The 288,358-nt window shown below is 38.8% G+C and overlaps 1 protein-coding gene across 1 annotated transcript; it reads left to right on the top strand.

Moving 5' to 3' along the window:
- The first annotated feature begins 71,927 nt into the window (after positions 1–71,927).
- MEI4 (meiotic double-stranded break formation protein 4) lies at positions 71,928–272,613 on the top strand. Its single transcript, XM_060030449.1, has 4 exons — positions 71,928–72,159; positions 112,102–112,637; positions 197,784–197,915; positions 272,344–272,613. The coding sequence occupies exons 1-4, from the start codon at positions 71,928–71,930 to the stop codon at positions 272,611–272,613; spliced, it is 1,170 nt and encodes a 389-aa protein (XP_059886432.1).
- The last annotated feature ends 15,745 nt before the right edge of the window (positions 272,614–288,358 follow it).

The following is a 288,358-nucleotide window of genomic DNA, read 5'->3' as shown; positions in this document are numbered from 1 at the left end:
AAAAAAAAAAAAAAACAACCTTGGCTGAAACTCTGAAATATGAAGAATGCCATTATTTCTCCAGACATTAGTTTGGTATCAGCTGCATCTGAGAACTCAAACTATATTCATAAATAATATAGTTTAAGTTTTTAGATACCAAGATGAGGGGCAGAGATGCCAAGCATGAAATTTCTCTACAAGCTACTAAATCGATAGTTGTTCCCTCCTGCAGGGAGCAAATTCAAGATGATGAAAGTTACCAGAAGTTCAGGAGAAACTTTTCTCATTTTACACACTTACTTTGTTTTTGCTTTTAAACATGATATATTATATCTATCTGATCAGAACTATTAAAGTCCCATTCTGTCTAGCGGCAGATTAAACAAGAGACATTCTCATTTTTAGGAAATTAGAATTTTAGAGTTCCAGAGATCCACAGAAATGATACAATCCAAGTGTCTCATGGGAAAATGAGGCCCCAGAAGTTCAGTGGCTTGCCCAGGTCATACAGCTGGTAGAATCAGACTAAATACTTCGATCATACACAAACAAACAATTTATTATGTCAGCAAATTTCTTCTTTTAAAATAATCACCATCAACTAAGAGTATTTACACAAAGTAATAACTTAGCTTCTCCCTCATTAAATATGCATATATAAAATAAAAGTTTTCAACTTTTAAATGATCTTATACTCAAATCTGACATGTATCTGAGTTACCACTAAAATTTCTGGACTCAGAACTTTGTTGATTATAAAAATAATTAACCTCTATAAAAAGCCTGCCATAAATGTTATATGTATACCACATATCGTACAAATATTTGATTTTGTTTCCAAAGTACAATGCAAATGCTGTTACAATTTAATTATAAAATATTTCTTGTTGCTCTCCACACATATTCCATAATGAAACAGGATGTTGATAGTATATTAAGAAAAATGCATTGTTATTTTCCTTTTATGGCTTGTCTAGACTTTCAAGGTAGTGTAGTCGAAAATCTCCCTGGTCTGGGAGGCTGAGCTTCTGGACTTGATAGAACTGTCCATTCTCTTCTCATTGTAATATTCTCTACCAAATTAGAGTACTTGGTATGCATGTGAGAGAGCTACATAGACACATATAGACTAGTAGAGCAGTGGGATTCAGGTTCAGAAAAAATTTTTTTTTAAGTTTTTAAATAGAACATGAAAGTTTAAGACAGGCTGGCATGTGGCTGCAAGTAGCCTAAAGCAAAGCTGTTTATAAAATCCGTTTAGTCAGCCTGCAGGAGAGAGATACATGGCCCTAATCACTCAAGTACACAACCAATGGAATGTGTTTACTTCCTACATGATTCTGTTTTACTCTTCCAGCAGATGCCTGTTATTCTTCTGGATTACATGTACAAAAGTGTAATATAGGATCTGCCCAATAAAATCAGGCTAGCTTCTCATCACATTATAGGAGACACAGAGATGAAGGTTGCTTTATAATTATACTAAACTGAACAAAAAAACTATGGAACTACTCTCTGGACCACAAAACTGGAAGCCATCATCCATGTAATCTGGAAAGTGTGAGTTTGCAGGAATTTAGCTAACAGCCATTTCCACTCCCGAAGTCCTGGCAATCATTGTTAAAAGTGAGATCCACATTTAATTCAACACTGACTGTACGGAATGGAAGTTAGTTCCTCTGGGAACTTCACTCCCATGCTCCTCGTTTCTGAGCTGATTAAGTCTGCTTTTGAAACAGAGTTCCATTGCCAAGTTTATGATTAACCTCTCCATACAAAATTGTATTCCCTTTTTTGTTCCAAACCCGTTCCCCTCAAAACTGAGGAATAACAAAGAAAAGGGGGGATTGAACCTTTGAAACCGTATACCAGTCCCTGTGTCCCTGTCCTTTGAAGTAAAAGGCTTTTGCGTTAGTCTCCCAGGCCTCCCCTGAGGGTCAAAAGCTGGTTCAAGAGTTAATGATTAGGAAACATGAAGATGTAGAAACAAAGAATAGCTGTTGGATCAGGACACTGGTAACAATCTAGACTATAAGCCAGTCACATAGCCAGGTCACCAAATTCCCTGAAAGATGTAGGTAAAGGTCTGACACATATTCCTAAGTTGTTTTATAGGAAGCAACCTCCACCAGATGAAAACTGCTGACCACAAGCAGGTAGACCCCAGACCGGTTGAAACCAGAAGACTGCTGACCCTCGAAAATTCACCTTGATGCCAACCAATCCCAGAACTGTCACGAGCTGCTCGCGCACCCCTCACTCTGCCTTTAAAGCCCACTGCCTGTGCCGAGATATTAAGATGGTTTTTAAGGACACTAGTCCACCCTCTTCTCGGTTAGCTGGCTTTCTAGAATAAAGTCACTTTCCTTGCCCCAACACCTTGTCTCTTGACTTATTGACATGTTTTGCCAAACTGGGTTTCAGAACTATTTTCTCTGACAACTCCCCCCCATTGTGCTAGGAGGTTGAGGTTTTCTCTCTCATCATTTTTTTTTTTTTTCTACTCTCCAACCCTTTTTCCATCATCTGCTCTTTTTAAGCCCCAAGAGTGAGATGAGCACGGCCAACTGGTGGTTTTCACCTGCCCACCCTCCCTGTGTCTACAGAGGACACTTGGATCTTCCTTTGAGAACTGCCCCTTCCCCACACTCAGTCCATATCATTTAGGTTGGCCTGACCCTATGCCCCATTCTTTCCATTCCCCCTTTTCCAGTCCCCACTCCAGGAATGGACATGTGACCAAGTTGAACAATCATCATATTCCATCTTGCTGGAAACAATCTATGTGTCAGAGATACATATTTGACTTGACTCTGCTGAAATCATTGAGGAAAGAGGTCTCTCACTTTGTTGGCAGGGCAAGGGCATAGTTATGAGAATATCAGCATGGAGCTGCTCGTGGATATGTCACTATAAGAAAAAGCTTTTCTGAGAGTAGAGCCACATGCAAGAAATCAAAATTAAGAGTTTGGGATTAACATATACACACTACTATATATAAAAAAGATAACCAGTAAGGATCTACTGTGTAACATACTCAGTATTTTGTAATAACCTATAAGGGAAAAGAATCTGAAAAAGAATAAATATATATATGTATGTATAATGGAATCAATTTGCTGTACACCTGAAACTAACACAATATTGTGAATTAATTATACTTGAATTTTTAAAAATGACAATAAATATGAAAGATAGAAAAAAAATTAAAAGAGAGGAGAGGAGTTCTGGATGAGCACCTGGAACTCTGGATTTTTTTAGTTGTGTCAGCAAGTAGATTTTGGTTTTGCTTTAACTTGTTTGAGTTGGGTCTCTGTTATTTGCCAAAGAATGAATCCTGAGAAATACACTTTCCTTCTCTGGACTCCTCCTTCAGCGCAATTTAGTTTTCCTACTAATAGCAAATTCAGAACCATGTCACAGCTGATCCTCCAACAGGAATGAACTCGTCAAGTGCTTCTAGCTAGAAATATCTCTTAATCTAAACAGTCTTTTGAAGTCTATAGTGTTTTGTGCCGATGTATTCTTGAAAAGAATATGTCTAATTTCTGCCCTAGACAATTGTGCTTAATAAAGAACACAAAGAGAAATTTGAATATATTCAGTATGTAAATATATAGTCATTTCATGTTTGCTTGGAAGAAAATAACCAAAATCACTCATGCAAAAGAAATTTAAATTCTAATTAATTTGTTTTCTAGCTCTGAAAATGAAAAATTTAACTTTCTTATGATTTATTTACACGAGAAATTTTATAGAAGATATATTTAAGAGTAATGTTATACATAGCACATCTAGAAAAAAAATAAGCCTTTTTTTTGGGTGAGAGATGTGAGAGATGTTGTTTATCTTTTCTAGACACCAGCTTTTTTACTATCTGTAATGATGTCTGTAAGATTCAGGATTCTCTACCAGTTTAAAAGAGGTGGGGTTTTTATGTTTTATTTTTGTTTTTGTTTTTCTCTGTAATGCCAACAGGATTTTCAAGATCTCATTAAATACTAGAAGCAATTAGTGAATTTCTTGGTAAAGATGTATTTTATGTGATAACATGTGTATAACATATAGAATATTTTTGATACAATACTTTTATAAATATGGTCCAGCTCATTTATGATATGAGAGTATCATATTTTCTCATTTCTGTTATTTCAGTAGTCTTCAGTTTGGTTTGGAACATTATTCTTACTTCACTTAAAGTTACTTAATCTCTTTCCTTATTATAGAGCAATAACTCAGATCTTTTTTTGTTTTTTTTCTTCCTTTCCTAACTGTAGTTTTTACTTTAGGGTGTACTCAAAACCTTTGATTCTTCATTGACTGGTGTTTCTGGCTCCAAATAACTTCTGGCCTTTTTATTTATCTTACAGCTATACTTACTGTAAATCATTGCAAGCATTTAACTACTTCATTCTGTCTTTTAGGGGAGTCAAGACTGTGAATTTTCATGGTGAAAAATATCTTATAAGTATATTTCATTTTATATTTACTTATGGTACTGTTACAACATCATATTGACTTTTATCACTTGTTTTGGTAGGTTATATTGTCTACTGTTAAATTTTAGGAAGGAAATACGGAAGTATTAACATATATTTGTTACAAAATGCAGCATAGCATTTGCTAGATATAAGGACACCTGACCAAGGGAATAGGTTGCTGTATTAGTCAGGGTTCCTCAGAGAAACAGAGTCAATAATATGTGTATATACAGAGAGAAAAACATTTACTTAAGGAACTACCTCATGCAATTATGGAGACTGGCAAGTCCAAAATCTGTAGGGTAGACCAGCAGGCTGGAAACCAGCGAAGAGCCCATAATTCAGTTCAAGTATGAAAGTTGTCTACTGCAGAATTTCCCCTTGCTCAGAAGAGGTCTATCTTTTGTTCAAGTCAGGCTTTCAACTGATTGGATAAGGCCCACCCACATCATGGAGGGCAATCTGTTTTACTCGAAGTCCACCAGTTTAAATGTAGATCTCATCAAAAAAAACCCTCACAGTAACATACAGAATAATTTTTACTATGCTTTTCTGCTATAGCACTCATTATTCTTTACTTTAATACTGTTTGTTAACTATTTCCTTCACAGACTGTAAACTCCATGGGAAGTGGGGATTATGTCTGCCTTTTTCTTTACTCTCAGCACTTCACATAGTACCTGGCACATAGTGGGCACTCTACGTGCCACTGTGAATTACCATATTTCATTGAGCAAAGTACCTTTCATATTGGTATTTCTTGAAGAATTTTATATAACAAGGTAATGACTTCTAATTAGCTGACCACGATCTTAAAATACCAGGATTTTAACATGCATCTCAATTTAAAGATACTAAAATATTTTCTAATATGCATCTTAGAATTGATAAAATCGGAAGATGGCGGAAGAGTAAGACCAGAGAACACCTTCCTCCCCACAGATACACCAGAAATACATCTACACGTGGAACAACTCCTACAGAACACCTACTGAATGCTGGCAGAAGACCTCAGACCTCCCAAAAGGCAAGAAACCCCCCACGTACCTGGGTAGGGCAAAAGAAAAAAGAATAAACAGAAACAAAAGGATATGGACGAGACCTGCACCAGTGGGAGGCAGCTGTGAAGGAGGAAAGGTTACCACACACTAGGAAGCCCCTTCGCAGGCGGAGACTGTGGGTGGCGGAGAAGGGAAACTTCGGCGCCGCGGAGGAGAGCACAGCAACAGGGGTGCGGAGGGCAAAGCGGGGAGATTCCCGCACAGAGCATCAGGGCCGACCGGCACTCACCAGCCCGAGAAGTTTGTCTGCTCACCCGCCGGGGCGGGCGGGGCTGGGAGCTGAGGCTCCGGCTTCGGTCGGAGCGCAGGGAGAGGGCGGAGGTTAGCGGCTTGAACACAGCCTGCAGGGGGCTAGTGCGCCACAGCTGGCAGGGAGGGAGTCCGGGAAAAAGTCTGTACCTGCCGAAGAGGCAAGAGACTTTTTCTTCCCTCTTTGTTTCCTGGTGCGCGAGGAGAGGAAATTAAGAGCGCTGCTTAAAGGGGCTCCAGAGTTGGGCGTAAGCCGCGGCTAAAAGCGCGGAACCCAGAGACGGGCATGAGACACTAGACGCTAAGGCTGCTGCTGCAGCCACAAAGAAGCCTATGTGCGAGCACAGGCCACTATCCACACCCCCCCTCCCAGGAGCCTGTGCAGCCCGCCACTGCCAGGGTCCCGGAATCCAGGGACAACTTACCTGGGAGAACTCACGGTGCGCCTCAGGCTGGTGCAACGTCACGCCGGCCTCTGCCACCGCAGGCCTGCCCCTCACGCCGTGCCCCTCCCTCCCTCCCGGGCCCGAGTGAGCCAGAGCCACCGAATCAGCCGCTCCTTTAACCCCGTCCTGTCTGAGCGAAGAACAGACACCCTCTGCGACCTACACGCAGAGGCGGGACCAAATCCAAAGCTGAGCCCCTGGGAGCTGTGCGAACAAAGAAGAGAAAGGGAAATCTCTCCCAGTAGCTGCAGGAGCAGCGAATTAAAGCTCTACAATCAACTTGATGTACCCTGCATCTGTGGAATACCTGAATACACAACGAATCATCCCAAATTGAGGAGGTGGACTTTGAGAGCAAGATTTATGATTTTTTCCTCTTTTTGTGGGTATGTATGTGTATACTTCTGTGTGAGATTATGTCTGTATAGCTTTGCTTCCACCATTTGTCCTAGGGTTCTAACCGTCCGTTTTTTTTTCCTTAATAATTATTTTTTTATTTTAATAACTTTATTATATTTTATCTTACTTTATTTTTCTTTTCTTTTCTTTCTTCCTTCCCTCCTACCTCCCTCCCTCCTTTCTTTCTTTCTTTCTATCTCTTTCTTTCTACTTCAACTAATTCTTTCTTACTACTTTTGCTCCCTTTTATTCTGAGCCATGCAGATGAAAGGCTCTTGGTGCTGCAGTCAGGAGTCAGTGCTGTGCCTCTGAGGTGGGAGAGCAAACTCTTGTGGACACTGGTCCACAAGAGACCTCCTAGCTTCACATCATATCAAATGGTGAAAATCTCCCAGAGATCTCCACCTCAACACCAGCAGCCAGCTTCACTCAATGACCAGCAAGCTACAGTGCTGAACATCCTATGCCAAACAACTAGCAAGGCAGGAACACAAACCCACCCATTAGAAGAGAGGCTGCCTAAACTCATAGTAAGTCCACAGATACCCCCAAACACACCACGAGACGTGGACCTGCCCACCAGAATGACAAGATCCAGCCTCATCCACCAGAGCACAGGCACTAGTCCCCTCCACCAGGAAGCCTACACAACCCACTGAACCAACCTTAGCCACTGGGGACAGATACCAAAAACAATGGGAACTACGAACCTGCAGCCTGTGAAAAGAAGACCCCAAACACAGTAAGGTAAGCAAAATGGGAAGACAGAAAAACACACAGCAGATGAAGGAGCAAGATAAAAACAAACCAGACCTAACAAATGAAGAGGAAATAGGCAGTCTATCTGAAAAAGAATTCGGAATAATGATTGTAAACATGATCCAAAATCTGGGAAATAGAATGGACAAAATGCAAGAAATTTTAACAAGGACCTAGACAAACTAAAGATGAAACAATCAACAATGAACAACACAATAAATGAAATTAAAAATACTCTAGATGGGATCAGTAGCAGAATAACTGAGGCAAAAGAATGGATAAGTGACCTGGAAGATAAAATAGTGGAAATAACTACTGCAGAGCAGAATAAAGAAAAAAGAATGAGAAGAACTGAGGACAGTCTCAGAGACCTCTGGGACAACATTAAATGCACCAACATTCGAATTATAGGGGTTCCACAAGAAGAAGAGAAAAAGCAATGGACTGAGAAAATATTTGAAGAGATTATAGTTGAAAACTTCCCTAATATGGGAAAGGAAATAGTTAATCAAGTCCAGGAAGCACAGAGAGTCCCACACAGGATAAATCCAAGGAGAAACATGCCAAGACACATATTAATCAAACTGTCAAAAATTAAATACAAAGAAAACATATTAAAAGCAGCAAGAGAAAAACAACAATTAACACACAAGGGAATCCCTATAAGGTTAACAGCTGATCTTTCAGCAGAAACTCTGCAAGCCAGAAAGGACTAGCAGGACATATTTAAAGTGATGAAGGAGAAAAACCTGCAACCAAGATTACTCTACTCAGCAAGGATCTCATTCAGATTTGAGGGAGAAATTAAAACCTTTACAGACAAGCAAAAGCTGAGAGAGTTCAGCACCACCAAACCAGCTTTATCCCAAATGCTAAAGGAACTTCTCTAGGCAAGTAACACAAGAGAAGGAAAAGACCTACAATAACGAACCCAAAACAATTAAGAAAATGGGAATAGGAACATACATAACAATAATTACCTTAAATGTAAATGGACTAAATGCTGCCACCAGAAGACACAGATTGGCTGAATGGATACGAAAACAAGACCCATATATTTGCTGTCTACAAGAGACCCACTTCAGACCTAGAGACACATACAGACCGAAAGTAAGGGGATGGAAAAAGATATTTCATGCAAATGGAATAAAGAAAGCTGGAGTAGCAATTCTCATATCAGACAAAATAGACTTTAAAATAAAGACTATTAGAAGAGACAAAGAAGGACACTATATAATGATCAAGGGATCGATCCAAGAAGAAGATGTAACAATTGTAAATATTTATGCACCCAACATAGGAGTACCTCAATACATAAGGCAAATACTAACAGCCATAAAAGGAGAAATCGACAGTAACACATTCATACTAGGGGACATTAACACCCCACTTTCACCCATGGACAGATCATCCAAAATGAAAATAAATAAGGAAACACAAGCTTTAAATAATACATTCAACAAGATGGACTTAATTGATATTTATAGGACATTCCATCCAAAAACAACAGAATACACATTTTTCTCTAGTGCTCATGGAACATTCTCCAGGATAGATCATATCTTGGGTCACAAGCCAAGCCTTGGTAAATTTAAGAAAACTGAAATTGTTTCAAGTATCTTTTCTGACCACAATGCTGAGACTAGATATCAATTACAGGAAAAGATCTGTAAAAAATACATACACGTGGAGGCTAAACAATACACTACTTAATAACGAAGCGATCACTGAAGAAATCAAAGAGGAAATTAAAAAATACCTAGAAACAAATGACAATGGAGACACGACAACCCAAAACCTATGGGATGCAGCAAAAGCAGTTCTAAGAGGGAAGTTTATAGCAATACAAGCCCACCTTAAGAAACAGGAAACATCTCGAATAAACAACCTAACCTTGCACCTCAAGCAATTAGAGAAAGAAGAACAAAAAAACCCCAAAGCTAGCAGAAGGAAAGAAATCATAAAAATCAGATCAGAAATAAATGAAAAAGAAATGAAGGAAACAATAGCAAAGATCAATAAAACTAAAAGCTGGTTCTTTTAGTTTTAAAAAAAATAGATAAACCACTAGCCAGACTCATCAAGAAAAAAAGGGAGAAGACTCAAATCAATAGAATTAGAAATGAAAAAGGAGAGGTAACAACTGACACTGCAGAAATAAAAAAGAATATGAGAGATTACTACAAGCAACTCTATGCCAATAAAATGGACAATCTGGAAGAAATGGACAAATTCTTAGAAATGCACAACCTGCCAAGACTGAATCAGGAAGAAATAGAAAATATGAACAGACCAATCACAAGCAGTAAAATTGAAACTGTGATTAAAAATCTTCCAACAAACAAAAGCCCAGGACCAGATGGCTTCACAGGCGAATTCTATCAAACATTTAGAGAAGAGCTAACACCTATCCTTCTCAAACTCTTCCAAAATATAGCAGAGGGAGGAACACTTCCAAACTCATTCTACGAGGCCACCATCACCTTGATACCAAAACCAGACAAGGATGTCACAAAGAAAGAAAACTACAGGCCAATATCACTGATGAACATAGATGCAAAAATCCTCAACAAAATACTAGCAAACAGAATCCAACAGCACATTAAAAGGATCATACACCATGATCAAGTGGGGTTTATTCCAGGAATACAAGGATTCTTCAATATATGCAAAACAATCAATGTGATACACCATATTAACAAATTGAAGGAGAAAAACCATATGGTCATCTCAATAGATGCAGAGAAAGCTTTCGACAAAATTCAACACCCATTTATGATAAAAACCCTGCAGAAAGTAGCCATACAGGGAACTTTCCTCAACATAATAAAGGCCATATATGACAAGCCCACAGCCAATATCGTCCTCAATGGTGGAAAACTGAAAGCATTTCCACTAAGATCAGGAAAAAGACAAGGTTGCCCACTGTCACCACTCTTATTCAACATAGTTTTGGATGTTTTAGCCACAGCAATCAGAGGAGAAAAGGAAATAAAAGGAATCCAAATCGGAAAAGAAGAAGTAAAGCTGTCACTGTTTGCAGATGACATGATCCTATACATAGAGAATCCTAAAGATGCTACCAGAAAAGTACTAGAGCTAATCAATGAATTTGGTAAAGTAGCAGGATACAAAATTAATGCACAGAAATCTCTGGCATTCCTATACACTAATGATGAAAAATCTTTAAGTCGAATGAAGAAAACACTCCCATTTACCATTACAACAAAAAGAATAAAATATCTAAGAATAAACCTGCCTAAGGAGACAAAAGACCTGTATGCAGAAAATTATAAGACACTGATGAAAGAAATTAAAGGTGATACAAATAGATGGAGAGATATACCATGTTCTTGGATTGGAAGAATCAACATTGTGAAAATGACTATACTACCCAAAGCAATCTACAGATTCAATGCAATCCCTATGAAACTACCACTGGTATTTTTCACAGAACTAGAACAAAAAATTTCACCGTTTGTATGGAAACACAATAGACCCCGAATAGCCAAAGTAATCTTGAGAACGAAAAACGGAGCTGGAGGAATCAGGCTCCCTGACTTCAGACTATACTACAAAGCTACAGTAATCAAGAGAGTATGGTACTGGCACAAAAACAGAAAGACAGATCAATGGAACAGGATACAAAGCCCAGAGATAAACCCACGCACATATGGTCACCTTATCTTTGATAAAGGAGGCAGGCATGTACAGTGGCGAAAGGAGAGCCTCTTCAATAAGTGGTGCTGGGAAAACTGGACAGGTACATGTAAAAGTATGAGACTAGATCACTCCCTAACACCATACACAAAAATAAGCTCAAAATGGATTAAAGACCTAAATGTAAGGCCAGAAACTATCAAACTCTTAGAGGAAAACATAGGCAGAACACTCTATGACATAAATCACAGCAAGGTCCTTTTTGACCCACCTCCCAGAGAAATGGAAATAAAAACAAAAATAAACAAATGGGACATAATGAAGCTTAAAAGCTTTTGCACAGCAAAGGAAACCATAAACAAGACCAAAAGACAACCCTCAGAATGGGAGAAAATATTTGCAAATGAAGCAACTGACAAAGGATTTATCTCCAAAATTTATAAGCAACTCATGCAGCTAAATAACAGAAAAACAAACAACCCAATCCAAAAATGGGCAGAAGACCTAAATAGACATTTCTCCAAAGAAGATATACAGACTGCCAACAAAAACATGAAAGAATGCTTAACTTCATTAATCATTAGAGAAATGCAAATCAAAACTACAATGAGATATCATCTCACACCAGTCAGAATGGCCATCATCAAAAAATCTAGAAACAATAAATGCTGGAGAGGGTGGAGAAAAGGAAACCCTGTTGCACTGTTGGTGGGAATGTAAATTGATACAGCCCCTGTGGAGAACAGTATGGAGGTTCCTTAAAAAAGTACAAATAGATCTACCATATGACCCAGCAATCCCACTACTGGGCATATACCCTGAGAAAACCGTAATTCAAAAAGAGTCATGTACCAAAATGTTCATTGTCGCTCTATTTACAATAGCCCGGAGATGGAAACAACCTAAGTGTCCATCTTCAGATGAATGGATAAAGAAGAATTGGCACATATATACAATGGAATATTACTCGGCCGTAAAAAGAAACGAAATTGAACTATTTGTAATGAGTTCGATAGACCTAGAGTCTGTCATACAGAGTGAAGTTAAGTCAGAAAGAGAAAGACAAATACCGTATGCTAACACATATATATGGAATTTAAGAAAAAAAAAATGTCATGAGGAACCTAGGGGTAAGACAGGAATAAAGACACAGACCTACTAGAGAATGGACTTGAGGATATGGGGAGGGGGAAGGGTAAGCTGTGACAAAGCGAGAGCGAGGCATGGACATATATACACTACCAAACGTAAGGTAGATAGCTAGTGGGAAGCAGACACATAACACAGGGAGATCAGCTCGGTGCTTTGTGACCACCAAGCGGTGGGGTGGGATGGCGGGGTGGGAGGTAGGGAGATGTAAGAGGGAAGAGATATGGGAACATATGTATATGTATAACTGATTCACTTTGTTATAAAGCAGAAACTAACACACCATTGTAAAGCAATTATACTCCAATAAAGATGTAAAAAAAAAAGAATTTATAAAATCTGGTAGTTAATCAGTCAATCTCACAGAATCCAGCTATGAAATTCCTATGTGGGTATAAAGCACAAAAGTGTCGACTAATAATTATTTGAATATTTCAATATTTTTCCTTCTGACTTTTGAAATTAAAGACATACTACAAATATTAAATTCTACCCTCTTCATCTTCCCTTAGGAAGCAGAATACCTTATTGTGAATGGCTCTTCACACTGCTGACTCTCAGAAAGTCAGCCCAAAGACACCACTGCCACAAAAAAAGGAGGCAATAAAAGAAAGCATTAAGGGCTAATGAAGACAACATAAAACACCCACTAGTCCTAGGTTATTGAAATTCTCCTCACACCTTCTGACTATGAATACACAATCTTTTACCAGCATCCTATTGGGCAAACAATTCCCTTTAGCTTTTATATTTGTGGTAGCCTCATATTTGGGGGAAAAAAAGTGGCATATATTCAAAATAACATCTTGGCATGAAATACTGAGCAAAATATCAGGAGTCATAGCATCTCTTATTAATCTTTTTAAGTTCAGCTTGAACCATATGTATAAAAAACGACTTTGAGATGTAAAAACTATTATCTTTTTCTCATGGCAATACTCCGTAACAAATTCTAATCTCTTCCAGCTTTTCCACCCTCTCCCTGCAAAAGGATTTATAGGGTGGACGTAGATGGTAGGAGGTCATTACTCAGAAAGGCAAAAATACATTAAAGTTTTAAATTATAGCCCCTGTTATACACACACACACACATATACCTATATACATGTATATAGGTATGTGTGTGTGTGTGTGTGTGTGTGTGTGTGTGTGTGTGTGTGGTGAAGGGCAACCAATCCAGTGACACTGGGAATTCTGCCTGTACATCACCAAGCTAGTGGAATAACCTGGCCTCAAGTAGTGTCTATTTCCTCTTGCATCTTTGTGTACTGGCTTCATCCCCACCTCGTCATGACAGCAGCTCCTTTAATTATAGTATCAGGCAAAGTCACGTGTAGGTCTTTCCAACTTTTTAATGAGTAGAAGAACGTCACATAACTCTTTTCAGAAAGTGACACTGACTTAGGTCCTCGGCCTTACATGGTGAGATTTTTCTACTAAAATTTAGGTATAACATATATAATAAAGTACACATATGTAGACACCCTGTAACTAACATACAGATTAAGATGTACCTCATTTCCAGCCCTAGGAATTTCCCTAGTGCCCCTTCCCAGTCAATATCCCCCACAAAGGTAAACATTGTTCTGATTTTTATGACCACAGACTAGTTTTATATGAAGTTATACTTCACATAAATGGAAGTATAATCCTACAGTTTGTACTCTTTGGCTCCTTTAACTCAGTATTATGTCTGAAATCTATTCATGCTGTTGTGTTGTAGCTGTGTTGTATTCCACTGTATGAATGTACCACAATTTATTTATCCATTGGAGTGTTGATAGACATTTTGGTTGTTTCCAGTTTTGGACTGGGAACTTTTTTGTATGGTAAAATATACACAGCATAAAATGTACCATTTTAACTTTGTATGTGTTAAATTTGTATGTGTACTGTTCAGTGACATTAAGGATATTCACATTGCAGTGCAATTATCACCACCATCCATCACCAGAACTTTTTTATCTTTCCAAACTAAAACCCTGTACCCCTTAGACAATAACGCCCTATTCCCTCCTTCCCCTTGCCCCAGACATCCACCATTCTACTTTCTGCCTCAGTGAATTTGACTATTCTAGGTAACTCATACAAGTGGAATCATATATTTGTCCTTTTGTAACTGTCTTATTTCAAGACTTAGTATAAGCCCTCAAGGTACATCCATGTTGAAGCATATATTAGAATTTCCTTCCTTTTTAAGGTTAAATAATATTCCATTGTATGTATATACTACGTTTTGTTTATCCATTCATCTGTTGATGGGCACTTAGGTTGCTTCTTTCTTTTGACTATTGTGAATAATGCTGCTATGAACATGGATTTACGACCACCCAAGTCTCTGCTTTCAATTTTGGAGCCTATAAACCCAGAAAATGAATTGCTGCACCATATGGTAATTCTATGTTTTGCTTTTTTTCAGGAACTACCATACTGTTTTCCACAGTGGTGCACCACTTTACACTCTCGCCATTCCACATTTCAATTTTACATTCCACATTTCACATTCCCAATGCACAAGGGTTACAGTTCCTCCACATTCTTGCCAACATTTGTTATTTTCTGTTTTTATTTTTATAATAGCCATCCTAATAGGTGTGAGATGATATCTAATTATAGTTTTAATTTGAATTTTCCTAAAGACTAATGTTGATGAGCATCTTTTTATGTGCTTATTGGCCACTTGTGTAATGTCTTTGGAGAAATGTTTATTCAAGTGCTTTGCTCATTTTTGTTTTTTTTTTCAGCATGCTTTTTTGTTATTGTTGGAGCTGAAGACTTTTTAATCTCCTTTTTTTTCTGCAAGGCTAGAATTTTTCTTCAACTCTGCTTATTTCTGTACTGGTAAGAAAGCAGCCCACTTATCTCTGTATGATTCCTCTCATTTCTGATCTATGAAGGTATTAATTTTATTTTAAACACAGTAATGAATTTTTAGTTTTTTTTTTTACATGTTACCCATTATTGTTATATGTTTGGAACAAAAGAAGAGCCACAGATTATAAACTGAAAATAGCTGAATTAGAATTAATTTTTTTCCACATATAGTTTTTTGGCTTTTTTTGTTTTTTTTTGCGGTACGCAGGCCTCTCTCACTGTTGTGGCCTCTTCCGTTGTGGAGCACAGGCTCCGGACGCGCAGGCTCAGCGGCCATGGCTCACGGGCCCAGCCGCTCCGCGGCATGTGGGATCTTCATGGACCGGGGCACGAACCCGTGTCCCCTGCATCGGCAGGCGGACTCTCAACAACTGTGCCACCAGGGAAGCCCTCCACATATAGTTTTTGAGGGGTTTTAAAACCATATTTATTATGGTCACTTTAAAAAAAATTTGTAAAAATAAACATCCAATACATGAATGTCAATACTTTTAAGTGAGACTCATCCTATTGTCCCAGAGACATGAGGAAAGAACAGCACTTCTGGCAAAGATGTCCAGATGGGGAGGTGAGGAGTGGTTAGAGATAAAGCACACCTGCCTCACAAATATTCAATGTTCAACACAAATATTCAAAGTATCGTTGTATTTTACAGAACACCAAAAATCTTTAGGGCAGGGTTTCTGAAACTTGGCATTACTGATATTTTAGACCAGATAGTTCTTTGTTGTAAGAAACTGTCCTGTGCACTGTAGGATATTCAGCAGCATTCCTGGCTTTTACCCACTAGTTTCCAGAAGCACCCCCCTAAAAACACTGTCAAGTGTGCTCTGGGAGGCAAAATTTTCCCTGGTCAGAGCCACTCTTTTAGGTCTATGAGTGTTACTTTAAGATGTAAAGTATACTTAGAGTGATCCCTCATGATACCTCAGTAGTGAGGTTCCCATGGCCTCATCATATCACCCTGCAGTCCCAGTGATGTGCAGGGTGACAATATTCAAACCACACAGACCTTTGTTTCAGTGCTGGATGACCTGTAACTTTACACAACCATGTTGCCTTCCAGGTTTTTTTCCCTTTAATTAGTAAAAAGAGGGATAGTTATGCTGTGTAACCATGCTATATACACATGCTAACAGTAGGCTCAGATTAATGGAAAGATCTGATTAGAGAAAACACTGGGCTCATCAAATAGAATTTTCTCATCTGAAAGATACAGAAGGAAGCAGTGTGGTGAAGATACCTGGCAGGGATACATCATCCAAAGCAGAGGGAGGGGCTTCACCCTGGAGGTAGGATGATCACCACATGGTACTGGTGCAGCTGGTAGGAGGATGCATATATGGGGTGGATAACACAGTGAGGGAACGAAATAACATCAGAACCTCTAGAGGTTGAGTGTTCTGTGTTTTCTTTCTTTTTTTTTTTTGCGGTACGCAGGCCTCTCACTGTTGCGGCCTCTCCCGTTGCGGAGCACAGGCTCTGGACGCGCAGGCTCAGCGGCCATGGCTCACGGGCCCAGCCGCTCCGCGGCATGTGGGATCTTCCCGGACCGGGGCACGAAGCCGTGTCCCCTGCACCGGCAGGCGGACGCTCAACCACTGCGCCACCAGGGAAGCCCGTTCTGTGTTTTCTTACAGATGTGATCTTACATATATAAGACTGGGGTCATCCTACAAATAGCCTTGCCTGGAGACATGCTGAAAACCTTGTTACCTGAGCCAGATACCCCTCACCAATCCCAGAATTATTTTATGTGTGATATATAGTCAGTCTTGAATGAAATTCCCATCGTTTGTTACCAGCCTTCCTAGGCTAACAGAGTCTGGTCCAGGCAGATTCAAGAATTCCCAGGTATGGAACTAGAATGATGAACGTTTACCCAGAAGTCTCTGAGAGTTGGGCTACCAGGCCTATTCTGCCACTGAATCCCCGAAAGGTTTGCTTTGAGGATTAAGTAGAATTAAATGAAACAGTGCAAGGAAAGTTCTTGATTTACAGGTGCTTAGTGAAAAGTAGCATCATTATCATCATGACTGCCATAATTTTATTGTCCTTAAGGTAGCAGAGTGCAAAAACTTGATATTGAGGTCACTGGTGGAAATGGGAACCCACACTGACTACTTCTGGCCTAGTTGGTAGCAATGGCCTTATAAAAGATCAGAAATTAGGTCTCGTGGTTGCCTCTAGAAGAGAATGTTTAAAGGATGATTTCTACTTAACAGTCTTTGAACATGTATCCAGGAAAGAAATAATTGGAGCATAAAAATATCTGAATTGATTTAAGGAACAGAGCAAGATAAGACTGAAAGATACAGAAATATTCTTTAGGCCTCTGCAAAAGACTTTCAGACATCTGTCTCTGGTCAAGTTAGTGATTTTTAGCATGTTCCTCTGACCACTAAATTTTGTAAAGCGGATTTTTGAAAATCTTTTGGTTGGAACTAGTTTGAGAAACTGGGAGAAGAGGATTCAGGATTTCTTTATTCAGCATTTTAGTATGGAAACTCAAAGGATGAAATGCTATATAGTCACACTTCATTTTTAAACTATTACAGCTACAGTTCAAAGTACTGTGTGTTTACTTTGTATAAACCAGGCTAATTAACAGGATGTGACTTGTTCTGTAGTTAAGAGTACTGTATATTTACTTGTATAAACTGAGCTAATTAACAATAAGTTATTCATAAGTTTTTCTCTGGAAGTTGCTGATACATGTTAAGGAAAACAGTTGAAGTTAATCTTCATATATCACCTGTAAATTTTAAGATTATCACCTTTCTTCTCATTAAATGGTCACAAACTGAAAATAACAAATCATTGTAAAATTAGGGGAAAACTAGAAATTATGACATTTCTTAATCATGCTAATGATATATTCCAAGAATGTGGAAAAGAAGATTGAGATTGCCATGTGAGAATTATTACGAATCTGCCCATAACGGAATAAAGTAGAGATAGGCAAAGCCACTTGGTGTTACATAAGGGGTCCCAGGCCAAAGTAAAAAAAATGTGTCATTTGGAAGGAGGCTAGGAAAGCCGAAAATGAGGTGAGGTGAGGTGGCAAGCCCCCACCGGCTGCGCATAAGTCATTGCCGCACAAAGACAGTATCCTGGCCCAACCTTTCTGGTATCTCTGGTCTTATGACAAAAGTGTACCTGTTGTCAAGGCTATTATACTACGTCTTCAACTTCTTTAAAACACCTACATGGTATGTTAGCAGGTCACACCAATATATTTAAAAACATGCATGTTGATATTACCCTGAAATCATGATTACCAATCGCAATTTGACCCCAATACCGCCAGATACTCTTCCATGCTTCTCTAATTAGTTTACTCTTCCAATCTCTAAGGAAACTATCTCCCATCTAATTCACTCCCCACAAGCATCATGCCTCACCCCTTATCAATCACTTTCAGTGGATGACCTTCCCTCACACTCCCCAACAAGAACAGAAGACATCAGAAATTTTCTCACCTTCCTATCACTTCATCCACAAACTTATCTGAACCTGTAACTATCTCAGGAGAAGGAGTCTTCTATCTCAATCTTACAGGTGCAGGTATTTCAGCCAGGGGTCAAATCTGTCATATATTTTTGGATTCCACCCTAATCTGCATTCTTAGGATTTTTGTTCCGTCAAGTATCCTGCTTCCTTTAAATCATTCTCTGGTGGCTCTACTGGGCCTTTCCTATCAACATTCAAATATGTTTTCTTTCAAATTAAAAACAATAAAAACAAATAAACCACAAATATATCCTTACACCATACCTCCTAGCAAGCCATCACCCTATCTTTCAACTTCCCTTCATAGCCAAACTTCTTAGATGCCATCTGTCTCCACTTCCTTGTTCTCCATTTATGCCTCAACATATTTTATCCCAACATCTCCATTAAAAGCCCACCTTTTAAAGTAAACACTGACTTCCACATTGTTCCATTTAAAGAAAATTAAAAAAAATGTTTTCATTGTAAGGAATGTTGCACCATTTAAAACAGCTGATGAATCTCTTCTTAAGACACCTTTCCCTTCACTCCTGTGACTCTCCACTCTCTTACCTCTCTGGTCCCTGTGTTTAGGCTCCTTGGGGTTCCTTCTTCTCCACTGAGACTTAGACTTAGAAACTAGGACTTAGAAACAAACCAGGAGAAATGGGGTTAAAGTATGAACTAAGTTAGACCAATTCCTACCACCAGCAACTGAATGGAAGCCACTCCTGAGATGGAAAACATTAAAGGAGGAAACCTCTTAGGAATGAAAGGTAGAGCCCTTCAAGATGAATTTTGAACATGCTCGTTTTGAGTGCCTGCGAGACACCACACAGAGATGCTCGGTAGGCAGGTGGGAAAAGGAATTGTGGTTCAGAAACCAGACTGGAGATGGATAAGTTGAGAATTTTTTGCTAGTAGATAATATCTGAAAGCCTGAAATTAATAACATTATCTAGGGAATGAGTGCATAGTAGTGCATAGTTAGTCTGATATCCAGTCCTAAGCAATTCTAAATTAAAGGTTTTGTAAATGCTATTTAGAGCCTAGAAATGGGATAAGATCATCTAGGGAAAAATCTAAGGATTCTAAAGGTAAAGAAGCTAAGAATCAAGTTCTGGACTCAGCAAATTTTGAGAGCTGACCAGAAAAGGAGGCTCTAGCAAGGAGACTGAGTGAAAGCAGTCAACGAGGTATAAATACATCTGGGAGATGGTAGGTTCAAGGATGACAAGAGAAGAAAGTGTTTAATTTGTGTGAGGAAGGGAGGGAGGGAGGGAGGGAGGAAGGGAAGAAGGAAGGAAGGAAGGAAGGAAGGAAGGGAGGGAGGGAGGGAGGGAGGGAGGAAGGAAGGAGAGGGAAAGACAGAAGGACAGAAAAGAGAGGAGTACAGTTTTGATTTGTGTCTCCAGGAAAGATATGTTGAAGTCATAGTTCTTGGTACCCATCAATGTGACCTTACTGGGCAATAATAGGGTCTTTGCAGATGTAATCAAGTTTAGATGATGTGGATTATCATGGGTACATAGAAGGGAAAATTTTGGACACAGACAGACACAGAGGGAAGATAGACACATAAATAAAAAGAGGCAGAAATTGGAGTGATAAAGCTGTAAACCAGTGAACTTCAAGGGTTGCCCCAAGAATTGCTGGCAAGCACCAAAAACTGGGAAAAGGCAAGGTAGGATCTCCCCCAGAGCCTTAAGAAGGAGCATGGCGCTGCAGACTAGATATCAATATTCCAGCCTCCAGGACCGTGAAAAAATAAATTTCTGTTGTTTTAAGTCACTAAGCATGTGGTAATTTGTTGGGCAACAGCAAGAAACTAATATAGCAATGAAAGAATGTCAAGTTGACATTTACAGTGCATGAACGTTAATATAAAATTTATCTTTGCAGGGAGGAATAAAAGTTTTTACTCAATTACTTGTATGCAATCTTGTATCATTTTTTCTAGTAATTGATTTTCTTCCAAAAACTTCAAAATCTCTTATGTTTTATGTGAACTTTAAAATGAAATTCCTTCCTTCAGTCCTTGCAACGAAACGTACTGTAAACTAAACTATGTAAGTAACTCAGGTAGGAAAGCATGAACTCTATTCTCTCAATACTAAACACATTTTTTTCCTTTTGTACATCATTCATACCATGTTTCACAGACTTTACGAAGACCCATGTTTTTGAAAGTGCTCAAGGAGTATTAAAGTATGAAATGATCTTATCAAAAATAACAATAATTATGGCTTTCTTTGATATTGTCACTCATTTTCCGCATTCAGAAGGAACTAAAATTATGTGTAGTCACAGAAATGACTGGTTCTGAATACGAATGCTAGCAGAAAAAAACTGATTTACTTTTTAAAAGTTAATATCAAGAGCAATAGTCAGTTTTTAAAAGTAGTATGTTTCTGATTATAAAAGAAATGCATACCCATTCAATGCAATTTGGAAATCCAGATAAGGACAGAGAAGAAAGTGATGAACATTTACAATTTTTCCCACTCAGAAAAAACTACTATTTTCATTAGAGTGTTTCTAGTATTTTATTCTATGCACATAATTTTTACAATGGTTTAGGTCATGTTGTATATTTCCTTTGGAGCCCTGGTTTTCATTTCCAATAATGCAATCTAAGAATTTTTCCATATCACAAAAAGATTTTGAAATCATTTTTTTTTTTTTTTTTGCGATAAGTGGGCCTTTCACTGTTGTGGCCTCTCCCGTTGTGGAGCACAGGCTCCGGACGCGCAGGCTCATTGGCCATGGCTCACGGGCCCAGCCGCTCCGCGGCATGTGGGATCTTCCCCGACCGGGGCATGAACCCGTGTCCCCTGCATCGGCAGGCGGACTCTCAACCACTGCGCCACCAGGGAAGCCCCTGAAATCATTTTTAATGGTGCAATAATATTCTATGTCTTAGGGCTCTTGGATTTATTTAACCACTCTCAAGTGTAACACACTTAGGATTTTTTGCATTGTTCAACATGCTATGATGAGGGTACAAAAATACTTCAGTGCCCACGTATTTGATTATTTATTTAGATGTGGAATTACTGCATTTGTAATAATATGTTGAATGACAATTATATTAAAATTAAAATACATTTCAATTAAATATGATAAGGAAAAATATGAAACAATATAACTATTATTTTGAGAGGCAAAGCAAATATGTATGTCCTACTGTTTTCCAGAATTAATGTTAGCCATTAGCTCTGATTAAAGAAGAATTTCTGTACAAAGGGCTAAGATGTTCCCCTACCCCATCTCAGAATGGCAAGACAGAATATTCTGGAATTGACAGGCACTAACTGATGAAATATTGTCACCTTCCATTAATTTAGGAAATACCATTACACATGGAATTTTTCAGGAGCATGCCATTAAAATTACAATTGAAACTGGCTTTCCCTTCTCTTGCTACCAGAGTAGGCTGCTCTGGCAAGATGCCTAAATTATTTGTGCAGGAGGAAATATGGATAGAGGTATATAATTAAACTATGGACTTTCATATCCATTGAGGAGTGTTTTTAATTATAATCCCTGAGTGATCACTTTGCAAACAACATAAGTTGTTTAATTTGAAGATGTATGAATGACCTTGGACAAATCACTTGACACTTTGGTTTCCTATGTGTAAAACAAGTAAGATAATGATTTGTGGGAGGCAAACGGGAAAAATGTGAAAGCATAAACTTGTTTTTAAAGTTATCATTAATACCATCATACATAAGTAACTGATTATCATCATTTGAATGTTTAGGGTTGCCAGTTTTTGCAAATTTTATCTATTGTAATATTACATTCTAAATTGTGTCTTTTGATTTTCCCCCCAAATTCTTACATTAGAGGAAAGAAATTGCCAATAACATATCAGTTTTACTTTGAAGTTCATAAAGTTTTTATGTGAAAAAAAATCACTGAAGCAGTACTTCAGGGATATTACATTCTGGGTTGCTGTTAATAATGTGTGTGGCATATTGGAATATTCAACTAATATAGTATATTAAATCCATAATCGCTGCCAGAGGGGTTGTCTGAGTGTTTTTTTCCCCATCAATCTAATAAATTTAACCAAAAAGGGCTAAATTCATAGAACACCACAGATTGAACTTTCTAGTCCCCTGTAAAAATATTTTTGAACAATTTAGTAGTTTGCTTTCAATCTGAAATAATAGAATATTTATCTGCTCTTTGGAAATTTTAAGATGACAAGATTCAACATAAACTAGAATCCACAAATTAAGAAATATCTTCTGCAGAAAACTTTGATAACATGTGATTTGATTGATATAAACATAAAAAGAGTCTATTATACTGGCAAACAAACAATTATAATGTCTTTTTTTTCCAAAGAAAATTTTATCTGACAAGAAAGAAGTTATTGGTTTTTAGTGGCAATTGTTATAGTGATAGAAACTTTTAAATAGGTGTTGTGTTGTTATAAAAAGATCATTAGCAACAAGTTTAACAAATAGTGATCCCAGCTATTCTGATTTTGAATATTGTGACTTCAATTGTGACACAATTTTAAAACTCTTTCCCACAATCTTTGTCTTTCCTTTTTCTTTAATTTCCCTTGTTTAGTCATCTCTGCTATTCTTTCCATTATTTAATCTGGATGTTTATTTTGTGACAGTTGATCTTCTAAACTGAAATTTTTAAACAGAATCTTTGAAACTGAAGCTTACAATTTTCTATCATTTGATTTATTTTAGTCACAATTGTACAGGGCCCACATTAATTCTACACTTCTAGATTTGACTTCTCCTTTCAGCTGTCAGATGAACAAGGTTGTATTTCTGACTGTCCATAAAGAAAAAAAAAAAATTCTACTTAGTTTCTCTTCTCATCTTTCCCACCCATTATTGTTACTGACTTTAAGCGAGCATGTCAGGGGTAACCTCCGATCATTTTTCTTTCATCTCACTTGGCTAAATTTACTTTTCCCTTACGGAAACTTCTGAAATCTACTCCTTTCTCCATGAAGCAACTGCTGGGAAAACTTCACACATATTTTAATGTTACCATTTTGGTTCTTAAAAATTTCTCCTTCATGCCATATATGCTATCAAACTTCAGGGTGGTTAAAATATCTATGTAAAAATAATGTTTCCCATTAAAGTAATCATTAATTCATTGCCAGTCAGTCTTTCAGATTGCACAACTATTGCATTCTTTTTCATTCTTACCTTGTGATGGTGACCTCATAGAATGAGTTTGGGAGTGTTCTTTCCTCTGCAATTTTTTGGAAGAGTTTGAGAAGGATGAGTGTTAGCTCTTCTCTAAATGTTTGATAGAATTCACCTGTGAAGCCATCTGGTCCTGGACTTTTGTTTGCTGGAAGATTTTTAATCACAGTTTCAATTTCATTGCTTGTGATTGGTCTGTTTGTATTTTCTATTTCTTCCTGGTTCAGTCTTGGAAGGTTATCCCTTTCTAAGAATTTGTCCATTTCTTCCAGGTTGTCCATTTTACTGGCATAGAGTTGCCTGTAGTAGTCTCTTAGGATGCTTTGTATTTCTGCAGTATCTGTTTTAACTTCTCCTTTTTCATTTCTAATTTTATTGATTTGAGTCCTCTCCCTCTTTTTCTTGATGAGTCTGGCTAACGGTTTATCAATTTTTTTTATCTTCTCAAAGAACCAGCTTTTAGTTTTATTGATCTTTGCTGTTGTTTTGTTTCTATTTTATTTATTTCTGCTCTGATCTTTATGATTTCTTTCCTTCTACTAACTTTGGGTTTTGTTTGTTCTTCTTTCTCTAGCTCATTCAGGTGTAAGTTTAGATTGTTTATTTGAGATTTTTCTTGTTTCTTGAGGTAGGCTTGTATTGCTCTAAACTTCCCTCTTAGAACTGCTTTTGCTGCATCCCATAGGTTTTGGATCGTCGTGTTTTCATTGTCATTTGTTTCAGATATTTTTTAATTTGCTCTTGGATTTCTTCAGTGATCTCTTGGTTATTTAGTAATGTAATGTTTAGCCTCCATGTGTTTGTGATTTTTACATTTTTTTCCCCTGTAACTGATCTCTAATCTCGTAACGTTGTGGTTAGAAAAGATGCTTGATATGATTTCAGTTTTCTTAAATTTACTGAGGCTTGATTTGTGACCCAAGATGTGATCTATCCTGGAGAATGTTCCATGTGCACTTGAGAAGAAAGTGTAATCTGCTGTTTTTGGATGGAATGTCCTATAAATATCAATTAAATCTATCCGGTCTATTGTGTCATTTAAAGCTTGTGTTTCCTTATTAATTTTCTGTTTGGATGATCTGTCCATTGGTGTAAGTGAAGTGTTAAAGCTCCCCACTATTATTGTGTTACTGTCAATTTCCTCTTCTATAGTTGTTAGCAGTTGCCTTATGGATTGAGGTGCTCCTATGTTGGTGCATATATATTTACAATTGTTATATCTTCTTCTTGGATTGATCCGTTGATCATAATGTACTGTCCTTCCTTGTCTCTTGTAACATTCTTTATTTTAAAGTCTATTTTATCTGATATGAGTATTGCTACTGCAGCTTTCTTTTGATTTCGATTTGCATGGAATATCTTCTTCCATCCCCTCACTTTCAGTATGTATGTGTCCCTAGGTCTGCAGTGGGTCTCTTTTTTTTCTTTTTTTTTTTTTTGGCTGTATGCGGGCCTCTCACTGTTGTGGCCTCTCCCATTGTGGAGCACAGGCTCCGGATGCGCAGGCTCAGCGGCCATGGCTCACGGGCCCAGCCGCTCTGCGGCATGTGGGATCTTCCCAGACCAGGGCACGAACCCGTGTCCCCTGCATCGGCAGGCGGACTCTCAACCACTGCGCCACCAGGGAAGCCCTGCAGTGGGTCTCTTGTAGACAGCATGTATATGGGTCTTGTTTTTGTATCCATTTAGAGAGCCTGTGTCTTCTGGTTGGACCATTTAATCCATTCACATCACGGTAATTATTGATATGTATGTTCCTATTACCATTTTCTTAATTGTTTGGGATTTGTTTTTGTAAAAAACAAACCCCTTCCCTGTGGTCCCACTTAGAGAGGTTCCTTTAGCATTTGTTGTAGAGCTAGTTTGGTGGTGCTGAATTCTCTTAAGCTTTTGCTTGTCTGTAAAGCTTTTGATTTCTCCATCGAATATGAATAAGATCCTTGCTGGGTAGAGTAACCTTGGTTGTAGTTTTTTCCCTTTCATCACTTTAGATATGTCATGCCACTCCCTTCTGGCTTGTAGAGTTTCTGCTGAGAAATCAGCTGTTAACCTTATGGAAGTTCCCTTGTATGTTATTTGTCATTTTTCCCTATTGCTTTTAATAATTTTTTTGTCTTTAATTTTTGTCAATTTGATTACTATGCGTCTCAGCATGTGTCACCTTGGGTTTATCCTGTCTGGGACTCTCTGTGTTTCCTGGGCTTGGGTGGCTATTTCCTTTCCCATGTCGGGGAAGTTTTCGATTATAATCTCTTCAAATATTTTCTCAGGTCCTTTCTCCGTCTCTTCTCCTTCTGTGACCCCTATAATGTGAATGTTGTTGCACTTAATGTTGTCCCAGAGGTCTCTTAGGCTGTCTTCATTTCTTTTCATTCTTTTTCTTTATTCTGTTCTGCAGCAGTGAATTCCACCATTCTGTCTTCCATGTCACTTATCTGTTCTTCTGCCTTTTATTCTGCTATTGATTCCTTCTAATGTATCTTTCATTTCAGTTATTGTATTGCTCATCTCTGTTTGTTCTTTAATTTTTCTAGGTCTTTGTTAAACATTTCTTGCATCTTCTCAATCTTTGCCTCCATTCTTTTTCCAAGGTCCTGGATCATCTTCACTATCATTATTCTGAATTCTTTTTCTGGGTGGTTGCCTATCTCTACTTCATTTAGTTGTTTTTCTGGGGTTTTATCTTGTTCCTTCATCTGGTACATAGCCCTCTGCCTTTTTACTTCGTTTATCTTTCTGTGAATGTGGATTCTGTTCCATAGGCTGCAGGACTGTAGTTCTTCTTGCGTCTGCTGTCTGCCCTCTGGTGGATGAGGCTATCTAAGAGCTATCGTTAATTTTGAAATAGCAGTATTTTTACTGATGGAAAATAAGCTTAAGTGACAGACTGGTAACATAGATTAAAAAGTGTTTATAATTATGTGCTTAGATGGCTAAAAACCTCTTCAATATATTAATTACATGTCAAAATTCCAAAAAAATACACATTGGGTTGCAGTTTGCCGTTTTGCAGGTCATTCAGAGATTGTAAGTAAGGAATACTGATTGGTTTTGAAAGACATTTTCCACACACAAAATACGGGTGTTGTTTGGAAAAGCAATGAATTTCAATGCATGGACATGGGATATGAAAATACAGGGCAGAGATATACATCGTATTAGTGCTAGGAATAAAAGCAGCATTGACTAGAATATGATACTTTGGTCCTGGAACCTGACTGGTTCAACCTGATTTATGTAAAGCAATGTCTGGAAGGGTTTGTGGTATTGAGGGATCAACTCTTTGAAGGAATGAATCTTTTTTTTTTTTAAATTCACTATATCTAACATAGTGCCACATATTAAGCTTATAATTTGTTGAATCAGTGAATAAATAGGATTATAAAGTGAGGATCAAAAGAGCCAAATGACTTGTGAGGCAATAGAACTAGCAGGAAAAAAAAAAAGGGGAAAAAAAACGAAAAACAAAACACCTGCCTGATTTTCAGACTCCAGTTAAGACATCTATTAGAACAAAATACCCAAGCGTGTCTTTTGTAAAAGAGATAATAGACATAGGCACTGAAAGTTCTGAAAAATCAGATATATTTCTATTACAAGGAGATAGGAAAAACTTGCCAGTAGAAAAATCTTTTGATTTAATTCAAAACTATAATATTTTTCTTTTCACTTTCAAGTTTCTCCTCATATGCTACTGCTCAAAAGCAGTCAGATTCCCTAAAAGTGTGCAGCATTTTTATAACTGTATTCAAAGCCTTTGCTGCATTGAGGAAAAGTGACTCTCCCTTATTTTTTCTGGAGCTGAGACAGTGAATAGTATATTCTATTCTGAAAAGAAAAGAAATATTAAAAATTCACATAAAATCATTATTTAAAGCATTTATTATTGAAAATTTAGGAGCATTAAATTATCTCAGCAATTTTTTAAAAATTTCTACTAGAAAATGAATTCTGAGATTAAATCTTTCTGAATTATTTTTCCCTTGTATCTTGGATTTCTTTTCTGCATGTAATGAATCATTTTGTGTGAGCCTTTTCACTTTTACTGTAACAAGGCAGCCAAATAGCCAAAGAGAATTGATTCAAACAGAAATGCATTCTTCTGCTCATATTCCTATTTTGAAGACAGAATACTGTGTGAAGAAAGTGCATTTTCTATTAATACTTCTTTTGATAAGCCAGTATGAATATATGTTGGGAATGGAAACCTGTATTATATCAAAAAAGCAGCATATCTGCTGTTTGATTATTAAATTTGTTAGAATTTGTAATGTGCTTATGACAATGTCTGGCCACAAAGCATGTGCTCTGTATATATCTGAAAACTAAAAATACGGACACAGTAGCAGAGGCATGAATGGCGGGTAATATGAGGCCTGAATTTTAAGAAATAACCACAAACTTCTAAACCTGTAATATACTAATCACACAAGAAAATATTATTTTTCATTACTTTTTCCTTGATTCGGGAGGCAGTAAATAATAGTTTACTATATACTATCATTTATTTTTACTTCCATTTATAGAGGTATTTTTATTATTTTATTTTTTAATTTTTAGCAAAGCATTAGGTCTCTGAATTCTGTTCCAAGAGGAAAGGATGTCTTTGCACCTTTCCTCACTCCGTCATTAACAGAAACTCTGAGGACCAATGACTCTCAGGGCTGATTCTGCCTAAGAACCACATGGGGGGCTTCTTAAATTGTAGCTCCCCAGGCCCAGCCTGAGATTTCAATTCAGGAGGCCTGATACAGGCCCTGGGTTGTGCTTGTTGACAAACTCCATCAGGTACCCCTGATTCAGGGGGTTCACAATAGCACAGAACATTATTGCCATCCCCCTTTAAAGATGAGGCAATATGGCCAACAAACACATGAAAGAATGCTCAACATCATTAATCATTAGAGAAATGCAAATCAAAACTACAATGAGATATCATCTCACACTGGTCAGAATGGCCATCATCAAAAAATCTACAAACAATAAATGCTGGAGAGGGTATGGAGAAAAGGGAACACTCATACACTGTTGGTGGGAATGTAAATTCATACAGCCACTATGGAGAACAGTATGGAGGTTCCTTAAAAAACTAAAAATAGAACTACCATACGACCCAGCAATCTCACTACTGGGCATATACCCTGAGAAAACCATAATTCAAAAAGAGTCATGTACTAAAATGTTCATTGCAGCTCTATTTACAATAGCCAGGACATGGAAGCAACCTACGTGTCCATTGACAAATGAATGGATAAAGAAGATGTGGCACATATATTCAATGGAATATTACTCAGCCATAAAAAGAAACGAAATTGAGTCATTTCTAGTGAGGTGGATGGACCTAGAGTCTGTCATACAGAGTGAAGTAAGTCAGAAAGAGAAAAACAAATACTGTATGCTAACACATATATATGGAATCTAAAAAATAAAAAAAAAATTGGTCATGAAGAACCTAGGGGCAAAATGGGAATAAAGACGCAGACCTACTAGAGAATGGACTTGAGGACACGGGGAGGGGGAAGGGTAAGCTGGGACAAAGTGAGAGAGTGGTAGTGTATATATGTCCATACATACACTACCAAATGTAAAATAGATAGCTAGTGGGAAGCAGTCGCATAGCACAGGGAGATCAGCTCGGTGCTTTGTGACCAGCTAGAAGCGTGGGATAGGGAGGGTGGGAGGGAGGGAGACGCAGGAGGGAAGAGATATGGGGATATATGTATATGTATAAATGATTCACTTTGTTATAAAGCAGAAACTAACACACCATTGTAAAGCAATTATACTCCAATAAAAATGTGAAAAAAAAGAAAACAAAAACAAACAAACAAAAAAATTCAACTGACAGAGATCATACTGTACTTGACTTTTCTGTTCTTTGCTACATTTATTTGTTGAGACAAACGTCTGTTCTTAGCCTTTTTATATGGCTCTGTTAAAATATAACTGACACACAGTAAACTGCACATATTTAAAGAACACTATTTAAGTTCTGAAATATGCATATACCCATGGAACTGCCAACACAATCAAGAAAAGGAACATATCCATCACTTGCAAGTGTTTTTATGCCTCATTCATAAAGCCCCCTTTTTTCCCCCACATTCCACCCCTCCACATCCCCAGGTGACCACTGATATGTTTTCTATCGTTATAGATGTGTTTGCACTTTTCTAGAAATTTATATAAATGGATTCACACAGTGAGGACTCTTTCGTCTGGCTTCTTTCACTCAATGTAATTATTTTGAGAGTAATTCATATTTTTGTGGGTATCAATAGTTTATTACTTTGTTTTGCTGAGTAGTGTTTCACTGTATGTGTATACCACAGTATGTTTGTTCACTCGCCGGTTGATGGGTGCTCGAGGTTGTTACAATTCTATTAAAAATAAACATGCTATGATGATCCATGTAGAAAAGAATAATAATAAAGATGAGGCAATATGGAAACCTGGACTGGTTAAAACGCATGATTAAAAGTAGCAGTTAATTGTTGAAAAGTTAAAATAATACATGCTGAATGCAGCTGGCTTTCTTTGCAAACTTAGAAATTTCATTGGAATTTCAGTGCTCTCCACAGGACCAAGGTTATGGGTCCAGTTTTAAAATTTCCCCAAACAGGCCCTTACCCTTAAATCTTTGTTCTTGACTTTGCTCTTCAATCTACTCTGGTTACTCTGAACCTCATTTTGTGTATCTCAGTTCAATTTAGCAAATATTTACTAACCACCTACAATGTACAGGCCACCACCCTAAAGCATACACTTATTTTGTCTTCACTTTTTACATTTTAATGGAAACATTTTTCTTTGACTATTTATATTTTGTCTTAATTCACAAATGAGGGAATTATAGCTTATCAATTTTGATATTAAAAATGACTAGTTATATAATCATATTTCACCTTTAACAATCTCTGTATTTTAGATTGATTAAGTAAATTAATTAGCTACTTAGGTGATATATAACCTTAATGTGTTATGAATATTTAATACAGCAATTTTTCTGTTCGTAGTTGTAATATGCCTCTGGCGATAATTTCTGAAGTACAGAACATTTGTACCTAATTTCTCTTCTGTTGTTCTGTTCTAAATTTAGAAATAATATTTCAAATCCAAATTTCTAAAATAAGTTGGGCTTGTGGACATAACAAACAAAAATCACAATCAAATGTGTTACCCAGAAAAATTAAGTTGAATATCATAGATGGCCTGAAAATAGGGATGATATTACCTACCATCTCCGCTGGTTCACATACGTTCACCCTGACACATACTCACATGCCACTGATGGCTCTAATGAGGAAGCACCATAATCACTCTGTAGGCAATCTTGAGCATAGTAAAGACATTAACATGCCTTATTTATCTGTTTATAATAGTTAACATATTGGACATTTTCTGTGTGCCAGACTCTTTGCTATGTGCTTCAAGTGAATTATCTTTTAATTTTCACAATAAACCTATTATCATCTTCATTTTATAGATATGAAAACTGAGAGCTGGAAAAGTTAAGTTTTTAAGGTGACACAGCCAGTAAGTAGAAAAGCTGGCATTGGAGTTGAAGCTGTCTGACTCTAGAATTTGTACTTTTAACCACAGTGCTGAAAAGCTCCAGTACTTTTGAAACTCTTAACTCATTTAGGGGAATGAACACTTAATTGGATAGAAGATCTATGTGCCTGAAGCTTAAATTAAAGCCGGATTGAATTTCAAGAAGGATTTTCCATATTTCCCTTACTGTTCTCTTAAAGCATTTCTCTCCTATTATTCGTATCTTAAATATATTCGGACGAGAATTAACATAATGAACACAGAATAAAAGAGTTGTTAATACCATAACTTTCTCTTACCATCCTCTTCAACCTCCACTGTCATTTCCTCTTATTTTTTATTAAAAAACCTGAGGGACTTTACTACTTTATATTGGGAATCACTCCATTTTACTTCATCAGAATATTTTGAATGGAAATTAGGCATTTTTGAAAGACAGAACTCTTACTTGAAGCAGCACACTGACATATTAATATTCGCACAGATTTGATTTTAAAAGTAGCTTCCAGAATATTCTTACTCCTTCTTAATTCTAAAACACATGCATAAAGATTTCAATGAACATTTTTGTATGGTTTACCCCTCTCACCTCTAGAGATGCTGGAGTAAAGATGTAAAACAGGGATCACAGCCAAGGCTCGTTCGTACCCCACGTCACTCAGAACTGGAAGAGACCGTCATGGACGGCAGAGGCTTCTTTTCCTAATGCACAAAGACAGGGCGACTCTATGAAGTGCTAGCACAGAACAATTTATAAATGAAGTTTTAGCTCTTCCAAATACATTTTCACACTGTTGCTGCATCTGTCCCATCAAACCAAGAGACAAACAAAAGGAAAGGATTTGCTTGAGGATGGATTTAAGCTAGAGTAAGAAAAGGATGGAGACAATAAGCCTCTTATGAGTCTACCGTAAAGGCAAACACTCACCTCCAGCTGGGATTTTAAAATCTGTTTATCTGGATGAGGCATTAGATAGTATAGAAAGCAATCCTCAATAGCATAGCATTTCTAAAAGATAATCAAATAGTGAAATCATTGAGAACAAAGAGATTTAGTTATCTCAAGATGCAGTATCAGATCTCCAGTTTTAACTCTTAAAATGAATTATTATTTGTGAACCAAAGCTACTGATTTTCAGCCTGAGGAGTACAACTTGAAAGGACAGGTAAGAATTAGAATAAATAAAAATACTATAATTTCTGAAGAGCATACAAAAAGGCCAAAGGTCTTTTCACAATAAACAACTGGAGACAGCTTTTCCAGCAGGGAGTTAAGTAGTATATAGGTAAGAAAACGAATATTCAGTTGTTATTAATCTACCAGCACAACTCAGTTTATTTTGATAATGTACATCAGGGATATTAACTGGAAAGTGTTTTTGTTTGTTTTAAAGAGGTAGCAATTAAAAATTACCAGTAGATCTACTTTGATACACATCCTGGTACACCAGACCCCATTAGTCCTGGGATCTGAGACCGGGCACTTTTTTCCCAAAACACTGTGTATCCTCCCTTGTCATAACTTTACTCATCTTATCAGAATTCACCTTTGCCATTACGTCTTCTAAAAAGCCACTCCTAACTCCCTCCCCTAAGTAAGTCTGGTGTCTGTTCCCGTATTTCCCATAGCATCCAGTGTTGGCCATCATTAAAACACGTGCTGCCCTGTGATGTTTGTTAACTGTCTGTGTCCCTGAGACGCTGTGAGTTCCTTAATGGCAATTTCTACATTCTTTGCCCAGTGTTTTGCATGGCATCTATAGAAGTCTAGCCAGCATGGGCCACCAAGAAATGAATACAGGGTTTTCAGTCTCTCCAAGGCCCCCTGGCAAGTTATATATTCGAGGAGCAGCTAAGGCAGCCTGATTCTTGTAAGCGATATACCAAACACTTGAAGATTAGTAACAAATTGAACGTACTTAAATTCTATACACAATCCGTATTATACATTTAACCATTTTTCTTAATAAGGTCATATGTGACATTTTTTTAAACAGGGAGTACAGAAATACTTTTTCTTTTTTCTAGAAAAATGGTGGGAAATGTGGAGGTTATGCAGAAGGATAAATGACAATTTCAGAAATTGAAAAATAATAATATGGTCTGGGCACAATTACAATTTCAGGGCTGAGAGGAATTTCTGAGGTCATCTTGCCCAAATCCTTCCATTTACAGAGAGGTAGAGAGATTTTCCCAGGGTCACAGTGCAATAAATGGCAGAATACAGATGAAATCCCAGGTGCTCTGGCTCTAAATCCACTGTCTGTTTCAGGATATCACAGATCCCGTCAACAGTGGAAGTAGAAGCTGCATGTTTCTGGCTCCAATTTAGCAATAGGAATAACAGATGTTTATTGCTTTAAGTAGAAAATGTCTGTCGCCATTTGTGACACAAATTCCTTCTGCTGTAATAAGGCAATACCATTAGAATCAAATGAATAACCCTTTATACAAGATCATTTGCTGGCTAACTAGTAGAATAGAAAGGAATATGATTTTAGGGTACAGTTAGTCTCACAGTTTGTCAGGAGATACAACTGTGGTTCACTTGGCACTGAAGGTGCATCATCAGAAAGTCTGGCCTGAACTAAGTCTTTGAACATAGATAAAAGTCAACAAATCTCAGTGTGTGTGTGAGTTATGTGTGTGTGTGGTACAGGGAGGGGTGGGGGGAGCTAGAGGGGTATTTGCTTCATCTGGAAGGAATAAACCTGAGGCTGAAAGTGACTCCTCAGAGGGTAAAGGAGTGTCTGAAACGGGTTGGAGTCTTGGTTTTGCTACTTAAAATGCTTGGGTGACTTTGTGAATGTTCCTCACTTTCTGTGATTTGTTAATGGAGGGAAAAGAAAATAGGAATACTTATCTCCTAGAGTTGCGGTGAGGTTTACATGAGAAGAGGCATGCAAAGACCTCAGCAAAGAGTGAGGCATCAATAAACAATAGATATTGTGGTTACTTGTTATTGTGTGCACGTTTCAGATGTGCAGCTTAAACAGCCTTGGCTCAGGTCTGTACCCAAATAAACACTCAACAAACAGAAGTCGAAACAGAAAATAATGTGTAAAATTTGTCTTCAACACATCATAATTGTGTAGATTCTTTCTCTTCTCTTGGGCTGCATGTCATATAGAAAATTTGATACTGTTGGCTATGTAAACTTCTCTTTGAATAAAAACTGGAATTTGGGTAATCTTTACACAGTTCTTTAAAATTTTCATTTGGAGGACACTATTGATAAATGGAATATTGCCTGCCACAGTCATCAGCGATTGCAGCCCTCCAACATAAGCCAATGAGCCCTGAGGAAACTCAGGAAGGAAAGCATACCTGCCATCTAGCAGCCATCAGACTTGCAGCCACTTCCCATGGTGAGCCCTGAGGAAACTCAGGATGTGAAAACACAGGATACTGGCCCCAGATAGCTGAGGTGTCTATCAAAGGAATAATTTCAGTGAGCCCAGACTCTTGCATCTTCCCAAACAGAGAAAAGCGCTAAATTCCTTAACTTGACATATCAGGGTTTTTTTTTTAATTAACAATAATCCCCCCAAATGAAACATAACTCTCAACTTTTAGGTTGTGAATAATTTTTTAGTTGATACTATGAAGAAGGTTATTTTGGCCGGTTGGAATATCTTTTCAATTTCTATCGCACGTTTCTATAATAAACCTTATTTAAAAAGATGTGCTCAAAGGCAGTGATTTTGGGAGGCTCAGTGCATAGGAAAGTGTTTGGGAAAAGTTTATTGGAAAATTTGTGTTCTGTTAGGAGATCCAGATTTACTTATGAATTCTTGTTACTGAGGATAAAAGCAGTTGAGGGTTTTCTTATGGATAGCAGTTGCTATACTCCTTTGCTAATGGGCAGAGAAATACACCAATGTGAACTACAGTAATCTATTTACTATATCTGAGTTGCTAAAACAAATCAGTATGCAAGGGAGGTCAGAATTCAGGTAGTAATAATAGCTAATATTTATGTAAAACTTAGTGTGTGCTAAAGACTTGTGAATGAAAAATACAGCCTGCTATATCTGTAAGCAAAGGGTGTTGCAGCCATCAAGCCCGACGATGAGCCCTGAGGGAACTCAGGGTGGAGGCAGGATGCACCCCCATCTAGCAGTCAGCTGCTGCAGGCACCCCGATGGTGCACCCTGAGGAGACTCAGGGTGGGAAAGCACAGGATCCTGGCCCCAGATAGCTGAGATGCATGTAAAAGGAATGATTTCAGAGTCCAGACTCTTGCATTTTCCCATACATAGAAAAGCACTAAATTCCTTAACTTGAGATGTCTGTTTCTCCTTAATTAGCAGTAATCTTTTGATGTTCCGACTACCTGGGTCTTTGTTGCAAAAACTCCTATGTATCCTGGACCCCTTCACCCGCACTTGCCTCTTCAGAGCAGTCCCTCAGAGCTATCTGAGATGCTGTGTCCCGGGCTTAAGTCCTCAGTTTTGTCCACAGAATAATACATAACTCTCAGCTTTTAGGTTGTGCATTTTTTTCAGTCGACAGACTGAACTGTTATGTATAAATTATATCATTTAATATGAGTGCAACTGTCATCATCTCCATTTTATAGATTAGGGAATTGAAATCTTAGAAGTCAAGCAATTTATCCTGTGTCACTTGCTACTTAGAGGTAAAACTAGGAGCTGAAACCAGGCAGTCTTAGTTCAGAGCTATGCCCATAATCACTACACTCTATGCCTCCTATCAATGTTAAAAGAAAAAAAAAGACAAATTCATCTCAATTAAGGATAAAACAGATGTATTGTTAGATAAAACAATATGAGATGGGCTTTTCTCTATTCCTCAGTATTTTTAATACCTATCTTTCTGACTCAGGCAGTTTTCATTTCTTACTGTGGCATCTCCATGGTCAGATCCACACTCTTCCACCAGTAGATTTGCCACTGCTGTGCACTTTTTCTTCCCTGAATATGCCTTTTTTCAGATAATCTTAATGTTCCTTTCTTTAACATAGTATTTTATCCAGGCTGTTTGACACAGATGAATAACTTCTGTTGTTAAATAAGACCAAAATATTGTCACTTTAAAATGTTACCATTACTAAATTAATTTTGTTTGCATTTTTAATGGTTGACCTTACCAGAATTCATTCTGAGTGTTTCTTGATATTTCTGCCTAATTTCTATATTTCTTTTATATACAATTAATGCTTTGAAAGTACATTTTTTTCATAGCACCTATTTTGCCTTAACGTTCTTTGTTAGCATTTGTTAGTCTTTCAGAAAATCACAATGAATCTGCAGCAGCTGAGCAGTCTGCACTTCTGCAAGCTCTCTTTCATCTCCTCAGAATGCTTTCTATATATAGTGCCTCTAAAACCCCTTTTCCAAATTGTTAACATACCTAAGTGATTTCCAAGATGAGCCCAAGCTTCTTTTTTACTTGAATAGTTAATAGAGTACCTTTGTTTCCTAACAGACCTAAAATGCCTTCTGTCCTGTTTAGAACTCTGGTGGGTTAGTCTAATTTATTTTGTGCATCTTTTCATTAATTAAAGTGATAAAACTGTGAAACTTTTCATCTAAAAAAAGCACAAAAATTCACTAATGTGCTGCTCTGAGAAGATAAAATATGCTAACAATTGAGTTTACAATCATATAAATTAGGAAATAGTTTTCATATAAAAAATTATTCACTTTACAAATAGATTTTTGTTTTTTGGTATGTTTCTTTTAAAACCGAAGATTCTCTATAAATCCTAAATAAAAATCTCTTAAAAAATACTTTAAAAATTCTTCTCAAATATAAATAGTTAGGTAAGGTAGCATACTTTAATTTGGGGAATAATTATTTTTACAGTATGTCATTTCAGGTAGATTGAAAAGAGATATAATTCATAGATACAAAAGCTTCCTTTCCTCAGCCTTGTTCTCAATTTTTCCTCTTTTGTAGAATTCTAAACTTTTAGATTCAAAATTAAGTGCTTTTAAAAAACATACTTTTTGGGCTTCCCTGGTGGCGCAGTGGTTGAGAGTCCGCCTGCCAATGCAGGGGACAAGGGTTCGTGCCCTGGTCCGGGAAGATCCCACATGCCGCGGAGCGGCTGGGCCCGTGAGCCATGGCTGCTGAGCCTGCACATCCGGAGCCTGTGCTCTGCAACGGGAGAGGCCACAACAGTAGGAGGCCCGCGTACCGCAAAAAAAAAAAAATAATAATAATATAAAAAACATACTTTTTATTTTTTCATGCATTTGATGTAGTTTAATGGTGCTAAACACTTGGAAACTTTTATGGATTTTACTCTTCTTAAAGATAACAACCACATTGACAAAGGTGGGGGAAAAGTTGCAAGATGCCATCTGGACAATACTAATAATTATATACACCACAGAATAAATTACTATTTTGTGTTAAGAGTAACTGAACTATTAAAGATAATGCTATGTAGGATTCTGTGGAATAATACTAATTCTAATGATCATGAGATCATAATCTGCTGAAAATTATGTTATGCTGTTAGATCAACTTGAAGAAAATGTGGGCGATGGAACAGTGAGTGTTGATAAATATGGATATGAAATCAAAGCAGGTGTGAAGGTGATCAGGTAGAAGCCTAACCAAGAGACTTAGGTCCAAGAAGTCTGATGAACGGTTACAAGCATTGTAGAGCTTGCTGCCTCAGATACCACTGAGAATATTAAGATACTAGCGGATGGAACACTCTGTACAGGGACTGAAATTAAAGGGCAGCAGCTAAAGAGAGTGCATCTGACTTCCTGGATGTGCCAGAGTGAAGGGATTAAGTTCATGCACTTTGGAGTAAGATGGAGTGAGGTGGGAGTCTAGCTCCGCCATCTATTAACTGAATGTCCTTGGATGACTTAACCAAGCTAAATATTAGTTTCAGTTTCCTCCTTGTAAAATAAGACTGGAAAACAGTACTTGACCTCTAAAAATTTTGTGAGGATTAAGTAAATGAGACAATCCATGATTAACTGGCACCGTGTGTTAGGTGTTTGCTAGTCATTATCTTAGCTGTAAAATCTGGCTCCCTTACTACATGGTGAGATCATCGAGAACAGGACTTTCTCATTTATACTTAGGACCTAACATAATAAATGTTTCTTGAACTACTGAATTGAATCCAGAGCTAATAATTTTCTGCTGTGTAAATGGGTGTTGGCCTACGAATAATTGATGAAGTTTCTCTGTTTCTTGATAGAACAATTTACTACCATTTTCCCAATTTTATTTTTTAAAATAATGCAAATATTTTTTAAACAAATAACATTTTTAACTTTTAAAAATATAATTTACATTCTCCTTTGACATTTTATCAGATATTCTACTCTCTGCTCTCTGAGGTTAAAACAGCCATTTTAAAATTAGTGTTGTTCCTTGATTACATTTTTTGCACTTAATTTATCCATTTAACTTCTTTTAGATTTATATTAAACTGTCTAATAATAACTTAGTATTCTTCTCCAGCTAAGGTTTTACATTTTGCACAGAGGTAAACCATTTTTCCTTTGCGCTTTTATTTGGACCCTGAAAATTTGTGGGTACCATTAACAATCTCCTCTTCTATAAACAGACGGGCAATCAATGAAATTGCTGTCTTGAAACCTTACATGAGAGAAGCATGATTTTCTAAGACATTCTATTCTGCCTGTCTACTCAAGCCCCCTTCAAATATTTTGCATTTAAGTGCAATGAACTTAAATGAAGTGCAAAGAAGACCGAGAAGCCCGTAGGTGCATCTTTGCACATTTTCACCTTCCTTTGGTCTTTATAAACTCCTTTAGCAAAGTTGTTTGGGCCCTGGTACACACAGCCAGATGACAATATTTTTAGAAAAGTAGTTTCTAAAAGGCACAAATTAAATATTTTAAGATACTGGGAATCCACTTATTTCTTTATTCACCAAACATTTAATGATGACTTATTATACATTTCCACTAGGGATGACTAAGACAAAAACTAGTATGAAAACTTGTACAATTTTCAAGGAAGTTATTTTCCACTATTCATTTTCGTAAAATCCATAACCACTCCATCTTCAGAAGCTAAAAAAAACTATAAATGTTTCTCAGGTTAATAGATATTTTACCCACGGTTTGATGAGAAAGGATAAGACTTTAAAACTGACTCTGCAGTTTTCCAATAGGGTTTCAGTGCTTGCACGATATTTTGATAGTTTGTTTACCCATTTGTTTTAATTACCAGACTGTACAGTTGTAAAGGGCAATAATCATGCCTCAGTGCCTGGCACATAATAGTTCAATGCAATTTGCATAATGAATGAATGAGTGGAATTGAAATGCATTTCGCACATGCAGCAACACTGACAAGTTTGCAACACTTCCCCTATGTGACCCTAGATTATGTCTGCGATCAATGAACTATGATTGGATTTACATTTCTGCAAAAGAACAGCAAATACAGTATTCCAAGTTTGAAATCCCCCTTCCCGCACTAGAATCATTACAGTAAACCATTAATCTAGTATTCATTAATTTGTAGTTCAAGATAATTCTGTCTTGGCTTACCTGAAATTTACCTCTTCAGGATTAATGAAGAATGCTATAGTAAACAAATTACAATGGACTTAAAATCATTGATTCTCTTTAATGGGCAGATGGCTAGAGCAATGATGCTTAACATTTTAAAGAAATTTACAATAATGGATCGGATGCAAATGGATGTCTTAATAAAGAAGGTTCATCCATTTAGTAAAATAAGCCAAACAGATCTTCACGTAGACAACCTCTGTATTTTATTCTATAACTATACGCGGAGACTTCCACCCAATAGCAACCAAGTATGTAAAACTAAAGAAGCCTACGGAGAATCTGTCCTCAGAATAAGAATTTTTGAACGACGAAAGACAAGAAAAAAAAAAAAGACAATATAGATAAATAATACGATGTGAAAGGTGAAAAGCGAGCAAAATCACTCTATAATAATCACATTTTTGGGGGAAGAAATCCAAGTTAAATTTCACTTCTGAAAAAAGAAAAGTCGTTTTAGAATTTATGCTGTCTTTAGTCGTCGAAGTTCCCCCGCCCCCGGTGGAATCACTGTACCTCTTTCCAGAAGTCTCGCAGAGGACCTTTTCCTTCTTTTTCTGGCCTTCCTTTGAAGCTCCGAGTTCCCCTTCCGGCTATAAAGCCGAGGGGCCGCCCTCCTTGGGAAAGCGCCTGGCTTTTCCTCTTCCCTTGCCTTCGCAGCGCTGGCCCTCGGCCGGGCGGGCCTGCTCCCACCCCGCAGGAGGCGCGCTCTCTGCCTTGAGCCGGCCCCTGGGACTCGCAGCTCAGGTGCAGACGGGTGAGCGCGCCGCGGGGCCTTGTGGGACGCGTGGTCAGGCCTTCCCCGCCTCCTGCCGGAGGGCGGAAGCCGGCGCCGGGCGGCGTTCTCACTCCGGCCGGGGAGCCGCCGCCCGGGAACGGCGCAGAGCTCTCGCCCCCCGCGCCCCTCTCCACGCCTGCACCGGCTCCCCGCCGGGGGTGCCCTCCCTCCTCTGCGGGAGCCCAGAAGGTAGGTGGGGAGGCGCCCCTCACCCCTGGTGTGGGTTCCCACCCGAGTTCGCGCTGTTCACAGAGCCGCGGGGAGCTCCGCACATACCGTGGGCGTCTCTACCTAATCAAGTCGATCGCCTGTGCGCTGGAGCTTCTGGAGTTAGACTCAGGCCTGGGCCCCCAAGTTGGTGGGTTTCTGAGGTGTGTTCCAGCTTCCGGGCGGGTTCGCGCCTGGCCTGACCACCAAGATGGCTCCTTCCTGGGGAAGGAGAGGCTTGTGCTTGGAGACCATTGGTGGGTCGTTTAATGAGCCCCCATTGTACTGGAGGAACCGTGTAAAGTGCCGGAGGTGTTAAAGATGGGACACTCATGGCCTCTTCGCTCAAGGACCTCGCAGGCCTGGGCTGGAGATGGATGTAGAGCTAGGAGACATTAGGGGACAGGGTGGGATTGCGGTAGGAGGATCAGATAAAATGCTGTGGGACAGAGAGGCTTCCTGGAGACGATGGCACCTTAACGGAGGCCTAAGTACAAGGTATGTGGGAAATAGGGGCAGAAGTGGGGACTCTATTACAGATGAAACGGAGGGTAAGAGGAAGGGCAAGAAGCATGGAGAAAACAATATTTTAGTGTAACTACAATGTCGAAAGTGTCAGGAAATAAGGTGGGAAAGTGGTTTGTACCGAATTATGAAAGGCTCTTTATTATGGAAGTGCAGAAACGCATTTTGAACTTGCGTTCCATCAGGATCCGTAGATTATAAAGACACCGTTGTTTAATATTCACAAAACGCTCATAATGTAGAAAACCCCCAGGATAACAGACTGTGTTCATGAGCAGGATGTATTTTTCAAGAGCAATATTTGTGTCTAATTACACACATTGATCACTTTCTTGGGATTGTTTGCATTGCCTTTTTTCTACTTAAAATTGAGAGATTTACAGTGTATCATGTGGTTGCAATGAGACGCAGTCACTTGGCAGAGAATTGTGTGTTACCTACCATTCTACTTGTTTTTCTTTGTGAAGACTTACTGCTTTAGAAGGGTTTTAGATCAAGTGCAATAAAGAGCCTTTGTAATTTGGAACATGCATAATGCGGATGACTTTCAGAGCAGGGAAATAGACGACAGATGACAAAATTCAGAGATAAAATTTGGGAATGAAGGTCAGGAACACAAATTGATGACTCTGAGTAAGGGTTTTATTCTTTTTTTCTTGGGTGATGGTGGGAATACCAGTATTTGGAACCAGCTTTCCAAAACCGGTATTTTGGAGGCCTTGTTAAGATTTAGAAAACGTTACCTTAAATGTTTTGACGTATGTAAAGATGTTACAAGTCCACTGGATACTGTGGTGAAGATCAGACAGAATACTTCAGCTCTTTCATGGGGCCTGTGTATGTCATATGTACATTAAACTCTGCTGTCCAAAGGCACTTGAAGCTGAGGGTCAGAGTCACAACTTAATAGAACCAGTTAAATTACGTTGGAGCATTATTGAGGTGAACATATGACTTCACTGTGCAGAATGGTTTGAAGGGAGCTGAGAGGCCTGGCAGCAGCCTGATGCCGTCAAGAAGACGAGAGGTGTTAATGGTTTGAGGGAAAAAGTAGACACGTTTTTAGATATATCGGGTTATAGAATTGACAAGACTTGGTGTAGAAGGAGAATCAGGGGAATAGTGGCACTAAAGGCAGAGAGCAAAGCGTTTTAAGAACAGAGGCGTGGTCTTAGGGTCAGGTCTGCAGAGAAGTGGAATGAGAGTTTATAAATAGGCATCAGGTTTGGCCACTGTGATGATGTTATTTTCAGCCTTAGTAACAACAGCTGGGTGGGGTGGGGGTGATGGGATAGCTTTTTTCCTTATTTTTTACAGCTGGGAGCAATCTGAGCATGATTATATATTGAGAGAGAGAAGTCAGGACAGAAGAAGAGATTGAAAGAGCAGAGAAGAGATGGTGGAGGGTGAAGCTACCAGGAGCTGGTATGCAGTTCGCGCATATTCCTAGAGCCTAGCTCAGGGTCTGTAAGGACAGGAGACATTGGCCGTTAGTTTTGAGGAGCATGTCACAGGACGACCAGGTGTTCTTATATGCTAGCAGAGTGCCTAGGATCCAGCTTGCTTACCCATCCATTCATTCGTCAGGTCAGCCAGCTAATGTTTTTTTCAGTGCTCATCGTGTGTTCACGGTAGCGATTTCTGCTCTGCACAGGCAGGTCGTGAGCTCAGTGGAACTCACTTGCCCCTGAGGGCCACTGACATCAAACGACCAATGAAGTAAGGAATTACCCAGATGCAATTGCGATGCAAGAATACGGAATGTTAAGAGCATATGTATTAAAGGGAACTGATGTGGTCTAAGGGTATCAAGGAAGCCGTTTTCAAGGTAGAATGCTTAAGCTGGTACCTAGCAGAAACCCCCCTGGTTACCAGATCAGCCATGCCTTCCCCATGCTGCCTCCTGTAATCATCTTATTCCCGGTTCTTGGTTCACTGGTGGGCTCAGTCTCCCTTCTCTTGACACTTGAAATGTACGTTATCAGTGGGTTAGTGGGTGGGAAAACTTTCAGGAACCAAGGCTTGGCAAGGATCTTTCTCAAGCCAGCTATTTCTTCGTTATAGTGACTAAATGGCCATTTAATTTTATTCATGCTACATTGATTCCCATTGGGGGATGAAAAGGGTTTTGGGACTGAGCCTCTTAACGTCCTTTGGAGGGACCACAACAAGCACAGATCCTGTCACTTCTTCTTAGGAATTTTTGGTAACAGCCAATGAAAACTAGTTGGTTTTTTTTTTCTTACATCTACAATTTTAATGCTCTCTGGGTCAAGTGATTGGGGAATAAGCATCCACTCATGTTTCTCTCTGCAGGGAAGTGAAGATACTATTGCTGCTGTGATCTTGCCTTTATATAGCACTTGACAATCCATTTTATTGTTCAATTTAAAAGAGAGCCTAAAATCACCCCTGTCAAATTTTGTTTGGTGTGATTCAGGGAAAAGGATCTTTGTAAAACTGGGCCTTCCATGATGTGGAAGAACTCTGATCAATCAAAAGTCTAGATGTAATGTAAGAGAATGTGAGTATCTGAAGAAGGCTAGCTGTTAATAGAAGACATTAGCCACATGACACTTTTTTGTTATCTGCCTTTATAAGGAAAGAAGAAAAAATAAGAAACAAAACTTAAATAGAAATGCACCCCTGCAGGAAGCCAAACCCCCTCATGATGACTTGGTTTGTAACTAGGGCCCCCAGGGATGTTTTATGAATGACGGTATGTATCCTTTAATATGTTTGTCCTTAAAACATTAGGTTTTATTTAAAGCAAGCGTTGGCAAACTTTTTTTGTACAGGACCAGTTAGGAATATATCAGGCTTTGCAATCTACCTGTAGCAACTCTGAGATTGCAGCACTAAAGCAGCAATAGACAACACATAGGCCAATGGACATGGCTGTTTCAATAAGACATGGTTGACGGATGCAAGGCCACCCAGATTTGACCTGTGGGCCATAGTCTGCCAACGTCTGATCCACAGCACTTACGAGATTTCTTTACTGAGCAGAGGGTGTTGTAGATTGGAATGATTGATAGTCAGCTGAAAGCTCTAAGAAGGCAGTGATGGACTTTTCTTGTTGACTGTTGTGTCCCCAGGTGTAGCACAGCACCTGACAGATAGGAGGTCCTTAAACATATCTGTTGAATAAAGGACTGAGTAGCAAGGATATCAGATGGAAAACTGCCCGACTAAGGTAGGCTGGATGGTTCTATATTCAGATTTTCAGGTCCTACAACGTGTATTCTATGGCACTACCAATTTGGGGTAGAGCAAATATATTGCAGTTGAGTGCTTAGTTCAGAAAACAAATCCACGGGGGCGGGGGGGGGGGGTGCCTGAAGAATGTAAAAGAGCCAGCACTATGAAAGGATGATAAAGAACACAGGTCTATGACTCCCCACCGGTACAAATGCATGTTGTTCTCTTTGGAAGGGACCTGAGAGAGAAGGCAGTCCAGCCTCTTCCCCAGTCTGGGGCTTTCATGTCTGCTCTGTTTCCTGTGGCTTTGCTGGCATTTGTGCTGGATACCTTCTGTTTGGCCTTCCAGATCTCCTCCCCCCGTCCCCTCCACCCTGCACGTCCACACCAGTCCCTGATCCCTCTGGTCATGAGGGTGGTCCTAGGATGGAAAGTCACAGCTCCTGCCGGGTGGTCCTGTCCCCACTGTGCTGTCTCTCCCTGTTCTGGTAACTGCTCCCTCCTCCCTCTCTTCCCTTTAGGCCCTGGGGAAGTGAAGGATACCCCTGGCCCACTGCTGTTATTTCTGGCCCTTAGCACGTTGGGTTACCCCCTTAGGTTGCCCGCGCCTTTAGAAATTGTCTCTTTTATTAGCCTTTCATCGTATTACCCAAATTGAGGTACCGTTAGCTCTCTGCCTGGACCCTGATGGGTATAGCGTCCTTAACACTTTTTTCAGAGGCACCTATTGTATGTCACTGTCACTGAATGACTTTTAAGTCCCCCAAAGTCAGTGACTGTGGCTTCTATTTCTTATAATCACAAGATCTCAGGGTGAAAGTTGTCCCGGAAGGTGATGCATTTAACTTTTCTGTTCAGAGTTTGGGTGCGTTCTGCCTCATCCCTGTCATCTCTCTCTGTGCTTGAATACCTTCCACAACAGGGAACTCACTCCACCTGAAGCTCTCTCACACATCTTTAGACACATCTGACTAATAGAATATGTATACACAACTTCCAGCCCCTGCCCTTGTCCTGTTCCTTGGGGTTTCATGGAACAAGTCCAGTTTACATTTCACTCCTCTGTTCTTCAGACAGCAGGTTTCGAGTTCCTTTTCCAGCTCTGTCTGTTTAAAAGCAGGGTGCCTAGAACAGAATCTCTTTTCTCGTGTGTCGTCTGATCATGCTGAGTGAGCATGAACATGATAATTTTATCTGGAAGGCTTACTACCTCCAGTGATTATGAGAAGGTCTACGTTTCCTCATTCCTTGCTTGGAAATATAAGGGGAACAGATCCGACCCCCCTCTACATGCCCCATGTCTGCTGATTTAAGTGTCATATGAACTTTGATGTCTTTGATGAAGGCTTAATTTTGTCCCTGTTATTAGATTTATCTATACTTACAGGTTATCCATCAGGAGAGTAAAGTAGTTTATAAATTATAGATTTTAGAGGGCTATGTCTACTATTCCATTTTCTTTTGCTTTTCCTCAGATGTCAAATGTACCTTAATTATCCTTTAATTGCTTTGGAGGCAGTATTTAAAGTATTTTGCCTAACTTTTTATTTAGGTTTCAAATCTGAACAGCAGATATCAGCAGACTCATAGGTTTTTTTAGTATTTCGTTCCTTTTATTTTCTGGACATTTACTGTGTATATGCCCATTACTGTGCCTCTTACATTTTGGAAATATACCAAAATATATTGAAATGTAGTATCTTGACTTTAATAATAAAATTGACTTTAAGGAAATGTTCTGAAGTAGGTTTTAAGTGTATCATTCATTTAAGTCAATTTTTATAATGAAAGTCCAATTTATTTTTTAACTGGCCTCCAAAATACATGTCAGCTTCTTTAATTCTTCCTTCTGATTTATTCAGTGAGCTCATTCCCCATTTCGTTTTTGATTAGATGGCTTTCACCCTGGCAGAACTCTGGAAAATAAATCCTTTTGTATTTAATGTATGCCTTGGTTTAATTCGGATGAATAAAAGAATGAAAACAACCCATTAGAAAGTAATTTTGATTGTTGAAGAGAGAGATGTGACTTTCTTAATCTTTAATAATTTCTAAGAAATATATTTCAGAGGCTGCTTGCTGATGGCCCCTTCTCCCATGCCTTCCTTCTACTTTCATGAATAGCTTTTTCTTGAAAGATTAAAAAGCAAAACAAAACATACTTATGATTCTTTACAACCCCCCCAAAGGGGTTTGTAATTGCTGATGGTTTATGACCCATTTATTTTTTATCTCTTGCAACAATGGTAAGAGAAACCTACTTTCTTTCTCTTCTGAATGGTTTTATACTTTATCCAAAGTTGTTATGCATTAGCTGGTATTTTATTTATTTTCTTATTTATTGGCCTGCCCCAGAAAGAAAGCTCCTGAGGGAAGGGACATCCTTATTTCCAATGCCAGGCATAACCGATAAATGGTGTTATATGTTAGTTGGCAGAATATAAGTTTCTCATGCCAATCCGCCTTTTTATGACAGTGCACAAAACGCTTATGTAGTTCTCAAAAGGCCGCTGCTTTCTAAAAAAATTTTTTTTTAATAAATATGGCTCCTAAAGCATCTACTCTTATAAGATTGTCTTGTCTTTTAACTAAAAAAAATTTATCCACCATCCATCATTCATCTATTTATTTGACAATTACTAAGCACTATTTCATCGATATAATGCACAGATTTTTAAAATTGCATATATCACCAACAAACTCTTCATCAAAATCGGTTTCTCCAAACCAAAATTGTAGTGATTTAAAAAGTGCTGCATGCACACAGGCAAGTAACTACAGCGTCACCGTGGATAGCAAATGAAGCAGTGTTTCAGCTCAAAGACCCTGAAGGTACATTTCATACTAGGTTGCTGATGTAAAAATCTTTAGTGATAAATAATAGACAATTTCCCAGTTTCCCAGCATGTCAGTTTCCCAGCATGTGACGACTGCATAAGATCACTGAGAAAGGCACTGATTCAGACTACTTGGCAGGGAGCTGGCTTCTTTCATTATTAATGTGCTTCCCTCCTTTTCATCACTCATTGTTAAAAAGTGAAGGTTCAGTAAAGAATTAAGGAAACAGCTTCCGGGAATAGTTCCAGTGGTCTGAGTAAATATTTTATCAACGTTATTTTGTATGTTTTCTACTTGCCAGTAATTTTAGTATGAGTTTCTGATTGGAGTCCATCACATTGCTGGCCTAATATTGGAGTCATATTCAAGTATCCCCTCGCTTTGTCTCCCTCTTTCCAATCTGGCAGTAAGCCCTACCATGTCACAAACATCTTTCAGGGCATGTCGTATTCTGTGTGCACACTTCAGTGTCCTGGTGCCTCTCCTTCCATCCCTTCTTCCCTGCGGGGCGTCAACAGTCCCTGAGTCCTTCCTACCCAGCAATATTCTCTTCCGGAAACATCACTGGAACCATTGCACTCATCCGCTCAGAAGACCATGCCTGTTTCCAGCCATCCACGGCAGTAAGTTCAGACTCCCCTAACTCACCTTCGAGATCCCAACTTCCCTATTCTATATTATTTCCTTTGCTTCCCTAAAATACCTTATTCTTTAGGCAAAGAGATCCGTGCACTCTCCCACATATATGCCTGCCATTATCTGCTGGCAGGCTGTACTGTTCACCCCATCTGGGGCGCTCTTTTGCTTCCTCTTTGCCTTTCTGAGTCCTACTCATCCTTCGGATCTTCCACGCTGGCTCCAGAGGTCTCTTCTTCTCCTGTTCACATCAGCCCACACGTGTCTCTTTCCTTGAGCTCTTACTAGATTTACGCCGTGCAGAGGCACAGGCTTTGGAGACAGTAGGCCTGGGATTAACTCATGGCCACATACTAGTCTCAAGTGGACCAAGCATTGAATTGAGTGTTTCCTGTGTGCCCAACAGAGTTCATAGGGGTCATGTGCCTTAACTCATTTCATCTCCTTAGTAACTGTAAGTTGAATACTCTTTTGAGTCCCTTTTTACAGATGTGCAAACTGAGGCACAGAGAGGTTGAGTAACCTATCTGAGGTCACACAGCTAGTACAGGACAGAGCTAGGAAGCCTGGCTCCTGAACCTGCTCTCCTATTCCCTATGTTATCCTTGCCTCTCGAAGACATATTTGAAATTATTTCTGATGGGGTGTTTTAGAGTTGATTAATATGCAGTGTTGCTCTTTCCTGTCTCACTGGGCTGTCTTTGGGGATAAAAATCCCTTTCTAGCAGTGCTTATGGAGTTAGTGGGCCTGTCAGTGTGTGTGTGTGTGTGTGTGTGTGTGTGTGTGTGTGTGTATGTATGTGCTGCTGTGGTGATAAGCTAAGATGCATGTGAAGGTAGACACAAGAACACAGGGCAGTTCAGGGAGGCCCAGTCCTATCCAGAACTGCGTTGTAGAAGGAATGCGTGCCGAGAGAGAAATATTAAAAAGTCCAGTTCTACCATTTGTTAACCGGATATCCTTGAGAAACCTGCCCTCTGAACTTCAATTTCCTTCGCTCCAAAAAGTGATACTAGATTCTACATCACAGAATTATGTTTTTAAATTTTATTGAAGTATAGTTGATTTACGATGTCGTGTTAATTTCTGCTATACAGCAAAGCGATTCAGTTATACATATATTCTTTTCCATTATGGTTTATCAGAGGATATGGAATATAGTTCCCTGTGCTCTACAGTAGGACCTTGTTGTTTATGCAATCACAGAATTATTAACTGAGGTCATTACACGAGGTACTGGCTGTAAAGTGAATGTGTGGTGTCTGGTGTGCAGAGGTGTCCAAGAGGTGTTTATATTTCCCTTTGAGGCTTCATGCTCCAGCCTTCATGCTTCCTCATGCTTCATGCTCCAGGCTCAAGGCTTTCTCCCCTCTGCTGACATCTTTTCCTTTGTCCATATATCCAAGCAGCCCCTCAATTCCGTGTAGCTAGGTCTCCTAAACTTATCCTGTCTTAGCTCTCCTTTCTGTGAACTGTTCCATTTCTAACCCTTTCTGAGTTATTCACATACAGCGTGGCTTGATTTTCCCACCGAGCCCAGCGCTGGAAATAATAGATGAGGGCAGAGTCCACATGTCTGATGAGCTCCCTCTCTGTTCTAGTAGGGGAGCGGGACCCCCAGATGGCTATTGATCCTACCTTGTGGTAAGAGCAAGTTTCTGTGTTTCCAGGGTGCTGTGGAAATGCAGGTAAAGGAGCAGAGGGTAGCCCAGGGTGAGGAAGGAAGGAGGGGTGAATCCAGAGGACTTCAGACCAGGCAGCTGAACAAGGCAGTGAAGGGTGAGGGGAGAGTCTGCAGACAGCGGCTTGGGGAAGGGCGTTTCTGTCCCAGAGTGAACATCGGGGATCACGGAAGAGGCTCACAGTCCTGAGAATGGTGTGTTGCTCTGTGGCTAGATTGCCCACGGGCATTGGAGATAAGTCAGGTTTTTGGTTCTCAGCAGAATCAGTTGTGCAACTAGAGATCTAGCTTAAAAGCAACTTTGGAAAAAAGATTTCAATTGTTTTTCCATTATGTCCATCTGAGCCATCACTGAGACCTGACAGTTCAACAACTTAATACCATCTTGGGTGACATTAAGAGAAAGGTTCAAGGGTTGTAACTGATCACGTTCATCACGGAATTGGAGGTTTAGTGCTGGGTGTCACTGAAGAGGGATTTTGACAAATCAAAGACCAGGCAGGAGAGGCTGCCAGAATGGAAAGAGGCTAAATGTTATGACGTTATGAGAGAGGGTCCGGGGGATTTTATAAGGGGAGACAGTGATTGCTCACTTCAGATCCTTGAAGGGTGATTGGGGAAAGTGGACTTTATTTTGCTTCAAGGGTGGACCTGGGATTAATATAAGCAGACATTATAGAGTGTCTGCCAGGAATTTCTAAGAACTGATGGTTAGGTAACCACATTTTCCACATGGTATTGTCCGTGGAGACTGGGTTGGGTTCCTGACGCTGTCATTGGGTGACAGACTGCATCATCCCTTCTGACGCCAAGCTCTTAAGAGTCCAGGAAATAGATTCGACAGAGTTTTGGTGCTAAATGCATTTATTAATATAGGTTATCTGTGCCCAAATATGTTAATTTAATGTACATACAGAAAGCTGAAAGGTTTTAGAGTCAGATTGTATCTTCATTTCTTCCTGTGTGGCTTTGAGCAAGTTACTCCCTGAGCCTCTGTTTGCATACTGATAGAGCAGGAATGATAGCAGTTATGTCAGAGGGAGGATCAGTACGATGGTGGATGTACATCCATACATATACTGTTGTATCGTACAGATACTATCAGCTATCACTTTCTAAAAGCATTGAGTACCCTAGTGAAGAAATAAAACATTGCCTGAGTTTTTCCTAAAGTGGAGGCTTCCTTTTATCAATCAGGTCCATTCTTGAATGTTTTTTCAATGAATAGTAAATGTGAGTTTATCCGGAATGACAAAAGAGTGATGGCAAATTAATCTAAAATTATAACTCACTCTCTGCCATCTGGAAGCATCTCTAGATTCTAGCATATAGATGCAACACTCTATGGTTATTTCTTCTTCATTTTCTATTAATACAGACACATATGCATAAAATACTTGACCCTGATAAGAAATACCTGGAATCATTTTGCTCATTAAGAAGTAATTTAAAAGTAACTGTGGGCTTGCTAGTTTATAATTTCAAAATAGAAAGCATGTGTAAGAGTGTGTGTGTGTGTGCGTATCTGTGTGTACACACACACTGGTACACTCACGTATTTGCATATAAATGCATATTAAATACAGGTGCAGGTTGTTAGATATTCTTTCTTCTGCTAAAATGCCGAATTTTTAATAGTTGTTTCATTTGAGAAAATGTTGATGTTTTCTTTCATAAGTTTTAAACTGGCACCTCAGATGTTTAAAAGATGAATGTTTCTGCATATTTCCTGGTATTTAAAAGAGGTCTAATATGAAATGATTATGCTAAGAAGCTGACTGTTTAAATGTTTATTATAACTATTATGGTTAGTATCATCATGCTGTCATTTAATATGCTGTAACAATTCAGCTTTGGACATTGAACTCTTCTTGCCACTGAATATGAGTAAAAACAGAAATAGAAAAACAAATTTATACACATTATATACATATTTATTTATTTTTTATACACATGCTCTCGAATATACATGTCTGTATAAACTAAACTTTACTGACCTTTGATTGTGTGCCAGGCCCTGTGTTAAGTCCTTTACATGGAGTATCTCATTTAATTCTCACAACAACTGCTATGAAGTAGCTTCTGTTATTTGCTTCCTTTTTCAGATAAGCAAACCGAGGCTTATAGAGGTTAAGTGTACAAAGCTTATAAGTGGTGGAGACTGGATTTTAACCAAGCTGTCTGACTTCACAGCTAGAACTTCTCATTGCCACACTGTACTGCGCAGGTGCTTGTATAATCACAGACTCAGAATTGGAAAAGCCATCGGTCACTAGCCTTCACGTCAGTGCTAGAATCTGTCTTCATCTCAGGCAGGTGGCCGTTCAGCCTCTGCTTGAGTAACTCCTGTAATTCGAACTTCATAACTTCACAAGCCAACCCATTCCATTGTTGGACAGCTCCTACCACTAGATCTCTTATTCATCTAATTATTGGAAATTTGTCTTACTGTAATTTCCAGGTATTGGGCCTAGTTCGGCCTTCTGGGGAAGTGCTGAACACCTCTCTCTCCTCTTCTGTCTGGCAGCCCTTCAGTTGCTGTGCTTCTCCGAGGCTTCTTTCTTCAGTTCCACTTGCTGTTCCCTAGAGCCCTCACCACACAGTCGCCCTTTCTGACATCCTAGTTTAATCGGTCGTTTCTGACAAGTTGTAGTAACAGAATTGGACGCAGTGGAAAAGTTTCTGGCCTGAGCTGTAACCCCTGGGTTAAGGTGTCAGCACTGCTGCTTCCTGTGTGACCTCGGGCAGGTGGTGACATAGCTGAGCCTCAGACCCTGATGTAACACCGGCATGATAACGGCCCTAAAATACAGCGTTATTATGGGGGTCAGATAAGCTGGTGCTGGGGAGAGTGCTCTGTGTACCCCAGCCCCTGCCTCTCGTCGGCCGCCTCTTTCACGCTCTCTGCGTCAGCAAGACTTGCTCTCTCAGTAGTCATCTGCTAATTGAGGCCTTTCTTAACCACTGTATTTTAAATGGTAACTCATCCCTCACCTTCTCTCTCCATCTTACCTGCATTAGTTTTCTCAGCTGTGTTTATGACAATTCGATGTACATCTATTTTACAGGTATTTATTTTGTGACTCCCCCAACCAGAATGTAAAAAAATGTGAGCTCAAGAATGCATCTGTTTTCATCACTGCTATATATTCTCTGGACAGAGCAGGTCATAAAAAATACTTGGTGAATAAATGAATGAATTACCATCATGTTTATGTTTCTCATGTGGTCTTACCATCAAAAAGCCCAGTGAGGTGCTTCTCTGTTTTTTTTTTTAAACAGAAAAAAAGTACAGCTGGCAAAGTTATTAATTTCTCTTCTAATATTTCAGTTTCATAAATTAGTCAGTTGATTTCCTTGTGCTTCGAGGGTATTTTCTCACAGAACAGTTATCTGAGCTGGACTCCTGGAGGGAAATATTAAAATTCTCAACTTAAAACATGTTGCTGAAAATGAAGAAAATGTAGTTAATCACTGGCTTCGGTTTCTAATGACTCAAGGTCACAGTTTGATGGGTAAATGCATATACATTTTTATTTTAAAGTAACAACAGGTCATTCCGTTTTCTGTTTATGTGTTCACTGTAGCTGCTCACCATCCCAGTTTCTGACTGCCAGTGCATCTTACAGCTGCCGCTTGTTGGCTGTTTCTGTGTTGGTATGGTTTTTGGAGTTACTGGATGCAGGGGAATTAACAGGGCAAGGGAGGCAGAAATGCAAACGCACTTAGATCCTGCAAATGGGAGATTAAGTGGGACCGGAAGGGTGCTGAGGTCTTAGCTTGCCTTCCTGCATGAACAGAGTCTAGAAACATGTTTTCTGCCTAGATAGAGTTCTCGGGCCTGGGTTGGGAAAACTTCATTCATCTACGTGAAGGAGGTGGTGGGCTTCTGGTAACTGGGAGTGCAAGGAGTGCCCCATTTCCAGACTGATGGCTGTCTTTGGTGGTCTAGAGACTTGAACATTGAACTGGCTGGCTGCCTGGTTGTCCTGGACGCAACATCTGATTGTAGCAGGTGATCTGACTCCTGGCAGACTGAAGAGGGAAGAATTAACTCACAGCAAAAAAAAAAAAAAAAAAAAAAAAAAAATAGCCTTGGGGTACAGGGAAACCAAAATAAAAAGATCCACTTTCCTTCCCCCAGAGAGTTGACTCTAGAGCTGTGAATTATTGACACGCGCTTTTTTGTTGTTGAACGTTTGCATGTCTACCCAGATCAAATAATGCTGTCAGCAGTTCGTGTTGGGCCAAACTGTCCTGAATTTAAAGCTGCAGAATAATGTTTGGTCAGAGTGCCTGAAAAATCCCACAGCTGCTTATTTAAACTAATTTTTAATTTGCTCTATAGTGTATTTTAATCACTGAGGAGCTTTCAGCAGAATGAAAATCTATCATTGCTAAGTACCAGACGTTGCAAATATACTTGGCATGGGAGAATAATGACCAAATGAACAAGTTGTTTATTTACATTCTGTTTTAAATGGGAAGGGGGGTGTGTTATAGAAGAATCTGTATTGTACTAAATGCATGGAAATGTCTTTATGATTTTATAAAGGATATTGAAATTAAACAAAATTAATATATCATGGATACAAGGTCAGTATAAACTTTTATTATTAGCAGCAATCATGGTAGAAGCTTCTGTTAAGTAAATGAATACCCCTGTCGAGGGAAGTGAACATTTGGGCACAGAATTGAATAGTTGTTTTTCCAGTTACACCAGAACTGCATTTGGATTCATGCTTATTAATTGGGTGTCAAGGAAGACGTTGATCAAGTAATGGTTAAACTGATAAAATCGGGTAGGAGAGCACAACATTAGGAATTATGTGGTTCCAAGACTCATTTCTCATTAGTGATAAAAATAACTAACAACTCTTTGAGTCCTACCATGCCATGAGTGCCAGATACTACCATATGTGCTTTTCAACCATGATTTACTTTAGTCTTTAAACCAGTCTTATGAGAATGTTACTAATATATTTTTCATTTTATGGATGAAGCGAGATGTAGAAATTACTCTGTCATTCAGCTGGCAAAGGGCAAATGCAAATCCTCTGTTTTGACATCTGGCTCTTAGTCCCTCTGCTGTATAATTCATTTGAGAAAATGTGTACCTACTTATTTGGACCCTCTTGCGGGTGTTGGTGGAGGAGTGAAGAAAGGGAAGGAGACATAGCCCGTGATCCCCAAGGAACTTAATCCTACCAGAGAGAAAAGACAAGCAGACGGTTATTGATTAAGAGCCAGAATCAGTGGTTCAGGTGATGAGTGCTCCAGCAACTGCTGAGAAAAGAAAAAATGACTCTGGGCTGAATTGATTAGGGAAGGCTTCCTGGAAGAGGTGGACTTTGGCTTATCGCTTAAGTGCTGAATAAGCTTTTTGCCACAGCATATTGTACCCTTTAGTGTTCAGATTCTGATAAGAATTTTATGAACTGCACCCTAACAAATTATATCCTTCTTTATCTTTAAACGGGTTTTGGACACTTTTAAAAAATAGCTCAAATATGTGTATACTTCCGATGTAGTTTATTTCTGAAAATTGATATAACTTATTGCTGTGCCTTCTAAAAGTGGAAGCAGACAATATTAGCTTATTAATGGTGTCTTCTGTATAGATGTGGAAGAAACAGTTCAGAGAGGTGTTTAGGAAGAACTGAAAGGTAGTATTCTGCTGCAAGAGAGAACAATGCTTTACGAAGACAACTTTCCATGTTTTGTGATGACACCCACATCAGATGCTTCCTTCTTTTAGCAGTTGGGTTGGTCTTGACTATGTTAACTACATGAATTGTTTATTGAGATCTCACCTTTGAACCATTGTTTTTAACTCACATATAAGATCAGTCATTCCAACAGAAAATAATCTTTAAAATACATATATGCTATAACATTTTAAGACATACAAAAAAACATAAAGAATAATACAACAAATACCACTGTACTCAACTTCCAGCTTACAAAACTAGATCTTTGCAAGGCAGGAAAAAAAAACCTTCCTCTTTCTGATTTCACCTTCCCCTGCAGGAGTAATCATAGTTCTAAATTTGGAATGTATCACCCCATGCATTTCTTTGTATTTTTCCTACATATGGTTATATTTCTAAGCAATATATAGTACTCTTTATATTAAATAATTATATTAAGTTATATGCATTTATAATTCTTGTTTTTTCTTTTAACTATGAAATCATTCATTTTGATGTGTATAGCTTTAGTTCATTTGTTTTTATCACCTAATAGTATTTGATTGCATTAGTATATCACAATTTATTTAGCTATTTTTCTATTAGCAGATATTTAGTTTGTAATTTTTATTACAAGCAATGAAGTTATAAACAGTTTTGAACATGTCTCTTTGTGTATATATGTGCAAGACTTTCATATGTTTACAGACCATTTTCTTACCTTTTCTGTGACTTGCTTGTTCATCTCTTTTGCTCATTTTTTATAATGGATGATCTTTATTGATTTATAGACTTTTTTATATGTTATGAATGGTTACCCTTTATTGACTACATGTGTTGAAAATGTCTTTGCCTAGACTGGGCTACCTTTTTGCTTTTTTGTGGTGTCTTTTTATGAACAGACTTACTTTTGATGTAGCAAAATTTGTCATTTTCTCTTTTATCATTTATACCATATGTGTCTAATTAAAAAATTCTTTCATATTGAGGGAAGGAAATTTAATTTAAAAGTAATCCTTAAATGTAAAGATGAAAAGCATGGATTTTTTAAAAAGTCAAAAGTCAAAATTGGCTCAGTGCAGTTTGACATATCTTTTATCAATACCAGTTTACTCAAAACAGAGCCCACCATTGTACCATAACTACTGTATATATAAATTTTCTGTCCAAACTCAATAATTCATTTTATAAAATGAGAGCTTAGGGAGGGGAAACCATGGTAAAACCTCAGTATTTACAGAATTATCAGTCTGTTTATTAATAAAACGTTTTTCATTTATAGCAAAGTGTTTATTCACACATGTGCACATTCCTTCCTGTACAGAAAGCTCAGAGTAACCATAAGTAATTCAGATGGGCCATTGCTAGCTGTAATGAAGGAAGAAGAGGCTTTGGATATAATTTTGGTGGAGTGACCCTGAAGTGTTTCATTCGTATGGCTGTTCTCGTAGCCTTCTCAAGCTGTTCTACTTACTTGTCATCATCTTTTTTGATAAGTTTGATCTTAGTTGCGCAATGACTTAATGCTTGGTGTCCAGAACTCCTGAAATCTTGTCTTTTGTGAACCTGTTCACAAGTGTGAAGTCTTGTAAGGAGAGATGCTCATAAAAACCACTGGTGTATCTCTTGATGCGTCTGAATTTATCTGTCATGTCTCAGTTATTTGTCTTATCTCCTTTTTTTTATCAGTCATAAAGTATATAGCTACAGTTTACTATGAAATGGTTGTTACCATTAACAGTAAAAGTTAAACTACTACTGGATTTCAGAAGAGGATGAAAAACCCCAATGAAGCCCTCAGTAAGATTCCCAAATGATCTTGTCGGGCTTTGCTGTAAAGCAGTGATGTAGTTGGATGTTGGCTTCAGTATTCCAGGCATTCTCTTTCTTAGAGACCCATTGAGTATGCGTTTAAGAGCTTTTGGATCGGAGCCAGAGGTTATGATGACCTCATGGGTATCATCTTTTGTGCTCTGACTCTGATTAAGTCTCTTATCAGATTGAATTATGCTTTTCTCTCTCTCTCTGACCCCTTCCCCACAAGAAAACAGATGTTTTAATGAACTTTAAAAAAAACAGAGAATACATATAATTCATCTTTGGTCAAATTCTAATACAGTTTTGGCCTTGAGTGTTATACACACTCACAGTATGTTGGTCGAACTGAATTGCTGTCACCAAGTTGCCCTATACCACACAGAATGGTTATTAGAGCACTGACCACATGTTTAGTCTTTGTGAGTAAAAATATAAAATTAATGGCCTATAGGATGCCATATTGTTTGGACTGTGGTTAAGACCTTTGCATTTCTTTAAACCACTTACCCTAGAAAATTTTATAAGAAATATTACGAGGTTTATCTTGAGATAACAATTGATTCTGGGGATGTAATGTACAACATAGTGACTATGGTTAAAATTACTGTAGTGTATATTTGAAAGTTGCTAAGAGACACATAGGAAATACTCATTAAATGTTGGCTGTTATCAGTTCTTGGGGTGGGAGGAGTAAAGGTCTGCCCAAAGTAAGTTTTTAGGAAGTTGTGCTTTGTGAGATGCGACAGAATCTCACCTACCATTCTCAGTAGTTTAGTCAAATATGTATTGTTCCAATTCAAAGTGGAATTTGGACTTTGTCATGTAACAGAGTACTAGGTACAGCCTCAGTGTGGGTGGATATCAACAGCCAAAGCCCCCATAAGAGGCTTGGCACTTGGGGACTTCAGAGGTTGACAGCAGGACATACAGAAAAGAGCATGTGCTTTGATATCAGATGGGCTGTGAGATTAAGGATGGTTTCTTAAAAATATCTCTGAATTCCAGATTCCTAATCTGTTAAAAAAAGAAAAAAAATGTGGTAGAGAGGAGTGGAAGGTAGAAATATTTTCAGGGTTATTGTGAGATAAACTATGAAACTACCTAAAATATGAGTGCTTTTTATTGTTTGTTTTATTCTTGTTTTGGGGCTGAAAGTCATAACAGTTTTGGAATGGACCATTGCTTAGAGAAAGTATTTATAGACTTTTGAAAGTGGTATTATTCCAGGAAGGGAGTATGGTAGTGATGCTCTAAGTGTCGTCCTCAAACCAGCGACATCACTATTACCTGGGAACATGTAAGAAATACAGATGATCAGGCCAACTCCAGACCTGTTGAATCAGAAACTCTGGGTGTGGACCCGAGGGGTCTGTGTTTTACAAGGCTTCCAGGTGATTCCAAGGCAGCTTCAAGTGTAAGAATTACTGAAACAGGATAAAGGAGAAGGAAGCACCAATTCTGTTATTTTTTGGACTGCTTTGTGTTGGTGGCATTTCCGTGGGTTGCCTTTTCATCTGTTGCCTCTTCTTGACCTTCCTTTATCAGATGTTTTGCCCACAGTGATGGCCGCACACGGTCAAAGTGGAGCGCTGCAAGTGTTTATCATTGTTGTCTAACCTTTCTTCATATTCTTCTTTCGAAGGATTTGCCTTTGTTACTTACTGTTAAGTGGAAGAACATTGGAACCACTGGACTTTGCATGGTTTGCTTTTACACACGCACAAATAAGTAGCTAACATTTTGAGGGACTCCTTCTGCAGATTTTCAGAGCTTTCTCTCTGTGCAGTTCCCTCCTCTGTGGGACTCTGCCCTGACAGTTTTTGCATCTCTGGCTTCTGAATTCCGACCTCAGTCTGCTCATTTCTCTGAGATACTCAGGCTCTGTTTGGGTTCCAGCTCCTTGCATTGTGGCCTGGGAACTGCCTTCAAGCAAGAAGCTGGTGCGGTGTGGGGTTCACCTTGGTTTCCTTCTCTAGGAAGTTAGAGCCCTGCATGCTTTCTGTCCAGTTTTGTTTTGCTGTCTAGTTGTTTAAGGTGGAGTGTCAATCTGGTCCTTTTAAACTCCATCTTTGCTAGAAACCCCCTGTTTTATGGGGGTAAAATTTAAATACAAGGAAATGGAAAAGATTAAGTGTACCATTGGTGGCTCTGATAAATTAACACACCCGTGCATATCAGCCCCATGAGATATAGAATATTACTGTCACCCTGGAAAATCCCTTCATTATTCTTCCCAGTTAATCCCTTTCCCCGTCTCATAGAGAAAACATTATTGTTATTTTTCCACCATTGATAAGAGTGTTCTAGAACTTCATTTAAATGGAAACTTAGAATATGTATACTTCTATGTATGTTTTCATTATTCACACAGTATAATGTTTTAACATTCATTCGTGATATTGAGTGTATCTGTAGTTCATTACTTTTTATTGCTGAGTAGTATTTCATTGTATGGATATGCCAGAATTTGTTTTATTCCATCCTGTTACTGATGGCACCTGGGCCATTTCCAGTTTTTGGCTATTACAATTAAAGTTGCTATGAACATTCTTGTACAAGTCTTTTTGACATATATTTATATTACCTCTTGGGTAAATAAATGAGTGGATTTCCTGGGCTATAGGGAGATTATATGTTCAGTTTTCTTAGAAACTGTGAAACCTTTTCCAAAAATGGTTAAGCCATTTTACATTTCCACCAGCCATGTATGAGAGCCTCAATTACTTCATACACTTCTTAATTTTAGCTCTTATGGATGTGAAGTGGTGTCTCGCTGTGATTTTAATTTGTGTTTCTCTAATAACTTATAACTTTGAATACCTTTTCATGTGGTTGACTGTTGACTATTGACTATTTTTCTAGCTTCTTTTATGATATATGTTTATGTCTTTGGGCCATTTTTTAGTTGGGTTGCTTGTCTTTTTCCTTAAGGATTTTTAGCAGTTCTTTATAGAGTTGTATCCAGGTATTTTGTCAGGTAAATATATAGTGAATATTTCCTCCTAGTTTGTGGTTTTGCTTTTTCTTTTCTTAATGATGCCTTTTGATGAGTAGCAGACTTAATTTTGATGATGTCTAATTTATCAGTGTTTTTTCAATGATCAGTTTTTTTATGACTTTTATCAATAATCTTTCTCATTCCTTAATTCTGTTTTCTTCTCATTTTAGTTTTTATGTTTAGGCCTGTGATTTAATTAGATGTGATTTTTGTGTAAGATCTGAATAGCTGGCAGTGTTCCTTTTTTCCATATATTTAATTGTTCTAGCACTGTGTGTTGAAAAGACTTTACTTTCCCAATTGCTGTTGTCAAAAAAGAATTGACTCTAAAAATGTGGATCTAGTTCTAAACTCGCTATTTTGCTCCATCGATATATTTGTCTATCATTATTCTAATACCACATTGTCTTGATTGCTTTGTCTGTATATTGTGTTGCAGTTAAGCCGTTTGATTTGTCCGGCTTTGTTCTTTTTCAAGATTATTTTGGCTATTCTAGTTTTTTTTTTAAATTTCAGTATAAAATTTAGAATTAACTTATCAAGTTCTACAATGTAGTTGATTAGAATTTTGATTTAGGATTGTTTATATGGGTCAATTTGAGGAGAATTAAGATCTTAGTAATGTCAAGTCTTCTAGTCAATGAACATTGTACATCTCTTGATTTATTAACGTCTTCAATTTTACTGGACGTTTTATAGATTTCAAGGTAGAAGTCTTTCACATCTGCTGTTAAATTTATTCATCATCATCATCATTATTATTATTCTGACTTAACTGGATTTTTGCATATTGACCTTGTGTCCTGAGACCTAGCTAAATTCATTCATAAATTCTAATAATTGTTTGTTCTCAGCTTCCTGAGGGTTTTCTGTAGACATTCATGCTCTATATTAATAAGTAGAATTTTACCTCTTTATTTCCAATCTATATATCTTCTTACTTTTTTCTGTATTCTACTCCCTGTTATATCCAGTAAAGTATTTAATAGAGTTGAGAAGAGTGGGTATCCTTGTTGTATTTCCAGTCTTAGTGGTAAGGCATTCAATGTTTCATCATTAAGTATAATATTTCCTGTGCACTTTTGTAGAACTTTATCACAGTAAGTTCTGAACGTTCTATTCTTTTGTTTGTTTGTTTTTGTTTGTTTATGAAGAAGTTTTTTTCTATCACGAGTTTGCATTTTTTAAAAGTTACTTATGAAACTATTAAGATGATCATAAGTTGCTTTTAAAATAACTTATTTTGTTAATATGTTGAATTACAGTGATTGATTTTTGAATGTTAAAGTAATCTTACATTCTTGGAAAAACTCTCCTTGGTGATGATGATTACTCTTTTTATAAATTGCTGTTTGATTTGCTAGTATTGTGTAAAGGATTTTTGAATCTTTGTTCGTTACGTATATTGGTTTGTAGTGTTTATTTTTTCCCCCTGTAATATTTTTGTATTATTAGTATCAGGGTTATACCAGTATACATATCAAATTATAAAACAATGTGTGGTGTTTTCTCTTTCTTCTGTTTTTCACAGAAAGAGTTTGTGAGGTTTGTTCTACCCTACTTCCATTAGTTTTTTTTTTTTTTTTTTTTTGTGTGTGTGTGTGTTTTGGCCACACTACACGGTTTGTGGGATCTTAGTTACCTGACCTGGGATTGTGAACCCGTGTTCCCTGCAGTGGAAGTACAGAGTCCTAACCACTGGACCTCCAGGGAATTCCCATAGTTTTTGAAAGAGATAAACTTAGTACAATTTATTCTTTCATTGTTAACTAGAATCTAGTAGTGAAACCATATGGGAATGGAATTTTTGTATGAGTGTGGGTGAGGTTTTTAATAAACATTGAATTTCTTTAATAGGTATAGGGCTCCCCAGAGTTCTTTATCTTCTTTTATCAGTGTTGGTCAGTATATTTTTTTTCAAGAGTTGTATTTATTTCATCATAACTTCTCAAATTTATTAAAATAAATTGTTCATAATTTTGCTTTTTAAATGGTTGAAGGGATATATAGTGAAATCACTTCTGTTTCTCCTGATCATGATATGATTGGTGTTATTTCTCTTTTTTCTTGATAATTCCTTCTACATATTTATCAATTTTATTAATCTAAAAAAATAGCTTTTGCCTTTTAAAAATTGTTTATTTTCTATTTAACTGCATTCTGATTATATCTTTATGACATCCTTCCTTCTATTTCCTCTGGTTTTAATTTGCTATTCTTTTTCTAATTTTCTAAGGTGGAAATGTAGTTCATTGAATTTAAACTTTTCTTTTATAAAGATAAGTATTTATTTAAAATAAAATTTCCTTTACAGGCTCTTTTAGCTTCCTCCTTCAAATTTTGATATGCTGTGTTTTCATTATTATTCAGTTTGAAATATGCTTTCAAAGTACTCTAGTTACATTTACAAGTTTTTCTTTGTCCCCTGTTTTATTTAGAAATGTATTGTTTATTTTCCAAATAGTTGAGAGATTTTCTAGAAAATTTCTAATTGTTTTTCTTATGGTTAGAGAACATATTGTGTAAGATTTCTGTCTTGAAATTTAAGGAGAATTATTTTGTCTCAGCATATGATTTGTAATGTTGAACGTCCCATGTTAACTTGCAAAGAATATGCATACGTCTGCATTTATAAGTCGTAATGTTCTATAAATACCAGTGAGTTCTAGATGGTTGGTAGTATTTTTCAAATCTTATATAATCATCAGTTTATTCAAGGTCTAGTTATTCTACCAATTACTGAAAGAAATGTGTTAAAATCTTCGCATATGATTGTGGATTTGTCCTCTCTTCCTTAAGCACTTTCAATTTTTGCATCATATATTTGGAAGTTCTGTTATTGCTTTTATGTGCATACAGATTTAGGATTGTTAATCTTCATGATTAATTGACCTTTTTAAATTATTATGAGATGTTCCTCTACATCTCAGGTAATATTTTCTTGTCATGAAGTTTCTTTTGTCTGACATTAACATACCTGTTGCAGATTTCTTATGTTTACTGTTTGCATTTTCAGTTACTTTCAGCCCGTATTTGTTTGAAAATAGTTAATTGCTTTAACCTACGTATTTTCAGTTTAGGCCTTCGGACACAAATCAAATAACTTAGGTAGAGCATCCAGGTAGAAGTTTTACTTTGAGATAAATTGCCAAATATATGTGTAAATTAATGATCCTCCTTTATTTTCTTTATTTCAGAAAAATTAGTAAGGGAGTAAAACCCAAATCTTACAATTTTCTTATAGTAATTGAAAGGACAAATAGATTCAGAAACCATGATGAGTTAAAGATCTGAATTTCTTTTACAACCTGAGTTACTTTGGGAAATTCCTATGGCTTTAAAGAAATGACTTTACTTGACTTTACCCTGGAGTAACATTGAACTCCTGATCCAGCTAAGTCTAGTTTTTGTTGGAGTATACCATGTAGAAGATGAAGTAGATTGATACTATTTTCAATAAAAGGCCTCTTTCATGGCCATAGCATAGCGTAATAAAAGAGGTTCTAGAAATTCTTAATACAAGTGATGTTACTAAAAGAAAAAAAAAAAAAGATGCCTATGCAGCTGCTGTTCTGCCTATATTTTCCATGGGCACCAAGGTTCAGACCTGGCTATGGTGTCCTCATGAGGCCAGTTCTTAGCTATCATGACATTGTTTGGGTTGGTAATCTCAGGTTGGCCAGGTCTAAACTTTAAGGAGGAAGGCAAGTTCTGACGGTAGAAGAAATAGGGAGTTTGGAAAGTGTGGTATAGTTGCCTGGGAAAATTAGACAGCAGGTGTTAGGCCACAGGATTGCTGATGCCTTTGACCTTGAAAGGGCCCTGTTACATGGGTAGAGGTAGGTGTTGGTTACAATGATGGGAGGAAAGCCGGGAACCAATTCCTGCCCCATTCCCTCACCTGGTACCCAGAGACATGTGCCTTATTCTGTCTTTCTTGTTCTATTCCCTCTATTCTGTCTTGTAGAGGGTTGCATGCCAATCTTTTGGAGTGGCCTGCTGCTCCTCCTGGTATTCCTTAGTTGGTTGAGGGTTACAGTTGTACTCAGAGGGGAAGAGGGGAAGTAGTATGGATCCTGTGAATTGACAGATCCTTGGTAGAGAAGAGCATTATATTGATATAGATATTTGTCACTGTCTGATTTTGCAGGAACAGTAGGACTAGGTTGAGAGTCTGGGCAGAAGCAGGTAGAGATGCACACTGTGGAGGAAAGCATGAGGACCAGTCCTGAGTGATGGCTTCCCTACAGCAAGGGCTACATTGCCTCTGTTTTTGTTGTCTGCAGCAAGTTGAGGGGCTGAGTTTAAATGGACAAAAGGGCAAAGAACATCAAGTGCTAGAGGATGTCTAGCATCAAAGTGCTCAATATCTGTGAAACGGTCTCCCTTTTTTGTGGGCCATTCTAAGGCAAGTAAAAAAGTAGAACGCTAATCTATCAATATTTTAAATGCAAATCTAAGTAGAAAGTAAAAACTTTCTACTTAATAAAGACTTACTTGTGAAATGAGGCCCTGTGAGAGGCCATGAAGCATTGCCAGTTGCTCTGTGAAATTTGTGGTGGTCTCCTTGGTGAGACTTACTTGGTGAGATAGATGGGAATTAGGGCACTTCTTCAGAGTTAAGATGAGCCTTAAAGAAAATGTTTCTGTGCTGCTGCTTGTGCTTCCTTGAGTTCACATTTCAAGTGCACAAGTGAAGTCTAAGATGGCGTGGTGAAAACACATCTTATTTCCTAATGTGTCATTTACAAAAGGGGACTTCTTTGGATAGGGCCTTTTACCTTTTGCAGGGTACTCTGTGCTCACCATCTTCCCTCTTTAGTCTTCTGTTTTTCTTGATGCTCAGGCCCTGGCTCAGTGGTCTCAGCTGCTCCTCTGTCTCTCCTGGGATTGACTGATCCTCTCTCAGTTGCCTCTTCTGGTGGTTTCTTTGGTTTCTGGCTTCATTCTGCAGTCTTCCTCATTTTCTGACTAACAAAGATTCCAAATTTGTGCAGTTTGTGAATTTGAGTTATGTAGATTATCAGACTTTTTAATAGAACAATATGATTGTTTTTGTGATAAGCATTATGTCTTTATTAATGTGTGAAGTAGCTAGGAACTAGGAAATACCTATAATTCTTCCAATTTATTTTCTAAATACGTGTTAATAGTATGTATCAGATCCCCATTCCTTCTGTGGATTTGCATAGTGGAAGATGATTACTGATTGTGCTGAATATACATGAGTCTGCGTTTCTGAATCAGTGTACTTTTTGCTGACTTATGAAATGTGTGTGATGCACTTTTCCTGTGTGAAATTCTGCAGTATTTCTTGCCAGAATCCAGAGAAAATCTTTTCTATGACAAAAAAGAGGCATTGAGGAATCCAAAGGTGAGAGTTGGGGGGTTGCATGAAAAGAAAACCATGTTAAGAGACTCTGTAGATAATTTAAATGTATGTTTAATTAATTCTTTCAACAAAAGGAAGATTACAGGTAGTTAGGCTGTTAATGATGGGAATGAAACAGAAAGAAAAAAAGCAAGTATCCTTTTATCTTTCTCAGCCTCTTGTTATGCACAGACTCTTTGCTGAGAAGGCTTTAAAGACCCCCTTAATAATTAAAGTGAAGGGATTGGAAATCTTGAGGAACTCCTGATTCTTTTATGTAAAATTTCACATGATGTTAATCTGCAGAACAATTCACAGTACAGTATGTGCTGAAACTATAACAGTAATTAGAGAACTTGTCAGCTGGATCTGATCTAAAACGTGCATGTTAGGCCTTGTCCAAACTTTACTGAACCTATCGAAAAAGGCTTGTAATGTCTTACCGTTCTGGCATTGCCACAGCTCAGCTGTCCCCAGACTGGTATTTGATAAATGAGTATGGCGTTATGGTCTTGGGATGTCCTCCAGCATCCAGGCTTGCTTATCGTAGTCAGCTCAGTCATTTAGGGAATGTTCAGCCAATGTTCTTCAGTTTCTTGCTTTACTGGGAAAGCAAGTATTTATCATAGGGTTTACATGAGATAAAATCTGGTTTTCTTCCTTATAGCTTACCCTCTGACCTAAACCTGTGTATGAACTAGATTTTGTCTTGTATTTTCTTTACTCAGGAGTTATATTGTTGAAAGTTTAAGGGTATACTCTAGAAAGGCATAAGTTTAGAGGGAGTAGACTCATTGGAGGTAGTCAAGAAAGGATGCTTTGTAAAGTGAAGAGAGACAGATGTGACCTTCAGGTTAACTAATTAAATTCCCCTCCTAATCCATTCTCCCTGCAGTGCCATTCTCCCTAGTATGTAATTAACAAAGACTAGCTGAGCGCCGGGGATAAGAGCTGGCCAAGCAGCCCTCTGTGACTGCCTGACCCGCACCGATATAGTTACTCACTCATTCAGTCCTTCGAGTACGCAGTAGAATGCCTGCTATGAGCCAGTCAGCTATCACGGCACTGGGGATACAGTGGCTAGTAGCTTGCTGCTTAGTCACACTGGAAAGTTTTTCTGCCCCCACTACCTCCAAAATCCACTGTGTATTTTGAATTACAAGGAACACAAAACACATCTAACGAAAGGACATGCATCTCCTATGGACATGGAAAGATCTGAAGTCCACAGGGTAAGTGTTATCGAACCGAAGTTGGGTCCACTCACCCGATGTGCAGCAAAGCCAATCTACGGACCCCAGGTTGTGAAGGAAAGCACAGCATTTATTGCAGGGCACCAGGCAAGGGAATGGGAGACAAGCCTCAGATCCACTTTAGCTTGGTCTTTGAGTTAGGGATGTTTTAAAGGCAAAGAACAAAGGTGCAGGGATTAATCATTGTTTTGTGACATTGCTGTGATATTTCTTAGTCCTTAATCATAGTTTCAGGGGTCAGGATGACTCTGGTTTATTATTCTCTGGCCGGGTGGTCCATGGCTTAGGGGCCTGTTAGGAGAAACAACCTGAGTTTGTACGTTAATGATAATAACTGTTAGAGCAATTTTAGGACATTAACGCTGTTATTGGCAGCAGCAATCTTAGTCATCTGACTCTGGTTGATTAGTGTTCAGTTAGCACAGGACGGAGGTCAGAGGGAACAAGAAAGGGAATAAAGATTTGGATAGAGAGATTAGTAATAAACTCGGTAAGGGAACTGCGCTTTAGGGGGACTTGGTTTCATTAGTAGAACTTGGTGAAGGCTGATCAGGAAGGGAGACTAGAAAACCTAGGAGGCAGAATTCTCATTCCATTGGCTGTGTTTCCTCAGTTCTGAGAGCACTTGGACAGTTAAACATTTCTGAGCATGTTTAATGTGTGGTTATTTCATTTTTTTTTCTGATTTTATTGCATTTACTGTTTTTTTAACTTCTTAAAAATTTATTTATTTTTATACAGTTTTTAAACATTACACTCCATTTACAGTTACTACAAAATATTGGCTCTATTCCCTGTGTTGTACAATACATCCTTGAGCCGATCTTACACCCAATAGTTTGTACCTCCCACTCTCCTACCCTTATACTGCCCCTCCCCCCAACTGGTAACCAGTAGTTTGCTCTCTATATCTGTGAATCTGCTTCTTTTTTGTTATATTTACTAGTTTGTTGTATTTTTTTAGATTACATATGAGTGATGTCATGCAGTATTTGCCTTTCTCTGTCTGACTTAACTTCACTTAGCATAATACCCTCCAAGTCCATCCATGTTGCTGCAAATGGCAAAATTTCATTCTTTTTTATGGCTGAGTAGTATTCCATTGTAAAAATATGTACCACATCTTCCTTAACCATTCATCTGTTGATGGACACGTAGGTCGCTTTCCATATATCTTGGCTATTGTAAACAATGCTGCTATAAACGTTGGGGTGCATGTATCTTTTTGAATTATTGTTTTTGTTTTTAGATATATACCCAGGAGTGGAATTGCTGGGTCATAACGATAGTTCTATTTTTAGTTTTTCGAGAAACCTCCATACTGTTCCATAGTGGCTGCACCAATTTACAGTTCCACCAACAGTGTACAAGGATTCCCTTTTTTCCACATCCCTACCAACTTTTGTTGTGTTCTTTTTCATGATAGATGCTCTGACAGGTGTGAGGTGTTATCTCATTGTGGTTTTGCATTTAGTAGTTAACATTAGCATCTGTAGTTAACATCATGTGGGAAATATTTTCCCATACTTTTAAATGTTTTCAAAAACATTTTCAATTAAGTTGTATAATATGTGACAATTTAATTAATACATTTCGATTGTTAGATGTTGAAGCTGGTGACAGGTTTTATTTTGTTTTGTTTTGGTTTTGGTTTTTTGTTCGGTAGTTATAAGTAATCCTGTAAGACCATCTAGCTGCATAAAGTTTTGTTGTAGTTCTGGTCATTTCTTTAAGATAAAATCTTAGGACTTGTATTGCTGGGCCAAAGGGGGATAAATGTTTTGAAGGTGTTTGGTACATATTAGGAAAATATTTTCCTGAATGGTTATCTAATTTAAACTTCCATTCCTCTTATATATGAGTGATCTGGGGCTCTTCATAGAATTTTCGTCAATGATCTTGGAGATGAACTAACTTCAGAATTCAGGATTATAATTTAAAACAGTTTTGACAGTACAGAGAATTGGTTAGTTGATAACAAATTTAAGTTCAGTAGGGGAAAATGAGGGTAGCAGAAATAGGGTAGATAAAAATTGCTAAAATACTGTTTGCTGAGTAGCTGTTTCTGCACACATGCCTGAAGGAGAGTAGAGGACAGAGGGAAAATGACTAGATTTTTCAGTAGCCCAGTGGGGGACTTTGTTATGGTGAGGACTGTTCCCAAATGCAAGAAAAAGAAAGCCCATTTGATCAAATGCACTATTCTAAAAAGACTGTTAAAATTTTATATTTTACGCTATTAAGAATTCAAAGACACTAAATACCTTGTTGAAGAACATTAAATGTTCATTTTAATTATTTAGTATAATTGTTTGAGCATAAATTGAATTTACAAAAGTCTTTCTGAAAGTTACTACTGATTTTTTTTTCTCAGTTAAACAGAGGATATATCTAGGAAGCTCATCTTTTTCTCCATGAAATTTTAGGGGAAATAGAATTATCTTCACCTTGCAAATGGTACTTTGAGGATAGGAATGCTATCCTAAAATAAAGAAGGCATATATTTATAATACACACGTACAAAAAAAAACCCAAACAAACATGAGGAAGGAGTTTAAAAGCTTGCTCTGTTTGGGTGTAGGTTGTGGTTCTGTGTGTGTTTTGAGTGTGATTTATACCATAGAGTCTGTACCAGAGATGTCTATTAGCAGTCGTATTCTGCTTATTTATGATACATTTCTTTCTGATTAATGTTCAGAAAAATGACCCTGGGATATTTTTGATCCAGAAGGACTTTATAATTCGATCTTTTTTTCCATTCACGATACTCAGCATGGTTTTAAGACTATTAACAAATCACATATGATGACTTAAAAATCAGAACATTTAATTAATCAGCTTGCTTGAATCAATTAATTAAATATTTCCGCAAAATGACAGGGAGTTTGCTGTGTTTCATTATCAGAGAAGTTTGTCCTCTTATGCTAATAAACTGTTTTCTTTTTTTTTTACCCAAGATTCCCACCATTCATAATTGAATGTCAGATTCTTTTCTAACAGAAACACTTTAAATAGGTCACTTATTATCAATTACTATTACCGTTGTTATCTTCTCTCAGTACTGTTGTATATACGTGTTAACCTTCCTTAGGGAGAGACATCCGTCCCTGTGCGCTTTCTGCACAGTGTGCCTTTGTGGAGTGCTGAGAGGTGGGTTCTCCTGCTTCCCGTGCCGACACAACAGATGGAGGATGAGCCAGCCAAGTGAAAGGGGTGCTGTGACAGCTAAAATAAGTGGAGCTGTAACTCTTATTAGTTTGTCCATCTTAACGGTATCTAGTCCTTGGTGTATTCTCCAGCTGCGAAAGTTGGGAAAATGGCAGCTGTATTTTGCTTTTAGAAATCCATTTTTTATAAAATTTTTTCTGATTATAGTAGATATATATTCAATGCAGAAAGTCAGGAAAATTTAGAGAAATATGAGAAAAAATCAGTAATAATTCTCCAGTAGAGGGAAGTCCTACTTAATTTTTGTACATGATTGTGTTTTACATATGATTTCATGAACTCACTGTCTTCCCCCTCAGCCCATCATTAACACTTTCCCATGCTAATAAAGATATCTCTGAAAATTCAGTATTTAATGGATATGTAATTATCATTTGTATGGTATATGATTATTTACTGAACTGGTTGTTGGTCCCAGTTTTAAATATTATAATCCTGTAATGAACATATTGTACACGCATTCTTGTGTTCATCTCTGATTATAATAAAACAGCATTATGCTACCTATTAGATTGTATATTTCCAGTGAAAATTTATAGGATATCGGATAGGTACTCATTGTAGAGGGTGGGAATACATCTGGTAAGATTGGATATGCAGGCTTTCAAGCTGTTCTTTGAAAGGTGCACACAGGGCCTTGGCAGCTGTAAGACTGTCAGGGCGTCATAATTGCGGAAAATTCATGAGCAGAGAAGTGAATGGGAATGACCTTGGGCTGTGTACATCTATTTGTATGACTGATCCAACCATGGTGGAGAATAGCCTTGAGAAACTGAAGGAAATGAAGGTGGGAGTGTGGAATTTGAAATTATGTTAGTATGTAGATGTGGCAACTAAAAGTCCTGAATTTTCTGCACTATTGTACTCTTTAACCATTCATTAAAAATGTTTATGTAGCATGTTTTATGTGCAAAGCCCCTAAATTCAGTAAAGCATGGTGGAGGTCCACAGGGCCTTATACTTCATTTGTATTAAACCAATGAACGTAGTGTCATGTTGTCCTCATAATTGTCAGACTGTGGTACAGTGTTGGTTTGGAAAAGTATCCTCACGGTGGCAATTGGAAAGCTTTGGAGGTGTGGAGTCAGAGCAGAGTCATAGCGAAAATGATGCAAATATTTGAAAGACTGTTCTAAATATAGATTAGAGGGGCTTGGTGAGAAGTAGAAATAGTGGGTAAATGTTCACTAAGGAATTCAGGATTGGGGGGCACTGACTTCAAGACTTAGAGTGGATTAGAGGAGTAGAAGGGCTTACATTTAAACGAAGGATATAATTTAGTGATTCTGATTACACAGTGAACTCTTGGTAAGATATAAAAGCCTCAGTCCTACCCCAGATTTGCCAAGTCAGAATTTTGGAGGGATGAGACCAGGTATATATATTAAAAAGCTCCCTCAGAAGGGAGAGAGACGCAAGAGGGAAGAGATATGGGAACATATGTATATGTATAACTGATTCACTTTGTTATAAAGCAGAAACTAACACACCATTGTAAAGCAATTATACCCCAATAAAGATGTTAAAAAAAAAAGCTCCCTCAGAGATTTCAATGTGTGTCTCTGGTTAGAAACCACTAAATGAATTAATTTGTGTTTTTTTGAATTCCAAGAAATTGTCAGATTATCCTCACCTACTGTTTTGAATCTTAATACACTTAATGTGCATGTGTTTGCATTTCTCTTCTGCGTGTTTTTTTCAAACTGTCTTCAGTTCCTGAGAAATTTTTCTGCTACTTGGTTTCAAGTTGTAAACTTATTAGTGTTATTCTGCAAAATCAATTTTGAGCAAATGAAATGTACTGCAAAGAATTTCTGTAACTTTTTTTTCTTATTACATGATAGGGACAAAAGCCAGGATGGATGGTCAAGCATGGTATTTGAGAACTTCAAAGCTGGCTCTGGCCTTGGCAATTATCCACTCAAAACCAGCAGACAAAAGCAGCAGAGAATACACAGAGCATCTCGCAAGGATGGTGTCTGGTCAGGAATCAAAGTGGAGAGCAAAAGTCAAAGCCTTGGAAGCTGAAGTTCTGCAATTACGTCAAAAACAACTTCTGAGCAGGATTTGTTCAGGATCATTTGAGAGTGGTGAGTGGATGAATCCTGGGGATGTATCAGTCTGTTTTATTTCAGCTTCACAGTTATTTAGAAATTTGTTACCAAGACACCGTTGTTTAGTTTCCTAAAATTAGACTTCTTCTTCTTACCCTATAAAGATTTTTTACTTCTAATCATTCATGAAGAACTTATTGTCACTTTCTAATCGATGGGGCTGCATTACACATGGGGATGAAGTTGGAGAATAAATTGTCTGGCTGCAAAGGCAATAATAATACTGTAAGTTTACTGGAGAAATTAATTTAAAAATCTTACTCATCCATATTATTTTACTCTGTATTTTATGTTGCTTTTATATTACATAATTCATCCAGCAGCTCTGTATCAAGTACCAGCTCTGGACCAGGCATGCAGTGGGTGGTGAGGACCCAAAAACACATAGAGAGAGGTGCTGCCCTTACTGTGAAGTACCTACCATTCCAGCAGGGAAGAAAGACCTATATATAGATAATTAGCCCAGTTGTGATGAACATTATCATAGAGTCAGTGACAAAGTGAGAGCAGAGCAGGAAGCCATTCATTCTGCCTGGCTTCTGGAAAGGCTTCTCAGGTTTGGCCCTCGCGGGTCTGTCCATAATAGTGAGGCGGTCAGAGCCTGCAGCAAGAGGCAGGAGCGTGAGCTGGGCAGCAGGGAGAATATATGCCCCATTCACCATGGCCAGCGGGACATCCCAGAGCCCAGAACACCGTATGGTAGAGATCTGACAGGGAGAGGCAGAGAGGTGAGTCGGGACCAGGCTCAGAAGGGCTTTGGATGTCAGCCTGAGGAATGTTCCTTATCAGTGAGTTGGCCAAACAACGTGTGATCTCCATAGAACCCGTGAGAGAGCGTGAAAGGGGGACTGTAATAATGACACGAGGACAGCAGGGAAGACCAGGACCCTCTAGGACAAACCAGAGCACATGGGCACCTCCTTCGTCAGGAGCCGTTCACCTTTTTGACTCAGAGGACTGACCCTCACATTGTGATTATGAAACGTAATTCTGCTGATTATTTGAAAATGTAGATCAGATCGTGTTACTCCTTTGCCTAAAACCTTTCCCTGACTTCCCGTTGTGCCTCGCACTAGATCCCCCCTTGTGGCTGTGGCTCCTGACGCCACGGTGATTTCACTTCTGCTCCCCTGCACGCATATACCCTCCCGCTCTGCACACAGCTCCAGTGTCCCTGGGCTTCCTTCCAGCCTGTGCAGGCTCTTCTCGCCTCGGAGCTTTGCTGTGCTCGTCTCTCTGATGTGTGGCTGCCTCTTCCCTTCCCAGAGTTCTTATTCTAAGTGACCCCTGCTCAGTGATCACTACAGGTATAGCACTACTCACAGTTATTTTTTACCCAAACACCCCGCTATGGGTTATGTATCTGTTTGCTTACTTGGTTGCTGCTTGATCTCTTTGACTTGAGTCTGGGTTTGCTGAGGAGAGGGTCTTTGATTTGCTCACCACTCTCTACTCAAGACCCACCCCAAAGCCTGCCTCACAGAAGGTGCTGAATCCATATCTGTCAAACGAAGTGGAGCGTAGAGGATGCTTTGGCTGTGGCAGTGGTTGGAGGCAAGGAGGCAGCTTCTCAAAGGGTTTACCAAGCCCACAGGAAGAGTGATGCGTTGAACTAGATCTGTGATAGGGAGAACCAAAAAGCACAGTTTCAGAGTAGAAACTTCAGAAGTTTGTGAATGAGTTAGGAGGGGGTTTTAAGGGAGCTGGAGGCGTGTAGGATAATTGAGGTTTCTAGTTCTTGTTCATTACATTGATTGCAATGCTTTGACTCCAGATAGTGAACACAGAACAAAGCGTATAGGATAACAGGTTGAGTCCAGGTCTGTCTGAGAGTGTTCTGAACATATCCCTGAGTATATAGGCATTACCTAGAAGGAAGGTAGAAGTATGGTCCTAAATATCAAAGGGGATGAGCAGACTGGAAATATAGACTGACAGTAAGGATTTCTTGGTATTTAAGTGATAGTGAAGTTATCACTGTGGATGAGGCTACAGGGAGGGTGCAGCTTTGACAGGGAGGCTGCAGGTTCCAACACTGCAGGGTGGGCAGAGGGAAAGGAGCCGTTGGGAAGACTGTGACTGTCATACTAGGATGTGCAGGTGTAGTGGACTGGTGCCTGCCGTGGGTGATAGTAGGGTACTTTCTAGGTTCAGGCAAACCCTGCTAACCCGATACCCGTGGTGTTACTGAATCTCATCACTGTGTGAGCAGAAACAGTGTTACATGATTTATAGCCACATTTTAGTCTCTCTCGTCTTTCTAGGCAATGGCCTCTTTGAGAATATCTGTGAATGGCAAACATAATTCTTTTTCACTTTTTTTGTGCAGTCATATGACTGATACAATGGCACACATGTAAAAATTCCCAGTAATATCGAACTGTGAATATCGTAAGCATCCATGGTATCAGAGCTGTTGTTTACCATCAAGGGTCTGTTTACATCACCAATACGGTGTGGGGTGTGTGATTTGTTTGGGACGTGAGTGGACCTAACGGTGAGAGCCTCCAGGATGACTTGTTTTTACACTGAAATCTTTCAATTGCAGTGCCTGTGAGAGGAATTTTCAAATATCATGTAATTAATATCTCTTTTACTCGCAGCGAGAGTTGCAGGTAAAGCGTTTCAGTGCAGATGTTTGGAAGTAGTCTGACTCTCCATCTGTTAGCTTAAACTTGAAAAATGAGGAATAAATGGATAGATTCAGATAAATAGAGTCAGTATTAAAGGGGAAAGGAAAAAAACCTAAGAAAGGGGGGCTATTAGATTGCTAGGAAAATAAAGGAGGAACACAGTTGGTTTTTAAAGATGTATGACTTGAAAGACTGACACGCCTTGCTCTAAGAAAACTCCATCGCTGAAAATCAAACTATTTTATAGGCGTATTTATATTTTGTGTATTTATATTATGTGTTTCTTTACACATGCATGTTCTCCAGTGTTCAGAGACCACAGGCCCTCAAAAAATGGTGAATGGAATCCTTCCTGACAGACTGAGAGGCTGGGGAACTTAATCTACAGCATTAGCTACCCATTGAAGCAACCGAACAACCCAGAATTAGATAAAGCAGAGCTGAAATGGCAAAGTAAACAAATAAGGAAGTATGATATGGTTTATACAGCATTTCAGGAACTCAGCTATTTCTTTATTCTGATTTATTTTTCTGTAATTTCTTAAAGGGAAATATTCTTTATTGTATTTATTAGGGGGCTAGACTATATAGAGAAGGGATAAATAGAACTTGCTCTTGGAATTATGCCACATTTTAATTTTACCTAAATGCTTCTTATTAGAGGAAGGAAGGGAGGGAAGGAGGGAGGGAGGGAGGATGGATGGAAGAAGCCCAGACATCCGGTGTCACACTTCTTAAAATCTTCTGGGTGATGTGTGACAGACAGGTTAGCTGTCTACTCAATAGCCAGCTTCCTTCTTCTTTACTAAAACACTCCAATTTTGTTTTGACAGACATGTGCCCATGCCTAGTGGGTTAATCTATGAAAGGCTTAGACTTGTTTTGCCAGTATTGTTCTGTGGTTGGGCAGTGGAAGCTAAAGAGGAATCTTCAGAGCTTTTGGTAAAGATTCACCTCATTGTATAAAGAGATTGAGGTTTGTGAAAGGTAGCAATTTTAAAATGTTTTTACCTCAACCACTTGCTTCCTGTATGGGCACTGCCACATGAAGATGTGATGCCTGGAACTGTGGTAGCCGTTTTACAACCATGTGGCAATATTGAAAAATTAATGTCAACATGGTAAGGATGATAAGCAGGAGGGTGAGAGGAGCCTTGGTCTTTCTTGTCATCTGACCACCCAAAGCAACTCTAGGATTACTTTATTAGGAATTTTGTTTTAAAAGATGAATAATGGTTTAAGCCACTGTTATCCACATAATTCTCTTCCTTGTAACTGAACACATCCTAACTTAAAGAGTGGGGCAATGGTGGGGATAATGAATAAATTAGAGAGCTTTTTTTCCCCAAGAATCTTCTTGATTTATAGAGGAGAAAATGAGAGAGAGAGAGAGAGAGAGAGAGAGAAAAGTGTTCTTTTATCTAGAACAGCTTCCTATTAAATGATGGCCTTATAATGTTGCAAGCATTTAGGTGGGGTCTGAGTAGGTAGTTGAGGGAAACACAGAGCATAGAGAATGGCCAGGAAGACATTAGTGGTTGTTCTTAAATGTTGACCAGGGTTTGAAAGGGATGTGATGACAGGCACAGGGCCTTGTTAGTGGGAAGACTGGCCTAGGATTTCAGTGAGCAGATTTAGATCTAAGCTTTGAGTGTGTGTGTGAATATGCTGGTGGGATCTGGACGGTTGCTGTGAGACTTGCACAGTGCTTCGGCATTTACAGGAGGGACAGAGATGGATGTCCTGTCAGGCATATGCTTTTTTCCCTACAACATAGGCACTCAGTATCTTCATAAATGATACATAGGTTACTGGATGAGCAACTAGCTAAAGTAAAAAAGTACAAGAAAATCAAACGAAATTAACGCATCGATTTGTCTGTTTATTTAGTAAATACTTATTGAATCTGGGGCTCAGGTGTCACGGGCTTGGGGCTGGGGAGCGTGGTGGGCAGGGCAGCACCGTCAGTTTAGGTTGAACTCAGCTCTTGTCAGTTTGGGGTCCTGGGGAGCAACCAGCACAACCAGATGGCTGTGGAAGCTTCCCCATCCTTCTTGCTGACATTGTTCAAGTTTGTCCAGCCTCCCCTGCTGTTCCCATTACTGCAGCACTGCCTACCCCAGACCCCACTTCTCATTTCCTGTACGTTTGCGTTCAGGCAAAGGCTCTCAGCCGACTGGTGCTGCTGAGGTATCAGAGCAGGGACTGGATATCGCCGCCACCCTGCTCGGAGCTTGTCTTGGCTCCCAGCTGCCACTCTTCTGGCCCCGCCTACTCAGCCTCTGTCCCCTCCCTTCCTTCTCACCCTGTTCCAGACCACATAATGGGGAGACACCACAAATAACAGACTTGCAGACACAGCTGTGGAGCTCAGCATTTATATGTTGGGGCCTTCTCTGTTTTACAGATGCTGAAAGAGCATAGACTATGAATGCATAGCATTTCCTTCTTCACAAGAGCTCCTGTAATATAAATTGTCAAATATAATAATAATGGGAATTTGCCTAAAATTGCAGTTGATTTAAAGCACACATGCATAATGTACATAAACATCAGAGAATACGCCCTTAATTTAGTATAGATTCTAATGAAAGTCTGTACAATAATTTAAAGTAAATTTATAATTGTACGTTAGAAATGCTTTACTCATTATATATAAAAACTGAATTAAACTTTTGATATTAGAGACCACTGTCAACATGCAAAGAAATTAAAGTTAAGGCTGAAAAAGCTCAGTATCAAATGGCTTTAACAGTAACAGCGATAATTTAGAAATGTGAACACGTTCCTTACCATCACAGGCGCTGGCTCTGGTGGGAATGGTGGAGATAGGGAATCAGGAGGGCCGAACAAGTCCTGGCACATGGACGAGGCCGGAGGGAGCCGCAGAGGCTGGGCCTGGGCAGGGCAGCCTGGCGTCTCACATGAGGAGTATTCCAGGTGGAGGCCATCCGTCCTCCCATGCTCTTCCTGTACCAGGCTCCGAATGTCACTGTGTGATGCAGCCTAAGCTGGGTTTCAGGTAGGTATCTGGCATGTCCAGGTGATGCCCTAGTTGGGGTGCATCTCTGGATCCCCTCCACTTCTCTGCATTCCCAGTACCACTGTCTTGGTCTTGTCTGAAAAAATCCCAACTGGACTCCATGTCTGTGGTTGTAGCCTTGCTGTGTTCAAGTCCATATTGCAGCCTGGTCTCAGGTCCTCTCACTTACTTTAGGATGAAGTCCTCAACCCATAAAACGGGCTCCAAGCCTCTCCACAGTGTGGTACTTGCTTCCCTCTCCAGCCCAGCCTCTCACCACTGTGTCCTCCACATTCTGCTCGGCGACATGCGAAATTTCTTCCACTTACTTGAATCCACCTTGTTCTCTCTCAGCTCCAGGCTTGTACACACGTGATTTCTCTTTGGAGGATGTGTTCTCCCTCTCCTTTTGGTCTAGTTGTGCACTACAGTATTCTTTTCTGCTGACATAGTTTTAAAATCTCTTTTGCCTTCCTTGACTACCTCCCTAGACTAGATCAGATTCCCCTGCTAGGGGTCCCCATGATATTCTGTACTGTTTACGGCATTTTTGAGCTAAATTACAATGGTTTAATCAGCCTGTCTTCCCCGTAGGGCCTACACTCCATGCTTTCAGGGAGTGTGTCTTTTCTCATTACCACTGTACTCCTAGGTTAGCACAGTACCTGGCATGGAAGGGCTCCTTGGTGACATTTTTGAATGAATATGTTTAGAAAAGGTTTATGTGGGTATTATTTAATACCTCGAACAAAGTGGCCTTGCTGATCTGTCGTTTCTGGAGATCTACCAAACCACTGTAATGATGGAAGGAGAATCAGAGAGGGAGGTCCAGCATCCTAGGAAAGGGAACCGACTCAGGTAGGGTGAGTATCAGGGCTCTTCCTCTGAGGGAGCTGTGCAGGCACACAGTCATGTAACCAGAACAGAATAAACAAAGAGTGACAATGTTGAGGGCCCCTCTGTGGAACAAAAGCTAAAACTGCTCAAAGTACTTGTGTATTCCTAGGTCTTTACTCATTGTGATATTTTTGGAATAGTTTAACCTGTAGCAAATTTTCATCTAGTCCTTTCATTTAGGATTATATTTAATTTTTTTCAGGTTTTATTTGTGTTTTTTGAATGCCCTGCTGTTGGTTTTCAAATTTCAAGATTCTGTTAGAAATACGAAAGTACCTTGAGGATTTTGGATTCAATACTTGGATCCTAAACATCCTAAAATGAATTTTTTTGGATAAGTTCAGTGTGCAGTGAAGAGAATCCAGGTAGGTAGCTGTGGGCTACAGTTTAGAGTGGGAAAATTGATGGAATAATATCAATTCCATTATCAAAGCCAGGAGATCAGATGATGAGGGTGAATGGGAGTAGGCTGGAGATTGTGCATTTCTGATGAGCTCCCAGGTGGCGTCTGAAGACCCGGGTAAGGAGCCACGGGGCTGGGGAATCCCTGGTGGGGAGTTGGTCTGTGAAGGAAGGAGAAGTGATAGGTTGGCAGTTGGGGGCGGGGCGTGCAAGGTGGAGGGAAAGTTTTCTCTTTAGGATAGAAAAGACATTAGCCCACTGGTACTTTGGTGGGAAGGAATTGGCAGAGAGAGGAAAGGGGAAGATACAAAAGGAAGGTAATAAAGGAATCCAGGTGGCTTGGGGCCCTAAACCTAGAAGAATTACAGAGCACACAAGGAGAGAGGGAGAGACGGGCCCTGGGCCCCAAAAGGAGCCGCCCTCTCTTCTGAAGGAGGGAGTCGCTGCCCCTTGATTTGTGTTTCTCTGAGTCGTTCCTGGCAGCTCTGCAAGGAGTTCCTTCCCTTTAAAGCTCTCCCGGCCCACCCAGCGCCCCTGCTTCCTAATGACTTCTGGTTGTGTTGTTTCTTTTTTCAAACTGCCTTTGGAGTCTCATTCTCACATTTCTTTCCCTGCTGTTTCAGCTCTGGTCTGAATCCTCCCTACCTCTTTCCCTACCTCTTGCTTTGGTTGTATAGATAAAGGAATGAGGAAAGCAAGTTGGCTAACTTGCCTGAGGTTAAATGGATGGTAAATGGAGTGGGATTCCCGTAGGATCCTTGAACCATGCCTTTCTAGTACTTGAAGGTGTTTTCTTAAACAGGTATTTCTCAAACTGTGGTCCCCAGACCAGCTGTGTCAGCATCAGGTGGAGATGTGACAGATTTACAGACCTCACCCCTGACCCGAATCAGAAACCTTGGCGGGAGAGCCAGCATCTGTGGCTTAACTAGCCCCCCAGTGTTCTGCTGAAAACTGAAGTTTGAGAACCACTGAAACCACTGAATTAAACACATAAACGTGAAATATATGTTCAGGGAGCATAGTGAGACCTCTCCAGAAAAGGGGTCAAACCATCCGAATGTCACACATCAAGGGATTTGTTGGCAAGACTCTGAAAGATTCCTTAATACCAGCTGATACCCTCAGTCACCGAAGTACTGAGAAAATGTTCATTTAGAGCCTGATTGAGCTGGGGCAGGTAGTAGAACTTAGAGAAAATGAATAAAAATATAAAATAGTAACATGAACATGACTCTAACAACCGTGTTTGATACTGTTCCATACCATTCAGTGAAATATGTATGTAAGCATAATAGGAATACAAGGAGTGAGTATTGTACGTTCTTGTTCTAGGAGAACTTCTCTCTTCCCTCCTTACCCCTCTCTCCTCTCCTCCTCCCTCCATCCTGCTTCCCTCATCTCTTCCTCATAAGCATCCTACGTGCAATCCTGAATATATGCCATGTTTTCTGTATATATGTACAGTTGTATAAGACAGCTCCCATTTTTGCAGGGGAATATGTCTTATATCTATTTCAAGTAATTTTGGAGATATATTGTAGGGGGAAATATTGCATAGGAGAAGCAATATACTGTATTCTAAAAACTAGTAGAGAATCTTAAATTCTGATAATATTTTACCAATCCTTCAAAAAGAATATAATGTAACATACCTAAAAAGAAATATATTGCTAACAATGAATGCCAGCATGGTGCAGGCCACAAGACAAAAAACACTGAGTCATAAATAAAGTCTGTCACACATGTACAACTATAAACACAGGTACTTACATTGTATTCTGGGTGATTCTGAGGGCCGAACCAGGTAACCTGGTTATCAAATGAACTTGAATGAATTCCTAAATGGAATATGCAGGTACAGCCCTCATTCAGGAGGAAGGGCATCATTACATATTTCTCATACTGCACCTAAACTGTGGTCTTTTCAGTTGAATCTCCTGTTTTAGAGACCTCATTTCTGTGATTTTTAAAAATTAAATTTCTTGTAAGCCTTTCTTAGAGTTACTGTGAAAATTAAATCCATGGGCGAGTGCCTGGCTGGAATGTGCGCTGTAAAGGGGACAACGGGGCTGGGAGCTGCTCTCAGCCACCAGCAGATCTGTCCTATCACATCGTCAGTTATTGCATGGTAAGCGTGTGATAATTTTTCTTGTTTTCGGTCGCTCCCATTTCTCTCAGAGTCAGAGAGAAATATTGCCTGTGTGTTTTTAATTCATTCAGACCACGTCTACCAAGTTTTGTGCTTTGACGTAAACAAGAAAAAGATTGCTGCCAGAGCAAGCTAGTTCTTATGCTTTCAACGCCCAGCTCTAAACATTCCTCATTACTCTTTTAATTAATGTCACACAAAGAACAAAGACTAAGTTGCCTTTGTGTCCTCCCTTGGTGCTTCACTCAATACCATCTTACACACAGTCGATTTTCAAAGACGTTCCTTGGCTTGATTTTTAAATTATTGACTCTGATTAGGCTTGTAAATATTTGTAGCAGAAATAATTTTCCAGGTAAGGTGGAATTTTCTGTGTAAAATGTAATACAGATAAAACGTTAACATTTTGTATCAATTTGAAAAGTAACCACTTGGTGAAAAAGAAACTGGTAAAACTTTAAGTAATGCGTCTGATCCTTCTACTTCTACATACTTCTAATTGTATTTGGAGTTTTTCTAACTTATTAATAAAACAGAATATGCAGAATTTAAGCATCTTTCCTCTCTCCCTTGTTGTTCTAGTAACAGATTATATCTAGAACTTCCCCTGGAATTTAGTATAATTTGTCCATTCTTTTTTTTTTTTTTTTAGAGATATTTTCTTTGTTTTTTTTTTGTTGTTGTTGTTGAATTTTTGAATTTTATTCTCTTTATTTTTTTATACAACAGGTTCTTATTAGTTATCCATTTTATACATATTAGTGTATACATGTCAAACCCAGTCTCCCAATTCATCCCACCACCACACCCCCGCTGCTTTCCTCCCTTGGTGTCCATACATTTGTTCTCTACATCTTGTCTCAATTTCTACCCTGCAAACCGGTTCATTTCTACCCTGCAAACCGGTACCATTTTTCTAGGTTCCACATATATGCGTTAATGTACAATATTTGTTTTTCTGACATACTTCACTCTGTAAGACAGTCTCTAGGTCCATACACGTCTCTAAAAATGACCCAATTTCGTTCCTTTTTATGGCTGAATAATATTCCACTGTATATATGTACCACATCTTCTTTATCCATTCGTCTGTCGATGGGCATTTAGGTTGCTTCCATGTCCTGGCTATCGTAAATAGTGCTGCAATGAACATTGGGGTGCAGGTGCCTTTTTGAATTATGGTTTTCTCTGGGTATATGTGCAGTAGTGGGATTGCTGGGTCATATGGTAATTCTATTTTTAGTTTTTTAAGGAACCTCCATACTGTTCTCCATAGTGGCTGTATCAATTTACATTCCCACTAATAGTGCAAGAGGATTCCCTTTTCTCCACACCCTCTCCAGCATTTGTTGTTTGTAGATTTTCTGATGATGCCCGTTCTAACTGGTGTGAGGTGATACCTCATTGTAGTTTTGATTTTCAGTTCTCTAATAATTAGTGATGGTGAGCAGCTTTTCATGTTCCTCTTGGCAATCTGTATGTCTTCTTTGGAGAAATGTCTATTTAGGTCTTCTGCCCATTTTTGGATTGGGTTGTTTGTTTTTTTTAATATTGAGCTGCATAAGCTGTTTATGTATTTTAGAGATTAATCCTTTGTCCGTTGATTCGTTTGCAAATATTTTCTCCCATTCTGAGGGTTGTCTTTGGTCTTGTTTATGGTTTCCTTTGCTGTGCAAAAGCTTTTAAGTTTCATTAGGTCCCATTTGTTTATTTTTGCTTTTACTTCCATTACTCTAGGAGGTGGATCAAAAAAGATCTTGCTGTGATTTATGTCAAAGAATGTTCTTCCTGTGTTTTCCTCTAAGAGTTTTATAGTGTCTGGTCTTACATTTAGGTGTCTAATCCATTTTGAGTTTATTTTTGTGTATGGTGTTAGTGAATGTTCTAATTTCATTCTTTTACATGTAGCTGTCCAGTTTTCCCAGCACCACTTATTGAAGACACTGTCTTTTCTCCATTGTATATCCTTGCCTCCTTTGTCATACATTAGTTGACCATAGGTGTGTGGGTTTATCTCTGGGCTTAATATCCTGTTCCATTGATCTGTATTTCTGTTTTTGAGCCAGTACCATATTGTCTTGATTACTGTAGCTTTGTCGTAGTCTGAAGTCAGGGAGTCTGATTCCTCCAGCTCCATTTTTTTCCCTCCAGTCCACTTTGGCTATTTGGGGTCTTTTGTGTTTTCATACAAATTTTAAGATTTCTGTTCTAGTTCTGTAAAAAATGCCATTGGTAATTTGATAGGGATTGCATTGAATATGTAGATTGCTTTGGTTACTATAGGCATTTTCACAATAGTGATTTTTCCAATCCAAGAACATGGTATATCTCTCCATCTGTTTGTATCATCTTTAATTTCTTTCATCAGTGTCTTACAGTTTTCTGCATACAGGTCTTTTGTCTCCCTAGGTAGGTTTATTCCTAGGTATTTTATTCTTTTTGTTGCAATGGTAAATGGGAGAGTTTCCTTAATTTCTCTTTCAGATTTTTCATCATTAGTGTACAGGAATGCAAGAGATTTTGGTGCATTAATTTTGTATCGTGCAACTTTACCATTAGCTCTAGTAGTTTTCTGGTGGCATCTTTAGGATTCTGTATGTATAGTATCATGTGATCTGCAAACAGTGACAGTTTTACATCTTCTTTTCCAATTTGTATTCCTTTTATTTCTTTTTCTTCTCTGATTGCCATGGCTAGGACTTCCACAACTATGTTGAATAATAGTGGTGAGAGTGGACATCCTTGTCTTGGTCCTGATCTTAGAGGAAACGCTTTCAGTTATTCATCATTGAGAATGATGTTAGCTCTGGGCTTGTCGTATATGGCCTTTATTATGTTGAGGTAGGTTCCCTCTGTACCCACTTTCTGGAGAGTTTTTATCATAAATGGGTGTTGAATTTTGTCAAAAGCTTTTTCTGCGTCTATTGAGATGATCATATTGTTTTGTTTTGGTTTTTTTTTTGCGGTACACGGGCCTCTCACTGTTGTGGCCTCTGCCGTTGTGGAGCACAGGCTCCAGACACATAGGCTCAGCAGCCGTGGCCCATGGGCCCAGCCGCTCCGCGGCATGTGGGATCCTCCCAGACTGGGGCACAAACCCACGTCCCCTGCATCAGCAGGCAGACTCCCAACCACTGTGCCACCAGGGAAGCCCGATCATATGGTTTTTATTCTTCAATTTGTTAATATTGTGTATCACATTGATTGATTTGAGTATATTGAAGAATCCTTGCATCCCTTGGATAAATCCCACTTGATCATGGTGTATGGTCCTTTTAATGTGTTGTTGGATTCTGTTTGCTAGTATTTTGTTGAGGATTTTTGCATCTGTATTCATCAGTGAAATTGGTCTGTAATTTTCTTTTTTTGTAGTATCTTTGTCTGGTTTTGGCATCAGGGTGATGATGGCCTTATAGAAAGAGTTTGGGAATATTCCTTCCTCTGCAATTTTTTGGAAGAGTTTGAGAAGGATAGGTGTTAGCTCTTTTCTAAATGTTTGATAGAATTCATCTGTGAAGCCATCTGGTACTGGACCTTTGTTGGAAGATTTTTAATCACAGATTTAATTTCATTACTTGTGATTGGTCTGTTCATATTTTCTATGTCTTCCTGGTTCAGTCTTGGAAGGTTATACCTTTCTAAGAGTTTGTCCATTTCTTGCAGGCTGTCCATTTTATTGGCATAGAGTTGCTTGTAGTACTCTCTTAGGATGCTTTGTATTTCTGCGGTGTCTGTTGTAACTTCTCCTTTTTCATTTCTAATTTTACTGATTTGAGTCCTCTCCCTCTTTTTCTTGATGAGTCTGGCTAATGGATTATCAATTTTATCTTCTCAAAGAACCAGCTTTTAGTTTTATTAATCTTTGCTATTGTTTTCTTTGTTTCTGTTTCATTTATTTCTGCTCTGATCTTTATGATTTCTTTCCTTCTACTGACTTTGGGTTTTGTTTGTTCTTCTCTAGTTCCTTTAGGTGTAAGGTTATATTGTTTATTTGAGATGTTTGTTGTTTCTTGAGGTAGGATTGTATTGCTATAAAGTTCCCTCTTAGAACTGCTTTTGCTGCATCCCATAGGTTTTGGATCATTTTGTTTTCATTGTCATTTGTCTCTAGATATTTTTTGATTTCCTCTTTGATTTCTTCAGTGATCTCTTAGTTATTTTGTAACGTAATGTTTAGCCTCCATGTGTTTGTGAGTTTTACAGTTTTTTCCCCTGTAATTGATTTCTAATCTCGTAACCTTGTGGACAGAAAAGATGCTTGATATGATTTCAGTTTTCTTAAATTTACTGAGGCTTGATTTGTGACCCAAGATGTGATCTATCCTGGAGAATGTTCTGTGTGCACTTGAGAAGAAAGTGTAATCTGCTGTTTTTGGGTGGAATGTCCTATAAATGTCAATTAAATCTATCTGGTCTGTTGTGTCATTTAAAGCTTATGTTTCCTTATTAATTTTCATTTTGGATGATCTGTCCATTGGTGTAAGTGAGGTGTTAAAGTCCCCAACTATTATTGTGTTACTGTCGATTTCTTCTTTTATAGCTTTTGTATTTTATAGCTTTTATAGCTTGTGTATTGAGGTGCCCGTATGTTGGGTGCATATATATTTATAATTGTTGTTTCTTCTTCTTGGAGTGATCCCTTGATCATTATGTAGTGTCCGTCCGTGTCTCTTGTAACATTCTTTATTTTAAAGTCTATTTTATCTGTTATGAGTATTGCTACTCCAGCTTTCTTTTGATTTCCATTTGCATGGAATATCTTTTTCCATCCCCTCACTTTCAGTCTGTATGTATCCCTAGGTCTGAAATGGGTCTCTTGTAGACAGCATATATATGAGTCTTGTTATTGCATCCATTCAGCAAGGCTGTGTCTTTTGGTTGGAGCATTTAATCCATTCACATCTAAGGTAATTTTCGATATGTATGTTCCTGTTACCATTTTCTTAATTGTTTTGGGTTTGTTTTTGTAGGTCCTTTTCTTCTCTTGTGTTTCCCACTTAGAGAAGTTCCTTTAGCATTTGTTGTAGAGCTGGTTTGGTGGTGCTGAATTCTTTTAGCTTTTGCTTGTCTGTAAAGCGTTTGATTTCTCCAGTGAATCTGAATGAGATCCTTGCTGGGTAGGGTAATCTTTGTTTTAGGTTCTTCCCTTTCATCACTTTAAATGTGTCATGCCACTCCCTTCTGGCTTGTAGAGTTTCTGCTGAGAAATCAGCTGTTAACCTTATGGGAGTTCCCTTGTATGTTATTTGTTGTTTTTCTCTTGCTGCTTTCAGTAATTTTTCTTTGTCTTTAATTTTTGCCAATTTGATTACTGTGTGTCTCGGCGTGTTTCTCCTTGGGTTTGTCCTGTCTGGGAGTCTCTGCACTTCATGGACTTGGGTGGTTATTTCCTTTCCCATGTTAGGGAAGTTTTCAACTATAGTCTCTTCAAATATTTTCTTGGGTCCTTTCTCTCTCTCTTCACCTTATGGGACCTGTATAATGCGAATGTTGTTGCATTTAATGTTGTCCCCGAGGTCTCTTAGGCTGTCTTCATTTCTTTTCATTCTTTTTTCTTTATTCTGTTCCACAGCAGTGAATTCCACCATTCTGTCTTCCAGGTCACTTATCCATTCTTCTGCCTCAGTTATACTGCTATTGATTCCTTCTAGTGTATTTTTCATTTCAGTTATTGTACTGTTCATCTCTGTTTGTTTGTTCTTTAATTCTTCTACGTCTTTGTTAAACGTCCTTGCATCTTCTCAATCTTTGCCTCCATTCTTTTTCCGAGGTCCTGGATCATCTTCACTAACATTATTCTGAATTCTTTTTCTGGAAGGTTGCCTATCTCCACTTCATTTGGTGGTTTTTTGGGGGTTTTAACTTGTTCCTTCATCTGGTACATAGCTGTCTGCCTTTTCGTCTTGTCTGTCTTTCTGTGAATGTGGTTTTTGTTCAACAGGCTGCAGGATTGTAGCTCTTCTTACTTATGCTGTCTGCCCTCTGGTGGATGAGGCTATCTAAGAGGCTTGTGCAGGCTTCCTGATGGGAGCAACTGGTGGTGGGTAGAGCTGACTGTTTCTTTGGTGGGCGGAGCTCAGTAAAACTTTAATCTGCTTGTCTGTGATGGGTGGGGCTGGGTTCCCTCCCTGTTGGTTGTTTGGCCTGAGGCGACCCAACACTGGAGCCTACCCAGGCTCTTTGGTGGGGCCAGTGGTGGACTCTGGGAGGGCTCACACCAAGGAATACTTCTCAGATCTTCTGCTGCCAGTGTCCTTATCCTCATGGTGAGACACAGCCATGCCTCACCTCTGCAGGAGACCCTCCCACACCAGCAGGTAGGTCTGGTTCAGTCTTCTGTGGGGTCACTGCTCCTTCCCCTGTGTCCCTATGTGCACACTACTTTGTGTGTACCCTCTAAGAGTGGAGTCTCCATTTCCCCCAGTCCTGTCGAAGTCCTGCAATCAAATCCCCCTAGCCTTCAAAGTCTGATTCTCTGGGATTTCCTCCTCCCGTTGCTGGACCCCCAGGTTGGGAGGCCTGACGTGGGGCTCAGAACCTTCACTCCAGTGGGTGGACTTCTGTGGTATAAGTGTTCTCCAGTTTGTGAGTCACCCACCCAGCCGTTATGTGATTTGGTTTTACTGTGATTGCGCCCCTCCTACCGTCTCAGTGTGGCTTCTCCTTTGGCTTTGGATGTGGGGTGTCTTTTTTGGTGAGTTCCAGTGTCTTCCTTTCGATGATTGTTCAGCAGTTAGTTGTGATTCTGGTGCTCTTGCAAGAGGGAGTAATTTGTCCATTCTTTATCTAAAATAATATTTTTGTTCGAATGACCTTATTCTTCAACCCAGGTCATACAGATAAGATGGCATTTTGCATATTTAATGTCTAATTTTGTTGATCATTATGCCTTTAATAACGCGGCAGTTATTTCTATCTGTGTATTTTATGAAGTGTTCATCCTGATCTGATTCATTTTTCCCCTGTGAACCACAGAGCGTCTCTTCATATCTGTAATTTCCAAGCAGGAGTTGGTCCAAAGTAGGCCAAGTCCATGCTGGTGGCTGTTCTGTGTGGTCACGCAGCTCTCTCATGTCTGATGGTGTGAGGGAGACAAGGGAGGTGGCCCGGAGGGCTCTGGGCCTCAGTGAGCTGTACTTTTCCAGGCCTTCCGAAGCTTCTCTTTAAAGAAGCACTGAGTCCGTGCACAGGCATCTGTGACGGTGAACACAGTGATGACAAACTTAGCTGCTCACTTCCCTTATAGACAGCAAATGCCACGTGCACCTAGGCGTTTTGTACCCACAGGTCTGTGTAAAAAAGAAAAGTACGTTTAATCAGATGTGCAATGTACAGTTTTAAAATTTGTTTTTATTTTTAAGTGACTTTCTGAAAGGCTTTTCCTCTTCAGAGCTGGTAGACATCAGGCCAGAGTTCCCGGTAGTGACTTAAATCCTGCGCCTGCTTTCAAATCCCCGGGGAGCTGTGAAAATATCTTGATGCCTGGGTTGTACCGCAGACGGATGAGGTCAGAATCTCTAGGGGTTGGACTGAGGTATCCTTATTCTTTCACTATCCCTATGTTATTCTAAAGTGCAGCCAAGATTGAGAAACACTGCTTTAAGGCCAACTTTTATTTTCTGTGTTCAACCCAAATGCCCTTATTTCCAGTTTTCATTACTAATCCCATGTAATTTTAATGCTCCTGTTTTCTTGGCATATTCTCTGTGGAATGCTGCAGTTATTGACTAGAAAGAGTAGAACACACTGATATTGGCCCTTTGCGGGACTTACCTGGTGATAGACTTAATCCACACTAATTTACTGTAATTACGAGATATTTGGGAGCATGAGTTATACCGGCGGAGGGGATGGTGGGTGCGTAGGCAGCTGGGGAAGGGCTGTCCAGTTGCCTCTGTGTGTGTTTGGATGTGCTGGTGACCTGACTAGGATTGGAGTTAGGCCCTTGGTGGGGTTGGCAAGCTCTTTGGTGTGGATGGTGAGCAACTATTAAATGAAATGGCATTTTTTTTCAATCTCCTCTTCCTTTATTCTGTAAGGGCAGAGAGTAGTAGTAGTAGTAGACAGCTTCTTCTAGCTCCAAAAGCAATGTCACAGGCATATCATTTTTAAATTAGGGAATACTTGTACTTCTGCTCTTTCTCCAGTATTATTTGTTCACTTTAGTATACGGCTTATTGAACAATCTGGTATGCTTTTAAAATGCTCTTCTTAGGTTATTGCTGTAATTACTGTACTGTTCAGGGTCCTTGAATGAGCAGTAATACTCTGCAGTTCATGATGAGTTAAGATACCTCTTAGGAAAGAATCAAATATTGTTCCTCCCTTTGACTAACATTTGGAGATGAAATCTTAGCAATACTGTGGTATATTACTGAGAAACCCTATACCAGTTGGTGCAGAGATGTTTTCTATTGTATGATTCATAAATAACTATTTAATTGAGTACTTAATATATATATGCACACAACTACATAATGCTTTAATTAAAATTACACTAAAAACATTGTGGCAGCATGGTCTTAATTCATATATTCTGCTTCTAATGCTGTGGAAAATTTTACCAAGAATTCTCAGCTACGAAAATTAATTAATTAGGATGTTATCTTCCAGATAGTTCTGAAGTAAATGCTTTTCCCCCCCAACTAGCTAAAATCTTCAATATTTACTGGAAGGTAGTAGACACTGACTTTTTGTGGCTTGAATATCATGGATTTATGTTTACCAGAAGGCATCTTGTAAGCAAATGGAAATGATGTGATTTTAACATCCATTCTGACATGTTTGAATGAGGAAAAGGGCAATGCCTCGAGCACCATGCTTAGTGGAAAACACCTGAATACACTAATGAGTGGTCATCATGCAAGTCTAGTACCAGTAGGTGCTCAGTGATTAATTTAAGAATGAACATACATAAATGAATGAAAAAAGAACCAGCACAGGAAGAGGAGGTATTATTGATGGGGGGAAGGTTGCTGAGGACAAATTCTGGAGGTGGAGAGCTTACTGGAAAGAGCATGGATTTGGGAATTAGAGGAATCTGGGTTGAGTCTCAGTTCTACTGACATTGGTTAAGTTCCTTTAGACAACTCGCTTTCCTTCTGTGAGTCTCACTTTCCTCCTCTGTAAAATGAGGAGGGGGATAGTGATGGGCAGTGGTGAGGTTTAATGGGGAGCGCTTGGCCCCAAGCTTCTTGACATGTAGACAGAAAACAAATACTAGTTTTCTTCCTCAGCTTGATGGTCTGATGGGAATTGTCATTGATTCCTTAACAGCAGAAGAACTTAAGTTTCTTGTTTTTTTTTTTTTGACTTGAGACTTTTATTGTTTAATTCTGTCTTGCAAAGACCTGAATCTAGCTTTTTAGCAGGTTATTCCGGAGGGAAAGGAAAGAACAAAGGTTTAAGTGTGTGTGTAAGTTTTCTTTTTTCCAGTAGTAAAATTGAATGATTGGCAGCATTGCCATGTTTTCAGTTTGGTCCGGTAGCAGAAGTGGAAGCTCCTTGATGTGCTGCAGGCCTGGAAGTCTGATTCTGTTAGGAGTAAGTAAACTCTTTAGAACATTCTGTAGGAATTTAGCTGTTAACCTGTCTCATTATTTTGGGAGTTATGTTAATGGAACGGGATTTTCATTCTCTGCCCTGTCTCTATATTGTTATTAAAAATTCTAATCTCGTTTCTATTCTTTTGTTCTCATTTCTCAATCATATAATTTTCAGTGTACCCCTTCCACAAGGAGCCCTGTGAGTTCTGTCTTTTCTGAAATCATTATTTCTCCTTGAACATTGTAGGAGCACCCTGGAGGTCATCTACCACCCATTTTACCTCTGCAGTTTTTCCTAACGCACAGTTAAGATCAGTTTTTAAGCAGTGATAGTGTTCCATTGTGTAGGAATAGATGTAATTCAGGTCCTTTCCTGTCGTGAACCCAGAATTTTTTCTCAGCTCCACATGCTCGTCTCTACGTGCCTGTTCGTTCCCTCTGCTCCAGCTCTACCTTCACACGGCCCTTGCCCACGCACCTGCCTCTGTGCCCTTCCTCCATGCTCCTTCCTTCTGCAAAAGACTCCCTGGGGAAAGCTCTGTGATCCCTTGACACTCATACCACATGAGGTCTTTCTGGCTTCTCCCTGGCCAGAACTGCCTCCTTCAGGTTCCTGTAGCATCACATGGACCTCAGTTTGACAGTGATGTATTTTTGCCTGTGGTAGAGCTTGTTCTTGGCCTGCCTTTTTCTCACTCCCTGATGGTAGGAGGCCTTGCCTTCTTTACCCTTTGAGTCCTCTCACCCCTTATTCTAGTGCCTTTACATTGTGGCACCCAACACATATCTGATGAATTAAATTGAATACAGTGTAAGCTCTGTGACATCCTCTGATCTGGCAAGACAGGATATACTTAGTTTGGTTTATTTTCTCCCTGAAAAATGTGTGTTCATTTCTTTTTTTTAATGGCAAGAGATTATGCTGCACTTTTGGTCAAGTTTATTTCATTTCCTAGACCACTGATTTTTACAATGAGTGATGGATGGATGAACTGTAACACTAAAGCTGTGCTGTACTGCTTTATAACTCAGCCTTTCAAGTTATGGAAACCAGAACTCCTGAGAGTGGACTTTATTTTCAGGAAGATCACAATAGTAAAGAGCAGTGGAAATGAGTTCTGCTTGGTTAGCAATAAGGTGTCTGCAGAAAACTGACTTTGAGCTTTCCTTTTTACCGAAGAATAAATTTTAATCAATTGACAGTGTAATAATTGACTATTTGAGCTCTCTCTGGTTATGCCTCTTTTATCAGAATTAAGACTATTTTTACCTTGTCTCCGTATACTAGGGAACAGACTCTACAGAATTAAGTATGTGACTTTTGGCCATATCCATATGTTATTACAGAGTTGTCATTTGGGACTTTACTGGCAGACAGACTGTACTTAAAAAAAGAATGTTAGCTCTGAAAATGCGTGTGTCTCCAGACAGTGGCATGTGAATGACTCTTGGTCTTTGTAACAAGCCTATAATTAGCTCACATACTTAAGGCATATGATGAGCTATTATGTCATCCCTCAAATGTTTTATTCCACAGTGAAATGAAATTCAAAATTGGCCAATTACAGTGTTTTTCTATTTCTGGATTGTCTGTCAGTCTAGGGCTGCTATTCATATTTTCAGATAGTCTTGTGAGTTTTTAAAGAAAAGGATAATTTATGTGATTCCATGATGAAATAATCTTTTCACCTCTGAGCTTTCCTAACCCTTTTCCTGTAATGCTGTTATAATATCCATTGAGCAGGGACCTCTGACCACCCACCTTGTGCCTGGCACTGTGTTGAGTGCTTAGGATATAGTATAAGACTGATGTTTGGAGTTTACAGTCACAAAGAGAAGGCAGTTAATGTGTAATAACAGGTCCTGTGGAGCCCATTTCAGGGGAATCTGATCTGATCTAAGCATCAGAGAAGGCATTTAAATTAAAATCTGGAGATTGAATAGTAGTCAGGATAGGTGGGTTTATAAGGGGTAGGAGAATGTTCTAGATAAAAACAAAACAAAACACAGAGGTGTGGAGGTAAATATAGTTAGAGGAGTGGTTTCCAAACTTGGGTGCACATTAGAATCACCTGAAGAGTTTGAAAAGGGTCACTGCTTAGATCCCATTCTGAAAGACACTGTTGGATACTTGGAAAACCATTATTGAGGTATTTTGAGCAGGTGGGTGACACAGTATGATTGTGGGAGAACATCACTGGGCTTCAGCCTGAGACAGATTGCAGAGGGCTGAGGCTGGGTGGGCACAGACCCACTGAGAGGCACTGCAGTGAACTGGGCAACAGAGAACAGCTTGGCGTCAGCTGGGAAGAAGAACAATGGTGAGAGTAAAAGTGGGTGTCTTAGAATTTTCAGGCTGTTATAACAAAAATACCACAGACTGGGTGGCTCATAAACAGCGGGCGTTGATTTCTCACACTTCTGGAGGCTCAGAAGTCCCAAATTAAGGCACCAGCAGATTTGGTGTCTGGTGTGGGCTTGCTGCCTGGTTTATAGGCAGCACCTTCTCGCTGTGTCCTCACGTGGTGGAAGGGCTGAGGGACCTCTCTGGGGCCTCTCTGTAAGGGCACTGATCCCACTCATGAGGGCTACACCCACATGACCTAATCACCTCCCAAAGATCCCACTTCCTAAACCAGCACACTGGGGCTTAGGATTTCAACCTATGAATTTTGGAGGAGACGTGAACATTCAAACCACAGCAGTTGGCAAATAGAAAAGAGAAAAGAGGCTAATTAGTTTTGAGAAAGTTAATATCACATAAACCAAATGAAGAGAGTAATTTGAGAATGAGGAAATGTATGAGGTTGAGAGGTCAAGCAAGGTGGAAACTGTTGACTGTCCATTTATTCAAGTGACCAGGAGGTCCTTTGTTCAGTAACATCTTTGCCTAGAGAAGTAGAATATATATGAAAAACCCATCCACATGCAGTAGGCAATGAGTTTCGTGAACAATAATAGAAAAGTAACTGGTATAATGTGATTAGGAAACACTTAAGGGAAGAGAGAGCATGTGAGTGAGCCTTGAAGGACACGTAGAACTTCAGTAAATGGGAATACACAGCCCAGGAAGAAAAGAACATCCCGTGGTGTGGATGTGGTGTGTCCAGGACCAGAATATATGATTGCTTTTATGAAGTTCCGGCTTTATTTTCCATAATGAGGAGACATTAAAAGTTATGCACTCGGACTGGAGTTAGTCCAGCAGCAAGGTATTGATTGCAGGAGAGGGGGAGAAACTATACTGAAGGCAGGAAAGCCTGATAGGAGAAGATGGTAGTGTTCTAAGCACGAAATGAGAAGAGCATGGCCTAGGATGCTGGAACAGGGAATGAAAAGGGGCAAAGTGATGCATTTTGAAACAAACAAAAATAATACAGCTTATCAAATAACTGGCTGTAGGGAGAGAAGAAAAAGAGAGTGCTCAGAGTTGGAGTCAACGTTTTGAAATTTGGTGGTTTGAAGAAAGAACTTTTTTTTTAACAGTGATAACAGTGATACATGTATATGCTGTTTATTGATTTAGTTGATTATGAGGTCAAAAATATTTCGCATTTTGAGAGGGAAGGGAAACATGTATTTAATGAACCAACATATAAAAATGTCTTTTTGGTACCAGCAAGATCCATTGTCAGAGTCCTGGTGGAGTGACGTCTCCATGTGAAAGGGAGAGAGGATGTCTCAGATGTGAGTGCTGATTTCTGAGCCCTGCAGGGTCAGTGAGGGTCTTGGATCAGAGTCCCCCCACCTGGGTCAACAGAATTTATGGGGACTCCCAGAACCTGGGGGACGATAAGTACATACATCAAGTCTCTGAAAGGCACTAGTAGGAGGACTGGTGTGTTTTATGGCTCGTATTATAATCATCTGCCCTAGGGAGAAACGTTACCTTTAGTCATCAGAACTGAAGATTAAAGGGGATTTTATGAATGTTTTGTGGGTCCTAGGACTATGAGATTATTTCCTTGGAGAAGCCTGAGTTATTTGAAGATACATGTTTAGCAGTTACCTGGGGAAAGATTGAACTGTTACTGATTCTGAAGTAAATAAGGGGGCATTGGAAGGTAGTATTGCCCATTATGGGCATAAATAAAAGTATATTTTAAGTGATCCTAGAAAAATTACCTGAATTTTGTGGGGTTTTTCTTCCTTCTATTTCATCAAAAGCAGTTTCCTTAGTATCTGAGATTGTCAGCAAGGATTTAGAGAAAAGAAATGATTATCTTCTTGCCCAATAAGTTTTTGATTGCTTCTTAATAAAGTCTAGATTTCACAGACCGGTTTTGATATGTCAGATGGAAACTAACAAATACAATAAAATCTTGAAACCAGAACCAATAGCCTCTCTGAGGCAGGCTTTCAGAGATATCCTAGTCAGAGGAAGGCCTTATCTCCATAGATGCAGCTCGGACGTGGAGCATCCCTGTAGCAGTTTCCTGGCTGAGGCCTCTGTCTGATCTGAACAGGTGCACGTCAATTAGACAGAAATGTGCTTAGCTCTATATTAGGCAGATCAACGGCCACATCCAGGCAAAGCCTGCAATTGCAGACTCAGAAGTCATTCAGCACCTAATAAGATGGAAGTAATTTAGAGAGTGGGATTGAAGGTGACAACATTGGAAGATGAATTAAAATAAGAGACTTTTTGCTGTGCTTGTTCAGGTGTGATACAGTAAATGTAAAAATTCAGGTACATGTTTAGGGGTTGGAGGACTACAGGTAACTGAAAGTTGGTTAAAAAAACACATTAAAAAAATCTTTATTGGAGTATAACTGCTTTACAATGGTTAGTTTCTGCTGTATAACAAAGTGAATCAGCTATACATATACATATATCCCCATATCTCCTCCCTCTCGCGTCTCCCTCCCACCCTCCCTATCCCACCCCTCTAGGTGGTCACAAAGCACCGAGCTGATCTCCCTGTGCTATGTGGCTGCTTCCCACTAGCTATCTATTTTACATTTGGTAGTGTATATATATCCATGCCACTCTCACCTCTCACTTCGTCCCAGCTTAACCTTCCCCCTCCTCGTGTCCTCAAGTCTATTCTCTATGTCTGCGTCTTTATTACTGTCCTGCCCCTAGGTGCTTCAGAACCTTTTTTTTTTTTAGATTCCATATATATGTATTAGCATACGGTATTTGTTTTTCTCTTTCTGACTTACTTCACTCTGTATGACAGTCTCTAGGTCCACCCACCTCACTACAAATAACTCACTTTCGTTCCTTTTTATGGCTGAGTAATATTCCATTGTATATATGTGCCACATCTTCTTTAAACATTCATCTGTTGATGGACACTTAGGTTGCTTCCATGTCCTGGCTATTGTAAATAGAGCTGCAATGAACATTGTCCTGGCTATTGTAAATAGAGCTGCAATGAACATTGTGGTACATGACTCTTTTTGAATTATGGTTTTCTCAGGGTATATGCCCAGTGGTAGGATTGCTGGGTCGTATGGTAGTTCTATTTTTAGTTTTTTGAGGAACCTCCATACTGTTCTCCATAGTGGCTGTATCAATTTACATTCCCACCAAGTGTGCAAGAGGGTACCCTTTTCTCCACATCCTCTCCAGCATTTGTTGTTTGTAGATTTTCTGATGATGCCCATTCTAACTGGCGTGAGGTGATACCTCATTGTAGTTTCGCTTTGCATTTCTCTAGTAATTAGTGATGTTGAGCAACTTTTCACGTGCTTCTTGGCCATCTGTATGTCTTCTTTGGAGAGATGTCTATTTAGGTCTTCTGCCCATTTTTGGATTGGGTTGTTTGTTTTTTTAATATTGAGCTGCATAAGCTGTTTATATATTTTGGAGATTAATCCTTTATCCCTTGATTCATTTGCAAATATTTGCTGAGGGTTGTCTTTTCATCTTGTTTGTAGTTCCCTTTGCTGTGCAAAACTTTTAAGTTTCATTAGGTCCCATTTGTTTATTTTTGTTTTTATTTCCATTTCTCTAGGAGGTGGGTCAAAAAGAATCTTGCTGTGATTTATGTCATAGAGTGTTCTGCCTATGTTTTCCTCTAAGAGTTTTATGGTGTCTGTTCTTACACCGAGGTCTTTAATCCACTTTGAGTTTATTTTTGTGTATGGTGTTAGGGAGTGTTCTAATTTCATTCTTTTACATGTAGCTGTCCAGTTTTCCCAGCACCACTTATTGAAGAGGCTGTCTTTTCTCCATTGTGTATTCTTGCCTCCTTTATCAAAGATAAGGTGACCATATGTGCGTGGATTTATCTTTGAGCTTTCTATCATGTTCCATTGATCTATATTTCTGTTTCTGTTCCAGAACCATACTGTCTTGATTACTGTAGCTTTGTAGTATAGTCTGAAGTCAGGGAGCCTGATTCCTCCAGCTCCGTTTTTCTTTCTCTAGATTGCTTTGGCTATTCGGAGTCTTTTGTGTTTCCATACAAATTGTGAAATCTTTTGTTCTAGTTCTGTGAAAAATGCCATTGGTGGTTTGATAGGGATTGCATTGAATCTGTAGATTGCTTTGGGTAGTATAGTCATTTTCACAATGTTGATTCTTCCAATGCAAGAACATATCTCTCCATCTGCTGGTATCGTCTTTAATTTCTTTCATCAGTCTTATAGTTTTCTGCATACAGGTCTTTTGTCTCCTTAGGTAGGTTTATTCCTAGGTATTTTATTCTTTTTTGTTGCAGTGGTAAATGGTATTTGTTCCTTATTTTCTCTTTCAGAGTTTTCATCATTAGTGTATAGAAATGCAAGCGATTTCTGTGTATTAATTTTGTATCCTGCTACTTTCCAAATTCATCAGTTAGCTCTAGTAGTTTTCTGGTAGCATCTTTAGGATTCTCTATGTATAGTATCATGTCATCTGCAAACAGGGACAGCTTTATTTCTTCTTTACCTATTCGGAATCCCTTAATTTCTTTTTCTTTGATTGCTGTGGCTAAAACTTCCAAAACTATGTTGAGTAATAGTGATGAGAGTGCACAGCCTTGTCTTGTTCCTGATCTTAGCAGAAATGATTTTGGTTTTTCACCATTGAGAGCAATGTTGGCTGTGAGTTTGTCATATATGGCATTTATTATGTTGAGATAAGTTACCTCTATGCCTACTTTCTGGAGGGTTTTTATCATAAATGGCTGTTGAATTTTGTTGAAAGCTTTTTCTGCATCTATTGAGATGATCATATGATTTTTCTCCTTCAGTTTGTTAATATGGTTTATCACATTGATTGATTTGCGTATATTGAAGAATCCTTGCATTCCTGGGATAAACCCCACTTGATCATGGTGTATGATCCTTTTAATGTGCTGTTGGATTCTCTTTGCTGGTATTTTGTTGCAGATTTTTGCATCTATGTTCATCAGTGATATTGACCTGTAGTTTTCTTTTTTTGTGGCATCTTTTTCTGGTTTTGGTATCAGGGTGATGGTGGCCTCATAGAATGAGTGTGGGAGTGTTCCTCCCTCTGCTATATTTTGGCAGACTTTGAGAAGGATAGGTGTTAGCTCTTCTCTAAATGTTTGATAGAATTTGCCTGTGAAGCCATGTGGTCCTGGGAAGGAAGATTTTTAATCGCAGTTTCAATTTCAGTGCTTGTGATTGGTCTGTTTATATTTTCTTTTTCTTCCTGGTTCAGTCTCAGAAGGTTCTGCTTTTCTAAGAATTTGTCCATTTCTTCCAGGTTGTCCATTTTATTGTCATATAGTTGTTTGTAGTAATCGCTCATGATCCTTTGTGTTTCTGCAGGGTCAGTTGCTACTACTCCGTTTTCATTTTTAATTCTGTTGATTTGAGTCTTTTCCCTCTTTTTGTTGATGAGTCTGGCTAATGGTTTATCAATTTTGTTTATCTTCTCAAAGAACCAGGTTTTAGTTTTACTGATCTTTGCTATCGTTCCCTTCATTTCTTTTTTATTTATTTCTGCTGTGATCTTTATGGTTTCTTTCCTTCTGCTAACTTTGGGGGGGTTTTGTTCTTTTTTCTCTAACTGCTTTAGGTGTAATGTTAGGTTGTGTATTTGAGATGTTTCTTGTTTCTTGAGGTAGGATTGTATTGCTATAAACTTCCCTCTTAGAACTGCTTTTGCTGCATCCCATAGGTTTTGGGTTTTCATGTTTTTGTTATTTGTTTCTAGGTATTTTTTTAGTTTTCCTTTGATTTCTTCAGTGATCTCTTGGTTATTTAGTAGTGTGTGTTTTAGCCTCCATGTTTTTGTATTTTTTACAGATTTTTTCCTGTAATTGATACCTAGTCTCAGAGCGTTGTGGTTGGAAAAGATACTTGATACAATTTCATTTTCTTAAATTTACTGAGGCTTGATTTGTGACCCAAGATATGACCTAACCTGGAGAATGTTCCATGAGCACTTGGGAAGAAAGTGTAATATACTGAAAAACACATATCTTTTTGAATACAGTACAGAGGATCTTCTAAAATAGCAAGAAATATCAACTTGTACATACTAAAGATGATATTTGCTCAGTACAGTGCTTGACTTTCAAGGCTGGAAAAGGAGAAGAGGTTTACTTGGTGCCATTATGAGTTTATGGTATGATTAGAGAGGCAAGAGCTCTTGAGATAGTCACTTGTAAAGATACTACATGTGATGTATATAAATTTGTTTTAAGTTATATTTATTCATGTTTATTCCTTCGTTGATTAATTCAGTAATTTCTTTATTCCACAGAAACTTAATTTCTGGAGTGGTGATGAAAACAACAGAAGAAATAGAATTTATATTCCTATGGAGTGGGGGGGGACAGACAATAGCAAGTAAACCTGTAAGCAAGAAAATTTCCGAGAGTGTCAAAAGCTGTGGAGATGCTAAACCAGGTTGAAGTGATGTAGTGTCTGGGGATGGGGCAGGGCTGCTGACTTAGACTGTGTTGTCAGTGAGACCTCGTGAGAAGGAGAGGAGATGGAGCTGATTCCTGAAGGAGCAGGGTCATCCAAGTGGCCCCGAGGCAGGAAGTAGCATGTGTACTCAGTTAGCAGAAAGTGGATGGCATGGCTGGGGAGCAGAGTGAGGAATAGAGGCGGGGGAGGAGGCCTGAGGCACGGCAGGAGCACGGGTTATGTCGGACTTGTTCCAGTGGGTGGGACTTTAAGAAGAGTGGAATCCTTTGGTCGGTATTGAGCAGGAGTTTGAAGCTTCTTGCCCTGGCTGCTGTGTGGCGAACATAAATGGGAGGAGAGGCAGGGCTGCTGGGTAGAATCCAAGGCTGCAGTCCATAAGGCAGGTGCCACTGTCTTAGGATAAGGCAGGAAGCAGACAGCTAGGCTATATGAGGCTCTCCAATTACAAAAGAGAAAATTCCATGGTAAAGGTGAACCCTGAAAAGGGAGTGGCATCCCAGCTGAACTCTGAAAGGTTCAACATGAATTAAACATGAACGTGTAGAGAGGAAGGAGAAAGGCTTTTCTAGGAGGTTGGAAGGCAGGGGTGGAGATGGCACGAAGGGGGCACAGCCCACTCCCCTGCTCTCCTAAGAAAGCAGAACAAACATGCATTGATCTAAGGTCATGTTCCTGACACTGGAATCACTTGGGGAATTTTAAAAAATATTAATATCTGGTCCCCAGCCCTGGAGATTCTGATGTCCTTGGCATGGGGTGTGGTCTAGTATGCACGTCACTGTAATGTGCAGCAAGGTTGAAAACCACTGCTGTAGGATCGTTCAGCGTAGCTTCTTAGACACAGGCAGGAGGCTTTGAGCCTAGCAAAAAACGAACGAAGCGGGCTGAGTGCATGATTTGGGAGCAGAGCACAGCAGTGCTTTTGAAGTTTTCTCAATTATGGGACTCCTCTGAGATGTTCATGTAAAACCCAGGCTCCTAGAGTCCTCCCATGGAAACTCTGACTACCGTACCTAGGAAAGCCTACGTTTAGTGTGTTCCCTTTATGGTTGTGGAAACATTGAACTGGGTAAAAGATCTCAGTGCTTTTGTTTTCTGATAAAGAGAGTGAAGAGGACACATCTGGTGGAAATGAATGTCAGTTTCAGTTGTCTAGCAGGAAGGCTAGGGGACCAGGCCAGCTTCAAGGTGCCATCTCAGCAGTGTACTCTGTGAGCAGGGGGAGCCCTGAGGCCAAGAGCTGAAGTCAAAGCAGTGCTTTCAGCGGTTTGGTGGAAGACAAATTGAGGCAGATTCTCTTGGAAGAGGCTTGGTCAAGGAGAGAGTGAAGGTGTGTGGGATCGCAGCAGGAAAGGTAACGGGTGAGATGGTAGAGAGCGATGTGGTTTGGCATCCACAGTATTAGGAGGCCAGTGAATGTGTTATATTGCTGACTTCAGTCATGTTATTATTTTTGCCAGTTCCCCGTGGTGTTCATAACACCCACACACTGATGAGTGGAAGTTATGCCAGTAGAGTCATCAGTTCACTTGATAGTGAGTTGTCTTTTCATAGTTTTCATGTTATTCTGTGGGGCTGTGATACTGGCATCAGTAGAAGTATCCACCATCCCTCAGCCTCACACTTCCCATTTGTTAGGAATTAGGACTCTGCATTTTCCCTGTACTGCACGTCTCTGACCTCTAAATGATTGCATCCAAAGAGAAGGCACTTCTTCTTATCAGCTCCTAATTTTATCCCAGTAATTCTTTTCTTTAGAGAAATTCTCTTGTACATTTAATCAGCCCCTTTTTATTCACTGGCTGTCAGTTACAAACGAAGTGAGGATGACAGAGAGGGATAAGGTCTGAGCCCTGCTGAATCTATTGGGAACAAAATCGTATCACGTATTGTACCCAGGGAGACTCTGTGGTCCAGAGATTGATACTGATGTTCAGAGGAGAGAGAAAGTGATTCTTTTGCCTTAGAGAACTAGGTCTCTTAAATGTCTTTTTGGAGGAAGTTGCTGACCTTGAAGGATGGGTAGGATTTAGAAAGCTATGGGTACTAGAGTATTTCAGGCAAGAAGGAACAGTGTAAATTAGGAACACAAGAATCTACTCCTGGCAAATGGTTTAATTTGACTAGGGCATGTGGGGCATGAAGAGGTATTCTGGAAAATAAGATGAAAAACCAGGTTGGAGCCTATTAAGAAGAGGTGTGACAGCCAGTGGGAAACGTACTTTATTCTACAGGCAGTAAGGGGCCCTTGGAGATTTTCCAGCAGGAGAATAGAAGAGAAACCAACATTTATTGGGTGTGTGCTCTGCACGTGCCAAGCAGTATTCTTTCCGAAAGTGATTCCTCTAGGTGACCTGAGGGATAATATTATTCAGTGTAATTGGGCTGCGTGTTTAGAATTGTTTGGGGAGGGAAGAGATTGGAGATGGGAACATCATTGTCATAGCCCACGTCTGACATGTAATTATTTTGGCATAGAAATAAAGAGGTGATATAAAAAGATTTTTATTTACTGAGTAATATTTATTGAACTCTTACTCAGTATTCCAGGCTCTGGGCCATGGCAGTAAACCAGGCAGTCCAAGCCTCTCATAGAGCCCACATTCTTGTGGGTGAGACAGATTTTACCAGCAGGAAATGATCAGGCAGTGACAAGGAGATTCAGAGAATGAAAACAGGGAGATGAGACAGAGGCTGATCTGGTGACATCTTTAGACTGAGTGGTCAGGGAAGGCCTCTCTGAAGAAGTGACTTTAAACAGACACTTGAATGATAAGGAGGAACCAGCCTTGAGAAAATTAGGAATGGGTTGTGGGGAGAGCAACCGAGGCAGAGCGAATGTTTAGCATAAAGGCCCTAAAAGGGGAACCAATTTAGTGATTCTGAGGAACAGAAGCATGAGGCAGGGTCATGTTATTTGTCAGTGGAGTGTAAAGGGGGGGGGGGTCAAGGAAGAAGTCAGAGGTGACTCTTGGGGTTCAAACATTGGAGACTGGAAAGTCGTAGCACCATTGTTTGGAAGCTGGACCAAGTGTAGGTGAAGGTGATGATTTGTTTTGGACATTTGTGGTTTAATGTTGAGAGGTCAGGTCACATCAAGATACCTAGGGGCTTGAGCTTGGGAGGGGAGTAGGATTGGAGATAGAGATTTGGGAATCATCTGCCCAAAGGAATTCTTTGAGGCTGTAGGAAAGGTGGGGATGTCTAGGAAGTTAGAACAGGGGGGGAAGCCAAAGGCACAGCCATGAGGATGGTTTACTTTGGGAACTAGAGGATGACTTGGGAGAAAGAGTATCGGGATAACTAGGAAAGTCCAGAGTTTGAGCATCGAAGGCAGGAGGAATCATACTGTCATATGGTCCTGAACCAGCCAGGCACACAAATACACTGTTTTGTTTTGTGACTCTCGTGCAGCGAAGACAGTCCAGCTAAGACAGTTATTTCATTAGTTTATAATTTCATGCATTTGATGTTACTGCCTGTCTTGGTGTATTCAAATTTAGAATTGTAATGCAGGCTTCGAGAGAGGGATTAAACAAAACTGCAGCCTTTTCTTGGTCAGAATTTCTTAAACATGCTTTGTCATATGCTAAAATATACCCTTCCAGAGGCAGAAATCAAACAGTTCCTTTAAACTGAAAATTGTCTATTAGAAGATGAATTCATTTTAAAATAGCTTTTCCAAATTGGCCACCAGGTAGTGTAAACATTACTTTTAAGTTGTTCAATGTACAAGTGAGTGATTATTATTAAATTTAGAGATCGGTTCAAAATGGCAGAGTAGAAGGATGTGCGCTCACTCCCTCTTGCAAGACCACTGACATCACAACTAACTGCTGAACAATCATCAACAGGAAGACACTGGAACACCAGAAAAGATACCCCACATCCAAAGACAAAGGAGAAGCTGCAGTGAGGCGGTAGGAGGGGCGCAATCACAATAAAATCAAATCTGATAACCGCTGGGTGGGCAACGCACAGACTGGAGAACACTTATACCACAGAAGTCCACCCACTGGAGTGAAGGTTCTGAGCCCCATGTCAGGCTTCCCAACCTGGGGGCCCAGCAATGGGAGGAGGAAATCCCGGAGAATCAGACTTTGAAGGCTAGGGGGATTTGATTGCAGGACGTCGACAGGACTGGGGGAAACAGGGACTCCACTCTTGGAGGGCACACACAAAGTAGTGTGTACATCGGGACCCAGAGGAAGGAGCAGTAACCCCATAGGAGACTGAACCAGACCTACCTGCTAGTGTTGGAGGGTCTCCTGCAGAGGTGGGGGGCTGCTGTGGCTCACCATGGGGACAAGAACATTGGCAGCAGAAGTTCTGGGAAGTACTCCTTGGGGTGAGCCCTCCTGGAGTCCACCACTAGCCCCACCAAAGAGCCTGTAGGCTCCAGTGCAGGGTTGCCTCAGGCCAGACAACCAACAGGGAGGGAACTCAGCCCCACCCATCAGCAGACAAGCGGATTGAAGTTTTACTGAGATCTGCCCACCAGAGCAACACCCAGCTCTACCCACCACCAGTCCCTCCCATCAGGAAACTTGCACAAGCCTCTTAGATAGCCTCATCCACCAGAAGGCAGATAGCAGAAGCAAGAAGAGCTACAGTCCTGCAGCCTGTTGAATGAAAATCACATTCACAGAAAGACCAGATGAAAAGGCAGAGGACTTAGTACCAGATGAAGGAACAAGATAAAACCCCAGAAAAACGACTAAATGAAGTGGAGGTAGGCAACCTTCCAGAAAAAGAATTCAGGGTAATGAAAGTGAAGATGATCCAGGACCTCAGAAAAAGAATGGAGGCAAAGATCTAGAAGATGCAAGAAATGTTTAACAAAGACCTAGAGGAATTAAAGAACAAACAGATGAACAATACAATAACTGAAATGAAAAATACACTAGAAGGAATCAATAGCAGAATAACTGAGACAGAGGAACAAATAAGTGACTTGGAAGACAGAATGGTGGAAATCACTGCTGCAAAGTAGAATAAAGAAAAAAGAATGAAATGAAGACAGCTTAAGAGACCTCTGGGACAACATTAAATTTACCAACATTTGCATTTTAGGGGTCCCAGAAGGAGAAGAAAGAGAGAAAGGAACTGAGAAAATATTTGAAGAGCTTATAGTCGAAAACTTCCTAACATGGGAAAGGAAATAGCCACCCAAGGCCAGGAAGCGCACAGAGCCCCAGGCAGGATAAACCCAAGGACAAACACGCCAAGACACATAGTAATCAAATTGACAAAAATTAAAGACAAAGAAAAATTATTAAAAGCAACAAAGGAAAAATGACAAATGATATACAGTGGAACTCCCATAACGATAACAGCTGATTTCTCAGCAGAAACTCTACAAGCCAGGAGTGGCACGATATATTTAAAGTGATGAAAGGGAATAACCTACAACCAAGATTACTCTACCCAGAAAGGATCTCATTCAGATTCGACAGAAATCAAAAGCTTTACAGACAAGCAAAAGCTAAGAGAATTCAGCACCACCAAACTATCTCTACAACAAATGCTAAGGGAACTTCTCTAAGTGGGAAACAAAAGGGAAGAAAAGGACCTGAAACAAACCCCAAACATTTAAGAAAATGGTAATAGGAGCATACATATCGATAATTAGCTTAAATGTGAGTGGATTATGTGCTCCAACCAAAAGACATAGGCTCACTAAATGGATACAAAAACAAGACCTGTATGTGTGCTGTCTACAAGAGACCCACTTCAGACGTAGGGATACATACAGACTGAATGTGAGGGGATGGAAAAAGATATTCCATGCAAATTCAAATCAAAAGAAAGCTGGAGTAGCAATACTCGTATCAGATAAAGTAGACTTTAAAATAAAGGATGTTATAAGAGACAAGGAAAGACACTACATAATGATCAAGGGATCAATCCAAAAAGAAGATATAACAATTATAAATATATATGCACCCAGTATAGGAGCACTTCCATACATAAGGCAACTGCTAACAGCTATAAAAGAGGAAATGGCCAGTAATACAATAATAGTAGGGGACTTTAACACCACACTTACAGCAATGGACAGATCATCCAGACAGAAAATTAATAAGGGAACACAAGCTTTACATGGCACGATAGACCAGATAGATTTAATTGATATTTATAGGACATTCCATCCAGAAACAGCAGGTTACACTTTCCTCTCAAGTGCACATGGAACATTCTCCAGCATAGAGCACATCTTGGGTCACATATCAAGCCTCGGTAAATTGAAGAAAATTGAGAGAGAAGTCCTCCTGCCTGACTGCTTCTGAGCTGGGATGTCTGTATTTTCCTGCCTTTGGACTCAATGTGAACTGAAACCTTGGCTCTTCTTGGGTCTGGAGCCTGCTGAATTTCAGATGGGAACTCACACCTCAGCTCTCCTGGGGCTCCAGCTTGCTGAATGCAGATCTAGGCATTTCTCAGTTTCCATAATCATGTGAGCCAATTCCTCATAATAAATTTACTTCTTTGTCTCTCTTTCTACCCTATTGGTTCTGTTTCTCTGGAGGGTCCTGACTTACACACGTGCAGAAGGTAGAACCAACATAATGTGGCATTGCAGTGTGTGTGTAGGATAGGAAAAAGAGCGGGGTGAGGCTGGTCCCTCTCCCCAGGCCTGGTGACTGGAGGCATAGTCCTGCTGTCAGCTGACATAGATAGCACATAGGAGAAACATAAGTTGTGTTGTGTGTGTGTGCAGAGTGTGAAGATGACTTGTTCAGTTTTATAAACATAGAGTTCATGGGGTTTGCAAGGTGTAAAGATGCATTTTAAACAGCTGGTTCTTTTATAAATGAAGTAGGAACTGTGGAAATGGATGAGAAAAGGCATGGAGGTTGATGTGGGTGTGAATGTTTTGTGGGGGCAGCAGAATATTTATTTACTGCTCAAGGGTGAGCATTTCTAGGGCAGCATGTGTGGCAGGAGGGCACTGGCTCTGTTTTGTTAAGTATGCTTGCGATCCACTCTGAAATGGTAAGTGGATTAAAGTGGAAGTTAACAACCGCAAGAAAGTGGGAGAGTTAAGGGTCCAGTAAAGTGGAATAGAAGGTCTGTGGGATCCAGTGTATGGGAGAGACTATAGAATATTTTAGGCAGAATCTGTAGTTTTAATTGCTATCTTATTTCATGTACTTTTGTATATGGTTTCACACTTCAGCATAATTTAGATTCTTGACATCTATAATCATTTAACAATAATAGATAATATTTGCATTTCATATGTACTGGACTGTGCTTGATCAGTTTGTGTGTGTGTGTAGTTTATTATCTCTTTTAAATCTAATAACACACGTGTTAATTAGATCATATCCAGTGACTTGGAGGGAAATTACAGTCCTCAGTCCCTTCAGCCCAATAACAAGTTAAGAAAGAAGCATCATTTGACTTCTGCTTTACCTTAATCCCTCCTGGAACAACAGGAATTACAAAAAGTTGCAGGAGCATGGCTTCATTTTCTCTCCTCTCCTTTGTTAGCCATGCTTTGCGATTTATGTTGAGAAAATTCATCCAAGCAAATGAGTGAAATCTGATTGTGGTTATGTAAGATTCATTTAAAAAGACAGGGATCCTTTTCTGTTTCCATGCTCTGTGTTACCCAAATAAGGGTGGATATTTAAAAATCTTGTTTTATGAATAAATATTTCATTTATGACTATTGTAAGAGTATAACCTGTTAATATATTCAGTATCACTGAAAATGTTTAATCCTCTCTAGGAAAGCTTTTTCCCCCTGTTTGTCTTTTCCATTTTATAAGAATATATACAATAGGAACATTTGCCCACTATTATTTACTTTATTTAGTAGGCAGTGAGGGGTTTCCACCCTGAAAGTGTTGGTTTCCAGTGCTAATGCTGTTTGCATTTCTACACAGTTTCATCACTGAGGACAAATAGAAGAGGAAATTAATTGGTTATTGGTTACCAGAAGTAGTAGATACTATAAAAAGTAAATTATTGGCTTTTTGTTAGCAAGTACTCTGAGACATTATCAGTTATTATTGGAATAACCATATTCTTTCTGTCTATCTGTTCTGTTTGATTTCTCTTATCTGTGTATGTAATTGTCGCAGTTTGGTGTAAAATCGCGGTGCACCGTGAATATTGAGGGATGAGAGGAGGTCTGTCTCAGCCAGCAGCAGATTGTCGCCCTAAGCATTTCCCCGATAAGGTGTCTTTTACAGATGATAACATTACTCAGTGAGGGGACCACAAAGATGACAAGAGACAGGACTTCTGCCATTCAGGAGCCCAGAAAGAAGTGGATAACATATAGAAATTGATGGGGGCTTCCCTGGTGGCACAGTGGTTAAGAATCCGCCTGCCTGTGCAGGAGACATGGGTTCGAGCCCTGGTCCGGGAAGATCCCACATGCCATGGAGCAACTAAGCCTATGCGCCACAACTACTGAGCCTGCGCTCTAGAGCCTGTGAGCCACAACTGCTGAGCCCGCGCGCCACAACTACTGAAGCCCGCATGCCCAGAGCCCGTGCTCCACAACAAGAGAAGCCACCACAATGAGAAGCCCGCACACCGCAACGAAGAGTAGTCCCTGCTCACCACAACTAGAGAAAGCCCGTGTGCAGCAATGAAGGAAGACCCAATGCAGCCAAAAATAAGTAAATAAATAAATTTATTTAAAAAAAAAGAAATTGATGAATGCCATAGTGGACATGTACAGAAGCTGGTATGGAAACACACAGGCCTCTTTGCCGTGGTTGGAAGGCCTTGAAACAGAAGGCTGGTTTTCCTTGCTCACTGTGTGGCTTTTCTCAGGCCTCTTCATCAGGTTGAGCCTGTGTTTTATGTCCTTATTGGTAAATTAGAGATAACAGCACACTTTCCAGGGTTCCTCTGAACAATTGAATTATTCCCTGGAGCTACTTTGTAAAGTGAAATGTGAATATAGATTCTTTTCTTCGATTTGGTAGCATGACTTTAGTAATTGTCATCCTCAGCATAGGGCCTTATCACTCTTCTCTGAGGACACAGAAACAAACCAGAGAGGAAGAATGGTACTCGGTTTTGTGTATTCCTATCACCAGAGCCCATGCGTCTAGAACTACTCCCTTCAAATTTGCACCTGTGAGCACCTGGAGATGAGGTGGCATGATCATTACTTGCCCAAAGGCACGCCAGTGAGGAGTGCGTGAGAAGCAGAAACAAGAAAGCAGCTTTTGCTTCCCAACTTAGTTGTTGGGAGAATTCATTTTATGAGTCTTCCCTGAAATCATCACCTGTGAAGTTCAGCTTACTTTGCTGGAAAATTGAGTAGGTTAATAAAATATTTAAGCTTATGTTCACTTTCTTAGTGGAGAACCTTTTTGAATTTTGTGAAAGAAATATGTAATCTACCTGAATAATTACCATAGTACCCCCTGTTTTACTTGTGTGAAGTGTGAGATGGATGTCTTGAGAAGTGATTTCTAATGTTTTTCCTTTGCTCCTACGAAACAGGAAATGTCTGTTGGCTTCAAATGAACATGTTGTCTGCCTGTTTTAATATAGAAACAGCCACGTGTCGTTAAACATGTTGCTGACGGTTCACTGCTCTGGGCACCACCACATTTGGGGATTGGCTGCATCACCTCCCTAACTTGGAGTACAGATACTGTAGTGATCAATCCCAAGCACACACTTGCACATTTGTAGTGGTCATAGTAGACACTTGTTAAATGAATGCGTGCTAAATTAAAGCTTAATCCTCTGCTTCTGCCTCATCAGCTTCTCATTTTACTGAAGGAAAACAGAGCAGTAAATTAGGTAGATTTCCAGTTTATGCTGGGGCAGGGAGAGGTAGATTTCCAGTTTATGCTGCTTTTGCCATTGTTCTTATGTCCTGTTCAACCAGTGTCCCCCATCTCCAAAATAAAAGAAAATTTAAAAAGACTTGGATGAGATCTCCTTTCACTTCCTATGTGCCAGGGGTATTTTTACATCCCTGTACATTCTCATCCTATTTCCTTCAGCCTGGGTGGGGGGGGGGTGTGTGGGGAAACTCCTTCCTCATCAGTAAGTGCAAGCCATCCACTGGTCCTTGACTCAGTCTCCTTCCGCCTGCTCCCGAGTCCCGCCCCACCTATTTTCTCTCCTGCCTCCAGCTTTTGCTTCTCCAGCTTTTTTCTTCATAATCTATAGTTGCTCATGTTTCTCCCAGTGTGTCCGGCCATGTTTGCCTGCAGTTACTCTCTGTGTTAAGCTGTCCCGACCCAGGTCCTCGGAAGCCTTCGCCACTCTTCACTGTCTTTGTGACTTTCCCCATCACGTTTCAGTCCGCTCACTGTGGCTTCTGCCCACCACCCCGACTGACCGAAGCTGCTTTGGACTTGATCGCTGATGATTTTCTAGCTGGTAATTCCGACGTGTTTTTTTAGCTCTGCATTTTATTGGACTTCCCTCCTGCATGTAATTCTCCTTGAAACTATTCCCTAGCCTTTCATGACACTGTTGTTTTTATTCTGCTTGTACCTCTTTAATTGTTTCTTGTCTGTCTCCCTGGTGATTGTCTTTTCTCTACTCAGCCCTCAGATTGATGCTTCTCAGGGTCCCTCTTGGAGCCTCTGCTCTGGCCACTGCGCATCCCCTCTCCGAGTGATCATTACCATTTTCATCCTTCCACATCCCACCTGCACACTGATAGCTCCTAAAATGTAGCTTCAGTCTAGACCTTTTCCCCATCCTTTGGCTCATGTGGCCAGTTTCCAGGTGACTATCTTCACCTAGATTTCCTCTGGTTGCTTCCAAGTTTACATGGCCAAGACTAGCTTCTCTTTGTTTCTCCTAAGCCATTTTTCTGTTTGTATTTTTACTGATCAGTTGGTAGCACCGTCGTCCACCCAGTCACCTAATTCAGAATCACGGGATGCATTTATTCCTACTCTACTCTAATGCCTGTCAGTCAGTCAGCTGGCTTCCCTTTGTGTTTCCTTTCCAGTCTTCCACTGTAACTGCTTGTTTCATTTCTCTCATCGCTTGATATCAGGACTGATAGGAGTGACTCTGAACTGATCTTTCAGTGTCTCATTGGGTCCTTCTCCAGTGTGCCCTTCACAAAGCCCATAGAGTGATCAGTGAAATGAAAATGCGACCATTTCACTTTCCTATGTTATACTGTTTATTGTTCTATTCCTGCTTCCATTGCTGACATCAGTATTTCTCAGATGTAGTTGCATAGATGTATGCATGTGCTGTAGAACATTCAGTGAAAATTTTGTGTGTACGTCTTACTGATAATCATTTTACAAACAACAGCGTTTTTGTGTTTACGATGGCATCTCTGTCACAGAATGACCTAAAGTTACTAAGTTAAGCCTGAACTGCAGTATGTCTCAGCTGATGTCGGAAAATTCTGATGGTTATATATATAGTTTCAAGGATCTATGACATACACACACACACACACACACACACACACATACATAGATATAGACAGATATACTTAATAATTATAAGTAAGTACACATACATATATACATTGTTTATATATTTATTTTTATATATTAGGTATATGTGTGGGTATATAGATAATTTTTCCAACTTACACTCACTCTACACTCTACATATAAATTCTGAGGTCCTTAATATCTCTTTTAAGATCTTTTGTGACCGGCCTCTACATATTTCTCCAACTTAATATCTTGCCTTATATTTTCTGTAAAAGGAACATGAAACTACTGGTGGGTCCTTATATATACAGTGCTTTTCTTTTCCTTTTTAAGTTGTGCTTTTGTGCATACCCTTTGGTAGATGGAACTCTCTTCTCTTCTTCCATTCCCCCAACTTTTTAACTTGGAATTCTTGCTTATGTGTTATAAATTAGTTCTACCATCACTTCTTCCAGGAGGCACTGGTCTAACTGGGGTGGGCTGTTCAGTGTTCCTCCTATTTTCATAGTGCCCTGAGCATATCTCTATCTTACATACACCTGTTGTTTTGCAGATACCTGTTGGAATCTATACCAGACAGTGACCTCCTTCAGGTTTCGTGGTCTCTCCTCTGTACCTTTCAAGCATGGCCTTGACTGGGAGATAGTGACTTGACAAAACATGGGTGAATCATCTGTGCTTTCTACCAGATAAAGACCTTGTCTGCAGTCAGTCTAAGCAATTTCATTCACAGTTTCTCCTCTATCAATTTTTATACTACTGCTTTTCAAATGTTTAATACATAGTTCATGCTTCATTTAGTATTTTAAGTTAGAAAACTCAATGTTTAGTTTTTATATGAAGAAATGTTAGGGACTTCCCTGGTGGCCCAATGGTTAAGACTGTGCTTCCAAAGCAGGGGATGCAGGTTCGATCCCTGGTCAGGGAACTAAGATCCCACAAGCTGTGCGGTGCAGCAAAAAAAAAAAAAAAAAAAAAAAAAAAAGATACAGAAAGATAACACTTCTGTTTCTTTCTATTTCAGGAGGTCCATCTTCCCAGTTGCAGGCTCAGGAACCTAGAAGTTCTGAAAACACTTCGACTCTGCTGGAAGATTCTGGGTGCGTTTTATCAAATGATCAGAGAACTGAACCTTCAGAGATGACCGAGCATTCTGGGGAGAGCTGCATCTCCACCCCCTTCCCACCACTGTCCATTGTGAACAGACCTTGTGCTCCTCTGGAAAAGCCTCTGTCTTCTCACATGCAGTTCTTGCAACGTCTGCTTGGACTGAAGACCTTGACCGAGTCAGAAAGTCTGAAAACAGACTTAAGCCACTTTGAAAACGCCTCTTCCACAGTATCCGATTCTGTTTTTCAGTTGCTGGATGGCTTGATCACTTTTTACCGAGAACCCAAACTTCCTTGTTCAAGCTTCTGGATCGAAGCTGTGGATACTTTAGCTAGACTGATCGGTGATTGTAACTTATCTAATCATATTCTTAAAAAGTGTTCCAAGAAGTTGGAAGAATTTGAGAAGACCCTGCTCCAGGTTATTTTAAGCAATGGCCATATCAATCGGGTAAGTAATACATCTTTTCTTTGTACGAAATATCATGTCAGTAGTTTGGGTGAGCACGCCCACTGGGCAGTGCCTGTTGTGGTCCCTTGGCCTCGTGGCTCAGTCTCCATCTGGACCTTGTTTTGCAGCCATCTGGAGTTCTGACCCAGCAACATCTGCTTGGGTCCTCACGACCCAGCTATGGCCTCTGATGCCACAGCTTTGTTCTCTCCATAGATGCCTATGCTTTCAAGTTTATGCTTCTCCACTTTGAGTTACCTTCCCTGTTTTTTTAATTGGTATCTTTGGATACTTCTCTTTTTTTTTTTTTTAAATTATTTATTTATTTATTTTTGGCTGTGTTGGGTCTTTGTTGCTGCACACAGGCTTTCTCTAGTTGCGGCGAGCGGGGGCTATTCTTCGTTGCAGTGTGTGGGCTTCTCATTGCCATGGCTTCTCTCGTTGTGGAGCAGGGCCTCTAGGCATGCGGGCTTCGGTAGTTGTGGCACACGGGCTCAGTAGTTGTGGCTCACGGGCTCTAGAGCGCAGGCTCAGTAGTTGTGGCATATGGGCTTAGTTTCTCCGCAGCATGTGGGATCTTCCCGGAGCAGGGATCGAACCCGTGTCCCCTGCATTGGCAGGCGGATTCTCAACCACTGCACCACCAAGGAAGCCCTGGATGCTTCTCTTTTGTTTTCCCCTGCCTACATTTACTTCCTATTGCTCAAAAAGTCTCAATGCTTTTCAGAACACCACTTATACTTATGGTTTTCCAATCTGTAACGTCTATGACCGTTAAATTCCTCAGGATAGATTACCTGTACTGTATTGAGTTTGTTCTTTCTCTGGCATTGACTAGCAGATGCCTGAAGGTCAAAGACTGTTTTTCTCTTCTGTTAGAATTTCCCTTGTAAGTGGCATAATACCCCATGGACCCACTGCAGATGTGGGTTAATAGAATACATTGGCTGAGGAACAGATACTATATGGCATTGTTTTGGTTTTTGTTTTTCTTATTTACTTAACATGGCTTAGAAAAGTTTGACTCAGGGATTCTTTTCTTATAGGTGACATTGAGGTAACCTGAAGTTGTTTTGTTGTTTGGCTCTTGAGACATAATGGAGAGTTTCTTTTTGGTATTACTTTCTATCTTCTTCACTATCTTATCCTTTGGGATGGTTGTAAATGCCTTCATACTTTAATCTTTTTTAATTGACTACTAAAAAATCAGAGGAGACCAAAAGGTCCATTTAACTTATATACTACATTTCATTGGGTAAAGGTTCACAAGGTTGTTGGACCTTGTTTTTTCTGATACCTCTCTGTCTCATGTTTGTTCCCAGTGTCATCTAATGCTCAGGGTTTTTGTACAATATCGGCTTTACCTGAATTTTCAAAACTCAGACAAAATTGAACTAATAAGCTGATTTGTTGCACGTCCATCTGTTCTTTCCTTCTCTATTAAGGTATGATTGGATCAGTATTATAGAAAACTTTACAATTAAGCTTTTGGTATTTTGAAAGATACTGAATTTTCTGTCTAGGAAACTGAAAATTTTTTCTACCTCATATGGTCAATCAGGAATTAAATATCAGATTTTCCATGGTATCTATCTGCAATATATAATCAGCTTCTTAGCCATCAATAAATACCTCGAATACTTAATATTCCTAAATCTGTTTTTTTGCATATGTTTGCTCTCTTCTTTTAAAACTACTTTGAACAGGTTTTGTGTGACTTGGAGCCTTCCAGATACTAGCATTCATATTCCTTATCAGTTACCAGATGATGCAAATGTTTTTTCAGTCTAGTCTTTCTCTCACTGAAGGATTGGCCAACACAAGAGTAGAGTTGGGAACTGTATGTATAGAAGAAACTTGTGATGGTACAGGTGGGTCTGAAGTGTATTTTCATACCATGTATCATGGTACAAGCCATTGTTGCATAGTTGGTCAGCAGTGGAAGAATGAGTGAATGAGAGGCTTTGTTGTTTAGCCAGTATCTAATTGTTATCTTGGTCCTGTGTCTGTCTGGGAAGGTTAAGCCGTCCTCTGCTTGCAATTACCTCTACTTTTCTTGGAGAGGTCATTGTTGCCATTTAGAGAAGGTAGGATCATAAAATTGCTCACTGCATTCACAGTTAGGATGATGGTTCATAAATAAGTTTTAATGACTTTATCTCTGGGGATTTTTCTTCTCCCCAGCAGAAGCATCTTAGACTAAATCATTCAAACTTTTGTCATTATTACTACCATCATTATTATTATTACCATTGTCATCTTGTTCCAGATATGTTCACAAAACTTCTTTAGTAGAAAAATTGACTAACATTTACTCTTTATAAATGCTTTTCTGTGTTTTTTTAGCTTTCCTTGAGTAATAAACAAAATCTCAAAAAAGAATATATCCTGACATGAAATATAGGATAGCTCCTACTATTATATTTTTTATTGATACTATTCTTGATTTATTAAAACAAAATATCCTAGTTTAGGGGGAAAAAGTACTTCTTTTAAAAAACCTTGTTTCCATAGATTGGAAGTGTTTAATTAAATTATACTGGTTAAAAATGTGAGCCCTGCTATTGATTTCATTAAAGTGAAACTGTGTTTGTGCAATGTGATAGGAAAAGGTGTGGTATGAATACTTTAATATTCTGACTGAGGGATTTCATGTATCTATAATTCATGTACAGGCAGGTTTTAAATAAAATCTAAATAGTCAACAACATGTTCTCAACACATTCAGTAGTAAAATTATTCTGACCATAACTTAGTCTTTCTTTAATGATACCAATAAGAACTTGGTATCTTTCAAAATCTTGAGGTCATCATGATGAATATCAGTTATATTAGAGCTGCATATACATATATATATATGTGTGTATATATATATATACATATGTTCAAGAAATAGGAGATCGAAATGAGATATCTTAGAAATTATTTTGAGTAATTCTCTGATATTAGCTTGGTTGAAATTATTAATAAGTTTAGGGGAAAGTATATGATTTCTGATTTTTTTAGATTTGGATAAATCCTATTTATTTTTGTGCTTTTTTTTAAGAAACTTTATATTATGTTTATTTAATAACAAATTTTTTAGGAATTGTTATCTTAGTTCCATGTCTGTATTATATTTTTAGGATAACCATTAGGCATAGGACTTGAAGGTATAGTCTGTAGTGTGACATTTGACAGGCATGGAAGATATGTATCTTGAAACCAGATGGCTTCCAGGGGTCTGCAATGGGCCTGTTCTAGGGGTCCTGGGATGCAATGGTGACTTGACTTGGGTTGAACTGTCTTCTACTTACAGGCTCCAGTATGGCACCTTCCTCATTCCTCTGGGTACTTGCTTGGGGTCAGGAAGGTTTCCCTTTGAGTTATTTAATGCCCTTTGTTTGACTGACAAACTGACCTTTCCTATACTTCCAGACTTCCAAATGTGTTTATTTCTATGATTAGAAACAGCATGAGCTAATCCTAGCATTGTATGGCCACCTGTTTCTACTATCATGGAAGTTTAACACTAGAATGCTTATAGTTCTATTTAGATTTTGCAGTGGTATCTTCGTCTTAAATTTTCATTTGTTTTAAAGAGATGGGAATGATTATATTAAGTTAAATATCAAAACCTATAGTTATCATTGAGCTTTTTAGATATTTAGCATACATTGCTAAATCTTAGAGACATAATAGTGAGTTACTTAGAACACATATTCTTCAGATTTCTTATTTTTTTAAACCATAAAACAACTCCCAGACATATTAGTTGTGAAATTGAAAAAAAATCCTGATTATCAAATAGACATTAAATTAGAATCTTCTGTATGTATGGTAAGCAGAATAATCACATCCTAATCCCTGGAGCTTGTGAATATGTTACCTTCCATGACAGCAGGTGGGTGGGATTGCAGGTTGCTTATCAGCTGACCTTGGGATGAGGTTTTCCTGGATTACCCACCTGGGCCCAGTACCCACAAGGGTGCTTGTAAGTGAAAGAGGGTGGCAGGAGAGTCAGTGTCCAAATCAGAGAGAATTTTGAAGATGCTATGCTGCTTGCTGTAGAGATGGAGGAGGGGGCCGAGAGCCAAGAAGTGCAGGCTGGAGAAGGCAGGGAAATGGGCTCCACAAGGATCGCAGGCCTGCCAGCCCCTTCCCTTTGGCCCAGTGAGACCCCTTCAGACTCCTGACCCCCAGAACTGTAACGGAATAAATGTATGTTCTTTTGAGCCACTAAGTTTGCGGTAGTTTGAGACAGCAGCAACGGGATGTAATAAGCTGTGTTCCCCATTTTCATACAGTAACTCTGTGAGATACGTGTGGTTGCCATTCTTATTTCCACTTGATAGACAGGAAAGATGAGGCTCAGAAAACTAGTTAGCGGTGCTGTGCACACTAGCCCCTCGAATGAGGACGGCATGTGGCTGTGCTTGCTCGCTCCCTTCTCTCTCCTCACAATCCTCAAATCCGGAAGACTGACCCAGATGTCTGCAGGTATCGCCTACAGAATCCTCTTCCCACCTGCTGCCGGCTCCCTGATGCTCATCCCTTCCTGCCAGAGTCCTGACTCGTCTGGCCCCGTCTGATCCCCCACCTCACGGCTGGGAGTCCGGCGGTGGCCCCGCTGGATCCGCGAGGAGGCACATTCCTCATCGCAGCCCGTGGGGCCCTTTCCTACGGCCTCATCCAGCCTCTTTGGCCTTAGCTCTCTCCATTCCATCCTAAACCTTCTTCACCCCGTCAGGCAGACGTGTTTGTGGTTGTCCGAGGGCTTGCTATTCTGTCCCTGCCCTCTGTGCTGCAGGACCTTCCAGGCCCTTCTGCTGTCCAGCCAGTTCCACCCGGCTTTCCAGACGGAGCTTGAGGCTCAGCTTCCTGGAGAAGCTTCCCTCGTCCCCTGCCTCCGTTTCCCTTTCTCCTTTGGCTGATTAAATACCCTTCCCATGAATTCACCGCAGCACACGTCTCACTGTGCAGGGGCTCCTGACTTGGATTTATCCTCCATCAGAATCCAGTCTCTGGGCCAGTGCCAGGCTGTCCTCACTCTGTCCTCAGGGCTCCGTGCGGTGCTTGGTGGGGTGGGTTTGGGGGTCTCACTGTAGCTGGTGCAGGTGGGGTCTAGGCTCCTCCCATGGCCTTTGCTCCCACAGGGGGCTGGGCCACAGTCTTTTCCTGTGATGTTTGGCAGCTTTAGGGAGGTTATCTTTTAAAGCTCTCCATCTTGCTAGGATGCCCCTTTTCTGTCCTTTGGCTAGGGGAGCAGACTTCTGTTGTTGTTGTTGTTTTTGTCTGTACCCATTGGCATTTCTGGGTTGTTGGCTTTTTTATTTCCAAATGTGGGATAAACGAGACAAAAAGGAAATCAGATTTATTTTTTGTTTTTTGAGGAACCTCCATACTGTTTTCCATAGTGGCTGCACCAATTTATATTCCCACTTTTCTCCACACTCTCTCAATCCCACTCCTGGGCATATATCTGGAGAAAACCATAACTTGAAAAGATACGTGCACCCCAGTATTCACAGCAGCACTGTTTACAATAGCCAAGACATGAAAACAACCTAAATAACCATTGGCAGATGCATGGATAAAGAAGACATGGTATATATACACAATGGAATATTACTCAGCCATAAAAAAGAATGAAATAATGCCATTTGCAGCAACATGGATGAACCTAGAGATTGTCATACTAAGTGAAGTAAGTCAGACAGAGAAAGACAAATATAATATCACTTATATGTGGAATCTAAAAAAAATGGTGCAAATGAACTTATTAACAAAACAGAAATAGACCCACAGACATGGAAAGCAAGCTTATGGTTACCAAAGAGGAAAGGTGGGGAGGGATAAATTAGGAGTTTGGGATTGATATATACACATTACTATATGTAAAATAACCGACAAGGAACTACTGTACAGCACAGGGAGCTATACTCAGTATTTTGTAATAACCTACAAGGGAAAAGAATCTGAGAAAGAAGATACATCTATGTATATGTACATGTATATATATGTATAACTGAATCACTTTTCTGTACACTTGAAAACACAAGTGTTTTCAAGTGTACAGAAACATTGCAAATGAACTATACTTCAATTTAAAAAAACAAAACAAAACAAAAACCTAAGTAATTACACAACATTGCAAATGAACTATACTTCAATTTAAAAAAACAAAACAAAACAAAAACCTAAGTAATTACAGAAAAAGAAAACTGGAGAACTCACCACCTAGTCCTTCCTTTGGTCCTAAGGTTCATAGCCTGTCCACCTGTCAGTCTTCTTGGGTGTGTTTTAAATATAATGCCTAGCGTTTTTAGTACTTAGTGAGAGGATGAGAGATACACAAGTCCACTTTCCAGAAGTGGAAACCTGTGAATGTATTTTTAAAATACGTACTATTCCATATTATAATGACAAAGAGCTAGCCCTCTGTCCCACCCGAGACCACCATAGCCAGGTCTGTACTCCTCTTCTGCCCCCACTTACACCTGTACTTTTAAACAAAAGGCTTATGCTCCTATTTCTCAGGTTATTTTCATTTTTATCTGTTCACGTTTTATCATAGAAGACAAAAATTTATGTCTTATGTGGCTATTCTTCTCAATCATAGTTTTGTCATAGTTTTGGTTAAGTAAATATTACATATTCATATTATTATAAATATGTCATGACATATTTGTATTATAAACATGCCAAGACGTATTTGTACTATTATAAACATGCCATGACGTATTTGTATTATTATAAATATGCCATGATGTATTTGTATTATTATAAATATGTTACTGCATATTTATATTATTATAAAGATGTAATTTTTAACACCAACACATCTAATATACAATGGTTTCATTTCCTTTTTTTACAGCTTTTTTTTTTCCTTAGGATTTTTTTTTCCACTTGCTTAGTTTTCTGCATACCTATAATTGATGCTTCTTTCATATACTTTGACAGGGTTGTAAACATCCTCTCAGTACGGCCAAACAAATTAAGTCACTTATCAGTTTCATCTTTTACTTTAAGATACACCTTCTGGAGCCCTTCATCTTCCTGTTCTCATCTGGGCTGAGCTTCCTGTGTCTCTGATCAGCTTTATTCCATGGACTTCTTTTAATCACCACCCTGGGAATTCCCTTTGCTGCTTTTTTGTGCTGTGTCTCTGAGTCCCTAGATCTCATCTATTCCTTTCCTTAGTTTATAACTTCATTTAGGTGATGTGCATTGTTTACAAGCTCACTTAGAATGGCTTCCTGGGATGTAAACTTGAAAAATATTTGTTTGCTTAAAATATTTTATTCCAACTTTAAACTTTATTGGTGGATTAGGATAGATTTCTGGTTGGAAATCATTTTTTCCGTAGAATTTATAACATTTTTCTACTAACTTCTGGATTCCAGTGTTTCTAATGAGATTTCCAGTGTAATTCTGATTGTAATTCCTTCAACGTGATCTATCCCTCAACCTCACACACCCGCAGAAGCACTTAGGATCTCTCCTGTTTCCGTTGTTTTGTAATTACACATGGTGTACCTCAGTGTGGGTCTTTCTCTTGAGTTCTTGGTGGGTCTTTGAATTTGGGATTCCATCTTTCAGTTCTGAAAAATTTTTGAATAGTTTTTCTCATATATTTCTGCCTTTTCTCTGTATCCTTTGTCTAGAACAGTTCTTGGTCTGATCCTCTAGATTTCTTATCTTTTTTTCTTGTACTGTTTATTCTTTTCCTTTTTCTTTTTCCTGGGAGATTTCTTCAACTTTTTCTTTTAGCCATTCTATTGAATTTTTATTTCTGCTGAAATATTTTTCGTTTGTATGAGTTCCTGTTCTCTTGATTGTTCCTTTTCATAGCTCCCAGTTCTTGTTTTATGTACAGTAATGTGTAAAACTTTTATATTTTCCTTGTTCCCTGCTTTGCCTCTATTTTCTTCTGGTCTTGATTTCCCCATCTCAGTTGATCACTGTTTTTTATACTTGAGGCTTTCCAGTGCCTTGAACTAACCTGGAAAGATGGGCAAGATTTAGAAGGGCCCCCTGAAAGATAACTTGGGGGAGGTATACCAGCTGCTTGACAAGAGACACTGAGGCAGGGGGAAGCTTGGAGAGCCCTGGAACTGCTGCAGTCTGGGGGGTTCGGTTGGGAAGGAATGGAGCTTTGGAAGACATGCGCCTAACGAGATGAGAAGGTCCAAGTAGTGAAAGTTCTTCTGTTGTTTTGTTAAATAACTCAAGTGTCTTCTGCAGCCCTGAGGTATAAGGTGTACAATTTAAAATCATGTGCACAATTTTGTGTGTTGGAGCATGTGCTCTTTTTCCTAGGAGGGCGCTCATCCTTTTCATGTGATTCCGAAACGATGCTGTGATCCCCAAAGTAAACAACATCTGGGAAAACCATTGAGATTGACTTGCACACCCCACCCAAATAAATACGTCAAAACATGACTCAAATCTTACTTCACTCATAAATTCTGTCTTATCAATTTGATCCTGAAATGGGCTCCTCTTCTGAACTTCTGTAGTGATTATTGTCTACATAATTCACTTTTCAGTTTGCCATATGCTGTATTATTTCAGCTTATCTAGTATGGCTTGAATTTTTTTAATGTTTTATTAAACCTGTCAAATGTTTTTATCACAGAGATTAACAGCTTAGGTTAGCACGCCCAAATTTTATTTACTAGCGCTGGCCTTAGATAACTGATATCGGAGTTCCACATCTATAAAATGGGGACGGTAAATGTGATTACCTCATAGGGCTGTTGGGAATTTTCAATGTGTAGATGCAAATGAAGTGCTTATTAGCATAATATCAGGTATCATACGCTCTCCTGAGGAAGGGCCATATCCTATTTTCTCTACTGTTCCTGATATAATGCTGAGCTCATTCCAGGAGCAAAATGAAGTATTTTGTGAATTGAAAATAAGAGAATGCAAGTAAATGACAAGTTATACTCCTGTATACTTAAATACCATCTTCTGTCTTTTGGTCAAATTTTTCTGTGTATAAAACCTTCCCAAGGAGCAGCTCTGTCTTACTGACACTGTAATGACATTCCTGAAGCGCCTCCATGTACTAGGCAGCAGGGCCTCATTTTGTGGTGTCACAAACTTACCCTTCCAATGGCCACAGCTTCCCGCTGACCGATGAGCTTATTAGCAGGTATCATGGATTTTTCCTCCTATTTTAATTATAGAAAATCAATTTTAGGGACTTCGCTGGTGGTCTAGTGGTTAAGACATTGCCTTCCAATGCAGGGGTGCAGGTTCAATCCCCGGTTGGGGAGCTAAGATCCCACATGCCTTGCAGCCAAAAATATGAAACATAAAACAGAAGCACTGTTGTAACAAATTCAATAAAAACTTTAAAAATGGTCCACATAGCGGGAAACTTCAAGGTGGCGGAGGAGTAAGATGTGGAGATCACCTTCCTCCCCACAAATACATCAGATATACATCTACATGTGGAACAACTCTTACAGAACACCTACTGAAGACTGGCAGAAGACCTCAGACTTCCCAAAAGGCAAGAAAATCCCCACGTACCTGGGTAGGGCAAAAGAAGAAAAGAAAAAACAGAGACAAAAGAATAGGGATGGGACCTGCATCTCTGGGAGGGAGCTGTGAAGGAGGAAAAGTTTCCACACACTAGGAAGCCCATTCACTGGCGGAAACGGGGGGTGGGCGGGGAGGAAGCTTCGGAGCCACAGAGGAGAACACAGCAACAGGGGTGCAGAGGGCAAAGTGGAGAGATTCCTGCACAGAGGATCGGTGCCAACTGGCACTCACCAGCCTGAGAGGCGTGTCTGCTCACCCGCTGGGGCAGGTGGGGGCTGGGAGCTGAGGCTCAGGCTTTGGAGGTCAGACCCCAAGGAGAGGACTGGGGTTGGCTGTGTGAACACAGCCTGAAGGGGCTAGTGCACCACAGTGAGCCAGGAGGGAGTCCGGGAAAAAGTCTGGAGCTGCCTAAGAGGCAAGAGATCATTGTTTCGGGCTGCGCGAGGAGAGGGGATTCAGAGCACTGCCTAAACGAGCTCCAGAGAGAGGCATGAGCCATGGCTATCAGCACGGACACCAGAGACCAACATGAAATGCTAAGGCTGCTGCTGCAGCCACCAGGAATCCTGTGTGAAACCACAGGTCACTATCCAGACCTCACCCCACCCCAGGAGGCTGTGCAGCCCGCCACTGCCAGAGTCCTGTGATACAGGGACAACTTCACTGGGAGAACACATGGCGCGCCTCAGGCTGTTGCAACATCACATCAGCCTCTGCTGCCGCAGGCTCACCCCGCATTCTGTACCCCTCCCTCCCCTGGCCTCAGTGAGCCAGAGGCCCCTAATCAGCTGCTACTTTAACTTCGTCCAATCTGGGCAGGAACAGACGCCCTCAGGCGACCTACACGCAGAGGCGGGGCCAAATCCAAAGCTGAACCCTGGGAGCTGTGCGAACAAAGAAGAGAAAGGGAAATCTCTCCCAGCAGCCTCAGGAGCAGCGGATTAAAGCTCCACAATCAACTTGATGTACCCTGCATCTGTGGAATACCTGAATAGACAACGATTCATCCCAGAATTGAGGCAGTGGACTTTGGGAGCAACTGTAGACATGGGGTTTGCTTTCTGCATCTAATTTGTTTCTGGTTTTGTTTATCTTAGTTTAGTATTTACAGCTTATTATCATTGGTAGATTTGTTTATTGATTTGGTTGCTCTCTTTTTTTCTTTATATATATATTTTTTTTTCCTTTTTATTCTGAGTGTGTATGTGTATGCTTCATTGTGTGATTTTGTCTGGTATAGCTTTGCTTTTACCATTTGTCCTAAGGTTCTTTCTGTCCATTTTTTTTTCTTTTTTTAGTATAGTTTTTAGTGCTTGTTATCATTGGTGGATTTCTTTATTGGTTTTGTTGCTCTATTCTTTCATTCTTTTTTATTTATTGCTTTTAAAATTTTATTTTTAATATTATATTGTTTTTATTTTAATAATTTTATTTTATTTATTTATTTTTCTTTCTTTCTTTCTTTCTTTGTCCTCCATTTTCTTCCGACCTGTGCGGGTGACAGGGTCTTTGTGCTCCAGCTGGGTGTCAGGCCTGAGCTTCTTAGGTGGGAGAGCTGAGTCCAGGATATTGGTCCACCAGAGACCTCCTGGCCCCACATAATATCAAATAGCAAAAGCTCTCCCAGAGATCTCCATCTCAATGCTAAGACCCAGCTCCACTCAACGACCAGCAAGCTACAGTGCTGGACACCGCATGCCAAACAACTAGCAAGACAGGAAAACAACCCCACACATTCGCTGAGAGGCTGCCTGGAATCATAATAAGTTCACAGAAACCTCAAAACACGCCACCGGATGCAGCCCAGCCCACCAGAAAGGCAAGATCCAGTCACACCCACCAGAACACAGGCACCAGTCCCCTCCACCAAGAAGCCTACACAACCCAGTGACCAACCTTACGCACTGGGGGAAGACACCAAAAACAATGGGAAATACGAAACTGCAGCTGGCAAAAAGGAGACCCCCAAATGCAGTAAGTTAAGCAAAATGAGAAGACAGAGAAATACACAGAAGATCAAGGATCAAAGTAAAAACCTACCAGACCAAACAAATGAAGAGGAAATAGGCAGTCTACCTGAAAAAGAATCCACAGTAATGATAGTAAAGATGATCCAAAATCTTGAAACTAGAATGGAGAAAATACAAGAAACATTTAACTAGGAAATTGAAGAACTCAAGAGCAAACAAACAATGATGAACAACATAATAAATGACATTAAAAATTCTCTAGAAGGAATCAATAGCAAAATAACTGAAGCAGAAGAACGGATAAGTGACCTGGAAGATAAAAGAGCAGAAATAGCTACCACAGAGGAGAATAAAGAAAAAAGAATGAAAAGAATTGAGGATAGTCTCAGAGACCACTGGGACAACATTAAATGCACCATGATTCATATTATAGGGGTCCCAGAAGAAGAAGAGAAAAAGAAAGGGACTGAGAAAATATTTGAAGAGATTATAGGTGAAAACTTCCCTAATATGGGAAAGGGAATAGTCAATCAAGTCCAGGAAGCTCAAGAAACCCATACAGGATAAATCCAAGCAGAAACATGCCAAGACATATATTACTCCAAATATCAAAAATTAAATACAAAGAAAAAATGTTAAAAGCAGCCAGGGGAAAGCAACAAACAACATACAGGGGAATCCCCATAAGGTTAAAAGCTGATCTTTCAGCAGAAACTCTGCAAGCCAGAAGGGAGTGGCAGGACATATTTAATGTGATGAAGGAGAAAAACCTGCAACCAAGAATACTCTACCCAGCAAGGATCTCATTCAGATTCAATGGAGAAATTAAAACCTTCACAGACAAGCAAAAGCTAAGAGAATTCATCACCACCAAACCAGCTTTACAGCAAATGCTACAGGAACTTCTCTAGGCAGGAAACACAAGAGAAGGAAAAGAGCTACAATAACAAACCCAAAACAATTAAGAAAATGTTAATAGGAACATACATATCGATAATTACCTTAAATATAAATGGATCATATGCTCCAACCAAAAGACAGAGACTGGCTGAATGGATACAAAATTAGGGCCTGTATATATGCTGTCTACAAGAGACCCACTTCACACCTAGGGACAGATACAGACTGATAGTGAGCGGATGGAAAAAGAAATTCCATGCAATGGAAATCAAAAGAAAGCTGGAGTAGCAATTCTCATATCACACAAAATAGACTTTAAAATAAAGACTGCTACAAGAGACAAAGAAGGACACTACCTAATGATCAAGGGATCGATCCAAGAAGAAGATATAACAATTGCAAATATTTATGCACCTAACATAGGAGCACCTCAATACATAAGGCAAATACTAACAGCTATAAAAGGGGAAATCGACAGTAACACGATAACAGTAGGGGACTTTAACACCCCACTTTCACCAATGGGCAGATCATCCAAAATGAAAATAAATAAACACAAGCTTTAAATGATACATTAAACAAGATATACTTAATTTGTATTTATAGGACATTCCATCCAAAAACAACAAAATATACTTTCTTCTCAAGTGCTCATGGAACATTCTCCAGGATAGATCATATCTTGGGTCACAAATCAAGCCTTGGTAAATTTAAGAAACTTGAAATTGTATCAAGTATCTTTTCTGACCACAACACTATGAGACTAGATATCAATTACAGGAAAAAGTCTGTAAAATATACAAACACATGGAGGCTAAACAGTACAATACTAAATAACCAAGATATCACTGAAGAAATTAAAGAGGAAATCAAACAATACCTAGAATAAATGGCAATGAAAACACAATGACACAAAACCTATGGGAAGCAGCAAAAGCAGTTCTAAGAGGGAAGTTTATAGTAATACAGTCCTACCTCAAGAAACAAGAAACATCTCAAATAAACGACTTAACCTCATGCATAGCGCAATTAGAGAAAACAAACTAAAAAACCCCAAAGTTAGCAGAAGGAAAGAAATCATGAAGATCAGATCAGAAATAAATGAAAAAGAAATGAAGGAAATGATAGCAAAGATCAATAAACTAAAAGCTGTTTCTTTGAGAAGATAAGCAAAATTGATAAACCATTGCCAGATTCATCAGGAAAAAAGGGAGAAGACTCAAATCAATAGAATTAGAAATGAAAAAAGGAGAGATAACAACTGACACTGTAGAAATACAAAGGATCGTGAGAGATTACTACAAGTAACTATATGCCAATAAAATGACGACCTGGAAAAAATGGACAAATTCTCAGAAAAGCACAACCTTCCAAGATTGAACCTGGAGGAAATAGAAAATATAAACAGATCAATCACAAGTGCTGAAATTGAAACTATGATTAAAAATCTTCCAACAAATAAAAGCCCAGGACCAGACAGCTTCACAGGTGAATTCTATCAGACATTTAGAGAAGAGCTAACACCTCTCCTTCTCAACCTCTTCCAAAATGTAGCAGAGGTAGGAACACTCCCCAACTCATTCTACAAGGCCACCATCAGCCCCATACCAAAATGAGGCAAAGATGTCACAAAAAAAGAAAACTACAGGCTAATATCACTGGTGAACATGGATGTAAAAATCCTCAGCAAAATACTAGCAAACAGAATCCAACAGCACATCAGAGGGATCATACACCAGGATCAAGTGGGGTTTATCCAAGGAATGCAAGGAATCTTCTACATATGCAAATCAATCAATGTGATACACCATAATAACAAACTGGAGGGCAAAAACCATATGATCATCTCAATAGATGCAGAAAAAGCTTTAGTAAAAATTCAACACCCATTTTTGATAAAAACCCTCTAGAAGGTGGGCATAGGCAAACTTACCTCAAAATAATAAACTCCATATATGAGAAACCCACAGCCAACCTTGTTCTCAATGGTGAAAAAATGAAACCATTTCCACTAAGATCGGAACAAGACATGGTTGCCCACTCTCACCACTATTATTCAAAATAGTTTTAGAAGTTTTATCCACAGCAATCAGAGAAGAAAAAGAAATAAAAGAATCGAAATCAGAAAAGAAGTAAAGCTGTCACTGTTTGCAGATGACATGGTACTATACATAGAGAATCCTAAAGATGGTACCAGAAAACTACTAGAGCTAATCAATGAATTTGGTAAAGCAGCAGGATACAAAATTAATGCACAGAAATCTCTTGCATTCCTATATGCTAATGCTGAAAAATCTGAAAGAGAAATTAAGGAAACAATCCCATTTACCATTTCAACAAGAAGTATAAAATACCTAGGAATAAACCCACCTAAGGAGACAAAAGACCTGTATGCAGAAAACTATTGAACACTGATGAAAGAAATTAAAGATACCAGCAGATGGAGAGATAAACCATGTTCTTGGATTGGAAGAATCAACATTGTTAAAATGACTATAGTACCCAAAGCAATCTACAGGTTCAGTGCAATCCCTATCAAACTACCAATGGCATTTTTTACAGAACTAAAACAAAAAATATCATAATTTTTATGGAAACACAAAAGACCCTGAATAGCCCACGCAATCTTGAGAAAGAAAAACTGAGCTGGAGGAAACACGCTCCCTGGCTTCAGAGTATACTACAAAGCTATAGTAATCAAGGCAGTATGGTACTGGCATTAAAACAGAAATACAGATCAATGGAACAGGATAGAAAGCCCAGAGATAAACCCACACACATATGGTCACCTTATTTTTGATAAAGGAGGCAAGAATATACATTGGAGAAAAGACAGCACTTCAGTAAGTGGTGCTTGGAAAACTGGACAGCTACATGTCAAAGAATGAAATTAGAACGCTCCCTAACACTATACACAAAAATAAACTTATAATGGATTAAAGACTTAAATGTAAGGCCAGACACTATAAAACTCTTAGAGGAAAACATAGAACACTCTGTGACATAAATCACAGCAAGATCCTTTTTGACCCACCTCCTAGAGAAATGGAAATAAAAATAAAAATAAACAAATGGGACCTAATGAAGCTTAAAAACTTTTGCACAGCAAAGGAAAACATAAACAAGACGAAAAGACAGCCATCAGAATGGGACAAAATATTTGCAAACGAATCAATGGACAAAGGATTAATCTCCACAATATACAAGCAGCTGATGCAGCTCAATATCAAAAAACAAACAACCCAATCCGCTAATTGGCGAAGACATAAATAGACGTTTCTCCAAAGAAGATATACAGGTTGCCAACAAACACATGAAAGGATGCTAATCATCACTAATCATTAGAGAAATGCAAATCAAAACTACAATGAGGTATCACCTCACACCGTCAGAATGGCCATCATTAAAAAATCTACAAACAATAAATGCTGGAGAGGGTGTGGAGAAAATGGGACCCTCCTGCACTGTTGGTGGGAATGTAAATTGATACAGCCATTATGGAGAACAGTATAGAAGGTCCTTATAAAAGTAAAACTAGAACTACCATACAACCCAGCAATCCCACTACTGGACATATACCCTGAGAAAACTGTCATTCAAGAACAGTCATGTACCACAATGTTCATTGCAGCTCTATTTACAATAGCCAGGACATGGAAGCAATCTAAGTGTCCATCGACAGGTGAATGGATAAAGAAGATGTAGTGCATATATGCAATGGAATATTACCATGCCTTAAAAAGAAAAGAAATTGAGTTATTTGTAGTGAGGTGGGTTTACCTAGAGACTGTCATATAGAGTGAAGTAAGTCAGAAAGAGAAACAAATACCATATGCTAACACATATATATGCAATCAAAAGAAAAAAAAGGTTCTGAAGAACCTAGGTGCAGGACAGGAATAAAGACTCAGACATAGAGAATGGAGTCGTGGACAAGGGGAGGGGAAGGGTAAGGTGGCACAAAATGAGAGAGTGGCATGGGCATATATACACTACCAAACGTAAAATAGATAGCTGGTGGAAGCACTCGCCCAGCACAGGGAGGTCAGCTTGGTGCTTTGTGTCCACCTAGAGGGGTACGATAGGGAGGTTGGGAAGGAGACATAAGAGGGAGGAGATATGGGGATAAATGTATACCTATATCTGATTCACTTTGTTATACAGCAGAAAGTAACACACCATTGTAAAGCAATTATATTCCGAGAAAGATATTTTTTTTAAAAAGTTGTCCACTTAAAAAAAAAATCTTAAAACAAGAAAATCCAATGTAAGTTAAGTATTTGAGTGTCTTGGTTTCACTTACTCTTTGCACCCATCCCTTCCTGTCTAGGTTATGTTTCTGCTCTCAGATTTGCTAGCTGTTGATTCCCCTCAGACTGTCCTTTTTGCTTAGATCACCAATGATGTGGCCTTCAGGCAGTTTTTAGGTAAATCTGAAGATACGGTTCATGAAATCGGATTTTTTTTTTTCACCAATCTGTGTTTCCTAGTTTTCGGGGTTTTTTTGTTTGTTTGGTTGGTTTTTTTTTGCGGTACGAGGGCCTGTCACTGCTGTGGCCTCTCCCGTTGCGGAGCACAGGCTCCGGACACACAGGCTCAGCGGCCATGGCTCATGGGCCCAGCCGCTCCACAGCATGTGGGATCTTCCCGGATCAGGGCACGAACCCATGTCCCCTGCATCGGCAGGCAGACTCTCAACCACTGTGCCACCAGGGAATCCCATGTTTCCTAGTTTTATCTAAAACTCAATCATGCCACAATCGTATCAACAAATAAAACCTATTTATTAACTTTTTATTTATTTATTATATTTTTTTGCGGTACGCGGGCCTCTCACTGTTGTGGCCTCTCCCGTTGCGGAACACAGGCTCCGGACGCGCAGGCTCAGCGGCCATGGCTCACAGGCCCAACCGCTCCGCGGCATGTGGGATCTTCCCGGACCAGGGCACGAACCCGTGTCCCCTGCATCGGCAGGCGGACTCTCAACCACTGCGCCACCAGGGAAGCCCTGCCTGCCAGATTTTTAAGGCTACTCACAGTCTGCTTTTTTTGGGACACTCCTGGGGAAACAGAAGTTGTGTCTAAGGTTAAGACTCCATGCCCCTTTGCATCTTTTTTTGCAGAGCTGTGTTTAAAAAAAAAAATTCTAGGCTAATATTCCTGCGGTTGTAGTTTAATTTAATAAGCATTTACTGAAACAAGTTGTGTCATAAACTAAAATCTTAATACTCATTTGACCACTGCATAAATCAGACATTCCTTGGATTTTCTAAGTAGTGTTTAACTTGCAGCACTCATTCAGAGAAAACAGGAATAGACAGAGCATAACTTGGTTCAGTTTTCTTGCAAGGTATAGTTTATCTCTTCCTAAGATAATTAACTGCAGTCTATCTTCATATTATACTTCATAGCTTGTGAAGCCGTTTCACATGGAGTTTATTATCTCTTCTGTCAACAGCTCTGTGTCATGGCTGTTATTACTATCTTCAGTTTATAGCGGAAAAGATTGAGGATGGGTAGGTTAAAGGACTCAGTAAAGTTACTTAATTAGCCAGTCATGGAACACCTGTGTCTCAAACCTATAGATGTGACCACAAATTTTTCCCCTTTTCTACTATATCTTATTTCCATCATTAATTTAAAAAATATATCCATACGTTTTTGTCCTAAATGCAAAAGAAGTAAACTGACTTCAATTTATGGGATAAAAAAATATTCATTAGAAATCAAAGACCTTAGCAATATTTCTCTCAATTTTATAAGAAGAATATGTATAGTTTGCTTGGGTAAGTTGCTGCATTTTATTCTGTACAAAGGTTTATGTTTATAGAAAGCAATAATGGAAAAAAAACTACTACTCTGCATTTAATATAGGGTCACTTGTTCCTTTTTTTTCTTTATTGGCTATATATAACAGTCTGTTGGAGACTTTATGATTGTATATTGAGTCGTGTAGCACTAATTTCTAATTGAGTATATAAACTATGTGGTTTTGCTTGTGTCTACATAAAAATTAAAATATCTTCCTTCCTGTTTTAATAAGTTTTGTGAAATATTTAAATTTTGCTCTTTATAAATTTATAAATAGGAATTTGAAGCTATCATTTTTTTATAGTTTATTTTTCCCACTGAGTTCAGAATCTGCTTAAAGTACCCACCCCACTTAGTTATCAGTACTCATAAGGGTTGGAAAAGCTTAAATCATAGCTATCAAATGTGAGACCTGGAAAAATCAAAGAATTCTGAGAACATTAAATTGCTTCTCCTTTATTTATAGGCAACGATGACTTTGAAGCAGAACATTTTACTTTGAGCATATAATTAACCATTAACTCATTTATTTGTTTTTCCCATGGTATTTTTTGAGTGTGAGGTCTGTAATGTGAAACACGAACCCCTCTAATGGGCTGGATTCTGTCAGAGATACTGGACATACTGTGGTTGACTAATGAGACACAGTCACTGACTTAGGGAGCTCATGAGATAGCCATAAACTGTAAACTAACGTAACAGGTATGCAAAAAAGAAATGAGCAGGGTTCAATGGGAGAGGATGAAAGAAAAGATCTAATTTAAATTGGTGGGACATGAAAGGCCTCATGGAAGAAGTAGCTTTTAAATAAAATGAGAGGGAATTTCGAGTAAGGACTCTTGAGACAGTGGTTGCAGCATGTGCCCCTGAGAAAGGATGGGTGAGTGATTGGAAGGTGTCGTGTGCTCAAGTTGAGAGAGGGAAGGGCGGAGAGCTGCGTAATGAGTTTGGGAAAGTATGGACTCTAATGGATTGGTAGGATGCCTACTGTGTTTATTTCCTGGGGCCGCTGAAACAAATTGCCATAATCTCGAAGGCTTAACAACAGAAATTTATTCTCTCACAGTTCTGGTGGCCGGAAATCTGAAATAAAGGTGTTTTTGTCTAGAGATGCTCGGGGAGAGTCTGTTCCTTGCCTCTGACAGCTCCTGGTGGCTTCTGGCATTGCTGGGTTGTGGCTGCATCCTGCTGTCTTTCATCTTCACGTTGCCTTCTTCACTGTGTGTCCAAGCTCCCTGTGCCTCTTACTTATGAGGATACTGGTGATGGTATTTAGGGACTTCCTGAACAATCCAGGATTCTCTCTTCATTTCAAGATCCTTTACTTAATCGCCTCCGCAAGGACCCTTTTTCTAAATAAGATAGTGGCATTCACAGGTTACAGGGACTTGATGTAGATATCTTTTGAGGGCCATGCTCTAGCCTACTGCACCTACCCACTGTTCGTTTCCACTCTTATTACCCTTTGATTTTATTAAAATGTCTATCCCTACCTCTGTACAGGTCATGCATGTGTTTCTCTGGGCTTCTGGGGAAGTTTCTTCTCATTCTCTGAGAGATTCCTAGAAGCAATTCTCCATCTCTTCCTCTGGCTGCTGTCTTGAGGAGATGTAAAGCTGGGACTCACAATCATCCTGCGGCATCTGAAGGGCAGAGTAGCTACATAAAGGAGGGTCCAGTCCAGAAAAACCACAGGAAATCCTACCAGAGCCAGTCAGCAGCCAGAGCAGCCTCCTCAGTCTCTGGATTTCCACTCACAGGAGTCAGTGCATTTCGTTAGCCTTTAAAGTGGTTTGAGTTGGGTTTTCTGCAACTTGCAGCCCGCAGCATCTTTTGGATAGGCTGCTGCAAGGAGTTTGGATTTTATTTGCTGTGCAATGGAAGTCATTGCTTTAGGTTTCAAAACCTCACTCTGAATACCTCTGAGGTCATTGATTAGAAGGGGGACAAGAGGTGGAGGTAGAGAAACCATTTAGACCCTGTTGCAGTCCAGGTGAGAGTGGATGACAGCTTACACTAGGTTGGTGGAGGTAGAAATGAAAAGAGTTACACAAATTTAAAATAGATACTGGGGACAAAAGTATGTACTGGAAGATTTCTCCTTAAAGTTGGTAGAGTGAGGACAGACATCTAACTTGGCTTCTACCCTGATTAAAACAATAGTAAAGGACCTTTTAAAGGTGTAAGCATATGGGGGAAATGGGAAGCCAGACAATAGCAACAAACTGTTAGAAGCTGGAGAAGACTTGGACAATTGGTAAATGCCTTAGTGGATCCAAGAAAACAGAACTGTAAAGGAGCATTTGAGAAAGCTATTATCCAAACTAGTTTACACAGTAGACTTGACAAAGACTCAGAAAGTAGCTCTGCTAGTTACCTTTGGAAGAGGAAATGGAGACCAGTGGCGGTAGGTAGAATAAGGAGGTTTGGTCAGAAGTGTGCTTTGGAATCATTAGAGCCCTGGATCTCCTCCCCTACCACACATGGCAGGGATGTGCCACTCCCACAACCGGCAAAAGCCTGGGGATTTATTCTCTGGAAACAGTAGTAGTAATAACAATGATAAGGCATCTTATTCTGGAAATTAGAGTTGAGGGTAAAGGTACTCTTTTTAAACGGGGATTAAATAAACCTACGTGTACGGTTGCTGATACTTCCCCAACTTTCTTCTCCCGTTTGGCTCCAGAACGCTGGCAACAAGACCTTTACCTCTCAGACAGCAAATGAGAAATCTTTTCTGGGGAAATTGAACATCCCAAGAGGAAAAGCACGAACGCACTGAAATCAAAGTTTCCCTAAGGGAAACAGCAGTGGATCCTGTACTAAAGCTTATAGTACACTAGCCCCACCCACAAATGGGAGCTTGCAGTCAGCTTTCAGTCGTGGCTCTTATGAAGCAGAATTAGCAGATTTCTGAGGAAAGTGTCTAATATGAAAGTCAGTTCCTGAAAACAATTTGGTGGATTCAGAGAGCAGGCAGAGAGGCAAAAGTTAAATTTAAAAGTAAAATATATATGTATATGTGTGTGTGTACACACACACACACACACACACACAAATATATGTATTATATATCTATATAGCTATATATATATATTTAATGGTCTCAGAAAGGTAAAAGCATGTTTTGTAACGAAAAAGAAAATGGTGCTTTAAAATAAAATTTTCAGGGAATAAGTAAGACTTTTAAAATTAAAATTACTAAAGGTTTGGAAGTTTAGGTACGGAAATCTTCCAGAGAGTAAAGGAAGAAAGAAAATAGAAAATAATGGAGCAATAGAAAGAAAGCTGGAGGGCCAATTTTTGGAATCGAACATTTGAATTATAGAGTTCCGGAAAGAGGGAATAAGAAAATAAGAGGAAATCATTGAAGATACAATTTAAGAAATTTTCTAACAGTGAAAAACCTGTATTTTTAGGTTGTCAGACTACCAAGTACCCTGTACTTGGATGAAAATAGACTTCAACTAAGGCCGTCACTGTGAAATTTCTAAATACTATCTCAAAGAAAAAAGCTGCTTCCAGAGAGAAGAGGAAACACATTTACAGTTTTATGAGCCAAATACCAGGAATACACATATTTCAGATTTTTCAAAAGCAAAAATAGTGGAAGAATTGAAGACAATGAAATCTTACCGAATATTTTCCAGGAAATTGATTTCCAACTCAGCATTTGGTACCTGATCAAACTATCAATCAAGTCTAAGAGTAAATGGGGATATTTTCAGGCATATTAGGTCTCGGATTATACCTCCCATGTATGTATTTTCTCTCAGGACACTATTGATGCTGTTCTGTCACAAAATGAGCTAGTGAAACAGGAGTAGAAGGCAGGAAATACAGGAAGCTGAAGACCAACGCATGGTGGAAGGTTATGCTGAAGGCGGTTTCAGGACGGCAGCGTGGCACAAGGCCTAGAGAGCAACCTGGTGGAGTCGGTCAGAGGTTCCAGGCACGAGCCTTTAAGAAAGCAAGACTGACAGAATGTGGAGTATGTAGGAACATCTTCAGAGCATATTAAGACAATTGAAGAAGAGTGTGGGGGTGAATTTTTATTACGTGCATAAAAAATTAACCAATGAATAAAACTAGACAGTTATTAATTACAGGGAAGAATGTGCAGAAAAGGAAAAATGTATAGTAATCTACATGGTTTGGCTGTGCATAGCATTTATGTAGTTACAATAATAAAAACACAGAGTGGATATCTATCCAAAGTCATGGATGAAAAGTGGATGTGTGTGTGAATGTGTGTATGTGTGTGTGTGTGTGTGTGTGTGTGTGTGTGTGTGAGAGAGAGAGAGAGAGAGAGAGAGAGAGAGGAGGAGAATGGAGATGAGTGCAGGGCAAAGAAAGATAGTCCCTCCCATAGTGGAAAATCAGTGTTTTTTAAGGAAGTATGTTATTTATAATCATGAGGGTAAATACCAAAAGAATCAACTAGAATAGTTTCAAATGAGAATGATGGTGGAGAGGGGTAGGGTACCACTGTCTTTGGGATAAATGCTGTACAACTCTTGGACAGTATCTGCTTGCAACACTTTAAAAAAATTAAAAACTGAAAAGAAAGTATGTTAGAGGGAGAATCCACTGGATTTGGCTATGGACAGCGTGGAGGATGAGGGAGAAGTAGTCATTCAGCAGTATTCCTTGCTTTCTGGTCGCTAACAACCAGGTGAATAGAGGTGCCATTTACACATTCAAGGAGGACAGCCCGGAGGAGGAGGGGGGTAGGAGTGGGGATGGGCAGACCAAGTACTGAGTTTTATGATGACTGTAAGATATGTGCTTAGCAAGGCAGTGGGCTTTATCAGCCTGGGTCCCAAAGGAGAGAACCGGCCTGGGGATTATTGAGTCTTCATCAGCGTATAGAGGTTATTTAAAGCTGTGGGAGACAGCTCATAAGCAGAAATTGAGCAGGGCCTAGGGAGAGCCCTAGGAGCCCTGGGTGTTTGGTGTGCTAGGAGCCAGGAAGGATCCTGAAAAGGAGATAAAGAATTAGAGCACTGAGCAGTAGCAGAAAAGTTAGCGAGTGTTGTCATGGAAGTGAAGAGGAGAGCATCTTTCAAAGAGAAGGGGTTGGTTGTCTTGCTGCGTGATACTCAGAGCTTTCGGACGGGGAAGCTGAAAGGTGTCCATCATAAGCTCATGTTGTTCGTATGTAACTTGATAAACTTAGTGCTGTTGCCATGCATTTACTGAGGATGCTCTCAAATCTTAATGTACTGGTGGTCACTTTATTACTTGTACACAGACACCTTAATTTTTGAGTTAATGCTGGGGAAACATACTATAGATAATTCAAAATAATAATTTAAAATTATGTATTCTTCTAAAATATGTTGTTATATTTGGATTTAACTTTTGGCGGGCTTTTGACTGGAACCTGTTGATTGCTCTGTGACTAGTGTGTAAGGAAAGATGTTATGACGTTTACCACAGCTGTCTTTTTGTTGGTCACAGTTTGCCACTTTCCTGGGCTTCTATCTCTCTGTTCTCTCTGTCAAATGCTATTTTCACACACACCCCTTACTTCCACACTTTAATTCTTTAGTTCTACACTTTTATTCAGAAACACTTAGAAACAAACAACAGAACATTGGTGTTGAGCTGGCTATAGTTGTTCGTGTTCATAGGAGGAATTCTTAACACTTTCAAACAAAAAGTATTATGTCTTAGTGAAGAAACACCTATGACCGTTTTGGAATGGCATGGTAGCTACTTGAAGTGACTTGCGGACATCTGGGTATTAGAGTTTTAGGTAGTAGTCGCCTGATAGGGATGTGTCCTGGAAAGTAACAGCATTCTCAGGAGGTTGCGAGGAACGGAGACTCCTTAAAGCTCAACCTCAGCCCCTTCAGGTCAAAGCAAGGTGCTTCTGTGACCCTCTCACGGTTGCTCTTTTCAGGCTCTACAGGTGTAAAGCTGCTCATCTGCTTCTCTAGCTCACTTGTAATCTTGGCTTACTGTTCATCTCTTCTCTATATATCATGACCTTTCAGTTCTGTGCTTGAAACGAAGTTGAGGGCTCAGCACAGTCCCTGGCATATTATAGTCTAATTGAATTAAATAGTTCTAATTCTATTATAGTCTTATCGAACTGAATAATTAATGAGTGAGTAGCTAATGTTCCTTCTGTTAAAAGTATATGCCAAGGGCTTCCCTGGTGGCGCAGTGGTTGGGAGTCTACCTGCCGATGCAGGGGACGTGGGTTCTGAGCTCCGGTCTGGGAGGATCCCACATGCCGCGGAGCAGCTGGGCCCGTGAGCCATGGCCGCTGGGCATGCGCGTCCGGAGCCTGTGCTCCACAGCGGGAGAGGCCACGGCAGTGAGAGGCCCGCGTACCACACAAAAAAAAAAAAAAAAAAAAAAAGTATATGCCAAGACCATCATGCCAGAATCACCAAATGTGCTCAGATAATCATCACATATGAAGATTAATATTTATATGCAGAATGTACTCTTAAGGTAAATCATGGTAAAAATTATACTGATATTGTGTTGTGTGATAATTCAAGATTGTTTTTATAGAGCTGGACAGACATTGCCTTCCCTCTTCTGTGTTATTTTCCTAATGCCTTTGATCTGTTCACATCAGTGCAGTTAGATTTTCCAAATACTGTGTGCTGTTCTCCCCCACAGCACATGAATGCTTGTTCCTAAGTACATTAAAGCCTTACTCCTCAAAGCGTGCTCCAGGGACCAGCCATGCTGACATCGTCTGGGAGCTTGTTAGAAATGCAGACTCTCAACCCCCCTCCCAGATCTACAGAATCTGATTCTGCATGTTAACAAGATCCCCAGGTAGTTCATATACATATGAAAGTGTGAGGTGCACTGAATTAAAAAATAAATTTTGATTCTAACTCCCCAGTAATGAAGTCCTGTATTTATTGAATTCTTGCTAAGTTCTTTGCATAGATCATTTCACGTAATCCTTATAACAACCCAGGAAAGGTGTTTTTATTATCCTTATTTTATAGATGGAGAAACTGAGGCATAAAGAGGTATACGAACTTTTCCATAGACAGAGATAGGCAGACCCTGGATCCGACCCAGGCAGTCCTACTCAGCAGGCTCTGTTCTTCATCAAGACAGTGGCTGCCTTCCCAAAGCTGTGGTTTGCTTATGCCCAGCTCCTAGTAACCTGTGCTCCACTGGTGTGGTGTCTGTCCTCTAAGCTCAGAGAATCTCTTTCCTCCCCATACCCTAAGCGCAGAAGTGTTTGAGGAGAATGTTCACCTCCTGTCTGCCCTGGTTCCTGAGGGCTTTGGAGCCACATGCATGGATTGTGTAGCTGCTGTGTGTTAGCCCTCAGGAGGCAGGCAGAATGGAGAGGGAGGAATGTTATGAATACGGTCTGGATTCTGGCATTTATAATTCCCTTAGGGAGTTGTTGGTTAGGCTTAAGGGAAAGATGAGAAACGAGGAGAGAGTCTGAGTCCCTTTTGGTCTAGATACCCTAAAACCATGGAAGTAGATGAATCTTCCGTATCAGCCTAAGACGTGATTTAAGAATAAAGGAAAGGATTTCCATCTCAGAAAAATATCTTCATCTACTCAGATTTTTAAAACAGCTTTACTGAGTTGTAAAGTAAACTACATGTGCTTAAAATACCCAGTTTGATAAACTTTCATCTCTTCGGTTTTGTCTGCAATTCTTTTCACAGGAGGCAAACACTCTTATACCACAAAAGATAAAATTAGAATTATGTGGGAAAGTTTATACCACAGTAGTTGAGATCTTGGCCAAATGATATTGAATCTTTTTGTTTTGATAAGGGAAGAGGTCTAGAGGAGAGAAGTCACAGGCTGACTTCAAGGGGTAAGGAACAGGGTGCACCTGAAATTGGAATAAAGGAAGATTGGGGCCAGTTCTCTAATTTGACAGTTTTAGTCCATTTATTATCAGGTATATAAACAAAAGGGTTGTTGTATGTAGCTGTGACTGAATTAGAAGCATGACCATTGCTCATCCATTGCTTTGCACATAAAAGTAACAAATTAATTATGAGTTTTGAATGAGTAACTTACTGAACATATGTAAAATTGCTTACTGTTTTTCACCAACAGGCCTTTTGTTTTTCACCAAAGGCCTAGCAACTTCAAATTCGTATCAGTCTATTGCTGAGTTAGTATAGCACATACAGTAGTAAGCCTCCATCTTAGTTGACTTTATTTCTCCTTAGGGCATTTACCTGAAACTCAGAAGGAGTCATTTTATTTCTTTGTAAGTCTGTTGTTTTCTTGCACTCCTGTGTTGCTGTCCATTGCAGCTTTGCACTTTCAAGGGAAACCATGGGATGTATTTGTCTGGGAAACCGAAGACGAGCTTTCATGTACATTCCTGGGATCACTGTCTGAAAGATGGGGGCATTCCTCCAACCTATTCCCTAGCAATCACAGAACAATGAATTTAGGCTCATCTAAGAGAAGGAGTTAGTTGGATGAATTGGAGTACAGGTGAGCCTATATGTAATAATATATACTTAGTCTGTGATAGACCTAAGGGTATAAAAGGGGAAAATGGCAAAATAATTTTTAAAAAACCCCACGCCTTCCTTCATGATAAACAGCTTCGTTTACTTTTCAAATGCGTTCAGTTTTTTCCATGAGTCTTAATAAAAGCCATGAAAAAATCTAATGAAGCTGATCTGTCAACATAAGGCAAACAGGAAATATAAAAATAATGTATATTCAGACAATTGAAACCAGAAAAGGCTTAGAAAGGTCTCTTAATTTCCTTCACCAGGAGTTTTACCTTGTACTGTGGAAGAGAGTTATTCAGAAATATGACATACATTTTTATCCAAAGTATTATTTTATTTTAGCCATTTTCACGAATATTTCTGTTATTTTATGCAAAGCAATTTTTTTTGAGAAAGAACACAAAATTGAGGAAAATACTAGAAAGTAAATATCATCAGTCGGATCTTGTTTTCATTGCTTCAGAGTAAAATCAAATAATAAAATAAGATAAGAACACTTAAACACTAATACATGCTACATTTAAATGAAGATGTATACATAGTTACTTATAAATATGTTTACTAATGCTTAGTTTCAGTCTTTTGCTAAGAGATGAGTTCCCTAGAAACAGTACTGAAACTTCCTTTTTATAGGAAACTAATCTTAAATAATTGATGTGAGAGAAATCAAGTTGGACAGAATTATAGAGAACTTGAGTGTAGAATTCATCTTCAAATAATTTCTACTGACTGACATGAAATTAACAATGGTCCTTAACCTGTTTTTTAAAAAAATACTGGTGCTTGAATCCCATGCCAGACCCATTGAAATGGAATTTTGGGCATCTGATGTCTTTAAAAGTTTCACAGATTATCCTAACACTCAGTATGGTGGAGAACCATTGAGCTAGAGGGGTGGTCTATTTAAAAAACAAAATGCAGGCGCGCGTGCACAAACATACAGACACACACACACCATTTAGTAACTGATCAGATACATTTTTCTTTAGATGATGGGGTGTGGGTCCTGAAGTTTTCAGATGCTGAAATGCACACTGATCTCTCAATGCTGTGTTTGTGTGTCGGCTAGTTAAAGCTGTTACTAAGCCGCCACTGTGAGCCATCTCATGCTGGTTGGTTGTGACAGCTACTGCGTTGAGAAAACCTGAGTTAGCAACCAGGAGAGATTTTCTGTTCATGGACAAATGCTATTTAAAAATAGATTAATGTATGCCCTTGATGCATTTCAAGTTTATGAATGTGAGGCTTCATTCTCCATGAATTAATTAAATACCAAGGGAATTAATGCTGAAGAAACACTGTACATTCTTAGGTGCAAGAGTGTCAGTTAACGCTGGCAGAACAACAGTTCAATCACAGGGGTTATTAAGAAGCTCTTTTAAAATTTGCAACCTGGTAAGTAACAGCAAACGACTGGATGTGGAGCATTGTTAAATGTAAATGTTGAAATAAGTTGACGTGCCCTAGGTTGTTTTTTCAGAGTACCATATTTACATGCATTATTTCTCCCTTTATACCCCATGATAAATAGAAGAGGAAATATAACCCACCATCTGGGTCCTGTTAAGTTTTCATTCTAGGCAACTCATAAATCCTACTTCTTCCTCTTACTTTCTAATGAGGTAATTATCCAGAATTTCCAAGAAATCAGTGGCAAGGCACATTGCTGACTCAGGATTGAGGCATATTAGAAATTGTCCATACTTTTTCCTTCTCTCCCTGTTACCTTTATGAATAACATACTGGCTCTGCAATTTCTCCGACAGATAAACATTTGGGTTAAGCTAGGATAGAATATAGGAAGTCACTAGGGATTTGGAGTGGGAAGTGAGAGAGTTTTTCACTTCTCAGAAAGTCAAGTAACCTCTGTGTCATTGCATTTTATCATTTGAAAATGGATTAGAGAAGGATAAAATGGTGTTTGTAGAGGCACTTTGTAAATTTTTGAAGCTTTATGCAAATTCTATTATTTTATTATTAATGCAGCTCTCTCTGGATGATACATAAAAGCCAATTCATCATTAAAATCCTTGTGAGGATTTGTTTCAATGCAAATCACAACTACGGGTCGTAGCTTGGGGATAATAGGCCTAAGTTGCTATCCAGAGGTATCATACTTTACCCATTTGCAGTAAACTCTAAGGAATGAGGGAAGGCATAGCAAGTAGAATAAGAGGTCACTGAGAAGGAAAACGGTAGGACACAGGCTAGAAATTTCTCACATTTCACTATTCCTTCATTCTTACCAGACTCTGCTACATGATTCTATAAAGGAGTTAGGTAGAATGGACAAGCAAAAGCAAGACATTGTGACAGAGATTGTGTATGCACGTACCACTGGACATCTGCTAGTTTATTTTTGTGAGAATATGGGAGAAATTACTAGTTTTGTATTTTGGGGGCAGGAGAGGTGAGTAGACTTTTCAATTTTCTTTATAAGGAAGACCTTTGGCCCTAGGGTAGGAATAACCTAGCAAATGTAGCTTGGAGGAAATGGATTAGGAGAAAGTGGAGAAATAAGCAGCTAGATAGAAAGCAGGAAATTGAACAAGGAGCTGTCATTCTTCCTGCAGTTGATGTAAGTCATCATCAGCTTTGTTGGTTTGCCCAGAGATCCCCAGTTCTCACTAAACCTCAGAATCACCCTCATAGTTCCCATTAGATATACAGTTTTAGGATCTTAGTACCTGTGGCATATTTACTTTTGAATGAGAGGCACAAAAACATCTGATGCACAGCTAGTATTTCATCCTGTTTCTGCCTTTGATGTCTCTTACTCAACAAACCGAAATGGCTCTTCAAGTATCCACTATTTCTGTTTCAAAGTAGAAAAAACAAACAAAAAAACTTACAGCTTGGGAACTATTTAGTTAAACTGTTTCCTTAATTTTTTTTTAAATTGGAACTGTGGGAGACAATTCACTAAAGGGAGAAATAGTGGAGAGAAGAATTTTTTATGAGGAATATGTAAATTAACTGAATTTTGAGTGACTGTCATGGTGACAACTGACAGTGAGTTCATGCATAATTACTTAATTATCAACAAACTCATTAAGAGAAAATTGTAATAATGGTAAGCTTGATTGTAGAATATACACAATAATATACGTTCAATAAATTATCAGCATCTTTCTTAAGAGGCAATCTTAATAAATCTTAACACATTAATTTTTTTAACATCTTTATTGGAGTATAATTGCTTTACAATGTTGTATTAGTTTCTGCTGTATAAGAGAGTGAGTCAGTTATATGTACACATATATCCCCTCCCTCTTGCATCTCCCTCCATCCTCCCTATCCCACTCCTCTAGGTGGTCACAAACCACTGAGCTGCTCTCCCTGTGCTATGTGGCTGCTTCCCACTAGCTATCTGTTTTACATTTGGTAGTGTATATATGTCCATGCCACTCTCTCACTTTGTCACAGCTTACCCTTCCCCCTCCTCGTGTCCTCAGGTCCATTCTCGATGTCTGCGTCTTTATTCCTGTCCTGCCTCTAGGTTCATCACAACATTTTTTTTTTTAGATTCTATATATATGTGTTAGCATATGGTATTTGTTTTTCTCTTCCTGACTTACTTCACTCTGTATGACAGTCTCTAGGTCCACCCTCCTCACTACAAACACTCAGTTTCATTTCTTTTTATGTCCGAGTAATATTCCGTTGTATATATGTGCCACATCTTCTTTATCCATTCATCTGTCGATGGACACTTAGGTTGCTTCCATGTCCTGCCTATTGTAAATAGTGCTGCAGTGAACATTATGGTACATGTCTCTTTTTGAATAATGGTTTTCTCAGGGTATATGCCCACTAGTGGGATTGCTGGGTCATATGGTAGGTCTATCTTTAGTATTTTAAGGAACCTCCATACTGTTCTCCATAGTGGCTGTATCAATTTACATTCCCACCAACAGCGCAAGAGGGTTCGCTTTTCTCCACACCCTCTCCAGCATTTATTGTTTGTAGATTTTTTGATGATGGCCATGCTGACTGGCGTGAGCTGATAATTCATTGTGGTTTTGATTTGCATTTAGTGATTAGTGATGTTGAGCATTCTTCCATGTGTTTGTTGGCAGTCTGTATATCTTCTTTGGAGAAATGTCTATTTAGGTCTTCTGCCCGTTTTTGGATTGGGTTGTTTTTTTGATATTCAGCTTCATGAGCTGCTTGTAATTTTGGAGATTAATCCTTTTCAGTTGCTTCGTTTGCAAATATTTTCTCCCATTCTGAGGGCTTGTCTTTTGTCTTGATTTTGGCTTGTTTTCATTTGCTGTGCAAAAGCTTTTAAGTTTCATTAGGTCCCATTTGTTTATTTTTGTTTTTATTTCCATTTCTCTAGAAGGTGGGTCAAAAAGGATCTTGCTGTGATTTTTGTCATAGGGTGTTCTGCCTATGTTTTCCTCTAAGAGTTTTATAGTGTCTGGCCTTACATTTAGGTCTTTAATTCATTTTGAGTTTATTTTTGTGTATGGTGTTAGAAGTGTTCTAATTTCATTCTTTTACATGTAACTGTCCAGTTTTCCCAGCACCACTTATAGAAGAGGCTGTCTTTTCTCCATTGTATATTTTTGCCTTTGTCACAGATAAGGTGACCATATGTGTGTGGGTTTATCTCTGGGTTTTCTATCCTGTTCCATTGATCTATATTTTTGCTTTTGTGCCAGTACCATACTGTCTTGATTACTGTAGCTGAGTAGTATACTCTGAAGTAAGGGAGCCTGATTCCTCTAGCTCTGTTTTTCTTTCTCAAGATGCTTTGGCTATTCAGGGTCATTAGTGTTTCCATACAAACTGAAATTTTTTGTTTTAGTTCTGTGAAAATTGCATTTCATATCTTGATAGGGATTGCACTGAATCTGTAGATTGCTTTGGATAGGATAGTCATTTTCACAGTGTTGATTCTTCCAAATCAATAACATGGTATATCTCTCCATCTGTTTGTATCATCTTTAATTTCTTTCATCAGTGTCTTATAGTTTTCTGCATGCAGGGCTCTTGTCTCCTTAGGAAAGTTTATTCCTAGGTATTTTATTCTTCTTGTTGCAATGGTAAATGGGATTGTTTCCTTAATTTCTCTTTCTGATTTTTCATCAGTAGTGTACAGGAATGCAAGAGATTTCTGTGCATTAATTTTGTATCCTGCTACTTTACAAAATTCATTGATTAGCTCTAGTAGTTTTCTGGTAGCGTCTTTAGGATTCTCTATCCACAGTATCATGTCATCTGTAAACAGTGACAGTTTTACTTCTTCATTTCCAATTCCTTTTATTTCCTTTTATTCCTTTTATTTCTTTTTCTTCTCTGATTGCTGTGGCTAAAACTTCCAAAACTGTGTCGAATAATAGCAGTGAGAGTGCGCAACCTTGTCTTGTTCCTGATCTTAGAGGAGATGGTTTCAGTTTCCCACCATTGAGAAAGATGTTGGCTGTGGGTTTGTCATATATGGCCTTTATTATTTTGAGGTAAGTTCCCTCTATTCCTACTTCCTGGAGGGTTTTTATCATAAACGAGTATTGAATTTTGTCAGAAGTTTTTTCTGCATCTATTGAGAGGATCATATGGTTTTTCTCCTTCAATTTGTTATTATGGTTTATCACATTGATTGATTTGCATATATAGAAGAAACCTTGCATTCCTGGGATAAACCCCCTTGATCCTGGTGTATGATCCTTTTAATGTGCTGTTGGATTCTGTTTGCTAGTATTTTGTTGAGGTTTTTTGCATCTATGTTCATTAGTGATATTGGTCTGTAGTTTTCTTTCTTTGTGACATCCTTGTCTGGTTTTGGTGTCAAGGTGATGGTGACCTCGTAGAATGAGTTTGGGAGTGTTCCTCCCTCTGCTACATTTTGGAAGAGTTTGAGAAGGATAGGTGTTAGCTCTTCTCTAAATGTTTGATAGAATTCACCTGTAAAGCCATCTGGTCCTGGGCTTTTGTTGGAAGATTTTTAATCACAGTTTCAATTTCAGTGCTTGTGATTGGTCTGTTTATATTTTCTATTTCTTCCTGGTTCCATCTCAGAAGGTTGTACCTTTCTAGCATTTGTCCATTTCTTCCAGGTTGTCCATTTTATTGGCATATAGTTGCTTGTAGTAGTCTCTCATGATCCTTTGTATTTCTGCAGTGTCAGTTGTTACTTTTCTTTTTTCATGTCTAATTCTGTTGATTTGAGTCTTCTCCCTTTTGTTCTTGATGAATCTCACTAATGGTTTATCAATTTTGTCCTCTCAAAGAACCAGCTCTGAGTTTTATTGATCTTTTCTATCGTTTCCTTCATTTCTTTTTCATTTATTTCTGATATGTTATTTATGCTCTTTCCTTCTGCTCACTTTGTGGGGGTTTTTGTTTTTCTTTCTCTGACTGCTTTAGGTGTAAGGTTAGGTTGTTTATTTGAGATTTTTCGTGTTTCTTGAGGTAGGATTGTATTGCTGTAAACTTCCCTCTTAGACCTGCATTTGCTATGTCCGATAGGTTTTGTGTCTTCGTGTTTTCATTGTCATTTGTTTCTAGGTTTTTTTTAAATTTCCTGTTTGATTTCTTCAGTGATCTCTTGGTTATTTAGTAATGTATTGTTTAACCTCCATGTATTTGCAGTTTTTACAGATTTTTTTCCTGTAATTTATATCTAGTCTCATAGGGTTTTGGTTGGAAAAGATACTTGATGGGATTTCAGTTTTCTTAAATTAACCAAGCCTTGATTTGTGACCCAAGATATGATCTATCCTGGAGAATGTTTTATGAGCACTTGAGAAGGAGTGTATTCTGTTGTTTTTGGATAGAATGTCCTATAAATATCAATTAAGTCCATCTTGTGTAATGTGTCATTTAAAGCTTGTGTTTCCTTATTTTTTTTCATTTTGGATGATCTGTCCATCGGTGAAAGTGGGGTGTTAAAGTCCCCTACTATTATTGTGTTACTGTCGATTTTCCCTTTTATGGCTGTTAGCCTTTGCCTTATGTATTGAGGTGCTCCTATGTTGGGTGCACATATATTTACAATTGTTATGTCTTCTTCTTGGATTGATCCCTTGATCATTCTGTAGTGTCCTTCTTAGTCTCTTTTAACAGTCTTTATTTTAAAGTCTATTTTGTCTGGTATGAGTATTGCTCTTCCAACTTTCTTTTGATTTCCATTCGCATGGAATATCTTTTCCATTCCTTCATTTTCCGTCTGTAAGTGGCCCTAGGTCTGAATTGGGTCTCTTGCAGACAGCGTATATATGGGTCTTTTGTTTGTATCCATTCAGACAGTCTTTGGCTTTTGTTTGGAGCATTTAATCCATTTACATTTAAGGTAATTATCAATATGGATGTTCCTATTACCATTTTCTTAAGTGTTTTGGGTTTGTTTTTGTAGGTCTTTTCCTTCTCTTGTGTTTCCTGCCTAGAGGAGTTCCTTTAGAATTTGTTGTAAAGTTGGTTTGGTGGTGATGAATTCTCTTAGCTTTTGCTTGTCTGTGAAGGTTTTAATTTCTCCGTCCAATGAATGAGATCCTTTCTGGGTAGAGTAATTTTTGTTGTAGGTTTTACCCTTTCATCACTTTAAATATGTTCTGCCACTCCCTTCTGGCTTGCAGCGTTTCTGCTGAAGGGTCAGCTGTTAACCTTATGTGGTTTCCCTTGTATGTTATTTGTTGCTTTTCCCTTGCTGCTTTTAATATTTTTTCTTTGAACTTAAGTTTTGATAGTTTGATTAATATGTGTGTTGGTGTGTTTCTCCTCCTGTATGGGTCTCTCTGTGCTTCCTGGACTTGATTGGCTGTTTCCTTTCCCATGTTAGAAAGTTCTCAACTACAATCTCTTCAAATATTTTCTCAGACCCTTTCTTTTTCTCTTCTTCTTCTGGGACCCCTATAATTCGAATGTTGGTGCGTTTAATGTTGTCCCAGAGGTCTCTGAGATTGTCTTCAATTCTTTTCATTCTTTCTTCTTTATTCTCCTCTGTGGCAGTTATTTCCACTATTTTATCTTCTAAGTCACTTATCCGTTCTTCTGCCTCAGTTATTCTGCTATCAGTTCCTTCTAGCGCATTTTTAATTTCATTTTTTTTGTTTGCTCTTTAGTTCTTCTAGGTCCTTGATAAATGTTTCTTGTATTTTCTGCATTCTGTGTCCTTGATTTTGGATCATCTTTACTATTATTACTCTGTATTCTGTTTCAGGTAGACTGCCTGTTTCCTCTTCATTTTTTTGTTCTGGTGGGTTTTTACGTTGCTCCTTTCTCTGCTGCATAATTCTCTGTTTTCTCATTTTGTTTAACTTACTGTATTTAGGATCTCCTTTTTGCAGGCTGCAGGTTCGTAGTTCCCATATTTTTGGTGTCTGCCCCCAGTGGGTGAGGTTCGTTCAGTGGCTTGTGTAGACTTCCTCGTAGAGGGGACTGGTGCCTGTGTTCTGGTGGGTGGGCTGGATATTGTCTTTCTGGTGGGCAGTTCTGCATCCGGTGGTATGTTTTGGAGTGTTTGTGAACCTAGTATGACTTTAACCAGCCTCTCTGCTAATGGGTGGGGTTGTGTTCCTGTCTTGCTAGTTGTTTGGCATGGGGCATCCGGCCCTGGAGCTTGCTGGCCTTTGGGTGGAGCTGGGTCTGTGTTGAGACGAAGATCTTTCGGAGAGCTCTAGCTGAGTGATATTACGTGGGGCAGGGAGGTTTCTGGTGGTCCAGTGTCCAGGACTCGGCCCTCTCACCTTGAAGGCTCAAGCCCGACACCCAGCCAGAGTACCAAGACCGTGCCAGCCACAAGGCTCAGAAGAAAAGGAAGAAAGAAAGAAAACAAAAAAAGAGAAACAAAAAAATGGACAGACAGAACCCTAGGACAGATGATAAAAGCAAACGTACACAGACAAAATGACACAAAGAAACATACTCATACACACTCACAAAAGGAGAAAAAGGAGAAAAATATATATATTTATATAAAAAAAAGAAAAAAACAGGAAGAGAGCCATGAAACCAATAAACAAATCCACCAGTGATATTAAGCACTAAATACTAAACTAAGATAAACATAAAACCAGAAACAAGTTAGATGCATAAAGCAAACCCCAAGTCTGCAGTTGCTCCCAAAGTCCACTGCCTCAATTTGGGAACATTTGTTTTCTATTCAGGTATTCTTCAGATTCAGGATTTATCATGTTGATTGTGGAGATTTAATCTGCTGCTCCTGAGGCTGCACAGAGAAATTTCCCTTTCTCTTCTTTGTTTGCACAGCTCCTGAGGTTCAGCTTTGGTTTTGGCCCCGCCTCTGCATATGGGCCGCCCTCTGGAGTCTGTTACCTGCCCAGAGAGGAGGGGGTTAAAGCAGCAGCTCATTGCGGCTCTCTTAGTCGCTCAGGCCACTGGGGGGAAGTGGTACTGCAGTCATAATTGGAATGTGGGGTGAGCCTGAGGCAGCAGAGGCCAGCGTGATGTTGCACCAGCCTGAGGCACCCGTGTGTTCTCCCAGGGAAGTTTTCTCTGGATCTCAGGACCCTGGCAGTGGCGTGATGCACAGGCTCCCACGGCAGGGTGGATAGTGACCTGCGCTTGCACACAGGATTCTTGGTGGCAGCAGCAGTAGCATTAGTTTTTCATGCCCATCTCTGGTGTCCGTGCTGATAGCCGCAGCTCAAGCCCATCTCTGGAGCTCGCTTAGGCTGTGGTCTGCCTTCTGTGTGCACACTGGGAAGGAATCCCCTCTCCTCATGCACCCCAAAACAAAGGTCTCTTGCTTCTTTGGCAGGTCCAGACTTTTTCCTGGACTCCCTGCCGGTTAGATCTGGCGCACTAGCCCCCTTCAGGCTGTGTTCCCACAGCCAACCCCATTTCCCTCCCTGACGTCTGACCTCTGAAGCCCAAGCCTCAGCTTCCAGCCCCCACCTGCCCTGGTGGGTGAGCAGACAAGGCTCTCAGGTTGGTGAGTGCTGGTTGACACTGATCCTCTGTTCAGGAATCTCTCTGCTTTGCCCTCTGCACCCCTGTTGCTGCACTCTCCTTCGTGGCTCTGAAGCCTCCCCCCCAACCCCCCATCCCCGCCAGTGAAGGGGCTTCCTAGTGTGTGGAAACTTTTCTCTTTTTTTTTGCAATTTTATTTTATTATTTTTTTATACAGCAGGTTCTTATTAGTTATCCATTTTATACATATTAGTGTATATATGTCAATCCCAATCTCCCAATTCATCACACCACCACCCCTCGCCACTTTCCCCCCTTGGTGTCCATACATTTGTTCTCTACACGTGTGTCTCTATTTCTGCCCTGCAGGCTGGTTCATCTGTATCATTTTTCTAGGTTCCACATATATGCGTTTGGAAACTTTTCTTCCTTCACAGCTCCCTCCCACAGTGTGGGTCCCAGCCCTCTTCTTTTGTCTTTGTTTTCTCTTTTTTCCTTTGCCCTACCCATGTATGTGGGGATTTTCTTGCCTTTTGGGAAGTCTCAGGTCTTCTGCTAGCGTTCAGTAGGTGTTCTGTAGTTGTTGTTCCACATGTAGATGTATTTCTGATGTATTTGTGGGGAGGAAGGTGATCTCCACGTCTTACTCCTCCGGCATCTTGAAGGTCTCCCTTAACACGTTATTGACTGGGGAATTTTTGCAGAAACTACTGCCTATGGCTGTAGTATGTCTCCAGTCAAAAATTTGTTCATAAATCTATATTAATAAACACTCTAACATTACTGTAAGTAGAAGTGTTTGGTAATCAATTTCAAACATGCCTGTTTTAAAATAAGAAATAATATCACCGCTTCTATACAGCATTTTAGTGGAGGTGCTAAGTAATGTAGTAAGACAAGAAAAGGAAATATGTAGTAAGACAAGAAAAGGAAATATGTACTAAGGATTAGAAGGGAAGAGGTAAAACTGTCCATATTTGTAGTTAATATGATTAATCTATGTAGTAAATACAAGAGAATGTACAGATTAGAAATATTAGAATTTAACAAGGTTTTCAGATGTAAAGTCAGAATTTAAGAAGATTCTTAGATGTAAAGTCATTATTCAGATTCAAAGGTTTTTATACCAGTAATGATTAATTAACAAATTGGATAGGAAAAAGGTCCACTTGCAATAGCAACAAAAAACAAACAGGAAGAAACACAGATTTATGTAAGATCTCTGTGGAAAAAAGATTAACATTAACAAGGGAAGTAAAATAAATGGACAGCTATACCAGATTCATGAATAATAAAACTCAATATGGTAAGGATGTCATTTCTCTCCAGTTGAATTGTAATTATGTGTATTTGTTCAAGATTTATGTTCTGGTTACTAGATTCATCAATTCATAAATGATTCCAGTTAAAATTTTGGGAACCACTTCTTCTGCCAATGGAAGCATTCTGTAGAAAACAAATATAAATTTGATGAAAAAACATTACCTTGCAGATTGAAGAAGCTCACTGAATGTCAAATAGGATAAATATAAATAAGAACACGCATAGACCCAATATAGTCAAACTACTGTCAGCAAAGTCAAAGAGAAAAATATTTAAAGCAGCAAGAGAAGAAAGACACAATGACATGATGAACATCTGGCTTTTCATCAAAAATAAGAGGCAGGAAGGCAATGGAATGACATAGTCAAAGTGTTGAATGGAAAAAGCTGACAACAAAAATTCTATATCTAGGAGATAACAGAATTTTAAAAACGAGAGTAAAATAAAGATGTTTACAGATAAAGCAAAATGGAGAGAATTTGTTTTTAGCATACTTGCACTTCAAGAATTACTGAATGGACCAAAAAAGCTTTTGCACAGCAACGGAAACCTCCATGAAAACAATAAGACAACCTACAGAATCGGAAAATATATTTGCAGATGATGCAACTGGTGAGGGGTTAATATCCAAAATATAAAAACAGCTCATCCAATTCACTATTGAAAAAAGAACCCAATCAAAAAATGGCAGAAGATCTAAATAGACATTTTTCCAAAGAAGACATACAGATGGCCAACGGGCACATGAAAAGGAGCTCAACATCACTAATTATTAGAGAAATGCAAATCAAAATCACAGTGAGTTATCACCTTACACTTGTCAGAATGACTGGAGAGAGTGTGGAAAAGAAAGAACCCTTTTACACTGTTCTGGGAATGTAATTTGGGGCAGCCACTATTGGGAAACAGTATGGAAGTTCATTAAAAAACTAAAAATAGAGCTATTATATGATCCAGCAATTCCACTCCTGGGTATATATACAGAAAAAACAAAAACTATAAACAATCCAAGTGCCCATCAACAGACAGTTGGCTTAAGAAGATGTGGTATATATATACAATGGAATATTACTCAGCCATTAAAAATAATGAAATATTTCCATTTGCAGCAGCATGGATGGACCTAGAGAATATTATGCTTAGTGAAGTAAGTCATACAGAGAAAGACAAATACTATATCATATCACTTATATGTGGAATCTAAAAACATAATACAAATGAGTCTATATACAAGACAGAAACAGACTCACCGAAACAGAAAACAAACTTATGGTTACCAAAGGTAGGGCATAGTGAGAAACAAATTAGAATATAGGATTAACAGATACAAACAATAGCTAAGCAACAAGGATTTACTTTATAGTACAGAAATTATATTTAATATCTTATAATAACCTATAATGGAATATAAATTGAAGAAATAACTGAATCACTATGCCGTACACCTGAAACTAACATGATATTATAAATCAACTGTATTTCAATTAAAAAGAAAAAGAATCACTAAAGGAAATTCTTTAGGCTGAAAGGACGTGACTACAGATGTAACTGAGATCCTAGGAGGAATTAAGAGTACTGGAAGTATCAAATGTGTGAGGAAATATATTTATATTTTTCTTCTGTTAATTTCTTCTGTTAATGACTCAGTAAAGTAAAAATTATAAACACACACTTATGTACAAAATACTGTAAATGTGTTTCTAATATAAGTAAATATGTATGTTTTAACAATAGTACAAGAAGGGGAAAATGGAGCTAAGCTGGAGGAAGCTTACTGTATTGTACTGGAAATATCAGTAGTAACTTGACGATCATGGTGAGTTATAGATGCATATTATAATTTTCAGTATAACACTAAAAACAAACACATAAATGCCACTAAAAAATTGACAGGTAAATAAAAAACTATACGTTTGACACAAAGAAGGCAATAAAGAAGGAATAGTAGAACAAAAAAAGAGATGAGACAATTATAAATCAAAAAGCAAGATGACAGTACTAAATCCCAACATCTGAATAGTTAATTAAATAATAATTTATTTTATATATTTAATATCATTTAAGTATTATATTAAACATTGAACATAAATTTATTAAATATTATTAATAACCTTAAATACATTAAATGTGAAGGACTAAACATTTTAATTAAGAGATTATCAGACTAGGCAAAAATGTAAGATTCAACTGTATGCTATCTATAATATAAGTGAGGCACTTTAAATTCGAAGACGTAAATAGTTTGTAAGTAAAGATTAAAAAATATACACTATGCTAACTGTAAGCATAAAAGACCTGGAGTGGGTACATTAATGTCAGACAAAATAGACTTTAAGGGAAGAATAATACTAGAGAGAAGAGGGACATTTCATAATGATAAAAGTGTCAGTACATCAGGAATATATAACATTTATAAGTGTATACGCTCCGAATAACAGAACCACAAAACTTTCAGAATTAAAAGGAGTAAGAAAAGTTAATGCTCCTCCTGCAATAAATGATAGAACAAGTAGGTAGAAAATCAATAAGCCTATCAAACACCAACCCCAACTGACTTATATAGAAAACTCCATCCAACACAGCAGACTCCACATTCTTTTTAAGTACACCTGATACATTCATGAGCATAGGCTATATGCTAGACCATAATAGTGCTTGCTTGTGAATTTTCATAACAACCCCCAAATGGACACAGCACAGATGTACATTTGCTTGTGAATGAACAAATTGTGGTATATCCACACAATGAAATACTGTTAAACAGTAAAAAGGTACAAACTACTTGTATGCTACAACATAGATAAATCTTAAAAACATCATGTTAAGTGAAAGATTCCATACAAAAAAAGACTACGAATTGTATGATTCCACTTATATGAAATTTCTAGAAAAAGGCAAAACTATAGTGACAGAAAGAAGGCCAGTGGTTACCTGGGGATGGTGGTGACGGAGTGTGGATTGAATACTTTATGTCTTTAACAGAACTGTTTGGGATAAAAATGCTTATTTTGATGCTAAGACAGTTATGAATTTTATAAAATTGTCTTTAATAGTCATTACTTGCAGGTTCAAATCAATGAGACTAGTCTTACTGATTTGCTCCAACCCCTCTCCTCAGTTTTAGATCAGTTTTTAAAAATTGTCTATGATTAACTTACCATATGTATGCCTTTTCATTTAGTATCAGTTTTGTACAAATATTTCTTTACTGTTTTAGTAGTATTATTTTGTTTTTATTTCTGACATGGTTAATGGTGTTACCAAATTCAAAATAGGAAGATATCACTCACATTGGTTAAAAAAAAATTCAGCTCAAAATATACTTCTTACATGTTTTAGAAGAAATTGCTTTAAAAATGAGTAACCAAATTAAATTCACTTTCCTCTTAAGTAGTTTCTTTTTACCTTTCAGAATATACAGGTTATGTGTTATCTTTTTCCATAATTTAAATTATTCACTAGGGATCTATAGATTTTTGACACCTTTATTCAGAGTGATCCCATTTACCTGTTATTGATGAAATCAAGTTGGCAAGTTTCTGAACATTATTCTGGATATAAGAAGGGAGAGGGGTTAAAATATAGGTAGGGGATTAAGAGGTACAGATTACTATGTGTAAAATAAATAAGTTGCAAGGATATATTGTACAGCACAAGGAATATAGCCAACATTTTATAATTTTTTTTTTTTTTTCGGTACGCAGGCCTCTCACTGTTGTGGCCTCTCCCGTTGCGGAGCACAGGCTCTGGACGCACAGGCTCAGTAGCCGTGGCTCACGGGCCTAGCCGCTCCACGGCATGTGGGATCTTCCCAGACTGGGGCATGAACCCGTGTCGCCTGCATTGGCAGGCAGACTCTCAACCACTGCGCCGCCAGGGAAGCCCTATAATAAATTTAAGTGTAGTATAATCTATAAAAATACTAAATCACTATGTTGTACAGCTGAAACTAATGCAATACTGTAAATCAACTATACGTCAATAATTAAAAAAAGAAATACGTAGGTGGTAAAAATTCCATGCAATATTTCCAAGCTACAAACCAACTTGAAAGTGGGACATTAGCATCTGTTATATATTACATTTGAGATATGTAAAAAGAAAACTTCTGGTTTTTAGTGTAGACTTAGAATAGTATGACATTTGCATTCTAGTTGCAGAAAGGTAGCCATGACTTGTGATACTTTGGGAAGAATATATGGTGAGTATTGAAAAGACTTTTAAATAATATGACTGCTTATTTCCTAGCTGTTATTTTAGACGTTGTGTTTTTGCTTAAAGCTTTCTTTAAAAACGTTTTTATTTAAAGCTTCCAAACACGAGGAAGCCATAGTTTTTTAAGAAACAATTTAAACCAAGATATGAGATGGTCAGGTTGGTCACATGGTTCTGTCGGAAACAGTGATGATGAATTAGACAGGTTTTTTGGGGCAAAGCTCTCAGGATATCGACACACAAAAAATCAGGAGTTGAGGGTTTCTCTGGTGGCACAGCGGTTGGGAATCCGCCTGGCAGTGCAAGGCACACGGGTTCGGGCCCTGGTCCGGGGGGATCCCGCATGCCGTGGAGCAGCTGGGCCCGTGGGCCACAACTACTGAGCCTGCGAGCCACAACTACTGAGCTCATGTGCCACGACTACTGAAGCCCGTGCACCGCAACAGGAGAGGCTACCGCAGTGAGAAGCCCACGCACCTCAGCGGAGACCCAGCAGGCAAAAAAAATTTTTAAGAAAAATCAGGAGTTGATCATATCTGGACCAAGCATTTGAAACATTTTGTATTTTCATTATGTTCTGGTACAGTAATCAAAACTAAAATTGAAGAAAATAATTGTGGATACCTACGTACAGCATAGAAAACCTACAATACAGTAAAATGCTGATGTCTGGATAATAGAACAGGATTCCAGCACTGTCCAATAGAACTTTCTGCAATGATGGAAATATTCTGTTATCTGCGCTGTCAGTGTGACTACTTGAGCATTAGTTCACCTGGTGTACCAAAATTACAGCCATTCAGGTTTTATTCCAGCTTTATTGGACTAGATTTTATGCAGTTAGTAGGAGTGTAATAACTGAGAATATAAGCAGAAGAAATAAAAGCCAAAAAATCAAGCTAGAGACAGTTGACCCTTGGGAATGCTGAACTACGAATGGACCAGTTGGGAACATTGCAGTTTGAGCTTGCAAAATTCAAGGTGATCATACATATTGTGCACTCTATGAGTTTTAGAGTCAGCCATAAATAGCAAAGTTTGGCAAAGTGGACAAACCTATTCAGGCTAAACCTGAATATATATAATATACTATATTATATATATAAAATAATATACAATAATATGTTATACATAATATATATTATAATAAAATATATAATAATATATCCAGAGTGGAAAACAGTCCTTAGATTCTAATTCATCTCTCTAACATCATTTAAGAAAATCTTCCCCTATCCAGAGATCATGGTGATGGATAGGTGTAGGTGGCCATGTTTGTATCTGCTTCCTTCTTGGTTACAACTAATAAGTTGACCAGGAGAGGATGCTTAATTCAAGTGAGTAAAGACAGGTTTGCTCTCCAGGAATTTAGAACTGGAACAAGATACTGAAGTCAGCTGATGGTGAACACTAGAACTTTAGGGTTATACAATCCAAGGGTTGATCAGAATGTTGACCTGTGGGAAAATGGTAGCATCCAGATTTTACAGAGGAGAATGGAGTAAACAGAAAAGTAGAAACAATAAAGGCAGTGGTTCCCAGCAGAGACAGAGAAACTAGCCATTGACAACTTCATTTCTCATTGGCCTGTCTATTCAGTTCAGCACACTGCCCCTTTCTACCAGACCATTTCTTTCTCTCCTTCTTTTTTTTCTTTCTCTCCTTCCTTTCTTTTTCCATTTTTTAATATAGTGCTTTCTCTGTTGTGTAGCTCCATCAGTGGTTCACATCCCTTGCTGTGTATTCGAATTATTTGGCCAATTTTTAAACATATTGATGTCCAGGATGCATCTCAGAGAAATCAAAATATCTGGGTGATGTGGTTCAGGTATCAATCTGCTTTTAAAAGCTTCCCAAGTGATTCTGAAGTATATCCAGGCTTGAGAGGCACTGATCTACACGTGATAGTTTTCTAGTCTCCTACGATAAGAATCATCTGTCAATTTTATTTCATAGAGATCCTGTAGATCTTAATATTGGTATAATATGCCAATCAAATATATTTTATGGGTCATCGATCAGCAGGCTTTATCCATACTTTCAGCATCACTATTAGGCATATGACATTGTAATGATAAAACACTTTGAAATCCTGTTGAGCAGTGTGTTATTTGTAACTTTTGTTATTATACAATAAAGTAGAATAAAATAATAGAAGATATTTTGATCTTGGATGCGAAAGATAACGAAAATGTCTTCAGGTTGGAAAAGTAAAGTATAAGTAGTGAAGAATGATAAGACTTAGACACAAATAAGAATTCCTTCCCCCTGTCATCCCTTTAGCTTTCTGATTAACTCAAACAATGGTGTCTTGAATATGAATGAAATAGTATTCTGCAAACTATCTCATTATCGCTATATGTTTTTCTTATTCAAGGTGAATCGTTATAACTTCATGTGCTTTCAAACCTCCTAGTTTAGATAATGCTATATTCATTTATTTCAGTTAGATATTATTATATAAAAATGGATATTTGAAGAATCTTCTCAAGTTAAAAAAAAACTTTGCTGGGGGAACATTATTGCTCAAGGGCGAAGCAAAAGATAGGAGGTGAATTTTAAATTCTAATTTTTAAAATTTCTCTTAAATAATAATTAGAACTTTACAGTCTGATGAGTAATTCTTATTTTTATAACATGTAGGGAAAGAAAGCCAGTATAAGCTGTTACTTAGTACTAGTACGTTAGACAAGAAAAATAAATATTTGGAATTAAGTTTCAAATACCTTGCAGTTTGGAACCAGGATTATTGCTTCAAGAAATGAAAAATTCTATAAGGATGATGGCAGATAGGTTAGGGATAATTTCATACAGGTTTTAAACATATTCAGGTCTCTTACATAGGTAATATAAACTGTTTTCCATTTCCCCCAAGAACAGAGCAAGAAAAAAATCATTTTGTTCTGTAGCATAAGGGACTTACGAAGATTGTTTTCTGACAGCAAAATTTGTTAAGCGTTAGAACAGATTACCAGAGGAGGTTGTAAAATCGCTTTCTCTTGAGATCCCTAAAAATAGAATGATTTCTCCTTTTCCTGGTATGTTAGGAATGCTTCTTCCTAAGAGAAGAGGGATGAATAACCTGACTCTAACTGTCCCTTTCATCTGGCCTGTTTCAGGTTACTGAGTGTGAGGAAAAAACATGCTCAGAAACCTCATTAGGGTCTTGGCAAAACAAAAAAACAAAACAAAACAAAAACAGAGGACTAAAGGAATGGTTTTAGAAAGCACATACATAAAGTGCACATGCGTCATGCTGTTAATTTCCATGAAGTCCTATTTCTGCATATATATTGCTTTGGACTTTAAGAAAGAGAAATAAAGTTCAATTTCATCAGTACTGTTTGGTTGTCTTTTCCTAGAAGAAGTGCAGTATCTACTCTGAGAGGCGGAAGTGGTACTGTCCATGATCCTATATTTATTGATGTTTTAAAACACCCAGAAATTCCCTTCAGAGACCCTATGATTACAGATTAACCAGGTCAGTGGTGGTGGAGATAAGAACTTAGAGAATCTGTAATATGTAATAAGTACTTTCACAGCCTTTTATATATACATTTATGGGGTGCTGTTAACGCTACCAAAATTCAAGGAATGTTTAAAATATGGGGCAGGATTCACCTACAGAGTTATATTTGTTCTGGGTATTGGAGTATTAATATGTGCTCAACCAAAGAGTTACCCAGATCTGTGGCAACATAAAAAATGTGAGCTTCCAGACATGGGGTAGTAGTAGGAAATACAACTATAAGTGTGGTTTGGGGTAGTCATGAAGTACCTTAGATTACTATTTTAAAGAAATTTGGTTGTTTAATACAGGTCAGGGTTAGAAAACTATACTAGTGGGTCAGATTCAGCCTGTCACCTTGTTTTATTGAAATACATCAACACATTTGTTTATATATTATCTATGGCTGCTTTTGCATTATAATGGCAGAATGGGTAGTTGCAAGAGAGCTCTTATGGCCCACAAAGCCTAATATATTTATTATCTGACCCTTTACAGTAAAGGTTTGCCCACCTCTTTCACAGATGATAGTTTTCTTTTCCCTGGAAAATGGCTTCATCAGATTTATGACTTATCAGGTTGGCAGCATTAAGAGGATAGTAGCTTCTTGTCATATCCTAGTTCTTTGCAAATAGATATGCTGCTTCATAGAGGCATTTTGAAGAATGAATGAGAAAATGAATGACTATATTCACTATGGGATATTAGAGTGAGTTAAAAAGTAAATTCAGATTTCAGGTGAGAGTTAATAAAAGCCTTAAATAAGGATAGAGGAAAGAGAGGTAGTAAAGAGAGGGTCTAAATTAAAGTTATTTGAGAAATAGAAATAGCTGGACTTCGCTTGTTCATTTTAGTAAATCAGTCATTTGTTCGTTTTTACCAATGGATCTTATTTTTTAAGCATTTAGTTATCAAAAGCTTTAAGTATACGCAAAAGTACAGTAAGTCCCCTATATAAGAAGGAGTTTTGTTCCAAGAGCGTGTTCATAAGTCCAGTTTGTAAGGCCAACAAAGTTAGCCTAGGTACCCAACTGACACAGTTGGCTATATAGTACTGTACTGTAATAGGTTCATAATACTTTTCACACAAATAATACATAAAAAACAAACAGTCACGAAAAGTAAAGAAAACATTTTTAATCTTGCAGTGCAGTGCCTTGAAAAGTACAGTAGTACCAGCCTCATCACCGCTGCTTCTGGACATCCTGGGCTTGATATAAAGATACTGTACTACTGTACTCTATACAGTACTGTGCAGTAAAGTACACAGAAGCACAACCACTTGTAGAGGATGCACACACGTGACAATATACACCAGACATGTGAACTAACTTATGTGATTGGACATGTGAACACACGTTCGCATCTTTGAAAGCTCGCAACTTGGAGGTTCATATGCAGGGGACTTACTGTAAGGGTGGGCAGCCATGTAATGAGCCCCTGGTTTCAACAGTAATCAACATTTGCCAGTCATGTTTTCCCTCTCTTCACTGCTAAAAAAAATACTATTATTGCTGGAGTATTCTAAAGCAAAACCAAGCACTAGTCTAAGCATAATCAGTACTGCTAAGTTTAGTAATACTCTCACTGCAGATAAGGGTTCACAATCAATTTTAGTGTATTTGCCTTCTAACTTAAAAAGTGGCTGAAGCAGTCATAGAGTTGTGCAATGGTTCTCACCCTGGAAAGGTTTTCCGAAATGCACATGCCTGGCCCTATCCCCAGACATTTTGATTTTGTGGTTCTGGAAAGATCCTACGGTCATACATTTTGAAAATGTCCCAGCAGTGATGCCGAAGAGCACCAAAGGCTGTGAAGCACCAGCTTAGTTAAACACCATGTCTCCATGAGACATCTTATCTTTATGGTTTCACACACAAAATGTATGTAGCTACTGCATTTGGGACCTAAATCAGTACTAAGAGCTGTGAACATTAGGACACTAAAAGTAGCTGTAGGCATTCTCTAACTTCAGAAAGTTTGAAAACAATGTAGTGGACATCTTATACATAGACTGAACATACGTCTCCGATTGCCTGGGCTCGTTCTGCTTATTGTCTGTTGTCTTGGAGTAATTGTTAACAGCACTCTGTGTCACTCTCTAAAGCATCCCAGTTTGGGTAATTATGAATCTTATTGAATATGAAGAGCAAATGTTCACTGATATGAAAAGTATTCAGCTTCTTTTTTTTTTTTTTTTTTTTTTGCGGTACGCAGGCCTCTCACTGTTGTGGCCTCTCCTGTTGCGGAGCACAGGCTCAGCGGCCATGGCTCATGGGCCCAGCTGCTCCACAGCATGTGGGATCTTCCCGGACCGGGGCACGAACCTGTGTCCCTGCATCGGCAGGCGGACTCCCAACCAGTGCGCTACCAGGGAAGCCCTCAGCTTCCTTTTAGGTCATGAAAGTAATTTGAATTTTTACCTAAAAGTACAATGGAAAGCCACTGAAGTAGAAGAATAATGTAGTTTGATTTGTTTTTTAAAGATCAGTGGTTGGCATGTGAAGAATCAATTGAAAGGCAGCAAGGGTGTCCCTGCTTCCAGATGACGGTTCCAAATGGGGATGCCATTCAGATGAAGTGTACAAATGTGAAATTCAGAAGAGCAGTGTGGATTAGAGATCAGTGTGGGAACCCTTAACATCAAAAAATATAGAAATGGTTGAGATCAACTAAAGAGAGAATGTAAAACAATTTAAAATATAAAATAAAAAGCAAGAGAGCCAGGAGGACTGGCTCTGGTAATTCAAGCACCTTCATGTTTGTAAGAGGGGAAAAGAGAACTGGCAAAATGAAAATCTTGGGAGGAAGTTGTTTCTAAGAGTTTCATCTCTGTTAGAAACTATTATGAGACTATCGGCAGGTTGAATTCTCTGGGAAGCCAATTCTGAGGAGAAGTGTAACATGCGGGGTGTTTATCCAGGTCTTTGGGATCAGAATCTGTGGAAGAGAAGGTTAGGAAGGAGGGTTACAGGAGAAGTGGAGCCACTGTGTAGGCCCGACAGCAACCTTGGCTGATCCCTCAGTGGAGCTCCGCAGCTAGGATGGTCCTTCAGAGCTCTTCCAGCTTGGGCCAAAAGGCCAGGTCATTGTATTCCCACTGGAGTGTGGCTGCCCAGAGAAGGGCTGATACTTTGGGTGAGGTAGCTTCCTGTAGCTGAGGCAGTGTCTGAAGACACTGTCCATTGAAGGCTATCTGCCAAGAGCATTCCTAACAGCTGGGATAACAGCTGTTTCATTGGACGGGGATCTGGGGACCCATCTTAGTGTCGACTACAGATGACAAGCTAGATGAGGACCAATTAGTGACCTTTGTTTACTTACTTAACATATTTATTGAACATCTCTAGTGTGCCAGGCAATGCGCTTCGTGCTTGTGGATAAATACGTAAAACAGTTTCACACATTGTAATAAGTTGTAGTGAACGAAGGGAACAGAGCTAAGTAATGGTGACTACTGGGTTGGGATTTACTTAGCGTATTTAAGGAGGCCCTTGTGACCTTTACAATAGTAGTTGGATGGCATGGTTTGGAGAGAAATAGACTGAAGTAGTTTGAGCAATTAATGTGATAGTTTTATTTTCAAACAGGTAAGTTATGAATTGTTTCTGTGTGGAAAGATAATATGTCAACTATTCTTATTAAAAACATACTGATTAATAATGACTCATAGATAAGGTTGTCTTACATTCAATTTTTAGAATTCTTTCACTTCTGTTCATTTAGTTGATTTTCTGCCCTGTAAGACTGACAGGAAAAGCATCATTCAGCCTATTTTATAAGGAAGACTGGAGTTCACAGAGGGAGGGGATAAACTGAGAGTTAGCATATGGGAGGAGGTGGAATGAGGCTGAGAAACCCATCTTTTGACATATTGTCCACAAGTCTTTCTGTTAAATCAAGTGACCTACTAACCAGGGCTTAAATATCTTCTATCAAATTCAGATAATCATGTTGCATGTAGAGTTACCAAATGAAATGCAATATTTGGGACATGCTTATCCTAAAAAACTATTCCTTGTTTACCGGAAATTCAAAGTAACTGGGTTTCCTCTATTAATTTGCTAAGTCTGGCAGCTCTGGTTGTATGACACACTGGTATTTGCTGCCTTTACAGTCTATGCCAAAAAAAAAAAAAAAAAAAAAAGGAGGGAGGGAGGAAAGAAGGGGGGGAGGAAGGAAGGAATTCCCTCATAGCATATGCAATTGCAATTGGTGACATTAGAAATGTAACACCTGCCAAGTAGAAGAGCCATGTTGCTGGGCATGCATAAATGAATGTAAGTTAGAGTGAGCTAAGTCAGTGCATGCTGAGCAAGTCCAGCTTGTATATGTTGCCTGCGATCAGATGTGGAATCTCATTAATGTCCACTGAACCTTCCCAGGTGAGGAGAGACATGACAAAATCGTTTTCACGAGTGTGGAGGTGTACCTGGCAGATGGTCTAGCATTTTGAGTGCCAAGCAGCGAAACTCTGTGGTTAACACTTGAGTGGATCTCCAAGTCTTCCTTCAGGCCACCTGGTCGAGACTCTGGCAGCCTTGTTTGGACCTCAGAACCGTAACTGTTCTGGAAAGAAGGGAATAGGAGCAGTGTGTCTCGGTACACCATGATTGGACACTGATCTCTAGGCCAGCTGCTGCCAGGGAAGGCATCTTGAGGGGTATGATCGTAGGAATACAGCTGTTTATGAGCGTGGCAAGAGGGAAAGAAGGCATTTGCCTAGTGCCAGCGAATAAAAGGTAAAGGCAAGTTAGTCAATACATTTCGCAAGCATTTGTTTGAACATCATGGTTGATGTCAAGCTTATACGAAGCTCCTAGGCTCTTATTTTTATAATGTAAAAAGTAATTAAAACTCAGATTTTGGGGGGCCTTTTTCGTTTTGGCCCCATTAGTAGAGTCTTACTGCTATCAAAGGGAAAATACAAGTCATAGACACCCTGAATTCTTAATATTCAAAGGTCAATACATAAGTAGGTCACAAAATATAGAAGGAAGGGTCCAGAAATGAAATAGATTTTTGTTCTAGTGCACAAGCAGCAGAATCTATCCTTGTTTGTACTTTGGATGTGACAAATGGTTTCCTTTTATATCGTAACAATCGAACTGTCTCCAAATTAATGCATTTGAATATATCTTCTTGATTAGATCTCTTGCTGTGAACGGGAAGAGAAGGGAAAAAAATCTATTTACTTAAAATCAGAGCTGCTTATATTGAAATTGATTGCATGATTGGTTATTCAAGAGTGTTTAATTAAAGCTCAGTTGTACTCCAATTTTCTTTTAACAATTGATTAAAGCTGTGTAAATAGGTATCAGAGACATCATTCCATTGTTTATAGATGCATCTCCAGTATTGGAAAACAGATTTGTTCAAGTATACATATGTATTTGGTAGGTTGGCATGTAGTTAAGAAGAGACTCTTGTATCAGACGTCAGACGGTCTGGGTTTGAATCCTGGCTTCACCGTTTGTTTACTGTGTGACCTTGGGAAAGTCACTTCACCCCTCTGAACTTCAATTCCTTAATCTTGTAAAAGAGGGCAAATCATCATATCTACTTCATAAGGTTGCTGTGAGGATTGAATGAGTTACTCTAGAGAGGATACTCGAAATGCTATCTAGCATAATGATTCTTTACAGTGTATTTTGATGCTGTTGTTTATGATAAGCTTATTGATTTAGAGATGATGAAGTAATTTCAAAATATTCTCTAGAAGGGCATTTAAAATAAGTCACCTTAGGAGTAAATCTTAATAACCAAGTGGTTATAACCACTTGGTTATGGTGTACGATCCTTTTAATATATCATTGAATCCAGTTCACTAGTATTTTTTGGAGGAATTTTACATTTATGTTCATCAGGAATATTGGCCTGTAGTTTTCTTTCCTGGTGGGTGTCCTTGTCTTGTTTTGATAGTGGGGTAATACTAGCCTCATAAAATGAGTTTGGAAGTATTCCCTTCCCTAATGCTTTTTAGAAGAATTTGTATTAATTCTTCTTTGAATGTTTGGTAGAATTTGAAGCCATCTGGTCCTGGACCTTTGTTTGTTGGGAGAGTGTTAATTACTGATTCAGTTTCCTTACTAGCAATCAGTCTGTTCAGATTTTCTACTTCATCATGATTTAATCTTGGAAGATTGTCTATTTCTAGGAATTTTTTCATTTTTTAGGTTGTCCAGTTTGTTGGTATATAATTGTTTATACTATCTTACCATTGTTGATACCAGAGTACCATCTTATGATCCTTTGTATTTGTGTGGTATCAGTGTAATGTCTCATCATCTGTTTCTGATTTAATTTATTTGAGTCCTCTCTCTTTTTTTCTTGGTGAATCTAGCTAAGTGTTTGTCAATTTTTTATTTTCAAAGAACCAACTCTTGTTTTCAGTGATCTTTTCTATTTTTTTTTCAGTCTTTATTTTTTTTCTAATTTTTGTAATTCTCTTCCTTCTGTTAACATTGTGCTTTGCTTGTTCTTCCAGTTCCTTGAGGTGTAAAGTTAGGTTGTTCATTTGAGATTTTTCTTGTTTCTTGAGGTAAGCATTTATCACTATGAATGTCCCTCCTAGGACTGCTTTTGCTGCATCCCATAAGTTTTTGTATATTGTATTTCAATTTTTATTTGTCTCAGATTTTTTAAATTTTGATTTTGGTTTCTTTGTTGATCCATTGATTGTTCAGTAGAATGTTTTTTAATCTCTGCATATCTATGAATTTTCCAGTCTTTTCTTCTAATTGATTTCTAGTTTCATACCATCTTTACCACAATGGTAAAGATGGTTGATATGATTTCATTCCTTTTAAATTTGTTAAGACTTGTATTTTGGACTATCATATAATCTATCCTAAAGAATGTACCAGGGCACTTGAGAAGAATTTGTATTCTGTTGCTTTCAGATGGAATTTTCTGTATATACGTGTTAAGTTAATCTGTTCTAATGCATTATTTATTATGTGATGTTTCCTTATTGATTTAATGTCTTGATGATCTATTCATTGATGTAAGTGGGGTGTTAAAGTCCCCTACTATTATTGTATTGCTGTTTATTTTTCCCTTAGATTTGTTAATATTTGCTTTGTATATTTAGGTGCTCCTGTATGGGATGCATAAATATTTACAAATACTACATTCTGTAGTTGGATTGACCCCTTTGTTGCTATGTAGTGTCATTCTTTGTTATTACAGTCTTTGTTTTGAAGTCTGTTTTATCTGATATTAGTGTAGCTATCCCAGCTTTCCTTTGGTTTGCATGGAATATCTTTTTCCATTCCTTTACTTTCAGTCTGTGTGTGTTCTTACATATGAAGTAAGTCTCTTATAGGCAGCATATAGATGGGTCTTGTTTTTTTTTATCCATTCTGCCACTCTGTGTCTTTTGTTTGGAGAATTTAGTCCATTTACATTTAAAGTAATTACTGATAGGTATGTACTTATTGCCATTTTGTTCATTGTTTTCTGTCTGTTTTGCAATTTCTTTGCTCCTTCTTCTCTTGTTTTCTTCCTTTGTGGTTTGATGACTTTCTTTAGTGGTATGCTTAGATTTCTTTCTCATTGTCTCTTGTTTATCCATTGTTTTACCTTTGTGGTTAATGTGAGGCTTCTATATGAAAACTAATATTTATAAAAGTCTATTTTAAGTTCATAAAAAACTTAAATTTGAACACATTCTAAAGGTCTACATTTTTACTCTCCCCCCAACCATGTTTTATATTTTTTAAATAAATCTTTATTGGAGTATAATTGCTTCACAATACTGTGTTAGTTTCTATTGTACAACAAAGTAAATCAGCCATATGCGTACATATATCCCCATATCCCCTCCCTCTTAAGCCTCCCTCCCACACTCCCTATCCTACCCCTCTAGGTCATCAGAAAGCACCGAGCTGATCTCCGTGTGCTATGCTGCTACTTCCCACTAGCTAACTATTTTACATTTGGTAGTGTATATATGTCAATGCTACTCTCACTTTGCCCCTTTTACCTTGTATATTCCTTAACTAAGTGTGTAATTACAGTTACTTTTACTAATTTTGTCTTTTAACCTTCATACTAGCCTTATAAGTGATTAATACACTATACATACTATATATTTAACCTTATCAGTGAGATTTACACGTTATATATTTTCTTGTTACTTATTAGCTAGTCACCTTAAAGAAATCCCTTTAACATTCCTTGTAAGACTGGCTTAGTGGTGATGAACTCCTTTAGCTTTTGCTTGGCTGGAAAACTCATATCTTTGCTGGGTAGAATATTCTTGGTTGGAATTCTTTTCTTTTAGCACTTTGAATATATTGTGTCACTCCCTTCTGGCCTGCAAAGTTTCTCTTGAGAAATCTGCCCATAGTTTTATGGGCATTCCCTTGTTTGTAACAAGATGTTTTTTTCCTTTCTGCTTTTAAGATTCTCTTCTTGTCCTTAAACTTTGACTTTTTCATTATAATGTATCTTGTTGTGGGCCTCCTTGGATTTATTTTATTTGAGACTTGCTGAGCTTACTGGATCTGGATGTCTTTTTCTTTCTCCAGGTTATGGGAGTTTTCAGCCATTATTTCTTTAAATAAGTTTTCTGCCCCTTTCTCTTTTCACCTTAAGGAACTCCTTTAATTTGACAGTTAGTCCTCTTGATGTTGTTCCATAAGTCCCTTAGGCTATCTTCACTTTTTTTCTTCCTCCCCCCCTTCTCCCTCCCTCCCTTCCTCCTTCCTTCTCTTTCTTTCCTTGCTCTGATTGGGTGAGTTCCTCTGCCTTCATGATCCTTTCCTGGTTCATATAGTCTGCTGTTCATATAGTCTACTGGTTCATATACTCCTCTAGTGTATTTTTCAATTCAGTTATTGTATTCTTCAGGTCTGTGACTTCTGTTATGAACTTTCTCATATTTTCTCCTTGTTGACGTTCTTAGTGATTTACAACAATTCTGTACCCATATAACCATTCTGTTTTTCACTTTCAGTAGAGTATTCAATAAACTACATGAGATATTCAACACTGTATTGTAAAACAGGCTTTGTGTTAAATGATTTTGCCCAACGATAAACGAATGCAAATGTTCTGTGCACGTTTGAGGTGGGCTAGCATAAGCTATGATATTTGGTTGGTTTGGTATATTAAATGCATGTTCGACTTAATGATATTTTCAACTACAATGGATTTATTGGGATGTAACCCCATTGTAAGTCAAGGAAGATCTGTAATAATGCACAGAATTATAATGGTGCCTGAGAGTTTACGTTGAATAACAAAGTTAATGTTTATTTTTTATTCTCTGTAGTCTCTAACCAGGTAATAAGTACAGTCTTTGATTTTTTGTGAAAAAGGGCTGTTTTATGAATTATAGCCTGAAGGAGTAAGCAAATGTAGTCTTTAAAAGATAAATATGATGATGACAGTATTCAGATGATGGTGAGGATTTCATTAGGACAAGTTGGAATTGAACATTAAACACTAGAGTATTCCAAGCATTGGTATTCACAACTGCAATAAGTTTATAGCTCAAAACATCACTTAGGGAATAAACTGTTTAAACGCTTACTTGAAGTCATGTTAGAGTACTTGTATTGACAATCCATCTTTGGCTCTTATTTGATGTAAAGCTTTGATTTAGTATTCTAAATAACAGAATCAAATTGGATTGGATTGAATTGGATATGGGTTATTTAATTATGAAATGATAAATTTTAGGCTCAAAATTTGCCAACAGTAGTTTAAATATTTACTATTAATAATTTAAAATATCTGCTTACAAGAGAATGAATAAGAAGCCAAAGTCAGGTTGACAATGTATTAAAACATCTAGGCAAGGTAGTATTTTAGCTTAGTTCAGCTACTTATATTATTTAGGAAGTTAATTGTATTTACAGTTAAGTGCCTACAGAAGGGAGGGTAACAATGCACATTGCTATGTATGGGTAAGGAGGAAACCATAAAACTGAAGCTACCTAATGAAGACAGCAAGATAGTATACAGAAATTTTGAGAATGGAAAGGAGTAAGTGATGAGTTGCTACACTAGAATAAATGGAAATCAAGAGCAAAACAAAGCAAACTTTTATAAATAAGAGAATTTCATAGTCTAAAATACCACTAAGAAAAAGAAGCAGTAACACTTTTTGTTAATAAAAATGTCTTGGTCATAAAATATTAGCTCCATACTTAAAATGTTCAAAGATGTGACCTAAAAAGTATTATGGAGACACCCTACAGGGCTCTTGAGCAGTCCTGTACATAGTGAGGGCACATTTGGATATTAGTTTTTGCCTCTGATGAACAATGAATCTCCTTCAGCTCAGTAGAAATCAGCCCACAGACCAAATTAAAGTGGAGACCCAGATGAGGAGAAACAAAATCAGATCAAGCCCCAGGAGTCAGAGGAAATCATCCCAGGCATTCCCATGCCCCTCTCCTGACACAACCTCCCAGACTGTTAACTGCTGTTACCCTTGACCCCAAACTCTGACTTTCCTGCATCCTAGATACATAAAACAAGTTATCAGTACCTTAGAGAAGCCAACATCGCTTCCATTTCTTATAATCACTATCAGTTTATCTTTTGTTTTCTCATCTATAGAAGAACAAGGGGCCAGTTACAGGGAATGCTGATTAAAAGATAGGTGGAGTCTTAAAAAGAGCTAGACCGTGTTCCAGCTGTAAACAAATTCCTAGTTGCTCCCTTTCCCCGTGGGGTGGCGAAGGGACAGTGGAGTGGCTAAGTGAAACAACACCATGTCAGCCAAAATTCTAGATTCAGACCATGGGCAAAATCTGTCAGAAGTATCCAAAAGAGTGTACACCCAAACATGAAATCTGTACATGCTTTTCCCATATGGTTTTCTACTTGAGTTTACTAGACAGGGACTCCTATTTTATTCTCCTCATTAAAATGCTGCTCAGTGTCATCTCACAAGAAGACTCACTGTCGAATGTGCTAAAGGCCCGGGTCTTCCACCAAGCTTCTTCGTGGCTGGCCCTTTATACTGACCCACACATTCCTGGGCTCAGTTTCTGTCATGTTCTCTTGCATTTGCAAGAGTATGATGGCGGCATTATTAAATTTTAGGCCTCTTCTTTCCAAATAACATATACAGAAAAGTGCTTTGTTACACACACACGCGTGTGCACACACACACACACATTCACGTTTTAACAGATGGTTAGAAAATGAACACCCATGTAACCACCACCCCAGGTCAAGAAATAAAATTTGACTGGCACCCCCTCTCCACCAGACAAACACTTTTCTGACTTTTACACCAATAACCTTCTTTTTTGAAATAGTTATGTTACCTATGCATGTGTTTCTAAAGAATATAGTTTAGCTTTGTCTGTTTTTGAACTTTTTGCAAATAAAATACCATAAATATTCTTTAATGTGTTGAGAAAAATGTTACGTCTGTAAGATCTGATCATGTTATTGAGTGAAGCTGTAATTCATCCTGTATTTGTCGCTGGATGACACTGGTGCGTGTGTGTGTGTGTGTGTGTGTGTGTGTGTGTGTGTGTGTGTGTGTGTGTTTGCTTGTTTATTTGTTTTTACTTTTTAAAATATTCCTGCTTTCCAGCATTTTATCTGTAGCTGAGTTTTATTATTACTATATGTACATTATCCTTGGTATAACTCAGGTACTGAAAAAAATATAGGTAAAAAAGACAACACTTTCTCACACCCTGTGGGTTAAGTTGACCTTCGTGATGGTCTCCTGCATCCTTCTGAAAGATGTCTCCCTTTGTGAGGATTGAATGCTAAAGTTCCCTGAGGGGGCGAGGGGCATCCTTGAGCTTAGGATCCCTAGATTTCAATTCGTACATCCAGGGTAACCTTAGCCACCTGAATCCTCATCAGAGTTGCCTTTCTGTTTACACCTCTGCAGACCTGAGTTCTGACTGTCATTAATGGCCGGCTGGGTTGTCTCTGGACTTGGCCTGCTCTCTGTTCATTCCCCATGAATCTGTACCATCTTGAAGGAAGTTTGCCATGTGCCATATTCAAAGCAATAATTAGCTTAGCCTTTGTAGGCTCTACAACCTCTTCTTATTTCTCTAGTCTTACTCTTAACTACTCTGACAATGTTTTGATTCTTCTTGAAAATCGATTTTACTTTTTCACTCTTTTTCTTTTCTTTTCCTACCTGAAATAGGCCAGAATAATGCAAGCAGACTGGCTTTTAGGGCCCAGAGCTCAGGTAACACGGGAAGCGATCTCACGTATCCCGTGGCTTACCGTGTTCTTCAGGGCTGCACTAGGCAGCGCTCCTGTCCCTCACTCAGGCAGTGCCTTCTCCTGCTGCTCACTGGCCTTGTCGTCTTGATAATGACTTGAACCTCATTGCTCATGGGCTACAGAGCCCTTAGCCAGTGTGTAAGAACCTGCTCATCACAATCTATAAACCAAGTCATTGAAGCCAACAGAACAAGGCTTTTTCAAAGTTTTATTAAATTAGAGCTTGTCTTGTTTTTTTTTTAATATGATTTCTGCCGCCTACCCACTAGTCTGGAAAATTTACTTTGCCGCACAGCCTATGTTTCAGGACTTTCATTATGTTTTGGTACTTTGAATGTTTACTGCCTTAAGTTTTCATTGGAAACTAGTGTTTATAATCAGTGTCCCTGGAAAAGTTTATTTTATATCTAATTTTCCTTTATATCATATTTGGAAAGCATTAGAGGATCTGTCAAAATAGGAGTCTTATCTTTCATATCTTTTCATAAGGTAAAAATTCGTATGTCTCAGATGTATAGCAGTATATGAGTTACATTTATATCAGTCTAATTGGCTTCTTAAATTCATGATTTATTGAGTTTTTAAACAGAAATGTCAACATCAATACAACTCTCAAATTACACTGAATTAATTTTCACAATCCTTCTTCTTTAGAAACTTAAAATTTCCTTCCTGGTTATTGTTAATATACACATATTTTAAAAATTTATTTTTAAAACCATCAGTTAGTTTTTACACCATTATTTTTTATACTTTTCTGCTGTGTATTATAAGTATTCTGTGTTATTATATAATTTTAATATTTATGGTACTTATTTAATGGATACAACCTACTCTTACTGTTCCTACATTGCTGGGTATTTAGCTGTTTAAAAAATACAGTTTCAGGCTTCCCTGGTGGCGCAGTGGTTGAGAGTCTGCCTGCCGATGCAGGGGACACGGGTTCGTGCCCCAGTCCGGGAAGCTCCCACATGCCGCGGAGCGGCTGGGCCCGTGAGCCATGGCCACTGAGCCTGCGCGTCCGGAGCCTGTGTTCCGCAACGGGAGAGGCCACAACAGTGAGAGGCCCGTGTACCGCAAAAAAAAAAAAAAAAAATACAGTTTCAGTGTAAATATACAGTATTTTCATTCATTCACATTATTTAAATATTATATTCCAATTTAATGAGGTGATACCTTGTTTTAATTTAAATTTGGTTATTTTGAGGTGTAGAACATTTTTTAATATATATTTACTGTATTTACTATTTCTGTCTACTTCTTTTAATATTTTTATTGCTGTATAGTTGATTTACAACGTTGTGTTAGTTTCAAGTGTACACCAAAGTAAATCAGCTATACGTATACATATATCCACTCTTTAGATTCTTTTCCCATATAGGCCATTACAGAGTACTAAGTAGAGTTCCTTGTGCTATACGGTAGGTCCCTATTAGTTATCTATTTTATATATAGTAGGGTGTATTATCTCTGTTTACTTCTGTATGAATTATCTATTAATATTTTGCTGTTAATCATTGGGTACTCAATAATATTTTAACTGATTTAAGTGCTTTTTGACTAGCACCATTAACTCTTTTGTCATATTTAGTAGATTTTTTTTTCTCACAGTTTTTTTTCACTTTTAGTTTACTTAAAGTTGTGGTACTGTAGTTTAAACACTTAGTATAGGTGATTTTTTTGTCTTAATCATATTACTGCTCAAAACTTAGAAAAATTATTACCTGATCAGAACTCTAATGGATATTAGTATTACATTCTGGTATTATTCATAGGATTAAAAAAGTAACTCCTTAATCTACTCTTAATTCAATGTGATGTGGATATTATGATTAACCTTTTTTTTTGATAATGGCACTTTTATTTTTTTTTACTTTATTTTTTAATTTTTTCATTATTTTTAATATCTTTATTGGAGCATAGTCGCCTTACAATGTTGTGTTAGCCTCTGCTGTAAAACAAGTGAATCAGCTATATGTATATATATATATCCCCATATCCCCTCCCTCCTGTGCCTCCCTCCCACCCTCCCTATCCCACCCCTCTAGGTGGTCACAGACCACCAAGCTGATCTCCCTGTGCTATGCAGCTGCTTCCCACTAGCTATCTATTTTACATTTAGTAGTGTATATATGTCAATGCTACTCTTTCACTTCATCCCACTTTACCCTTCCCCCTCCCCGTGTCCTCAAGTCCATTCTCTACCTCTGCATATTTATTCCTGTCCTGTGCCTAGGTTCATTGAAAACATTTGTTTTTTTATTTTAGATTACATATGTGTTAGCATATGGTATTTGTTTTTCTCTTTCAGACTTACTTCACTCTGTATGACAGACTCTAGGTTACAGTGGTGAATGGGATTGTTTCCTTAATTTCTCTTTCTGATCTTTTGTTGTTAGTGTATAGGAATGCAAGAGATTTCTGTGCATAAATTTTGTATCCTGAAACTTTACCAAATTCATTAATTAGCTCTAGTAGTTTTCTGGTGGCATCTTTAGGATTCTCTATGTATAGTATCATGTCATCTGCAAACAGTGACAGTTTTACTTCTTCTTTTCCAATCTGTATTACTTTTATTTCATTTTCTTCTCTGATTGCCATGGGTAGGACTCCAAAACTGTGTTGAATAATAGCAGTGAGAGGACATCCTTGTCTTTTTCCTGATCTTAGTGGAAATGGTTTCAGTTTTTCACCATTGCAAAAGATGTTTTCTGTGGGTCTGTTGTATATGGCCTTTAATATGTTGAGGTAGGTTCCCTCTAGGCCCACTTTCTAGAGAGTTTTTATCATAAATGGGTGTTGAATTTTGTCAAAATGTTTTCCGGCATCTATTGAGATCATATGGTTTTTATTTTTCAATTTGTTAACATGGTGTATCACATTGATTGATTTGCGTATATTGGAGAATCCTTGCGTCCCTGGGATAAATCCCACTTGATCATGGTGTATGATCCTTTTAATGTGTTGTTGAATTCTTTGTGCTAGTATTTTTCTGAGAATTTTTGCATCTATATTCATCAGTGATACTGATTTATAATTTTCTTTTTTTGTAGTATCTTTGTCTGGTTTTGATATCAGGGTGATGGTGGCCTCATAGAATGAGTTTTGGAGTGTTCCTCCCTCTGTTTTATTTTGGAAGAGCTTGAGAAGGATAGGTGTTAGCTCTTCTCTAAATGTTTGATAGAATTCACCTGTGAAGCCATCTGGTCCTGGACTTTTGCTTGTTGGAAGATTTTTAATCACACTTTAAATTTCATTACTTGCGATTGGTCTGTTCATATTTTGTATTTCTTCCTGGTTCAGTCTTGGAAGGTTATACCTTTCTAAGAATTTGTTCATTTCTTCCAGGTTTTCCATTTTATTGGCATAGAGTTGCCTGTAGTAGTCTCTTAGGATGCTTTGTATTTCTGCGGTGTCTGTCTCTCTCCCTCTTTTTCTTGATGAGTCTGGCTAAAGTTTTATCAAATTTGTTTGTCTTCTCAAAGAACCAGCTTTTAGTTTTATTGATCTTTGCTATTGTTTTCTTTGTTTCTATTTCATTTATTTCTGCTCTGATCTTTATGATTTCTTTCCTTCTACTAACTTTGGGTTTTGTTTGTTCTTCTTTCTCTAGTTCCTTTAGGTGTAAGTTTAGATTATATATTTGATTTTTATTTTTTATTTGATAAGGTTAGATTCAGTTTATTTGCTCTAAACTTCCCTCTTAGAACTGCTTTTGCTGCATCCCATAGGTTTTGGATCGTCGTGTTTTCATTGTAATTTGTCTCTCGGTATTTTTTGATTTCCTCTTTGATTTCTTCAATGATCTCTTGATTTTTTAGTACTGTATTGTTTAGCCTCCATGTTTTTGTGTTTTTTTATGTTTTTTCCCCTGTAATTCATTTCTAATCTCATAGCGTTGTGGTTGGAAAAGATGCTTGATATGATTTCAATTTTCTTAAGTTTACCGAGGATTGATTTGTGACCCAAGATGTTATCAATCCTGGCGAATGTTTCATGTGCACTTGAGAAGACAGTGTAATCAGCTGTTTTTGGATGGAATGTCCTATAAATATCAATTAAGTCTATCTGGTCTGTTGTGTCATTTAATGCTTGTGTTTCCTTATTAATTTTCTGTCTGGATGATATGTCCATTGGTGAAAGTGGGGTATTAAACTCTCCCACTATTATTGTGTTACTGTCAATTTCCTCTTTTATAGCTGTTAGCATTTGCCTTATGTATTGAGGTGCTCCTATGTTGGGTGCATAAATATTTACAGTTGTTATATCTTCTTCTTGGATTGATCCCTTGATCATTATATAGTGTCCTCCTTTTTCTCTTGTAACATTCTTTATTTTAAATTCTGTTTTGTATGGTATGCGTATTGCTACTCCAGCTTTCTTTTGATTTCCATTTGCATGGAATATCTTTTTCCGTCCCCTCTCTTTCAGTCTGTGTTTGTCCCTAGGTCTGAAGTGAGTCTCTTGTAGGTAGCATATATACTGGTCTTGTTTCTCTATCCATTCAGCCAGTCTATGTCTTTTAGTTGGAGCATTTAATCCATTTATATTTAAGGTAATTATCCTTATGTATGTTCCTATTACCATTTTCTTAATTGTTTTGGGTTTGTTATTGTAGGTTTTTACCTTCTGTGGTGTTTCCTGCCTAGGGAAGTTCCCTGAGCATTTGTTGTAAAGCTGGTTTTGTGGTGATGAATTCTCTTAACTTTTGCTTGTCTGTAAAGGTTTTAATTTCTCTGTCGAATCTGAATGAGATGCTTCCTGGGTATCTTGATCCAGTAATCTTGATTGTATGGTTTTCCCTTTCATCACTTTAAATTTGCCCTGCCGCTCCCTTCTGGCTTAGAGAGTTTCTGCTGAAAGATCAGCTGTTATCCTTATGGGGTTTCCCTTGTGTGTTGTTTGTTGCTTTTCCTTTGCTGCTTTTAATATTTTTTTTTGAATTTAAATTTTTATAGAATGATTAATATGTGTCTTGGCCTGTTTCTCCTTGGGGTTATCCAGTATGGGACTCTCTGTGCTTCCTGGACTTGATTGGCTATTTCCTTTCCCATATTTTTTTTTCCCATTTTTCAACTATGATCTCTTCAAATATTTTCTCAGACCCTTTCTTTTTCTCTTCTTCTTCTGGGACCCGTATAATCCGAATGTTGGTGCGTTTAATGTTGTCCCCGAGGTCTCTGAGACTGTCCTCAGTTCTTTTCATTCTTTTTTCTTTGTTCTACTCTGTGGCAGTTATTTCCACTATTTTATCTTCCAGGTCACTTCTCCGTTCTTCTGCCTCAGTTATTCTGCTATTGATTTCTTTTAGAGTATTTTTAATTTCACTTATTGTGTTGTTCATCATTGTTTGTTTGCTCTTTAGTTCTTCCAAGTCCTTGTTAAACGTTTCTTGTAGTTTCTCCGTTCTGTTTCCGAGGTTTTGGATCATCCTTATTATCACTGCTCTGTATTCTTTTTCAGGTAGACTGACTATTTCCTTTTCATTTTTTTGTTCTGTTGGGTTTTTACCTTGCGCCTTCATCTGCTGCATATATATCTGTCTTCTCATTTTGTTTAACTTACTGTTTTTGGCGTCTCCTTTTTGGCAGGCTGCATGTTCGTAGTTCCTGTTATTTTTGGTGTCTGCCCCCAGTGGGTTTGTGCCTGTGTTCTGCTGGGTGGACTTTATCTTGTTCTTCTGGTGGTCAGGGCCATGTCCGGTGATGTGTTTTGGAGTGTCTTTGAACTTAGTATGACTTTAGGCAGCCTCTCTGCTAATGCGTGTGGCTGTGTTCCTGTCTTGTGCGTTGTTTTGCGTGGGGCGTTCATCCCTGGAGCTTGCTGGCCCTTGCATGCAGCTGGGTCTTTGTGTCTAGACAGAGATCTCTGGGAGAGCTCTCACCGATTGATATCACATGGGGCCGGGAGGTTTCTAGTGGTCCAGTGTGCAGGATGTGGCCCTCCCACCTCTAAGTCTCGGGCCTGACACCTGTCTGGAGCACCAGGACCCTGCCAGCTACATTGCTCTGAAGAAAAGGAAGAGAGAAAAAAAACAAACTAACAAAAAAGAACAGACAGAACCCTTGGACAACCCTAGGTTTGTAAAAGCAAACCTCTACAGACAAAATCACACAAAGAAGCTTACACATACACACTCAAAAAAAGAGAAAAAGGAAAAACACTATATATATATATATATATATATATATATATATATAAAATAAAGGAAGAGAGCAACCAAGTCAATAAACAAATCCACCAATGATAATAAGCAGTAAATACTATACTAAGATAAATAAAAAGCCAGAAACAAATCAGATGCAGAAGGCAAACCCCAACTCTACAGTTGCTCCCAAAGTCTACCGCCTCAGTTTTGGGAACATTCGTTGTCTATTCAGGTATTCTTCAGATGCAGGGTTTATCAAATTGATTGTGGGGATTTAATCTGCTGCTCCTGAGTCTGCATGGAGGCTGCATGGAGAAATTTCCCTTTCTCTTCTTTGTTCGCACAGTTCCTGGGGTTCAGCTTTGGATTTGGCCCCGCCTCTGTGTGTAGGCTGCCTGCAGGAGTCTTACCTGCCCAGACGGTAGGAGGTTAGAGCAGTAGCTGATGAGGGGGCTCTTGCTCACTCAGGCCAGGGAGAGGGAGGGGTACAGTTGTCAAATTGAACTGCGGGGCAAGCCTGAGGCAGCAGAGGCCGGAGTGACGTTGCAGTAGCCTGAGGCATGCTGTGTGTTCTCCCGGGGAAGTTGTGCCTGGATCCTAGGACCCTTGCAGTGGCGGGCTGCACAGGCTCCTGGGATGTTGTGGGTATTGACCTGTGCTTGCATACAGGATTCTTGGTGGCAGTGGCAGCAGCCTTGGCATTTCATGCCCATCTCTGGGGTCTAAGCTGATAGCCGCGGCTCGCACCGATCTCTGGAGCTTGCTTAGTTGGTGCTCTGCTTCTGTGGGCACACTGGGAAGGAATCCCCTCTCCTCGCGCACCCCCAAAACAAAGGTCTTTTGCTTCTCCACAGGTCCAGACTCTTTCCCGGCCACATTCCTGGCTAGCTGTGGTGCACTAGCCCCCTTCTGGCTGTGTTCATGCAGCCAACCCCAGTCCTCTCCCTGGGATCTGACCTCGAAAGCCTGAGCCTCAGCTCCCACCCTCCACCTGCCCCGGCAGGTGAGCAGACAAGCCTCTCAGGCTGGTGAGTGCTGGTCAGCACCAATCCTTTGTGTGGGAATCTCTCCACTTTGCCCTCCGCATCCCTGTTGCTGCATTTCCTTCGTGGCTGTGAAGCTTCCCACCCCCCCATCCCCGCCAGTGAAGGGGCTTCCTAGTGTGTGGAAACTTTTCCTCCTTCACAGGTCCCTCCCAGAGGTGTGGGTCCTGTCACTATTCTTTTCTCTCTGTTTTTTCCTTTTGCCCTGCCCCGGTATGTGGGGATTTTCTTGCCTTTGTGGAAGTCTGAGGTCTTCTGCCAGTGTTCAGTAAGTGTTTTGTAGGAGTTGTTCCACATGTAGATGTATCTTTGATGTATTTAAGGGGAGCAAGGTGATCTCCACATCTTACTCCTCCACCATCTTGAAGGTCTCTCCCCTATAACGGCTCTTTTAAAGAGCTAGTGAAGACTAAAGTCAAAAACAAGTACTTTTGGTGCTCTTGCTTGTTAAGAGATCTTCTCAGAGGGAAAAACAAACTTGAGAAAAATAAATGCAGTGGTCTAATGGGATCCTCTTGAGCTGGTCCTTCTGTCTGTTGTCGCTTGCGACCAAGTTCAGTTGAGAAGCAAAGGAAAGCTTTACTCATGGATCAAAGAATGAAGAGGTGCGAGCTCCTGCTCTAGAGTCCAGGCTCTTCCCCAAAAGCCTAAGTTTAACCATCGATCACCCCAAGTTCTTTCCATCCAGAGTTTTCTTCGCTTTGCCCTTGTCTTCCCCCTATGAATACATTAACCTGCTACGTGAGAAATACTTTTAAGTGATGCTCGAGAACTGGAAATTGGCTGGTAGCTTTCCACCATTAAAGAGATCCAAAAACTGCCTTGGAAGGAAATAATAAGGGCCTTTCTTTTTAACTGGGATTTAATATTTCCTACACATATCTTGGTGTTGGTTTTAGTGTATCGATTTTGTTTGGAAGAAGAGGTCCTTTGGTTTCCTATATCTGATCTCTTGTTTTTTTCTAGGAAGATTTATTTACTTTGAGCTTTGGGAATTTATTCTGATTCATTTGTTCTATTTTCTTCTTCAAGAAAGTCTGATTTTCACAATATCTAACCTTTATATGTACCTGCTTTTCTTATTTTCTTTTCTTCATTTATTTCCTCCATGTATTATTTAAGTTTGTGTTTGCTTTTTACTGAGCTTTCTGAGAGCATAAACTGTATTTATTTTTTTACCATGTTAGCCCTTTTCTCACTATGCAGTGTGTGGCTTTACTTAACACATCCAACGAATGTCAGTATTGGGATAAGCTTTCTTTTGATGCAGGTTAAAATGAATATAAAAGTATGTCTAAAAAAATCTTTAAAATAAATAGACATTAAATAGACATTTAATAGTCATTAAAATTGTCTTATTTTCTCTTTGTTCTTGAAGAATAGTTCTGCTAGGTACACAATTATTTCTAGGTATCTTGAAGATAATATACCAAATACTTACGGCTTTAATTGTTGCTATTGAGGAAGTATGTTGTCAGTCTGTTCTTTTCTGTTAGTATACGTTGTGCTTCCCTTATCTATAAATTCTTGTTGTTCCTTATGCCTGGAAAACTTTCTTCCTTTATATTTTCCTATATTGTTTCCTGTCCAGATTTCTCTCTTTAAAAAAAAAAGCAAAACTCTATAAATATATATCTTGTCATTCTATTCTCTATGTCTCTTAATCTTTATTCACATATTAAACATCCTTTCTTGGGAATACCCTGGTGGCCCACTGGTTAGGACTCAGTTCTTTCACTGCTGTGGCCCAGGTTCAATCCCTGGTCAGGCAAATAAGATCCCACAAGCCATGTGTCATGGCCAAAAAAAAAATCTTCTCTTTTCTGTATTTCTATATTCTGGATGGTTTCTTTATATCCATTTCTAACTTACTACTTTTCCCTTTAACTGTGACTAAACTGCTATTTCTCTCATTAACTGTGTATAATTTTAATATTTTATTTTTCAGCTTCAGTCACTTTTATTTTTTCAAATCTCATCATTTCATTCATAGTTACTTTATAGCCAATATTTCATAAATCTAGTTATGTCTGAAGTCTTCAGAGATCCAAATTTGTTACGTTGTTATTGCTGTTTAATGGATAATGGCTTATTTTCAAGTTTATTTAGTCAGTTTTTATCATAAGCCCATATTTGAATTTAATCTGTGTGTATCCTGAAGAACTAAGTTGGGAATGTTTTCCTCAAGAGTGGTTTTGTAGTAGTTTCTCTGGTGAATTCTACCAAATGTTTAAGGAATTAATGCCAATTTGTCTCAAAGTCTTCCAAATAATTGAAGAGGCTGGAACACTCCCAAATGTATTATACAATAAAATAGTTTGGAGACTTCCCTGGTGGCACAGTGGTTAAGAATCTGCCTGCCAATGTTAGGGACACGGGTTTGAGCCCTGGTCTGGAAAGATCCCACCTGCCACGGAGCAACTGAGCCCGTGCACCACAACTACTGAGCCTGTGCTCTAGAGCCTGCAAGCCATAACTACTGAGCCTGTACACCACGACTACTGAAGCCTGTGTGCCTAGAGCCCATGCTCCACAATGAGAGAATCCACCACAATGAGAAGCCCATGCACCACAATGAAGAGTAGCCCCTGCTCACCACAAATAGAGAAAGCCCATGCACAGCGACAAAGACCCAACACAGCCAGAAATTAATTAACAAAAAAATAGTTTGGAATAAGTATAACCAAGGAAGTGAAAAATCTGTACACTGAAAACTTAAAGATGTTGGGGAAAGAAATTAAAGATACAAATAAATAGAAAAATATTCTATATTCATGGGTCAGAAAAAATTAATGTTGTTAAAATGTCCATACTACCCAAAGCTATCTATAGATTGAATGGCATCCCTATTAAAATTCAAATGGTATTTTTCACAGAAATAGAAACCCCAATCCTAAAATTCTTATGGAGCCACAAAAGACCCCAAATAACGAAAACAGTCCTAAGAAAGAAGTTACAAAGCTGGAGGCATCACACATTTCCAAACCATGCTACAAAGCTATAGTAATTAAAACAGTATGTTTCTGACATAAAAATAGACACAGAGACCAATGGAACAGAATACAGAGCTGAAATATATCCTCCACATATATGGTCAACTAATATTTGACAAGGGAGGCAAGAGGACTCAATGGGGAAAAGATAGTTTCTTCAACAAATTGTGTTGGGAAAACTGTGTAACCACATGCAGAAAAATGAAATCAGACCCCTAGTCCTATCTTATACCACTCACAAATATTAATTTGAAATGGATTAAAGGTTTAAACATAAGAGCTAACACTGTAAAATTCCTGAGAGAAGACAGGGAAGAAGCTCTTTAACATTGCTCTTGGCAGTGATTTTTTTGGATATGACACCAAAGCACATGCAACAAAAGCAAAATTCAACAAGTGGGACTACATCAAACTACAAAGCTTCTGCACAGCAAAAGAAAGAATCACCAAAATGAAAAGGCAACCTACAGAATGGGAGAAAATAAAGAACTTGTACAACTGAATAACGAAAAAACATACAATCTGTTTAAAAATGGGCAGAGGAACTGAACAGGCATTTTCCCAAAGAAGGCATAAACATGACCAGCAGGTACATGAAAGAACGCTCAATATCACAAATCAACAGGCAAATGCAAAACAAAACCACAAGGAGATATCACCTTACACCTGTTAGAACAGCTGTCATAAAAAAGGCAAGAGATAAATGTTGATGAGGAAGTAGAGAAAAGGGGCCCTGGTGCACTGTTGGTGGGAATGTGAAATGTACAGCCAGTAGGGAAAATAGTATGGAGGTTCCTCAAAAATTAAAATCAGAACTACCGTATGATCCAGCAATTCCACTTCTGGTTATATATCCAAAGGAAGCGAAATCAGGATCTCGAAGAGATATCCTTATTCCTATGTTCATTGTAGCATTATTCATAATGGCCAAGAAAAGGAAGGAAACAACATAAGTGTCTGTCTATAGATGAATGGGTGAAGATGATGTGGCATATATACATATAATGGAATATTATTCAGTCACAAGAAAGAAGGAAATCCTGCCATTTTTGACAACATGGGTGGAGCTTGAGGGCATTATGCAAAGTGGAATAAGTCAGACAGAGAAAGACAAATGCCATATGATATCACTTATAAGTGAATTCTAAAAGTGCTGAACTCATAGAAACAGAGAGTAGAATGGTGTTTATGAAGGGCTGTTGGGTGGAGGAAACTGGGAGATGTTCGTCAAGGGGTACAGACTTTCAGCTATAAGATGAACAAGTTCTAGAGATCTAATGTACAGCATAGTGATTATAGTTAATCATATTGTATTATATACTTGAAAGATGCTAAGAGAGTAGATCTTAAACTTTTACTACAAAAAAGGAAATGGTGATTATGTGAGGTGATGGAGGTGTTCACTAACCCTACAGTGGTAATCATTTCACAATATGTAAGTGCATCAAATCATCAAATTATATATCTGAAACGTGCACAAGATTATATATCAATTATATCTCAGTAAAGCTAGAAAAAAAGTGTTTTTATATTTGCATCTTCTAGTTGCCAGAAGAAATTAGCTGACTTTCTCAGCTTGGGGTCCTGGAATACTCAGTAGTATAAATTTGAACTGCAGACCCCATGTAGACATAGCTGACTTTGCACGTCCTTAGAGGTGATTATTACTAGTTCTTCCACTGGTATTATTATTACTAATTTGGAAGTTTCTTTTGCTAGTAGATGTTTCCCAGGATGCCTTTCATTAGTACTTTAGCCCTTTAGACTTAATCTAGGGAATCTCAGGCTTTCACTTGCATCAGAAGTGCCCAGTCATTAGTTGAGAATTCTGTGCTGTTAGTACTTGTTTACTGACAAGGCAGCCCCAGCTTATCCATTTCTAAAAGTTAATTGTCTGATTTCATCTTTTTTCTCTTTATTTCCTCTTTGTCTTTTGGCCTCTGAGGATCCCTCCTTCTTTCTTAAGAATTCAACCATGCATTAATGTATACTGCTCTATCTAGTGTTAAGATACATTATCAAGAGCTAGAAATAAGACAAGAGGTTAGCTGATCATCCTCTTAGTGACATACTAGGGCCTTATCTAATAGGGTAACCCAAGGAGTACTGAAATGTCTGGGAATGTACTTCATCAGAGCCCTGACTCTGTAAAGTTCCGTATTAACACATTGATTCTTGTCTAGTATAGATGCAAATGATTCTGTACAGTTGAAAAGATAAGCCCTACTAGGCACAGCCATTTGTGTTAATGCATAAATGCATAAACTCTCTCAAACCTTATAAAAAGAAAAGAAAAAGATTAGCCTGGAGGTTACGTTAGGGATTTATTCTGTAAGGTATTAACCAGTTTTGTATCTTACCTAGCAGTCTTACTACAGTATTCTTTCTTTAAAGCCAATGCTCAATTCCTCAAATGTTCTTTACCCTCATTAATGATACAAATACACCACTGATGTGTTCACTCCAAATTTGTAAGAGTCACGTTTTAAACTTTTTGAGAAGAATCCTTTCACATCAGGATCAAATCGGATTGCATTTTGAAAGCTTTTTAAATTATCTTGCCCACCATAGGCAGAAGTAACCACTAAAGCAAAAGTAATCTTATTTTATTCTTTATTGAATTCTAAGTGACCGTGGGGACTAGCTCAGTCATTTGCACAAGGTCTGCACTCAGTCGGAGTTTGCTCTAAAGAATGAATGAATGTATGACCATTTACTTTTGACTATTATAGCTTTAATTTTGTTGTGTCCTATTCTTTAGAATCGTGGCATTTTCATGAATAATCTCCTACCTCATTAGAAATCTTAACACATGCAGTTGTTTAAAAAAAATCGTTTTATGTAATTAATTGTAGCAGTTAACTTTTACTCTAAACTCTACAACATATTTACTTTTGTATTACATATTTTTTCATATGAGTGAGAGCCTTGAAAATTTTTTACTGTGATTTCCTTTCGATTGAGTTTGGATGGCTTACCTTCACTCTTACTGCACTGAAGTTCTAAGATCTTTGTAAAACAGCTTCTCTTCCACACATCAGCACTGCTCAGATCCTGGAGGGCTAGGGCGGTGGCAGGGCCCTTCATATGGTTTGTGTAAAGCCGTGGTTAGTTCCAGAGGTCAATTCTCTGGACATTTCTACCTCTGAATTGCTTGACTACTGTGGTCACCTCCATTCTGATAATACAGATTTATATTAATAGCTACAGTTTATATTGCTGAATATTTTGGTTATTTCAGAAGTTTCATAGGTGTGCTTGTAACATTTATGGGAAGAGGGTTTTCATACCTGTTTATTTCCCCAGCTTTCCTGGAGTAACAGTCCCTAGAATACATATATTTTGTTCTACATAGACTTTGGTTTTCTTTTTTTATACAATTAATGCGTGTTAACTATAGAATACTAAGGAAATAAAGGGGTGAAATATAATGTTAGATGTTTCAGGAAGTAGGAAACAATTATCACTGCATTGTCCACCCAGATTTAGGGCTGATACCATCTGTACCTGTGTATTTGAGTCTCTTTTCCCTTACAGTTCAGCTTGTTTCCAGTGTTGGTCTAGTAACAGAAATCGATACTTTATAGTCCAGCAGTTGTATCTTTAATTCAAAGTGGTAATAACATTCTTATCAAAATATGGCAAGTGGGCTTCCCTGGTGGCGCAGTGGTTGAGAGTCCGCCTGCCCATGCAGGGGACACGGGTTCGTGCCCCGGTCCGGGAAGATCCCACATGCCACGGAGTGGCTGGGCCCGTGAGCCATGCTGAGCCTGCGCGTCTGGAGCCTGTGCTCCGCAACGGGAGAGGCCACAACAGTGAGAGACCCGCGTACCAAAAAAAAAAATATATATATATATGGCAAGTGGTTGAACATTCTCCATGAATGCTCTTGGAGGCTTTCGGATTAATTATGCCTCCATGAGAGATTGGGATATGATAGCTTTAGGTATGCAATGGTTAAGAGCACAAGAGAATTCTGATTTCTAATGTGTATTTGATCTACCTTTGAACAGATTACTCTCTCTCAACCGAATGCCTATTATTTAGATTGAGATTACACCTCCTCCTAGGATTGTTTTGAGGATTAAATGATATAATATACAGACACTAAGCACTGTGCATAATGCAACATAAAAGCTTAATAAGTTGCAGTGTATTTTTACCGATATTATTTTCTGCTACTCTGTTGCCATGTTATCCTGTAAGTTTTACTTTACTGGCAGCAGAGATAATAGGCATTCAAGTTGAAAAAAAAACCTAAATCTAGTACTGGACTCTACCACTCACCGTGTAACCTTAACATTTTTGAGCCTTAATTGCCTCATTTTTCAAATTCTTTTGAAAATGGGGAATGCCATTATCAGTGTTGTCAGGATACTAAATGGAGTATCCCAGTTCTTTTGCCTAAATTCTTAGGCAGAAGAAACTAGCATAGTTCTTGTTCTAATAGACATTTTTAGTTGGTTTAACTTAGCTTCCTTCATTAGTAGAGTTATACAAATAGATATCGTAGAAATAGAAGGCGTGATTCAGCATCCTAATGCTTATCCAAGGCAGTCCTTCCATATAACCAATCTCTACTACTTGTTTGGTTATTCAGTGATAATTGTGTACCTTTGATCTCAAACTGTTTTCTTCAGATTGTTTCCCAGAATTCAGTGTGAACTTGCTAGCACTCACATGTTTGCTGTTATTCTTTTGTGAAATGTGATAGGATGTATCTCTTACTAGCATGTACCTCTTTAAACACATGTCAGTGACTCAAGGATAGGAACCATTTGAATAAATGACAAAGCATAGAATTTCTACAACCCCCTCAGATCAGTTTGAGCGTATAAAATGCCATGTTATTATTATTATTTGCTTTTGACTTCCATTCAAATGTCACACAGTCCCCAGTGATAAGGAAATGAAATTTTGTTCAGTTAATCTGCTGCCTTTGAGAAGTTTCATAAATAAGCCATCTGCATATAGGCAGATGGCTGTTTTAAAGTTTATTGGATAAGGCCCCACACCTTTCCAGATTCTCAGTCACACTGGCTTGAACAAAATGACAAAGTCTAACAGAAGTCACTGCCTATCCCATGTCTGAGCCTACGTGAGAAATCTTATAGGAAATATGAAGACCTTTATGAAGGTACCACTGTTCCCTTTTGGGACCTTTTGGGACCTTTTGGATTCTTCTGAATGTTGATTGTCTTTAGCACCAACCTGAGTAGGTACTTAGCATATTAAAAAAAGATATTTTTAATATCTCTAGCTACAATTCTTGTTTTCAGCATTTATAGGAATTTAAATAAACATAACTGTTCACATATCCCTATTAAATTTCACTTAATTAGGGCTAGTTATTGTAGCTGAGGGAGTTCATTTGAATCTTGATTTTGCTACCACAGCACTAGCTGTCTCTTCCAGTATTGCATAGTTTAAATTTTGATTTGCAAGATTTTGTTCAAATTATTCATTAAAAATGTGACCAAAGGACCAAATACTGTGGCATGATGTTAGAGGAGCCCCTGCAGTTACAATCCACACATGCAATTCATATGCAGTTCATTCAACCAGCCTGAAACTCATACGGCCCCTATTATAACCACAGGAAATCCTAAAGGCTGTTGAAATCAATACATTCTGCGTCTGGGACTTCTTTTGATTGAGTATACCAACTCTATCATAACAGGACAGAAATTAAGATTAGTGTGCCTGGCATTTATTAACTGATGCACGTTTCTCCTGGACTCTGTATGCTTCTCTTAGTTGTCAAAAATGTTCTGCGTAGTAATGTCTAGAATTGTCCCAGTATCCACATACGTATTAGTCTATGAATCAAGACGTCCACTCTCATATTTTTTTTTAAATCCATGTGTCACTTGCCCATTTCTATTCCTTAGGGCCTTTTTTTCTGATTTCTCAACAGTTATCCTGAATATATCATCAGTCACATTTACAAGTACCTTGTGTACTTTAGGATAAAATTCTTTAAACTTTGAGCTCAGTTCAAGTAGTTCAGTTCTCGCAGTATGTCTTTTTTTCCATCACATCTGCAGCTTTACAAAGCACTTAGATCTGCTCTACCCAGTAATCACTGAATTTGAACTTCTAATTCTGCATTATATTATCTTCTATTTATACTGTTTTTTTTATTATCTCCAGATTGAAGATCATCCCTTTGAATGGGAAAAATGGGTTTTTTTGGGTCATCTGTTAGCCCTGTACTACCATTTTTTCCCTTTTTCCTCCTTGCCCTAAACTTAATCAAACGTTTGCCTACCTTTTGATTGTTTTTAAAGCCTTGCTTTATTTTGAAGCTCCATGATACACGAAGTATTTGAGTGTCTTCACATAGTGGGACTTTGCCCCTTCTACCTATTTCCCCAGCAGTCAGTTGACCCATATCTGTGTGCTTAACTCTTCCTCAAGCCCTGGGCTCCCGGCTGTTCCATGGCGAGGATTCGAGGAGCCCTGGATCATTTCATCTCAAATCAGTAGTGCTTCTAGAACTGCAGACCTCCCATTGTAATCCCAGTAAGCATAGTTCGTGCTTTGCCCTTGTCTGGCAGGCACGGGAACTGAGTTCCTGTCTTATTTCTCTCTGCTTGGTTCCCTGCATTGTCAGCCTTCCCAATTTCTTACTTTATCCTCAACACTGAGATCCTGCAGTGTACAGCTGATCATGGATTTTCAAACACGACCTCTGCTCAGACCCTTCTCTCTTGTACTGAACTTGATTGCCAGGGTGCCTGTCACTTCTTGCTGTTCTTCTGACAAGGTCTGAACTTGTCTACTATTACTGTCTTTCTAAACACACTTCGTTGGAGTTATCCCTCCTGCCGACCAGTGTTATCCAACACTAGGTCTCTCCTCTGGAAACCTGCTAAGCTCTAGTTTGTAGATTTCTCCTTAGTGGCGCCTCTGAGGAGAAGATTTCCAGAATTCTGCCAACAGACCTATGCACGGTCTTTAGAGCAAAAGCCCTACTATAATGAAGGCCTACCTGTAACGTTGCCTTAAAGGACTGGGATTTACCTGCGTCAGGCATATGTGCATATCTCTAGTCAACAATAGTGCTTGATCTAGGCATTCTTGGCCATACCGTGTTCCTCCTGTCACCCTTTTTCCCTTCTTTTTTTTTTTTTTTGCGGTACGCGGGCCTCTCACTGTTGTGGCCTCTCCCGTCGCGGAGCACAGGCTCCGGACGCGCAGGCTCAGCGGCCATGGCTCACGGGCCCAGCCGCTCCATGGCACGTGGGATCCTCCCGGACCGGGGCACAGACCCGTGTCCCCTGCATCAGCAGGCGGACTCTCAACCACTGCGCCACCAGGGAAGCCCCCTTCTTTTTTTTTTTAACTGGGGTGTACTCTTAGTCAGGAGATAGGCACCCTCTGAGAGTCTCTTATCACTGCAGTCACAAAGAGATGATGTTCCCTGAGAGCTAAAGCCAAAGGCACAGATCCTGTTGTTTCTCTACCCAACCTGTTCCTTCTTTGGCACTTCAGTCCAGAACCCAGGCATTCCTGCACTTCTCCTCCTTGAGAGAAGAAATAGGGTAGAGGAGATGTAAGCGCTTCATAGAGCTGCAGGTGAGATGAAAAAAAAGACATCTCCATACTTCCATGTTGTTATCTTCTTTTCTTGGAGTTGAAAATAGCTGACATTTATTGGGCATTTCTATGTGCCAAGCACTGTTACAAGTACCTATGTATATTAACTCATCTATTTTTCAAAACAAGCCTATGAAATTTTAACTCTTCTTATCCCCCTTTTACAAGTGAGAAAACTGAGGTGAAGAGAAGTGTGGTAATTTCCCAGTGGTCACATAGGGAGTACTTTGCAGAGTCAAGTTTTGAACAGGCGTCTGGCTTCAGAGTCTGAACTCTTAGTGACCAGATTATCTCACCTCTCAGAGGTGGGGATAGTCGTAGTAATAGTTCTGAGTATCTTAGTAGTAGCTATAGCAGCAGCAGAGGGATAGGCAAGTTATACCCCAAGTTATGGGAGCCTCCTGAGAGGTTATGTGATGGACATTTTAGAGAATATAGAGATGATTACAGAATCCATAGTATTGTATATCCCAAATATTCATGAAAATGCTACACGGCAGTACCACTTTGATGATATAATTCTGTTACAAATTTCATTTCCTATCTTTAATGGCTGAAGTTAATATTTTTGAAGCAAAAAGGGAACCAAAGGAGATTATGTAATTTTTTTTTTTGCTTCCCACCCACAATTCTTAGGTTTATTGATTTATCTTATATACTATAGGAGAATGTATTGATAATTTGGTTGTTTCTTGCACATGTTTAAGAAAAATATATATTAAGGGAAGTTATATATAAAATACATATTCAAAAAGTGATTTGATTCTAAAATGAAATTAAGATAATTCTGTTTATATTAGCATGAAAATAACAAAATACTTAGGAATAAATTATCAAGAGAAGTACAAGATATCCTTGCTAAAAACTACCAGACATTGTTGAAAGAAATCAAAGAGAAAAATATTTCATGTTCAGGGATTATATTATTAAGATGGTAATATTCCCCAAATTGATCTGGAGATTCCACACAATCCCTATTAAAATCCCAGCCACATTTTTTTGCAGAAATTGACAAGCTGACACTAAAGTTCACATGGAAATAAAAAGGACCCAGAGGGCTTCCCTGGTGGTGCAGTGGTTGAGAGTCCGCCTGCCGATGCAGGGGACACGGGTTCGTGCCCCGGTCCAGGAGGAGCCCACGTGCCACGGAGCGGCTGGGCCCGTGAGCCATGGCCGCTGAGCCTGCGCATCCGGAGCCTGTGCTCCGCAGCGGGAGAGGCCGCAACAGTGAGAGGCCCGCGTACCGCAAAAAAAAAAAAAAAAGGACCCAGAATAACCAAAATAATCTTCAAAAAGGGGAACAAAGTTGGAGGATTCACATGTCCTAAATACAAATCTATAGCAAAGAGTAAGGGTTAAGGATACGTATATATATTAATGTAACAGAATTGAGGATCTGTCAGTAGCCCTTAAATTTGTAGACAGTTGATTTCAGCAAGGGTACTAAAGCAGTTCAGTGTGGTAAAAATAGTTTTTTCAATAAATGGTCCTGGAAGAACTGGATATCCACATGCAAATGGACCATATACCAAAACTAACTCAAAATGGATCATAGGTTAAAGAACTAAAACTGTGAATTCTGAGGAGCAAACATAGGAGTAATTATTTCTGACCTAGGGCTAGGCATTTGTTTCTTAGATGTGAAACACAGAGATGCCAAAAGAAAAAAATAAATAAACTTTTGTGCTATTAGTGATAACAGGAAAATAGACATCCCACAGAATGGGAGAAAATTTTTGCAAGTCATATGTCTGATATGGGACCTATATCCAGACTCTATAAGGAACTCTTAAAACTCAATAATAAAAAAAGGTAAATAAACCAATAAAAATAGGCAAATGAGTTGAGTAGATATTTCTGCAAAGGAAATATATAGATGGCCAATAAACAACATGAAAAGATGCTCAGAAGCATTAGTCCTTAAGGGAAGTACAAACCAAAAGCACTATGAAATACTATTTCGCATCCAGTAGGATTGCTAAAATAAAAAAGATAGCAGGTGTTGATGAGGACGTAACAAAGATGTGGAGAAACTCATCATTCTACATTGCTGGTGGGAATACAAAATGGTGTAGTCACTTTGAAAAACAGTTTGGCATTTCCTCAAAAAGTTAAATATAGAGTTGTCATGTTACTGAGCAGTTCCACTCCTAGGTATGTGTTCAAGGGAGTTGAAACATGTATCTATCTAAAAACATGTACGTGAATGTTCATAGCAGCAATATTCCTAATAGCCAAAAAGTGGAAAGAACACAAATGTCCATCAGTTGATGGGTGGATAAACAAAAATGGTATATTCCTAAATACAATGGACTATTATTTGGCCATTAAAAAGAATGGCATACTGATACATGCTACAGAATTTATGAACTTCGAAAAAATACTCTAAACGGCACAAGCCAGACACGAACACCACGTGTAGTATCATTCTATTACATGAAATGTCCAGATAGGTAAATCTATAGAGACAGAGTAGAGACAGAATATAGATTAGTGGTTGCCAGGGGCTGTTGGGGGAGGGTGGCAAATGGAGAGCTGTTGTCCAAAAAAAAAAGATCAAATTGCAAAAGTCATTGTTGGCTGATGAGAGGTGGGCAGTATAATCTCTAAGACCTTCAAAGGCAGCTTAGCTTCTGCTTTCCAGATGAATGAAGGTAAGAAATAGTGAACGATCAGTTCCTTTGATTTAGGCTTTTCTTCCCGTGCTTCCCCCCTAAATTTGCCTCCAAGAGCATCTTCAGCTGTATTACACAAGTGTCGATATGTTGTATTTTCACGCAGTAGGATTCAGGTGGTCAGCAATTAGTGGAGTGAGTGTACACAGGGAGTGGGGGCTCAGAGGAAACCCTCCAGGTCACAGGAAAGCCACAGAGGAAGGGTCAGCTTGGCAGGAACCTTCTGGGCTGCAGATGAGCCACCCTGATGCCTGCAGCAGGCATCCAGGGCAGGAGGACTTCAGGCTGCTGGTTTCTGTGGAGAGAGGGTTATGGGAGGATTATCGCCAGGCTAGGGTGAGCTTGCAAGGTCTTCAGGGGACCTGATGTTCTGGATGGGCAGCTGGGGCTGAGCTCCACCAGATGTCCTCCCATCCACACTGCCGGCCCGCTGTGCAGCAGCCAGAAACAGCAGGAAACCTTCTTTCTCCTGCAGTTAATCCTTTCTCAGTATCCTCTGCTGAGAAACCTGCTGTGTTGCAGGTTTACCTGCTGTGTTGCAGGTAAAGGAGAGATATTTAAAAGAATGCTGTCTGTTGTCGCTGATCATATATTGAAGGGTGAATTTGGAGCTGAGAGGCGATAAACTGACGATTGGCTCATGCCCTTATTTCTTATGCTATAATTGTCACATATATTAATCCACATCCAAGACAATATTGTATATATTTTTACTTGTATTTTGAAGAAATTAAGGGGAAAATAAACTTTTACATTTACTCAAATAGTTACCATTTTTGATGCCCTTCGTTTCTTCATGAAGATTCAAATTTTCCACTAGTATCATTTCTACTAAGCATAAAAATAATTTATCTTAGCATTTCTTATACTGTGGCTCTGTTGGTTACCTATTTTCTTACTTTTACTTTTTATCTGAAAATATCTATTTTACCTTTATTCTTGAAGGATTTTTTGCTGGATATAGAATACTAGGTTGACATTTCTTTTTTTCCCAGCAATTTAAAGATAATAATCTAGTCTTTTCAAACCACCCTAGTTTCTGATGGGAAGTCCACAGTTATTTGTATTGTGTGCCCTGTAAGGTGTCATTTTTCTCTGATTGCTCTCAACTTTGTCTCTTTATCCACAGTTTTAAGGGTTTGGCTCTGATATGCCTAGGCTTTATTTTTTCTTTTTATATTTATTGCTTGGGTTCAATGAGATTCTTTAATGTATGTCTTTGGCCAAATTCAGGGAGTTTTCAGCCATTATTTGTTCAAACATTTTCTGCCTTTGCTGACCCATTTCTCCTTCTGGATCCCAATTACACTTGATAGACCTGTGTATATTGTCCCATGCGCCCCTGAGATTCTGTTCATTCCTCAGGCTGCATAAATTCTACTGACCTGTATTCAAGTACATAGACTCTTTCCTCAGTCATCTTCATTCTGCTCCTGAGCTCATCTGCCTTGAGTTTTTATTTCACATGTTCTTGAATCTCTGCTTGGTTCTTTTTACTCTTTTCTCTTTCTCTACTGAACTTGTTTCTTTGGGATCAGTGCTCACATTAAGCACAGTTCTGAAATTTGTCTTAAAATCTCTTCTTGTAAACCACACCACAGAATCAGGGTTGCTGCTGCTTCTGCCATGATCGAGGCAGCACAGAGATAGAAGTTTCCAAAGCTGCCAGGCCCAGATCGATAGCACTTCTGTCATCATCAGGAATCTCCTGAATCAGGAACACTTCTGCCATCTGTTCCAGAATCCTGCTGCATCTTCTCAGAACCATATCATCATTCAAAAGGGATGCCCTGGGGCTTCCCTGCTGGCGCAGTGGATGAGAGTCTGCCTGCTAATGCAGGGGACACGGGTTCGAGCCCTGGTTTGGGAGGATCCCACATGCCGCGGAGCAACTAGGCCCGTGAGCCACAACTACTGAGCCTGCGTGTCTGGAGCCTGTGCTCCACAAGAGAGGCCGCGATAGTGAGAGGCCCGCGCACCACGATGAAGAGCGGCCCCCACTTGCCACAACTAGAGAAAGCCCTCGCACAGAAACGAAGACCCAACACAGCAAAAAATAAACTAATTAATTAATAAACTCCAAGCCCCAACATCTTCTTTTAAAAAAAAAAAAAAAGGGGGATGCCCTGCAACCTGCCTTTCACCTCAGGTAATTCTGACTATGTCTTACATAAGATCGACTTACTATAAACATTTACATTATATCCAGAACCCTCCCTAAAAGAGAGTTTTAGCCTCTTTAGCACTGGAAGCATGCTTGAAGAATATTTGAGTGGTGATCCCAGTCTACCTGCTGTGGACTGCTCCTCTAATTATTCAGTGTTCATATACTCCCTTTTTCCCATATTCAAACTTCCACCAAATCTCAGTAGCAACAGCAACGTGCTGTGAAAACATAATGCACCAGTGCTCTATAGAAACAAAAATCTATAGACCTCTTATCAAAAGGAAGTGTGATGTGATGATCATCCCTATGCTAGTTCAGTCACAATTCTAGTTTGATACTTTGTAATTCATGGACTAAATTATAAAATACACACACACATACCCACAAAGAAGGAATAAAGTAACCCATCATGGCCTTCGGTTCTGTAACTGGTTATAATTCCATAATTTGTATTGATTTTCTTCCTCCACTGCCAATTACATTCTCCCTTTGCCCTCAGCCAGAACCTCACTTAGTTGGCTTACCCAGAGTTTCATCCCTGAAGGATCTGACCTTTTGGTCATCTTGCCTCATGAGGTTGCTGTAGTATCCTATTTATTTCTGCCACTTGGACGTGTCAGAAATAGAGGGCAATCCCTGGCTTCCAGATGTAATCTTCCCTGCTGACATGGCATTGTAAATGCCTGTTTTCCTCCACCATAGAGGTCAATTGCACCAGCCAACACAGGAACTTCTTTTTGCCATTGGTACAGTGGCATAAAGAAATCCGTGTAGCCAGGGGGAAATCTCAGCTTCCAGTTCACAAAGCCATTGTTCGGTCCTTTGGTCGGAACCATTTTCACTTGGTTATGTAGACCTCTAAGACAAAATCCAATGCCACAAGGATGGGAATAACACTTTGCCAATAAATCATTAGATGTAATATTGAGAGTTCCCAGTCTGACTTTCATACCTTGGCTCCTGAACCTGTATATTCTGGATGTGGGAGAAAGAGCACCGGATATCGGTCACTGGTTTAGAACATAAGTTTCCTATCACTCAACCTTATAAGAAGTGTATTCTAGTTGGAACTAACTGTTCAAGGAAAATTTACTTCTGTTTTCAGTTCCCGCTTGATCCCAATTTTGTATCTAGTGCAACTACTTGATGTTGGAGTACTGCTGTGTATACCTAACCTTAGGTAACACCCAGTTCAGATGAGCAGCTCTGGGCGTATAGTCACTTGGTGTCCCACTATCAGGCACTCATTCAGTCATTACTGGGGCCAAATAGCATAAGCAAGGAGTTTTTCTTTTTTCTATAAAGGGTAATATTTACTTGTCAAGAAAGTTATGACATTCTTCCCAAACCCAAGTGCCCCCCCCCCCCTTGTGATTGTCTCTTTAGGGTCAGCTACAGGTATACTCATTAGCTCCAGGAATATTGGCTCTTCCTGGTCATAAGGTCCATGTGGTAGAGCCTGTTGTTCCCCAGCGTAGACCAGCTAGAGATCTTACTATGCTCCTCTGGGCCCTTCTCAAAGTTCACAGCCTTGTGGTTGCTCAATATATGCATCTGAGTAGAAAACCAAAGAAATATATGTTGCCTCAAATATCCAGAGACCCATCAGGCATTGTATCTGTTTATTAGTGATAGTAAGTACATCTAAAGCAACATGTTTTTCACTTTAGGGGTGTATTCCAACATGCCTAAGACCCAGAAACTGCCCAAGTGTGTCAGGCACCTGAGTTCTGGAGTTCCCTCTCTGGAATGCATGTGATTTACCAGGGCCCTCAAAACCCCTGCCATATCAGCATGATGTCATCAGTACAGTGCACTGGCACGATATCCTGTGGAACGTTTCAATGTTCAGAATCCTATGAACTATTAAATAATGGCCTGAAGCCAGCAAGTTAATATAGCCTTAATAGGACAGGAAAAGTGCCCTGCTGTCTCCTAGGTGAATGCAAACCCCCAGATCAAGACCTGTCTAATATGCATCAGAGGCAGGGAGCTACATCTGGAACAGTGTAATTACAAACACCACCCGATGAATTTTGTGATAATTCACTGTTATTCTCCAAGATCCTTCAGTGTCCTGAACAGGTCAGATAGGCAAATTTATTGGGCATGTGGTAGGAATTTCCACCCCTGAATATTTCAAGACTTCAGCGTGGCACTGAGCTCTGTGAATCTTCCAGGTGGATATATAGATCCAAGCACATTTGGGAAGACTGAGTTTACAGCAATGACTCCCTAAACCAGTGGGTCACCAAGATAGCATCCCGCTGCTTCTACTAGGATTAAGAACGTGGAAACGCAGGAAGCCTCTGAACCAGCTGCAGGATAAGCCAGAACTGTGCCGCCTCTGCTACAGTCCGCGCCAGCAAAACGCATGCCCTGAGCCCGCTTCTCTTCTTCCGTAATGCACTGCTAAATCCGGTTCTCAAATGAATGCTCTGATTGGCAGAACTCAAACCTCATCCAAAATCCTAACTGCAGAGGAATCTGGGGAAATTTATTTCTAGCTCCTCTGTCCCTGAAATGCAGAAAGATATGCTAGAGTAGAAAATGATGGCGTGGGTGTTGGCAGGTCCTTCCGTGGTTTCCGCTGCAGTTGCCGCATGCATAATGTGAGCCCAGGCCTCCATGTCAGCCTCTCTCAAAGTTCCACTGCATTTACAAAAGGGCAAGTGACAATTAAAATGTAAGGAAGAAGAGAGGCCATTTTATAATAATATTCACAGAATTTTAAATCACCTTAATGGCTCTATACTTAGTCTGCTCTCGTTTGAACCTCAGTCATATGGGGGAGACAGTCACAGTTCATAGCTGTATTGTGGAAAATCTCTTTGTGGTGAAATTTCCTTCTCAGCAATGTCCTCTAAATGGACCGTATTAACTCTAGACAAATGGATTTTATTTCTAGTATTTAACTTCTTAAGGGTCAATGAATTACACGTATAACCTTCAATGCTTTTACATTATTATCCTACATTATAACATTTAACACTTATTGGGCACTTGCTAGGGGCTTGACACTATGTTAATCAGTTTTGCTGTCTAACTTAATATGCACGACTCTATGTAGTGGGTGCTGTCCCAGACACTGTTTTGCAGATGTGTAAGCTGAGACATAAAAGGTTAAGTAAGTTGTTAGTACAAGTTAGTAAGCATGGAGTTGGGATTTGACTCAGGCGGTGTTGGACTCCAGAGTCTAGCCTACCCTGTCACATTTTCATTTCATCCCCATTCTGTAAAGTCCCTTTCAGTTTATGGTGAAATTTTTCTTCTCTTTAAGTTATCTCCTAAAGATTAAATATTGAGGAAAAAAGATAAACAATTAAAGCATCAGTGAAATACTCAACCGAAGTTTTTTAGGACTTAGGTAAAAGTACTGTTTTTTCAGGTACAAATTAAAATGTTGTAAAACATGTGACATCTAATAAGTCATACTGGAGAGTTACAAAAGATGGGAGTCTTCGCTAATTACATTGTTAGGAAATAATGATAAATAACTATGATTTTCTATGAGAATAAATTGATGTGGGTTTAGTTTTAAATTTGATAACTTGATTTCAAAAATTATTATTAACAGCTAGTTATACGTGCCCAGATTTATAATAGAAATTTCTTTTGAAGTCTATAATCCATTCACTTTCTTAGTGTCACTGATTAACTTTTAAAGTTAAAGTATATTATTAAAATGTCAGTTTGAGAAATATCTATGTTAAGTATACATCGTAAAGGACACAGATGGCATTTCCTAGTTTCATATGGCATTAGTTATTTCAGCATTGTCATTTAAACATTTTACATATAAAAGCAGTGTCTCCTCAATCTGATTTTAAGCCCGTAGAGAACAATGGCAAGGCAGATGCTGTTTCTGTGTTTTGAGATACTCCATGAAGCCTCCTTTGTCCCAGATATATTAAAGGAAAGATTTAATGAAATTCCAGATATGAGTTATATGCAACTTAATGTGAATTATAATCAAATGGCCTTTCTCCCACTAACTATAGGGGATATAGTTTATTGTCTCCCACAATCCTTTGAAATTTATTTAATGACGAGATCTTTTGCTGCCTCTAGATAAAAATTCAGAGTCCCACATTTCTTTCTCCTCACTCTAAAACATTGTGACTTTAGACTATTTTTTTTTTTTTTTTTTTTTTTTTTTTGCGATACGCGGGCCTCTCACTGTTGTGGCCTCTCCCGTTGCGGAGCACAGGCTCCGGACGCGCAGGCTCAGCGGCCATGGCTCACGGGCCCAGCCGCTCCGCGGCATGTGGGATCCTCCCGGACCGGGACACAAACCCGTGTCCCCTGCATCGGCAGGCGGACTCTCAACCACTGCGCCACCGGGGAAGCCCTGTTTTATCATCTTGATTCATTCTGTATGTACTCTATCTAAATGATATGATCTTTTGGTTCTTCAGCTAAAACTTCCATTTTAGCACCTTGTCACACATTTCAAAATATTAACTGCTATAAAGTTTCATTACTTCTATTATGATAATCTGTCTGTTTCACAGTTTTGCTTGAGACTGACCCAGAATTATGTTGACACTTTTTGTACTCCTTGCAGCATGGAGCTCAATAGTAAATTTTAGAAAGTGCCCATTAAATATATTTTGAGCTAACTTGATAGAAAATAGAAATCTATTCATTTTGATCTTTAGTTTCAGGTGCAGCATTATGTCTCTCAGAGTCTGGTAACCCTGGGAAGTTGCAGCTTGTTGAGAAGATCTATAATATCTCTGCTTCTGTCAGAAGTAAACAGCTTCGCTGATGATCTGGGCACCATCAATCAGGTACATATAACTTGATACTGTAACTTTCATTTATAGTTAATGCAGCTGTAGACTTTTCTTTCCCTTTCTCCTCCCCTCTCTTTTTGCCAGGCTGATATTTTAGTCGTTACCTTATTTCTAACATACATGAATAGTGTTGCTGCCTGCTGAAATTACAGAAAGATACTTTCAGAAAATAGTTTTCAAAATAATGCCATTTTATCATCCTTACTGGTATATATGTGCCAAAGGTGTCACTAGTGATGGCAAAGGAATGGCCTTAAACCTCTCCAAGAAGGCAGTGTGTTCCTAAAGCAAAGCAGTGAGAGGAAAGTGAACAGGAGAGGATGATAAATGGAGAACAGCCTCTGACCAGTGGTTCTTATTCCTAATTGCTCATGACACTCATGTGGCTAATTTTAAATACTCTGTTGCCAAGCTATATGCCAATCCAATTAAATGGAGGTCTCTGGGGTTAAGACGCAGGTATTGGTATTGTTAAAGTTCTCCAGATGATTCCAGTGTGCAACCAAGGTTGAAAACAATGCTCTTTTATCTGTGCAAACTCTTATGTCACTGCTGACAAATGTGTCTAAGAAACAGAAGTTATTCCCATGTTCTAATGTTGACAGTGGCATATTATGTGTTCACTTTCTCAGCTCACTTAATATTATTCTTTCTGTGGTTAGAATTAAACACAAATAAAGGAAATCAGAGACAGCAATGTTTTGGTAAAGAGAAAAAATAAGAGAAATGTATATATATATTTATATAATATTAAATGCTTTTAACCAAGTTCTTACGTCTAAGTTCTCTATATTTAATAACATATTCCAAAATATTATATAATCTACTTGAATTCAATCAATGTCATGGTAAATCATCCAGTCAGCAGTTTTTCAAGTGACTGTTAAATGGTGAACACTTGTAAGAGCTCTGTAGATGTATTTTTAAAAAGTAGTTGTTACTGATCTCAAGGAGCTAAAAATCCATCTGAGAAAGAAATAAGGCACATTTACTAGTGGGAAAAAAACAGTGAAGTATTAAAATGCATGGTGCTGTTTGTAGGAGCTCCAAGATCAAGGAAGTGATCAAGGTAGGTTGCAAGTCCCTGAAAAGATTTCATGAAAAAGGAACAGCTTGAAAAATGGATTTGAATTGAAAAGGAGAGAATAAATAATGTTGAGGCGCTGGGTGTTAGTTTTAAAAAGTGTGCTCAGAATTCTGAGGAAACAAGGTAAGGTCATGGCATTAAAAATAGGAAGCAATATGGGAAATTAGTTTGATGGAATCAGATTTGTGTGGAAAATAACAAAACACAGAAAAGAAAATTTTATTTACATATTCTCACTTAATTTTTACCAAAATACATGAAGTAGTTATATTATTTACCTAGTTTATAGATAAAGAAGTCAAGCCTTAGAACAGTCAAGCACCTTGACCAAGCTTGCAGAAAGAACATATGCTAAGAGCCATAATTCAGACCCAGGCATTCTGATTGTTAAGCCACTTTAGAATAAGAGTAACAATAACACAACAACAAGAACTAGTTTTTGGCGGGTAATATGTGTTATGCTTTACCCGAATTGTCCCATTCAATCCTTTTAGTAACCCTTCAAGATATTAGTATCCTTGTTTAAAGACAAGGAAACTGTTCATCAGCATTCTTAACAATGGATAACAGGATTCACTCCAGCCAATTTAAGCAGAAAAGGATACATGAATAGCTATGGAATAGTTGAAGAAGAGACTAGGCTGTACTTTCATGAATGACCTCCGCAACTACCCAGCTGAATAGGAATAGGCTCCAAAGGAACTGCTGCCTTTGCTGTCATGACCGGGAAGCTGCCTGCTGACTCAAGGAGCTACTGCTACAGACACAGGGTCCATAAAACAGTCCTGCTACAAGGTACAACAGCCAGATATATGCCCTGTGTTGTCCTGTCTCACTGTGTGATTCAGTTTCAACTAATTCAGTTTTTGTCAGTGCGTTTATTTCTAAGCCAACAACATATTCAGAACCCTAGCATCAAGGAAGTACAGAAAATGTAGTTTTATGCTTTTTCACCTTCTTTACTCTAAAAGGATGATAGAATGACTAATGATGTAGTCAGTCCAAGGTGTCTATCACATGTAAGGCTCAGAAATTCAGTAACATGGTGGTAAGAGATGGCGTCAGAATAGGAGGGAATACAGGGCAAAGGGCGTGAATGCAGGGAAGCCATTTATTCAGGACTCTCAATGTAATAAGTCTTCCACAAGCAGGAGTACAAATAACCACTTGTATATAAGAAGTGTTATCCAAAGGACTCAAGAAAAGATTTAATGTGAAGGAGAGAGAAGAATCAGTGCAAAAATTAATATTATAAAACTAAGAGATAGGAAAAATATCACTAAGAAGAATTAGGTAAATGGGAAGCAATGCTTCTTTGTGAGCAGAAAAAATTGAGTTTGTATATATTGAATATGAGGAAACATTGAAGTAATCTAAATATAGGCAGATGGAAATATGAAATTAAAACTTGAGGGAAAGGAGGGGACATACATACAAATTAGGGGAATATCACTATATGGCAATCATGAAATCATAGTCAGAAAGAGAACAGGGACTCAGGGAAAAGTACTGTGGAATGGGAGAGGCAGATGTACAAACAAGGAAAGAAGACAAGCTTTATTTTAATATTAGATGTTAGCTGACTATTATAAATGTCAGGCTTAAATGATTTAATTTTTCATCAGATATAAACAGTAATATATATTATATGTAATATGGATTATGCAAAAAAATCTATAAATATAAATATTAAAGTCATACTACATATTTTTTGACTTTACAGTTTTCTTTATGTCTCTTAGACATAGTCTTATTGTTGGACATACAGGTCATTGCTGTATACATTTGACCTCTGATATAAAACTTAACATTAACTATTTTCCGAAACTGATTCATGGAGATACATTTCAGAAGTTGACTTGATTGCATTAACTGAATTCAACTCTTATTGGTGATTTGCATCTCAAACTTGCATATTAAGATGATTTTTTGGAAAAAGCATAATAAAATGTCTAATTATTTTCAAAAACTAAAATTTCTTGGAACTTATTAAAAAGTATTTAAAAAGTCATAAAGTTCATTGTTAACAGAGTAGCCTTCCCAATGTAAACAGCTAAAACTCTGGAAAAATATATGACTTAGTGAGTTTCAGACAATAGGCAGTACAAAATTGCAATTCCTGAAATAAGGCAAGAGAACTATGTGAGCCCCGTGATTGCCTTGACTTTGGGCCTGGAGGCCCTTTCTGGACTGTGGCACAGTGAAGCGAGCCAAGTCCCAGCAGTCTCACTGAACTGATAGGGCAGAGACTGGAGTTCCAGAGAACTGATGCAGAGAATTTCTGGGTCGGAGTCATGGAGAGAAGAAAACCCTGAAAAGAAGAACTCAGGAAATTTGAACAGAGGTTTTCTGGATCATTTGTTGAATACTAAGCTGCACATGTGTAGGAGGACACTTCACAAGGCCAAGCAAAGAAAAACTACTCAGGAAAGAAATATTACAAAGCAATTGTGAGCTGCATAATGGCCAGACCTCACACAGTGCTTGGGACCATCCAAATTCTATCCAGATATAATGGCAAGACCTTACTCAATAAGGCATTCAGTAGAGACCTTAAAATGTTACAACTTAGCAGTACAGTACTTTACAGTCCTAGGAAAAGGCTATGCTGGAGGGATTCTAACAGAGCTTGGAAACACACCTTGAAGATTTCTTGCTGGTTCACAGCTAGATTAGCTGTGTGCTGGAACAACATAATACAGAAGCTCAACAATATGATATCATTAATGTCTACGTCCATTCAGACATCATGCATGTGAAAAAGAAAGAATGTGGAACTCATAGCCATGAGAAAAAGCATTAGTTAATAGAAATAGAACCAGAAATGACAGAAATAATGGAATCAGCATATAAGGACAAAGACAGTTATTTATATATATATATATACATACATACACACACACACACACACACACACACACACAAACATATATATGTGTGTTAAAAGAAAAATGAAAAAAAACCACAGAATGGGAGAAACTGTTTGCAAATGATGTGACTGATAAGGGGTTAATATCCAACGTATATAAATAGCTCATAAAAGTCAACATCAAAAAAACCAAACAACTGGAATAAAAATATGGGCAGAAGAACTGAATAGACATTTTTCCAAAGACGAAATGCAGATGGTCAACAGGCACATGAAAAGATGCTCAACATAGCTAATCATCAGGGAAATTCAAATCAAAACCACAATTAGATATTGTCTCACACCTGTCAGACAGGCTATCATCAAAAAGACAACAAGTAACTAATGTTGGTGAGGATGTGGAGGAAAGAGAACCCTCGTGCACGGTTGGTGGGAATGTAAATTGGTGCAGCCACTATAGAAAACAGTATGGAGGTTTCTTAAAAAACTAAAAATAAAACTACCATATAACCCCCCTGGGTATATATCTGAAAAACAATAATTAGAAAAGATACATGCACCCCAATGCTCATAACAGTATTATTTATAATTGCTGAGTTATGGAAGCAACCTAAGTGTTCAGCAAGAGATGAATGGATAAAGATGTGATCTCATACACACACACACACACACACACACACACACACACACACACACACTAGAATACCATTCAGCAATAAAAAAAGAATAAAATTTTACCGTTTGCAGCAACATGAATGGACTTGGAGAGGATTATGTTAAGTGAAATAAGACAGAGAAAGACAGATATGATATCACTTAATTTAAAAAATACAACAGGGAGGGACCTTCAAGATGGTGGAGGAGTAAGACGTGGAGATCACCTTCCTCCCCACAAATACATCAGAAATACATCTACATGAGGAACAACTCCTACAGAACACCTACTGAATGCTGGCAGAAGACCTCAGACTTCCCAAAAGGGAAGAAAATCCCGACGTACCTGAATAGGGAAAAAGAAAAAACAGAGACAAAAGAATAGGGACGGGACCTGCACCTCTGGGAGGGAGCTGTGAAGGAGGAAAGGTTTCCACACACTAGGAAGCCCCTTCACTGGCAGAGACGGGGTGGGCAGGGGGAAAGTTTGGAGCCACGGAGGGCAGCGCAGCAACAGGGGTGCAGAGGGCAAAGCAGAGAGATTTCCGCACAGAGGATCCATGCTGACCAGCACTCACCAGCCTGAGAGGCTTGTCTGCTCACCCACCGGGGCAGGCGGGGGCTGGGAGCTGAGGCTCGGGCCTCGGAGATGAGACCCCCGGGAGAGGACTAGGGTTGGCGGCGTGAACACTGCCTAGCCAGGAGGGAGTCCAGGAAAAAGTCTGGAACTGCCTAAGAGGCAAGAGACCATTGTTTCAGGGTGCACGAGGAGAAGGGATTCCTTCCCTGTCTGCCCACAGAAGGCAGAGCACCGCCTAAATGAGCTCCAGAGATGGTCGCAAGCTGCGGCCATCAGCTCGAAACCCAGAGACAGGCATGAAATGCTAACGCTGCTACTGCCGCCACCAAGAAGCCTGTGTGCGAGCACAGGTCACTATCCACACCTCCCCTCCCGGGGAGCCTGTGCAGCCCGCCACTGCCAGGGTCCCGTGATCCAGGGACAACTTCTCCGGGAGAACACACAGTGTGCCTCAGGCTGTTGAAATTCACTCTGGCCTCTGCCGCCACAGGCTTGCCCTGCATTCCGTACCCCTCCCTGCCCCTGGCCTGAGTGAGTCAGAGCCCCCTAATCAGCTGCTGCTTTAACCCCATCCTGTCTGGGTGGGAACAGAAGCCTGAGGGCAACCTACATGCAGAGGCAGGGCCAAAACGGAAGCTGAACCCCAGGAGCTGTGCAAACAAAGAAGAGAAAGGGAAATCTCTCCCAGCAGCCTCAGGAGCAGCGGATTAAATCCCCAGTCAACTTTCAAGTACGCTGCTTATGTGGAATACCTGAATAGACAACGGATCAACCTAAAATGGAGGCAGTAGACTTTGGGAGCAACTGTAGACTTGAGGTTTGCTGTCAGCAACCGACGTGTTTCTGATTTTTATGTTTATCTTAATATAGTTTTTAGCACTTGTTATCATTGGTGGATTTGTTTATTGGTTTGGTTGCTCTCTTCTTTTTTTAAAAATTCTTTTTTATTTTTTTCTTTTAATAATTTAAAAATTTTATTTTATCTTTTTAATTTTTTTAAATTATTCTTATTTTTTCTTTCATTTTTTTCTCCCTATTCTTCTGAGCTGTGTGGCTGACAGGGTCTTGTTGCTCCACCCTGGTGTCAGGCCTGAGCCTCTGACGTGAGAAAACCAAGTTCTGGACATTGGACCACCAGAGACCTCACAGCCCCACATAATATAAATTGGTGAGAGGTCTCCCAGAGACCTCTGTCTCAATGCTAAGACCCAGCTCCACCCAACAGCCAGCAAGTTCCAGTGCTGGACGCCCCATGCCAAACAATGAGCAAGACAGGAACACAACCCCATCCATTAGCAGAGAGGCTGCCTAAAATCATAATAAGTTCACAGACACCACAAAACACACCACCAGACCCAGCTCTGCCCACCAGAAAGACAAGGTCCAGCCCCACCCACTGGGACAGAGACACCAGTCTCCTCCACCAGGAAGCCTACACAAGCCACTGAACCAACCTTACCCACTGGAGGCAGACACCAAAAACAACGGGAACTATGAACCGGCAGCCTGCGAAAAGGAGACCCTAAACACAGTAAGTTAAGCAAAATGAAAAGACAGAGAAATATGCAGTACATGAAGGAGCAAGGTAAAAACCCACCAGACCAAACAAATGAAGAGGAAATAGGCAGTCTACCTGAAAAAGAATTCAGAGTACTGATAGTAAAGATGATGCAAAATCTTGGAACTAGAATGGAGAAAATACAAGAAATGTTTAACAAGGACCTAGAAGAACTAAAGAGTAAACAAACAATGATGAACAACACAATAAATGAAGTTAAAAATTCTCTAGAAGGAATCAATAGCAGAATAACTGAGGCAGAAGAATGGATAAGTGACCTGGAAGATAAAATAGTGGATATAACTACCACAGAGCAGAATAAAGAAAAAAGAATGAAAAGAATTGAGGACAATCTCAGAGACCTCTGGGACAACGTGAAACATACCAACATTCAAATTGTAGGGGTCCCAGAAGAAGAAGAGAAAAAGAAAGGGTCTGGGAAAATACATGAAGAGATTATAGTTCAAAACTTCCCTAAAATGGGGAAGGAAATAGTCAATCAACTCCAGGAAGTGCAGAAAGTCCCATGCAGGGTATATCCAAGGAGAAACATGCCAAGACACATATTAATCAAACTATCAAAAATTAAATACAAGGAAAATTACTAAAAGCAGCAAGGGAAAAGCAATAAATAACATACAAGGGAATCTCCATAAGGTTAAGAGCTTCTCTTTCAGCAAAAACTCTGCAAGCCAGAAGGGAGTGGCAGGACATATTTAAAATGATGAAAGGGAAAAACCGACAACCAAGATTATTCTGCCCAACAAGAATCTCATTTAGATTTGACAGAGAAATTAAAATCTTTACAGACAAGCAAAAGCTAAGAGAATTCATCACCACCAAACCAGCTTAACAACAAATGCTAAAGGAACTTCTCTAGGCAGAAAACACAAAAGAGGGAAAACGCCTATGAAAAAAAACCCAAAACAATTAAGAAAATGGTAATAAGAACATATATGTAGATAATTACCTTAAATGTAAATAGAATAAATGCTCCAACCAAAAGACACTGACTGAATGGATACAAAATCAAGACCCATATATATAGTGTCTACGGGAGACCCACTTCAGACCTAGGGACACATACAGATTGAAATTGAGAGTATGGAAAAAGATATTCCATGCAAATGGAAATCAAAAGAAACCTGGAGTAGCAATTCTCATATCAGACAAAATAGACTTTTAAATAAAGACTATTACAAGAGATGAAGAAGGACACTACATAATGATCAAGGGATCAATCCAAGAAGAAGATATAACAATTGTAAATATTTATGCACCCATTGTAGGAGCACTTCAATACATAAGGCAAATGCTAACAGCCATAAAAGGGGAAATTGACAGTAACACAGTAATAGTAGGGGACTTTAACAACCCACTTTCACCAATGGACAGATCATTCCAAAATGAAAGTACATAAGGAAACACAAGCTTTAAATGACACATTAAACAAGATGGAGTTAATTGATATTTATAGGACATTCTATCCAAAAACAACAGAATACACTTTCTTCTCAAGTGCTCATGGAACATTCTCCTGGATAGATCACATCTTGGGTCACAAATCAAGCTTTGGTAAATTTAATAAATTTGAATTCGTATCAAATATCTTTTCCAACCACAACGCTATGAGACTAGATATCAATTAGAGGAAAAAATACAGACACATGGAGGCTAAACAATACACTACTAAATAACCAAGAGATCACTGAAGAAATCAAAGAGGAAATCAAAAAATACCTAGAAACAAATGACAATGAAAGCATGGCGACCCAAAACCTATGGGATGCAGCAAAAGCAGTTCTAAGAGGGAAGTTCATAGCAGTACTGTCATACCTCAAGAAACAAGAAAAATCTCAAATAAACAACAGAACCTTACACCTAAAGCAGCTAGAGAAGGAAGAACAACAAAACCCCAAAGTTAGCAGAAGGAAAGAAATCATAAAGATCAGAGCAAAAACAAATGAAAAAGAAATGAGGAAAACAATAGCAAAGATCAGTAAAACTAAAAGCTGGTTCTCTGAGAAGATAAACAAAATTGATAAACCATTAGCCAGACTCATCAAGAAAAAAAAGGGAGAAGACTCAAATCCACAGAATTAGAAATGAAAAAGGAGAAGTAACAATTGACACTGCAGAAATACAAAGAATCATGAGGGATTACTACAAGCAACTCTATGCCAATAAAATGGACAACCCGGAAAAAATGGACAAATTCTTAGAAAAGTACAACCTTATGGACTGAACCAGGAAAAAATAGAAAATAGAAACAGACCAATCACAAGCACTGAAATTGAGACTGTGATTAAAAATCTTCCAGCAAACGAAAGCCCAGGACCAGATGGCTTCACAGGCAAATTGTATCAAACATTTAGCGAAGAGCTAATACCTATCCTTCTCAAACTCTTCCAAGATATAGCAGAGGGAGGAACTCATTTTACTAGTTCCTCTAGCAAAACACTAGTAGAACAGGATCCAACAGTTAAAAGGATCATACAGCATGATCAAGTGGAGTTTATCCCACAAATGCAAGGATTCTTCAATATAAGCAAATCAATCAATATGATACACCATATTAACAAACTGAAGGATAAAAGCCATATGATAATCTCAATAGATGCAGAAAAGGCTTTCAACAAAATTCAACATCCATTTATGATAAAAACTCTCCAGAAAGTGGGTATAGAGGGAACTTACCTCAACATAATAACGGCCATATAAGACAAACCCATAGCCAACATCATTTTCAATGGTGAAAAACTGAAAGCATTTCCTCTAAAATCAGGAACAAGACAAGTATGCCCACTTTCATCACTGTTATTCCACATCATTTTGGAAGTGTTCAGCCACAGAAATCAGAGAAGAAAAATAAAAGGAATCCAAATTAGGAAAGAAGAAATAAAACTGTCACTTTTTGCAGTGACATGATACTATACGTAGAGAATCCTAAAGATGCTACCAGAAAACTGCTATAGTAATCAATGAGTTTGGTAAAGTAGCAGGATACAAAATTAATGCACAGAAATCTCTGGCATTCCAATACACTAACGACAAAAAATCTGAAAGAGAAATTAAGGAAACACTCCCATTTACCATTGCAACAAAAAGAATAAAATACCTAGGAATAAAGCTACCTAAGGAGACAAAAGACCTTTATGCAGAAACCTATAAGATAGTGATGAAAGAAATTAAAGACAATACAAACAGATGGTGAGATATACCCTGTTCCTGGATTGGAAGAATCCACATTGTGAAAATGATTATAGTACCCAAAGTAATCTACAGATACAGATTCAGTGCAATCCGTATCAAACTACCACTGGCATTTTTCCCAAAACTAGAACAAAACATTTCACAATTTGTATGGAAACACAAAAGACCCCGAATAGCCAAAGCAATCTTGAGAAAGAAAAATGGAGCTAGAGGAATCAGGCTCCCTGACTTCAAATTATACTACAAAGCTACAGTAATCAAGACAGTATGGTACTGGCACAAAAACAGAAATATATATCAATGGAACAATATAGAAAGCCCAGAGATAAACCCACACACATGTGGTCACCTTATCTTTCATAAAGGAGGCAAGAATATACAGTGAAGAAAAGACAGCCTCTTCAATAAGTGTTGCTGGGAAAATGGACAGGTACATGTAAAAGACTGAAATTAGAACACTCCCTAACACCATACTCAAAAATAAGCTCAGAATGGGTTAAAGACCTAAATGTAAGGCCAGACACTATAAAACTCTTAGAGGAAAACATAGGCAGAACACTCTATGACATAAATCACAGCAAGATCCTTTTTGACCCACCTCCTAGAGAAATGGAAATAAAAACATAAGTAAACAAATGGGACCCAATGAAACTTAAAAGCTTTTGCACAGCAAAGGAAAACATAAGACGAAAAGACAACCCTCAAAATGGGAGAAAATGTTTGCAAATGAAGCAACTGACAAAGGATTCATCTCCAAGATTTACAAGCAGCTCATGCAGCTCCATATCAATAAAACAACCCAATCCAAAAATGGGCAGAAGGTCTAAATAGACATTTCTCCAAAGAAGATACACAGATTGCCCACAAACACATGAAAGGATGCTCAACATCACTAATCATTAGAGAAATGCATATTAAAACTACAATGAGGTATCACCTCACACCGGTCAGAATAGCCATCATCAAAAAATCTACATACAGTAAATGCTGGAGAGGGTGTGGAGAAAAGGGAACCCTCTTGCACTTTTGGTTGGAATTTAAATTGATACAGCCACTATGGAGAACAGTATGGAATTTCCTTAAAAAACTAAACATAGAACTACCATATGATCTAGCAATCCCACTAATGGGTGTATACCCTGAGAAAACCATAATCTAAAACAAATCATGTACCACAATGTTCATTGCAGCACTGTTTACAATAGCCAGGACATGGAAGCAACCTAAGTGTCCATCGAGTGATGAATGGATAAAAATGATGTGGCACACATATACAATGGAATATTACTCAGCCATAAAAAGAAATGAAATTGAGTTATTTGTAGTGAGGTGGATGGACCTAGAGACTGTCATACTGAGTGAAGTAAGTCAGAAAGAGAAAAACAAATGCCGTATGCTAACACATATATGTGGAATCTAAAAAAAAGAAAAAAAAAGTGGTTCCTAAGAATCTTGAGGCAGGACAGGAATAAAGACACAGAGGTAGGGAATGGACTTGAGGACACAGGGAAGGGCAAGGGTAAGCTGGGACGAAGTGTGAGAGTAGCATTGACATATATACGCTACCATATGTAAAATAGATAGCTAGTGGGAAGCAGCTGCATCACACAGGGAGAGCAGCTCGGTGTTTTGTGACCACCTAGAGGGGTGGGATAGGGAGGGTGGGAGGGAGACTCAAGAGGGAAGGGATATGAGGATATGTGTATATATATAGCTGATTTACTTTGTTATACAGAAATAACCCAACATTGTAAAGCAATTATACTCCAATAAAGATGTTAAAAAAAAAAGAACTGAAAAAAAAAAGAACTAGTGAATAAAACAAAAAAGAAGCAGACTTACAGATACAGAGAACAAACTAGTGGTTACCAATCGGGAGAAGGAAGGGGTAGGGGCAGTATAGGGGTAGGAAGAAAGAAAGGGTTATTATGGGATTACATAAAATCATGTGTATGAAACTTTTGAAAATTGTAAAGCATTATAGAATTTAAGGAACCTTTCATTCAATTAAAAAAGGAAAATATGAATAATAAGGAGAAAATAGGAAATTTCAACATAAATATAAAAGCACTGTATACCAATAAATCTGTTTAAAATATAATAGATAAATATAAATATGAAAAAAATTTTGACAGTAATCTCAACAATTTAGATTAAACACACAGTCCTTGAAATTTGAAAATTACGAAAACTGACTCAAGAAGAAATAGAAAACCTAAATTACCCTATGCTGATTAAATAAAGTGTATTTGAATTTATAAACCTCCCTACAAAGGCCAGTCCAGGACCAAATGATCATGCATTTAAGAAAGAAATAATAGCACTCTTACACAAACTCTGTTTAGAGAATGGAAGAATAGAGAACATTTCTAACTCATTTCATGAGACCATAAGTACTTCAGTATCAAAACCAGACTCACATTACAAGGAAAAACAAAAACAAACTGAGAATACCTCAGATGAACACAGAAGTAAAATCCTTACTGCATATTAATAGATAGAATCCTGCAGCATACAAAAAAATACTACATGATCATCAGGTGGTATTTATCCCAGGAATGCAGTGTTGTTTTCTCATTCATAAACAATCAATATAATTCATAATATTAACAGAGAACCCATATTACCCGGGTATATGCAGAAAGATCAGTTGCCAAAATTCACCACTCATTCATGATTTTCTAGAAAAAATACAAAAGTATGAATAGAAGGAAATTTCCTCAAGAAATTTTGTTTTTTATGAAAAACCTACAGATATACCAACGGTGAAAGACTAAATATTTTCCCCCCAAGATGAGAAAAAAGGGAGGGATGTCCTCTCTCATCTCTTCTAGTTATCATTGTACTGGACCTCCCTGCCATTGCAATAAGGCTGTGGTACTTTGAGAAAGGAAGAAGTAAAACTATATGTAGAATCAACATGACCAGGAACGGAGAAAATCCTAGAGTTTATCAAAAAGCTACCACGTAGATAATCCTGCAATAGAGCACACACATATAGCCAGTTGGTTGTAGACATATCTTAAGGTAATTCGATCAGGAAAGAATGGATCAACAATTCAATAAAAAAATGAGCAAAAGAATTAAACACATGAAAAAATATATACTAATGGACAGTAAATCCATGAATAATGTGCAGCTTGATTAGTCAGAAGAGAAATACAATGGACAGTTACAAGAATGGCTGAAATTTAAAAGGCTAACAATATCAAATTCTACTGGGGTTGTAGGAAGTCATAAATTGCTAGTGAGCACATAAAAAAGACTGGAAGTTCCTCAGAAAGTCAATCATACACTTACCACATGGCCTAGCAATTCAGCAGCTACGTTGACAAGAACAATTGTCTGTGCATGTTCATAGTATCTTTAATCTTGAGTATTAATCTGAAAATGACTCATTTCCACTGACAGGAGGATCAATAAGTAAATTATCTTAAACATACTTAATAGAATATTATTCAACCATAAAATGTATTGAGTCAATGATGCACACAACAGCGTGAATCAACCTAAAACATACTAGACTAAGAAAAATAAACCAGACCCAAAAGAACATATATGGTTTGACTAAATTTCTAATAAGTTCTGAAACAGGCAAAATTAATGTATGGCAGAAGATGCCACAGTAGTGCTTGATTCAAAGGTGGGCCTGGGATTGACTAAAAAGGGACAGGAAGGACTGGCGTGTGCTTACAAGGGCGCCTGCAAGTGTCACAGCTCATCAAAATAGGCACTGAAGTTCTGGGCATTCCACTGTGTGTAAACTATACCTCAATTAAAATACATTCTTTGAAATTTAAGAGTTTTTTCTGAATCCAAAATAACTATAATAACATAATTTTCTCAGTGCTTTTATAAAGTGAGTGCTTTAGCTCACTTTAACGACTTTACTTCTTTGTTGATATCATAACGAATGCAAAGATGTCACCAAGGACTTCATGAGAAACAATTCTACGTTTTAGTGATAGAAAGTTTTCTAAGTGGTCATTAAGTCAAAAACTATAAATATATATAATTCAGTGTATATGAATCTGATTCAATTTCCAATGTATTTGTATATCAGAAGCAGGAGAGATCCTGTTTTATATAATTAGTGGAAATTCAATAATAATTACTATTGTAGATATTTGCTGAGCCCTACTGTATATCAAACACTATTCTAAACATTTCATACTCCTCCAGGGCTTTTACATATATTTTTTGTTTAAAATAGCCAGTACAATGGAATATTACTTGGCCATAAAAAGAAATCTTGCCGTTTAGGACAACATGGATGGATCTAGAGGGTGTTATGCTAAGTGAAATAAGTCAAATACCATATGATCTCACTTACATAGAGAATCTAAAAAAATAACAAACAATACAATACAAAAGTAGACTTACAGATACAGAGAACAAATGGGTGGTTGCCAGGGCAGCTGGGAAATAGGTGAACAAGATTAAGAGGTACAAACCTCCAGTTAAAAAATAAATAAGCCACTGACTGCCCACCTTAGTTCTTTGTATTTCACTGACACAGTTTTTATTTTAACTTGTCTTCATCTGATATGTATATTGTCTCACCTATTTTTATAGAGGTAAAATTATAGTAGATAATATATTTGTGTCAATTTTAATATATCCTTCATCTGTAATCTGTGAACCAGATTTATGATAAAGTGGGCTTGTATCCCCTTATTTTGTTATCCTTTTCTATAGCTTTGCTTACTTGAATGCAGTTTTCTTAGGTCTTGAAAAAATTGTTTACATGAAGCTGAGCATAAAACTGTCCTAATATCTTGACAAATTATGTTTTCTTGTATTCTCCTGTTGGAGTCTTTTCTTTATCAATTGATTAAAATTAAGAATTTGGTTCTGTCATTCATTTTTGGAGTGACAGAATCTTCTCACCACAGTTACTGTATATTCACCACCTTGTGACATAATCACCTTGATTTTCTATTTGTTTTTAAAATAACTTTGAAAAGGTGGCTCCCATAGGAGTCCGTAGACTGCTGACATATTGATTTTCTAAGGGCCTGCATTGTTTGTTCAAAACAGAGAACAAAATCAACACATTGATTTTAATTTTTTTATCCTTATGCCATTGGGACTTCGTGTTGGAAAATTTTGTAACTCCCTCTTTGAATAGCTTCCTTCCTCTTTTCAGATAGAATTGAAGCAGCTGCCATCTAGGAAAAGCCAGCCGGTACACAAATAGTTATAGAGAATGCACGGGGTGGATATCTCTATAAAAAAACAATACACATGTTTTTAGTAAGTTTTCTGTTTTATTTATTAGAATTTTATTAATAAGTTTATAGGTTTGTCTAGATCTAGATGGTACCTGATTTTCACAGAATCATCCTTTCGATCAGGCATTACAAAAATATTATACTACTGAAAGCTGGCTTATCAGTATATTTTATTTTTAAATTTTAACAAAAGTGGAGCGTTTTGTGAATGCAGAAAGGCAACATGGAAAAAGAGGCATAACTGTTCAGTTTATACTTTATATGAACATTGAAGAATCCTAACTCCAATCCTGGCTCCAATTTGGGCCTCATTAACAAATCAGTTGCCTTGAGGCGAGAATAAGTAGGAAGGTGGCAAAGATAGTATTTTTTGAAGAAACTGAAATCAATAGAAAGACCATTTCTATGTTGTTTCAAGTAAAATCAGATAGGCAGAGATAGAGAGTCCAGAAACAAGGCAGAAAGTAGACAATACAGAGGTTCAGTGAGGGTCAGGCTTATCCAGGCAAAATCGCCGCCCAGACGTGTGAGCACGCTCGTGATTGGATTGTCACATTGAATCCTGTGAATCAGAGAGACCTTATTCAATACCAGCGTAACTAATTATTTCAAAGAGATAGAAAATCACAGGGCAGAGGTGGATCAGAACGAGATGTGGGACATTCTCTGTGTTTCCCAGGGTCCTTGTTGAGAGATGTGTCTCTCTATCCTCGAACAGTAGATGAGGTCCCCAAGCGAGATTTTGCGGGGTGTCTCACACAGAGGGAGCTTTAAGTTGTTAAGCATCTCCATTTTATAACCTGGAGAATTTTACAGCTTGTATGACCATCTTCAAGGAGCTCTGTCTCATAGATTCTGGGTCCATTTAAATAAGTAATTCTTTTGCTAGGAATGTCCAACTAAGGATGTTCCATAGATAAAATTTCCTCCTACTAGCAAATACAGGAGGTCCACCTGAGGAGGACATAGGCCTAGTCATCAGCGTCTTGTCTTTCTCCCAGGGGGGCATATCCCCAGTAAGTACCAGCAGCTTTGTCTTCTTCCTCCCAACTGGCTGTCAAGTTCCCAAGGCCTCGGTGTGCTAGAATTGTTTATGGAACCAAGACAGCTGAGAAAGAAAATGTTTTTATAAAGGTATATTTCAGTTGTTCACAGGGTAAACAGGGTTATGGTATTTCCCTCAAAAAATCTGTAAAATTTATCATTATAATTATATAATATTATATATTATACAATGAACTGCATACGAATAAGAAGAGATAAACAGTCCAATAGAAAAGTGAGGTAACAATATGAAAAGGCACTTTAATAGAAGGGAAAACGCAGAAGGAAAATTAACCTGAATGATGATCAACCTCAGCGGTTCCAGGAAATGCAAGTCTAGAAAACAATGACATGTTTCATACCAATTCTATTGATATTAACTTTCAAAAAAAGATAACTTAGCAACAATATCAGGTGTTAGTGATTGTGTGGGGAAATGGAGTTTATCACCGGGTAAAGTTAAAGATATATATGCTCTAAAATACTTTGTATACTGTACAAAGGACACCTGTACAGGGATGTGCATGTTAACATTTCTGAAGTAGCTCAAACTTGGAAATAACATTGTCCCTTTTCAAAAGATGGCTGGATGTGGTATGGCAAAAATGAATATTCTGTGGCAGTTGAAATGAATAAATTAGGTCTTCATGTGTCAACAGTGATAAATTTTGAAAGCATAAATGTTGACTTATAAGGAAGAAGGAAGTATCCAAGGAGGAGAGATACTCAAATAAACCAGTTTTGAAAATTATATACACAAAACAACTTTAACAAACACACACACACACACACGAAACAGTTCTCCAGTATACTCATACTTCTAAAGTTTCTTTTAAAAATACGGAATCTGAAGTAAATATAAGAAAAATATCAATGAGTGTTGAAAATATATAGTTTGTGTACTCAAGAGCTATGCTTTTTATATTGTGAAATATTTTTATGTTGAAAAAATATTTCACAATTAAAAATACAAAATAGATTCTAAAAGAAAAAGTCTGTGAGCATCAGAACTATATTCATTTAAAATGAAACCAGTTTTTAATGGCTTTTTTACAGAAATATTTTCTCCTTATGTACAGTTCATACCTCTCAGCATGTTTCGGGGTGTAGTAGCCAAGCTATTAGAAATGGCAATGCTGTTGGAATATTGATAAGGTTGGGGTGAAATCTGAATTTAGAGTATTATATGCCTACTCATATTAAATACTTTATAAGCCTAATGTTTACAAAGTAAATGAAATTTCTACATGAAAACAGATTTTTTTTAAATTGGAAGTAAAGCATATTAGCAAAAGAAAGCTGAAAAACTCACCTGCTTACATCAGGAAGCATTTTTACTTTTCAAATGTCTGTTTAACTTGTTAAATAAAATAAAAGCTAAGCAACTCATTTACAAAAATAGAACATGCGAATTAAAGATTCTGAATCTGGAATGAGATTATGCATACTTTCTCCAAAGTAAACTCACTTTTTATATCAGGGCAAAATGTGGCAACAAAATAATCATTTTTAGTAAGATAAAGAGAAAAGTAATCGTAGCTCAGAGCAAGAAACAGCTGACCTATTTCAGTTGAGAGAGAAACCATATTGTTTTCTCAAATGATGCATATCTTGATCATCTCTAAGATCTGGAAGCCTGGTGCAGTCAGCAGTCAGTCCATCAGTGAGAATAGAGTTTGCATCAAACTGTGCTCAAGTGGACAATATAAGGGATTAGGGGTCCTCAGTATGGCTTTTCCCTTTTTATTTTGAATTATTTAACAAGGACTTAGAAATTCCCAATAATGAGCTCTATTTTAGATTAGCGCAATTTTTCCTTTACCAGTGTTTTTGATGCAAATAATAATTTATTAGGTAAGGATCAAATAAGGCTTAAAATTTGTCAAAATATACTATTGGCCTAAACGTTTCCACATCATTGAATGCCTTCTTGTAGCTACTTCTTATTAAGAAAAAACTTCTATCTATCAGCTCAGCTGGCAACAAAGATGAACGTTATCTGGGGCATTTGCCACATGGAGGCTAGATCTTTTTAAGAGATGGCTCCAAGGGTAAGTGAAATTATTTTGGCTCAGAGCATGAGCTTTGGAATCAGATGCCTGGTTAAAATGCCACGTGACTTCTGAAGTAGTCTGTCTTGTCAACACATCAAACTTGAAGGCTCTAGAATGAGTTACAAACTTACAGGCAATGCAGAGGAACATGTTGAATTAACCATGAGGAAACCTTTGGTAAAATCCAGCCTGTATAGGAAAAAACAACTTATTTTCCCAACAAATAGATTGTATTATAGAGAGAAGAAGTGGAAGGGGGAGAAAGAGAGGAATAAGGAGGCTATATTTTAAGACAGGGGGCTTCCCTGGTGGCGCAGTGGTTGAGCGTCCGCCTGCTGATGCAGGGGACACGGTCCGGGAAGATCCCACATGCTGCGGAGCATCTGGGCCCATGAGCCGTGGCCACTGAGCCTGCGCGTCTGGAGCCTGTGCTCTGCAAAGGAGAGGCCACAGCAGTGAGAGGCCAGCGTACCGCAAAAAAAAAAAAAGACGGTGTCTGCCCAAAAGCTTGGGCCGAAACATCTCTGGCAAGCAGACTGGGAGCAGGGCCTTGATGAGCTGGAAAGTGTGGCAGGAATCCTATAGATGTTTAGTTTTGTGTCTGCTTTCTCTCCAGTGCCTTCTGTAATGGTCATGGTCATGTCAATGTGCACCAGTAGCATGAGTGGTTAAAACTGAGAGACACCTAGTGTCTCTGGCAAAAAGCAGTGAGAAATGAGAGCAGGAGAGGATAGGGGGGAGATGGGAGGAGCAAACATAAATTCTGATGGTCTTTGAGAGAAATTAGGTAGCATGTGTTTTGTTTTTGTTTTTGTTTTTTTCTATTTCCAAGATTGGTTTCACAGGTTTGACTATTATAAGTTTCTGCGGTGGTGGGATGTAAAAATAATTAGCCTTTTAAAAACCTGCTAAAGTTTTGGACACTGTGCTTACCTCAAATAAATGCTTTATGGTAGAATGGCATGCAGGTGGTGAGTATTTAAAATAAAACACCATTACAGCATTTCTATGGAGTATGGCTTCCACTTAGATAATATTACTGAGACGTTAACACTGGATAAATAAGTGGATGTTTTATTTTTGTCTAAAAGTAAAATTTCTTTAGATCTCTTTAAGATGCCTTATTTTGCAAAATCTTCTCTATTACCATAATATCCTCATTAAATGTTTGGTAACTTTAATTACCCATTTTTTCTGTTTAATTTCAAAGCCATAGGTCTGTTGAGAAAAAACAACCAAGGAGAAAGCTATGAAAACATAGGCAGACGTTTTTATTTTAAAAAACCTATTAAAGAACAAGTAGTTCAAAATAACCATTTGAATCCCTGTCTAGTTCGTGCTAGAGGGCATAATCAATTTGTAAGAAACATAAAGGCCAGGGTGATTTATCACTAAAGGCCATACATTACTGCGTACTTGGGAGTATTTTGATGGCCTCTATGTTCTAATTTCAGAAGCCATATCTGAAGAGGCTGTGAAAAGGCAACTCAAAGTATGAAAATGAGTTATTCTTAAAAATGACATTTTCAAGTAATTATTAATTTACTCATGATTTGATCATAATGAAGACGGAGATGTAATAGAATTGGGGAAATGTGGGGACATAGAGCAGAGTGCCAGCTGGGAGCCCTGGGCTCTGGTCTGGCTCCATCATTAACTAGTTTAGTGGCTTTGGAAAATCCACTCCTCTGAGCATAATTCTAAAATCAGATGCAGTTGCTGTTTGGTGAGAAGTAGGTTTTTTTGTGTTCAGGCAGTTGAATCAAAGACTTAGAGTGGCAGCCAAATCCAACATGTGGTTTATGGGTATTGTTCAACCAGATTGCATCATGGTCACTCCACTTTTCTGGCCATTTTACCATTTTAGTTTGGAGAACACCTCAAGGGTTGTATAGAGCAGATGCCCACACAAAGCATAGTGACGTTACTGATGCTTGTTAGAATGGATCATGAATCTGTTTCTGTTTGTTTTTCTCTTGACACAATCATTGTTCAGAACTTTTTGAATCATGCTATGAATAATTCTTTTAAGAGTAGAGTTCGTGGTCACAAAGCCATGTCCTAAAATTTAAATGTGGAATTTCTGAGTATTTTCACACGTGCAAAACAAATCTCTCCGTCTACCTTGAAAGGTCACAATCTTTCAAACCCTGAAAACCTAACAGAAACCTTCTAGCAATACATGAACACATTGGGGTTAATTTCCTCTGTCTTGAAGATCTAGGCTAGTCATTTCTCCATGATTGATCAAGCTTTCTCAGCTCTCTAAATTTTTGCTTATTAATTCAGAAGTGTGTGTTGTAAATTGAAATCTTAATGTTAAAGAATGATGGGACAAATACAAAACACTAAATAATTACACAGAAATCAGTAATTTGGTAAATTTTTTGATGCAAAAATTTAAAATATGTAGTGAATATATCAGAGTATACTTATTGTTATATGTACAACACTAACCATGCCTGAATCCATCCCCCACTCCTTGCCACACGTTGAGGAAGGAAGTTAAAGGCAATGGTTTTATATTTTATTATATAGATTTATATTATATGGATTTAATATAATCCATAAATATATTTATATCATATGGATAGTAAAAAATGAAAGGGAAGCCAAGATCTCCACACCCTTTCCTAGACTCCTGGACAAAGCAACATGCAAGTGGCTTTAGGACCTACGACTACTTAACCTTCAAGGAATAAGACAGTCCATATAAGTGTTAAAATAGATGCGAACTTCGTCTTCAACCAGGGTGAAGGTTGGTTTACAACTCCGAATTTTCAGAAATTCTTTTTCCTTTTGTCTTATCCACTGGGAACCCAGTGAAGCAGAGAAGATTTCACACCCTCCTTTTGTTTTTTTCCCCTAGTTCACCTACTTACGGTGACTTTTGATGGCTTCAGTCTCGTGTGGTTGCCTCAGTTCCAAAATCTCACCCTGTACAGGCAGCAGCCTTTGTCTTCCATCCTGTGTGGAGGTAGCCAGGTAAAACCCAAAATGTTTGTCAGCAAGGAATTGGTAAATTCCCCAGCAGCACAGCTTCAGCAGTGTCAGGCAGATCAGCTCTTGGTGTTTGCTCTTTCTTGTTATTTCGGACTCCCACAGCTGATCCTTATTTTCTAGACAGTTCAGCCCCTCTCCTCCTCTTGTTAATTCTAGGTTTGTGTGTCTGTATGGGTCTATGAGGGGGAATGTATCTATTTAATACTCTTAGGTATTCTGTAGCATGAGGGTTAATTTGGTAGCCTGGTTCATCATATTGCTAAAAATTGATTCATCTCATATCTTAGTTTTCTAGCTTTATTTAATATATTTGGAAAATATATTGATGCATAGAGTGAACTGAGGCTCCAAGTGGAAAAAGAATCCAACTTCCCAGTTATTTGTTGAATCACTCTAACGCCTTTCCTTTGGTTTGTGATCCTTCCTTTAGTTTATACTTTGTTTTCACATACAGCGTTTGTTTATTCATCTAACCTGTAGGTTCCTACGCTACCACCACATTAACTTAGTTACCTTAGCTTTATTAGATATTTTAATACCCAATTGTTATAACTACTTTTTATTAGGTGTTCTTCCTGTTCATACTTCTAAATGGGCTTGAGAATAATTTTTTTCAAGTTCAAAAATAAAACTGTATAGATTTTCATTGAGAATTTTTTCGAGGAAACATTATTAAAAATTATGTCTTCAAAAAGACCAGTCATTGTAGTTTATAGTTGACATTCTCTATATGTATCATATTTTATTATTATTTTAATTTCTTTGTCCTTACCCATTATATGTCAAGTGGAACTTTTCAAGTTCTTCCTTCACTGTTTATTTGATTTTCTGTAGTATTGCTTCTTCAGTTTATTATCTTCAATGGTGGATTTCAGTTTTCCTTTTGGAATTTTAGTTCTCATAAATTTTCATCATTTCACCACATTCCATTTTATTTCAGTTTTTATACGCTTTCCATAATTAAGTATGCTTGCCTTTTTATCTTCTCTTGGCTTCCCCCCTTCATAATGGTACACATCCTTGCCTACCACTGAGCTTACCACATCCGCTTCCCTCTGTTTAGTCTGGTCTCCTTAGTAAGTGTTTTCCGTCGTGCCCTTCCTCCTTGTATTTAGGATGCTATCCCTTTTCTTGTGTTACCTCAGTGTTTCTCATGGGATCTATATTTTCGTTTGTTTAATTGCCTTTTTCCTTTTCCCTTGTCTTCTAATGAGAAAACTATCATTGGATCTGACCAGAATTTTCCCACAATTGCCTGTGTCCTTTGTCCCTGGTCAGTGCACTCGATGACAGGAGAAACACCCCTCCCACTCCTGTCCTGGAGAGCAGATTGTGGCACCTGTGGTCAGTGCTTTTCTGTTGACCCGACACGGACTCCGGTAGCCTTGACCATAGCGTTTGGATGAGTTTACCGGAAACAGTAGGACTAGAGTGTCAAGCACTGACGGTTTCCAGAGCTTCTGCCACATCTTGCCATGTGCATGGCACCAGTGCCCCCTGATCCCCCAGCCTGTTGTTTGGCAAGTACGGGAGAAGTTAGGGGGAGGTTATGGATTATGTTTCTCTGTTCTGCTCAGTCAGCTTCTTGCTTAGAGTTTCTTTTGCCATCACAGATTCTTTAGCGCGAAACTGGAGGACTCTTGGGGAAGTCATGTTTAACGAGAATTCCTATCACCTTTAAAGGTTCTGTGCCCTTATAAGGAGTTGAAAGGAGTGAGGGAACATTTCCTTATTCATTTATTTTGGAAAGTTAATAAAAAAATTTAAATGTGCTTAAATAAAAGAATCAGTGGGGCTCTTCCTACAAGTTCTGAGGCGGTATATGGAGTCATTCGTTATATGCAGGAGCAAAAAGTTGTGGGGAGACCAGGTGAACAGTGGCTGTCACAACAATTCTGTGCCTTACAGTACAATTAATATAAGAGAAGTTTTGAGTAAGTACCGAAAATAAAGCCAGTTATTTCCACTGTACTTGGCTAGGCTAGCAATAAAATGTCAATTAAATATGATTAATTCTTTCTTTTTTCCATAAGTGGGAGAATGTATTGCTGCAGTTTTAACGGCTGTCAGATTGAGATCTATCAGTACTGAAAAGAAATTATAAGAGTCACTTCAGTGTCATGAGAAAATCCAAATGTATTTCAATAATGTATCCTTTCCTGATTGTTTTGCTTTTGCTCCCTGTGGCAAGTAAAATTATATTTGTTCTGAACAATTTTCTGATGCAATTGAAACCTAATGCCTTCTTGGAAGTCTTCTCTAATCACCAAGGGCAAGGGCACCCAAATCCTTCCCACTCCTGTCTCTGTATGGTAGACATTAACACATTTTCTTGGAAATACTTAGAATCCAGTATCATTCACATGCTTTTTTTTTAATGTACTGAGGTTAGCGACAATGTCTTATCCATTGTTCTGTCTCTGTAACTCACCTATGAAAGAAAGAAATGTGTTGATCAAATCAGGATTTTTCACTTTAAGTAGAAAGGAATCAACCCATAATCAGCAACTCTCACTGACCCTGAAACACACACCACTTGTTTTCTAAGCTGTGGTTCACTCAAAATTAAAAAGGAAAAAAAGAAAGAAAAGGTTGTTGGAATCTAAATCTCCTCGCTATGTTCACTTTGTGCCGAAATCCTTTGAGGACCTAAAAAGAATGATTTCAGGTGAAAGGCTGATCTATGGCTCTCTGTATTTTCCTGAGAAGGTACATATTTGGTACTTCAAAAAGTACTTATTGAAGAAATAGAAAGAAATGAATTTGACACCAAAAGCAAAGGCAACAAAATTAAAAACAAACTGGGACTACACCAAACTAAAAAGCTTCCTGCATAGGAAACATCAACAAAACGAAAAGGCAACCTATGGAATGGGAGAAAATATTTGCGAATCATATTCCTGATAAAGGGTTAATATCCAAAATACATAAAGAATTCATGCAATGCAATAGCAAAAAAAAAATCTGATTTGAAAAATGGGCAGAGGATCTGAATAGACATTTTCCCAAAGATGACGTACAGATGGCCAATGCGTACATGCAAAGGTGCTCAACATCACTAATCATCAGAGACATGGAAAACAAAACTGCAATGAGACATCACCTCACACCTCTTAGAATGGCCATCATCCAAAGACAGGAGATAAGAAGTGCTGGCAAGGACGTGAAGAAAATGTATGCTGTTGGTGGGAATGTAAATCAGTGCTGCCACTATGGAGAACGGTATGGAGGGTCCTCAGAAAACTAAAAATAGAGCCACCATATGACCCAGCAATCCCACTTATGGTGTGTGTTCAAAGAAAATGAAATCAGGATCTCGAACGGGAATCTGCATTCCTATGTTTTTTACAGCATTATTCACAGTAGCCAAGACATGGAAACAATGTGTCTACCCGTGGATGAGTGGATAAAGAAAACGGGGTATAAATATATATAGATATAGTGTGCATATTACATATAATACACAATGTAATATTACTCAGCCATTAAAAAAGAATGAAATCTTGCCATTTTTGACAACATGGCTGCATCTTGAGGGCATTATACCAAGTGAAATAAGTCAGAGAAGGACAAATACCATACTGTCACATAGGGGCTGGGGGGAATAGGAGAGGTGATCAAAAGATGCAGACTTCCAGTTACAGGATAAATAAGTTCTAGGGTGTAAGATACAATATAGTTACTATAGTAAACAGTACTCTATTGTATATTTGAAAGTTGCTAGGAGAGTAGACCTTAAAAGTTCTTACCATAAAAAGAAAAACGGACTTCCCTGGTGGCACAGTGGTTAAGAATCCGCCTGCCAATGCAGGGGACACGGGTTCAAGCCCTGGTCGGGGAAGATCCCACATGCTGCAGAGCAACTAAGCCCGTGCACCACAACTACTGAGCCTGCGCTCTAGGGCCCACCAGCCACAACTACCGAGCCCACGTGTCACAACTACTGAAGCCCACGCACCTAGAGCCTGTGCTCTGCAACAAGAGAAGCCACCGCAGTGAGAAGCCCGTGCACCACAACGAAGAGTAGCCCCCGCTTGCCGCAACTAGAGAAAGCCCGTGCACAACAATGAAGACCCAATGCAGCCAAAAATATAAATAAATAAATAAATAAATAAATATATATATATATATATATATATATATATATATATATATATATATAAAAAGAAGAAGAAAAAAACTTTCAGTGTGAGGTGGTGGATGTTAACTAAACTTACTGTGGTAATCATTTCACGATAAAAATATATATCAAATCATTAGGCAAAACACCTAAACTAATGCAAAGTTATAAGTCAATTATATTCACAGTAAAACAGGGAGAAAACAAAAGCAACTAAAAGGTACAGTGATAAAGAGAGGCGTTTTGGATGGCCTGGGGTGTCAAGTGTCAAGTCTAGTGAATAAAAGAAAGAAACAAAAAGAAGGAAAGCTGTGTCCTGCATGTGGAAGTTTAGAGTTTAAGATTTTAGAATTGGGGCACTCACTTGTAGCTTTTGGTTATAGCGAAGGTGGTGAAGTTTATCGCAGTTGGCTAGGCCAAGAAATTATTCGAGGTATGGTTCATTATTCTTAGGTGGTTCATTCAGTGGGCAAAGGAATCAGTCAAATGCAGTAAAACAGAAGGAAAGGGGCCTGAGAGACAGGTGCCTGACTCTTTGATCAGTGCCTGCAAGAGCGCTGGGTACGTCTAAGCTCAGAAAATGAATGAAAGAATGAAAAATCTTTGGATGGGAAGTAGAGAAGAGAGGGTGGTGAGGGCGCGTTATGAAGGTCGCTGCTGTGGGCGTTGGGCTCAGCTCTGCTAGGATGTCTGGGAAGGTGAGCTTGGTGGCCATGACACAGCACATCCAGATCTGCTATGTTATCCCACCCCCTTCTCTTTGTCTAAGCTCCTCTCTCAAGGAAACTCTGGAGGTGCCACTGTTAGTTCAGAGCCAGGTTTCTTTGGGGTCACAGAGGAGGAGGTACATATATTCCTGGACTTACGATGGGTTGTCATAAGTTGAAAATGTTGTATGTCAAAAATGCATTTCAGACACCTACCCTACGGAGCCTCAGAGCTTAGACCAGCCCACCTTAAATGCGCTCAGAACACTTAAACTAGCCTACAGTTGGCAGAATCATCTAACACAAATTCTGTTTTATAATATACTGTTGAATTCTCATGCATATTTTGTTGAATACTATACTGAAAGTGAAAAACAGAATGGTCGTATGAACACAGAATGGTTTTAAGTGTACTGATTGTTTTCCCTTGTGATGGTGTGGCCAACTGAATGGGAGTAGCAGCCACTACACAGCATCATGAGAGTGTTGTAGCACGTGTCCCTACCTGGGAAAAAGTCGAAGTTCACAATTCAAAGTATGTGTAAAGCATATATATGTAACAATTTGGTATGCTTTGATTCCTTTTTGAATCAAGATGCGATACAAATAAATGCAAAGACTTTTACAGAAAGACAGCAACTAAGTAATTTAAAAGTCTTCACATTTCAACTGTGGGCAAGGAGCAAGTGAATTTTCCATTGCACTAGAACCAGTCAAGCAAGCGTTCAAAGGGCTTGGTCTTCCCGAGCAGTGAAGTGTATGCCAACATATATTAACATACAGACATAGACATAGAACTCAGAGGCTTCAAGTGATTGTTGCCCAAGATGTGGAGTAAGAGACCACAGGGGATTGGGCTGCCAGGTAGAGAGTGTGCAGGAAGCATGTCTGTCCTCCAGGGAGAACGTGTATTACATGCACCTCTGGATCCCCAATTCCTTATGGGAAATGGGCAATAAGTACTTGTTTTTCTTGAGTGAGGTGAGATTTGAAAGATTTGGCTTCTTGTGTATTTGTGTTATAATTTAACACAAATTAATACATACTTCTTTAGCGCTTCCTGTATGCAAGATTTGATAGACCTTAAAGAATGAGAATATAGAGACACAGTGAAAAATGGGACGGAATTGTAGGAATGGGGAAGCACACAAGAAAAAAGATGAGAAACACCAGACGTGTTTGTTCTGGGCATCAACTGATTAGAAATCACAACCGTGAACTTTTCATACTGTGTTATCTTCAAATCCTTTGGTCTAGCTTGCACTTTGAATGGACCTTTTACCCACGCATTAATTATTTGGAAAATATTGGTTCACTGAGTTACATAAACTTTCTAAATGTTGACACATTTCATTATACAATACTAAAAAAAATTATATCTGTTAGTATTACCATTGATCTCATCAGAAAAGTCTCTAAATATTAGAAAACTTTCCAGCCCATTGTGGTGGACACAAATCTTTCAAACGTCTAATTTTTGCTTGAAAGCTAGAATTTAGCATCAGCAGCAAATACTGTAATTTGTTTTCTTTGAAATGGTGGTTTCACGTCATTCATAGTTTTCTAATAGCTATTTTTCCACGTAAAAAATTGTTCCATCTAAAAAGAAGTTCGTTCAGCTTGCAACTCAATCACCCAAGTCATTTTTCTTGTGAAAACCATCATACTTAAGCATGCAGCAGAAGTGCTTTTTGCGTGCTTCCAATTTTGTCATATAGATGATTAAAAAGATGTGCACTCAAGCATGGCTATTTAATAAAATGAATAATTTTTACTGCTCCATGAGGACATTCTTGAATCTAGCATTTGTTGTTGTTGTTTTGTTTTGCTTTTTACTTTTGTTTGTACTGCTAGATGATGAAGAAAACAGTACCTGCTTAGATAGTTTGGTACCACTGCTTTGATTTGGTGCTTAGATGCTCACAGTTTGACCCATTATCACTTTTGTATAATCTTAACAGATATTAACACAGTGAAAAAGATAATTTCTTACTTTTATTCTGATAGTTTTAACTCACAGACACTATGAAGGAGTCTTCAGCCCCCAGGAGTTTGTGAACCACACTTTGAGAGGAAAAGGGATCAATAAAGTCAGTAAGAAAGGTTACTTCCAGCAAAATAAGGTTTCCTACTACCTAACTGTTAGGGCCCAAGAGTGTTGTGCTCTAGAGGGTGATAGCTCATAGAATCATACTGCTGGGTGGGAAATAAAAGGTCATCTAGCCTGATCCCTGCATTTTACTAGTGAAAGAAGAACTCCGAGGAGATTCTGTGACATGCCCAAGGTTGCTCATTTTCACAGTAGGAAAAACAAGAATGCTGTGCTAACTCTGCAATTTCAGTGTTTTGCGCCCATAGGAAAAAAGCCATTTAATATCTCTGAATCTGTGTCTTTGTTGTAAGTGAAAGATAACAATATCTTCACTACATAACTTAAATGGCTGTGAAAAGCACATGAGACAGTGTGTATCTGGGTGCTTTGAAAACTATACTGAAACGCTGTGACAGATCAAGGTCTGCAGAATTCTTATTCTCTGTCAAAGTACTAAAGCTCAGTCTCTTCCAGAAGAGTTAAATCCGAAGGTTGGCCTGAATTCCTTGAATGTATGTCTCAGGAATTTTCTATTTCAGGGTCTAAATTAGGTTCTCTTAGGGAATTCCCTAGTGGTCCAGTGGTTAGGACTCCTGCTTCCACTGGGAGGGGCATGGGTTCAATCCCTGGTCAGGGAACTAAGATCCCGCAAGCTGCACGGCACACAGACAAAAATGAATAAATAGGTTCTGTTAGAAGATTAGCAAATGAAATAACGAGAGTCTTAGAAAGTACAGTCTAAAATGTAGCTATGTTAAAGAAGATCCATTTTTGATGACTCTCATTCTTCAAAGACTATGTAATATTTTATTGGAATATCCAAGTAATGGGCTACTCTGGTTAATTGGATTTTATGTTTAACTACGAATCAATTCAACATAATTAAATATTTTCTAGATAATCTTGAAGAGTGTGATGCTGGTGAATATCACTTGTCCTTGGACTTTAGCTGAACTAAAGAGACTGCATTAATAGTGATTCTTTGTGACCGTGAACTTACTCTTAAAACATAAATCGTGTTCTTTTCTTATTCTTATTTTAATATTTCTCCTAAAAGCACAGGAGGCAGGGGGAAACAAGTTAAATGAGGATTCTAAATCCTTTGGATTCTAGTTAAGGTTTTTGTTTGAGAATTTGCTCTATTAAAGACATGCTATTAAATTTACCCTTTAAATCTAAACGAGAGATGGTATCACTCACCCCAACTGTTTGCTTCAGTGTTTGAGATGAAAGCCTTGGCCATCGTGCTCAATATAAGACTTTTGTCTAGAAATAATCTTTTTTTTTTTTTTTTTTTTGCGGTACCCGGGCCTCTCACTGTTGTGGCCTCTCCCGTTGCGGAGCACAGGCTCCAGACGTGCAGGCTCAGCGGCCATGGCTCACGGGCCCAGCCGCTCCGCGGCATGTGGGATCTTCCCGGACCGGGGCACGAATCCATGTCCCCTGCATCGGCAGGCGGACTCTCAACCACTGCGCCACCAGGGAAGCGCTAGAAATAATCTTGTTTTAAAATTAGAAAAAAACAGGAACAAATGTAAAAATGAGTGAAATAATGTACAATACAATGTTAATGTCAGCAGTAATTGTAGAGTGATGGATTATGAATGATTTTTATTTATTCTTTGTTAATCTACGTTCTCTAAATTTCCATTATACTATGCATGCCTTTTTTTAATATACTTTATTTTTAGAGCAGTTATACAGTCACTGCAAAGTTGAGGTGAAGATACAGAGATTTCCTATATACCCCCTTGTTTCCACTCATGCACCACCGCCCCCATTATCAATGCCCCCACCAGAGTAGTACATTGGTTACAATTGATGAACCTAGGGCTTCCCTGGTGGCGCAGTGGTTGAGAGTCCTCCTGCCGATGCGGGGGACGCGGGTTTGTGCCCCGGTCCGGGAAGATCCCACATGCCGCGGAGCGGCTGCGCCCGTGAGCCATGGCCGCTGGGCCTGCGCGTCCGGAGCCTGTGCTCCGCAACGGGAAAGGCCGCAACAGTGAGAGGCGCGCGTACCGCAAAAATAAAAACCAAAAACCAATTGATGAACCTACACTAGCACATCTTTATTCCCCAGAGTCCATAGTTTACATTAAGATTTCCTCTTGGTGTTGTGCATTCTGTGGGTTTAGACAAATGTATAATGACATGTACCCACTATTGTAGCATCATACAGTGTAGTTTCATGATCTAAAACTCTTCTGTGCTCTGCCTCTTCATCTCTTCCCCTTCCCCAAACCACTGATCTTTTGACTGTCTCCATAGTTTTGCCCTGTCCAGAATGTCATATACTTGGAATTACACAGTATGTAGCCTTTTCAGATTGACTTCTTTCACTTAGTAATGTGCAGTTAAGTTCCTCCATGTCTTTTCGTAGCTTGATAGCTAATTTATTTTTAGTGCTGAATAACATTCCATTTTCTGGATGTTCCACAGTTTATTTATCCATTCACTCACTAAAGGACACCTTGGTTGCTTCCAAGTTTGGGCATTTATGAATAAAGCTGCAGTAAACATCTGTGTACAGGTTTTTGTGTAGACATGTTTTTAACTCTGTTGGATAAATGCCAAGGAGCACAATTGCTGGACCTTGTGATAAGGATATGTTTAGTTTTGTAAGAAACCACCAAACTGTCTTTCAAAGTAGCTGTACCACTGTGCACTCCCACCAGCAGTGAATGAGAATCCCTTCCTCATCAGCACTTAGTGTTGTCAACGTTCTGGATTTTAACCATTTTAGTAGGTGCATAACGATCTCTTGTTGTTTTAATTTGCATTTCCCTGATGATATATGATGTTGAGCATCTTTTCATGTGCTTATTTGCCATCTGTGTGTCTTGTTTTGTGAGGTGTCTATTAAGATCTTTGGCCCATTTTTTAATTGGGTTGTTTTCTACTTGTTGAGCTTTAAGAGTTCTTTGTATATTTTGGATAACGGTCCTTTATCAGATGTGTCTGTTGTAAATATTTTCTCCCAGCCTCTGGCTTGCTGTCTTTTCTTGACATTGCCTTTCATAGAGCAGAGGTTTTAATTTTAATAAACTCCAGCTCACCAATTATTTCTTTCATGGATCATGTGGTATGTCTTTTTTAATAAGGAAAAAAAGCAGTATTTTTCTTTAAAGACTAAAACACATGGTTATAAACAAAGATAAGGAGGAAGGAAAGGAAGTAATTTTGGCCAAAATACATGTTTGCCCCAGTAATAGCCATATTTCAGTAGCTTATGTAAAGAGCTTATGTGAAGATGTTTGTGTCTGGCCTGTTATACTCATGACTGAGCCGAGAAGAGGTTACTAATGACAGGGGTAGTGGTAGTGGTGGTGAACATGGTAGTGTAAACATGCCCTGACTGCTTGCTCTGTGTCAGCCCAGAGATGCGCTTGACTTACATTGTCTCGTTTAATCTTCAAAACAACCCTCTGGTGTAGGTATAATTTTTTTTCCAATTTGCAGATGAGATGATAAATAACTTTTGAGATCAGAAACTTGGCGTCTGAGCTGGAATTCAAACCTTACTAATTTCAAAGCCTCATGATTTTAGGTATCAACCTATGCTACCTCAATAATAATAATAATAGCTGCTGTTATTTTTTGAGCCCTTCCTATGTATGGGACTTGTGCTAAGTACTTAAGAAAATTACTGCATTTAAACATTACAAGCCCCCCAAGATATATATTATTTTCACATTACTGCTCAGGAACTGAGGTTCAGAGAGGGTGGATAAACTGCTTTAGGTCACATGGATGGTAAGGCTCAGGTCTATCTGACTCCAAACTCAGGGCCCTTAACTAGTGAGCTTTCTTCTTGGGAGAGTTCAAAGCAGATAAATTTAACAAGACTTTCTGTTTTGCTAAGATAAAATGGAGAAAAACTCTGCGATCACTAAAAAGGTAGTTTCAAAAACGTCTCCCCACTCTCCCTTTGGAAAGAAATCACACTGTCAAGGAAACATAACTGTAATGGTTTACTCATCTCAGTAGAATCAGGAGTTGGTGATTGAGACAGCTGGCTTAACTATAACAAAGAATTAGAATTCAAAATAGGCGCTATGTATTCTTGGGAGAAGAAGTTGCTATTTCTCTCCTAATAGGATTTCCTTACTCCCATAATTTTACCCTGGGCATCAGTTCTTCACCCAGCTCCCACAGGGCTCCATCAGCAGTGCTTCTCTTGCACCTGTATCCATTCCCCCGCACCTCATTAGTCCCGTGGTTAAACCCAGCCTCCCTCGCATGATAGACAAGCTGCTGTGTGAACTGGCCTTTCCAGCCAGTCTGGCACAGTGTGTACTGACAGGCGGTGTTCTCTTTCTTACATCCTTGCCTTGGTTACTCCCTCGCTGCTAGAATGTCATTCCCTAACCCCAGCCTTCCTTCTCTTTGCTGACTCTTCATCCTTCAAATTCAACTCAGGTGCCTACCTGACTCTCCCCAGACTCTGTTGAGTATCCCTGTCTTATGTTCCCATGAAACCCCATCTATTTATGTCATTGTACACATGAAGGGTTACCCAGATGTATCAGGAAGGACAGGCTTCATGAAATTAACATTGGTAACTATTTGAGAGATGGAGAAGGGAAACAGACTGATGATAACCCATCTAGAGACAGAGCCCAGGAGCATGTAACCCATTTAGAGACAGAGCCCAGGAGCATGTCATGTGGTTTGGGGGATGCCCTTTGATCTCCAACCATAAATCAAGGTCTTCTGCATTGGCCCCTCAGGGCTTCAGAGTGTCGAGTGCAAGAGCTAGGCTTAGACCTGTGTCACTCACAGCTACATAGATTTGGGCAAACTAAACTTTGGGGCTGTTTGTTTATAAAGCAGGATAATCTTAATGCCCCTATTGCATGCAGATGCTAAAATCAGGTATGTGAAAGGACATTGGACACCCTACAGTAAGATTTAAATGAAGGTCATTAAGTGTAAAGGAGAAGATACCTGGCAAATAATGAAAATGCAAGAAATTAATAGACACATTACTTAGGTTATATAGAATTCAAAGAGAGTACTAATTTTGATATTTTTAGAATATTTTAAAATTTTAAATCTTACAACCAATTGGTGTTACTGTTATTGCTTTTATAGAGGGAATAAAAGGTGTCTCAAACTGAATCCTAAACGGTGTGTGGCCTTTTGAATACAGCTGACTTGCCATGTATCTGATGGACAGCATGAGGCTTTGTAGAACTCTGTTGTTATGTGAATATGGTTCTTTTTTTTTTTAACTTCACTCATCTATTTACTGATAAGTTTAATTTTCTCTTCCTAGTGAACTTTACAGCCAGCTTGGTTCAATTCCAGACAACTGCAGTAAAGCCAGCCACACAATTTTTTTGTTTTCCCAGTGCATATAAAAGTTATGTTTACACTATACTGTAGTCTGTTAAGTGCGTAATTGCATTATGTCTAAAAAACAATGTACATACCTTAATTAAAAATACTTTATTGCTGAAAAATACTGTCATCGGAGCCTTCCTTAGTGTGTATTCCATTTTTATATCCACATTTTTTTTTTAGAATCCTTTTTTCATTTGCTGAAGCACATCCTCAAGCAATTCTTTTAGAGGAAGGTTCATGAGCAGAAATTTCAGATTATGCTGTGATAATTTGGAACATCTCAAAATTATAATACAATGAGTCATCTTCAGGACAGAATTTCTCATTTTGTTAATCACGGACTTCTTAAAAGACCTATTTTTTAGGGCTTCCCTGGTGGCGCAGTGGTTGGGAGTCCGCCTGCTGATGCAGGGGACATGGGTTCGTGCCCTGGTCCGGGAAGATCCCACATGCCGCGGAGCGGCTGGGCCCGTGAGCCATGGCCGCTGAGCCTGCGCATCCGGAGCCTGTGCTCCAGAATGGGAGAGGCCACGGCAGTGAGAGGCCTGTGCACCACAAGAAAAAAAAAAAAGACCTATTTTTAAATATGGATACATTTTAGTTTTTGTTGCTATTCAGCAAATAGTTGGAAGAAAGGGATAGGAAGTTGTTACTGATGAATTGATTAGAGAAAGCGTTGTTCAAAGGAGTGGGACATTGACTTCATAGAAGACTGATTCCTATTGCTTTGATACAGATTCTTCAATTACACAGACAGTAATTTGAAGGTACTCCTAATGATTCCTTAGAACTGACAATTTCAAAGATTCTGTGGCACAGTTTGTTGCCTATTCTTTTCCATTCCACTAACCAACATTCTGGTCAGTGTACTTTACTAGAAGATCTGTTCCCACTCAGAGAGGTGTTAACAGGGGTCATCATGATGGATTGAAATGCTATAGAATGATTTTATTTCATAAAGAAGCATCTTTTCATTAATAAACCACGTCTCTAAGTCTAAACTCAGAGTTTCTTTTATTACATTTCATATCATTATATCAGACCACTTATAGAAGAATATTTTTTTGCATTTCATTATGCCTCCCTGACCATATTAAGAGTAAAATAGATATATGTGTGTGTATATATACATATACAATATATATAACATATTACACATGTATATTGAATGTCAGCATTTCCAAAACACAATTCACAACTTTCCCATCTCACCATCTCCCCCGTTACCACCATCTGTCACTTGGATGACTGAAATTGCCTCTCCAGAATGATCTCATCCCCTTCTCCCTCTTCACTGTTAATATTTTTGTTCTGTCCTTTTTTCTATTTCTCGTTCATGTTCCTTACATTCCTGCCGCAGGGTGTTTTTCCTTGTTATTCTCTGTTATTCCCTTGAATGCCGCTTTCTGCCTATCTTGTCGTGTCCAGCCGCTTCTTGCCTGTCCCATCATTGCTCCGATAGCAATATCACATACTTGGAGGGGGCTGTACTGGCACTAGCATCTGAAGCAGAATTCCTCTCAACCCCATCACCTCCATAGAACTTATCCAAAGTTACTTCATTGTAACGGTTACTTTATTGTCTGCCTCACCCTCTGTAACACCATCTTCATTTGTCTGTCTTGTTCCCTAGTGCCCTTTTGATGGGTTGCAAAGATTTACATAGTAATGGAATTATCTGCCTCTTAAAGCTTGATAAAATTTACGTATAAAACGATCTAGGCCTGGTTCTTTTATTGAAAGGTTTTTGTTTTGTTTTATTTTGAAACAGCAGCTCCCATTTTTTTATGGTTATGCATTTTTAAACTCCTTCTTACATCAGCTTGAGTCAATACCATTTTCCTGGTAAAAATCATTCATTTAATAGAGATTTTGACTTCTGTGCCACAAAATGTTTTTTCCTAGTATTCTCTAATAAATTTTAATATTCTTCACTTACTTTGTTACATGTACTTTCTTGTTCTTAATTTTAGATATTTGTTTTCTCTGAGTAGCTACATGTATAATCATATGAGATTGGGTTCTGGAATCAAAAGGACATGAGTTCAAAACCTGATGCAGGCACTTAGTAATTGGGTGAACTTAAGCAAGTTAATTGACTTCTCTGAGACTCAGTTTCCTCATCTGTAAAATGAGTTTTTTTTAGAGTATTTATCATAAAGGTTTATTGTGAGGATTAATTGATGCAGTACAAATTGAAGCACTTAGCTCAGCGCCCGGCACATGGTAAATTCTGCATAACAGTTGGCTCTCATATTGTCATTACTCTTACTAGTAGAAGCAGTATTGCTAATTATTTTTTCTATAATTAGAGTATGTGGTCATTTGTTATTATTGTGCACATCTCAAAAAAAAACCATGTTGAATCTTTAGTATGTGTATTGGTTTTCAGTCTTTAGTTCATTAACTTCTGCTTTTGACTTTATTTTTTCTTCTTTCTTGAATTGCATTTCTTTTGTTTTAAAAAAAAAACTATTTTAACTTAAAGTTTCATTCTGAAAAAGAAAATTTCATTTCCAAGAGTTTGAGAGGCAGTGTAGAATAGCAGTTAAACTGAAAGTTTTGACATAAGACTTCTTGAATTTCAGTGCTGTCTTCACCTCTAATTAGCTGGACAAGTCATTCATCTTTTTTAAGCTTCATCTGTAAAATGAAGACAATAGTAATAAATACTTCAAGGGGTGTTTGGTAGCATTAAATTAACAAAAACATATAAAATGCCCAAAGCAGTATTTGTAGTATTTAGTTAATCTTAACTATTATTTTTGGTTATTTATATTTTTATTATTAATTACTATTTCTGTTGTGTTCTGGTTAGATCATGCGGCCTATGTATTTCTTTTTGTGTTTACTTTATATATTGAATCATATATAATATATATGCTCACCTTTTGTGAATATTTCATAGACAATTGAATAAATACTATATTTTCTATGAGGTTGACATTTTACAATGATTAAAACAGCCACAAAGTTTTATAATATTCATATTCTCTATAGCTTTCTTTGGTTTAGACGCTTTGATACTGGGTCCTGCAGCCTGCCATACCATCTACTTGCCGGACCTCTCCAGGCCTTCCACAATCTCTCTATACCATGCTACTCATTCACTGTTCACCTAGAAGTGCATTTGGGCGAAGTTTTGAGCTATGTACGTGTTTTTGTGTTGCCATATTGGCATCCCAAGATGTTTGCTTTAAAAAAGACTAAGCATATGCCTAGGGTATGCTAACAGCTATACTTTGTAGGTGAAACTTCTCTTTATAGTTGGTGTGTTTGGTGGCTACACATAGAACAGAAAGGGGAGAAATTCCTTGATGAATTCCCAGGAAGTACGTGTCAGTCATAAGGTTTTTTTCCGTGAACACTTAATGAGTTTTCATTCTATATCAGGCATCAGACTAAATGCTTCTTAACCATTCCCTCATTTGTCTTATCTTCATCCCCATTTTACAGATACTAAAGCTGAGGCTTAAAGAGAATGAATAACTCATCCAAAAGTAAACAGTTGTATGTATTAGGTAGGAATTAGAAACCAGGTCCGTTTGATTCCAACCTCATGCCCCTACCCTGGGTACCAGACAGCCCTTAGAGAAAGGTTTTGACAAAAAGGGCCAGATTTGAGATTATACTATCCTGCTCTCTTTCCTTATTAGAGAGCTCTGTTCCTGCTGCTGCCACTCCTCCCTTGACCAGCTTGGAAAGCAAGGGCTCCAGTGTCTACCACAGACGTTTTGTTTGTTTCCTATTTATTCTTGCACCAAATGTTTCTTGGATAGCTTCTGCGTGCCAGGGATTCTCAGGGTTAAACATCATTCTGCAATCATAGACATCTTTTGTTTTCCTTTAAAGTAATATCTCTGAAATACAAATCTGATCATGTTTCATACTTTTTAAAATCTTTCAATAGCTTTCAAAGTTTCCAAGGCATCCAACAGCGGTTTCAACTCTGGCTGCATATTAAATCACTTGTGAAGTTTGAAAAACAAAACAAAAAAACAGGCCCTACTCCAGACAGTGATATAACGTGCTTTTGGCAGTCAGAATGCAGGGCCTCCGTGAACAGAGCAGCGATACAGATACTTAAAAGCAAAGGAAAAACTTGGGTATGTTAAGCCCTTATATACCAACAATAATATACATGTAAATAAAATAAATCTTCCATGCCAAAAAGGATACATAGAACCTTATTTTTTTAACTGTACAAAATTAAGCAAACTGTTAAAGACAAAATCTAGAGCATTATGCAGTAGACTCTCCTCTCGATGCCCCCTGAATTGATGCCGGCTGCACGAATAAGCATTTCTTAAAAGCTCCAGGTAATGCAAAAGCGGCGTCTAGGTTGAGAACCTCTGGTTTAGAGGATAAATTCAGTATGCCTAACATGCAGAGCCCTCTGTGATCACATGAATTCTTACCTCTCCATCATTCTCCTTCGCAGCCCACCTCCCTACTTTCTCCCTAGAGAAAGTTCTAGAGAGGGCAGGGAAATCTGCAGATTCCTATAGGTCAAGCTATTTTTTCACATAATGTGTCTTGTGCACCAAATAACCCTCCCCCAGTTACTCCTCTACACACACATACAGTCCCGTATCCCCTTTTATCTGGATCACTTCCCTAATTCATACTTGTTCAGCCCAGTTATCAGCTTAGCTTGGGTTCCATGTTCCTCTACATCCCCAGTACTCCTCAAGGGTAATCAGTCTGTTGATCTTACATCATGGGAGCCAAGCACAGAGCCTGGTACACAGTAGATGTGGGAAAAATAATTATTGGAAGGAAGGGCAGAGAGGGTGGAGGAAGGAACGCAGGGTAATCCCCCAGGAGAATGTTTGTAATGGGCTCTAAGTGATGGGTAGTGTCATGGCAGATGCAAAGACTTGGGAGTAGGAAAGAAGGGGAAGGATAACAGAAAGAAGAGTATGACCCAAAAGGCTTGGAAACTAGCATTTCCCAAATCAATATCCCACAGATCATTGTCTCACTAGATCTTGTTCTGTGAATAAGGCATTCAAAATAAAAGTATAGGAAATGTTGGTTTAAAGAAAGTTATTCATATGTATTTGCTGAAGAACTTATCGGAGCCTTTACTATGAATATTACCAAGCTTACTGACCATGAAATCTTTTCATTTTCTTGGGATGAAGCATCTTTTAATCAAACACAGTTTGGGAAACACTACTCTAGGACATGTTTTGTGGCCAGTGAGTTTCAGAAGGCACATGTGCAGGAAAAATTTAAAAAGAAAAGTTGCCAATAGCAGGAAAGATACGCAATTGATGAGTAGAGGTAGCATTTTTCTGGTTACAAATATTATACTAATTTCATTAATTATGCAAGTAAGTACAGTAGTTTTAATTTTCTAGATTATATAAGAAAACTCAGGATACAGAACATTTATCAGTTTGCCTTGCTTCCCCGAGTAGCAGTATATGTTCAGACACTGATATTATGTACTTTTGGCAATCAGACTGCAGGGCCTCTGTGAACAGAGCAGCACTGCACATACTTGAAGAAAAGGAAAACTTGGGTAGGTTAACCCATTACACACCAGCAGTAATATACATGTAAATGAAGTCTTCCACGTCCATACGTGTGTGTGTGTGTATATATTTAAAACTGTATTTTTTTACTTTGCAAAATTAATCAAACAAGCTATTAAAGGCACAGTCTAGAGCAGTGTGCAATAAATTCTCCTCTCAATGCCCCCTTGTTTCTCCAAAAGAACAGTTACGTGATTTCTACTCAAAAGTGGAAAAAGTATAGATGTTGAAGGTAATGAGAAAGAAAGGAAGGTAAGAACCCACCTCCAAAGTTCTTGTCCCCTGTCTTGTAAGTCAAAAGACAGAGCTCTTGAGCAAAGTCTCTAGAGAAAGAATCTAAGACTGGATTAACGTCTAGGCCACGTATGACGTAGGTGTTCACCTTTGCTCTGATTCTGGGGTCATCCCAGGATCCCCACCAGCAGTGCCCAGATGCAGCACAGTGTGGCCCCGGGTGTGGTAAGGCAGGGACTGGCACCTGAAGGGAGCCCTGTGCTTGGTGCAGCCCCGGTCCTTGTCTGGGCTCTGCTCCCCCGCTGTTGGGATGCGGCCTCCTCTTGGCTGCATCTCCCACTTGGCCCAGTCCAGTGTCTTAGGCCAGCGGTTCCCAAACTTTTCTGCACCAGGGACTGGTTTTGTGGAAGATAACTTTTCCACGGAAAGGGGCTGGTGGGGGGACTGGGATATGGCTCAGGCGGTGACGCGAGCGACAGGCAGTGGCAGATGAAGCTTCGGTCCTCGCCCGCCGCTCACCTCCTGCTGTGCGGCCCGGTTCCTAAGAGGCCACAACGCGGAGGTTGGGGACCCCTGCCTTAGGCAGCGGAGGTCCTCAGAAAAGTCACTCCCCATTCAGCTTTTATATTCTGAATGGTGACTCCGTACTGGAGACCAGTTTACATGGTGGGAACACTGTGCAGTGCCAGACAAAGTATTTCCTGGACCTTACATGAAAAAAAAGCTACATATAAATAATGTCCCATAGTAAGTGCTATGAAGAAAAGTATGCAGTGAGGAGATGGAATGGAATGGGGCCCTGTCATCAGGAAGTGTGGACCTCCCTGCAGAGGTGACATTGGAACACCAGCCTGGATGAAGCAAGGGAATGGACTCTTGTGACTATTCAGTGAGGGGACCATCAGGGAGAGGGGGCAGCAAGCACAGAAGTCCTGAGGCTGCAGAGTGCCGGGGGTAGATGTTTGGTGAGCACGGGAATGGCTGACTGGATGGGGGGACATGGGTATGCAGTGCGTACCTGCCGAATCGGGATTTATGGGGCTGGTGGAGCCCCCCTGCTCTCCCCCGCTGCCGGACACGCCACCTGGTGAGGGCTCCGGAGGTCAGGCTGGGCACAATGTGGAACTGCTCCGCGGGGAGGCTTCTGAGGGCGATCCTGCCATCCCCCAGAGAGGAAACGGGCAGGGGCTGCAGGCAGAAGAACAGATGGGGTGAGGAGAGACAGAAGGGACGTGGGTAAATTGGTTCCCTTTGAATGTAAACATTTTAATGATGCGTGTTAAACCCACGTGTTTTTTTTTTTTGTTTTTTTGTTTTTTGGTACGCGGGCCTCTCACTGTTGTGGCCTCTCCCATTGTGGAGCACAGGCTCCGGGCGCGCAGGCTCAGCGGCCATGGCTCACGGGCCCAGCCGCTCCGCGGCATGTGGGGTCTTCCCGGACCAGGGCACGAACCCACGTCCCATGCATCGGCAGGCGGACTCTCAACCACTGCGCCACCAGGGAAGCCCTAAACCCACGTTTTAAATGCCAAGGGGGATGAACAAAAGAATCGTCAATAAAGTGTAGAGTGAGTTATGCAATACTGCTGAATATCACTTTACTTCCTAAAGCGATGTGCCCAAACTGTGAAGTTAAATGGATGTCGGTTTAATTTGACTGCCTTTAATTTTGGAACCACTCTTTTTTTTTTTGACATTAACAGAGAGGTTCAGGGAGAGTTTTAGGAGAAAACAGGTAATTACACGCCGTTCAAACAGTTTACAAACATGAATGTTACAGAGCCAGCAAAACTATAATTACACTGAGCGAAGCTGTGATATGCTGGTTTTCATCAGGTAGTTGCATTATTAAAAGTTCTTTTTTTAACAGCAGGGAAGTGTAGTTTCTAAAACGTGTCCTGAATTTGTAGTGAATATCTGGTTAGCGTAATGCTTTCTGATAATAAATTATTGAAACTAGTTCTTCCTTTTAAATTAACTACTGAAATACCGTCATTTTAGATTAGGTTCAAAACTGTAGGTTTCCTTTGAGGGAGATTTCATCAGTTAATTAAGCATTTTTTTGGGCAAATGTCTATGAATTATGTTTAAAGAAGACTTCTGTAGTAATAATAACACACCTCCTACACATATTTTCATATTTGTAGACTTAGCACCATGAGTTGGATTCCTTAACACTCAGAGCCTTACCTCGTTTTTGATCATCATAGAATTTACAGCTGGAGATGGCTTGAAGTACTTACATACCTCACAGCAAATCCTTCTTTTTACAAATGAAGAGACAAAACTCAAGGGAGAGAAAGGACTTTATCGAGCAAATGGCAAAGTCAGGGCTAGGACTGTAAGCTTTTGACATCTGGTGCTCTTTTGTCCTACTAGAAAAAAAAAAAAAGACCAGAAAGAACCCTAAGTCCGTTGAAAAAAACCTTGATAAATTATAATCACGCTGTAGAATATACTCATTTTAATTTCAATTTAATTTTGTAGATTTAGGTACACATGTTACACCGTAACATAAAAAGTTACGTTCAGGAGAAATGTTTACACAGGAAGGCAAAATTGTCTTCTGTGAGCCCTCAAGAAGGCAGGGAGGTAGAAGGTCTTGCCTGTTATCAATCTGGTTCCTTTAAAAGCTGAAGGGTCATGGCTAAAGGATGGGGTTCAGCTTGTCCAGGTGTGTACATGGGCCCAGGTACCCAGCCCAGCTCATGTTACTGGCGTGCTCGGCCCACATCCTTCACAAAGGTGGCCCCTCCGTAGGCTCCCCCTCCCCTGCTGGGCCCACCATGGGTAGCTCCCCATGTCCTAAGCCGATCTGTCACAGCGTTCCATTTGTTTTCTTCGTGGTGCTCATCACTGCGTGTGTGTGTGCACGTGTGTGTGTGTGTGTGTGTGTGTGTGCACATTTAGTTGTTTCTTTTCTTTCTCCTTTATTAGACTGTAGACTCCACGAGGCACATTCTGCATCTTTTTGGTTCACTACTACATAGAGGCCCTGAATTTTATGTGGCCCATAGGCAGTTAGGAAATGTTATGTGAATGAATGACTCCTTGAATAACTGACTGTGTGATAAGTATGAACAAAGTATAGTTTAACAGTAGCTTTAGTTTTTTGCTAAAGATCTAGGAGCCTTTAAACCCCATTATACATCTCTGAAATTGTGAAACAAGCTTTGCAAATGGTCTGCAAACTAGACAAAGAGTAGTTTTAACCATTGTCAATGATTTTTCAGGCTTCAAGAGTTCAGCAATTCAGAATCTTGGAAAGGGATTTCTATACTAAATGACAGACAGTGGATTAATACTGACCCATATAGTTTTATACTAAATAAATGTTATAATACTGTTCCGTGGCAACAGAATTTAACAGATCTTAGGACTGCTCAAAGAATTAAGAGTTGCGTTGAATTATGTATTTCATGATAAAATGCCAGTCATCCAGCATAAGAGATGCCTGTACCACTTAATCTGGGCACTTTGGGACCACTAGTCCATATGGAAGTGATCAAACCACAGTATTCAAGGGATAGTTGAATGGAAATCCTCGTTTTTTGACAAAGAAACTGTAATCCAGAGAGACTAGGTAATGTATCTACTTGAAATCCTTTTTCTGCAATGTGCTGATGTAAATCAGGGTCTCACCACCAGATACTGGAGTTCAGGATATAAAAGAACACAGGCTTCAGAGCCATAGAGACCGGGGGAGGATCACAGCTATATCATGACCCGGGTCAGTTGCACTGTTTCTTGGTCTATAAAATAACAATGATAATACTAACTGCCTAACCCAGTGTGGTTTAAATAAGAGTTCATATGTCAGGTCCCTAGCCTGACAATAAATATTAGTTTCCTCTGCCTTCTCCTAAATATTACCTCTCCTCGTACCATGTCCAGTAATAGCAACTCCACAACGTTGCTGCCAAGACAATCTGTTTACTGATCAGTTAAAGCCATTAAAAATATAAAACATAATGACTTAGCAAAATATGAGACAAAATACCGTAACAACTTCAATGACAAAGTGTCTCAGGCAGTGCTTCTCAAATTAGGAAGAGAAATAGAAAAAGTATGAAGTAGCTGGGGAAGAGGAGAGAAAGAAGGAAGAGAAAGAAAGGAAAACGGAAGTGCACAGTGAAATTGTCAAATGTTAGGGTCATGGCCATCAGTACAAGGACTCTATTAATCTTTTGTAGAGTGGATACTACTTATGAAGCAGCACTGATTTAAGGCTCAGGACGGAATGTGGAACATGTAAGGAAAACTGGAGTTTTAAAGTACATTCCGATGGAAATCCTAGAAATACCCACTTTGCTTTTAACTGCTTATTTATTCATGTTGTTCATGTATATTATATATTCATATATATAATATATAAGTAATAATATATATATATTATATACTTATTTTTTGTCTGAAGCAAATAAAATGGAATCACACTTAACTCTTAGTGTTACTAGCTACAAACAGAAGATATATATATCTTTCCTTCTAAGTTTCTTACGATTCTTCCAGGTTGTACTGATAAGAGCCCATTAGCAGATGGCGTTGCTCAGATTTCCTTGGCCAAATATTTAGGAAGATAATCTTTCGACAGTTGAAATGCCAGTATTCAAAAGGAAAGAAATTATGCCGTTTTCCCTGAGTGTCATACAGTTGATGGCTGACAAGGGAAGATTTCCTCACACGCTTAAGTTTGCTGACCTTTTTAAAAATTCACATACATACTCAAGTAGATGGCTTATAGTTCAGGACGTGAATAACCATCTTAAATATTGATTATCAGAAATGGCAAATCTAGCCATTTGAAAAATAAGTGTTTTGAAAATATCAGTTGCTATGACTGAGGGAAGCATTGACTCAATCTGTCCCCCTGCTGGTTTTGATTTGGAGAGCTGAAAATGCTGTGCTCCAGAAACCGAGTAGTCAACCCTTTTCTGGAAAACTCACTGGGTAAGGAGCATTGGAAAAAGCACTGGAAAATGTGAGAATGATTCTCCCTCCTCTCAAAAATCTCTTATTCTTATTGAAACACCATTTAAAAAAAAAAAAGATGTGAGAATCAGAAGATTGCTTGGAAAAGATAATCTATGGTATGACTTTTTTGAAAACCGCATTACTACTTTCACCGTGAAATAGAGGTGAAGTCATAACATGTTGAACCTGATGCAAGTAAGTGGAAAGAGAGCATTTAATGATACTCACTCTTTAATAATTAAAATTTAATATAGCAAATTAGCAATAAAATGCATCAAACAATTAATTCCTTTGCTGTGACCACTTTTGAAAGACTGCTTTGCACCGGGACCTGAGTGGTCATCATGGGCAGCACTACTGTGTCACTGGGTGGAGAATAGCTGATTCCACGGGCTTCTGCCTGTGTTTTGTCATTTATAGCTCTCTTGCTCACACGCACTCTCTCTCCCCACCCCCCGACACACACACACACACACACACACACACACAGACGCACGCACAGATGCACGCACACACGCACACCCTACTAGAATAAATAAATAACCCCCTGATTTGAAAGCCTGACTACCTGTAGGTGACAAATAAAAAGGAATTAATTAGTAAGTTAAGTACCATTGATTGTCAATATTCCAAACTTGAAGTGTTCAACAATAAATAATCATCATAGGACTCTTCCTAATGAATACTGGAAATGATTTGAAATAGATTTCTGAAATGCACAATTAATAGATAGGAGATGAGCATAGAAGTCTTCAGAAAAGGTAAGCATAATAATACATTGTAAAGGGACATGATGAAATCTTTAGATGGCAATCTCTTTAAAAGTTAGTTTCATGCAATTAATTGTTGACCATTAGCTAGCTAAGTCAGAAATAGTCACTTTATAGTGGATGTTTTAATTTCAGATGACCTACAGATATTTGATCACAGGTTTGTTATTTTATTTTTTCTATTTCATTTTTTATTGAAGTATAGTTTTTTTATTTTTCATTTTTTATTGAAGTATAGTTGATTTACAATATTTTAATTTCTGCTGTACAGCAAAGTGATTCAGTTATACATATATATATATATATATATATATATATACACTATTTCATGTTCTTTTTTGTTATGGTTTATCAGAGGATATTGAATATAGTTCCCTGTGCTATACAGTAGGACCTTGTTGTTTATCCATTCTGTATATAATAGTTTGCATCTCCCAATCCATCCCTCCCCCACCCCCTCCCCCTTGGCAACCACAAGTCTGTTCTCTATGTCTGTCAGTCTGTTTCTGTTTCATAGACATGTTCATTTGTTTCATATTTTAGATTCCACATATAAGTGATATCATATGGCATTTGTCTTTTTCTGACTTACTTCACTTAGTATGATAATCTCTAGGTCCATCCATGTTTCTGTAAATGGCCTTATTTCATTCATTTTTATGGCTGAGTAATATTCCATTGTATATACATACGATTTCTTCCTTGTCCATTCATCTGTCAATGGACATTCTGGTTGTTTCCATGTCTTGGCTATGGTAAATAGTGCTGCTATGAACATAGGGGTGCATGCATTTTTTCGAATTATAGTTTTGTCTGGATATATGCCCAGGAATGGGATTGCTGAATCATATGGCAACTCTATTTTTACTTTCTGAGGAACCTCCATACTGTTTTCCATAGTGGCTGTACCGATTTACATTCCCACCAACAGTGTAGGAGTGTTCCCTTTTCTCTACACCTTCTTGAGCATTTGTTATTTGTAGACTTTTTAATGATGGCCATTCTGACCAGTGTGAGGTGATACCTCATTGTAGTTTTGATTTGCATTTCTCTAATAATTAGTGATGTTGAGCATCTTTTTATGTGCCTATAGGCCATCTGTATATCTTTATATCTTTTTTGGAGAAATGTCTGTTTAGGTCTTCTGCTTATTTTTCAGTTGGGCTGTTTGTTTTTTTGATATTGAGCCGTATGAGCTATTTGTATATTTTGGAAATTAAGCCCTTATCAGCCGCATCATTTGCAAATATTTTCTCCCAGTCCGTAGGTTGTCTTTTCGTTTTGTTTTCATTTTGTTCTTAATCAAATGAACCATTGAAGTAAATTTTATTTACTGGTATAGGGATACATACATATAGTATTACATCGAACCATATAAAACTGTTTTTGTAGGTCACAACTGTCAAATATAGAAAATTTGATATGGCCTAACCTAATACAACAAGGATATAGGTCTAGGTCTGGACCTCCTAAAGGTTAGGTTACACTCCAGGTTTTTGTGTAAGAATCTGTATGATGTGGCAACATATAGACATTTAAGGTGGAAAACATTTGAAATCTCATGAGGATCCCACAGTCAGTGACCTAAATATCTGTTCTACAATTGTCAACATTTAAAAACAATTAGAATCCAAATTTATTCAGTGATACTGAGGATAGAATTTTTCAAGATACCGGATATTCCTTTGGCATGACAAGGCTATAATGTCTCTTTAAACATGAGTAACCTGGGAAAACAAATTAACACACACACAAAACAGTTTATCTCTTTTGAATTCAAAATAAAATGTGTATAATATTTCCTCATATTAAGTAAATGTATTAAGCAAAATGTGATGCTGTTTTATACTTATAGGCTATCAAATTTTTAAATTTTCAATATCAACTGCCTGTTTTTGCATCTCTAAAACTGAGTCAAACATTTGGGATTAGAAAATGATGACATGAAAAGTACACGTAGGGATTGTCTTGTATTATGTAGAGAAAACACCATGCACATCAACGACACTTAAAACACCAAGTCACAAGGCTTAAATTCAACCAAACTCGAAATTACTCATAAGTGTTTTATTCCCCCTTTAAATCGAGCTTCTGGGTATTCTCTGAAACTGTGCCAAGGCTGAATTTAGAACAATAGGCCATGCAAGCTTACATCTTTGATTTCATAGCATCATTTCATAGCATCCTCACAGCATTTCACAGTAAACAGCATCCTTGGCTCATATAAAGGTTGAGAAGTCCCTCTCTACATGCTGCAGTTGCCCCATTAGTGGTTGAAGAGAGAAGAATGCCCTCCTACCAGTGACCTTTGTAGCCATCTTCAGCGTAGATTTGTGCTGCTGTTTTAGAAGTTGTCTTGGATTCAATCTGTACAACAAGGACATGCCATGCTAGGAATGATCTGTGGAAGTTCATGAGAACATGGGCCTCAGGGTCTGTTTTAAGGACTGCTCTTCCCTGAGTAGTTGAGGCTTCACATTCGATCCCCCAGAATCCATATTTGGACCCTGAAAGTGTCTAGAGCAAACCCAGAGCAAAGAGAACAGTGTTCGATGTACTTCCACTATCCCAAAAAAGCTATTCTGCTGGGGCAGCTGTGCCTTAGAATGACATAGATTTTATTATTGATGAAAAACAGAAAAGCTCCAGAGAAGCAGAACAACAAGCAGACATAAATATTGTGGGAATATTTACCTTTGTTAGTTATAAATATTTACCTTTTGGACTGCTTATGCCATGTTTTGATCTAATTGAAAGATTTTGAGCTGGAGGAAGAGACGTCTAAGTGATGGTGTGAAAGGGTTTTAAACAGCAAGGGGCCCCTAATTAAACAGTACCATGTGAGGTCACTAGAGTATGAAATATGAGGTGAAAATTTTGCAAAATTTATTTGTATTCTTGTCAGTTAGAACAATATCAGGCCAATATCCCTGATGAACGCTGATGCAGAAATTCTCAACAAAATATTAGCAAACCGAATCCAACAATACATTAAAAGGCTCATACAACATGATGAGGTGGAATTTACTCCAGAGATACAAGGATGGTTCAACATCTGCAAAGCAATCATCATGCTCCGTCAAATTAACAAAATGAAGAGTAAAAATCATCTCATTAGATGCAGAAAAAGCATATGATAAAATTCAACATCCATTTATCATAACAACTGTCAACAAACTGGGTATAGAGGGAATGTACCTCAACAAAATAAAGACCATATATGAAAAACCAATAGCTAACATCATACTCAAAGATGAAAGGCTGAAAGCTTTTCCTCTAAGATCAGAAACAAGGATGCCCACTCTCATCTCTTTTGTTCAATATGGTTTTGGAAGTCTTAGCTACACTAATTATGTAAGAAAAAGAATTAAATGTCATCCAAATCAGAAAGGAAGAAGTAAAACTGCCACTATTTTTAGGTGACATGATACTATGTATAGAAAACCCTGAAGACTCCACCAAAAAATCTGTTAGAACTAATAAATGAATTCAGGAAAGTCACAGGATACGAAATCAATGTACAGAAATCATGTTATTTCTATATACTAATAATGAGCTATCAGAATGGGAAATCAAGAAAATCTCATTTATAATGGCATCAAATAGAATAAAATACCTAGAAATAAATTTAACCAAAGAGGTGAAAGAACTGTATAATGAAAGAAAGCGAAGAAGACACAAGTAGATGGAAAGGTATTCCACGTTCTTGGGTTAGAAGAATTAATATTGTTAAAACGTTACCCATACTACCCAAAGCAATATACAGATTCAGTGCAATCCCTATCAAAATTCCAATGGCATATTTCACAGAACTAGTGCAAATAATCCTAAAATTCATATGGAACCACAAAAGACCCTGAATAGGTGAAACAGTTTGAGAAAAAAGAACAAAGCTGGAGATATAATACTTCATGTTTTTCAAAGTGTAATACAAAGCTATAGTAATAAAAACAGCATTGTTCTGGTGCAACAAAAAAGACACACAGATCAATGGAACAGAATAGAGAGCCCAGAAATAAACCCACACATGTATGGACGATTAATTTACAACAGAAGAGCAAAGAACATGTAGTGGAGAAAGAACAATCTCATCACTAAATGGTGTTGGGAAAACGGGACAGCCACATGTGAAAGAATGAAACTAGACCACTATCTTACATTATACACAAAAATTAAAATGGATTAAAGACTTGAATATAAGACCAGAAACCATAAAATTGCCAGAAGAAAACATAGGCAGAAACTCATTTACATTGGTCTTAGCTATGTTGTTGTGAATCTAGCTCCAAAAGTAAGGGAAATAAAAGCAAAAATAAACATGAGATTCCATTAAACTAAAAAGCTTCTGCACAGTGAAGGAAACCATGATTAAAATTAAAAGGCCACCAACTGAATCAGAAATATTTTCAAATCACATTTGTTAAGGGGTTAATATCCAAAATATATAGAATTTATACAACACAGCAACAACAACAAAAAATCTGATTAAAAATGGGGAAAGGATCTGAGTAGACTTTTTTTTCAAAGAAGATACACACATGGCCAACAGGTGCATGAAAAAAATGCCCAACATCACCAATTATTAGGGAAATGCAAATCAAAACTACAATGAGATCACCTCACATTTGTTAGAATGACTATTATCAAAAAGACAAGAAATTACAAATGTTGGTAGGCTGTGGAGCAAAAGGAATGCTTGTACATTTTGGCAGGACTGTAAATTGGTACAGCCACAATGGAAAACAGTATGGAGATTCCTCAAAAAATAAAGAATGACCCAGTTATTCCACTTCCAGGTGTTTATCCAAAGAACACAAAACACTAATTCAAAGAGATACATGCATGCCAATGTTCATTGTGGCATTATTCATGAGAGCCAAGATATGGAAACAACCTAGGTGTTCACTGATGGATGATGAGCGGATAAAGATGTGGTATTTGAATACAATGGAATACTACTCAGCCATTAAAAAGAATGAAGCCCTGCCATATTCCACAAGGTGGATGGACCTTGAAGGTATTATATTAAGTGAAATGTGTATGATTTCACTCATATGTGGAATCTAAAAGAACAAAAAAAACCAAACTCATAGATACAGAGATCAGATTAGTGGTTATCAGAGGGGAAGGGGGTTAGGAGTGGGCAAAATGGGTGAAGGGGGTCAACTGTATGGCGATGGATGGTAACAGAATAAGCAAACCAAAAAAAACAAGCTCATAGATACAACAGGCCAGGGGGGTGGGGATGGGTGAAATTGGTTAAGGTGGTCAAAAGGTACAGACTTCTAGTTATAAAATACATGTCATGAGGATGTAATGTACAGCATGGTAACTATGGTTAATAATACTGTACTGCATATTTGAAGATTGCTAAGACAGTAAATCTTAAAAGTCCTCATCAGAAGGAAAAAAACATTTGTAACTGTATGGTGGTGATGGATGTTAACTAGACTTATTGTGGCGACCATTTCACATATATACAGATACTGAATTATTATGTTGTACACCTGAAACTAATATACCATTATATGTTATACTCAGTAAAAACAAGTGTGAAAGATGAGGAACAAATCTTGGGCAATTTGTTTTATATTCTTGTGACTTCTTAGACCTTTTGAATACCTTCGTGTAACTTGCCTCAACTTCAAGACAGACTGGTGTCTTCCAGATCAGTTCAGTTCTGATGCTTAGCCACCTGGACTCAGTGCAGACTTCACAGGGTACAGACACAGTCTCCAACAAGACTGCCCTCATTTCAGGTGCCAGCCACTGGTTCAGGGGTCTGCACTTCTGACCAACTGGCTACATATGTGGGGGAGTTCCTACTCGCCCCTTGGCTTGATAATTTAACAGAATGACTCACAGAACTGAGGAAAGTATTACACTAATTATAAAAGATACAGATCAGGATCAGCCTAATGAAGAGACACACAGTGTGAGGTCTGGGAGGGTCCTAAGCATAGAACTTACATGCCCTCCCCTCCTGGAATCAAGGTGCGGCACCCTCCAGGTATATCAGTGTGTTCACCAACCAGGAAGTTCCACTCAGCATCATTTTCCAGAGTTTTTATTGGACTTCCTTATGTAGCTGTGACTGATTGAATGAGTGGCCACATGATTGAACTCAGTCCCCAGCACCCCCGCTCCCCAGAGGTCAGGCTGGCTCAAAGCCTCAATCTTTTGATTACATGGTTGGTGTTGCAGGTGACCAACCCCTATACTGACTCATCTCATTAGCATAATGTAAAGTAGGAGCCAAGGGCCCACCATGAATAACAAAGACACTCAGGATATTCCAAGGACAGAGATCAGACAAATGCTTCATTATATAATATGTGCTTACTGAACTTTTTTTCCTACACTTCTATGAAAAATAATATACCTTTAAACCAAAGTTCTTATTTAATGGAAGCCTATGCAGGTTTTTCCTTCAGGGTAATTGCTTGAAGACTATGTATATAAAACATTATTACTGCAAAGATATTATATACATACTTATGAATCATTAAAATAAGTATTTATGTCCATATTAATTATATGCAATTGTATACACACATATAAACATATGTAGGCGTGTACGTGTATACACACAATTTTTCTAAAATAAGTTGTGTATATAGTTTGGGTACTCTTTCTCTGAGCTTTTTTTTTTTTTAACATCTTTATTGGAGTATAATTGCTTTACAATGGTGTGTTAGTTTCTGCTTTATAACAAAGTGAATCAGTTATACATATACATATGTTCCCATATCTCTTCCCTCTTGCATCTCCCTCCCTCCCACCTTCCCTATCCCACCGCTCTAGGTAGTCACAAAGCACCAAGCTCATCTCCCTGTGCTATGCGGCTGCTTCCTACTAGCTAACTATTTTACGTTTGGTAGTGTATATATGTCCATGACACTCTCTCACTTTGTCGCAGCTTACCCTTCCCCCTCCCCGTGTCCTCAAGTCCATTCTATATGTCTGCGTCTTTATTCCCATCTTGCCCCTAGGTTCTTCATGACCTTTTTTTTTCTTAGATTCCATATATATGAGTTAGCATACGGTATCTCTGAGTTTTCTTTTTCTTGTTTTAACATCTTTATTGGGGTATAATTGCTTTACAATGGTCTGTTTCTGTTTTATAACAAAGTGAATCAGTTATACATATACATATGTTCCCATATCTCTTCTCTCTTGCGTCTCCCTCCCTCCCACCCTCCCTATCCCACCCCTCCAGGCTGTCACAAAGCACCGAGCTGATCTCCCTGTGCTATGCGGCTGCTTCCCACTAGCTATCTACCTTACGTTTAGTAGTGTATATATGTCCATGCCTCTCTCTCGCTTTGTCACAGCTCACCCTTTCCCCTCCCCATGTCCTCAAGTCTCTTCTCCAGTAGGTCTGTGTCTTTATTCCTGGCTTACCCCTAGGTTCTTCATGACATTTTTTTTCCTTAAATTCCACATATATGTGTTAGCATACGGTATTTCTCTTTCTCTTTCTGACTTACTTCACTCTGTATGATAGACTCTAGGTCTGTCCACCTCATTACAAATAGCTCAATTTCGTTTCTTTTTATGGCAGAGTAATATTCCATTGTATATATGTGCCACATCTTCTTTATCCATTCATCCGATGATGGGCACTTAGGTTGTTTCCATCTCCGGGCTATTGTAAATAGAGCTGCAATGAACATTTTGGTACATGACTCTTTTTGAATTATGGTTTTCTCAGGGTATATGCCCAGTAGTGGGATTGCTGGGTCATATGGTAGTTCTATTTGTAGTTTTTTAAGGAACCTCCATACTGTGCTCCATAGTGGCTGTACCAATTCACATTCCCACCAGCAGTGCAGGAGTGTTCCCTTTTCTCCACACCCTCTCCAGCATTTATTGTTTCTAGATTTTTTGATGATGGCCATTCTAACTGGTGTGAGATGATATCTCATTGTAGATTTGATTTGCATTTCCCTAATGATTAATGATGTTGAGCATTCCTTCATGTGTTTGTTGGCAGTCTGTATATCTTCTTTGGAGAAATGTCTATTTAGATCTTCTGCCCATTTTTGGATTGGGTTGTTTGGTTTTTTGTTATTGAGCTGCATGAGCTGCTTGTAAATTTTGGAAATTAATCCTTTGTCAGTTGCTTCATTTGCAAATATTTTCTCCCATTCTGAGGGTTGTCTTTTGGTCTTATTTATGGTTTCCTTTGCTGTGCAAAAGCTTTGAAATTTCATTAGGTCCCATTTGTTTAATTTTGTTTTTATTTCCATTTCTCTAGGAGGTGGGTCAAAAAGGATCTTGCTGTGATTTATGTCATAGAGTGTTCTGCCTATGTTTTCCTCTAAGAGTTTGATAGTTTCTAGCCTTACATTTAGGTCTTTAATCCATTTTGAACTTATTTTTGTGTATGGTGTTACGGAGTGATCTAATCGCATACTTATATGTACCTGTCCAGTTTTCCCAGCACCACTTATTGAAGCGGCTGTCCTTTCTCCACTGTACATTCCTGCCTCCTTTATCAAAGATAAGGTGACCATATGTGTGTGGGTTTATCTCTTGGCTTTCTATCCTGTTCCATTGATCTTTCTTTCTGTTTTTGTGCCAGTACCATACTGTCTTGATTACTGTAGCTTTGTAATATAGTCCGAAGTCAGGAAGCCTGTATCCTCCAGCTCCGTTTTTCGTTCTCAAGATTGCTTTGGCTATTCGGGGTCTTTTGTGTTTCCATACAAATTGTGAAATTAATTGTTCTAGTTCTGTGAGAAATGACAGTGGTAGTTTGATAGAGATTGCATTGAATCTGTAGATTGCTTTCGGTAGTAGAGTCATTTTCACAATGTTGATTCTTCCAATCCAGGAACATGGTATGTCTCTCCATCTATTTGTATTATCTTTAATTTCTTTCATCAGTGTCTTATAATTTTCTGCATACAGGTCTTTTGTCTCCTTAGGTAGGTTTACTACTAGATATTTTACTCTTTTTGTTGCAGTGGTAAATGGGAGTGTTTAATTCATTTCACTTTCAGATTTTTCATCATTAGTGTATAGGAATGCAAGAGATTTCTGTGCATTAATTTTGTATCCTGCCACTTTACCAAATTCATTGATTAGCTCTAGTAGTTTTCTGGTAGCATCTTTAGGATTCTCTATATATAGTATCATGTCATCTGCAAACAGTGACAGCTTTACCTCTTTTCTGATTTGGATTCCTTTTATTTCCTTTTCTTCTCTGATTGCTGTGGCTAAAACTTCCAAAACTATATTGAATAAGAGTGGTGAGATTGGGCATCCTTGTCTTGTTCCTGATCTTAGTGGAAATGCTTTCAGTTTTTCAACATGGAGGATGATGTTGGCTGTGGGTTTGTCATATATGGCCTTTATTATGTTGAGGAAAGTTCCCTCTATGCCTACTTTCTGGAGAGTTTTTATCATAAATGGCTGATGAATTTTGTTGAAAGCTTTTTCTGCATATACTGAGATTATCTCATGGTTTTTAATCCTTCAGTTTGTTAATATGGTTTACCACGTTGATTGATTTGCGTATATTGAAGAATCCTTGCATTCCTGGAATAAACCCCAGTTAATCATGGTGTATGATCCTTTTAATGTGCTGTTGCATTCTGTTTGCTAGTATTTTCTTGAGGATTTTTGCATCTATGTTCATCAGTGATATTGGCCTGTAGTTTTCTTTCTTTGTGACATCCTTGTCTGGTTTTGGTATCAAGGTGATGGTGGCCTCATAGAATGAATTTGGGAGTGTTCCTCCCTCTGCTATATTTTGGAAGAGTTTGAGAAGGATAGGTGTTAGCTCTTCTCTAAATGTTTGATAGAATTCGCCTGTGAAGCCATCTGGTCCTGGGCTTTAGTTTGTTGGAAGATTTTTAATCACAGTTTCAATTTCAGTGCTTGTGATTGGTCTGTTCATATTTTCTATTTCTTCCTGATTCAGGCTTGGCATGTTGTGCATTTCTAAGAATTTGTCCATTTCTTCCAGGTTGTCCATTTTATTAGCATAGAGTTGCTTGTAGTAATCTCTCATGATCTTCTGTATTTCTGCAGTATCAGTTGTTACCTCTCCTTTTTCATTTCTAATTCTATTGATTTCAGTCTTCTCCCTTTTTTTCTTGAGTCTGGCTAATGGTTTACCTATTTTATCTTCTCAAAGAACCAGCTTTTAGTTTTACTGATCTTTGCTATTGTTTCCTTCATTTCTTTTTCATTTATTTCTGATCTGATTTTTGTGATTTCTTTCCTTCTGCTAACTTTGGGGGTTTTTTTTGTTCTTCTTTCTCTAATTGCTTTAGGTGTAAGGTTAGGTTGTTTATTCGAGATGTGTCCTGTTTCTTAAGGTGGGCTTGTATTGCTATAAACTTCCCCCTTAGAACTGCTTTTGCTGCATCCCATAGGTTTTGGGTTGTCGTGTCTCCATTGTCATTTGTTTCTAGGTATTTTTTGATTTCCTCTTTGATTTCTTCAGTGATCACTTCGTTATTAAGTAGTGTATTGTTTAGCCTCCATGTGTTTGTATTTTTTACAGATCTTTTCCTGTAATTGAAATCTAGTCTCATGGTGTTGTGGTCAGAAAAGATACTTGATACAATTTCAATTTTCTTAAATTTACCAAGGCTTGATTTATGACCTAAGATATGATCTATCCTGGAGAATGTTCCATGAGCACTTGAGAAAAACGTATTCTGTTGTTTTTGGATGGAGTGTCCTATAAATATCAATTGTCCATCTTGTGTAATTTATCATTTAAAGCTTGTGTTTCCTTATTTATTTTCATTTTGGATGATCTGTCCATTGGTGAAAGTGGGGTGTTAAAGTCCCCTACTATGAATGTGTTACTGTCAATTTCTCCTTTTATGGCTGTTAGTATTTGCCTTATGTATTGAGGTGCTCCTATGTTGGGTGCATAAATATTTACAATTGTTATATCTTCTTCTTGGATCCATCCCTTGATCATTATGTAGTGTCCTTCTTTGTCTCTTCTAATAGTCTTTATTTTAAAGTCTGCTTTTTCTGATATGAGAATTGCTTCTCCAGCTTTCTTTTGGTTTCCATTTTCATGAAATATCTTTTTCCATCCCCTTACTTTCAGTCTGTATGTGTCTCTCGGTCTGAAGTGGGTCTCTTGTAGACAGCATATATATGGGTCTTGTTTTTGTATCCATTCAGCCAATCTGTGTCTTTTGGTGGCAGCATTTAGTCCATTTACATTTAAGGTAATTATCGATATGTATGTTCCTATTCCCATTTTCTTAATTGTTATGGGTTCGTTATTGTAGGTCTTTTCCTTCTCTTGGGTTTCTTGCCTAGAGAAGTTCCTTTAGCATTTGTTGTAAAGCTGGTTTGGTGGTGCTGAACTCTCTCAGCTTTTGCTTGTCTGTAAAGGTTTTAATTTCTCCATCAAATCTGAATGAGATCCTTGCTGGGTAATCTTGGTTGCAGGTTTTTCTCCTTCATCACTTTCAGTATGTCCTGACAGTCCCTTCTGGCTTGCATAGTTTCTGCTGAGAGATCAGCTGTTAACCTTATGGGGATTCCCTTGTGTGTTATTTGTTGTTTTACCCTTGCTGCTTTCAATATGCTTTCTTTGTATTTAATTTTTGACAGTTTGATTAATATGTGTCTTGGCGTATTTCTCCTTGTATTTATCCTGTATGGGACTCTCTGTGCTTCCTGGACTTGATTAACTATTTCCTTTCCCATATTAGGGAAGTTTTCCACCATAATCTCTTCAAATATTTTCTCAGTCCCTTTCTTTTTCTCCTCTTCTTCTGGAACCCCTATAATTCGAATGTTGGTGCGTTTAATGTTGTCCCACAGGTCTCTGAGACTATCCTCAGTTCTTTTCATTCTTTTCTTCTGTATTCTGCTCTGCAGTAGTTACTTCCACTATTTTATCTTCCAGGTCACTTATGCGTTCTTCTGCCTCAGTTATTCTGCTATTGATCCCATCTAGAGTATATTTAATTTCATTTATTGTGTTGTTCATCATTGTTTGTTTCATCTTTAGTTCTTCTAGGTCCTTGTTAAATGTTTCTTGCACGTTGTCTATTCTATTTACAAGATTTTGGATCATCTTTACTATCATTATTCTGAATTCTTTTTCAGGTAGATTGCCTATTTCCTCTTCATTTGTTAGTTCTGGTGGGTTTTTATCTTGCTCCTTCATCTGCCGTGTGTTTTTCTGTCTTCTCATTTTGCTTATCTTACTGTGTTTGGGGTCTCCTTTTTGCAGGCTGCAGGTTCATAGTTCCCGTTGTTTTTGATGTCTATCCCCAGTGGCTAAGGTTGGTTCAGAGGGTTGTGTAGGCTTCTGGGTGGAGGGGACTAGTGCCTGTGTTGTGGTGGATGAGGCTGGATCTTGTCTCTCTGGTGGGCAGGTCCACGTCTGGTGGTGTGTTTTGGGGTGTCTGTGGACTAATATGATTTTAGGCGGCCTCTTTTCTAATGGGTGGGGTTGTGTTCCTGTTTTGCTAGTTGTTTGGCATAGGGTGTCCAGCACTGTAGCTTGCTGGTCGTTGAGTGAAGTTGGGTGCTGGTGTTGAGATGGAGATCTCTGGGAGATTTTTGTTGTTTGATATGATGTGGAGCTAGGAGGTCTCTTGTGGACCAGTGTCCTGAAGTTGGCTCTCCCACCTCAGAGGCACAGCACTGACTCCTGGGTGCAGCACCAAGAGCCTTTCATCCACACGGCTCAGAATAAAAGGGAGAAAAAGTAGAAAGAATTAGTAGAAGTAGAAAGAAAGATAGAAAGAAAGAAAGGACGGAGGGAGGAAGGAAGGAAGGAGGGAAGGAAGGAAAGAGAGAAAGAAAGAAGATAAAGTAAAATAAAATAAAAATAAAATATAATAAATTTGTTATAATTTAAAAAAATTATTAAGGAAAAAAGGATAGAACCCTAGGACAAATGGTAGAAGCAAAGCTATACAGACAAAATCTCACACAGAAGCATACACGTACACACTCACAAAAAGAGGAAAAGGGGAAAAAATCATAAATCTTGCTCTCAAAGTCCGCCTCCTCAATTTGGGATGATTGGTTGTCTATTCATGTATTCCAGAGATGCAGGTACATCAAGTTGATTGTGGAGCTTTAATCCGCTGCTTCTGAGGCTGCTGGGAGAGATTTCCCTTTCTCTTCTTTGTTCGCACAGGTCCCGGGGCTCAGCTTTGGATTTGGCCCCGCCTCTGCGTATAGGTCGCTGGAGGGCGTCTTTTGTTTGCTCAGACACGACGGGGTTAAAGGAGCCGCTGATTCGAGGGCTCTGGCTCACTCAGGCCTGGGGGAGGGAGGGGCACGGCGTGAGAGGCGAACCTGCGGCGGCAGAGGCCGGCGTGACGTTGCACCAGCCTGAGGCGCGCCGTGCGTTCTCCCGGGGTAGTTGTCCCTGGATCCCGGGACCCTGGCAGTGGCGGGCTGCACAGGCTCCCCGGAAGAGGGGTGTGGACAGTGACCTGTGCTCGCACACAGGCCCATTGGTGGTGGCAGCAGCAGCCTTAGCGTCTCCCGCCCGTCTCTGGGGTCCGCGCTGTTAGCTGTGGCTCGCGCCCGTCTCTGGAGCTCCTTAATCCCCTCTCCTCGTGCACCAGGAAACAAAGAGGCAGGAAAAAGTCTCTTGCCTCTTCGGCAGCTCCAGACCTTTTCCTGGACTCCCTCCCGGCTAGCCATGGCGCACTAACCCCTTCAGGCTGTGTTCACGCCGCCAACCCCAGTCCTCTCCCTGCGCTCCGACCGAAGCCCGAGCCTCAGCTCGCAGCCCCGCCTGCCCCGGCAGGTGAGCAGACAAGCCTCTCGGGCTGGTGAGTGCCGGTCGGTACAGATCCTCTGTGCAGGAATCTCTCTGCTTTCCCCTCCGCACCCCTGTGGCTGCGCTCTCCTCCGTGGCTCTGAAGCTTCCTCCTCTGCCACCCGCAGTCTCCACCCGCAAAGGGGCTTCTAGTGTGTGGAAACCTTTCCTCCTTCACAGCTCCCTCCCACTGGTGCAGGTCCCATCCGTATCCTTTTGTCTCTGTTTGTTTATTCTTTTTTCTTTTGCCCTATCCAGGGACGTGGGGAGTTTCTTGCCTTTTGGGAAGTCTGAGGTCTTCTGCCAGCGTTCAGTAGGTGTTCTGTAGGAGTTGCTCCACGTGTAGATGTATTTCTGGTGTATCTGTGGGGAGGAAGGTGATCTCCGCGTCTTACTCTTCCGCCATCTTCCCCTCCGCCTCCTCTCTGAGTTTTCTTAAAATGCAGTGTATCTTTGAAAAGACACCGCTACTAAACTTTCTAGTATACTTGCCAAGAATAACTATTTTGTAGTAATTTTCTGTGGATAATGCTCAGGAACATATTAGTTACGCTAAAATAAGTAACGTTATTTGATGGTACATCACGTCTTCTAAAATCACTACAAAAATTATTCTGCATAAGAAAATTTCCCACATGAATAAGATACTTTTTAAACTTTAACATTTTAATGGAATGCTATAGTAAATTCAATTTATTAAACTGAATGAATCAAGCATCATTTATACATTTGTCATACCCATCATCTGCTTTTGAATTGTGCGGTGTTAGTTATGTCCTTGGAGGCACATTCAAGCATACGGAGCTCCTTTTCCATTCTAGAAGACCCAGTCTGAGTTTTATAGTTGTTCCCTCGCTGTCAGTTCTCACTTCTTTTGCTTTCCTCTAGCAGGACTTCCTCCTCTGTCCTTGTTACCTTCAGAATGAGCCCCTGAAGTGAGTTGAGAGTATCTGAGTGAGGACCCGAGACCCTCCCGCAGAGTCACTGCACAGTCCACCAGGAACTGTCTCCTAGTGGACATTTCACTGTCTCAGGGTCTGCAGATTCCAAGATACCTGATGTCTGGAAGTTAGACATCCGGGGAAGTTGGTTTCTTATTTCCCCAAAGTGGAACATTTTACAAGAAACTGCTGTATTTCCTTACATTATAAATTAGAGTATGAAAAAGTTTTTGAATGAAATATTCATTTTTCTTTGCTGAAGCCACTTTCTTGAAGTATTTGGAGAGTTTTTTGGTTGCATTAGTGAAATATATCATCTTAAAGTTTTAATGTTATTTTTATATCAGATCCAGATATTACATTTTGGGGTTAAGTTTGAATAAAGAATCAATCACTTTTCTAATGTTAGCGGCATAGTTTAGTTTCTAAAAAAGGTAAAATTTATTGTAATTTCAGACTAAAATTCAGAAACAAATACAGTTACATATAAAATGTGGTCAGCGTTTATTTTAAACATTTCTTTGAAATTAACCAATGATAGTCAACTTACTTGGGAACGTTTTTTTTTTTTCCTGAAAATAATTGCTTATAAAGCATATAACCAAGTCCATACAGTACTGGTTAAGCAAAGTAACTGACCTGTCTTACAAATGTGGGTACTCCTCAGAATACTTGATTTTCGTTTTGGAACATGTATCTAAAAAAGATGAGAAACACTTTTATAACCTGTATATTAATATATGTATACTGAGTTCTCCCACTTGTTTTATTTTCAGTACATTTAACTTAATTCCCCATAACGCATTTAATTTTCCTTGTAAGCCATTGCTAGTTTAAAACAGAGGCATTTAGCATTCTCCATTGAGATTATGTGCTGAGAGCATTCTTCATGTTTTTGACTGTAACTCATCCAGGAGCAATGCAAATACAAGAACACTCTTACAATATACATCCCATTGTATTATGCTTATTCCCATATGTAATTCTACCTTGAACCATGATGCCTAAAGGATATGAAGCCATACTTCTAGTCATCTTTGTATAATTTCCATCTCAGCATATGGTTGGCTGTAGCTACTGAGGAGATGTTCTTTGAAGGAGACACGGAAGGTTAGGTCCTCTGGTTCTGTATTCCTTTCTTTACATTTGTCATCAGGTAGCGACTTTCACCAGCACTAACATACCAAAGCTTTCTGTAGACCCACTTAGCACTTTTGTAACAGATAAGTTTCCCCAGCAGCCTCTCAGCACAAAGGTAATGAAAATAGTTAAACCAGATAACTGTCTCATAGTTGGAAGTCTAGTGCTTTGTCCTAAACTTTCTGCATTGCATATGGATCTTTTCTTTTAAAAAAATTCTCTAGAGTATCTTCAGGTAACAAATTATAGTTATTATAATCATGGTTATAGAAGTATTTCATATAGTAGTAAAAAAAACACTAAATGTTTTATATATATTTTAATAAATCAACTAGAAGTTAGCAAAACATTTAAAATGTTGTTAAACAATATCACATGGCCATAGCATGATTGCTTTTTCTTTTATTCAAAGATTACTTCTATTATGACATTTCTTTGTTCTTAAAAGTAAGTTATCAAATTCATGATACCAGACACTTTAAAAAGGGTAAATTTTACTGTATGTCAATTATCTCAAAAAATCTGATTTTTAAAAAAAGAGAAATGGTGGTCAGTTGATTTTTAAAAAAGAACAAAAGAACAAGAAATGCAGTACTCACTTTGCTACAGACACAGTCTCTATGTCAATAAATGTTCATGAGAACACATTCAGTTTTTTCTCTTTTGTGTTTCCAGACTTTCCTGGGTGCTGTGCAGTTTCACTTAGCCTTTGAAAGCAAGTTCTGATAAAATGATTTCATTGAATCAGTGGTGACACATGTTTAAAATAGGAAGAAAAAGGGACAAATGTGTTGGCTTTTAATTTCTGTAAATACAACCCCGTTCAGTTGTGCTTTGGGAGATAATTAGTAGATTTATCTGAGGCCAAAGTTAGCTTTCAGTTTCCAAACAAAAGTATTGGAAAAGATCTGGTCACTTATGAGTCCACCCCCTGTTGTCACTAATCTTAGGCTTTGGGTCCAGTGCTCTTAAAAATGTATCTACATTTCTTGCTTACTTTGGCACATTTATCAACGCTTAGCTAAGCAGCCTCTAGATTCTTTTTTAGTCTGGGTGGTCATCAATTCTACTCCAGCAAATCTGGTTTCTGCCTTCTGCCTGGTTGCGCAGGTTTTGTTGCTGTCTTGGATAGTCTTATTTAGAGTCCTAAAGAGGAAAGTTTCTTGTTGATTTTATCCCCACCGGCTATTTGGACGTGTGTTTGCCATAAATAACGGCCATCTGGATCTCTGTTTCTAATATATATCAGACATTTCACCAGCTCTGATTGCTTCTACTCACACGGTGTCTGAACTGCATGGTGGTGGTGGCTTCACTTAGTGAAGCGGTGCATTCTCTCTGCTGTAAGGTATAATAATGACGAATTATACTTCCGTCATTTCTCTTGTTCTCCGTGCCTTCCTTCAGGAAGATAAGTGTCAGGCATGAAAGTAACCATAGACCTCATGGAACCAAACACAGTCTGTAAGATTTTCTTAACAAATAGGCCTGACTTGGCCTTTGACTGCATGTACCAGTCAGATGGGTCTGGTTCCACTGCCTTAAAGAAGGCCGAGAGGTGGGGTCTGTGCCGAGTGAGCTGTTGCAGAGAATGCTGACACCTCCCAACTCCCCCTTTAAGCTCTCTGCTGCTCCCTTGCCCCAGCGCATACTGAACTACCAGAGACTGAGAGCCCTGTGGTGGAAGCCAAACAGGTGTTGGCCTGTGCTGACGATAACTTTCAAGTCACCTCTGCAAAAGAATCCTGCCATCCCATCCAGCAGGAGCTGAGCCTACAGGGTGATCGTTCACGACTAACTCATTTCCTGCCCTTCAGCGTCTTCTCACACAGGTGACTCAGCTATCTCTAGAGTTCCTCTATAGCCCATATAGCATGCACGCACTCTGCATTGCCATTATTTTCTACTTCTTTGTCTCCCTAGAGGCGTGCGAGGAGCTCTCCTACAGGTAGGGATCCTGTCCTATTCACCTCTGCGTTCTCAGCACTCACGGTGGGGTCTGGCATTTGCAGGTACCCAATCAGTGCTTGTAACAGGACTGAAGCAAGAGAGGAGGCGCGCGTGAGGCTGGCAGAAACATAACGTCATAAAGTGCTAAGTATTCGCAGCTAAATTCATCCTTAATGAATTCAGCTACTTTTATTCCAGTCTGTGAGCCCTGCTCTTTCACTTAATAGACTCTCAGAATAATAACGAAGTCATCCGGTTTGTACTGCTTTGTCAAGAACTACTGTGATGGAAGTCCAGACAAATAAATGATCTGTTTGCTTCTCAAAATGCCTGAAAGGCATTTCCAGCCTGAGACTAAGTTTAATATTGTGGTATGAAGTAGTGAAAAAGTTTCTCTGAGTGGGGTTGATGACCCCATAATTAAGGGCGCAGATCCTAAGAAAGCAGTGGGGATGCCGGGTAAAGCTACTTCAAGTTGACTCAGGGATCTCATAGAAGAAATGCTTTGTCCCTGTATCGGGAACTCTCTATTCTTTACACGAAGAGGTTTGAGAATTAAAATTGATGTGGGATCTATCTTATTATTGTGTCCAACAATCTGCTATTCTGATGACCAAGAAAGGGATGAATTGGAGTCAAACCACAGGAGATTTCCCCAGAGAAATGTGCAAATATAAAATTTAAAGCACTTGGGGTTTAATCTGTGATGTTATTGAGTTAGTCACCAAAAGGGCGTACTGCTTAGAAGGTCATTTTTACCAACCTACCACTAGAATAGATGAACAAGTTGATTCACCTCACACTAGTCAAATAACTGGACCTTTTTCTATTTCCTATAAGATGCTGTGTTTAACCCACACCTACGCCTACTTCAGGGCCTTCTCATATCAGAAAGACTTTAAAATAATTGTCTCACATTTAGGTTCCTTGTTACCACCCTTCTATGCAAAAAGGAATTGTCTGCTAGATGATTGCTATTCATGAAGGATTTTCTTGGTAGAGGAAAGTAGGTGAAGGTGCATCCTCAGGTTCTTACACATCTCTACAGGAACAGTTCACAGTGAACGTGAAATGCCCCCAACAGTTGACCATAGTACAGTACTTGAATAATACCAGTAGCTTTCCTCTAGGTTCAAAGTACCTTATGGATAGGGATGATATCTTTTTCACTTTGGGTAAAAACATAACGATGATGATGATGACGATGATGATGATGATGATAAATGATAATAGATAATACTTATTTGAAAATTTGTGATCCTGTGCTGTGTTCTTAATATTCAGCCTCAAGAAACAGATTTGAGAAAAGTAGGTAAAATTGGTTCATGAGAAAACCATCATCTTTAAACAAGGCTAATTATGACAGATTTTTAAAAAATTATGTTATGTCTATTCCTTTCGTTGATATTTTTATGTATAAATCTTTCAGATTTATACTGAAAGATTAAACTACTTCCCACTGGAAACATGGCAAAATATCAAGATCCTAAATGCTAGTCATTTTAATAGTTTAGGATTTTTCATCTAAGTTACCTACAAATTAGACATTAGCCTCTTAGAGCCAGTCTCTAGGATGCAACATTTTAGGCAGATAACTATACCATTATCTGTTAAAGCAAAATGGATTAATATCCATTGAATCCTTTTTATTATTTTTGACCTGACACTTTGATCAAAAGGTGATTCACCATCTATACCCCTCACTCCCTTTGGGCCTTGGCCCACAATTCATCCCTAGGAAATCTTCCCTAATTAGCTAACTACACTCTGCTCTGATCAGCCTTTTGCCTTATACTCCCTCGGTATGGGTCTGGCACCCAGGTTGCCAGGGTTCTATTGTAACCATAAGTTCATTGATTGTGTGTGTGTGTGTGTGTGTGTGTGATTTATATTTTATATAGATGATATATAATATGCATGTGGTTCTCCTACTCTGTTCTCAGGCACAGTTGCTAGCATGGTCACGTGCAGTATCGCACTGGGCTCTTTCAGTATCTTCTCGTGTGCTTCAGAAGCTGCAAGCTGCTTAGTAAACAGCTGCTAGAGAGTTAACTTTTATCCTCCTCAGCTCCTTGACTGAAATCTACTGCCTTCTAGTAGATAAAAAAGGCTAAGTTATTAAAACTTAGGGGTAAGTTTTTCACTTAATTATCAGGTAGACAACTGACCTTTTCCTTTGAAGTACTGTGCTGAATTCATTCTTTTAGAAACTGCTTGTCTTAATTGTATCTTACTTATTGCTTCTGTCTAATAAAATCTGGCATGTGGGATACTGAGCCGATGGCATATTATATTCCGTGAACATTTAATTGAACATTTAGGCCATGCACCTGTACTCTTTGACTTGGTTTTCTGCCCTTTAACGATCCAGTTTTCTCCTTCATCTCTTACATTTGGAGCAATAAGAAAAATGTCGTGGCTTTTTTTTTTTTTACCCTTTCCGTAGCAGCGTGCTTAGTTCTGAAAGAGTCAGACTGCACTTCTGCATGCCCTTGGTTAGCACACTTAAATTGTCAAAGTGTTGAATTTAGTGAACTATTTACATGTTCATATTTTTCAGCATTATATATAAGCATCCAAACTGCAAGCCACACCTTACAAGTACAGTCCTTTTGCCACATGACCAGCTGCCAAGGAGTGTGACTGTTTTTGTCCCTTTAGCCATCGCTGTCCCTTCTATGTCAGAGACATTTCCAAGACAAAGGAAACTTAAGAGCTTCCTTCCTGCCCAGATCAAGTCTCAAGCTTCCGATTCTAAAAGACCAAAATGGAAGAAGGGAGCCCCAGCACAGTGCAGGAAGGTACAGCCATCCTGCGTGGGTATATTGAGCTGCACAATGCCATCCAGAATCTGGCCCTTTCTACTTATCCATGGGCAGCCTTCATCCTCAGGCTCACAACAAGGCTGCTGGACCTCCAAGCATTACATGTGTAGTTCCAAGCAGGACCAGTGGTGAAGAGAGAAGGCAAAAGTGCATTCCACCAGATTTTGCCTGCTATTAAAGCACTTTCCCAGAAGCCCCACCCAGTTACTTATATTTCCATTTCTTTGACCAGAATTAGCCTTAAGAGAGACTGGAAAATATACATTTTTTGTTGATCTGTTGTCATTCTGAACAAAACTGGGGTTCTGTTGATGAAAAATGAGGGAGAAGTGGGTATGGAGTAAGCAAGTAGATACGTCTGCTTCAAGGATAATAAGTCTTTATAAAAATATCAAGTTAACCTTGACTGAATTTCAACTGAAACAACAATTAGGAAACTGGCACCATTTGTCTATAGCCTTAATTTCATAATCTAAGTTTTGAAGTAAAATTTTGCAGCATGTAAAGAAATATTTTTTTTTTTACTATTTAAATAAATATTTGGATACTTTGACTTTCTCAAGCCCAACTCAGAAATAGAAAAATAATCATAAGAAATATTTAATTCTAAAAGTGACCTACAAAAATACATGGTGATTTTCCTACCAGGAAAGTATTTCCTCTTCTGAAGGTCCCCTACTGTATAAAATGGGATTAGGTATAAGAAGTAGTTATGGGACTATCGAAGCTGCCTCTCAGGGGTCCTTCAGTTCAGAAAGACCCAGATAGAGAGACAAAGATAGCTTTCTATTGGATGTACAGAGCCATCATGCTTGTGTACTGGGCTTCATTCAGTCTTCCTGGTAGGTGTTCAGGCAAAACACGTGGGCATTTTCCAGGTGAGTATGTTTCATCTGTGTTGGGGATTTTCCGGTACTGGTGCTGTTCAGTCTAATTTGACAGTGAGAATGTAAAACTTACACCAAAATACAGTAGAAGGGTATCAGCTGTCATCTTAATTCCATTTATTTTAGCTTTTATTCAGCTCATGCACTATTTCAGAAAGTGTCTGAACATATGATTAGGCAGAGCAGGCGGCTGCCAGTGTGATAAAATTCGGGAACTACAGGAAAGACCTCCCCCACAGACATGCCATCTGAGTCACGGTGAGCTGGAGGGCTGCTAAGGGGTGTAAGTTAAATGTATACTGTCTCTAAATGGAGGAGTTTGTTTCAAGTTAATGTTCTATGAGATGTAAATATCTTGGAGCAAAAGAGTTTATCCAATTAATATTATGAGAATAGGCATTTGGGATAAAGGTGGAACCCAAGACAGATAAATTCTGGTAAAAGCGAAGTCCCAAACAAAGTAGAGAAATGGGACACTACAGGGAACCCCAACCCACCTGGAAGCAGAGCTAAACACGCCCAAAGTGAGATTCTCCAAGCAAATGGAAAGGGACCAAGACATACTCTGCCTGCTTTACACCCATAAAACTCCTGGAAGAAACATAGGCAGTGAGTGCCTTGACAGTGGTCTTGGCAATTATTTTTTGGATTGACACCAAAAGCAAAAGTCAACCTGGGGCTACTTCAAACTTTTAAAAAGCTTCATCAAAGCAAAGAAAGTCAACAAAATGAAAAGGCAGCCTACTGAATGGGAGAAAATGTTTGCAAATCATATACCTGTTAAGAGGTTAATATCCAAAATATATAAAGAACTCATATATCTCAATAGCAAAAAACCATCCAATTAAAAAATGGGCAGAGGAGCTGAATAGACGTTTTTCCAAAGAAGATGTACACATGGCCAACAGGTACATGACAGGATTCCCAACATCACTAGTCATCAGGGAAATGCAAATTAAAGCCACAATGAGCTACCACCTTACACCTGTTAGGATGGTTATTATCAAAAAGACAAGAAATAACAAATGATGGTGAAGATGTAGAGAAAAAGGGAACCCTTGTGCACCTGCTGGTGGGAATGAAAACTGGTGCAGCCACTATGGAAAACAGTATGGAGATCCCTCAAAAAATTAAAAATAGATAAATGAAATTAAAAGTACTCTAGATGGGATCAATAGCAGAATAACTGAGGCAGAAGAACGGATAAGTGACCTGGAAGATAAAATAGCGGAAATAACTACTGCAGAGCAGAATAAAGAAAAAAGAATGAAAAGAACTGAGGACAGTCTCAGAGACCTCTGGGACAACATTAAACGCACCAACATTCGAATTATAGGGGTTCCAGAAGAAGAAGAGAAAAAGAAAGGGACTGAGAAAATATTTGAAGAGATTATAGTTGAAAACTTCCCTAATATGGGAAAGGAAATAGTTAATCAAGTCCAGGAAGCACAGAGAGTCCCATACAGGATAAATACAAGGAGAAATACGCCAAGACACATATTAATCAAACTGTCAAAAATTAAATACAAAGAAAGCATATTAAAAGCAGCAAGGGAAAAACAACAATTAACACATAAGGGAATCCCCATTAGGTTAACAACTGATATGTCAGCAGAAACTCTGCAAGCCAGAAGAAAATGGCAGGACATATTTAAAGTGATGAAGGAGAAAAACCTGCAACCAAGATTACTCTACCCAGCAAGGACCTCATTCAGATTTGATGGGGAAATTAAAACTTTTACAGACAAGCAAAAGCTGAGAGAGTTCAGCACCACCAAACCAGCTTTACAACAAATGCTAAAGGATCCTCTCTAGGCAAGAAACACAAGAGAAGGAAAAGACCTATAATAACGAACCCAAACAATTTAGAAAATGGGAATAGGAACATACATATCGATAATTACCTTAAATGTAAATGGACTAAATGCTCCGACCAAAAGACACAGATTAGCTGAATGGATACAAAAACAAGACCCTTATATATGCTGTCTACAAGAGACCCACGTCAGACCTAGAGACACATACAGACTGAAAATAAGGGGATGGAAAAAGATATTCCATGCAAATGGAAACCAAAAGAAAGCTGGAGTAGCAATTCTCATATCACACAAAATAGACTTTAAAATAAGGACTATTAAAAGAGACAAAGAAGGACACTACATAATGATCAAGGGATCGATCCAAGAAGAAGATATAACAATTGTAAATATTTATGCACCCAACATAGGAGCACCTCAATACATAAGGCAAATACTAACAGCCATAAAAGGGGAAATTGACAGTAACACATTCATAGTAGGGGACTTAAACACCCCACTTTCACCCGTGGACAGATCATCCAAAATGAAAATAAATAAGGAAACACAAGCTTTAAATGATACATTAAACAAGAAGGACTTAATTGATATTTATAGGACACTCCATCCAAAAACAACAGAATATACATTTTTCTCAAGTGCTCATGGAACATTCTCCAGGATAGATCATATCTTGGGTCACAAATCAAGCCTTGGTAAACTTAAGAAAATTGAAATTGTATCAAGTATCTTTCCTGACCACAATGCCATGAGACGAGATATCAATTACAGGAAAAGATCTGTAAAAAATACAAACACATGGAGGCTAAACAATACACTACTTAATAACGAGGTGATCACTGAAGAAATCAAAAAGGAAATCAAAAATTACCTAGAAACAAATGACAATGGAGACACAACGACCCAAAACCTATGGGATGCAGCAAAAGCAGTTCTAAGGGGGAAGTTTATAGCAATACAAGCTCACCTTAAGAAGCAGGAAACATCTCGAATAAACAACCTAACCTTGCACCTCAAGCAATTAGAGAAAGAAGAACAAAAAAACCCCAAAGATACCAGAAGGAAAGAAATCACAAATATCAGATCAGAAATAAATGAAAAAGAAATAAAGGAAACAATAGCAAAGATCAATAAAACTAAAAGCTGGTTCTTCGAGAAGATAAACAAATAGATAAACCACTAGCCAGACTCATCAAGAAAAAAAGGGAGAAGACTCAAATCAATACAATTAGAAATGAAAAAGGAGAGGTAACAACTGACACTGCAGAAATACAAAAGATCATGAGAGATTACTACAAGCAACTCTATGCCAATAAAATGGACAATCTGGAAGAAATGGACAAATTCTTAGAAATGCACAACCTGCCAAAACTGAATCAGGAAGAAATAGAAAATATGAACAGACCAATCACAAGCACTGAAATTGAAACTGTGATTAAAAATCTTCCAACAAACAAAAGCCCAGGACCAGATGGCTTCACAGGCGATTTCTATCAAACATTTAGAGAAGAGCTAACACCTATCCTTCTCAAACTCTTCCAAAATGTAGCAGAGGGAGGAACACTCCCAAACTCCTTCTACGAGGCCACCATCACCTTGATACCAAAACCAGACAAGGATGTCACAAAGAAAACTACAGGCCAATATCACTGACGAACATAGATGCAAAAATGCTCAACAAAATACTAGCAAACAGAATCCAACAGCACATTAAAAGGATCATACACCATGATCAAGTGGAGTTTATTCCAGGAATGCAAGGATTCTTCAATATACGCAAATCTATCAATGTGATAAACCATATTAACAAATTGAAGGAGAAAAACCATATGATCATCTCAATAGATGCAGAGAAAGCTTTTGACAAAATTCAACATCCATTTATGATAAAAACCCTGCAGAAAGTAGGCATAGAGGGAACTTTCCTCAACATGATAAAGGCCATATATGACAAGCCCACAGCCAACATCCTCCTCAATGGTGAAAAACTGAAAGCATTTCCACTAAGATCAGGAACAAGACAAGGTTGCCCACTCTCACCACTCTTATTCAACATAGTTTTGGAAGTTTTAGCCACAGCAATCAGAGAAGAAAAGGAAATAAAAGGAATCCAAATCGGAAAAGAAGAAGTAAAGCTGTCACTGTTTGCAGATGACATGATACTATACATACAGAATCCTAAAGATGCTACCAGAAAACTAGAGCTAATCAATGAATTTGGTAAAGTGGCAGGATACAAAATTAATGCACAGAAATCTCTGGCATTCCTATACACTAATGATGAAAAATCTGAAAGTGAAATCAAGAAAACACTCCCATTTACCATTGCAACAAAAAGAATAAAATATCTAGGAATAAACCTACCTAAGGAGACAAAAGACCTGTATGCAGAAAATTATAAGACACTGATGAAAGAAATTAAAGATGATACAAATAGATGGAGAGATATACCATGTTCTTGGATTGGAAGAATCAACATTATGAAAATGACTCTACTACCCAAAGCAATCTATAGATTCAATGCAATCCCTATGAAACTACCACTGTCATTTCTCACAGAACTAGAACAAAAAATTTCCCAATATGTATGGAAACACAAAAGACCCCGAATAGCCAAAGCAATCTTGAGAACGAAAAACAGAGCCAGAGGAATCAGGCTCCCTGACTTCAGACTATACTACAAAGCTACAGTTATCAAGATGGTATGGTACTGGCACAAAAACAGAAAGATAGATCAATGGAACAGGATAGAAAGCCCAGAGATAAACCCACGCACATATGGACACCTTATCTTTGATAAAGGTGGCTGGAATGTACAGTGGAGAAAGGACAGCCTCTTCAATAAGTGGTGCTGGGAAAACTGGACAGGTACATGTAAAAGTATGAGATTAGATCACTCCCTAACACCATACACAAAGATAAGCTCAAAATGGATTAAAGACCTAAATGTAAGGCCAGAAACTATCAAACTCTTAGAGGAAAACATAGGCAGAACACTCTATGACATAAATCACAGCAAGATCCTTTCTGACCCACCTCCTAGAGTAATGGAAATAAAAACAAAAATAAACAAATGGGACCTAATGAAACTTCAAAGCTTTTGCACAGCAAAGGAAACCATAAACAAGACCAAAAGACAACCCTCATAATGGGAGAAAATATTTGCAAATGAAGCAACTGACAAAGGATTAATCTCCAAAATTTACAAGCAGCTCATGCAGCTCAATAACAAAAAAACAAACAACCCAATCCAAAAATGGGCAGAAGACCTAAATAGACATTTCTCCAAAGAAGATATACAGACTGCCAACAAACACGTGAAAGAATGCTCAACATCATTAATCATTAGAAAAATGCAAATCAAAACTACAATGAGATATCATCTCACACCAGTCAGAATGGCCATCATCAAAAAATCTAGAAACAATAAATGCTGGAGAGGGTTTGGAGAAAAGGGAACACTCTTGCACTGCTGGTGGGAATGTGAATTGGTTCAGCCACTATGGAGAACAGTATGGAGGTTCCTTCAAAAACTTCAAATAGAACTACCATATGACCCAGCAATCCCACTACTGGGCATATACCCTGAGAAAACCGTAATTCAAAAAGAGTCATGTACCAAAATATTCATTGCAGCTGTATTTACAATAGCCAGGACATGGAAGCAACCTAAGTGCCCATCATCGGATGAATGGATAAAGAAGATGTGGCACATATATTCAATGGAATATTACTCAGCCATAAAAAGAAACGAAATTGAGCTATTTGTAATGAGGTGGATAGACCTAGAGTCTGTCATACAGAGTGAAGTAAGTCAGAAAGAAAAAGACAAATACTGTATGGTAACACATATATATGGAATTTAAGAAAAAAAATGTCATGAAGAACCTACGGGTAAGGCAGGAATAAAGATGCAGTCCTCCTAGAGAACGGACTTGAGGTTATGGGAATGGGGAAGGGTGATCTGTGACAGGGCGAGAGAGAGTCATGGACCTATACACACTAACAAACGTAGTAAGGTAGATAGCTAGTGGGCAGCAGCCGCATGGCACAGGGATATTGGCTCGGTGCTTTGTGACAGCCTGGAGGGGTGGGATAGGGAGGGTGGGAGGGAGGGAGATGCAAGAGGGAAGACATATGGGAACATATGTTTATGTATGACTGATTCACTTTGTTATAAAGCAGAAACTAACACACCATTGTAAAGCAATTATACCCCAATAAAGATGTTAAAAAAAAAATAGAACTACTGTATGATCCAACAATTCCACTTCTATTAGTATTAACTAATTTGAAACACTAATTAGAAAAGATATATGCACTGCACCCCTGTGTCCATTGCAGCATTATTTACAACAGCCAAATAGCCAAGACATGGAAACAACCTAAATGTTGTCGATGGATGAATAAAGAAAAGGTGGGGTATGTATATACATATATACACACACACACACACATATATGTATGTAAAATGGACTATTATTCAGCTGTATAAAAGAATGAAGTCATTCCATTTGCAACATGTGGATGGACCTTGAGGCATTATGCTAAGTGAGATAAGTCAAATAATAAAAGATAATTACTGTGTGATCTCTTTTATATGTGAAACCGAAAAACAAACAACTGAGCTCCTGGATATGGAAAACAGATTGGGGGTTGCCTGAGGTGAGGGTAGGGGGCAAAATGGGTGAAGGGAGTCACAAGGTGTAGATTTCATTACAAAATGAATAGGTCATGGGGATGTAATATACAACATGATGACTGTAGTTAATAATACTGTATTGCATGTTTGAAAGTGGCTAGGAGAGTCAATTTTAAAATATCACAAGAAAAATTTTGTAACTATGTAGGCTGATAGATTTTAAATGGACTTATTTTGATGATCATTTTGCAGCATATACAAATATTGAATCATTACATTGTACACATGAAACTAATATAATGTAATGTCAATTATACCTCAGTCAAGAAAATGAAAGTATCAGTTATCTGTATATGTTTTATTCTTTTATCAGACAACCTTGTTGAAGATAATTCCTCTGGGCTCTAACAGAATGTTTCTTCATTTATGTGTTATTACAGTGGATAAATTTGTTGGAATGTTTCCAACATATTTCTTAATAAGCAAATGATAAAGCCAGTTTATATCTTTACATGCTTCCTGTATCCCCTCATGTTCTGCTTTCCACTGTGCACTTTTTAGGCCTTGCTTTGATTTTTCTCACTTTCAGCCATCTAGGCCAAATAATTTCTATAAGAAACATCTGCATTTCTTCTCATGACCATCTATCTGATTCCACACAATCTAATCCTCCTTTTCCCCGGTTTGTGTAGTCTCAGGATGAGATCACATCTAGTCACTTACAGGTCATAACCCTAACTGCTTTAGGACTGAGTTACACTTCGAAACATATTCCTAAAATCCTACCGCCAAAGAGCCTTTTGTTATCATTGACAGGAGTATTGGAAGTCTTTGGTGAAACATTGAATTCAACACACAAGATTTGTTGTGTGTTAGACTCTCTGCCGAGTATTCGCAGATTCATCTCAGTAACGAATTATAGCAGCACCGTAGAGAAAGGATTCAGAACTTTGCAAACCATGAGAAGAAAAAGTCATTCACCAAGATTGGAAGAGGAAATGTTCTCTTTTGATCTCTCTCCCCCCACTCCAATCAGAGGAACGGGAAGATAGAAGGTGTTAAATAAGCCAAGTATTTTACTTTTTGTTCAAAAATTTGATCTCTTTATTTGGCTTTTGCTGATCTGAGCTACAACCAATATTTTTTTAAAGGAGTTTTTTTTTTTTAAATTGGAGTACAGTTGCTTTACAGTATTGTGCAACATTGTATTAGTTTCTACTGTAAAGCAAAGTGAATCAGCTATACATATACATATATCCCCTCTTTTTTGGATTTCCTTCTCATTTAGGTCACTGCAGAGCACTGAGTAGAGTTCCCTGTGCTATACGGTAGGTTCTCATTAGTTTGTTGTTTATCTGTAGGTGCAAGCCAGTTACGACGTGACACACTATGAAAATATTTTCTCTGTTTTCTGCGTTCTGGAACAACTTCTTCAGAAGGAAACCGAAGAAGGCAACGCTTCAAAAATGGGGCATGAGGACCAAGAAATCAAGAAATTTCTTCAGAAGCATGATGAAACTATTTTGCAACTCTCTGATGCATTTCCTTTATTTACTTTTTATTTATGGAGACTGGGCACTCTCTTGAACTCAGTAGAGACAGGAACTGTTGAAAATAACTCACTTCCTTAGCAATTTACCAAATATCAGAAGCATACTAAAGTTGAAATTATTGAAGATCTTGTGCTTAACAGATTTTCAAGAATGTTTTTAAATGAGCATTTTAAATGCATCTCTAAATATAATCATTAATTCAATAGTCTTAAATTGTGTATAAAAGATTATTAGTCATATTTCTATACTAAAATCAGCCAGTTTCAGTTGAGAATGCCCTCCTTATTCTTACGGAACGATACCTTACAATATGTTACTCAATAGAGTCTAGCTCTGTTATTCTCTAAAATGGACCATTAATTGTCTTTTATTAAAAAATGAGATTTTAAAAGATTTTCATGTAATAGATGCTAAAAGGTAACAGACGAGATCTTATGTTTTGTTACTTTATCAACAGAGCATTTAAAATAAGTGGTTATAAATGAGATTTTTTTTTTTTGCAGTACGCGGGCCTCTCACTGTTGTGGCCTCTCCCGTTGCCAGAGCACAGGCTCTGGACGCGCAGGCTCAGCGGCCATGGCTCACGGGCCCAGCCGCTTCACAGCACGTGGGATCTTCCCGGACCAGGGCACGAACCCGTGTCCCCCACATTGGCAGGCGGACTCTCAACCACTGCGCCACCAGGGAAGCCCAATAAGATTTTTTTTTAACTTTTCTTTCTTAAATAGTTTCACTTATATAATTTTCTGTTGTCTTAGAGGGGACTCAATGTAGAAGGAGAAAAGTTCTTAACATTTGTAAACCTAATGGCCTTTAATTTCACATAATCAACATATTTGTCAAGTCCTTTTGAAAGTACTAGTTGCTAAAAATGTTTGGTTTTCAACAAATTGTTTGTTTCGATTCTGTTGATTATATAAAATATTCCTGTTGTTAAAATGTAGTTTTTATGTGTAATTAAGTCTAACATCTGTCTAGAAATATACTTTTTATTTATTGAAAGTATATTTATACTTATGAACATATTCGTTGAATTTTCCAGTCACACAATTTCATTGACTTTCATTCAATTATTAAAATCATAAACAACTAACTTAATGAGAACACATTATTTACTTTCCTATAGTGCAATTTAAGGCACAAAAAGTACAAATTTGCTTTATTAATTGTATGTGATATTGTATATAAGTTAATTACCATTTCTGAATGTCATTGGTATTAAAAAACAATTTATATAAAATTGTATCATTATCTGACACACATTTGTGGAGTTATTTCTAGCTTTCTATCACTAGAAAAGATAAAGCCTTTTTTATAATACTGAAACAAAATGTATTATGTAACAAAGAACCACAAAATCTTAGTGGTATACAGCAATAAGTGTTTCTTCTCAGCTATCTGTAGGTTGCTACAGGGTCAGTTCATCTGGGCTCTGCTGGAAAACTCTCCTGCATTGGCAGCTCCCACTGGGCAAGGTTCCATTTTATAGATTGGGCTTTGTTCTCTTCCACATGTGCTTACCCTGGGCAAGAGCAAAAGGGCTCGGCTGAGAAATCACACACTGTTACTCCTGCCCACATGCCTGGGCCGAGTTACTTCAAAGGGTCAAGCCCAGAGGAAAGAGACAGGGAAGTACCCTCCACCTTGAGTGGAATATGATTGACACATAGGAAATGATGTTGGCCTCTTATTTGTCTTTCATTTAATATGAAAGTGCTCTAAGTTGTTTTAAGAATCAACTACTGGGCTTCCCTGGTGGCGCAGTGGTTAAGAGTCCGCCTGCCGATGCAGGGGACACGAGTTTGGGCCCCAGTCTGGGAAGATCCCACATGCCGCGGAGGAGCTGGGCCCATAAGCCATGGCCGCTGAGCCTGCACGTCCGGAGCCTGTGCTCCGCAACGGGAGAGGCCACAGCAGTGAGAGGCCCGCGTACCACCAAAAAAAAAAAAAAGAAAGAATCAACTACTAGGACGAGGGGAAGATGGGAGAAGAGTAAGAGGCAGAGATCACCTTCCTCCCCACAGATACACCAGAAATACATCTACACGTGGAACAACTCCTACAGGACACCTACTGAACACTGGCAGAAGACCTCAGACCTCCAAAAATGCAAGAAACCCCCCACGTACCTGGGTAGGGCAAAAGAAAAAAGAAAAAACAGAGACAAAAGAATAGGGACGGGACCTGCACCAGTGGGAGGGAGCCACGAAGGAGGAAAGGTTTCCACACACTAGGAAGCCCCTTCGTGAGCGGAGACTGCGGGTGGCGGACGGGGGGCCTTCAGAGCCACAGAGGAGACAACAGCAACAGGGGTGCGGAGGGCAAAGCGGAAAGATTCCCGCACAGAGGATCCGTGCCAACCAGCACTCACCAGCCCGAGAGGCTTGTCTGCTCACCCGCCGGGGCGGGTGGGGCTGGGAGCTGAGTCTCGGGCTTCGGTCGGAGCACAGGGAGAGGACTGGGGTTGGTGGCGTGAATACAGCCTGCAGGGGACTAGTGCACCATGGCTAGCCGGGAGTCCAGTAAAAGTCTGGATCTGCCGAACAGGCAAGAGACTTTTTCTTGCCTTTTTGTTTCCTGGTGCACGAGGAGAGGGGATTCAGAGTGCCGCTTAAACGAGCTCCAAAGATGGGTGCGAGATGCGGCTAAAAGCGTGGACCCCAGAGACGGGCATGAAACACTAAGGCTGCTGCTGCTACCACCAAGAAGCCTGTGTGCAAGCACAGGTCACTGTCCACACCTCCCCTCCCGGGAGCCTGTGCAGCCCGCCACTGCCAGGGTCCCGGGATACACGGACAACTTCCCCGGGGGATCGCACGGCAGGCCTCAGGCTGGTGCAATGTCATGCCGGTCTCTGCCGCCGCAGGCTTGCTCCGCACTCCGTACCCCTCCCTCCCTCCGGCCTGAGTGAGACAGAGCCCCCGAATCAGCGGCTACTTTAACCCCAACGTGTCTGAGCGAAGAACAGATGCCCTCCGGCGACCTACACGCAGAGGCAGGGCCAAATCCAAGCTGAGCCCCCAGAGCTGTGTAAACAAATAAGAGAAAGGGAAATCTCTCCCAGCAGCCTCAGAAACATTGGATTAAAGCTCCACAATCAACTTGATGTACCCTGCATCTGTGGAATACATGAATAGACAACGAATCATCCCAAATTGAGGAGGTGGAGTTTGAGAGCAAGATTTATGATTTTTTCCCCTTTTCCTTTTTTTGTGAGTGTGTATGTGTATGCTTCTGTGTGTGAGATTTTGTCTGTATAGCTTTGCTTCCACCATTTGTCCTAGGGTTCTATCCGTCTGGTTTTTTTTCTTCCTTTCTTTCTTTTTTTCTTTCAAAAATTTTTTTTTCTTAATAATTATTTTTTATTTAATCTTACTTTATTTTCTTCTATCTTCTTTCTTTCTTTTCTTTTCTTTCTTTTGCATTTCTTCCAACTTATTCTCCCTTTTATTCTGAGCCGTGTGGATGCAGGGCTCTTGGTGCTGCACCCAGGAGTCAGTGCTGTGCCTCTGAGGTGGGAGAGCCAACTTCAGGACACTGGTCCACAAGAGACCTCCCAGCTCCACATACTATCAAATGGTGAAAATCTCCCAGAGATCTCCATCTCAACACCAGCACCCAGCTTCACTCAATGACCAGCAAGCTGACACACTATGCCAAACAACTAGCAAGACAGGAACACAACCCCACCCATTAACAGAGAGGCTGCCTAAAATCATAAGTCCACAGACACCCCAAAACACACCACCAGACGTGGACCTGCCCACCAGAAAGACAAGATCCAGCCTCATCCACCAGAACACAGGCACTAGTCCCCTCCACCAGGAAGCCTACACAACCCACTGAACCAACTTTAGCCACTGGGGATAGACACCAAAAACAACGGGAACTATGAACCTGCAGCCTGCAAAAAGGAAACCCCAAACACAGTAAGATAAGCAAAATGAGAAGACAAAAAACACACTGCAGATGAAGGAGCAAGATAAAAACCCACCAGACCTAACAACTGTAGAGGAAATAGGCAGTCTACCTGAAAAAGAATTCAGAATAATGATAGTAAAGATGATCCAAAATCTTGGAAATAGAATAGACAAAATGCAAGAAACATTTAACAAGGACCTAGAAGAACTAAAGATGAAATAAGCAACGATGAACACAATAAATGAAATGAAAAATACTCTAGATTGGATCAATAGCAGAATAACTGAGGCAGAAGAACAGATAAGTGACCTGGAAGATAAAATAGTGGATATAACTACTGCAGAGCAGAATAAAGAAGAAAAGAATGAAAAGAACTGAGGACAGTCTCAGAGACCTCTGGGACAACATTAAACGCACCAACATTCGAATTATAGGGGTTCCAGAAGAAGAAGACAAAAAGAAAGGGACTGAGAAAATATTTGAAGAGATTATAGTTGAAAACTTCCCTAATACAGTAAGGAAATAGTTAATCAAGTCCAGGAAGCACAGAGAGTCCCATACAGGATAAATCCAAGGAGAAACACACCAAGACACATATTAATCAAACTGTTCAAAAATTACATACAAAGAAAACATATTAAAAGCAGCACGGAAAAACAACAAATAACACACAAGGGAATCCCCATAAGGTTAACAGCTGGTACTTCAGCAGAAACTCTGCAAGCCAGAAGGGACTGTCAGGACATATTTAAAGTGATGAAGGAGAAAAACCTGCAACCAAGATTACTCTACCCAGCAAGGACCTCATTCAGATTTGATGGGGAAATTAAAACCTTTACAGACAAGCAAAAGCTGAGAGAGTTCAGCACCACCAAACCAGCTTTACAACAAATGCTAAAGGAACTTCTCTAGGCAAGCAACAGAAGAGAAGGAAAAGACCTACAATAACGAACCCAAAACAATTAAGAAAATGGGAATAGGAACATACATATCGATAATTACCTTAAATGTAAATGGATTAAATGCACCCACCAATAGACACATATTGGCTGAATGGATACAAAAGCAAGACCCATATATATGCTGTCTACAAGTGACCCACTTCAGACCTAGAGACACATACAGACTGAAAGTAAGGGGATGGAAAAAATACTCCATGCAAATGGAAACCAAAAGAAAGCTGGAGTAGCAATTCTCATATCACACAAAATAGACTTCAAAATAAAGACTATTAGAAGAGACAAAGAAGGACACTACATAATGATCAAGGGATCATTCCAAGAAAAAGATATAACAATTGTAAATATTTATGCACCCAACATAGGAGCACCTCAATACATAAGGCAAATACTAACAGCCATAAAAGGGGAAATGGACAGTAACACATTCATAGTAGGGGACTTTAACACCCCACTTTCACCCATGGACAGATGGTCAAAAATGAAATTAAATAAGGAAACACAAGCTTTAAATGATACATTAAACAAGATGGACTGAATTGATATTTATAGGACATTCCATCGAAAAACAACAGAATACACATTTTTCTCAAGTGCTCATGGAACATTCTCCAGGATAGATCATATCTTGGGTCACAAATCAAGCCTTGGTAAATTTAAGAAAATTGAAATTGTATCAAGTATCTTTTCCGACCACAATGCTATGAGACTAGATTTTAATTACAGGAAAAGATCTGTAAAAATACAAACACATGGAGGCTAAACAATACACTACTTAATAACGAAGTGATCACTGAAGAAATCAAAGAGGAAATCAAAAAATACCTAGAAACAAATGAAAATGGAGACATGTCGACCCAAAACCTATGGGATGCAGCAAAAGCAGTTCTAAGAGGGAAGTTTATCGCAATACAAGCCCACTTAAGAAACAGGAAACATCTCGAATAAACAACCTAACCTTGCACCTAAAGTAATTAGAGAAAGAAGAACAAAAAAACCCCAAAGTTAGCAGAAGGAAAGAAATCATGAAAATCAGAAATAAATGAAAAAGAAATGAAGGAAACGATAGCAAAGATCAATAAAAATAAAAGCTGGTTCTTTGAGAAGATAAACAAAATAGATAAACCATTAGCCAGACTCATCAAGAAAAAAAGGGAGAAGACTCAAATCAATAGAATTAGAAATGAAAAAGAAGAAGTAACAACTGACACTGCAGAAATACAAAAGATCATGAGAGATTACTGCAAGCAACTCTATGCCAATAAAATGGACAACCTGGAAGAAATGGACAAATTCTTAGGAAAGCAGAACCTTCTGAGACTGAACCAGGAAGAAAAAGAAAATATGAACAGACCAATCACAAGCACTGAAATTGAAACTGTGATTAAAAACCTTCCAACAAACAAAAGCCCAGGACCAGATGGCTTCACAGGCGAATTCTATCAAACATTTAGAGAAGAGCTAACACCTATCCTTCTCAAACTCTTCCAAAATATAGCAGAGGGAGGAACACTCCCAAATTCCTTCTATGAGGCCACCATCACCTTGATACCAAAACCAGACAAGGATGTCACAAAGTCAGAAAACTACAGGCCAATATCACTGATGAACACAGATGCAAAAATCCTCAACAAAATACTAGCAAACAGAATCCAACAGCACATTAACAGGATCATACACCATGACCAAGTGGGGTTTATTCCAGGAATGCAGGATTCTTCAATATATTCAAATCAACCAACGTGATACACCATATTAACAAATTGAAGGAGAAAAACCATATGATCATCTCAATAGATGCAGAGAAAACTTTCAACAAAATTCAACACCCATTTATGATAAAAACCCTGCAGAAAGTAGGCATAGAGGGAACTTTCCTCAACATAATAAAGGCTATATATGACAAACCCACAGCCAACGTCTTCCTCAATGGTGAAAAATGAAAGCATTTCCACTAAGATCAGGAACAAGACAAGGTTGCCAACTCCCACTACTATTATTCAACATAGTTTTGGAAGTTTTAGCCACAGCAATCAGAGAAGAAAAGGAAATAAAAGGAATCCAAAACGGAAAAGAAGAAGTAAAGCTGTCACTGTTTGCAGATGACATGATACTATACATACAGAATCCTAAAGATGCTACCAGAAAACTACTATAGCTAATCAATGAATTTGGTAAAGTTGCAGGATACAAAATTAATGCACAGAAATCTCTTATATTCCTATACACTAATGATGAAAAATCTGAAAGTGAAATCAAGAAAACACTCCCATTTACCATTGCAACAAAAGGAGTAAAATATCTAGGAATAAGCCTACCTAAGGAGACAAAAGACCTGTATGCAGAAAATTATAAGACACTGATGAAAGAAATTAATGATGATACAAATAGATGGAGAGATATACCATGTTCTTGGATTGGAAGAATCCACATTGTGAAAATGACTCTACTACCCAAAGCAATCTACAGATTCAATGCAATCCCTATCAAACTACCACTGGCATTTCTCACAGACCTAGAACAAAAAATGTCACAATTTGTATGGAAACACAAAAGACCCCGAATAGCCAAAGCAATCTTGAGAACGAAAAACAGAGCTGGAGGAATCAGGCTCCCGAACTTCAGACTATACTACAAAGCTACAGTTATCAAGACGGTATGGTACTGGCACAAAAACAGAAAGATGGATCAATGGAACAGGATAGAAAGCCCAGAGATAAACCCACGCACATATGATCACCTTATCTTTGATAAAGGAGGCAGGCATGTACAGTGGAGAAAGGACAGCCTCTTCAATAAGTGGTGCTGGGAAAACTGGACAGGTACATGTAAAAGTATGAGATTAGATCAGTCCCTAACACCATACACAAAAATAAGTTCAAAATGGATTAAAGACCTAAATGTAAGGCCAGAAACTATCAAACTGTTAGAGGAAAACATAGGCAGAACACTCTGTGACATAAATCACAGAAAGATCCTTTTTCACCCACCTCCTAGAGAAATGGAAATAAAAACAAAACTAAGCAAATGGGATCTAATGAAACTTCAAAGCTTTTGCACAGCAAAGGAAACCATAAACAAGACCAAAAGACAACCCTCATAATGGGAGAAAATAATTACAAATGAAGCAACTGACAAAGGATTAATCTCCAAAATTTATAAGCAGCTCATGCAGCTAAGTAACAAAAAGACAAACAACCCAATCCAAAAATGGGCAGAAGACCTAAAGAGACATTTGTCCAAAGAAGATATACAGACTGCCAACAAACACATGAAAGAAAGCTCAACATCGTTAATCATTAGAGAAATGCGAATCAAAACTACAATGAGATATCATCTCACACCAGTCAGAATGGCCATCATCAAAAAATCTAGAAGCAATAAATGCTGGAGAGGGTGTGGAGAAAAGGGAACAGTCTTGCACTGCTGGTGGGAATGTGAATTGGTACAGCCACTATGGAGAACAGTATGGAGGTTCCTTAAAAAACTACAAATAGAACTACCATATGACCCAGCAATCCCACTACTGGGCATATACCCTGAGAAAACCATAATTCAAAAAGAGTCATGCACCAAAATGTTCATTGCAGCTCTATTTACAATAGCCCGGAGATGGAAACCACCTAAGTGTCCATCATCGGATGAATGGATAAAGAAGATGTGGCACATATATACAGTGGAATATTACTCAGCCATAAAAAGAAATGAAATTGAGCTATTTGTAATGAGGTGGATGGACCTAGAGTTTGTCATACAGAGTGAAGTATGTCAGAAAGAGAAAGACAAATACCGTATGCTACCACATATATATGGAATTTAAGAAAAAAAAATGTTATGAAGAACCTGGGGGTAAGACAGGAATAAAGACACAGACCTACTGGAGAATGGACTTGAGGTTATGGGGAGGGGGAAGGGTGAGCTGTGACAAAGTGAGAGAGAGGCATGGACATATATACACTACCAAACGTAAATTAGCTAGTGGGAAGCAGCCACATAGCACAGGGAGATCAGCTCGGTACTTTGTGACCACCTAGAGGGGTGGGATAGGGAGGGTGGGAGGGAGGGAGACGCAAGAGGGAAGAGAAATGGGAACATATGTATATGTATACCTGATTCACTTTGTTATAAAGCAGAAACTAACACACCATTGTAAAGCAATTATACTCCAATAAAGATGTAAAAAAAAAAAAAGAATCAACTACTAATAGGAAGTAAAGCTTGTAAAAAGAAAATATGAATATAACATTCAAGACATCAAACTCCATTTTATAATTCATAGGTGTACATTCTGAATTTGTAATATTTTCTTTTGATATTTTAATCTAATTTCTCTTGTAGCTGCTTAACTGGTTGGTGAACTTCTGTTGTTTTTAGTCCGTAGTTGTTAAGTGTTCCATAGCTAATCCATTTGAGCAACCAGATTTACAGTGATAACATTAACCTCAATTGTCTCTGATGTAAAGCAGTGGTTCTCAAATGTGGGCCCCAGGCCATCAGCATCAGCAACTCTTAGGAAGCTGTTAGAAATACATGTTCTAGGGCCCCACACCAGACCTACTTTAGAATCAGAAGAGCTGGGGTGGAGCCCAGAAATCTGTGTTGGATCAAGCCCTCCATCAATGTTTAAGAACCACTGCCATGTATACGTATAACAGATTCACTTTTCTGTACAGCAGAAACTAACACAACATTGTAAAGCAACTATACGCCAATAAAAATTAAAAAATAAGAAGAACCACAGCCATAATCATTGTTTTTTACTGAACAGGAGGGATTACCACATATAATATCATTCAGAAAGTAGAAATTCAGTCATCCCAAATTACTTTACTGAATTTTTAAACTTCCCCAGTGTGTGCCTTAAAATTCCAAAGGAGGATTTGGGGAACCTAAATTATTCATGATTTACTTAAAATGAGTAGCAAGTTTATAAACATATCAACCTTAATAGCACTTTAAAAATGAGCATCTTTACACTTAGCTTTTAGTTCCTTCACTAAAATACTCTCTGTTGGTGGCGTTTTTTAAAATTATTATAATCTGAGTTTAAGAGATGTAAACTAATTACAGCTTTCTGCATTAGTCCTAGTATGGAGCATGCAGAGAGATGCAGACAGGATGTTACTTTTTTTTGTTTTTTGCGGTACGCAGGCCTCTCACTGTTGTGGCCTCTCCCATTGCGGAGCACAGGCTCCGGACGCGCAGGCTCAGCAGCCACGGCTCACGGGCCCAGCCGTTCTGCGGCATGTGGGATCTTCCCGGACCGGGGCACGAACCCGTGTCTCCTGCATCGGCAGGCAGACCCTCAACCACTGCACCACCAGGGAAGCCCCCAGGATGTTACTTTTAAGTCGAGATATTGGGCATCCCAAATAGTATCAGAATGTTTCTCTTATTCCAGGAGTTCTGTTTTTATACATACAGTAAATATAGTTTAGTTATAAATATATGATTCTATTTCTCAACCCTTGAGACGAAATTCTATCTTCTTTCAATCCTGGAATATGGTGAGATGTTAATAAGTAAGTACTAAACAATGGCCTGTTCTCAACTCGTGTGCTTAATTTATTTTCACCACTTTGAGTCTTTACCGTGTTACTGTAATCTCCAGAGTGACCTAAGGACAGCACCCCCGATGTGATGAGGGGACAGAACCATCACTCCTTTTAGCTTCAACGACTTTCTAAGACATTTTCATGAATGATTGATCCTTTCAGGAACCCTAGAAATACCAGACACTCCACCAGCATGGAAAAGGATGTATTTGTTCTTATTTGTCTTTCAAACTCACACTCGACTTCAACATTCATTTTGTAAAAAGAGATCCAAACCTCTTGAAACTAAGTCTATTGTTTGGAAAACAAAATATCCTTTCTTATATTTTACCTCGTGGTCCTTAAGTGTTGATAGCTAACTTGCATTGAGGACGGGGTGCAGGTCCTGGAACTACCCTGACATGAACTTCCCCTCTGCGAGGACTCCAGAGCCGGGGCACTCTCCTGGGACGAGTGACCACAGTCCATTAAAATGTGTGGTTTGTCCCCTTCCACAGTGGCTCGTGACCAAGAAGTGTAGCTCGCCACAGCTGGCTAGGCTTCTTACCTCACAACTTGATAAAATCTAGGAGGGAGTTCCAGAGACCGGGCTGAGAAAATACAGCAACTCCAATTATACAACCAACAAACAAAAACACAGAGCTAGAAGTTACTATAGAAATGTGAGGATGTCTCCAACTCCAAATGAATATACTGATATTATTTCCATGTGAAAAGTTAAAAATAATTTCTAAGGCTAGTATGAGCTTGGCTCATGACATACTTTCCTTTTAATTAGAGTCTCTTCCATACATACCATCTAATCCATGTGCCTTTGCACCATCACTTCATTAAGGCAGGTTGTAATACCCAGCATTTAGTGAACCCCTGGTATGTGCTAGGCACTCCACTCAATTCTTGACATTTATTATTTTGCTTAATCCTTCTAACAACCTTATGAGGTAAGTATATTATCATCCCCAGTCGGATGATAATATACTTAGGAATGCGTTACTTACATGCTATATTACAAGGAGAAACTGAGAGTATGGTAAGTAATGCATGCATTACTCACGTGCTCTGTGCTTGCTTCAGGAAGCAAGCACAGAGCATGTAAGTAATTAGCTCATAATCACAAGGCTGGGAAAAAAAATAATCAGAGCCAAGATTCAAAGAGGCTACGAGCCACTGAGTCAAGAGCCTGCATTGTGAGCACTCAGCTGCCCTCAGCTGCCATGTGCTCTGCAAAAGTGGAAACTAAGTGCACAGGATAAAGTTACCCTGACAGTAAAACTCCCGTGGGCACTCTTTCTAGGAGTTCATTTTAGACATACACAGCATGTGCTTGTGATAATTACAGTGGTGGGCAATTTACACTCCATGAAGTAAAACTGGGATGACTGAAACATTCCTTTATATTTGGAAGAATAAAAGAAGTTCAGAAAGACACCAGAGATATCCAACTGGTGGCATTTATTTAAATGAAATAGATATAAATTCTGCTCTAGTATCTGATTGTTTTGTAAGCCAGTACGAGTAACACTTTCCGAGGATAAAGGAGGTTAAATCTTTCAAAATGCAAGGATGAAGATCAGACAACCGTATATGGATTACAGTTAATTCCTAAGTCTTAGCCATGGAAATAAATAATACATGTGAAGCCCAGTTTCTCTATATTGGCTCCAAAATCATACTTTCCTGTTGTAAGTGTAAAGAAAAATATCTCTATTTCATGATTGAAATTGATGAGTATGAGCCTGTTGACAGTATTTGACATTTCTAAACAATCCTATGAAGTAGACAGAAAATGTCTTTATAACTCTATACATCACAGGAAAAAGATGTATAAGTAAATAAATAATTTAAAGCATTTCAGTGACATGTTCCCCCCAAAAGTTTAGGCAGTTCTCGTTGACTCATTTTCCTTTGATCTGGGAAAAGAGATATGGAGACTTGACGGGCGATCTGCCTTGTCCATCAGCTCTCACTGCACCCAGTTTCATTTGAGAGCTTTTCTGTTTTTCCCACAGGGAGACCATAGTGAAGCCCAGAAAGGAACAGGCTGTGGAAGGCACAGATGCGGGGGAATGTGTTGTGGAGTGGACGGAAGGACAGAGGACAGAGGGCCATCACGGGCCCAGCTGTCGTGTGACTTAGGACAAGTAATTTAATACTCTCAGTTTCTCCTTGTAACATAGAGCACCTGCGTTTCAGTTTTCAAGTGGAAAGAACAAAGAGTATCTGTATTTCTGCTTGGAAAATGTGTTTCTCTGAATGTATGCATAAATGATTAGACTAAAATTGTTCAAGGTACCTACTCCTTATTACTAACTGTGACTGCCCAGCATTGGAAGTTGTGTCTCTTTTCTGTCTTCATGGAAGTCTTCCCTCGATATGTATTTTTACACATGTAACGGGTTCTAGTACTTGGAGTTAAAAGATGAGGGTATCATTCTACCCCGTCATATAAATAAAAGCTCCATTTCTTCATTGTTACTTTTTTTTTTACAAGGACAATCTTACCATAGGATTGTGTGAATGAAATGGAATGATATCTGTGAAAACTACTTTGTGAACTCTGCAGTTAAAATAATGATACTGAGAAGCAGATGAGCGAACACTTAGTGTTTATTATGCACCAGGCACTTTACATGTACTTCCTCCTTCAACCCTCATAACAACTCTCTAACATAGGCCAGTACTATTATTTCTATTAGTCCCATTTTACAGATGAGGAAACAGGCACAGAGAGTTTAAGAACTTTCCAGAGTCACACAGAATGTGACAGAGATCGTATTAAACAAGTTTTATTTATTCCTATCTCCTTTTATTCCAAATGTTCTACATGAATTCTAAGTGGATTCATAGCTGAGCCGTAATGAAACTCAATCTCTGGCTGAATCTTTCCCATTATATTTATGATGATCAATAAATGTCAGCCATAATTTATGTCTGCTAGAAGCTGCACCATGCTTTATTATATTCTGTAATTTCATTTGCTGACCTGCCGTAGACAAACCAGTCATTCAGAAGTCTAGAACCAGTGACATTCTGAAATAGCGGTAAATTTAGGAGACCTCTTCCTGCCAGCCAGGGACTCTGGCTTTCACATGCCTGCAGCCTAGACAGACAGTTTTTTGTGTGTGGTTCACAGCCCAGGCTTCTTGCACTGACTCCTGATTCTCATTCTGATTTCCTGTTGAATTTGGGTCCTTCTCCTAGATGGGATCGGCAGAGGGGATGTTAGTTCCTCATCTTCTGGAAAGAGCATCTTAATTTTCTTTTGTGAATTTCCTTGTTCCATTGTGCACAGTCTTTTGTAACACTAAAAAAAATCAAGATGCCTTTTTTTCTAGCTGAAAGGTGTTCGCATGACACAAGCTGAAGCATTTGGAAACTCCCTCTCTAACATTTGACTCCTGTGCAGAATCACTGAAACCAGCTGCAGCTCATTGATCCCAGCCACAGCACACTGACGAGATTGTTGCACACTTCCTGCTCCTAGATTCCCACTGCTGCCTGCTTTCTGCATTTTTCTAAACCTGATCCTCAGCTTTCCAGTTCGGTCTGTGAGCCACCAGATGTTTGTTTGTTTTTTGCGGTACGCGGGCCTCTCACTGTTGTGGCCTCTCCCGTTGCGGAGCACAGGCTCCGGACGCACAGGCTTAGCGGCCATGGCTCACGGGCACAGCCGCTCCGCGGCATGTGGGATCTTCCCGGACCGGGGCATGAACCCGTGTCCCCTGCATCGGCAGGCGGACTCCCAACCACTGCGCCACCAGGGAAGCCTTTACAACTTCTATGTTGAATGATATAATAATTTACATAATATTTGTTGGAAAGAAAATGTTAATCCTACATGCAATTCTATAATATTTGAGAAGTCAAGAAACTTTGTAACATTTTACATTTAAAGTCCATTAATTTTCTGATACAACACTCATTAAGTATTCCCTAAATACTAACAATGAAAGTGATCTATTCTCATGGTTAAAAAAAGAAAAAAAAGCAAGTGTGAAAATATAGGATTGGACTTCCCCGGTGCTGCAGTGGTTAAGAATCTGCCTGCCAATGCCGGGGACACGGGTTCTAGCCCTGGTCCAGGAAGATCCCACATGCTGTGGAGCAACTAAGCCCATGCGCCACAACTACTGAAGCCTGTGCGCCACAACTACTGAAGCCCGCGCACCTAGAGCCCGTGCTCCGCAACAGGAGAAGCCACCACAATGAGAAGCCCGTGTACCGCCATGAAGAGTAGCCCCTGCTCTCCACGCTAGAGAAAGCCCGCATGCAACAATGAAGACCCAACACAGCCAAAACCAAAAAATAAATAAATGTATTTAAAAATATATATAGGATACATTAGAAACAACATATATGGAAATACCTCAGACATTCAGACATGTACTCACAGCCTTTGACAATTTCAGCAAATTTAACTTAATATCCATAGATTTATTTTACTTTCTCTGTGTTACCTCCATCACTTTAAATTATAGACTACTTTCCAGATACCATAACTGGTACCTTTTACCATAGTGCCTTTGGATATGAGAGACATCATATGAAACTAAGTTACTGATATACTCATCACTAACCTAGCACTAGAAAGTAAAATCTTAGCATGTGTTGAGAAACACAGTTTTGTTTGTTCATTTGTTTGTTTTGTTTGCAATCATCTAAGGTTAAATGCTGGTTGATGGGTTTGTTATGCAGTGGGTCACTGCTGTCCACCTGGAGCTTTATAGGCACAGTGAAATGGCATTTATTGATACTAGCTACACACCTGAATGTAGCAGCAACGTCTCGTGTAAGTTGGCCTAGACTCTCCAGTTGGTCCCAGTATCAATGACAAGATGGCAATACAAGATTACTAAATCACTGGAACTGGATGTGCAACCCCAGTTTAATATTCATTTTGTGAGAAATATTTATGACCTATTTCCCTACATTACTCAGAATGCACAGAGGGTCGATTATCAAAACCAAGACATTTTCATACAGGTTTACCTTTGCCCTGGGTACACTCCTCACGTCACACATAGCCCGTCCTCAAGTCTTCCAAGCACCCAGTCGAGGGGCACCTTATCTGTGAAGTGGTCCCCCAGTGGGGTTGATCACGTCCTGCTCTGTGCCACCACTATGGCCCATACTGAGTTTTATCATAGGGTGTGCATATCTCTGTCCTACTGACAAAGATGGTGGCGGGTATCTTACATCTCCATTTCTCCAACTCTGGGCGAGGGCTGTGATCCATCTTCTGTGTCCTATACCCACCTGCTGAGTGTTCCTGGAGAAAATCACACAGGAAGACCTAATCGTGCTGTTATATTTTCATTGTTACCAATTTCAGCGTAGCTGCACACTGAACCTCTTCTTTTTTTCTCATTTTGTACTCAACTCTCATCC

This window comes from Delphinus delphis, chromosome 14, assembly GCF_949987515.2.
Source record: "Delphinus delphis chromosome 14, mDelDel1.2, whole genome shotgun sequence".
NCBI lineage: Eukaryota > Metazoa > Chordata > Mammalia > Artiodactyla > Delphinidae > Delphinus > Delphinus delphis.
The sequence above is the reverse complement of the archived record's forward strand: the minus strand, read 5'-3'. Positions and strand labels throughout refer to the sequence as shown.

Coding starts and splice junctions, on each gene's coding strand:
- MEI4 (XM_060030449.1), top strand. CDS start 71,928: ATGGATGGTCAAGCATGGTATTTGAGAACTTCAAAGCTGGCTCTGGCC. Junction 72,160..112,101: donor TTCAGGATCATTTGAGAGTG/GTGAGTGGATGA, acceptor TTTCTATTTCAG/GAGGTCCATCTTCCCAGTTG. Junction 197,916..272,343: donor ATCTGGGCACCATCAATCAG/GTACATATAACT, acceptor GTTTATCTGTAG/GTGCAAGCCAGTTACGACGT.